The sequence below is a fragment of the Littorina saxatilis genome, linkage group LG4, assembly GCF_037325665.1.
Source record: "Littorina saxatilis isolate snail1 linkage group LG4, US_GU_Lsax_2.0, whole genome shotgun sequence".
NCBI lineage: Eukaryota > Metazoa > Mollusca > Gastropoda > Littorinimorpha > Littorinidae > Littorina > Littorina saxatilis.
The window spans coordinates 61,099,152-61,387,509 of NC_090248.1; the positions used below are offsets into that span (position 1 = coordinate 61,099,152).

The following is a 288,358-nucleotide window of genomic DNA, read 5'->3' on the forward strand; positions in this document are numbered from 1 at the left end:
AATGGAAGGAGAGACAGAGAAAAGATGAAGGAAGAGTGAGAAAGAAACAGAGTGACAAAGATAGGGAAATGAAGCGGACAGAGAAAGAAATAGAGAGAGTGAGAAAAACAGATAGAGAGACAGAGAGAGGTACACGTATAGAGAGTACGTGTGTGTCAATGGCCAACTGAACAGGTCTTTACTTGTTCACACACACACACACACACACACACACACACACACACACACACACTCACACACACACACTCACACACACACAAACACACACACACACACTCACACACACACACACACACACACACTCACACACACACACACACACACAAACACACAAACACACACACACACACTCATAATACACACACACACCACACACACACACACACACACACACACACACACACACACACACACACATAAATATGTAACAGACACGAGTACGTGTACATTTCTTGTCTTGAAATACAACATTAAATTTAATGGAAGACAATTGAAAATATTAATAAATGCAATACACATTATCAGCTACTACCTACGATTACCAACTTCTTCTCCTATGTTAGCCGTTTAGTATTATTTTACACACCCTAATAAACAAAACTGTAGAGCCACAAAGATCTTATAAACAATTTTGTCGTTAGCGCTCTGCACACAAACAGCAAGACTGATGAGCAAGAGTAGCCAAAGTGAGCGTAAGGGGGAACCCATATCTCCCAGCACGTGACTCGGAAAATAACAAACATTGACACACACACAAAATATATTTTTTTCTAAGAGAATGAAAGTCGTTTGTTCATTTCAATGTTTATTGTTCGCTCACGTAATAATCTTAAACAAGTGAGTCAGAGCGCTGTTTAGAGATTTCATAAACAAAGGGAAGTAAGCGCTGTAAATGCATACGACATGTGTTATGGAGTTGGTGAGAGTAATTCGGGACTAGTCTCCTTTTTACATTTATTCAAGTTTTGACTAAATGTTTTAACATAGAGGGGGAATCGAGACGAGGTTCGTGATGTATGTGTGTCTGTGTGTGTGTGTCTGTCTGTCTGTATGTGCGTGTGTGTGTGTAGAGCGATTCAGACAAAACTACTGGACCGATCTTTATGAAATTTTAAAGGAGAGTTCCTGGGTATGATATCCCCGGACATTTTTTTTCATTTTTTCGATAAATACATTTGATGACGTCATATCCGGCTTTTTGTAAAAGTTGAGGCGGCACTGTCACACCCTCATTTTTCAATCAAATTGATTGAAATTTTGGCAAAGCAATCTTCGACAAAGGCCGGACTTTGGTATTGCATTTCAGCTTGGTGGCTTAAAAACTAATAAATGAGTTTGGTCATTAAAAATCGGAGACTTGTAATTAAAACAATTTTTTATTAAACGATCCAAAAATAATTTTATCTTATTCTTCGTCATTTTCGGATTTCCAAAAACATATACATATGTTATATTTGGATTACAAACAAGCTCTGAAAATTAAGAATATGAAAATTATAATTAAAATTAATTTTCCGAAATCGATTTAAAAACATTCATCTTATTCCTTGTCGGTCCCTGATTCCAAAAACATATAGATATGATATGTTTAGATTAAAAACAAACTCAGTAAGCTAAAAAGAATAGACATACAGAAAAGCGTGTTATCCTGCTCAGCGCGACCACTACCGCGCTATTCTGCATGGCTTGTCGATTTCACTGCCTTTGCCACGAGCGGTGGACTGACGAAACTACGAGTATGTGGTCTTGGTGAAAAATGCAGTGCGTTCAGTTTCATTCTGTGAGTTCGACAGCTTGACTAAATGTTGTTATTTCGCCTTACGCGACTTGTTCATTCTTTTTTTTTCTTTCTTTTTTTTGGGGGATGAAAATCGCTTGTTCATTTCAATGCTTGTTATTCTCTCAGGTGCCAGGAGACTGGTTCCGAATAACACTTACTCTATTACACATGCTGTATGCATTTAGAGCGCTTACTTCCCTTTCTTCTCTCACGTGGCAAAACGATAGTGTCCGTATAACTCTCACTTACTCTTGTCGAACAGCCATCTTGGAGAACAGTCATGTCGTCTGTGTTCTGAGCGCGACTAACGTCCCTTTGTTTCGTCCATCTTGTTATTAGTGCGCTGCCTCATTTGGTTCTGACATGTCTCAGACAAAGCACAAACACAGCGAATGTAATTAAAAGTTGACTCGGATTGAACATAAATCCAGCTTCATTCCTTCTTCTTCTTCTTCGTTAATGGGCTGAAACTCCTACGTTCACTCATGTTCTTGTACGAGTGGATTTTCACATGTATGCATGACCTTTATTACCCCGCAATTCAGGCAGCATATGCCGATTTCGGGGGAAGCATGCTGGGTATTTTCGTGTTTCTTAACCCATCGAACTACTTTATTCCTTAAAAGTTCATGAATGCCAGTCCCATGACCTGACTCTGTCATGCTGACGTTTAGATTATACTGAATGACGTCTTTTCAGTGTGACATTGCACAACCGATGCCTTGCACTGAACATCGAAAGTCGAACAGCAAGCAAGTCATTACGATTTGTGCTGCATGCGTCCTAAAAGAGGAGTTGTTAGATATCACTTATGCAGATTTGAGCAAACAAACAAAATCAAGAATTATTCCAGAATCATTGAGCAAAGGCGAACGAAAGATGTAATGAACTACAGGTAAACTCTCAATGAAGGTTGTTGAGTAATGAGCACCATAATACCAAAGATGAGCGGTATAACCATAAATGCACAATTCAACCACAAGTCATAATCAAAGGCACATCCCCACTTGTACAATAAGCCTGCATTTTTCTCCATTTTTATATAAAACTATTTGTCACCCTTTATAGTTCCAGCTAGTATTACATCCTTAGTATGCTTGTTAAGAATTACATTCAAGCATCTGGGGATAAGTGAAAGATTCATTTTATTTTTGTTAAAACAGTCATCTCAAAACAGCCATTTCTATACTAAAATAAAATTCGGTTCAATACATTTCTAATAAAATCGTGCTTAGAATGGTTACAGAACACTGAAGCAACGTCTATAAAAAGAGTCTTGCTCTAAAATTCTACTTGTCCAGAACTCAACTATGTTGGCCCGGACGAAGCATAACACAGTAGCAGAATACACAGACAGAGATAGAAAAAAAGTCATGCAAAATAAACAAATCAAAGCTGGAATGAGCATTGAAGATTGAATAAATAAAAAAAATACTAGACAATATGTAACTGAGGTAACTATGGTTTCCATGACCTTATCAGCAGTTATTCCCTTCTTTGTCTGAGATCAAAAGAAACAATGTTATTTTCCCGGTAAATGTTGATACGTTCATTCTTACATGCATTACACTTTAGCTTTAAAAAATCTTCTATGTACATTGCCAATGTAAAATGATTAATAAAACGAAGTGCAAGATGGACGGGTGAGATCCCCGGAAGACAAAGCTGAAAAGCGACATGGGGTGGTATGCATGAGAAATCGTCAAGCTGGAAAGGACCCAAGTGCTTGGTCGGATTGCTTGATTTCTCGCACAAATCTCAATTTCAACCAATCGGACCCAGCGCTTGGTTCCCGCCCAACTAACCACTTTCGCGTGAGAACAGCCGACATTCGTAAGCTTACACGTAGAAATGACTAGAGTCTACGTTTGAAGAAGTGGGCCCAGAGATAAACACAGAAGGGCCGATATGCAAGAGTCGAGTTAAGAGACTTACGTCCAGGATAAACGGTACCCTCAATGCAGGTTATCCCGGACTGCAGCCTCTAAACTCGACTCCTGGGCTTAGGTGTTCGAAGCAAAAGTGAGTGAGAACAAACCGCGGGGTCTGATTCGTTGAAATCAGAAAAAATCGCAACTTCAACCAGTCCGGCACCGCGGCTGACTCCCACCCGGTTGATAACTTTATCGTGCACCGCAGCTGACTACCACCCGGTTGATAACTTTCTCGTGCACCGCAGCTGACTCCCACCCGGTTGATAACTTTCTCGTGCACCTCGACCCTGCATTCTGGCCAACAACAAAAACTAAGTTTTATGATGAGATCAGGCCTTGGATGCTCCACCGTAGCTCTCCACGGGGTACATCTGTCGCGGCAGGGAGTCCTGGTTTTGCTGCGAGTGCTCGAAGAACCGCTCTCTGGATCCGTGAGGCTCCACGGGACGAAGCTACAGACAGACAACAAGCAGTGACTGGTCAGGTACAGGTAACAGCTCATGCCAGAGTCCTATAACGTCACGATAAAAAAAATTACATATCTTTTTTACATTTAGTCAAGTTTTGACTAAATGTTTTAACGTAGGGGAGGAATCGAGACGAGGGTGTGGTGTATGTGTGTGTGTGTGTGTGTGTGTGTGTGTGTGTGTGTGTGTGTGTGTGTGTGTGTGTGTGTGTGTGTGTGTGTGTGTGTGTGTGTGTGTGTCTGTGTGTGTGTGTGTGTGTAGAGCGATTCAGACTAAACTACCGGGCCGATCTTTATGAAATTTGACATGAGAGTTCCTGGGTATGATATCCCCGGACGTTTTTTTCCTTTTTTCGATAAATACCTTTGATGACGTCATATCCGGCTTTTTGTAAAAGTTGAGGCGGCACTGTCACACCCTTATTGGCTCACGAAGTGTAGCCTATGCGATCGTAACTTTGTCTGTCTGTGCGTTTGTGCGTGTGTGTGTGTGTGTGTGTGTGTGTGTGTGTGTGTGCGTGCGTGCGTGTGTGTGTATGTCTGTGGTAGAAACTTTAACATTTCCGAGTCTATGTGTGAGTGGTTATCCAAGACTATGGATAAAGCTCGCATAAGATTACGTCACGGTCAAAAGTGTTTGACGTCAATTAATGCATCATGACGGCATGCCTCCCTGTAGTCTTTCTCTCTCGCGTGGTGTGTGTGGTCTCGGTCATTGTTATTTTGAGCGGGCCGAGACTATTTGGCAGTCGTGTCCCTGTAAGTAGGCTACATGCAGACAGACAGATCTAGATCTAGTGTCTCTCTTTCTTGCACAGTGTCACCTAAGCTTACTGTGTGTGTGGGTGTGTATGTGTGACGGAGTGATTGAGTTTGTGTTACTGTTTGTCTATTTCTTACGTGAGCCTTGAAGGCTTCGCCTCTTGTTTTTCAATTAAATTGATTGAAATTTTGGCAAAGCAATCTTCGACGAAGGCCGGGGTTTGGTATTGCATTTCAGCTTGGTGGCTTAAAAAATAATGAGTGAGTTTGGTCATTAAAAATCGGAAACTTGTAATTAACAGCAATAAAGTCTCAGCATTGATCCAAAGCGTGAACATTTGACACTAACTCTAAAGAGGGTAGAAGCAGCTTCTGCCCTCTTTGCTAACTCTAAGGCCATTCAGCTCTCGTTAGTAGTAACGCAATAGCTAACATTCCAGCGGACCTTGCCAAGGCATACAGGCATATTAAAGGGACAAGATTTAAACGAAGAAGTGACAGGGAAACCAAAAATTCCCAGAAAATCAGGTCTTGAAAACGAAGCAGTCTTAAAATGGGGGTAAATTTACAGAGGTTTTGAACAAAAAATCTGAGAAGACAAGGTCTTATAAGGAAGGAAGTCTTAAATTCGGTAGGGGGGGGGTGTGGATCTTAAAAGCGGGGTTGCACTGTACTGACCTCGTCCCAGCGTCCCTGGGTGCCGTAGTGTTGGTGTTGCTTCTTGGAGTCGATCCACTCCGCGGCCTGTCGCGTGAAGCTGCGAGACACCCGTGAATGCTGCGGGGTGAAGAACACAGAGTTAGTGTCGTGGTTCGAGTTTTACTTCCACGTATTTCATAGGCTTGATGTATTAATGTGTATCTTTTTGTTGGTTTTGTTGTTGCTCTTGTTGTTGTTGTTGTTGTTATTGTTTTGTATCCGCCTGCGCGCGCGCGCGCGTGTTTGTGTCTGTGTGGTGTGTCAGGGTCTCTGTCTCTGTCTCTGTCTCTGTCAGTGTCTGTATGTGTGTGTCCGTGTCTGCGTGTGTTATTGTGTGTGTCTGTTTGTCTTTCTGTATATTACCTCTCTCACTCCCCCGTCTCTCTTTTTCTCTCTCTCCCCCTCTCTCTCTACTCTCTCTCTCTCTCTACTCTCTCTCTCGCTCTCTCTCTCTCTCGCTCTCTCTCTCTCTCTCTCTCTCTCTCTCTACTCTCTCTACTCTCTCTCTCTCTCTCTCTCTCTCTCTCTCTCTCTCTCTCTCTCTCTCTCTCTCTCTCTCTACTCTGCCTCTCTCTCTCTACTCTCTCTCTCTCTCTTTCTCTCTACTCTCTCTCTCTCTCTCTACTCTCTCTCTCTCTCGCTCTCTCTACTCTCTCTCTACTCTCTCTCTCTCTCTCTCTACTCTCTCTCTCTTCTCTCTCTACTCTCTCTACTCTCTCTCTCTCTCTACTCTCTCTCTCTCTCTCTCTCCCTCTCTCTCTCTCTTTACTCTCTCTACTCTCTCTCTCTTTCTCACCCCCTCTCTCTCCCTCTCCCTCTCCCTCTCTCTCTCTCTCTCTCTCTCTCTCTCGCTCTCCCTCTCTCTCCCTCTCTCTCTCTCGCTCTCCCTCTCTCTCTCTTTCTCTCTCTCTCTCTCTCTCGAGTCTCTCTCTATTCCTCACCCCCTCTCTCTCCCTCTCTATCTCTCGCTCTCGCTCTCGCTCTCTCTCTCTCTCTCTCTCTCTCTCTCTCTCTCTCTCTCTCTCTCTCTCTCTCTCTCTTTCGCTCTCAACTCTTACCTCATTCTTCAGCTTATGATAGCGCTTCAGTACGTCTTGCCTTGCCGTCTCACTTGTGCCGAGACGTGCCTGCAAAAGTACAAATAACAAGAGAAAAACACCCCCGTTGGTCAAAGGGAAATAACCATTCTCACTGCCACTAACTGAGAAGGTTATTTCCCTTTGACCATTAATATGTGTCTCTATAAGTGCTTGTAGAATCTTAATCCACCAATAACTCCCTAACCGTGTGTTTGACTGGTCCCAATTTTTGTAAGGACCGTCTCAGGAATGTATAAAACCTGTTCACCAAGTTTGGTGACGATCGGTCCGTTCATTCTTGAGATCTATATGCGACCACAAACACACACCCAAACAAACACATCGAGTGTATCCTATACACACCCCTATACCGGGGGTGTAACAAATTGGCTAACAGGACAAAGCCCTCTTATTTCTCTCTCTGTCTTACTCCAGATACATTCACAGTGTTTTCTCTTCAGTTTTCTTCTTCCTTCCTAATCACCGATGCTATTTCGTACAATTCTGGTCAAGTTCTGTCTTCTTTCGGTAAGAAACGAAATTTTTCTTCGGGTCAATGAAACGAACGAGCTTAAAAAGTCCTTGATTGTCTCTCTCTCTCACTCACTCACTCACTCACTCACTCACTCACTCACTCACTCACTCACTCACGCACGCACACATGTACGCACGCACGCACTCATTCACTCACTCACTCTCTCACTCACTCACTCTCTCACTCACTCTCTCACTCACTCTCTCTCTCACTCACTCACTCACTCACACTCTCACTCACTCACTCACTCACTCTCTCTCTCTCTTTCTCTCTCTCTCACACACACACACACACACACATACATACACACACACACACACACACACACACACACACACACACTTACTCACTCACTCACTCAATATCATTACACAAAGCACACACATGACACGTTACATTACCACAACAAAACATTTGATCAAATCTACAGGACACAAAAGCGGGTTCAACTGACCAGGACGGTGTCGCGGTCCGTAGAGGAGGTCTTGGCGATGAGGATAAGCTCGGCGTTGTCTCGCTTCAAGCGCTGAATCTCTCGCTTCTGGACATCGTTCTCCTCCAGCAAGCACTGCAACAAGCACACAGTATCACTTTATTAGACAGCGAAGACTTCAACAATATTAGTCTATTTCAAAAATCATCAACACTTGAAAAGATTCAGTCAACGAACAAAAGCATTTTATGAAGGGCACAAGCACAAGAAAGCTCTCTCTCCCTCACTGCACTCTCAAATTAAAGAAACTTGCATTTTTCCCTATGCAATGCATTTTAAGTACATTTATAACACGTGTTCTTACTTCACCTTGAACGTATATAAACATGTAACTGTTGTTTTCTTTGCTTGTATATATATTCTTCAGCATTTCTGGACACAAGTGAACAATCCTATGACTAGTTTAGAAACTGTTCCCGGGTCTTGCCATAACAGCAGAACGAATACGTGTAACAATCCACATTTACTGGGAGAACGTCTATTTGGCAAAATATTCTGAAAGTTTCAAATCCACCTAGTCATCGCTGAAATACAGCGCTTTTTGTCATGAAACCCCTCAAAATTGACGCAAAAACTCCCGTTTTTTACCCGCTCATGCGATTGACACCTGCATCAGTAGGAATACCATAGCACACGAAATACGTAGGCTAGCTAGACAAAACAACATGTTTTGGTAGATAATTGATTTGACTTTCTTCTCGCATGTAAAAGTTGCAAAGTTTTGCCAATAGTGATTTTTCGTCGATTTTTAATTGTGACCCTCCACCACGAAATGAGTCGCATGTCACCTCGCGCGGTTCTGCGCTAGGCTTAATATAAGTCCGGGGAGTGTCTGGTAACAGTGTGAGGGTCACCTTAGTCACAGGCTTATAACTCAAACAGTTTTTGCTCTTTTCTAAAACGGTTTTCACCACTGGATAGAGCATAAAAAACTCTTTGGGAAAATGTAAAAATATGAAAATCATGCAAAGGTGACATGCGACTCATTTCGTGGTGGAGGGTCACAATTGGTCACTTCCGTTTTTGTCAGGACGATTTTGAGCGGCGGTCACGTCATCCCTGTAAAAGCTGATCCAGATAGTCAAGTGAACGACCTTAACTGGCATAGAAAATTTGAATGAAATGACACGGGAATTTATGCTTTAATTTGGGTGCGACATTTGTCGCAATAATGTTTTTGATAAGCTTGCATACCTCATTTTTCCTGACGACGTCATTGACGTTGGTGTTGGGTCCAATAAAGCTTTGTTCTTTGAGTGGGGCTGGTTTGGGAGTGATGGCGCGCATGACGTCATTGTGCTTGGGGGCCGACTTGCTGCGTCTCTGTCTGTCTCTGGAGGCGTTCTCTGCCTCGTTCTGGCGCTGACTGTCCTCGTACAGCTCGCGGTACCGCAGCGACATCTGCTGGGACTTGCGTAATTCGTCTTCCAGTCCCTTGACCTTCAGGTTGGCTGGAACAAAGTCACACTCTAAAATGAAGTGTTCCACTTTTGATCACCCTTTGTATAACTAGTTTTCAGCACAGTGTGATATAGTAGAAATAAAAGCTAGCACATTTGAACACTAGTGTTTACAAAGTGCTACATTTTCAACTAGTGTAGTTATATACTAATTTGAGTTCAGAACTGGTTACAAAAAGGGTGATTACTTCAATTTTGAGAGCCCCAGTGTGCGCAGGCACTAATTGACGAGAGTTCTTTGATTCAATGGGGCAGGTAGTCTTCTTAATCCGATTTTAAGTGATAGGGAATTTTCTTCACTTGATTTCATGATATATACAATCTTCTGTATTTGGTTTCGTAGGATGTAAAATGTCCATTATCTGACAGATTTTAAAGGGTAAGGAATTGCCTCTCTCAATTTCCAGATACTGAGAAACTCCTTGTAAACTGAAGTGAGAATGCAGACTTTGGTTATAATAGATGTGGGTGTTTTTTTGTGGTAAACTTCAAGAAGTTTAAACCTTCCAAGGTTAATTACACACATACAATGACACAGAACATTTACATGCGATAAATCCATGGACGTGTTCATGAACTGCACACAAGCATGCATACACGCATCACGCCACAACACACACACAATCTCTGTCTGTCTGTCTGTCTGTCTGTCTGTCTGTATGATGTCTGTTTGTAGCTCTCTCTCTCTCTCTCTCTCTCTCTCTCTCTCTCTCTCTCTCTCTCTCTCTCCTCTCTCTCTCTCTCTCTCTCTCCCCCCTCTCTCTCTCCCCCCTCTCTCTCTCACCCCCTCTCTCTCTCACCCTACAATGCCACCAAGCTCTTCCACTAAAACTCCACTAACCTATTCTGCTGATACGACTCACCTCCTCTCAGCTTGGCCTCCAGAGCGTGTGCAGCTCGTAGCGTTTCTGACCCCGAGAAGGACTGCGTCATGGCGTAACGAGCGTCCAGCATGTGTTTCTTCCTCTGGGTCAGCAGCAGCTCTCGCTTCAGCGCCTGGTTCTGGGACTGCATGGCCCCCATGCGACTGGCCTTCAGCTCGTACAGCGTCTCCTGCTGCTGCGGGGTCAGTTTCCGTGTCCTGACACAGTCAACAACAAGCACTGACTTAAACGCCTGGAGCCAGAGAAGAATTGCGGTTAAGCTACGGTAGCACGGCACGGTTGGCCTAGTGGTAAGGCGTCCGCCCCGTGATCGGGAGGTCGTGGGTTCGAACCCCGGCCGGGTCATACCTAAGACTTTAAAATTGGCAATCTAGTGGCTGCTCCGCCTGGCGTCTGGCATTATGGGGTTAGTGCTAGGACTGGTTGGTCCGGTGTCAGAATAATGTGACTGGGTGAGACATGAAGCCTGTGCTGCGACTTCTGTCTTGTGTGTGGCGCACGTTATATGTCAAAGCAGCACCGCCCTGATATGGCCCTTCGTGGTCGGCTGGGCGTTAAAGGTCCTTGTCTACATTTTTATACCGAAATCGCCATTTGACCATTAAAATGCAGAGTCTATTATCTACAAATATCAACAATACACCCCCTTTCGATCAGGAAAGACGAAGCCAGTGTAGCCGTTTGAAAATTCATTGTAGTATTCCAGCGTAGTACTCATAGTAGGTTATCCTTATTTGGAAAATGCCAAGCGCAAAACTCCTCTCAAATCCCGTGCATTTCGTGCGTTTAAAAAAAGCGTGGACAGCGCTCCAGTGTCAAACTGTTGCTGTAAGCATAGTGACATGAATTTGATTGGTCAGTATTTTTAGGCAAAGCACATGTTCTCAGCAAACAGAAAACAAAATATTGTCACGCTACCCAAAAATAAAATCTTTTTTTACATATTTCTTTTTTCTATAACTTTTTTCCCCACGGTTCATTTATCATTTGACATAATTTTGTATCGAAATCTATCCATAAGATTATTGAAAAAAAGCAAAAATGTAGACGACCACCTTTAAGCAAACAAACAAACAAAAAATACGGTAGCACGGTACGATTTTCTTCAGATTTGACTGGTTACACGGTGGAATTTTCGAAAACGATCGACTCTGAGCTGCGATTTACTCACAAACGATGCAGTCGTAGCTTTGGACTTCTTCTTCTTCTTCTTCTTCTTCTTCTTCTTCTTCTGTGTTCATGGGCCGAAACTCCAACGTTAAATCGTCTGTTTTTGCACGAGTTGGTTGCATTTTTAATTTACGCCGATTTGGGGGGATGCATCATGCTTGGTATTACACACACACACACACACACACACACACACACACACACACACACACACACACACACACACACACACACACACACACACACACACACGTGTTAAGCAAAGAGACAGACAGACAGTCAGATAGATAGATCCAGACAGAGACAGACAGACAGTCAGATAGATAGATCCAGACAGAGACAGAAAGCTGGTGACATACTTGACGATGCCGATGGGCTGGATCCCTTTCTTTTCCTCCTGTTTCTGTTGAGGTGTGTCCTCGTGCTGGGGCTGTTCCTCCCTGAGTCCCAGCGCCTCCTCCAGGCCTACCTCGCTCTCCTGCATGTCGTGTTGCAGCTAGGAACAACCGGTACAATAAAGACTGTCATCACACAATGCATGTCGTGTTGCAGCTAGGAACAACCGGTACAATAAAGACTGTCATCACACAATGCATGTCGTTTTGCAGCTAGGAACAAACAGTACAATAAAGACTGTCATCACACAATGCATGTCGTTTTGCAGCTATGAACAACCGGTACAATAAAGACTGTCATCACACAATGCATGTCGTTTTGCAGCTAGGAACAACCGGTACAATAAAGACTGTCATCACATAATGCATGTCGTTTTGCAGCTATGAACAACCGGTACAATGCACTGATAACTGTGATGAATATTTTTTATATTCTTTGATGTGCACCCTTATGCTGAGTGTGATAACCCTCGAATGACTAGTCCTGTGATAAATATTGTTCAATGACATATCTAGTCCTGTGATAATGATAGTTTTTAGCGGTAAATTTTTAGCTAAAGCTGACGGCAATTAACCTATTTGGAATCATGTTACTATTCCTGTTAGTGTACATATGCGTGCGCGAGTGTAGTATGCTTCGTATGGTATTTTTATCTGTTGTCTTATTATTTGTTTTGTCTTTTAATGTGCACCACACTGAAATTTCTCTGTATGAGATAATAAAGTATTCGTATTCGTATTCGTATTCGTACAATAAAGACTGTCATCACACAATGCATGTCGTTTTGCAGCTAGGAACAACCGGTACAATAAAGACTGTCATCACACAATGCATGTCGTTTTGCAGCTATGAACAACGGGTACAATAAAGACTGTCATCACACAATGCATGTCGTGTTGCAGCTATGAACAACCGGTACAATAAAGACTGTCATCACACAATGCATGTCGTGTTGCAGCTATGAACAACCGGTACAATAAAGACTGTCATCACACAATGCATGTCGTGTTGCAGCTAGGAACAACCGGTACAATAAAGACTGTCATCAATCAATGCATGTCGTGCTGCAGCTAGGAACAACCGGTACAATAAAGACTGTCATCACACAATGCATGTCGTGTTGCAGCTAGGAACAACCGGTACAATAAAGACTGTCATCACACATTGCATGTCGTGCTGCAGCTAGGAACAACCGGTACAATAAAGACTGTCATCACACAATGCATGTCGTGTTGCAGCTAGGAACAACCGGTACAATAAAGACTGTCATCACACAATGCATGTCGTGTTGCAGCTAGGAACAAACAGTACAATAAAGACTGTCATCACACAATGCATGTCGTTTTGCAGCTATGAACAACCGGTACAATAAAGACTGTCATCACACAATGCATGTCGTTTTGCAGCTATGAACAACCGGTACAATAAAGACTGTCATCACACAATGCATGTCGTTTTGCAGCTATGAACAACCGGTACAATAAAGACTGTCATCACACAATGCATGTCGTTTTGCAGCTATGAACAACCGGTACAATAAAGACTGTCATCACACAATGCATGTCGTGTTGCAGCTATGAACAACCGGTACAATAAAGACTGTCATCACACAATGCATGTCGTGTTGCAGCTATGAACAACCGGTACAATAAAGACTGTCATCACACAATGCATGTCGTTTTGCAGCTAGGAACAACCGGTACAATAAAGACTGCCATCACACAATGCATGTCGTGTTGCAGCTAGGAACAACCGGTACAATAAAGACTGTCATAACACAATGCAATGTCGTGTTGCAGCTATGAACAACCGGTACAATAAAGACTGTCATCACACAATGCATGTCGTGTTGCAGCTAGGAACAACCGGTACAATAAAGACTGTCATCACACAATGCAATGTCGTGTTGCAGCTAGCAACAACCGGTTCAATAAAGACTGTCATCACACAATGCATGTCGTGTTGCAGCTAGGAACAAACAGTACAATAAAGACTGTCATCACACAATGCATGTCGTTTTGCAGCTACGAACAACCGGTACAATAAAGACTGGCATCACACAATGCATGTCGTTTTGCAGCTATGAACAACCGGTACAATAAAGACTGTCATCACACAATGCATGTCGTTTTGCAGCTAGGAACAACCGGTACAATAAAGACTGTCATCACACAATGCATGTCGTTTTGCAGCTATGAACAACCGGTACAATAAAGACTGTCATCACACAATGCATGTCGTGTTGCAGCTATGAACAACCGGTACAATAAAGACTGTCATCACACAATGCATGTCGTGTTGCAGCTATGAACAACCGGTACAATAAAGACTGTCATCACACAATGCATGTCGTTTTGCAGCTAGGAACAACCGGTACAATAAAGACTGCCATCACACAATGCATGTCGTGTTGCAGCTAGGAACAACCGGTACAATAAAGACTGTCATCACACAATGCAATGTCGTGTTGCAGCTAGGAACAAACAGTACAATAAAGACTGTCATCACACAATGCATGTCGTGTTGCAGCTAGGAACAACCGGTACAATAAACACTGCCATCACACAATGCATGTCGTGCTGCAGCTAGGAACAAACAGTACAATAAACACTGTCATCACACTATGCAGGGAGGATTCGACAGTGGAAAAATAGTTTACATGTGACCAAAATAGAACCCCCCTTTTAAGACTTTTCAAAAATGTGAGAAAAATAGGTCTTGACAAGGAAGGAGTCTTTCAGTGAAGGTCAATTTAAGTGAAGGTCAATTTAAGTGAAGGTCAATTTAAGTGAAGGTCAATTTAAGTGAAGGTCAATTTACAGACGGTGTTGGTTTAAACATAAGTTTATTTTAACAAAAGTTACAATCATGACATGTATACAAAATACACAGGTAACAGCAACAAGCTAGAAGCTCAAGTTATTGTGGTGTTCCTGCATGGACATTTCAATGTAAGGCGGTAACGGCTGAACAATTCGTCTAAATAAACCAAATCTATTAATAACCTAATAAACGTTACATAATCATTATAACGAAAGACAGTAAAAGGAAGGACGGTGTTAACAGAAAAGCTGATAAAGCAAGGTCTTAAATTGGGGAGTCTAAAGGGTGGGGGGGGGGGGGGGGTCCACCGTCTACCTGATGACTCCTGGTTTGGCATTTCCTGGTGATAAAGTCAAAAATAGACCAGGACATGAAAGAGGCTGAAAGTTGTTGTTGTTGTTTTTTTAATTTGTGTTATTCTCTCAGGTGCCATGAAACTGGTTCTGCCTAACTCTCACACACTACATTGGGGTGTGCACGTTAAAGATCCCACGATTGACAAAAGGGTCTTTCCTGGCAAAATTGTATAGGCATAGATTAAAAAATGTCCACCAAAATACCCGTGTGACTTGGAATAATAGGCCGTGAAAAGTAGGATATGCGCCGAAATGGCTGCGATCTGCTGGTCGATGTGAATGCGTGATGTATTGTGTAAAAAATTCCATCTCACACGGCATAAATAGATCCCTGCGCCTTGAGTCCGAGTCTGGAGATACGCGCGCGATATAAGACTTCATATAACATAAGGCCTAAAAAAAAAATAGGTGTGGTTACGGTAACCCGACCTACCCTATTTTTAGGGGCCGACCCTATAACTTTTTATTACATTTGTCAAAACAAAAAAAACAACAAAAAAAACCGAGTGCAGAAAACGCAATGAAAGCAAAATCGCCCGAGTCGCACACTTATTTCCCTGTCAAGTAGGTTTAATGTGTACACATTAGAAAAAAAAGGTTTTAAAAAAAAAGTGATTGTCTACCTTCCTACCCTATTTTTTTGGGGGCTATGTTACCGTAACCACACCTATTTTTTTTTTTGACCTTACATAACATAACACTCCAGTTGCACATGTCGTATGCGTTTATAGCGCTTACTTCCCTTTGCTTCTCAGATCCTTACATTTTGCTATACCTCGATCGAGGGGGGCGATGCTTTACCACATGCACCGGGAATGGGCTTTTTGGACGTAACGTGCATGGGAATGGGGAAATTCTCGTAGCGTGCACCGTGCACAGAGGTCCGGCGTTCACCGTGCATGGAGCTTTTTCGTAACGTGCACCGTGGATCACCGTGCATGGCACTTTTGGCCTCAACGTGCACGTGCACAGACCCCCCCCCCCCCCACCCCCCCCCACCCCCCCCCCCCCCCCCCCCCCCCCCCCATGGTGACCCTCTACCTCATGCCTCCTTGTTTGGCATGTCCTCATAAAGACACACATTTACCAGCACATGAGTACAAACACAGTTGTGACATAGTCCACGTGGCTTATTACACCCCCGGTATAGGGGTGTGTATAGGATTCGCTCGATGTGTTTGTTTGTTTGTTACACCCCCGGTATAGGGGTGTGTATAGGTTTCACTGGATGTGTTTGTTTGTTTGTTTGTGTGTTTGTGTGTTTGTGTTCGCATATAGATCTCAAGAATGAACGGACCGATCGTCACCAAACTTGGTGAACAGGTTCTATACATTCCTGAGACGGTCCTTACAAAAATTGAGACCAGTCAAACACACGGTTAGGGAGTTATTGGTGGATTAAGATTAAGAGTGACTTATTAATGGTCAAAGGGAAATAACCTTCTCAGTTGGTGGCAGTGAGAATGGTTATTTCCTACCTCGACGTACCCTTTCGCAATGGACCCTGTGTTTACATTCTGACTTCTGACTTTTGACTTTTGACTTTTGACTTTTGACTTTTGACTTTTGACTTCTGACTTCTGACTTTTGACTTTTGACTTTTGACTTTTGACTTTTGACTTCTGACTTCTGACTTCTGACTTCTGACTTTTGACTTTTGACTTCTGACTTCTGACTTCTGACTTCTGACTTTTGACTTCTGACTTCTGACTTTTTTTAACGGACAATAAAGTATTTGTTCTTGTTCTTGTAGTAGCTACAAACACACGAGTTTACATCCTACCTGTTCCATGGAAGTCTGCACTGTCTTAAGACTTTTGAGCACCTCCTGACGTCGCTTGGTGACGTCAGCCTCCTTCTTGGCGCTGCGCAGCTGCTGCAGGCTTGTTTGGGTCGTCTTAGCCTGGTCCATCACCTTGCGGAACTCATCCTGCAGGCTCTGTTATGCAGAAACAAAAACAAGGACAAGAACTGGACTGAAGAACAAAAAGAAGTACAACGAAGAACAACAGAAACAAGAAGAACACGAGAAGAACACGAACAAGAAGAACAAGAACAAAGAGAACGAGAAGAACAAGAAGAAGAATGTGTGTTTATATAGTGTGCAAAACATATATGAATATTGTGTGAACAGTCCATGTGGTGATTTTTGTCCGTGTGGTTAATTGTCTTATGTAGGTTGTACATTTAATTGTTCTATTCTGTATATGTTCTTTTGTAAAGGGCCTAAAACCATAGGTTAGGCACTTAGAAGGGGCGGGGATGTAGCTCAGTCGGTAGCGCCCTGGATAAAATTTGTATCCAGTTGGCCGCTGTCAGCGTGATCGAGTTCGTCCCCTCGTTCGGCGAGAGATTTATTTCTCAGAGTCAACTTTGTGTGCAGACTCTCCTCGGTGTCCGAACACCCCCGTGTGTACACGCAAGCACAAGACCAAGTGCGCACGAAAAAGATCCTGTAATCCATGTAGAGTTCGGTGGGTTATAGAAACACGAAAATACCCAGCATGCTTCCTCCGAAAACGGCGTATGGCTGCCTAAATGGCGGGGTAAAAAACGGTCATACACGTAAAATTCCACTCGTGCAAAAAACACGAGTGTACGTGGGAGTTTCAGACCACGAACGCAGAAGAAGAAGAAGAAGGCACTTAGAAATGCCCAGTTATTATTATTAAGAACAAGAAGAAGACCAAGAATCGTCGTTTTCTTCTTAATTTTCTTCTGTATTCATTGGATGCAGGTCTCACTGACGTTCACTCGTATGGGCTTTTTACGTGTATGAACGTACCGATCTTCTCCCAGTTATCAGACAGCCACACTCCGTTTTCGGGGCACGCATGCTGGATATGTTAGTGTACTTTACCCACCAACTCATCGATGACATAATACCAATGTCTGAGTGGATCAGTAGTTGAGTGTATGTGTCTGTCTTTCTGCTTAGCTTATCTCTCTGTGTGTGTGTGTGTGTGTGTGTGTGTGTGTGTGTGTGTGTGTGTGTGTGTGTGTGTGTGTGTGTCACGGTGTATGTGTCACGGTGTGTGTGTGTGTCACGGTGTGTGTGTGTATGTGTGTGCGTGTGTCTCTCTCTCTCTCTCTCTCTCTCTCTCTCTCTTGTGCCTATTTTCAAAAAAGGGGACACAGACGATCCGGGAAATTATAGAGGTGTTTCTCTTGTTAGTGTTGTCAGTAAAATATTCACGCACATTTTGAACAAGCGGCTGACGCAGTGGATGGAAGAAACTGAACAAATTGTAGAAGAACAAGCAGGCTTTAGAGCCGGATACTCGACTGTTGATCACATTTTCTCACTTTACACTATAATCCAGAAAAGTTTAGCGCAAAATAAAAAGGTTTTTGTTGCTTTCATAGATTACCGTCGGGCATTCGATTCTATTAATAGAAACAAGCTATGGGCATGCTTATGCCGGAAAGGATTGTCTAGAAAAATGCTTAAAATTTTAAAGAGCATGTATGAAAATGTTCTCTGCTGCGTCAGAGCTGGTCAGGACTATACAGAGTTCTTTGGATCACCAATCGGTCTGAAACAAGGCTGTTTATTGTCACCGAAAATTTTTGCCCTATTTGTTAACGAGGTTGCTGAAGAATTAAAAAGAGACGGAAGACATGGCATCACTTTATCTAACCTAATAGAAGAAATTTTCGCTTTGCTATTTGCAGATGATTTAGCCCTTGTTTCACACACGGTTGTTGGCCTGCAGAACCAGTTAAATGTGCTTGCTAGGGCCTCCGGTAGACTGGGACTGTCAGTCAACCTTAGTAAGACTAAAGTGATGGTATTCCGCAAGGGAGGCTACCTAGCAGCGCGTGAGAAATGGTATTTAAACGGTGATCTACTAGAAGTGGTTAACTCTTACACTTACTTAGGCTTTACACTGACAACTAAACTTTCAATATGTACAGCAATGGAGCAAATCGCTGCACGAGCAAAGAAAAAAGTGATGGATATTTTACGGGCATTATGGAGAATAGAATGTAATGATATAAAAGTATTTTTGCGTTTGTTCGACCTCCAAGTTCAGCCTGCTCTTTTGTATGCGTCCGAAATATGGGGTGTAAAAGAAATTGCGGAAATTGAACGGGTCCAAATGTATGCATGCAAGAAACTCTTATCAGTGAGTCAGAAAACGCCTAATACCATGATATATGGTGAATTGGGCAGACACCCACTTTTTATTAATTCCCTTATGAAAGCAATTAAATACTGGCTAAAACTATTAGAAATGCCTTCCCATAGAATTCCAAGAGCAATTTACGATCATCTTAAACGTTTAGAGGAAAGAGGGATTAAGACTTGGGCTAGTGACATTAAAAACCATGTGTTTCGCCTGGGTTTTGGCTATTCTTGGATTGAGCAGCAGGTCGGTAATAAAACTGGCTTTTTGAAGATGCTTAAGCAGCGTTTGCTCGATTGCTATCAACAAGACTGGCATGCAAAGTTATTTGATAGTGAACGATTTGTGACCTATCGAAGCTTCAAAACTATTTTACAGTATGAACATTACTTATCAAGTTTGCATATTAGACGTTATAGAGACGTTCTGGTCCGATTTAGAGTTGGCATAAACGACTTATATTGCAACAGGCACAGATACAATGTAAATAGACGATTGGAATTATGTCCCTTGTGTGGTCTGGCGGAGGAGGATGAAATTCATTTCATCTTCGCCTGCCAAGCCTATTCAAATATAAGACAACAGTTTTCTTTAAACATTCTATTCAATAATTGTTTGAGAGCTAGAAATTTTGTCAACTTAATGAATATTGAAAATCAGGAAATGCTGGCATCATTTATTTTTGATTGTTTAAAACTTAGACAAGAGCTGATTGCAAATCCTGAACAATAGCAGAAAAGGCGACAACTTAACTACACTATTTAACCGGCTATGGCCGTCATTGTAATGTACATATTATATAACATCACAATTACTTTTTCTGATGGACTAGATAGTCCACCAGTATTACATTTATGTTTGTCCTTGACGTTGTTTTTGCCACGTTTTTCCCCCCATTGCAAGGGGCATGTTGCCTAAATGCAATAAACTCGTTAATCGTTAATCTCTCTCTCTCTCTCTCTCTCTCTCTCTCTCTCTCTCTCTCTCTCTCTCTCTCTCTCTCTCTCTCTCTCTCTCTCTCTCTCTCTCTCTCTCCCAGCATGCCTCCACCGAAATCGGCGTATGCTGCCTGAATGGCAGGGTAAAAACGGTCATACACGTAAATCCACTCGTGCTAAAAACACTGAACGTGGGAGTCTAAGCCCATGAACGAAGAAGAAGAAGAAGAAGAAGAAGAAGAAGAAGAAGAAGAAGAAGAAGAAGAAGAAGAAGAAGAAGAAGAAGAAGAAGAAGAAGAAGAAGAAGAAGAAGAAGAAGAAGAAGAAGAAGAAGAAGAAGAAGAAGAAGAAAAAGACATGGGAAATTAGAACAAATCTGCACCCTTGTCCCATCAGGCTCAGCCGAGATTCGAACCCATGGTCTCCAGCACTCGTCAACAAAATCGAATACGCCCCCACATAGCATAAAAGCCATTGGGTATTGGGATAGTGTTGATGAGGATTCGTATACGCATGCGCTTCTTGCGATTCAATAAGATGTTTTTTTTAAATTGTTATAAGAACAACGATGTAATCCTAAAATGTATGATATTTTCATTCTTCTGAGGTTTCACGCCGTTTAAATAGAATACTTAAACCGTGCTGATGTTACCGACGGTTACTTGGTGTTCTATCACGCTGTGTGTTAAGTGTGTGTGTGTGTGTGTGTGTGTGTGTGTGTGTGTGTGTATGTGTGTGTGTGTGTGTGTATGTGTGTGTGTGTGTCTGGGCGTGGAGTTGGGGTTTGGGGAGGAAGTGTGAGTGTAAGCAGGGGGGGGGGGTGGGGGGAGGGGGGGGTACCAATGTGTGAGTGGGTAGTTTAGTGCATTTGTCTGTCTTTCTGCTTACCTTACTTATCTGTGTGTGTGTGTGTGTGTGTGTGTGTGTGTGTGTGTGTGTGTGTGTGTGTGACGGTGTGTGTGTGTGTCTCTCTCTCTCTCTCTCTCTCTCTCTCTCTCTCTCTCTCTCTCTCTCTCTCTCTCTCTCTCTCTCTCTCTCTCTCTCCTCTCTCTCTCTCTCTCTCTCTCTCTCTCTCTCTCTCTCTCTCTCTCTCTCTCTCTCTCTCTCTCTCTCAACAATCGGAAAGCTGAGAGGTCTGACCTAGCATGTCTTACGAAACGCGGCACAAAAACATTCTTTTCAAGCAAGCACAAGTATTACTGCACGCACTCCCAACCATTGAACACTGAGCAACTCGCGTAAGCTGGCACAACAAACACTGACTCACCTGTACAGCCTCAGCCGTAGCCATTGTGCAGAATTGACAGTGTACCAACACTTCTTTGTCAATAATGTCAGTCGTGCATGCGCCAAAGTTTTAAAGTTATCGAGTCAAAGCCCAGACCCCGCTTTTGTTGACATGAATCTAAGGGCAACTGAACTGGATCAAGGGACACGACTCCCAACACGTCCGGCGCATTAGCTGACGAGATTCTCTCCCTTGGACTACTCTGCAGACGTCGGTGTCTGGGAAAAATTTTCTGTTGAACATCCTTGATGAAGTTTGTGACCTATTTTCTGTTTTCCTATGATAGAAAACAAGCTTAACACATTGTGGACAGGAACTACAACGTTCCTGACACATAGACCCTAAAAATGTAGAAAGTAGTATGAATGTACACTTGTGCAATGTTAATTTGAAACTTAAGATGGTGGAGAATATGTATATATCTTTTCTTTCTTTCTTTATTTGGTGTTTAACCTCGTTTTCAACCATGAAGGTTATATCGACGGGGAAAGGGGGGGAGATGGGATAGAGCCACTTGTTAATTGTTTCTTGTTCACAAAAGCACTAAATTATGTAATCAAAAAATTGCTCCAAGGGCTTGCAACTTTCTTTCTTTATTTCTTTATTTGGTGTTTAACGTCGTTTTCAACCACGAAGGTTATATCGCGACGGGGAAAGGGGGGAGATGGGATAGAGCCACTTGTCAATTGTTTCTTGTTCACAAAAGCACTAATCAAGAATTTGCTCCAGGGGCTTGCAACGTAGTACAATGTATTACCTTACTGGGAGAATGTAAGTTTCCAGTACAAAGGACTTAACATTTCTTACATACTGCTTGACTAAAATCTTTACAAAAATTGACTATATTCTATACAAGAAACACTTAACAAGGGTAAAAAGAGAAACAGAATCCGTTAGTCGCCTCTTACGACATGCTGGGGAGCATCGGGTAAATTCATCCCTCTAACCCGCGGGGGTATATATATATATCTTTTATTTTCAGCAGACTAAAGTAAACACTTGATACTGGAAAGAGTTACTGCAAGGTACTCTGTTTCACAGTTGTCAACAGTAACACGATAAATGATGACATCTTTGGAAAGGGAATCGGCTTGATTTCATTTATAGAAAATAAATTTATCGTTAGATTCAAGAATTTATGCATGAATCATAATTTACTCAAGCAGTAGTTGTATTGGAACACTGGTTTAATGAAAAATGTGTGCTTGATTTATTCTTCTTTTCCTGTTATCTTCGATAATCTGTAGTGTCACACTTCTTGTTTTTCTTTGCTTTATTCCAAGACTTGCATCCATCTTGAATGTTTGTATGCAAATGTGTTCATGTATAATATAATGTGTCTTTATATAAGCATATGTGTGTGTGTGCATGTGTGTGTGTGTGTGTGTGTGTGTTGTGTGTGTGTATCAAAAACGATTATCACGGTCATAATTCTGCACTTCACACACTCAATTTCATCCATTCATCATACAACAATAATATCTCAATTTACAAACATTCCAAGCTGAATTTATTCATTTATATGTATAGTAACAAACATTATTTAACACTATCTACATCATTCAGATGCTACAGCTGTATACAATTGTCTTCCGATATAATTATTCATTATGAATTTGTTCACCAAGGAAGAAAATGAATCTAAACCAGTCTGTTGAGCTTATTTCCATTGGAAATGGTAGAGCACTTTCTTTCTTTATTTGGTGTTTAACGTCGTTTTCAATCACGAAGGTTATATCGCGACGGAGAGAGGGAATAGAGCCACTTGTCAATTGTTTCTTGTTCACAAAAGCACTAATCAAAAATTTGCTCCAGGGGCTTGCAACGTAGTACAATATATTACCTTACTGGGAGAATGCAAGTTTCCAATACAAAGGACTTAACATTCCTTACATACTGCTTGACTAAAATCTTTACAAACATTGACTATATTCTATACAAGAAACATTTAACAAGGGTAAAAGGAGAAACAGAATCCGTTAGTCGCCTCTTAAGACATGCTGGGGAGCATCGAGTAAATTCTTCCCCCTAACCCGCGGGGGGTGGTAGAGCACTGGACTTGTGATCCTATGGGTAGCGCGACTCTGTTGCTGCTACATTTCCACTGGGAGGAAGCGAACCAAATTTCCCAGCGATGGGACAATAAAGTTATGAAAATGAAAATTAACTGCTTGTACTCTTTCAGGCAAAACCTGGAGTTTTCAGATTCACATTTCACATACATGTTCGAGGATGGGAGATTCCTTAAATTTAATTTAGCTGTCACAATCACATGCCAAATAACAATGCTGCACTGCTACATGTAAACTGAAATCACCAGTACCCACCACCCTCCTCCCTTCATCAAACAACACTGCAGACCCTACCTCCAATCATACATGTGGTTCATGCACCAAGTTGCCATCAAGACAGCCAAAGTTTGTGTGAACATAAGCAATGGCAATACATTGTTGACATTAATTCCATTGTTGGCTTACAGAGCAATGTAGCAAGGCAATCAATTATAGACTGTCATTCTTTAATGCCTAGACACATATGATTATGAGGAGCACTACTGAAAACATGCTGCCCATCTTGAGTGATTAAGTTGCCCATCTTGAGTGATTAAGTTGCCCATCTTGAGTGATTAAGTTAACGAGTTGCCTATCTTGAGTGATTAAGTTAACGAGTTGCCTATCTTGAGTGATTAAGTTAACGAGTTGCCTATCTTGAGTGCTTACGTTAACGAGTTGCCCATCTTGAGTGATTAACGAGTACCACTAGCAGTGATCTGGAAGTCAGCCTACACACTTCATAGTTTTTTCACAGCTGTTAGTGTTTTGGATGTGAACTTGCAGAACTAAATCAGAGGCACATAATCACAAAAACTGATCAAAGCAAAACATCCGACTGTTCGGAGTAGAAAGTTGCTTCACAACCCAGACAATACAATCAAAAGTCATCTGACTTAACTGTGGATATTATATTACTTGATAGTATAGCTGCTCATCTTTCCCATCTAATTTGTTTCTAAGTATGTACATCAAATTGCAGATATTGAATAACAGAAACACTTGCAAAAGAAAAGGAATAATTCATAGTATACACACATTGTAAGAAGAAACTTGCACAGAATAGGGAAGATGCACAAAACAGAAACAAAGTAGGAAAACATTTTCTTTATTTGGTGTTTAACGTCGTTTTGAACCACGAAGGTTATATCGCGACGGGGAAAGGGGGGAGATGGGATAGAGCCACTTGTCAATTGTTTCTTGTTCACAAAAGCACTAATCAAAAATTTGCTCCAGGGGCTTGCAACGTAGTACAATGTATTACCTTACTGGGAGAATGCAAGTTTCCAGTACAAAGGACTTAACATTTCTTACATACTGCTTGACAAAAATCTTTACAAACATTGACTATATTCTATACAAGAAACACTTAACAAGGGTAAAAGGAGAAACAGAATCCGTTAGTCGCCTCTTACGACATGCTGGGGAGCATCAGGTAAATTCTTCCCCGTAACCCGCGGGGGGTAAGTAGGAAAACAATTACCCTGAAATGAAAAATAGAATGCTGAATTTACAGTATAATAATATGCTGCCATGATAATAATAACAAGAATCCTAAGAGTATAAACTATAAATACAATACATTAATTTCTCTTTTAGAGATTAATAAAGTTATTGTATTGTATTGTACATTATTCAAAGCAAAACAAAGTTAAGTTTATTCACAATTTAGATCTATTCTTTCAGTCAATGCCAGTTCTTTCCTTCTTTCTTTGGTGTTTAACGTCGTTTTCAACCACGAAGGTTATATCGCGACGGGGAAAGGGGGGAGATGGGATAGAGCCACTTGTCAATTGTTTCTTGTTCACAAAAGCACTTATCAAAAATTTGCTCCAGGGGCTTGCAACGTAGTACAATGTATGACCTTACTGGGAGAATGCAAGTTTCCAGTACAAAGGACTTAACATTTCTTACATACTGCTTGACTAAAATCTTTACAAAAATTGACTATATTCTATACAAGAAACACTTAACAAGGGTAAAAGGAGAAACAGAATCCGTTAGTCGCCTCTTACGACATGCTGGGGAGCATCGGGTAAATTCTTCCCCCTAACCCGCAGGGGGCGTCAATGCCAGTTATATGGCGATGCTTACATGGTATTAAAGCCCTGAAAATAAGTGAGTGGTTGTTTGTGTGTGTGTCCTCTTACTTGCTTCATTGCTTGAGTCATGCTCAGCAGTATCAGTCTACTTGACACAAGTGCTTTAATGACGTAACAAGCCTGAAGTTCTACAGGTTGAGGGGCTTTTGTTGTCAGGTTCTGCTCATTTCATCCATTGTAATTTTCATGAAATTGAATTCTTTCTTTATTTGGTGTTTAATGTCGTTTTCAACCACAAAGGTTATATCGCGGCGGGGAAAGAGGGGAGATGGGATAGAGCCACTTGTCAATTGTTTCTTGTTCACAAAAGCACTAATCAAAAATTTGCTCCAGGGGCTTGCAACGTAGTACAATTTATCCTACATACGTGGGAGAGACACCCGTGAGATAATAATCGTTCAAATCACACGTGTGTATATCATGTAAATGAGGTCATGTCAAGCAAGTCTGGCAGGGACCTGTTTTTCCACTGTTTATGATGCCAAAGTCACCGAGACAAACGTCATTATAGAAACAAAACTTGCGCTCGCTAATTACCCTCGATGAATCTTTAGAACTAACACGTCACGCCACACTTTCAGAGTGACGTTTCTTTGCTTTGACGTGTAATAGATTGCAGGAGGCTTTAGAAGAGATCGAGGTTCCAAATCAAGCGTCTTCAATTTAGCCTCGACTGCAGGACATTTTCAGTAAAATACACGCAAGTACAGTATGTAGGATAAACAGAATACTACATGGCTTGCTGTGTCGTACCAGATTTACACTCGTTGCTTTTTCAAATAGTGAACAGCTCGCTTTCGCTCGCAGTTCAATATTTAAAAAAACAACTCGTGTAAATTTGGTACGACATGCTGGGGAGCATCGGGTAAATTTTTCCACCTAACCCGCGGGGGGAGTTTAATGACGTAACAAGCCTGAAGTTCTACAGGTTGAGGGGCTTTTGTTGTCAGGTTCTGCTCATTTCATCCATTGTAATTTTCATGAAATTGAATCTGTCATGGTTGTTTTCACACCACACATCATACAACATCTACAATCACATGCAGCAAGGGACAAGATCCTAATTGACCTCAAGAAATGGGGAGCTCTTTGAATCAAGCACTTCAAAAACAGAGCCACACACTGATTTGTTTGAAATAGTTTACTACAGATGTTAACTGCTGCTTAATGTCATAGTTTTTAGCACAAGTTACTGTCATAAATCTGTGTGGCCAGAAGTCTCATAGCAGCTAAGCGTTGTGAAAGCTGTACATCATAAGGCCAACAACAAAAAATAGTCTGTTTACGGTAACATAGGCAAAAAAAATAGGGTCGGTAGGTCGGGATTTTTTCTCTTTTTTTCTTCTTTACCAAATGCCAAAAGAAAGTCTAGGGTCGCGCGAAAAAATAGGGTCGGTCGGTCGGGATACCGTAAACAGACTTTTTTTTGTTGTACCAGTTTGCAAAATGGATCATGTGACCGGCGATTCAAATTCACTGATTCAAACCCCTAACCCATCAGCCTCAGGTTAATGGTTGGTACGTTCAAGTAGTATAGTCAGTATTATGCATTCTGCGGAGAGGTAAAAAAATTGTTAAACAAGAAGGGCAAAGCCCATACGACTCACATGCTTGACCTTTACATGACCTTGACCTTCAGGGTCAAGGTCAAATAACTAAACCTAGCAATGACATCATACACTAAGAACTGCTTTACACATTTTTCCTACCAAAATACATGTGACCTTGACCCAAGGTCAAGGTCATCCAAGGTCATGCAACACAAAGCTGTTAATTCAAGACATAGGAAGTACAATGGTGCTTATTGGCTCTTTCTACCATGAGATATGGTCACTTTTAGTGGTTCACTACCTTATTTTGGTCACATTTCATAAGGGTCAAAGTGACCTTGACCTTGATCATATGTGACCAAATGTGTCTCATGATAAAAGCATAACATGTGCCCCACATAATTTTTAAGTTTGAAACAGTTATCTTCCATAGTTCAGGGTCAAGGTCACTTCAAAATATGTATACAATCCAACTTTGAAGAGCTCCTGTGACCTTGACCTTAAAGCAAGGTAAACCAAACTGGTATCAAAAGATGGGGCTTACTTTGCCCTATATATCATATATAGGTGAGGTATTGAATCTCAAAAACTTCAGAGAAAATGGGAAAAATGTGAAAAATAGCTGTTTTTTAGACAACATTTATGGCCCCTGCGACCTTGACCTTGAAGCAAGGTAAAGATGCTATGTATGTTTTTTTGGGCCTTGTCATCATACACCATCTTGCCAAATTTGGTACTGATAGACTGAATAGTGTCCAAGAAATATCCAACGTTAAAGTTTTCCGGACGGACGGACGACTCGGGTGAGTACATAGACTCACTTTTGCTTCGCATGTGAGTCAAAAAGGGAAAGACTTATAGAGTAAAGCACACTTTTCCAATCATCTGTACGCTCTATTGCGTATACTGTATAGAACCAAGGCTATGAGTATGACTGAGTATGAATGTGCTTGTTTACAATGTCTATGTGGTATATTTTGTATACACTACACAGCAGCCAGTCAGTCCTAGCACCAGGCCAGCCTACAAGTATTCATCATAATGATTAAGATCTGTTTTGACAACATGAACTCATTAGAATGAGCAAACCAGAAATGTTGACATTTTCACCAATCAGCTGACGTTAAAGAGAGATATGGCACAAACAGTACTCATACTACATCCTCCTCATGCAAGGCATCATGTCTGGCACCACACATCTGTCCATGCCTCTACATGGGATAACACCGCCTTTCATCCTCAACACAAACCAAAATACAACAACCTCAATGCTTTCTACACACAGTGGGAATTTTGTGTTGAATTAATTTAGCTCCCGACACCAGTTGAATCTGTTTGTTTGTTTGTTTGCTTAACGCCCAGCCGACCACGAAGGGCCATATCAGGGCGGTGCTGCTTTGACATATAACGTGCGCCACACACAAGACAGAAGTCGCAGCACAGGCTTCACGACACCAGTTGAATCCATTCAGCATAAAATTCCCACTTTGCACAGAATTGCACCAGGCTGGTGGGTGTGGGTATGTGTACAAGTGCAAGAGGAAGGGTGCTCTCATTGCAAGAGGAAGGGTGCTCTCATTCCTTGTCAAACTAAAAGCCTTGACAGACCCAGTATCGGCGTTAACCAGTAATTTATTTTACCGGTTGAAATGAGAAAATATCGAAAAATAATTGGCTGCCGGTATAACCTACCGGTTGATTTTTAGAACTACCGTTTTTTTTGCTAGTAAAACAACAAAACCAGTACTCTGAGATGGATTCTTACTGGTTCCAATGACCAGCCTACCTTTTTTTCTGGATAGTTTTCATTATAAAAGTTTGTGTACCAGTTTGAAAAAATATTAACGCCATCACTGGACAGACCTGTGATGGCTGACATGATCGTTCACACAGGAAGGAATGCACACATGTTTAAACAAAGCATCTAATTCCAGACCTCACTCCTAAGTGCAATACAGTTGGACATGTAGCAACTCAAGCAGCGGGTAAAGCAAGGTTAAGGCAGAGATCCCAGGAAGTTTTCTTTCTGCATGAATCATTGAATGTCAATTCTAAGGCCAAAAAAAAAAGTCTGTTTATGGTAACCCGACCGACCCTATTTTTTTCGCGCGACCCTAGACTTTTTTTGGGGGGGGGCATTTGGGGGGGGGGGGGGGGGAATAAAAAAATTAAAAAAATAACGTAAAAATATGGGTTTTTTGGAGAAAAAAAAAAAAAATCCCGACCTACCGACCTTTTTTTGGCCTATGTTACCGTAAACAGACCTATTTTTTTTTTTGCCTAACTTTTAACACCTGTGCAAAAACATGGTTACATATATATAGAAAACTCAGTGACAGCTTATTCAGTGGAACCTCTCCCCCCTGCCCTCATACACATTGGTGTCAGTTAGTTATTTTGCTGCGATCATGGTTTTAACTGGTCGATCACGTGTTTCCTGTTTGTCACCCGAAAGAGGGGCGCAACTCATCCACAACGCTTGCAAATCCTGACAGAGTTATTTTCGAACATCATCATTTCTATTAATGGCAATTCAAGACTTCCCCCCTTGTAAGGCCTTGCTTTTTGAGATGTTCTGTATCTAACCACTGTTAAGGCCAAAAAAAAAAATAGGTGTGGTTACGGTAACATAGCCAAAAAATATAGGGTAGGAAGGTAGGCAATCACATTTTTTTTTTCTACTTTTTTTTTTTCTAATGTGTACAAATTAAACCTACTTGACAGGGACATAAGTGTGCGACTCGGGCGCTTTCGCTTTCATTGCGTTTTCTGCACTCGTTTTCTTTTTTTCTTTTCTTTTTTTGACAAACGTAATAAAAAGTTATAGGGTCGGCCCCTAAAAATAGGGTAGGTCGGGTTACCGTAACCTCACCTATTTTTTTTTTAGGCCTGATTGACCTCCATTGTTTTAATGAGAACTCCTCCTTTGCAAGGCCTGATTTCCTCAGATTGTGTGACGTCTTAAACAAGTCGCGTAAGGCGAAATTACTACATTTAGTCAAGCTGTCGAACTCACAGAACACACTGTATTTTTTCACCAAGAGAGTACAGCCGCTCCGTCAATCCCCGCGTGAAGGAAATCGCTCACCTTCCACGTGCAAAACGTAGTGATATTGACAAGCCAGTTTAGCGCGGTAGCGTATTGTGCTAAGCAGGAAAGCGCGCTTTTCTGTATTGTTGTTAACTTTCGGAGCTTGTTTTGAATACAAGCTATCTATATGTTTTTGGAATCAGGAAATGATAAAGAATAAGATGAAATCATTTTTGAATCGATATCTTAAATTTTAATCGTAAGACTAATTATTCTATTTTCGTTAATTGCAATCACATTTTAAGAGTAAACATGACATATGTGCATGCATGGGTGAAACCTAGGAAAATCAAATTGACTGAAAATTTTTGAGGCAGGGGTCCAGGGGCCGCTCAGGCCCTGGCGGGGTACGGGGCAGGGCCCCGTTAGGGGGTCCAGGGGGGCAACGCCCCCCGGCCGAAAACGAATGTTTGCATTATTCATTGTGATGTTGTGGCCTTTCCTGGCAAAAAAATACACTATCATGCAGGTCAAAAAAATACCTTCAGATTCTAATGATATGGTAAAAAGGGTAAACAAAATCAAAACAATTCACAAAAGTAATCATTTTTCTTGTGTATCCTTTCACACTTGCATCTTCCAACACAACGACACAATTGATAACAATTAACATTGACAACAGCCATACTACATGAAATAGAAAGTGAACAACTGAAGAACTGAAATAAAAGTTCGAAATATTACATTGCCAGACAGGCATTGAACGAAATGATGAAACAGAATGTCACACATGCAAACAGCATGACGTAGCACTGCACAAAGTAGCAACTAAGCAGTAGCATCTCTTATAGTGCAAAGTTCTCAAGGAAAAGCACTTGAGTTTCAAGCACCAAACTTATCACACACAGTTTTAGTTTCATGAACTCCAACCAGTCCCATCGCCATTTGTTGGCTAGACCAGCATCAATAAGAACTTTTTTTTTTATCGTGATGCAGAGCGAATCCGAAAGCAAAGAAACCTCACCTACAGGGTTTACCGCGAGCACGGGCAAAAGCGCTTCGGTTTCCGGGCAAACTGCAACCGGTTCACTATAGCAGTTCGAAAACGTGTTCCGCAAGTAGTTTCGTTTGGTTTAAAAAAAAAAATTTTAAAAATTAAAAAAAAAAAAAAATTTAACAAATTGCGGATTGACGGAATTTCCGTCAGACTTATTTTCAGATTGACGGATTTCAGTCAATTGACGGGCTACTTTCACCCATATGCATGTATATATTTTTAGATTCAGAATGTGATGAAGAATACGATGCAATCAATTTTAAATCTGTTTGCGAAAAATCAATTTTAATGACAACTTTAATGAGCAAATTCATCAATTAATTTTCAAGCCTCCAAGCTGAAATACAATACCAAAGTCCGGCCTTCATCGAAGATTGCTTGGCCAAAATTTCAATCAATTTGATCAAAAAATGAGGGTGTGACAGTGTCGTCTCAACTTTTACAAAAAGCCGGATATGACGTCATCAAAGAACTCTCATGTCAAATTTCATGAAGATCTGTCCAGTAGTTTACTCTGAATCGCTCTACACACACACACACACACACACACACACACACACACACACACACACACACACACACCACGACCCTCGTCTCGATTCCCTGTCTCAATGTTAAAATATTTAGTCATGTAATAAAAAGGGGTGGGGGCTCACTGTATCCGTAACCCTAACAGTGTTTCCAAACAACACATAAGTCAGCCCAACATGCTCAAAACCCTCCTCCTCTGCACATCTGAAAGGTCTCAACACTACTGAGGACTGATCTTTGAAAGGGATAGCTGGTAAGGATCCAAGGGAGAAGACAAAGCACCAAGAGAGGACTTGAAGCATTTCAATTGATAATCACCACTGATCTTTGGTGTCATATCTTTGACTTTTCACAATCAAGCCTGGGAAAATTCCACAACTTTTGCCTGAAAACGGGAGAACAAGTATGCTGGAGTTAGACTATCAACCTGTCGCAGACGCCCTAGATTGCAAAAATCTGATGTGTTCACATGATGAAAGTATTTACTACTTTCAGCAACACTCAACACTCCTGCTGCACACAGCAATACAAAACTTAAAAGCTACATGAACACACAGCTGGGACTTTAAAAATAACTATCATCTGTCGTCATCAAACGACAAGAAAATATCCAAGTTTTGGTTCAGCACATTGGAACACTCTTTAGCTAGCTGCCCTTTTGTAGAAGAGAAGGTACGCGTTTTGACGCACTTCTTTGGTTGTCAGTTCATACTCCATGTTGACCTCGGTGACCGTTTCATCGTCAAAGCGATACCAGCGGCCATCGGCGGCCAGGGAGTAGCTGATGTAGTGGCCGTGGTGCGTGCTGTCGGCACCCAGGTGAAGACACAGCCCATAGAGATCGTAAGAGTGAGCGGAACTTCCACCAGCCGGGGCGGCCAGGTCCTCGCGTTGTGTCACCGTGTCGTACACCAGGGCTTCAAGGTCAAGGCCCTTGAGACGCACACTCACAGGCGCGCGCAGCTTGGCAGGCCGTCCCTGCTGCACGCTGTACTGGAAGCGCATGAGCTGGATGATGAGGCACTCGGGCAGCTGCCGCAGTAAGCACCGCCGCTGAACGTCACTGGGCGACGGACCCAGCTTCCCAGCAGCATCGCGGATAGGCGTTGACGTCTTGAACACGTTGTCACAAAAGCCGCTATCGTTGACAAAGTCTGGCTGCCCAGGGATGGGAGACACGGCTGACGAAACACGAGTGAGAGGAGACTTGGGGGCGGAATCAGCGGACTGAGAGGCCGACCTTGAGCTACTGCGAGTCCTGCCGGCAGTCTGACCTTTCGGTGTGGCCATCCTGCCGGTCGCAGCCCCGGCCTTGTTTTGGTGCAGGAGCTGGGCGTCCCAGGCAAAGTGGTCCCTGGCGGTGACGGAGCTGACCAGGTGCTCGATGTGACAGAAGGCGGTGAAGCAGTCCTCCAGCAGCACCAGGCCCGACACGGGGCGCGGGGCCGCCATGGGCACGGGCAGAACGTTGAACGTCTGCAGGGTGACGGAGATGCGGTTGTTGGACGTGCACAGGTTGGCCTCCACCAGCTGGCCGATGAACAGGGCGTCCACGATGGACTCGTTGAACTGCTTGTGCAGCAGCCACTCCAGGTCAGACAGTCGCTGGATTGACTCGGCGTAGGAGTCGTTCTCCAGCCCATTGGCTAGCTCAATCTGGAATAAAAACAGAACATGCATTAGAAATAGAATCAAGTTCTGCATTAAGAAGTATGTTTGTTTGTATTAAAAACAAATTACTAAACAAGCAGCAGAGAATGCAGAGACAACTGGTTTTCACACAGCGCCCAAGACAAAAAGATCGTGTGAATCAAGAAACCAAATATGCGTGCCCCTACAAGATAGTGAACTACTCTTAAAATGGAGCAAGACATGCTCACTCCAGAAGGAAGGTTACAAAGACTAAGAGACAAAAGCAACTATGAACAGACTATGAGTATGAACAAATGCTTAAACTGAACTCAGGGCCGATGAACAAGGCGTCCACGATGGACTCGTTGAACTGCTTTGTGGACTGGGTGGCCGAGTGGTAACGCACTTGCGCTCGGAAGCGAGAGGTTGCGAGTTCGACCCTGGGTCAGGGCGTTAGCAATTTTCTGCCCCCTTTCCTAACCTAGGTGGTGGGTTCAAGTGCTAGTCTTTCGGATGAGACGAAAAATCGAGGTCCCTTCGTGTACACTACATTGGGGTGTGCACGTTAAAGATCCCACGATTGACAAAAGGGTCTTTCCTGGCAAAATTGTATAGGCATAGATAAAAATGTCCACCAAAATACCCGTGTGACTTGGAATAATAGGCCGTGAAAAGTAGGATATGCGCCGAAATGGCTGCGATCTGCTGGCTGATGTGAATGCGTGATGTATTGTGTAAAAAAATTCCATCTCACACGGCATAAATAAATCCCTGCGCCTTGAATATGTGCGCAATATAAATTGGAAAAAATAAAAATAAAAAAATAAAAATTCCTGCGCTTAGAACTGTACCCACGGAATACGCGCGATATAAGCCTCATATTGATTGAACTCCCATTCTGCCAACTGTTACCAAACACGCACCTCTCTCATGCAGACGTCTTTGAGCTCCTTTGCTTTGGCAGGTGTCAAGTCTCCGTAGATGAAGCGCAGCGTGGCAAGACGAGGACTGGAAAACCTCTCATCCCCATTCCCCGAGTCGGCACCTGCAAAGTGAAGAGAAATGTTGAACATAAAATTCACAATAAAAGCTGATGTTTCCAGTATAAGAAAGACATAATCAAGTTGTGTGCTCTCTGAGTCTGAGTGAACACAGGCTATGTCATTATTACTAATGTTATCTGTTTTTACAAAGTGGGTTTTGGTGAGGGATCACTATTGTTAAACCCCACTGATCCTAATTTTAACTTCAATTTACTACTAATTCCCCAGAGCACTGAAGGGAACTGATCAAGTATCTGGGGAAATCAAGGCATTAGGCCCAAAACAACAATTCAATGTTTCCAATTTACCAGTCCGATCTTTTATCTCCTCCCGACCTCAAAAGTTATAGTTTTTATACTTATTTTTGCCCCTGGAAATATGTTCAATCAAAAATGACATTGACAAAACTCGATTATGCAGACTTTATATGTAAAGTTACTTTTCTCCGACATTCGGGGGACACAGCTCGCACTATTTTCGCCAATAAAAAGACACATGCGTCAGTGTAATTGTAAATCAAATAAAAAGCTTCAGTTATAAAATAAAAACTAAATAAATAACTGACCTTGATTTTGTTGGCCTTGTCAATAACTCAATGTCATCGAAAACAAACCTATTATTATTTTTGGCCGTATCAACACTAATAAAATTAATAGAGTCTCCAAAACACTAAAGTTGTAAAAATAAGATGTCCAAATAAGAACTTAACCTAACTTCTCTTTACTGAGGCTAATTTACTCTGTTCTCAAATTTCAAAAATGCCCAAGCGGTGTCAACTCACAACATGAAAGTGCCTGTCTGTTCTTGTTGAGAATGCTGTGCACCATGTCTAGCAACCACATGAGAAACTCTGCGGAATCCTGCTGTGACTGGGGCTGACCCAACGGTGCAACCAAGTTTGTGTTCAATGCTGATGCTGCATGGCGAAATGCTGTGGGGTCCAGAACATTGGAGTCCAAGGTTTCTGGCTCTGCGGTTACCAAGTCGAGAAGTTCTGAGAGTGTTGAGAGAAACAGGGACTCCGACACTGTCCCCTCCAGTTCTTTGGCAGCGTCCACTGCTAGGCACTGCGCGAGGTAAGGGCTGCGAGCGAGACACTGGAGTACAGCGTTCATGAAACATTGGTTCTGACCTTTGTTTCGAAGTCCTGGCGGCTTTTTCACAGGGCCACCAAAGCCCAGTGCATTCATAAACTTGTTCTTGATGGCAGAGGCACTACTGCTGGCTATGGCTAAGGAAGGACTCAAAACGCGACTGTCTATCTGGCGAAGTGGTTTCCGCTTGAGATCTCCACCAAACCATCTTGAAGGCGAGCCATCTCCACCACTCTTGTCTGGGAGTGGGACAGGATTGTGCACCTGCGACACAGGCTGGCCCACAAAGGCTGCGGGGTTCTGTCGTCCAAAGCTATCAGCGCCTGAGCCGACAGCGGACTGCTGCGTGTAGTAGCCACCGGAAGTAGCGTTGTTGGACTGGGACATACTGGACCATATTAACCCCCCATGGGAAACTCTGAACACCGGCCCCCCTGCGTTAGCTGCTGGGCCCCCGGGCACTTCTCGCCCAGGTAAGAGAGTGACGTTGGGTGGGTAGCCCTGAGTGGGCATCATGTGAGGGACGCCGGGGTTGGCGGACTGGGTCAGCACTGGGTACAGCCCCGGAGTCCCCCCAGGTGTGCCAGCAAACGACGTCTGGGGCACGGCGGCTGCTGCTGCCGATTGCTGTCGTGCCAGGTGGGCCTGCACCTGGCGCATGCTCTCCTCGTGTTGCTGGTACTCCTCCCATCGTGTGCGCACCGATGCCCACCACTCCCACACGTTGATTCGGCCGCACAGCTGTGTGTAGAGCCCTGTGGCCGCGGCGAGGAACAACAGCAAGTAGGGCGTGTGGTCCGCCCAGTAGATCACCGCACATATTCCCAGCAGGACTCCCGCCTCGTACAGCCAGATGGTTCGCTTCTCCGAATCATTTCTGGAGACAAAAGGAAGCAGTTCTGTATATAAATGAGAGAGAAAGACATGAAGAAAACGTTCTAACTTTTATACTGGGGTTGTTTTTGGGGGTTGTAACTCTAAGGTATGACTGAGGTAAAATCCTAAACATAAGTAAATCCACTACAGATAGGTGTACCCTTACGCAATGAGCAACATCCATACATCTGTCCTCGCCAATTAATACCTAAATTAACCAATATATAATAAGGGTCTTCGTTTATATCTCTTGCAACCCATTCTGATTCACTTATTAACTTATTCAATCTATAGCAACGATCCTTTTTGTCACATCTTGAGTATATTTATACATTTGTTTTTGTGGTTTGTGAGGTCTTAATTGTTATTAGCAAAGTCACTGCTTGTTAGGCCAACAACAACAAAATAGTCTGTTTACGGTAACATAGGCAAAAAAAAATAGGGTCGGTAGGTCGGGATTATTTTTCTTCTTTTTTCCCCCAAAATCCATATTTTTAAGTTATTTTGCCAAAAAACCATTTTTTTCTAAAAAAAATTGTTTTAAACATTTTTCCTTAATGCCCAAAAAAAGTCTAGGGTCGCGCGAAAAAATAGGGTCGGTCGGGATACCGTAAGACTATTTTTTTTGGGGGGGAAACATTTGTTATACAAAATAAAAATTTTATATAATATATTATTCTAATTCATCATAATAAGATTTTTGAAGGTGTCAACATTGGGTGCTGATGTCATTGTCAGGTTATCGCTCTCAGTTACCTCACAGGTGAATGATCTTATTCTTACAAGTTCATATCCTTCTTTCAATTTCATTGGCTCTGTCAATGCCTGTTTTTAACAGCTTGCTTCCTCAGGGATGTCGTTAGGCGTCAGACATCGTCATAGACCAATTAACTGCCTAAAATGTCCGATTCATATGGTCAGGTCTCGGTCAGATGTCCTATAATACTTTGTAGAAGGCGGACTGTGTACTGGGGGTTTCAGTAAAGTGGGTCCTTTTACAAGTAATCATATGGAACAAAGCCATTTGAAATAAGTTTGTTGTTAATTTGAAGCGGTCAATTAACAGTCGTTTGTTTTTTTACTTGATGAATTAATTGGTGAAATCATATTTTTCTCCCGTCAAGGGAGGTAACTGTGTAATTTCCTGTCATTTGTCTAACCCTTCTTTCTTTCAATCTAGTGATTTTTGTTATTGTTATAAATGAAAAAAACACAATCTTTCATCATGGACAAGGAGTACCTGTATGTTTAAAACCAACACATTCACCCACACAAGAGAGAGAGAGAGAGAGAGAGAGAGAGAGAGAGAGAGAGAGAGAGAGAGAGAGAGAGAGAGAGAGAGGTAAAAAGTGAAACACTTAAAGCAGCCAAAAGTATTCTCAAATTCTGAAAATGTAGAATCGGTTGGCATGCAAGTACTCCCAGTCCCAAATCTCTTTCCTCAGTTCCTTGCCTTGTCTTCTGGTTCTTTGTTTTTAACCTTAGTTGGTGGTACAATTAACCAACTAGTTATGAGGTACATCAGGCATGGGAATTGAAAATTGTAAAAAAGGCTGAAAATGTATAACTGAAGACGCAAAGCGTCAAGTCAACGGCACGAAGCGCCTAGCCTTACTAGGGGAGTCCGTGGGCATGCCCCCCCGGAAAAATTTTCTCCAAAGAACCCAGATGGTGCAATCTGGTGTCATCTGAGCTCCAAGTTTGCCATTAAATTCTGTTTTTAGAATCATGAGTTTTTAGTACCAATTTTTGCTTTTTTGAAGAAAAAAAATATATACATGTGGTTTAAATTTGTTAAAAAAATTGATCTGTTGAGACAAACAGGAAAATGTAACTTGTAACACAATCTGTGCAATCTGGTTTACTTTCAAACATAAAAGTTCAAGTAACTGAGGCGGGCGGTAGCAGTGCGTGAACAAAGTACGGAAAGTTTTCGCGGGCTTTTGCGCAAAGGCAAAAGTAACCGGTGCTTTTTTTGTGTGCCTCCCCCCTTTATTTTTTCGGCGGACACTTTTGCTTTTTCGGCGGAACAAAAAAAACATTTGGCGGACAATTTCCATGCCTGGTACATGCAACCCCTATTAAACAAAAGAGAAAATGAGAAGAAAAGACGACATACGGAAGAAGAAGAGAAGACAATGCGTTGAGTAGTTAATAAAAATTGAAAAGTACCGTTTTTTGTATCATTGCCCTTTAAAACGGCCTCAAAAGCCGCCATTAATGGCTTTTGAGAGGAATAACACCTAGACACCAATCAGCATGCCATAACCTCATCGTTAGACAAGATAGGGAACAGTTCTGACTGTTGTAGATACAAAGACTAAAGAGTGAAAGACATGAAAAATTTGCTGTGTTTACTTTTTATTTTTTAGCTTTTTTGTCATATTTAACACTGGAACCTTGCTTTCGCGCATTTGATTTTGGTGCTTACCCAACCACATAATATGTACTGATTCATTCCCACACCCTTGAAAGTTGAATGTTGTGTACTGTTATGCGGTACCCCTGTTATGTGTATCCCCAGTACGTACAACCCCACCCCCTCCTTCAGACTTCAGTGAAGTGTAAGTTGTAACTGTAAATCTAAGTGTAAGTCCTACTCAAGATGACAAGAACTTTAACCATCGTTCAGGTATAGCCTACCACTCTCTAATACCTTTGACTTTTAAAACTATGACAGCGATAAATAAACGAAGACTGCAGAGGACAAACAGCTGCAAGTGCAACTCACGCTGCTTCCCGAAGAGGAGTTTTGGCAACAACATCCACCAAGATGAAAAAAATGAACTCGAGAATCAGATTGCGGATAAGCCAAAGCAAGGAAGCAAATATCCACATCATGATTCAACGAGGTATCATTTTTCGACAGGAAAATAGACTAATACTGCCTTCATTAGGCCTTCCCTAAAAATTTATCTGACGAACTCGCCGGTCAGCCGCGTCCTCGTTCAAATTTCGGCTCCAAGATGGCGACTAATGAAATGCACCTGCGCAAAGGATACCTCGAGGATTGTGGGAATGCCAGGGCACCTTCCCAAGATGGCTGCTTTCGTCAACTTCGTTACACGTTTCGGCGACTTATAAAGTAAGTATACTCAGTTCTAGGACGTCCCAACCTTGCCACAAATATAGTACGACTTGCATCGGGTCCACGTCGAAGTGATCGTTGGCTTTTATAGTGTTTGTAACGCATCTGCTGCATTTACATCACTTTTAGTATCGGTATTTTGCGAAAGTTCTCCACCCGATGGAACAGATTCCAGTCGGTGATGTCATTCTTGCGATGATTCCCTTTCTAGAGCCTTCAGAAACAATTAAGCGTTTAGCTGTCTCAGTTTATGCATTACATCTATGCATAATTCATTCGCACAAGCTATTGAGGATCTTTCTTTCTTAATTTTCCAAATCAACACGAAAATGTAAAATCTCGGTTCACCGAGGTCATCAGCGGCCATTTTAAGTTCGTCTGCTTCAGTTCAGCAGCTGGCCGACCTGTGTAGGTAGGTTTCTTCTTCTTCTTCTTCTTCGGCGTTCCAGGATTTTTGGCCTCAGGTCAGACTTCAAGTTTTGTAGCTGGTAGGTTTCAAGATGCGACGAGAATTATTTTCATCTGGTCGCAGGAAGCATACGGAAAAGAGCGTCCAAAAGTGCTGGGGAGTAGGAACATTCTCAAATTACTCATTCGTACGGTGTGTTTTGAAGCTAATGAGGTAGGCACTTCATAAGTTGTCAGAAAATAACGAACAGTAACTAACAAACAAGGAAGTTAACCCCAGTTTTACTTCAGTATTCCAAATAGCGACAACTTATGAATAGACCTTTTCGGTATCTGAGCAGCTCTCGCGAGACACGCTCTTTGTTATGCTTTGAACATCGCGAGAACTTCGAACCTTGGCTTGTGCTGCTCGCACGAGATCGCTGTACCACATGCTTTGCTATGCTCTGAAGTTTGCGAGAGATTACGAGAGCTTGGAATACCGATAGGGTCTATTACAGGTTATGCAGGCTCACCCTGATTCCTGTTTTCATTTTAATGTTGTCCAGAACATGATCTTGCTCAAGTAACTGCTTCTAACGGTAACAGCTGTATATAATTTATTGGAAAGGGAGCAAATTTATTCTATGAACTTAATTAAGAAATCATGTTGTAGCATTGTGTGCAAAATAAATCATTTCTTATCATGCGGGAATTATCTGCAAAAAGGGTCAACATTGCATTACTCCCAGTCCCACAACTTAGCTACAATGTAGTTAGCAATGTGCACTAGTTTCTGTTATTTGATGCCGGGGGATGTTATTTTTAACAATAGGTTTTTATTTGAATAGCCAATGAAGTGTTTGTTCTTAGGCTGAATAAAAATTATTTTGGTGAGTGTGACTGTGACTTTCTTTTCAGTTTTACCCATTATTTATTCATATAAGCGCTGCAAACTGAAATCTGTTGCATAATAAAATCTAACAAGAGGCGAAGCCTTCAAGGCTCACGTAAGAAATCGACAAACAGTAACACAAACTCAATCACTCCGTCACACATACACACACACAGTAAGCATAGGTGACACGGTGCAAGAGTGCGAGACACTAGATCTAGATCTGTCTGTAGCCTACTTACGGGGACACGACTGCCAGATGGCCAGATCGACACTGCGCTTTCGACAGCGCTTTCTCACGCAGACACTGGAAACACGCTGTGCAGATTAACCTGTAGGAAATCTCCTTTGGTATCTTTATCTATTTTTCTGGAGCTACGAAACCGAACAATGTGAAATCGTCTTCTCCGAATCGGCGAACTGCAGCTCGGTGATAACTGTATCTATACCACAATCCTTCACGCGATCTGACCTAACCTTGACCCCTGACCTGGTCTACATACCACACACGACACAAACCAGTCAGCTGTTTTTACCCCCCCAAAACCCCCCACCACTCGTTTTCTTTGGATACACACTTTAACTACATACGTACCGACAAAATGTTGATCATTGCTTCAAAACTTTGAAGCTGTTGCTTGTATAATAACCAGGTAAAATTAGTATTTCGGTGTTCAGTCAAATGTTAAAGTTTCTACCACAGACATACATACGCACGCACGCACGCACGCACAGACAGACAAAAGTTAGCATCGCATAGGCTACACTTACGTGAGCCAAAAAGTAATGAAAATTAATGGCAATTTCAATGACGCAATAAGTTTAATCCACTTATAGGAATTTCAACGAAGCAACAAGTTTTATTTAACCACTAATACTACTAATAATTTCAATGAAGACATAAGTTTCAACCCATGTGGACACCAGCTTTTACTTACAGCGTGTTTCCTGTCTGTTTCCAGAATAGGTCTTCTCCCAGCCACTGCTGCAGAGAGAAGGTCGAGCAAGGTCTGCCAAGAAGGTCTGCCGACCCCGTTCCCAGGTTCCAGGTGTTAAGCGCACAGTGACAATCGTTTTTTCCCGTCACGCTTGACCAGCCAGCCCAGCAAGATGGCTGACGACCCGGGCCACAAAGCCATGTTGTACTTCCTGGAGATCCTGATGTACAGCAACACCCCCATGACCATCAGTCAGCTGGCCGGCCGCTTCGGTAGTCGCAACTTCACGCAGGACATGCGTACCAGCGCTGGAGGGAACGAGGCGGGCCTTCGCAAGTTTCTCTTGAAGTACCCGTCCCTCTTCAACGTCAATGGGAACCTGGTCAGCTTAAACGACGGGACAGCTCCTCTTGGGGGGACTTTTCGTGAAAGCAGCCCGGCCTCCAGCTCCACCCAGAGCGCTCCGGACGTTTCCACGGAAACGGAGGCGGTGCAGTATTTTCGTGCCAAACTCTTGAAGAAGGGAGAGAAGTGGATGCCGGTGAAGAGCCTGGCCGGCCACCTGTCACAGGCCTCGCCTGACATCCGCGAGTGTGTGGGGCCGCAGAACGACTTCTACGCCTGGCTGCTCAGACACCCGCTCATTTTCGAGGTGAAGGACGACATGGTGTGCCTCAAGGAGAACATTCACACCAACGCCAATGACCCCAGCATAGAGGGCAGGGATGATGTGTTTCCCATCTTGGAGCGGCCCCTCAGCTTTCCCAGCCAGCACACGCCCAAGATCAAGCGACGCCCCAAGTCTCTGGAGGTGCCGGCCACCAAGCCCACTCTGTCCCAAGCCAAGGTGGCGGCGGCCGTGTCAGCTAGTGGCAAGCCCGGCCCCATCACCATGACAGCCAACGAGTACAAGGCCGTCATGTTCATCAAGAGCGTCATCGACAAGAAGGGAGACATGAAGGTCAACAGTCTCTCCGGCCACTTCTCCCAGGCGCCCGAGTCTCTCCGCAACACTATCGGCTGGAGCAAGCCGGAGCTGGAACGCTTCATTCAGTCACACTCAAACATTTTCACCATCTCCGACGACGAAACTGTATCTGTGATAAAGAATACTCGGCTGAATGTCATAATCACAGGCAGTCGCCCCCAAGCGCAGAGCAAGCCAACCGTGACCAACCGTAAAGGGAAAGTTTTTCACGTTGCGAAACTGTGGGGAATCATTGACCTGGGAAAACATGAACATGTTTTCATCGATCGCACAATTTTCGGGAAGAACATTGATGATCTGAACAAAGTGTTGAAGATCGGGGACATGGCGTGTTTCGATGCCATCCCGGCGCCCAAGGGCAGCAGAGCCCGCTGGAGAGCAACCAAAGTGTGGAAGGAGAACGAATCCATCGAGGAGCTGATCGAGAAAGTGGCCGCTCGCTTGGAGCTGCCGTTGGACGGCCTGACGCGGGAGCCGGACACCCCCATGGGTAGCATGAACGATGAGATCTGCCGGATCTACCCGGACCTGGACGACAGCACCGACCCCACCAAGGCCGCCACGCCGCTCAACATCGGCGGCATCAACTACTCTTTCTCGGACGCGGCTCCCAGCGGGGCGGGCGTGGTCCCTGTGTGGAACTTCCACCACGCCGAGCTGGAGGGCATGAAGGACCCCGACGACATCCACTTCAGTGACGACGACGAGATCTCCCCGCGCCTCTCCATGGTTGCCGAGCGACACTTCATGAACCGCTCCGTTCTCGGAGACAGCCCTCGCTCGGTACCAGACTCGGCTCGGTCGAACGGAAGCGACACGGCTGTCTCCAGCGCTGGAAGCTCTACGGGCGGCACGTCGCCGAGAAAGAAGCTTGTCACCGTGTCCTGTCAGACGATTGTCACCGGGGAGATATTAGCCACGCAGTTGTTCCATGAAGATATCTGATCACGCCAACGTTCATACACCTTGCCTGGCTTTAACCGCTTTTTGTCTCATGCTATTTTTTTTTTTAGTAGATAGGTAACTTTAACAAACCAGATTGGCTTGAATTTCTTTTTTTTATGAAAAGGTGGTTTTAAAATGCAATGAGAAACTGTTCATGTTTGTCACTGTTTTTACATTTAGTCAAGTTTTGACTAAATGTTTTAACGTAGAGGGGGGAATCGAGACGAGGGTGTGGTGTGTGTGTCTGTGCGTGTGTGTGTGTTGAAATTTTGGCCAAGCAATCTTCGACGAAGGCCGGACTTCAGTATTGCATTTCAGCTTGGTGGCTTAAAAATTAATTCATGACTTTGGTCATTAAAAATCTGAAAATTGTAAAAAAAAATAATTCTTTTATAAAACGATCCAAATTTACGTTCATCTTATTCTTCATCATTTTCTGATTCCAAAAACATATAAATATGTTATATTTGGATTAAAAACAAGCTCTGAAAATTAAAAATATAAAAATTATGATCAAACTTAAATTTTCGAAATCAATTTAAAAACACTTTCATCTTATTCCTTGTCGGTTCCTGATTCCAAAAACATATAGATATGATATGTTTGGATTAAAAACACGCTCAGAAAGTTAAAACGAAGAGAGGTACAGAAAAGCGTGCTATCCTTCTCAGCGCAACTACTACCCCGCTCTTCTTGTCAATTTCACTGCCTTTGCCAAGGGCTGGGACTGACGATGCTACGAGTATACGGTCTTGCTGAAAAATTGCATTGCGTTCAGTTTCATTCTGTGAGTTCGACAGCTTGACTAAATGTTTTATTTTCGCCTTACGCGTCTTGTTTTTGTATTGTTTTCCTCATGCAGTCAAGTTTTATTCCTGTGAATATAACTTCTACTGAATGATGGTTGGACATTTTTTAATGTCATTTCTACATTTACAATATATACACACCTGTCCTATATTAAATTCTCATTTTTTTAATGAGAACTTTGTGATATATGTATATTTTGGTTTTAATTGTACAATTTTCTGCAAATGTTTGCATGAAATATGCTAAAGGCAAGTTTTTACAAGAAATGAGCAACTGCAGTTAAAAGCTGCGTTTTAAACCTGTATAGCTCTTGTTTGTTGGAGGCTAATAAGCAATAAGATACTTTTGATGTTCATGTATATGGGCGGGATAGCTAAGGATGAATTAAAAAGTAACATCAAAGGCGAAAAAAGGAACATTGGCTCCTCCTGAATACAATCTATTTTTGCAGGCTATCTACTTTCGCTGTTTTAGATAGATCTGTATGCAGGAGGAGACAATCGTGTAGAGTGGTCAAACTTGCTGTTGACTGTTTTGATAACGAAATAGTTGTAGTTCATCCCCCCATGGGTTAGGGGGAAGAATTTACCCGATGCTCCCCAGCATGTCGTAAGAGGCGACTAACGGATTCTGTTTCTCTTTTTACCCTTGTTAAGTGTTTCTTGTATAGAATATAGTCAATTTTTGTAAAGATTTTAGTCAAGCAGTATGTAAGAAATGTTAAGTCCTTTGTACTGGAAACTTGCATTCTCCCAGTAAGGTCATATATTGTACTACGTTGCAAGCCCCTGGAGCAATGTTTTGATTAGTGCTTTTGTGAACAAGAAACAATTAACAAGTGGCTCTATCCCCCCCCCCCACCCCCCCTATTTTTCAACATGAAAATTCAGAACACTGCTGTTTAGGATTGTTACTGTTAGTATGTTGACCCTCATTGCTGATTTAAGTGAAAGGAACACTGCACGTCTGCAGACCTTGTATCAGTTCTGATCTGTTGCACAGATTTGTAAACTTTCATTTGTATACATGTAGTGTATCTATCGACATTTTCAATGCATGCATAATGTGTCAAGCTTTGAAATGATCGGATACTCGGGCTTTGCGTTACAGAAAGTGTGCCAAAAAGGTTGAGCCTTGTGGAGGAATTGTTCACAGAATTGATGAATTGTTGTGAGGATTGGATGATGGAGGAATTGTTGACAGGACTGAGGAATGGATGACACTGCCTGTGTGACCGGAGGTGGATAGAGTGTTTTGTGACTGCTGCAAAAACAACAGATCTTTCACCCTCTAAAGATGAATACTTTGATGGTTAATTCAACTTGCAGCAAGTGCCCTTCTGTACATTTTGTCTAGAGTTTAAGAAGAATTCATGTCCAGAAAACGACACAATCTGAGAAGTGGCGCTGTTTTAGCACTTTCTGAAAGCTTGGAAAAACAGGTATACAGAAATGCTGGGTGATACATGGAAGTGGCTTAGATTGACAACTGCAACAAAGCAATGGTTGAAAAGAGAGAGAGATTTGAATTCAAAGATTCAAAACCGTTGTGCTTTCTTTCATGGTAGACCTTGTCTGAGTGGCGGGTTGTGCAGAATGGATGGAAAACCAGTCACAGAAGTGCATGGGTTACATGTGATACGTGCTGGCTGATCATCAGTTTTTTTGCACTGGGAAAGAGTTGTATTCATAATGCAGTGTGTGTTCGACATGAATATGATTCCCATTTCTTTGGAAAGTACAGTATGCACTTTAGAGCAACTCTCTCACAGCACACAGAAAGCCTGTGATGCTATTGGAGAACACAGCACACAGAATCCCCAATGGAGTTTGTCATTGTCACTGTTCAAGGTCGACTTGCTTCAAATGGATTTGGTGACCTCACTGTCAGCTTATTGAAAAGACTGACAAATCTGTTTCACTGGCTGAATTTGCTAAGCCTTTTCAGCGACATTTTTTTTCATTTGACTGTGTATTTTGAAGCAAGGTCACTCATTAATTTTTGCTGGCAAAACCTGTTACCTGTCAGCATCTACATGTCAAGTAACTGAAAGTGTTATTACATCTGTGCTGCACTGTCACTGGCTTGTTCAGACAACAGCAGTAACCATGCATGTACAAGTGAGTGACTTTGTCATTTGATTGCACGGGAAAAAAATGTTTAGCTTGCTTTGCTTTCGATCCTTCAGACGTGAGATTTTTACATAAATTCGCGATTTTCCACAAAAGCTCAAAGCCTGGGCAGAAGGGTTTCTGGGGTTTTGTTAGTAAATATGGGGACTAAAAAGTTTGTATAAACCACGGCTTTCTCAGTAATGTCAGTTGGCCTGGAGATATCTATTTTAGAATCCCACGTCTGACAGTTGCTAGATGTTGTCGTAGCAAGTTGTGCTGTCACTTTGGAGAAAGCTTTCTTCCCTATCTATATTAGATAGACCTGGATATATATGTAAAAACAGTCATGACCTCATTCTCATGTACAGTATTATTACTTATTCATTATGCGTCTTTTCGTGAACCCCCCGCGGGTTAGGGGGAAGAATTTACCCGATGCTCCCCAGCATGTCGTAAGAGGCGACTAACGGATTCTGTTTCTCCTTTTACCCTTGTTAAGTGTTTCTTGTATAGAATATAGTCAATTTTTGTAAAGATTTTAGTCAAGCAGTATGTAAGAAATGTTAAGTCCTTTGTACTGGAAACTTGCATTCTCCCAGTAAGGTCATATATTGTACTACGTTGCAAGCCCCTGGAGCAAATTTTTGATTAGTGCTTTTGTGAACAAGAAACAATTGACAAGTGGCTCTATCCCATCTCCCCCTTTCCCCGTCGCGATATAACCTTGAATGGTTGAAAACGACGTTAAACACCAAATAAAGAAAGTCTTTTCGTGAATGCTGTCTGTATTTCTGATTCTCTTATTTTCTGAACAAACCTCAACTACAACGTAAGCAGAAGTGCCTGCAAGAATTGTTTTTATGCTCAAGTTTTGATAGCCAAGCATGAACTTCCTGCAGCGAGCTTGGTCAAAGTAACTGACGTAAACATTAAAGTACGCAAGCAAGCATATTGGCCATTACCCTAAGTAGTTAAAACCAGTTCTCTCCCTTGCCAAAGCAACATGCTTTTCAAAGGGAAAGTGTTCTTTTCGACAAAAAGAACTCGGGACACAGTGCATGCCAGCGGCCGCCCCAACTTAACGAAAATATGCGCTTTCTGCAAGGAAAGTATGTGACCAGTATCGAAATCATTTTATAGCCAGTTTGTTATTATCTATGTAACAAAGGTAAGGTAAGACTGATATTATCAACGTAACATAGATATCAACTGTTTATGTACGTGTAATGTATGTGTGCATACGGTGAACCGTATATCTTGTAAGCGATGGTTTATCTGGGTAGATGGTTAATTACACGTATATTACACAATTACTACTCTCAGTTATTCCAGGTTTTCTGATGAAGTGACTTGATAAGCATTTATTTTTTTCACTGTACTACATGTACAGCAAAATGTCTGTGTTTGTGGTTCATTTTGTATCAAGATTATATTGTGTTTGCTTGCATACTATTATTCTTAAAACTTGTAACAGTAATTCATTCACACCGATCTGTTTGGTTGTGACTATTTCTCCCCCCGCGGGTTAGGGGGAAGAATTTACCCGATGCTCCCCAGCATGTCGTAAGAGGCGACTAACGGATTCTGTTTCTCCTTTTACCCTTGTTAAGTGTTTCTTGTATAGAATATAGTCAATGTTTGTAAAGATTTTAGTCAAGCAATATGTAAGAAATGTTAAAGGCACAGTAAGCCTCCCGTAAACCATCACAGAGCTCCCCGAGCGTCTACATACAGTACAAGCATACTTCCATTTGAACGCTCACCGAACGGGAACATCCTGGCTGCTTTCTGTCGAGCGTGAGAAATTTTCAAAGAATTTCATTTCGTGGACTTGGTCTACTACAACAATGGCGCCTCGTTTTGGTGCTGGACGGCTGTTATGATACCGGAAATCACGCCCGGACAGTAAGCCTCCCGTAAACCATCACATATACTGTCAGGCTTTTACACACTGTACAAACACCCTTCCATTTGAACACTCACCGAACGGGAACATCCTAGGTGCCCTACGTAAAGAGCGAGCAATTTTCAAAGAAATAATCTCAATCGGACCCATCCTGAACTCAGGTCAAAAATGAGTTACTTCCCTTCAACTGGCGATAGCCGTGGAGCGATGATTATCAGAATGATTCGGACCGTGGTGCGTTTTGGCGCTAGACCTAACTTTTAAAATCTAAATAATAAATTCTCAGCTTGTTACACAAACATTCTTAAATCATAAAAGAATTCTTTTTTCATCAAGACAAGATCAGTACAATTCGAAGTTTTGAAAGTTTGAAAAGCCCGAAAGCAGGGTCACGCAAGGTCGTGATTTTCGTAGCAGACGGCGGTTTATTGGCAGTCAAAAGCCATCGCTAGAGTTCTTATGAATCACATTCGTTTGTTTCGTGAAAAGTCAGAGGTACATAACGTGCTATTGCAGATAAGCTCACAGCGAGCCCCATTCAAATTACAAACTGATGACTGCATTGCGAAAAAGGGAAACTGGATCACACAGGTTCACGATGGCTCAGGGGTAAGATAAACCACGCAAAATAAATTCTTTGAAAATTGCTCGCTCTTTACGTAGGGCACCTAGGATGTTCCCGTTTGGTGAGCGTTCAAATGGAAGGGTGTTTGTACTGTGTGTAAAAGCCTGACAGTATCTGTGATGGTTTACGGGAGGCTTACTGTGCCTTTAAGTCCTTTGTACTGGAAACTTGCATTCTCCCAGTAAGGTAATATATTGTACTACGTTGCAAGCCCCTGGAGCAATTTTTTGATTAGTGCTTTTGTGAACAAGAAACAATTAACAAGTGGCTCTATCCCATCTCCCCCCCCCTTTCCCCGTCGCGATATAACCTTCGTGGTTGAAAACGACGTTAAACACCAAATAAAGAAAGAACATGCATGTGATATTCTAATTTATCTAATTTATCTAAGTTAAACACCAAATAAAGAAAGAAAAGAATGACTATTTCTGTTGCGGATAAAAGGAAGGGAGGCAGATGTTTATTCCTCTCCAGTAGCTTTTTTTTTTAAGCTATTCTTCTCCATGACAGCGTTTTGTTTACTCCACATGCAGCACATTTTGTTACAGCAAACCTGTCAGTTTCCTCTATGTGTTCAGTGATTTATTTCTATGCACAAACAGTATGCTCCTCTCTCTCTCTCTCTCTCTCTCTCTCTCTCTCTCTCTCTCTCTCTCTCTCTCTCTCTCTCTCTCTCTCTCTCTTGCATAATATTTATATCATCAGATTTCTCTCAGTCATACACACACACACAGAGCTAAAGTTTCTTTCTGTCCGTTATACTACAAAGTTTTTCAAGATGAGATTGACTACCTGCCAGTTATTGCCAAACTAAATGTTTGTATTTGTGTTTTCTTTCTATGTTGCGTTTGCTTTTGTTCTAACATGCTAATTTTAGGATAAAATTGTCATTATTCACAGCCGGTGGGGTTGTGAAGTAAGTAGGTTTGTGGAAGCAATTTGAGCTCAAGTTTGTGCATAATGACAGATCAATATGTAAATGTTTAAGCTGTTTACAAGAATTCCTCATGTGAGAGAACACCCCTGTAACTGGTCTTAACATACTGTCTGTAGAGTTGAGGTGTTCTTTCCACACAGGGAGAGTAGTTCTTAGAGATAGCACAACGGGTGTCCTTTATTGCAAGGTGTCCTCTCATTACATATACCACTGCAGTTTCTTTGTTTTTCAGATTTGAACATATCTATGTTTCTGTATGGTTTGAAGCTAGAATGTTGTTTCTTAGTACAAGTGAAGGAACCGGTTTGTATTTCCTACTTCCATTTTGCTGCCATCATTAACCTGACACCAGAGAGTACTAAGTTTCTCAGAGAATAATTGAAAACAGTCTAATTGGAAAGGAAATATTACTCATTTGAAGGAACATCATACCTAGTAGGGACATTTAGATAGAAACGCATGTTGTTTTGTCACACACCCCATGGCCTGAATGTAATGTTTTATTTGTGCCTTGTATGCATGCTTGCTTTTGCATATATATTTGTACATGTGGGCCTTCTTCCCCCAATCCCCCCCCCCCCCCCCGTTGTTTTTTCAGTGCATGTTTATTTATTTTATTTTTTAGTGTCAAATTGTGTTTTTGATCATGATTTATGTTTTTCTCTACATTTATTTTCTTATTCAGCTCATAGTCACCATACTGCAGGGACAATTCAACGTTAAGAAACTTGTTAACAGCTACTTACATTTTGTTTGAATTATTTGCAATCACATCTAAGTTTGGGGAATGAAATGTTAATGGTCTGTGCACTGAAAGACAGTCCTTCTTATTGACTTGTCTGCTTTTTTCATCAAGTAGATTAAAGTAGCACTATTTTTATTCAGTCCACACTAGTGTGTAAGTGTGTTATTCCTGTTGCATGTATTTATATTTCCCATTGTAATCATCAGTGTATGTGTGCTTTTTGGTTGTTTATGACAATCCCTTTCCCCGTTTGTGTTTCATTTAGCCTTTGCCAAGGATCTTGGTTAGTGTCGTCTTGTTTTGTTCATAATTACAGTGTTGGCATGTTTGTTTGTGTGCTTGTCTTTTGTTTATCCATGCCGGTGGTGTCGTAAAGTTTGTTTTAGTGCCAGGTGTGTCAGTTAAGTCATGTTTGCTGCATATTTTCACGGGATTTGTCAAGTCAGTCTATATTTGAACAAATGTTGATGTCACTGCTGGTACACGTGGAAACTGAGAGAAAAAAAATTGGAGTGACAGTAGTCAGTGAATTATTCAGCAATACCACACCTGTTATGCTGACTCTGCATCTTTTTGCTCTACACTGAGGAAGAATGATCAGGTGTATGTTCCGGCATGGTAACAGAAGCACTGAACAGATTGGTCTTGATTTTCTGCATGCTCATTGTTTTTTATTGTCTTGTGTATGTGGTGCTCAGAGCATGATTGACACTTAAAGCATTTAGAAAAATAAGAACTGAATTAATTATTACATTAAAAATGAAGAGCTTTTTAACAAGCTGTTCTCAAATTGTTTTGCATGCTGGTTTCTTTTATCTGTCTGTTGTACATGGTGTTCTGTGTGTGATCTGAGCATGAATGTACTGTAAGCATTTAGAAAAAGAGAGCTGACCCTCTAGTGAAAGATTGGATCATCTTATGTATGATGTTCAGTGTGTGATTGAGTCTACTGGTCCCAACTGACACCAAATAAAAACACATTTTGCTTGTATATTTACAAGATTATGCAATTTTATTATTCATCTTTTTTTTCTTTTTTGACACATGTACATACCCAAAAAAGTTGCTTTGTCTATATTTTTCCAACTTTGTTTATAGACTAGATCTAAGTCAAACTGATGTGTACATGCATGTGATACCCCCCGCGGGTTAGGGGGAGTCCCATATTGGATGGGACAAGAAAGAATTTACCCGATGCTCCCCAGCATGTCGTAAGAGGCGACTAACGGATTCTGTTTCTCCTTTTACCCTTGTTAAGTGTTTCTTGTATAGAATATAGTCAATTTTTGTAAAGATTTTAGTCAAGCAGTATGTAAGAAATGTTAAGTCCTTTGTACTGGAAACTTGCATTCTCCCAGTAAGGTCATATATTGTACTTCGTTGCAAGCCCCTGGAGCAAATTTTTGATTAGTGCTTTTGTGAACAAGAAACAATTAACAAGTGGCTCTATCCCATCCCCCCCCCCCCCCTTTCCCCGTCGCGATATAACCTTGAACGGTTGAAAATGACGTTAAACACCAAATAAAGAAAGATGAGAAGAACCCTTTGTAATGTGGGATCATTTTCACTCAATAATAACATGTTCTGCATCTGTCTCTAATGCACGTACTGCCAAGAATATTGCAGTGTCCAACACGGGCTAATTTGCAGTGAACACCATTTTTTTTCCACGGAAAAAAAAAAAGTGGAGTTATTTGTCAGTAAACAAGCTTCTTGCAGATTTTGTGGTGAATGACTCGAAATTGTGAAAATAATATACTGCAACAATCAAGATGAAATCTTAGTTAGGAAAGAAGTTAAACTAAGCTCAAGCTCAGTAACGAAACAATCGTCTTCCATCTGACAGGTGTACATCACTGAAGGATCCTGTAAAAGTGTATGTACATCCCACGGTAAACCGTTCTGAATAAACCAATTTCTCTCCCTGCTTGGCAGGGTTCTGTGTGCAATTATTTGTGAAATCATCTTCTATGTAATAAATGGATAATCTTGCAATCAGCCTTTGTGGTTTATTTACTTTTTATGTATGTCTCGCAGGGGGGGGGGGGGGGGGGGTGAGACAGATACAAACGCTTCTTTACAAGAACGTTGGTTTTTTGGTTTTTCTGCAGAAAAACTGTCACAGATTATTCCGAATAAAAAGTTAATCGCAATACTGCCGCAGAAAAACATGTAAACATTATGCTGCGGTAAAACTGTTTTGCTGCAGAAAAAAAAGATGATTCGGCGGATGATGACATTATTCAGAAATGCTGGACAAAAACAGTTTTTTTCTGCAGCATTTCTGTTTTTCTGAATTTTAACATGCACAACTACTTACCAGTTGTCTTTGATGGGCAGAACTTAGCTTTTGTGAATTATATTTTTTGAAGACAGCCACAGTCTCTTTTTCACTCTAGCTATAGCTCGTATGCAAAATGAAACTTTGATTGATTTTAGCTGAACAGGTTTATGTCTTCTCCGCTATGTCAGCCACCACAGCTCTGTCCCAGCTGTTGCATGGGATACAGTGGAACCCCCCTTTTAAGACACCCCCCCCCCCCCCCCCCCAATTTAAGACTCGCTCCCTTTTAAGACTTTGTTTTCTCAGATTTTCTGTTCATAACCTGTGTAAATTTACCCCCATTTTAAGACTCCCTCCTTTTTAAGACCTGATTTTCTCAGATTTTTGGAGGTCTTAAAAGGGGGGTTCCACTGTAAAAACACTGAGCCTTCCACTTGAGCACATCCCAACACTCAGCCGCCGCCTGGTCACTTTCTGTGCAGTGTTCAGGGCTCCCCACGGAAACTCCTCCTACAGGGTCCCGGGACCCCCAATTTTCATTTCTAGAGGGTCCATGGACCTCCACTGCCAAATTTTAGAAGGTTCCAAGGGTCCAAAAGCCGAAAAGTCCTGATATACTTATAAAACATTGTGGTCACGCATAGTGTGCTGTGTACAATAGCTTAGTGACGATTGCTGTCGGAAAAAGTAATTACTGTACGCACAATAAAGGTAATTTAGTGGGTCCCACGACCCGCTCTTTTAAAATTTAGTGTGTCCCGGGACCCCCTCCATACATTTCTAGTACGTGTTTTCGTCTTCTAGTGCGTAAAGGACGCACAATTTGGGGAGCCCTGAGTGTTGGAATGGGTGGTTACATTAATTATGTAACTAACACAATTGTCAAAATCCGAAATTAATTCCGCACAAAAAAAATCCTACGCTGCACAGACCGTAGCTGTTGATGTGTGGTATGTGTGCACGTGGAGTGATGCTGTCACTGCCTGTGGAAGCCTGTACATATGTTTGACTGGTTGACAAAATCCTTAACACCACAAGGAACATACTGTTAAAACAGCGTCATCACACAGATTTACACAAAACACACCTGTCTACTTTCTTTCGAGGAGTAGCATAGATACTCCAGCACAAGTAAGCCAGCGACAAAACACTTGGATGGAAAACAAGCAAAAATAAATACCGTTAATAAAACTAAGAAAAACAAGTCACGATATAAAAACATTAAGTCAATCTGTCGGCCTGAAACTAAGATCAGCACAAAAAGCAGTCATCACCGAGACTTCATGTGATCAGTCTTGGCTAGCCAAACTCGAAGACAGAGACGGGTCAAGTTCGTCTCCGCGGAGCATGCAAACGAAGAAACCAAATTAATCTATTTTCTTTAAATGTGAGCACATTTTCAGAGTAAGGCCAAAAAAACAAAATAGTCTGTTTACGGTAACCCGACCGACCCTATTTTTTTCGCGCGACCCTAGACTTTTTTTTGGCATTTGGGGAAAAAAAAAATCTTTTGGTTTTTTTTGCAAAATAACGTAAAAATATGGTTTTTTGGAGAAAAAAAAAAAATAAAATAAAAATCCCGACCCGACGACCCTATTTTTTGGGCCTATGTTACCGTAAACAGACCTATTTTTTGGGGGGGCCTAAACATGACACATTCTACGGTATATATATTTTTGGATTTAGTGACTAATATAAGTAATAGAATGCAATCACTTTTGGGCTGATTACTAATAAATTAAATACGGTAGAATTGTGCAAAATTTAATGACCAAGCCAATTAAACAATTGTTAAGCTTTCAATGTGAAATGCAATCTCAAATTCCGGGCTTAGTCAAAGATTGCTTGACCAAAATGTCAACCAATTAGATTGAAAACTGAGGACGTGACAGTGCCGCCTCAACTTTCACTAAAAGCCGTATATGATGTCCTCAAAGACAAACAAGTCGCGTAAGGCGAAAATACAACATTTAGTCAAGTAGCTGTCAAACTCACAGAAAGAAACTGAACGCAACGCAACGCAGCAAGACCGTATACTCGTAGCATCGTCACTCCACCGCCCGTGGCAAAGGCAGTGCCAGTGGAATATGACAAGAAGAGCGGGGTGTTCGTTGCGCTGAGAAGGATAGCACGCTTTTCTGTACCTCTCTTCATTTTAACTTTCTGAGCGTGTTTTTAATCCAAACATATCATATCTATATGTTTTTGGAATCAGGAACCGACAAGGAATAAGATGAAAGTGTTTTTAAATTGATTTCGAAAAAAAAAATTTGATAATAATTTTTATATATTTAATTTTCAGAGCTTGTTGTTAATCCAAATATAACATATTTATATGTTTTTGGAATCAGCAAATGATGGAGAATAAGATGAACGTAAATTTGGATCGTTTTATAAAAGAATTATTTTTTTTACAATTTTCAGATTTTTAATGACCAAAGTCATGAATTAATTTTTAAGCCACCAAGCTGAAATGCAATACTGAAGTCCGGGCTTCGTCGAAGATTACTTGACCAAAATTTCAACCAATTTGGTTGAAAAATGAGGGCGTGACAGTGCCGCCTCAGCTTTTACAAAAAGCCGGATATGACGTCATCAAAAGTATTTATCGAAAAAAAGAAAAAAACGTCCGGGGATATCATTCCCAGGAACTCTCATGTCAAATTTCATAAAGATCGGTCCAGTAGTTTGGTCTGAATCGCTCTACACACACACACGCACAGACAGACACACACACACACATACACCACGACCCTCGTCTCGATTCCCCCTCTATGTTAAAACATTTAGTCAAAACTTGACTAAATGTAAAAAGGGTCTGGGGATATCTTCTGTAAAAATTCGTACGTAAAGTTTCATGAAGACCTGTCGAGTAGTTTTCTAGGAATCACTTCGCACACACAAACACACACCACCACCACCACCCTCGTCTCGTCTCGATTCGTCTTAAAACAGTCAAAACTTGACTACATGAAACAGTCACAAATTACCCACGAAGAAGTCTCAAAGATGGCAGATATTTGAAAGCTTAGCTTCAGTTCTTGAAGAGCCACCAGTTTAAATGACAAACAGCTCACCTACCGTGAAAAAAAAGGAGGGGGGGAGGGGGGACGAGCAAAATCAAATTGTCACTGGTTCTTAAAGGCATAGAAAGCTGATGAATATACACGCTAATTGCTTTACCTAGAGCTGGAGACAGACTAAATTAAGTTCCCTGCAAAATATTGTGGTCTAGGAGCCCTTAAATGTTGAGATATTTGAAATTTTATTTTGATCTAGATGGTCCTATTTATAGATTTGGCAACACATGTAACGTTGATGCAAGGGAGCTAACACCGCGGCTTTGTTGACATCCTCACTTTTTCAGAGGCTAGAACAAGCTGTAATGCATGTATTATGGTCCGCGCATGGTGACATATCGTCATTATATGGTCTCATGGTGCGTTTGACATCGATTGTGGGCAAACTACATTTTGTAAACACGGGAGTGCGTTAGTATGCCTTTAAATCAGTCGATAATCTGAACAAGCATTTTAACAAAGGGAGCAAAAATGGGGACCTCACAGCTTTGGAAAGGTGACATGTGTTAAATATGTCAGTGCTTTCTTTTTTCGGAGTGACTTTCAGAAAGGCTCCATCCCCCTCCTTCTTGAAACCCAAGATAGGCCCTTCTGCTTGGCAGTGGAGACTTCTTGGGTCCTTGCTGGCGTTTTGGGCACCGGGCTATATTTAAACTCAGTGGGTTTTTTCTGCGTGTGTGTGGTTTTGTTGTTTGTCTTTTTTTCTTTCTTTTTTTATTTTGGTTAGGTCAGGCGCCCTTTTGCTGTGTGGCTGGGCGCTCAAGGCTGTTGTGTTGATAAACTGCGCCTGTGTTTGGAGCAGTGTGCAAATGGTGATGTTTGTCTCGGCGTGCCGACACGCCCTCTAGCGGCTCTCGGGCCCAGCCCCAAAGAACGAGGATTAGCCTTGCTTCGCATGATGCGCGGACGGGAGTCTGATGGTTGGTTGGCGTTTTACGTGCACCCCGGTGATAATTTGGCTCCGGCTCGATCACTGAGTGAGTTACATAATTGATTACCTTTGAGCCGCCCACCTTTCCTTCCTGCTAGGGATGCTGCCGCTTGACCTGAAAAGAACCAAGGACTTGCCTCAAGTATAATCATTTTAAAAGTTCAATGCAGCCGTTTGTAAATCGCCGCCGTGAGACTGCCGTTTGATGAAAACTCGTTGTTTGTTTGCTATATCCCTTCTTCTTCTATTGTTGTTTATTGAACGGTTGTTTACAGTTAAAGCAAGTTACCCCAGACTTCAGCTGACGTCATACAGGCTGCAAAAGGGTAAAGTTCGTTTGAATTAGAGCTTACAATGACAGTACACATAACTTGGAGCGGTCAACAAAACTCTAACCTAACACACAAATGACCCCCCAAAACGGACACTCTGATGATTTTTAAGCCAGTCTTGCTGCTGGCTGCATGCAGTGCTCCCTGCCTCTACACACACAATACCAGTTCTTGAAATGTGAACACCTAAAATGCAGATTGAACCGCGTTAGTCATACTGAAGTACGTGCATTAGTGTGTGTGTGTGTGTGTGTGTGTGTGTGTGTGTGTGTGTATGTGTGTGTGTGTGTGTGTGTGTGTGTGTGTGTGTGTGTGTGTGTGTGTGTGTGTGTGTGTGTGTGTGTGTGTGTGTCGGGCAGTAAAGAAGAGGAAGCAGTCACACAAAAGCATGAAGAAAACAAACATCAACAGATTTAGGGGATGAGGTGTCTTAGTTGGACAGCAGTATAAGGGGGAAACAGAGACACGAAGGCCAGACCAAACCCGACAGACAGACAGCAGTATAAGGGGGAAACAGAGACACGAAGGCCAGACCAAACCCGACAGACAGACAGCAGCAGTACCGCTCAGCCCTCCACCTCCGGATTAGAGGGCCCAGGTGAGCGGACATAGGGGGCAGGGCAGGGTGTGGGACATCCAAGTCAAACATTGCTGCCGAGTCTAGCACGCGATGATCTGCCTGTGTCCCTGACTGTCTCCCTCACAACACGCACAGCGCTGACCGCACTCTGACCACACCGCTAGCGCTGCTGACCATAGACACAGGTGAGACAGAGAAACAGGCAAATAGTTGGGTTAAACAATGATTTATTTCTGTTTTCGTGTTCATGTAATGTACATTATTATAATGTGAAAACAAGTTTAAACAATGTTCTTTTTCTGTTTTACATCTTCATGTAATTTATATGAGAAGACTACAACAAGCCTGCGGCATAACTATGGTTGTGCCTTCAAAACAAGCAATCAGAATAACCGAATAAGGCTATTTACCACTATTTACAAACATAAGTTCGATGCTGTAAACACGACAGTTGCACAAATGTTGTTTTTGCAGCATCGCACTTATGTTTGTAAATAGTGGTGTACGGTTAAACTCCATGTTGGTGACAAAGACTAAAAGAGAGTATTTGATTATGTGTATTTTTCATATTCATTTCTGCATGTAGGTCATGTACTTATGACATCGCAGAAGTCCAAGTTAGTTCAGCTTTTTTCCCCCAATGTGGTGACAATTTACACAGAGCTGAGGGTTGTGTTCTGTGTCAACAGTCTTTTATTTAAATGTAGTCTCGATCACTTTTCGCACCCTGATATGTTTGCAGCAACAATCCTGCTCTTGCTTGAACGTCATCCGCGATAAAAACAAATGTAAATTAATCAAATAAAAAAAATGAAGCAAAGACGCACTTTATGTTGTGTGTGAGGGGATTGCGAATATTATACACAATTAAATGTGTTTGACTGTCTGGACACAGACAACGACCCTTCTTTGAAAAGTTATAGAGCTCTTCACTTTCCAGTTACGTATTTGACCCTACTAGAGTCAAGAGAGCCTGATCTGACTGATGCCTTTGCTATGTCCAAAGATGAATCGATCGGGGAAATGATTTTTTTCTTTATACATTTTCCGGTGTCAATCTAACGATGCAAAAAACATTATTCCAAAAACTTCACAGAGTTGACTGCTTCAAAGCACCAAGATTAGAACTGGAAGGTAGGACTAGGAGGGATCGCAATCAAACTTTGGACATGATTTCTCTGAACGCCCTCCAAAAAACCGTGTTTTCCCTTGCAGTACTGAGGTCAGCCAGGTAGGCTCATGCAGAATGGCTTGCTCTTCCAAACAATGTTCAGTTTTCCATTTGTCATTATACCTACATATCACCACTAGTGAGACTGTGTTTTGCTGCTCTGTAACTCTGGCACTTCACAATCTAATTATCTTTCAGATCAAGTGTGAAAAAGGACGGATCCGAATCACCTCAAGTCAACAACCCGGCCAGTCGCCATGAGAATTCTGCTATGGATGTGTTTACTCTGCTCAGCGGCACTGTCCGTAACATCGCTTCCTTCAGACACCAAGGACAGTATGCGAGCACGCATGGACTTCAAGGACGAAAAAGATGCAGCTGCTGCCCAGACTGGCAAAGAGTCGTCTGATAATGACGTGACGTTAGCTGATGAGGTGGAGGAGGTGGGGGAGGTGGAGGAGGTGGAGGAATCAACTGCACGAACACCCTACAGTGAGTATGTGAAGGAGTGTTTGTGAATGATGTTTATCATCTGATTTTCCCCCCACGTATTTGAAGCTCATTGTCGGTTTACTACTCACTTCCTCAGTGGACAAGAAACGCTGTTGACGAACAAGAAAAAGAAGAAGAAATAATACTTTTTTGTAACAAAAATTACCTTCATTAGCTGCAATATATTACCCGTCAGAAAAGGAATAAACACCTCCATCAAGTGCTGTTGAAAAATTGCCGCCATTGAACTCCTTTTGCCCAATTGCTAAAGGGAAGTAATTCTAATGTTGTTTTCAAAATAAGATCGTACGAGTTGTTCTCACCTTACAAAATTCCGGATGTGATCGGAAAAGTTCGTCGAGAAACGGGAAGTGCCGAAAGCTCAATCGTTATTTATCGTTTATGTCCGTGAAAAATGTTATGAACATATCCGAATGGTTCCGAATGTCGGCGATTGCATAACTCGTTAATGTTCGGTATTTACCGGGAGATTTCGTCATTGCTGTATGGGAGAGAACTCTCGCGTCCTTGTCATGATGATTATTAGTTGGAGTTGTTTCTCTTAGACCGTAGAAGCGACCCCACATCTACTTGTCGTCTGCTTCGCAGCATACACTATTTGCTTGTTGACATCAATGTAAACATGAAAGACATCGAGCAAAATAGCAAATACTGGCTGCTGTTATCAAGCGTGATTGATGAGACAGTTATCTGATGGCCAAAAGAAATCGCGCACGACATAATTATTACTAATTCGTTCAGGGGGATTTGAAAGCGGTGTTAGAACACGGAGTGCAGTCAACGAAAATGGCAGTGTAAAACATCGTACAAGACGATGAATCCAATAAAAAGGTGAGCCAGTCACTATCCCAACAAAAATGTCTGGGCGAAATCGATCTTCCTTACTATTTGTAATACTGAAACAAACTCTCTCTCTCTCTCTCCCTCTCTCTCTCTCTCTCTCTCTCTCTCTCTCTAAAGAAAAAACTTTCCTTTCACAATGACGTCACAATAATATTGTGTTTGTCAGACTGCAGCGAGTCGCATCGTCCGCACAGAAACGACTCCAACAAATTCCAGGTGCGCCACAACAACGTGTGGTGGGATCAGGTGTGCCAAACAGGGCTCATCTGGAACCAGACGCAATGCAGGTAAGAGTTACAGTGCAACATTATTTTGATCGTCTGCGTAGTGTCTGCCTGTCCGTCTCTGGTATGTCTTGTTGCCAATGTGGAATTCTGTAAATTAGACGTAAAAACACTGCATGAGTACGATTGGTGAAGGTATCATCGGTGTATCCTAATACAAGTATATTTCTTTTGGAAATGGGGAGGGAGGGGGTGCATGCTTTGGACCCAGAGAAGGTAGGGTTGGTTGGTTGGTTTTTGGGGTTTAATGTCTCTTCAGCAGATGCTAGCTGCTATTCGAGACCGGAGAAGGTAGGGAAATCTGTACAAAATTAGCATGTGATAATAGTTTGAGGCTTTTATCATTATCGTTTCATCATCATCATCATCATCATCATCATCATCATCATCATCATCATCATCATCATCATCGTCGTCGTCGTCGTCGTCGTCGTCGTCTTCATTACTGTTGTCGCTACTTATTGTCATGGTCATCATCGTCACAATCGTCACCATCATCACCACCACCACCACCACCACATCCAAAATCGTCATTGTCATCATCATCATCATCATCATCATCATCATCATCATCATCATCACCACCACCACCACTACAACTACCACTCACCACTGACCACCACCACCAACTCTGCCCAACAGGTGTGAGTACCAGCGGCAGCGCGACGAGGGCAGTACGGTGGCCATCGAGTGTCCGGAGTACCGTGACCATGGCAACCGGAGCGGCAAGTATGAGCAGCTGGTCAACGGTCAGTGGGTGGTGCGGGACTGCAACCTGGCGGTGGCCGGCCTCGTGTGGAACCAGACGTCGTGTCGCTGCGAGTGGGGGCCTGAGGGCGACTCGGGGCTCTTCGACTTTGAACGTGAGTGGACTTGAAATATGTCTGTATGTCTGGCTGGCTGGCTGGCTGGCTCTGTCAATATCTCTGGCTCTCTGTGTGTCTATCTGTCTATCTGTCAGTCTTTCTGTCTGTCTTTTTTTCATTCTTTATGATCAAAAATATTATGCTATATTTTTCTTTTTCAGATATAATTATGCGAGAAAAAAGTCTCTCTCTCTCTCTCTCTCTCTCTCTCTCTCTCTCTCTCTCTCTCTCTCTCTCTCTCTCTCTCTCTCTCTCTCTCTCTCTCTCTCTCTCTCTCTCTCTCTCTCTCTCTCTATTTCTACCTTTACCTTGGACACTTACCTTTTAACCTATACCTTTCAACCTTAACCGTTCAACACTTATATTTACCTTTTAATCTTTACCTTTTTACCTTTTAAACTTTAACCTTTACCTTCACTTAATATCTACCAGGCAGCACGCCGTGCGACACGATGCTGAACGTGACGTTTGAGAACGGTCTGGTGGACGAGGCGAAGAGCTCGTTCCTGGAGCTGGCCCGGGGGTCGAGTGTGGCCATCAGACACTACACGCAGCGGGGCGGGGAGCGCAACAAGGCGGCCTACTTTGAGGACGCCACCATGACTGTCTGGTACTTTGCCGGCAACGAGATGAGTGGATCGCTTCGTGTGGAGCTCAGGTGAGTGGGGTTGGGGAGGGGGGTGGGGGAGTGTGTGTGTGTGTGAGTGTGTGTGTGTGTGTGTGTGTGTGTGTGTGTGTGTCGTGTGTGTGTGTGTGTTTGTCTGTGTGTGTGTATGTGCGGGTGTGTGCGTGTGTGTGTGTGTTTAATTTAAGTAGAAAAGTCTGGAAATATTTGAATATCTGTATAAACCGGTTATGCTTCCTCTAGAGATCCATTCGTTTCTTCCTCGTGAAGAACGTGTCTCATATCCTTGCAAACATTACTGGATTACTAGAGCTTTTCCATCCACATAATCGGTACGCAGAAGTAGATTTTCGCCAACTTACTGTTATGTTATAGTTTGTATACCTGGAATGAAGTGGTGGAATGTTTTCACTTGCGCCATGACTTACGTTTCACGAACGCGTGCAGATGGGGAGTCAGCGTCACTTACCACCACGACCTGGACTCTAGTCTCACCGTTCCTTAAACCCTTGACTGCCGGAACAATTTAGTTAAAACATTCAATATAAAATCATAACATACAAGGTCAAAACAATTACACCAAAACTGAGAAAATGGTGTCCATGGGAGGCAATTATCTTGATGCAATTGAAAGAGCAATATACAGCGGTTGTTTCCCTTGTTAGAGTTTTGATTTGTCGATGATACCCAAAAACCGTATCTGATACGTATTGTGTCTTTCAATCTGACTGAGTTGACCGTTTCCACCAGGTTCAAGGCCGAGGACACCCCGGACACACGGGAGCGCTACCAGATCCTGCTGTCCAACGGGTGCAACGTGACGGGTGTCGGTTACACCACCCCCTCCCTGGCCATCGGCTACCGGGCCAGCGACAAGTCGTTCCTGCTCGCGCTGCACACCGCCAACGTCAGGAAGGCCATCGTCTGCACCCGGGATCTGGTCAGTGCGACCATGCTTGGCTTGCCTTTACATTTAGTTCCTTTTACTCGCTCCACGCAACTTGTTTTTTTTCCGATGGTGGGGTCGGGCGGCGGGGGGGGGGGGGGGTATTCTGGAGTGGCTGGTCGTCTGTCTTTCGTTCTGTATTCAGGTGGCTGATTGTGTCTCTGTCTGTCTGTCTGTCTTTCTTTATGTCTTCGGGTGGCTGACTGTCTCTGTGTCTTTGTGTCTGTCTGTCCGTCTATCTATCCGTCTGCCTGTCTGTCTTTCTGTTCATCTTTGTGTCTGTCCTGTGTCTGTCTGTCTGTCTTTCTTTCTGTCTTCGGGTGGCTGACTGTCTCTGTGTCTTTGTGTCTGTCTGTCCGTCTATCTATCCGTCTGCCCGTCTGTCTTTCTGTTCATCTTTGGGTCTGTCCTTCCGATGGGCCCTGTTTGTGGGTTAAGTCTTTAAGTGCTGACATCTTTTACTCTGTTAGTCTGCATCATGTTCTGCTTAAAGTTGCTGATATGCTGCCTATTACTGTACTGACTACTGGTGTCTGATCATGCCTTGTCACACCTGCTGGATACAGCACGCCCTGTGGGTCTTTCCTTCTCTGCTTATCTTGATTTACTCAGTTTTCAAATTGATTGTGTACTCTTTTATTTTTCTTTCTTTTTTTTTACATAAATTATTTTTGAGTATAGACTAGTATTTACTATTTTTGTCTCTTTTTTTTTGGTAACCATTCCTTGTTTCTGTACTGCCTTCTTCTGGAAATCCTTCTTTCGTACACGCAACGCTTGCCCTAGGAATGCTCCTACGCACATTACTATCATGTAACATGGTGACGTGTTTGCCGTGTATGTGTGCAGGAACCGTTCGCCTGGCACCATGTGTCGCTCATCTATGAGGATGGCACGCTGCTCTTCCGGGTGGACAACCACCCCTGTATCATCTCCAACGACTTCTCAGGTACTGTGTCATTGGCTGTTCTGTGTGTGTGTGTGTGTGTGTGTGTGTGTGTGTGTGTGTGTGTGTGTGTGTGTGTGTGTTTGTGTGTGTGTGTGTGTGTGTGTGTGTGTGTGTTTCTTTGTCTCTGTCTCTGTGTCTCTGTCTCTGTGTCTGTCTCGGATATGTATCTAAATTCACGTCGTTGCGTACATGTACATGTATGTGGGCTTTGCTGAGATCTTGCAAGTTTGTTGAGGACGGTTCATGCTTGTTTTTCTAGGCTTGTGCTTCTGAGCCAAATTAGGTGAATGTTTCTTGGGGGTTTGCATTTCTTGGTAAAGGCGCCCCTAATTGAGCCCGAAGTCGACTTGGCGAAGTGTGTTTTTGTACCGAAAATTCAGCGCAAAAGCTTCGTGTTTCCACTTTCGTGAACTAGACTTAGCGAAGCTTACTTCACCATAATAATTCAAGGCTTGACCTCAAATGATAAAGCTAACGATGGAAGAAGGAGCGTGGACAAGATCAGATGTTGATGATGTTTAACGTGTGCAGGTGACGTGCAGAAGACGTCCTGTCCCCTCACCATCGGGGCGGACCCTCTGGAGAAAGAATCCAAATACGTGGGCTACATGGATGACGTGAGTATGCAGACGTCAATGTCTGTCTCTCTGACAGTTTCCATGTCTCTTTCTACGTTTTGAGGTTCCAAGATGTTTGCAAGCAGTGATCATTTTGAAACTAACCAGAGACACAGACACCAACTTGGTTGCCAAACGGGGTTCTTTCCCAAGTAATTTACCGTGCTTCCATGGTTTAACCGTCCTGTGTCTTTAGCTATGCTTCCAACTTTCGTTTTGTCAGCTTTTCCCGTTGTTCTGTTTATTGTGAACATGTATCTAGAACTGTATACTTCTCATTCTGACATTCATTTCTCCCTCGTGTTTCTCTACTGTCTGCACATTAGTATGAAATGTGTATGTACTTTCTAACTGAAGTTAACAACTTTTGAACACACTTTTTGTAACCAGTTTTGAACACAGGCCGCAATGGCCTAGCGGATAAGACATCGGCCTCCTATCGGAAGATCGTGAGTTCAAATCCCGGCCGCTGCCGCCTGGTGGGTTAAGGGTGGAGATTTTTTTGATCTCCCAGGCCAACTTATGTGCAAACCTGTTTGTGCCTTATCCCCCTTTGTGTGTACACGCAAGCACAAGATCCTGTAATCCATGTCAGAGTTCGATGGGTTATAAAAACACGAAAATACCCAGCATGCTTTCCCCTGAAATTGGCGTACGGCTGCCTGAATGGTGGGGTAAAAACGGTCATTCACGTAAAATCCCACCCGTAAAAAAACATGAGTGAACGTGTGAGTTTCAGCTCATGTACGAAGAAGAAGAAGACAGCGCGATAGAGTAGAACCAAACGATGACACATGAAGAACACCAGTAAAGGTGTGTACTATGTCGAGCTGTGTTACAAACTGGTTACAGAAAGTGTGTTTAAAAGTGGAACACCTCAATTTAGAGTGTAGAACTGACGGGCGCAGTGGCGTGGTGGTAAGACGTCGGCCTCCTAATCGGGAGGTCGTGAGTTCGAATCCCGGTCGCTGCCGCCTGGTGGGTTAAGAGTGGAGATTTTTCCGATCTCCCAGGTCAACATATGTGCAGACCTGCTAAGTGACTTAACCCCCTTCGTGTATACACGCAAGCACAAGACCAAGTGCGCACGGAAAAGATCCTGTAATCCATGTCAGAGTTCGGTGGGTTATGGAAACACGAAAATACCCAGCATGCCTACTCAATGAAAGCGGAGTGAAGCTGACTATGCTCTCAGAGTATAGTGTGGGGAACCCAAATGGGCAAACGAGCTCACACGTAACCAGACAATTCTGGAACGCTGAAGAAGAAGAAGAAGAGTGTAGAACTGTAGATATACTCTCTGAATCACTTCTCCCTTGTGTTTCTCTACCATCCGCACATAATCAAATGTATATCTACTGTCTTACCGTGTATCTCATATGACGTCATCTTTCACCAGATAATGGTGGCTCGCTACTGTCGCCGCTTCGTGGAGCAGACGCTGGTTCCCGATGACACTAAGGGGGACGCCAACGCCAACAGCAACAGCAACAAGAACAGCAAGGTCAGCGACGACCCCAAGGCCAGGGGTCCCATGCCGCTGGAGGACGAACGTCGCGAAGACTCCACCAAGGTCACCAAGGACGACAAGGTCACCAAGGAGGACAAGGTCACACAGGAAGACAAAGAGAAGAAGATCCAGCCCTACCGCGCTATGGGAGCGCTCGTCTGATTGGATGGGGTGTCTGGCGGGGGGGATGCAAGCTCTCATTTGATTGGCTGCAAAGTTCAAGCCTTCATCTGATTGGATGGTGGTCGACGATGGAGCTTTTTGACTGGCTGTAAAAAAAACATACAAGTAGATATGCTCTTTTCTGATTGGATGGACGTTTATGGGAGTAAGCTTTCGTGTGATTGGCATTTGCTTTGAGCAAAGATGTGATTTTGACTCGGTGCCCTTGTTTGTCATTTTTTGTCAGGCTTGTTCCACAATGTGAAATTGAAAGTTCAGTGTTATTTGCGTCTCAAACAAGCTGACTGTCGTTGTTGTTGTACATGTTCTATTCATCAAATCAGCTTCATTTCTTTTGGCTTGTTCAGCAAAACGCAGGCCGACAGTGACGTCAGCATGGCCAACTTCTTGCCCGGTTAATACTCATTTGAATAGATGTTGAGTACTGCTTTTATTCTGTGTTCTTGAGCTTTTTCAGTATTCTGGTTTCATCATGCTTCACTCGCCACAGGCGTGTCAATCGTTGTTTCAATGGCTGCTTCAGTCTTACAGATCTCGTGTTTCTTTTACTTTGCTCGTGAGTTTGTTGGGGAGCTGGGTCCTTTTGTCAGTATTGCATTTTGTGTGGAGTTTTTCTCGTTTTTGTGTTCACTTTGATAAATTTATGTTTTTGAGCTGCGCGCTTTTTATTGTTTTTGTTTTGATTTAGTTTTTTGTTTTTATTGCAGCAGCGATTTCAGCCAGAAGTGTTGTTTGTTTTATTTTATTTAGTTTGATTCTACGACCTAGCATTTTGTATTTTATTTTGTTGTATCAAATTTATATAAAAAAGACTTTCTTAATTTTCTTTTGTTTAAACTTGGAATAAAAGTAATTATCTTTAAAACGGCATGTGTGTATCCTTGCCTGCGAGTGTGTGTGTGGTGTGTGTGTTTGTGTCCTGGTGCAGGGCCGGATCGGGGGGGGGGGGGTTCCAGGGTTCCGGAACCCCCCCCCTTGCCATCCGATGTACCTCTCAGAGAAAAGAAAAAAAATGTGGACTTTTTAAGCTCTTCCCCCAACTCTCTTAGTTTATTTGGTATTCTAAAACTATTTCAAATTATGAACAACATCAAGTCAACAACGGCCTGCCCTCCCCGTTATAAGTCCATCATCGTAGGCCACAAGTCAAGTCACACGCTACACTATCACTAGTATTAATAGTATCAGAGAACCGATTGCAACAAGATATCATCTGCGGTATCAGTTTCGTTTTGTTTTTAAAGCTCTTAGCTTGATCTGAAGTATTTTGTTACTGTTGAAAATGAGTAATTTTGATTCCCAGTTGCAAGGAAAGACCAAAAAATGACCTCACAAATGCAAAATTTTCTCGGCTTCTTGGAGGCTTTGCCCCCCAGCGGGGCGTTGGCCGTTGCCCCTGCACCACACCGGGGCCTCGGCGGCCCCTGGACCCCTGCCTTCAGTTGGAACCCCCCTCCCCCCCTCAAACGAACTTGGTCCGGCCCTGTTGTGTGCAGCTGTGAGTGTGTATGTGTGTGTGTGTGTGTACCTTTCCGTTGAAGACAGATTCATAATTAGGGGTCGGTGGTCATATAATCATTAAGAAGCAAAAAGGTGAGACACAATAAGACACAATTGGGGTTGTCGTGAGACACAATTGGGGTTGTCGTGAGACACAATTGGGGTTGTCGTGAGACACAATTGGGGTTGTCGTGAGACACAATTGGGGTTGTCGTGAGACACAATTGGGGTTGTCGTGAGACACAATTGGGGTTGTCGTGAGACACAATTGGGGTTGTCGTGAGACACATATCTCTGAAAAAGCACCGTCAAATGCACTATGATCATGTTGTTGTTAACAGATGGGCTATGGCAATCGTTGTCTATTGGCAGTCCGTCGCCCTGACCGCATGGCCAGCTGTATTCCACGGAGAAATTCCTATACCTATATGTCTTACGCGTTAATAGACTATTCTTCATAAAGGAATCCAACGTAATGAGTGTTTCGGTTTGGGTTTTGTCCTTGTTCTTTTAATAAGCGAGGGGAGGGGGGATGGGGAGGTCACGTGATGCTTTCGAGCATGCAGTCTCTTGTTTTCTTAAACATCTCTTCCAAACATTTTCGCGATCACAGACGCATGCTTTCAAGCAATAAAAAATACTCTTTAAGAAAGCGCTCGTGGATACGTATGCTAATTCTGTGTGTCATGAATGTGTCATCGGGGGGCGGATTTTATGCTACGTGTAACTGAAAACACGGCTCACATGCCAGCTAAACTCGTTGCACACTCACAGCAAAAGCTAAAATCATGTCACATGAACGGCAACGAGTAACTCTTGGCACACAGACAGCAAAGAGAGTAACGAACCTGAACATTCAGTTTCAGTTATGCCCTGCTTCGGATATTGATCATTGTTACAAAGGATTCACATTTGGACAGACACGATTCGTTGCTTCTCAACTTTAACACGTGTCTGAGACAGGGGGAAAAAATTAAACAAAAAGAGAACACAAAAGTTACCAGGTTTGGTACATTCTTAATCAGTATTTTGACAGCTTGTCGCTGCCTTCTTCGGGATGGTAAAAAGTAAGGGAAAAATCATTCAGGTTTCACCAAAAATGATCGCTCAGACGTTTTTGCGCTGCACTGACGAGACAGGATGCATGGCGACGAGAGCCGAGCCAAGAAATCTGTCCCTTGTTGACTGTCATTTGCCCTCGTTTAACACCAGGTGGCGTCTGTGTTGACCGTCGGTTTGTCTTGCAAGGGAGTGCACTCTCTAGCCCAGATCTTTCTCCGTCTTCACTTTTTGCCTTCTTCAAACCAGAGTGGCGTGCCCCTTGTTGGCAGGGGAGGGGGAGCGTGGATCGTGTGATGGTGACAGTCAACTGCGAGAGCCCCTGAACCAACAGCTCTTGACGGACGTCACAAAGCCTCGGGATTTTCTCCCTTTCCTCACATTCGTCTTCTGTTTGCGAGGCGAACACGTTTTCACCGAAGTTTGGCAACTCGCTTTAAAAAAATCGTTGGTGGTCCGTTTTGTCTGTCCCGTCCGAAGAAATAAAAGGGACGTTACCAATTAGTCATATTACAGAAAGAAATTTTAACCGGGCGAATTTGGCACAGTTTGGCTCAATTTTGACGGAGAAGCTTGAAAACAGAAACACAAAGTTTGGTCCCTAACTAATCCCACACTGGTCATGATAAGGCAGGTATACGTACATGTATTTTTTGTCTTTACCAGTCACATCACTCTGTTATGGGTTTGAAGAGTTACTTGCCCCGAAAAGAATGGTGACTTCCGGTTTGGAATCGTAGAAAAACATTAAACTTGCAATATTGCGACAGGTTCGGTTTTAGTTAGGGTCCAAACTTTGTTTTTCTGTGTTCAACCTTCTGAGTCGATATGAGCCAGACTGTCAAGTTCTTCCGCTCAAAATTTCAGTCTGTAATATTACTATTGGGTTACGTCTCTTAATCGACTAGTTTCAAGGCCAATTTGCTTGGCCGTGACCTAATTTGCTTGGCCGTGACCTTCAATATGGTGTTTATCTGCGGCCGTGCAAGGCATAATTGTGTTTATCAAAAATTCGAGAAAAAAATTGTAACTGAAAATCAGTAAGCAAAAATGAACAATAGGAAAGGGCTAGTCGGAATGCGTAGAGCTTGCAGCTTGGGGAATATTTTAAACCCACTCTGTAAAACAGCAAGCCATGGGCTCATCGTTAATAAACATGAATCCAGAAATAGATAGAGCCAGGTGTGTTAAAGGAACGATTAGTTGTGACAAAACAAAACGCTACGTACGGTCACTGATCTTCGACCCCACGGTCTTTTAAGCGGACAGACATACGAACACTTATTATACACAAAATAAACTTATCTTGCTTGTAAAATAACATAGTTTCTGGTTTGAATCAGCCTGGCGGTCAGCTCTTAAAGCCTATAGAGTATGGGATCCTTGGAGAATAGGTTCCAATATTATTCGCTCAAATAACAAAGTGCACAAATAAATTACCTGGTGGAAAAAAATCAAACAACGTCTGAAGTCTAAATTAGTACGAAATGTAACTCTGGCATGAAAACTGCGTCATATGCAAGTCAAAAATGGCCGGGGGGTTTAGGTAGAGCCTAATTCACAACCACCCAGAAATCGCCCCAAGGAGAAAGTCAGGCCCGAGTATCGCATCCCTGGTAAGACGAGGATGAATGGAGGCTCATTACCCCCCCTGGCTGGCTGCAGACACGTGCAAATATGGCGAGGAGGATAGACCATGGACCCACGTTGAGCTTTTGCACCTGGTGATGCTGGCCGCTGATCCATGTTGCTGCTTGGAGTGATTAACGAACGAACGAATGCTTGGAATGATTATACGGGCAGAGAGAACGACGTGTAGGGAAATCCCCTCACCACTCCCTCGCATCTTTGTGACAAAGTTTTTACTTTTTGTGTGTGTTGCCTTGCTTGCGTCTTCCCTGCAAGCGGCTAAACATTTTGAGATAAGTGTTGTCTAATTAGTGTCTGTCAGATAAGTGTTGTCTAATTAGTGTTGTCTAATTAGTGTCTGTCTCTGCACTTAAAAGACCGCTGGGTCGAAATATTCGTGAACGTAACGTTTTGTTTTGTCAATAACTAAACTGTCTAATAACATATCTTTCTTGTTTTTTGATTCCAAAGTTTGTACATGCATACCATCGGCAGCATCAGCAAACTGCAGCAACAGCAACGGCAACTACTTCAAGTTCTGGCTGACAGTGACCTTTCACGTCGGTAGACCATTGGCAGGACAGTTTGAAAAATAGTTTCACACACACACACACACACACACACACACACACTGCATGCACAAACTCACGATAATCGAACTGAGAAAAATTGGCAAGAATATAAAACAAACCCAGAACGATGTAATCGTATCAGTGTTTATATTAGTACTCTTTCGTCACAAACATTTATTTTAAATACCACGCTAATCAGGCTTAACAGCAAGGCTGGAGTGGCAGTATCCATCTTGAATTTCAAGAGAATTCAAATAATCCACCAAATTTACTGTGGTTCAACGGAAGCTGTATCCACATCTTGGTATCAGGAATAATTCTTTGAAAGCGAACGCTAAAAACAAATCGCAATGCACATGATAATTATCTACACAGCAGATGGCTTCAAATGATTTTTGTCTCTCACATGCGGATAGTCCTATCCGGGGAAATGGTTCTGACAGATGGTTTCAGCGTTCTGTTCTTCTTTCTCCCTTCAGATTTGTTAGGCCAAACAAAAATATATGTTGTTTTAGGGTAACCCGAACGACCCTATTTTTCCCCGCCGACCCTAAAACTTTTTTTTCATTTCTCAAAAAAACAAAAAACTTTTTGCACATTTTGTGAACCATACTGTAACTAAGGGAAGTAACTTCCTTTAAAATCGACTAAGTTAAAAAAAATTGTTTTCAAAAATAGCTGACCTACCGACCCTATCCTTTTGGGTCACGTTACCCTAAACCAACATGTGTTTTGTTTGGCCTTATGGAAACAATATGTTATCTTCGCCAGAGCTGATAAGGCGTTGACGTCAAGTGGCCAGGTGGAAACAGTCACTGTAGTTTGCCTCTGCTGACTGTTTGATATGCTGATCGATGGACGGTGAATATCGATGATTATGATTCTTGATCTGCTGTGCAGCCTCGCGTCATCACCACCTGAAATACATATGGTGACAATCTGTGACTGCCTAAAACTAGATTGAATATGAAGCCACACGTGCACCCTTTCTAAACTCTTTACTGTGTGTGTGTGTGTGTGTGTGTGTGTGTGTGTGTGTGTGTGTGTTTGTGTGTGTGTGCGTGTGAGTGAGTGCGTGCGTGCGTGTGCGTGCGTGCGTGCGTGTGCGTGCGTGCGTGTGCGTGTGTATGTGAGCGTGTTTGTTGCATTTTTATTCTCTCTCTCTCTCTCTCTCTCTCTCTCTCTCTCTCTCTCTCTCTCTCTCTCTCTCTCTCTCTCCCTCTCTCTCTCTCTCTCTCTCTCTTCACTAAAGGGACAGGATACCGGTTAGGGTACTGACGCACCTTTAGACTCGAGCAAAATACGGCTAGTTCACGCTTTGCACAGATGAAATATGAACATGTTCAAAAGTCCAAGAAAATGGACACGGGAGAGTCTTACCTCGTCGAGCAGACCACAGAAGTTGTCCTCTAGCAAGGACATGGGGCAGTCAGTCTGGACAATGGGACCTGTACACACGGAGCGCCGTTCATGTTATTTCTCCCGTCAACTATGCTTGTACACGTAACGGTATTAAAAATGCATACGCTGCTTGTTGTGCTCTATAAGTTGTATTTAATTTATTGTATGGCATTGTTTTTTGTGGTTATTTGAATAAAATTGCTTGAGGAAAAAAAAACAAAAAAACCCACACATTCATATGCTTTAATGTACACGAAACACACAGGTTTGGAAGCCTTTCCCATGCGACATGTTCCACCTCCGGGATAAAGTAAGGTAGCTGCACATATTGTTTCGGTAAAAAAAATAAGTTTATGTATCGATTGGAGATTGGATTTCCCTTCTTTGAGTCATGTGACGTCAGAGGCCGACAAAACTTTATAATTTGGCTTTTCAGGTTGACCGAAACTTCAAAGGAACTCACACAAAAAAACGTCATGTGTTTGATTGCATGTGTGTGTGCTGTTCAATGTCAAAACAACAACAAAGTGAGTACATGACGTGTGTTTTGTAGTTCCTTTGAAGTTTCGGTCAACCTGAAACGCCCAAATATGAAGCTTATGTGTTTGATTGCATACATGTATGTGGATTGCATGCATGTGTGTGTGTGCTCGTTCAATCGTCAAAACAACAACAAAGTCATAAGTACCTGAAAGGAATTCGATCGATACATAAATGTTATTTGCGTGTTTGACCAAAATATGACATTTTACACAGATCTCGACAGTCATTGTTCACCTCGACCGCTAGCGCGGTCTCGGAGAACAATGACTGTCTCGATCTGTGTAAAATGTCATATTTTGGTCAAACACGCAAATAACGTATAATGTATGGGGATGATGAATATTTTCGATATTAAATCGCCCAAACATTATCAATTAGAAAGCGACAAACACAAAGCGACAAAGCTGCAAAAACATACCCTAACAAGAAATTCCTCCGAGGTAGGAAAAACACCCCCGTTGGTCAAAGGGAAATAACCATTCTCACTGCCACCAACTGAGAAGGTTATTTCCCTTTGACCATTAATATGTCCCTCTATAAGTCCTTGTAGAATCTTAATCCACCAATAACTCCCTAACCGTGTGTTTGACTGGTCCCAATGTTTGTAAGGACCGTCTCAGGAATGTATAGAACCTGTTCACCAAGTTTGGTGACGATCGGTCCGTTCATTCTTGAGATCTATATGCGAACACAAACAAACAAACACCTCGACCGAATCCTATACACACCCCTATACCGGGGGTGTAAATAGAATGGAGACTGTTCGGAAATAACTCTGTCGGGTTTGTATGGGTTGTGTAAGAGTGAATACTCTTGCTTTCATTGGGGCAAACTTTCCCACGTGACATCCTAGGGCCAGTCACTAGCGAGGGATGTGTCTGAAACGCGTGGACAAGGAGCACGTGTTGAAATCTTGCCTCACGCTTTCACAACCCATACCAACGCGACAGAGTTATTTCCGGAATTTGTCTATTCATTAAGTCCTTGTTGTGAAGCCAATGCGTGAGGACTGACCGGAATAGGCGACGGAGCGGACGCACTGTCGGCCATTTGCAAAGATCTCCAGCAGGTCGTCGTCATAGTGAATGTTGATATCCACCCACGGGTGCTGCACACAGTCATAGAGTTGTCATGGAAACGTGCATGTTTATCAACTGATCACATGAACACATCTAAAAGAATGAAGTTCAGCGAGTTTACACGAAGCAGCGCTATGACACACAGCGATTAAGCCAAAATTTCAATCGATTTGATTGAAAAATGAGGGTGTGACAGTGCCGCCTCAACTTTTACAAAAAGCCGGATATGACGTCATCAAAGACATTTATCGAAAAAAAGAAAAAACGTCCGGGGATATCATTCCCAGGAACTCTCATGTAAAATTTCATAAAGATTGGTCTAGTAGTTTAGTCTGAATCGCTCTACACACACACACAGACAGACAGACAGACACACAGACACACACACACACATACACCACACCCTCGTCTCGATTCCCCCCTCTACGTTAAAACATTTAGTCAAAACTTGACTAAATGTAAAAAATGGTACGTTTTTTAAACTTTTCTTCCTTCTTCTTCTTATTTCTACCGTCTACAATTCGTATTATTACTCTTTATCTATATACGTTCACGTAAAATGTTGATTGCTAGATAAACCTTCATAGATTTGCAATAACTTGAACAAAAAAAAGATTTGAAACGTCACGTGTATCCAACAGAAAAACGCGAAATCCATGCAGGTGCCATGCGGCAATGATGGAACACATAAGAGAGGCAAACATGGAACAGTGTTCCAGCTTTGCCGCATTCTGTTCCATCTTACCCTCGTCAAACAATAAACAGAACACTGCTGTTTTATTCACGTATTCAATTCTCTTTTCGGTTTTGTTGTGTTTTTCCTTTTTATAAGTTTTATTGAATGATTGATTGATTTGTTTGACAGTATTATGAGACCCGAACGGCGGTAGTTACCAGAAGAAATGGGCTGCGCTTTGTCGGCAGTGAAAAACGGAGATATGGGTTTGTGTTGCGCATCAAGAGCATATGGTGTTACTGTCACAACTCTTAAAAGTCATTTAGAAGGAAACAAACAAATTTGCAAAAGAAGAAGTAAAGTTCACAGGAAGACCTTCTACATTAACACCAGAGATAGAACAAGAACTAATCAATAGCATTCTTGAAGCTGAAATAAATTTGCCAACGTCACCCCCATCGTTGTTTTGTACACTGTACATGGAGATTCTGGTCATTATGATTGCTTGGTGTCAGCAGCAAATGTAAGCTTACCTGCTGCTGATGTCCTGCAACGCACAACCACAAGCTCGTCGAAGAGATCATCACGAAAAAACAATCTTCTCCTTGCAAGCAAAAGCTGGAGATTTCCCTTGCAAAAAGGCGTGCAGGTCAACAGAAAAGAGGAAAGAATGAAGCTACAAAATCTTCTGCTGAGAGAAACAAGAGGGGAATATCTTCTGATCAGAGGGAAAAAAAGGAGAACATTCTCGACGATGCGTTCTATCCCGGGGGAAAGCACTTGGTACTGCTTCATGTGTGGCACCAACTCCCCTGAGAACATGATACAGTGCCAGAGGTGCACACAGTGGGCACACGAGGACTGCGCTGACAGCAGCGGACAAAAGGACTTCGAAATCTGTTCTTTGCCATTTTTGTGTGTCTGCAAAATCAGTTCTTAAATCTGTTCTTAGTTATTTGCTTTGAGACTTTATGCGTAATGATTTTTACATTTAGTCAATTGGGCAGGTAGCCCTTTTATATCTATTTGTCAACAGAAGAGGGGTAGGCTACAAATGAAGCTGCGAAATTTCGTGGTACTGCTTCATGTGTGGCACCAACTCCCCTGAGGATATGTTATAGCGCCAGAAGTGCACACAGTAATCACACGATGACTGCGCTGACAGTAGAAGACAAAGGACATTGTCTGCGAAATCGGTTCTTTGCCTATTTTTTTCTTTTTTTTTAAGGTCTTGTTTTTCAGTCCTTTTTAGACCTAGCCCTTATTTATCTTTTTGTTTTACATTTAAGGCTTAAATTGTTATCCGATTTGTTATTTCCTTGGTAAAAATCAAAATATGATGTTGAAAAAAAGACATTTACATAAAATGTTATTACGTTTTTTTTTATCTTGTGTGTGTGGCAAAGTGTGCTTGTTTGTGTGTGAATGAGAGTGTGTGGGTGTATATGTGTGTGTGTGAGACACAGACAGAGCTAGAAAGAGAGTCAGGGTGTGTTTGTATGTGTTCCGAGTTTGACAACCCAGTGTTCCACTTTACACACCCATGCGTCCAACCTGGAACAAATGCAGACATTTTTATTATAATCAGTCTGATGAGTTGCGTGACTTTTATTTTATTTTATGTGGTTCGTTTATTTACTGATAGAGTCTAGTATGTGACAATATAAAGAACGCTTTGTAATATCCATTTTTTTGTCTGGTACGGCTGTTTCTCCTTAACTGTTCCAGGTTTAGCGACTTTCCCCTACATTTTAATTGTCCCTCCTTTTTGAGACCTGACTTTAATTTGCCACATTTTAATTGTCCCTCCTTTTTGAGACCTGACTTTAATTTGCCACATTTGTAGAAGTCTAAAAAGGGGGGTTCCACTGTAGGAAGACGTGATGCAGGACAGTAGGTACAGACCTGATGCTCGATGCTGCACTCCTCTCTGACGGGCCCCTGTGTGCTCAGGGTGGCCATCTGGAAGTACAGCGTGTTGGTCCAGGCACGGTACATCACCTGCACACACACACAGTGCACGTAAACCCGGTCTCCTTATCTTCCTTCATACAACATCATTCAGAGGCAGAGATGATGAGCGTGCACACAATGCTCAAGGGCTCACAACTCTGGACAGATGGACACGAAGTTGTGGTCGTCTTCGCCTACGAAGGAAGAATCACATCATCATCCTCATCATTATCCTCATCATCCTCGTCCTCATCAGCCTCATCATCATCATCATCATCATCATCATCATCATCATCATCATCATCATCATCATCATCATCATCATCATCATCATCATCATCCCTCTAGAGCGAGGGGCACAGATATAACATTGACAACATACCTGCAATGACGGCAGGGCGTCACTCTCCATACATCCATTGTTGACCAACATCAGATCAGCGTCAGGCATGCCGTCACACAACCGGAACCGGAACTTGATGCGAAAAGTGGCACCTAGGGTGTTCTGGGAATACAGACAAGAAGACACAAAAATCACTACGTGCGTAGTTGGACGAAGCGCGTATCTGCCGTTTTATTATAACTTTTTTTTTAAAAGTCCTCCATCTGATTATCAGGGAATTGCAATTTTGTAATTTTCATATTCAAAAACAATGACTCCCCCCTCGCAGTCCCAACATTCAATTTCTAGAAGCACGTAGTTGTAAGTCATCAATGCTGATCTACTTAAAGTCCCGTCCAATCCTAATCGACACCCTTCCCCACCTCAAAACCTAATATTTCCATCTAATTCACTCACTCACGCACTACCAATCACTATTCTCAAGTCTGAAATGTAATCAGATTGCATGGCCTTCATTAATTACCGAGAAACATTCATCGACGGGTACAAAAATATCAAACTCTGCACTCCTCACACACTTAATGATATAGAATACCAAACTCTGCACTCCTCACACACTTAATGATATAGAATACCAAACTCTGCACTCCTCACACACTTAATGATATAGAATACCAAACTCTGCACTCCTCACACACTTAATGATATAGAATACCAAAACATGCACAGCCTAGCGGTGACCTTGCGAATGATTTTCTCGTCCTGAAAAGCCGAAGTAACCGAAATAAATTTTCATTCTCGAAATTCTTTGTCAGTTTCTGGGAGACAAGCAGGAGAAGCGACAGAGTGTTTACGTGACGCCATTATTAGCGTCATGACGTCTTCTCAAACTTTGTTTCTTTTTGACGTCAGAGGGTCAGGAAAAGACGTCTTGGTTTTGTTCCATCGGTATTCGTATCTCACCATTTTAAAGAAGGGCACTGAGATACCAGAGCCCCTGAAGGCCCCTGCCCAGCCCTCGACCGCCGTGTCGTCCTCGATCGCCTCCACGTTGAACCGGTTTTGAATGTCAAGCCAGACGCCACGACCAACGTCCTTGATCTCGCCGTCATCAAACGTCATCTTCAGCATCATCAAGCACATGGCAGACACACCTGTGCACATAGGCCGAAATGATGACGATGATGATGATGATGATGATGATGATGATGATGATGATGATGATGATGATGATGATGATGATGATGATGAGGTCGTTGACGACGACGACAACGACGACGACGATGACGATGATGATCATAGTTTGAAATCTAGTTTAGTGCAAAAGCTTCAATCTTTAGACCATGAAGTGATCTATTAAAAACTGTAATTTAGAAACGTTGAAATCTGTCAATTTGGCAAGCAGATTCCTTCCTGACAAAGGTTAAAGTTTGACATTTTGATGAGGTCACTTTATGAAACTGGGTAGCAGACAGCAACAAAGGAATGAGTGGAAAATAATATCTTATTTTGAATCTCATGAGGTTGACTGATGCCTCCTTGGTCTAAGCTGAGTTCGCCTCAGTCGGAATAAAACAGAAGTTGAGGCGAGCACTCACCGTTGAGGTCAGGCTTGGCGATGACCCTGTTGGGCCCCCAGTCACAGCGACAGTGTTGCTGGCTCCACACCAGCCCCGCGTTCACCGGCCAGTTGCAGTCCATCTCCACCCAGCCTGTCTCTGTCCACTGCTCGTACTGGCCCTCGTATCCTGGTCCTTTCCTGCAACAGTACACGTGTACCACAGTTACAGTCCATCTCCACCCAGCCTGTCTCTGTCCACTGCTCGTACTGACCCTCGTATCCTAGTCCTTTCCTGCAACAGTACACGTGTACCACAGTTACAGTCCATCTCCACCCAGCCTGTCTCTGTCCACTGCTCGTACTGACCCTCGTATCCTGGTCCTTTCCTGCAACAGTACACGTGTACCACTGTTGCGGTCCATCTCCACCCAGCCTGTCTCTGTCCACTGCTCATACTGACCCTCGTATCCTGGTCCTGTCCTGCAACAGTACACGTGTACCACTGTTGCGGTCCATTAGCACCGAGCCTGCTTCTGTCTACTGCTCGCACTGACCCTCGTACGCTTGTCCTGGCCTGCAACAGTACACATGTACCACTGTTGCAGTCCATCAGCACCCACCCTGCTTCTGTCCATTGCTCGAACTGACCCTCATACCCTTGTCCTAGCCTGCAACAGTACACGTGACCACTGCTACAGTCCACCCTTGTTCCATTCTGCTGGTCTGCATACAACAGAGTAACAGTCCATCGGCACTCAACCTACCTCCGTTCAGTGCTCTTCCTTCCCGTCATTAGCAAGATCTAGATGTGCCACTTTTCAGCACGTGTACGGGAACGTGTCCGGGTAACGTCATCAAATCTACATTTTACGTCACGCGTTTGCCAAGATCTGCAGTCTTGGTGGGAGCAAAACAACGTATGATTTGGAACATTGGAGAGAAAACAAGTCGCGTAAGGCGAAAATACAACATTAAATTTTAGTCAAGCTCAGTCGAACTCACAGAATGAAACTGAACGCATTGCATTATTTCTACAAGACCGTACACTCATAGCGTCGTCTGTCCACCGCTCGTGGCAAAGGCAGTGAAATTAACAATCCAGAAAAGCGCGGTAGTGATTGCGCTGAGGAGGATAGCACGCTTTTCTATATCTCTATTCTTTTTAACTCTCTGAACGTGTTTTTAATCCAAACATATCATATCTATATGTTTTTGGAATCAGGAACTGACACGGAATAAGATGAAATTGTTTTTAAATCGATTTCGGAAATTTAATTTTAATCATAATTTTTATATTTTTAATTTTCAGAGCTTGTTTTTAATCCGAATATAACATATTTATATATTTTTGGAATCAGAAAATGATGAAGAATACGATAAACGTAATTTTGGATCGTTTTATAAAAAAATATTTTTAATTACAATTTTCAGATTTTTAATGACCAAAGTCATTAATTAATTTTTAAGCCACCAAGCTGAAATGCAATACCAAAGTCCGGCCTTTGTCGAAAATTGCTTGGCCAAAATTTCAATCAATTTGATTGAAAAATGAGGGTGTGACAGTGCCGCCTCAACTTTTACAAAAAGCCGGATATGACGTCATCAAAGACATTTATTGAAAAAATGAAAAAAAGTCTGGGGATATATCATACCCAGGAACTCTCATGAAAAATTTCATAAAGATCGGTCCAGTAGTTTACTCTGAATCGCTCTACACACACACACACACACACACACACACACACACACACACATACACCACGACCCTCGTCTCGATTCCCCCTCTACGTTAAAACATTTAGTCAAAACTTGACTAAATGTAAAAAGTGAGTCACGGGTGACGCAATATCTACACGTACGCGTACAGGTCTTTGCTACACGTTCGATCATCTAGAACACTGTATTACCCACAGGCACTCGTCACGAGGTGGGCAGGGCCTATGTCTTGGCTGTCACTTGTGATGGACGGGGGGTCTTTTCTTATGGTTTAATAATAGTAGTAGTCTTGAGAGCGCACAGGCCCCGCCCACTTTGATCCCGACCCGCTCGTGACGAGTGCCTGTGGTATTACCTTGTATACGCCTGCATCAGTTCATGTGTACCACTCTTACGGTCCACCAGCACCCTTACTCGTTACTGCAGACCAGCAAATGTACATGGGTAGCACCATTACATTCCGTCCGTACATCAGACCTGCAACCTTTATGTCAGCCCACAAGCATCGTCATTCATTACTGCAGCTCTGCAACAGTACATATGTACCACTTTATCGGCTCACAAGCACTTAACAGCCTTCCGTTCACTGCTTTTGGACAGCTCATAATCCCTTTTTGCAGGCCTGTAACAGTACACGTGTACGCTGTTACAGTACAAAGCACTAAACACGCCATAATGTTTGCCAATTTCAAGGTATTCCGGTATGTGGTGTCAATATTCCAAACTCAAACCTGAAAAATGTTGGTTAGGGGCGATTTGAGACAGGAGGTTGGATGCCATCATGGTAAGGTACTTTCAAAGCTGCTACTCCCTAAACCAGAAATAGCTTACAGGACCAAGTTTCCAGTACAGGTACAAGTAAGCATCAATATAGAATCATCAAAGCTACATACGAGTAATTTAATCATAGAAATCCAGGCACTGTGGTAGCCATATCTGCACCTGAAGCACAGAAGGAATGTCTTAACCCCTTGACTACCACAATACTACACATCAGCTACGTATTTAGGCATAAACACAAAATCAATACTCTGACAAGGGAAACAACCCTTGTACATGTATAATGCCATTTGAATTTGGAGCAAGAAAATTGCCTCCCCTGGAGACAATTTTCTCAGTTTTGGGTGTAATTGTTATACTTTGCATGTTATGAAACTGTATTGATTCTATTGAACTGGTTGTATTGTAACCAATTTCTTACGACAGTCAAGAGGTTTTAAAGAACACCACCACCAGCACCAACCTACCTGTGGTACAGACACTCCTGTTTCCCAGTGACGGGGGCGCGGTCTTTGGGTTGCCCCGCCCAAATAGAGTTCCCCTGGTTCTGAGTGGTGTGGGGGGAGGGCGGGGGAGGAGGAGGGGGCGGTCGTTTCCTCTGCCCTTTCTTCGTACTCTGGACCTTCATCTGCTGCTTCATGGACTTGCTGGTGGAGAACCAGGGCGTCTTCCTGCCCTTGTAGGCGGACCTGGACGGCGCCGGTGACGGAGTGTCGATGTCAGGCGTGACGCACGTGCACTGCGGTGCGCTGAAGACTGTGGGGGCGGGGCAAGACTGGTCCAGCCACTCGGGGGTGAGGTCGGAGCGGACGTAGATCTGGTAGGCGTTCTCTTGCGTGGGGTGTGGTCTTCTCACTCCACGTTCACATTCTGTTGGTTCAACCCAAAATCCAAAAACAGATAGACTGCCAACGTTCCAAAAATCAAAATGAAAAATCAAGAATGGTAGGTTTTGTTTTTGTTAATAATAAACGTTCCCATTACCTACCGTTCTTGTTTTTTGATTTTGTTGGTTCAACCGACTTTATTCGAATATTTTGCAAAGTATTCGAATAAACTCTGCTATGCATTATATTCTGTTCGTGCAAAAAGAACAAGAAGCTGTGCCAAACAAACGATTTCGACGTGATCTGAGTATTTCTCAAACATAAAAAAGAAAATTGTCGGATTTTTTAAACGCACAAGCAAGCCGAAATTTACGTTAAAATTTGAGACTGTCCCAGTAACACCGAAGGCAGTGTCTTGTTTTCTATTTCCCTGAAGTCTCTATGGACTGTATGTCATTGCAGGCCTGTAAGTTGATTATATGAATCTTTGGCTTTCCGATTTGTTTCCTTGTTCACCTTGTTCAGCCCGACACTTATATATCTTCAAGTAAAGAGTGTGCCCGACACTTATGATATATCTTCAAGTAAATTGTGTGCTTATAAATTGTCCCCTGAGATGGTCTGCACCGTGTTAAGATCTAGCTTAGTCCAAAACAGAAAACAGCGTGTGTAGATCTATATGAGAGAGATTTGTACACCCGAAGAAAGCACACAACACTGACAACATCAGTAGAATGTATGGGGTAGGGATTGGACAAGTAAAAAGTATGGTCGGCGAACGTACCTGACAGTTGCGTGGCTGTCGGGGGAGGAAGAAGAAAGAGCAGGGAGCACGTGACACAAAATGGCAGCAGGGTTGTTGAATCCATGATAGCACTGACACGAGAGAAAACAAATATAATCGCACCTGTTGCTGCTGCTGTTGTTGTTGTTGTTGTTGTTGTTGTTGTTGTTGTTGTTGTTGTTGTTGTTTTTGTTTTTGTTGTTGTTGTTGTTGTTGTTGTTGTGGTTGTGGTTGTGATTGTTGTGGGTTTTTTTGACAAGCATGTGATTGGTTCTTTAAAATAAACGGTCAAACTACCTAGTTCTCTTTTGATTGAACCACATGCTGGGTAAGAATAACTATACGTCAAGTCACTGAGCGTAGCAATTTTCGCATGGACTTCCTCAATTCGGAAAACAGTAACTCTTTCTCAGTTTTCTTCTTTGATTTCTTTCTTTCTTCCTATCTTCTCTATGTGAAGGCATGTTGCATATTGCCTCGAAATCGTCAGTTTCAAAGTCGTTAGCGTTTCCCAACAATAATGTCAGTGAATCTTGAAGTGTTACAATAGTTGATTTACTCATTTTGAAGAACTATCAAACATCCTAAAACTAGTTTTAACCACTCTTTGCAAACATTAAAAATCAGAGAATTGTGTTGAAAAACGTATATGTAAGAACTCTTCTGAATTCCACTCATTGGTGGGCGGGGATATAGCTCAGTTGGTAGCGCGCTGGATTTGTATTCAGTTGGCCGCTGTCAGCGTGAGTTCGATCCCAGGTTCGGCGGAAATTTATTTCAGAGTCAACTTTGTGTGCAGACTCTCTTCGGTGTCCGAACCCTCCCCCCGTGTACACTACATTGGGTGTGCACGTTAAAGATCCCACGATTGACAAAAGGGTCTTTCCTGGCAAAATTGCTAAGGCACAGTTAATAATTGTCTACCTATACCCGTGTGACTTGGAATAATAGGCCGTGAAAGGTAAATATGCGCCGAAATGGCTGCAATCTACTGGCCGTATAAAATTTCATCTCACACGGCATCACTGCAGAGCGCCTAGAACTGTACCCACGGAATATGCGCGATATAAGCGTCATTGATTGATTGATTGATTGATTGATAAACAAGATGTTATTGTAGCTATGGAAATGAAAAGTAGGGACACGAACGGTGTTGTGGCGTTTTCAGTGCCTGGTTGTAGGTTGTTGGTCTTTTAGCCCGTATATTGTGTTTCATCGTATTGTGTTTGTGTGGGTTTTTTTTTAAACTCTTTCCGCCTGTGCATAAACTATGCAACATATGTACCATCTGTGGAATTGTTTAGTACAATCAAAAACAATGTAATCTGAGAATAATGTACACCTTCTCATTTACGCTATATAGTTTTTACTGAAAGGTGTAATTGTCTCATTCATGAATGACGCACGTTTCTTAAAGTAAAACAATACAATAATTTGGTTTTGGTGTCTCTCGCTAGAATCGGCCGATCGAAGTCTTCTCAAGCGAATAATAATTATTATGCTTCAGCAAAGTGCCATCCAAGATTAAACACCATACTCTGTGACGAAGCTCGCCATTTACTGTTTTCTTTGCCCTTGTGGCCGAATGACCCAGGTCTTTTACATGCCACAGTGGTGACACGGAGTTGGGACATGGATACCGTCTCTGAGTCTGCACATAAAGTTGACCCGTGTCCGTCCCTGCCTGGATTCGAACCTGCGACCTTAGGATCACAAGTCCAGTGCTCTACCAACTGAGCTACCCGGGACCCTAGGATCACAAGTCCAGTGCTCTACCCACTGAGCTACCCGGGACCTTAGGATCACAAGTCCAGTGCTCTACCAACTGAGCTACCTTGCACCCCTACAGAACACCAGGACTTTACATTTATCATCGAAGCCTGAACAACAGTTTCTGAACAACACATTCTCCAAGTAAGCATCCTACCAGCTTATGGGTATGTCGGTCTCCTCACACAAGTTGGTCAAGGAAACCCGCCTCCTCGTCCAGGAAGAGCTTTTATAAGAGACGAGGTCCTGTCAAAAATGCGGATATGTTTTCTCATAACTGCAACCCCTCCCCCCACCCCCCACTCTACCGCCCTGCCCCAACCCCCTGTATGTGCGTGCTCCTCCCTTCCAGCCCCCCCCCCCCCTCCTATTCCCCTTCTCTTCCACCACCAACCCCCCGCGGGTTAGGGGGAAGAATGTATCCGATGCTCCCCAGCATGTCGTAAGAGGCGACTAACGGATTCTGTTTCTCCTTTTACCCTTGTTAAGTGTTTCTTGTAAAGAATATAGTCAATTTTTGTAAAGATTTTAGTCAAGCAGTATGTAAGAAATGTTAAGTCCTTTGTACTGGAAACTTGCATTCTCCCAGTAAGGTCATATATTGTACTACGTTGCAAGCCCCTGGAGCAAATTTTTTATTAGTGCTTTTGTGAACAAGAAACAACTGACAAGTGGCTCTATCCCATCTCCCCCCTTTCCCCGTCGCGATATAACCTTCGTGGTTGAAAACGGCGTTAAACACCAAATAAAGAAAGAAAGACCACCAACTGGCTTTTCTTTTTTTCTGACTCGTGTTTTTGTGACGCCCACTTCCGCCTTGTAATTTCAGTTACGTGAAGGGAACAGAGCAATTGTTTTGGAGTTGTGGGTGCACATTCCATACAATACACAATGTATTCAATCGGATATTGATTGAGGTCAGAAAAGTATTTCTACAAAATGAAGAAATACACTGGGTATTCATTATTTTGTCTCTAAGAGCACATTCACAAGTTTATCTTGTTGTGCTTCTTTATCAAAACATATTTTTCATGGCTTTGTAAACTTGTATTTGAATAAAACACTGTTTCAAACAAAAAGTACACTGTGTATGGCGCAAAGTGTTTTTAGCATCTCATTGTATTCACTTCAAGCTGGCGACGCCCATGTCCAAGAACTGTGGCGAATCCAAATTTCCTGTTTGAAAAACATCACCTGCTACACTGTGAAACTGACGCATAATAGTCTAAATGAGGACCATGACATTCTCCTTTGATCCCCGTGTAAGAACTCCACTTGATCTCTTCTATCGATCAGTATACTTCTTCTTCTTGTGCGTTCCCATTATTGATCAGTATACTTCTTCTTCTTGTGCGTTCCCATTATTGATCAGTATACTTCTTCTTCTTGTGCGTTCCCATTATTGATCAGTATACAGCAACCATCTCTTTGTCTTTTGCCACCACCCCCTCCAGACTACCATCAGCCCCCCCCCCCCCCCTTCTCAAAATCCCTCTCCCTCACCCCCACCCCATGCCCTACGTTGTGTACCAAACTTAACCCCTCATTCTTCATGCATGTCAGGGGCTCTTGTGCCTATGTCGCACCGCCGCTCTAAATCAGGAAATATGTCACGCATGTCCCAGTGTTTGTGTTTTTCATCTGTCGGAATATTTGTCACGTTCCTTGGCTTCGGCAACGTGACCTGCAAATTTGAGGACGTGATTGGTGTTTGTGGAGGCATCACCTTGTTACCAATTGCCAGTGCTGCTTGGAGTCTGGGCTTACTGTGGCATAATTTGAAGTGCAAACAGCGCTAAGAGGGAAATATGTTTCAGTTAAAACGACACAGTCAGCTAGGAAGACGAGAGAAGAATGTATGGTAGCCGTAGCAAAAAAATAGGGCCCACGCGCGTGTACATACGCACATCCACGCCCACATGCACACGCACACACATCTTTGGTGGTTGCTTTGACCTCAAATTTAAGTAAAAGTCCACGGTTTTATTTCAATACACCTCTTTGGAATTTGAAAAGAAAATGAATATAACTACACCGGCCAGTAAAACGCATGCGTAATTTAGAGAACCTCAATCTTTGCCTCACATTTCCTCGCAAGAAGACCCTACCGTTCCTTATTCCGCAGTTCCGAGAACATGTTCTACAGTGTAGTATAGTTCATTTTGTTATTTTCGGAGAATGAAACCCGTTCTGATGCAAACGCGTTCCACCGTGAAGTGAACAGTCGCGGGTTCTGCATGTTCCCTGTCTTGTTTCCAGTGGGTTAATTTTGTCTTGGTATTAAGGGCATAGGTGGCTCGCAATTTAGGATTTGTTTTTTTACAAGGCTTATTAATTTTGTTCCTTCTTCTCCTTCTACTTTTGTTGTTGTTGTTGTTGTTGTTGTTGTTGTTGTTGTTGTTGTTGTTGTTTCTTGTGTTGTTTTTGTTGTTGTTGTTGTTGTTGTTGTTGTTGTTTTTGTTGTTGTAGTTGTTGTTGTTGTTATTTTTTTCTTCTTCTTCTTCTTCTTCTTCTCCTTCTTCTTCTTCTTCTTCTTCTTCTTCTTCTTCTTTTTCTTCTTCTTCTTTTTCTTCTCGTTGTTCTTGTTCTTGTTCTTGCTCTTGTTTGTTGTTTGTTTTTTAACCGAAATTCTTATATCATTCCTCTTTTATTCATAGACAGTCTCATTGTTATTTTGTGAAGACATAATGTCTAGCCAAAGCAAAACAATAATTCAGAACAGTTAGTTCCGGAGCTGAGTATTTGCCTGTAATGGCGCTAGTGTCACGCCGTGGATCGTGTAACTCTGCATTTGCGCCACCGCAACTTTTTATCGCTTCACGCCGACGAAGAGGCAAGCTGCAAGGTGGGTCTCTCACAGAAAATGAAAATTTGTAGGACTTTCAGGCATCATCTAGATTCTTCATTAGTACATTTTAAAGAAGTATATACTCAAGGTCTAAGGTACGTGCTTTTTTAGTCGAAATGTCAGGTTTCGGCAGTTCTGAAGTCCGATTTCTGCTGGAATTGTAGCTGAAATTGCACGATTTGTCCCTTCCTTCGTAACTTCAACGAAACAGCACTAGTTGATGCATTCCCGTGATGATATCCTGTGAGCTAAACATGTCCCTTGTATTCTTGATGAATGCTGTTGCACAATTTTGTCTTTGGGTGACGCACGCGGCAAAAGAAAACACAAACAATTAGACTTCATGTTATACGCCACCGATGCTTGGTGTAATTCGCCACCGCAATTTCACGTCTTGGATGTTATTCGCCACCGCAACTGTCTAATGAATTGCATAATATGTTGAAGAGTTCAGTGATTCTGTCACTTCCAATTGAAAATATTGATTTGGAGTTGTTCAGTTCAGTGTATAGTTCAGCTTTAGTAGGTTCCAATCCTGTGTGACATAAACATTGATAAAGATTGTGGAGTGCACTGCAACAAGCATATGCCTTTAAAAAAATAAAATGGAGGAGACAAAGAAATCAGACATCAGAAATGAAAATGATCATGGTCAGGGGATGTAGAAACATGTCCACTACAAACAAAATTGAAATGTTTTGGCAGTGGGTTGTAAAAACAGAATAAATAAATAAAATAAATAAATTGAGAAAAAAATGCATACAGGTGTTAGTTTCACTGATATAAAATCAGTTGTGTTTGTGTGCGTGGGAGGGGGGGCTGATTTGAGCAGCTTGCCAGTAACTAATAATAATAATAATTAAATTTAATACGCGCGATTTCTCATTACGAGCTCAAAGTGCGGCGCTTTGTTTCAACACGTACGCTCACATGGTGACAATCGTACAACACACACTCACCATGTGGTACGAAGGATTAAAGCTGCTATTAGGAAATCAGAATTTGGAAAGATAATTTTTTTTTTTTTTTTTTTTGCAGATGGGCGGAATTAATTTACAGTTTTGAAATGGTGGAGGAAAACAAACTGGTAGGACCCGGAAGAAAACCACTGACGACAAGCTTTTAATGCATAGCGTAAACCCAAATTCACTTTATGAACTGTCCCGGCAAGGGATTGAACCCGCGGCCAAGGAAATCAAGCGGATCATAGGGGCAGTACGCTATCCACCCTGCCATTTTTCGCCTTACACTAAGTAATGTTCAAACCATGCGGAACGTTTTTGTACATTCTTGTATGTGTAGTCAATCTTCCGAATGTAAATGAATGCATAAGAGAACATGAGGACAAACTTTTCATCAGCGTGCCTTCCTAGAAGTGAAATCTCATTGGTGAAAACGTTGGTCTTCATGTTCTGATGTGTCTTTATTTTGCTGCGTAATCTGTTCAGATCATCACTAGCAGTCATCGATGCATTTCCCACTTGTAAATATAGTAGTTTTTTCACTCTTACGGTAAGCACTGTTATATTTCCTATTGATGTCATCATACCCTAAACCTCTTGAATCTCACAGTCCCAGGGATTTTTTTTGGGGGGTCATCTATATATATATACGACTTGTGTCTGTCTGTCTGTCTGTCTGTCTGTCTGTCTGTGTGTGTGTGTGTGTGTCCGCGATGCCAAGCCAAAGTTCTCGGTGGATCTTTTTCAAATTTGGAGACCGTATTCAGCTACACCCCGGACACAACCTCATCGATGAGATATTTCAACACGTGCTCTCAGCGCGCAGCGCTGAACCGATTTTGGTTTTTCTCTGTTTTTCTCTGGATCCATTCCCAGTAACTCTTCCTTATCTTCTCCAGTGTTTTCAGCGTTTATCTCCCTTCCTTCGTGTGGCGTCAATCCATATTCCCGTTACTATTTTTAGAATGTCACGATTGCACCCGTAAGTTGTCCTTACTGTAAAAGTGAAAAGGTCGAATCAATGTATAGCCACGCGAAAAATACACTGTCATCTATCTCTATATATTTATAGATATAGATATACATATATATATACGGCTTCTCTGTGTGTGTGTTTGTGTGTGTGTGTGGGCAACACCTGTGGATTGTAGAGTTCTGTTTGTGATGTAGTCTAGCGGCTTTGGTGTGTCAGTATGTTCAGGCCTTCCTTCGAGAAGCCATAACAGTTATTCTCAATCCCGTTTGAGTGGACTTCGCCTTCAAAGATGATTGTGGTGTTTTGGCACTCGGTTACATTTGGCGTCGTCGACAGCGATGGGACTCGACATGAAATGTTCAGGCCACTGAATCATTTTCGTGCTGTTCCCATTCCACCTGGGAGGGACCTAAGTTCATTCAAAGGAGGTCGAGTGTGATAGGGAGACTACCGTCGCCCTTCACAGCAGACTCTGCAGAGTTGTTCGCCTTAGAAGTTGTGGGCTTTCCTTGCATGTACCCGTAAGTTGTCCTCACTGTAAAAGTGCAAAGGTCGAATCTATTTATCGAAAAATTCACTGTCATCTATCTCTACATATTTATATATATAGATAGATATATACGGCTTCTGTGTCTGTGTCTATGTGTGTGTGTGTGTGTGTGTGTGTGTGTGTGTGTGTGTGTGTGTGTGTGTGTGTGTGTGTGTGGAGGCAACACCTGTGGATTGTAGAGTTCTGTTTGTGATGGGGTCTGGCGGCTTTTGTCTGTCTGTATGTTCTGGCATTTGAGAATCCATAACAGATAATATAGGGCTAAGAAATAAGCTCTAAAATTCTCAATCCCGTTTGACAGGACTTCGCCTTCAAAGGTGATTGTGGTGAACCGCCACGCTGTCTGTCTCTGTCTCGCGATTCACCCCGGCGAAGCCGGGTATTCCTCTAGTATATATATATATACTGTTCAAAAAAAGAAACGCATAGCTTGTAATATTTGGTTAATTTAGTTATATGGCTACAAGGATATCCACCAAACTGCAGAACATGTTTATCTGGTCGTCGACCTTTCGTCCATTGCCACAAGTGAGCTCTGCACGTGACGCATGCGTTATCAGTGGCTACAATGTCAAAATTGCTCATTTGGCATGACCACTCGTCATGCTTCAGTGTAATCTCGTGAAACTCGGGGAATATTGAGCTCTCACCATGTCTTCCAAAACCCATAAAAGCGGATTGTTCGCCACAAAGAAATCAGACGACAATTCAGCGACGAAAGATGGCCCGATTGAGCAGAGAAGACCGCCAAATTGCATTGGGTCGTTTACAAGCAGGCCAAAGTCAAAGTGCAATCGCCAGGCACTTCCACGTGTCCCAGAGCACCATCAGTAGACCGTGGGTCAGGTTTCAAGCCACTGGCTCCTTTGCTGACTTGCCACGAGCGGGAAGACCAAGGGCGACAACTGCTGCTCACGACCGCTTCATACGGCTCCGCCACCTCCGGAATCGTTTCCTGTCGGCCTCATCTTCTGTCCAGGCTCTCCCCGGGCCACACCGATTATCGGACCAGACCGTGCGGAACCGCCTGCATGAAGCTGGTTTGAGAGCTCGCAGACCTCACAGAGGAGCTGTCCTCACCCGCCGCCATCGCCAGAACCGAGTGCAGTGGGGCAACCAGCACCTTCGCTGGACCGTCCGGAATCACTGGAGACACGTGTGGTTCAGCGACGAGTCCTACTTCCTGCTCCAGCGACATGATGGTCGGAGGAGGGTCTACCGGAGAGTAAACGAACGTTACGCGCCCAACTGTGTGGATGAGGCACCCGTTCATGGTGGTGGAGGCGTCATGGTGTGGGGGGCGATCAATACCGCTGGAAGGAGCACCCTGGTGCACGTCCAAGGGCGCATAACTGCCCAGCGATACGTGGAGGAAATTCTGCGCCCACACGCCCTTCCTCTTCTGGCTGACCAGGATGCCATATTCCAGCAGGACAACGCTCGCCCGCACACAGCACGACTCACCACCCAGTTCCTCACCGACCACCATGTCCAGGTGCTTCCCTGGCCATCCATGTCGCCAGACATGAACCCGATAGAACACCTCTGGGATGAATTGGACAGACGTGTGCGCAGACGAGAAGAAGCGCCGGAAAATCACCGCGATCTATTGCAGGCACTTCAGGAGGAGTGGGACACCATCCCACAGCAAGATATCCGGCATCTGATCCAGTCCATGCCCAGAAGGTGCCGGGCAGTTGTTGCTGCTCAAGGCAGTCACACCCCCTACTGACTTGACAGCCTCGGCACCCAATCGTATTGATTGACTGATTGATTTGAAGATGCAAATGAACTGTGTGTGCATTCAACTGTGTCCATACCAAATTTCAAACAAATAATCTAAATATTGGATTTTCTGTTAATTTTTTCGAAAAATAAAACAAATTTGGCAAGTAGCAACTATGCGTTTCTTTTTTTGAACAGTATATATATAAGCACATTCCAGTACATGTGGGTTATACACTCAAGGACAGATAAGCATACTTTTCATACAGAAGAAGTAGAAGAAGAAGAAGAAATAGAAGACGAAGAAGAAGAAATACTACAGTTTGATTTGTCAACTCATGGTGCCTTTAAATCCTTTGCATAGGCAAGATCACGCCACGCCCCTGAGTTTAAAACTTGCAGCACTAAAGTTAAAATGCTCCTATCAATTGCTGTCGGTTTTGTGACAAAAATAAAGGTTTAAATGCCTCCACGATGTTGATGCGTTTGAAAATAACAATTTGCGTAGTGCGGTGGCGAATAACAAACAATGCGGTGGCGAGTTACATCTAACATTGAATTGATGCGGTGGCGAATTACAGAGAGTTGTTGACACTCTGTTTTTATCTGCTTCTTGCAAAGTATATATGGAACTATATACAGAGAAACTACACGTGGAGATTCATAAAACATTAAAGTTATCAGTGAACATGTCCAAGAATAACCAGTAATCTCCGTTTTGTTGCATTTGACGCAGAAACTGAAAATATGCCCAAAACATGGGGAAACGAGAAGAAAAACAGATCGTCACGATCACCAGGGCCATCAAAGCATCAAAAAATATATACAGAAATATAGCTAAGGATATAAGTATGTGAAATGCAACACTTGAGAACATGCTGAGTGCCTAGCATTCTAACAATTTAATTTATCATTCGAGAGACCTACCTCGCAGCTTGCCTCTTCGTCGGCGTGAAGCGATAAAAAGTTGCGGTGGCGCAAATGCAGAGTTACACGATCCACGGCGTGAGTGTTAAAACAAACGTTTCCGAGGGAACAGCGTCTAAAGTGTCCCAGTGACGTCAAATGTTACAAATCTCTTCTGACGTCAGCATTGGTATTGCAAGGAAATAACATCGATAGAGAATACTACATGGCTTGCTGTGTCGTACCAGATTGACACGAGTTGTTTTTTTAAATATTGAACTGCGAGCGAAAGCGAGCTGTTCACTATTTGAAAAAGCAACGAGTGTAAATCTGGTACGACACAGCAAGCCATGTAGTATTCTGTTTATCCTACATACTGTACTTACGTGTATTTTACTGAAAATGTCTGGCAGACGAGGCAGCTAAATTGAAGACGCTTGTTTTGGAACCTCGATCTCTTCTAAAGCCTCGTGCAATCTATTACGTCAAAGCAAAGAAACGTCACTCTGAAAGTGTGGCGTGACGAGTTAGTTCTAAAGATTCATCGAGGGTAATTAGCGAGCGCAAATTTTGTTTCTATAATGACGTTTGTCTCGGTGACTTTGGCATCATAAGCAGTGGAAAAACAGGTCCCTGCCAGACTTGCTTGACATGACCTCATTTACATGATATACACACGTGTGATTTGAACGATTATTATCTCACGGGTGTCTCTCTCGGGACGTATGTAGGATAAACAATAATTAACATTTACACATTAACATGCTTCCATTTGAAACTTCGAGGTCTTCATCGGGGATTGACGCCCGACCAAAGGCAATTGAAGCCCGACGGAGCGAAGCGACGGAGGGCTTCAATTAGACTTTGAGAGGGCGTCAATCCACGATGAAGACCGAGAAGTTTCAAATGGAAGAATGTTAATGTTATTGTAATTCAATCTGACGACGATCTCTTTCCTGCTTTCATGTGATGGTAAACAGACAGAATTGGTTCTGTTCTGTTCACACACTACTTCCAGTCCACCTACCTGCAAGGGTCAAGTCCCAAGAAACATGTCTCTGTATTCATATCGTATCACTCTGCTCCTGTTTTGTTTTCTTTCACACACATTTTCCCTTCTTTTTTGACGGGTTTCTGAACAGCAAACTCTAAAACAAATTCTTTTCATCACAAAAGCGATCTTTGGAATTGACTGACGTAGTCCGGAAGAATTCATACATCAACTTACGTCACGTATTCGACGTCATCACTTCGCATACCTTATGGTCTCGGTATTTCGTTGGCCTTCATATTTCCTACTTGTGAAATGACCCTCAAAGCTAACCGAGACTAGTTGAGGCTGTATCAATGCGCCTCGCCAGCAGGTTGTAAATGGATTTTTTAGCGATTGGTTATCGACAATTAATGACCGGTAATTTTTAATGAGTTGGGGCATTCTGACCAATCACAAGATCTGTTTCATAAAAACGCAAACTTGATTGAATTACAATACACAATAACACTGGTGTTCAAAGTACCTAAATATGCTGAGAACGCAAAGCCCTTTTCTGAACGATGTTGAAAACAAAGGGACGTTACTAGGGCTCGTAATGTATTCGACACGTGCTCGTAATGTATATGATATAAAATGATGATAGTGTGCCCTGTACATTAATAATGTTCAAATGTGTACGACATACTGTGTTGCTGTAACTCTCTGCCCCATTTGATTATGTTTCTGGACGATTTGGGGCCTAAGTTCGTGCCACTTCTGGACAAGGGCAAGAACAACAAAACCCGAAATGTGCAATCCCTGTATTCGCTGAGCGTTAGTCAAGTTATGGGCCCAAAGTGATGCCTGTTCAACATTGTTCAAAAACAACCTTTGCTTGTTGTTAATGGCGAACACGGTGTTCGCTTCAAACAACCTTGTTCCAGGCATCTTTTTGAAATTATCCAAGTGCAGAAAACGAGAAAACAACAAAACGCACATGACGACCAGTCACAGAACAAGCCTGCGCTGCATCTTTTGTATTAAACACGCACGTGTAGCTTTCTGAAAGTTGTTTGCTGGTTCTTTTGTAAGGTGTATGTTTTTTAACTGTCTTTTTGGTTTTTTCTTCTTTGAAGAACAAAGTAGACCTTTCTGAAAATGAAGTGCTCATGCAACGATCTACGGTCAGCATATCCTCTACCCCACCCCCCACCCCCACCCCCACCCCCCTCCCCTACCCCCACCCCCTTCTCGTGTTTAACAAACCCGTGCAAGTAAACACGGACAGTGACGCAAGCTTCTTTCCCAATTTGTTTCAAGTTGCACAGGTGAAGAAGCCTGAGGTGCGAATTAATGGGAGGCAAAAGTTAATAGGTGTCTATAGGTACATAGGCCGTGTACACCTGTGCTGTTCGTTTCACGGGACCAGGGGATATTTCCTGAGTCAGGCCTGTCCTACTGCTCGTGTCTCCGCCATTGTAACACAAGCTTCAAGACATCTTGAAAATAAATCGTCCAAACCAAATGCGCGTCACACAAATAGAACTCAAAGAATCCCCCCATCCCCACTTCAACCCAATGCATGTTTACACATCTCACAGAAACAGGTGTTGTCGAGTCGAAATGTACTGTCTTTTCTCTCAAAACCACCCCATCCTTCCCTCCCCATTTTCTACCTAAATATAAAAAATTAAATAAAAAAATTCTAGACCAGCGACCAAATAAACCCCAAAAAACAGATTCAGTCGTATCAGCGAAACACAGTTATCATCAGTTGGTCCAACCTTCTTTTTAAACTACAATTATTACTCTGTCCAAAGGTATTCAACTTTATATCGCAGCTGAAATAAATGTTTTTGTTTTGCCAACGACTTGCATGAGCAATCTTCAATGCTATACGTTAAGTTCTTTTACACTCTCACAGTAAAGGCTTTATCATATTCGTTGGCGTTGTTTCAGGTCAGAATCTCCAGCTTTGCCATGTCGCCGATTCTAATGCATAGAGGTTTTATGTTCTACGTCAAGGACTACTAAAAGAAGTCTTTTAGTAGTCCTTGGTTCTACATCACGTTAAGCAAGAAACGACAACACAAAAGAGAAAAGACAGGCACCACCAAAAAACAAAAACGCACAACCAATTTTGAAGGCTCAAAGAACAAGAAATTCCTCCGAGGTAGGAAAAAAAAACCCCGTCCTTACCATTCTCACTGCCACCAACTGAGAAGGTTATTTCCCTTTGACCATTAATATGTCCCTCTATAAGTCCTTGTAGAATCTTAATCCACCAATAACTCCCTAACCGTGTGTTTGACTGGTCCCAATTTTTGTAAGGACCGTCTCAGGAATGTATAGAACCTGTTCACCAAGTTTGGTGACGATCGGTCCGTTCATTCTTGAGATCTATATGCGAACACAAACACACAAACAAACAAACAAACACATCGAGCGAATCCTATACACACCCCTATACCGGGGGTGTAAAAACACATCTCATTTTCCACAGGAAGAATAAATCAACCAAACCCCTTAATTTAACAAAAACACTGATGCACGTTAGCACGCTGACAAGAGCAATTTGCATGTGAACGGGTAGGGGTGGGGCTAAGCCGGCAGGACGGGTACATATAGGTGTGGGTGCGTGACATCAGCCTTGATAGAGCTACCCGCCGCTGTACCCATTCAAACCTGAAGCTTTTCATCTTTCCTGGCTTTTACTCTGTCCTGCCTTCTCCTACACAACGACAGTGAGTACACTTTGCATCTTTCTTGAATTACTCTTTGATAACACAGGCGTCATTAAATTGTCTGGATGTAGGCCTAGGCGTGACGTATTACCGGGGACAGATTTAATCTTCCGAAAATTCCGGAACTTTCTATTTTCTTTTCAGCAAAATGTGCTTGCTAAAGTAAATGCTAGGAACATTTCTGCGATATAAGGATATCATTTGCCCAAGATATTTGTCCCTGCTTTGTCTTTTTACTTACACACACACACACACACACACACACATAGTGACACACACACACACACACACACACACACACACACACACACACACACACAATTACAGGGCCGGACCAAATGAGTTGTCCTTTTTAGGGGGGGGGGGCAAATCAGCGAAGGTGGTGGGGGGGGGGGGGGTACCTTTTTCTCATCGGATTTCACATTGAATAAAATTTGTTAGAGACACACACACAATTTATTTTTAAAAAAAACTTTTAAAAAACACTCAAAGCAAGGTACATGCTTTTTCCAGGGGTGGGGTTCCGGAACCCCTGGAACCCCCCCCCCTGGGTCCGGCCCTGAATTAACATAGTCACGAAGTTGTTATCTGTGCTAATGTTGTCGCCCTTTACCGTGCTAATTCCCGTTCAAGTGGCTTGAGTGTTGAATAACCAATGTGAATGACGTCACTTCCTGTGCTGCAGATGAAGCTGTTGAACATCGTGTCCGTGGTTGCGGCCCTTATCTCCGTGTCCCTGGCGGAGTACGATAGCACCAACGATGAGGAGTTGTTCGATCAGATTCACAGTGAGTATCTCCTTGTACTTGAAGCATTATAGTGTTGTTTTAAAAATGATGCATAGTTGTCGGGTACTGCGTCATATTTCTAACTTTAGCACAGGGATGGCCAAATCGTCCGCCCGGTCGCCAGGGGCGAGTCAAAAATCCGACGGGCTAGTAGAAACCCCTTGGCAACTAGCCCGGCTAGCCAATGAACATTCTGGTCAAATGCGACCCTTTTGGTTAGAATATCGGGTTTTAAAGTCATACAAACACTGCAGATCAACTGTAGTAGGGGAAAGGCTCCTAATATGGACCGGCTCCTAATATGGACCACCTCCTGTTCTGACAAACTAACGGTGCTAGAGCGCTCAAAACAATTTCATTCGCTGTATTCACCCTCTCTGGATAACTTGCACATGTCAAAACAGTTGCAGAAACACAAACATCAAAACCGTTAGGCTTTTTCTCTTTTTTTCACTTTTGGCAGCGTTCACTCTAAATTCGCCGCCTAAAACGGGCTCGTTTCTGTCCACAGCCAAAGCTTTCATTACACAAAAATGGCTATATATGACAGCAAAGGCAGTATTTGTTACATTTTAACAGTGTGTACCCCGAGTTTCTTCTGCAAACAAAACATAATAGCAAAACCTCAAAGTATGTGTGAGTCCCCTAATATGGACCACCTTCAACAAATCGAAGAAAATAAAAACTAAAGGCAATTTTAATTAATTCATTAAGAAGCTTGCTGAAAATAACCTATAACTAGCCCTCGAGATTTCCAAAAAATATAACAAATAGTCTTTTTTGTGGAAGTTGATAATTTCACTTATTTTCACTCTGTTTTTGATAAGCTTCTTCAGTTTCCTGGTGTGCTTCAAATAATGCTCTCATCAACCCGAAACAGCTAAATCTAAAGCATATTTGAATTAGTCTGACTTGCACACTAAGTTGTATCATGTTATTTTGAAGTATAGGGGGCTTTTTACAGTGATTCGTGAAGGCCGCTTCACTGGTCCATATTGGGCGCCCAGGCTCCTAATATGGACCATTTGTGATTTTTTCTGTATTTAATTGTTGTTGAAAGTCTATCAAAGCTATTTCACTCTAAATAGGCCTAACGGTTAGATTAAGAGAGAAGAACTACCAACCACAAAATGAAACTTCTCCGCAAAAAAAAAAGAAGCTAGTTATCAGCAATAAACGAAAAGTGGTCCATATTAGGGGCCCTTCCCCTATGTTCCGGGCCAGGGAAATTTCTGCCGGGCTAGTGACTTTCTTGAAGTTATTCGCCCGCCTGGCGAGTTAAAAATTAATGTCGAGATTTGGCCATCCCTGGTCATTCCCCTGTAGGCATTTGGACTCACAGACAGACAGACAGACAGACACCCTGAAAAAGTGAAAGACAGAGAAAGAGACAAACTGAAAGAAATCGAGACAGAAAGACAGAGAGGGGGAGAGGGAGGGGAGGAGCAAAGCCCCCCCCCCCCCCTGACTGTGTGACTATGTTACATTGGAATGGTACTTTTTGGGTCTAAACTCGTGAAAAAAAGAACCCCCCCTCCTCCCCCTGAGAAAGATGCACAGAGAGAAAAAGAAAGAAGGAGAGTGAGAGAGAGAGGGAGGAAGGAGAGAGGGAGATGGACTGAGGAAGGCAAGAGAGAGGGAGGGAGGAGAGGAGAGAAGCTTATCTTTGTGTCTTGATAAGAACATTCCATGGTCTGTACGTGTGTGTCCGCTGCCAGACAACGAGTGCAAGAGCGTGGCGCTGAACGACGAGTGGTTCCAGCAAGTCCTGACCAGTGACACGCCCATGGGCAACCACGGCCGTGTCTACGCCTTCCCGCCCCAGATGTGTCCCCCCGGCTCCGTCTTCAGTGCTGCCCAGTGTAGCTGTGTCCAGCCCGGTCAGGAGGTGGCTCGCCAGTTTGGACGTCCTTCTTCTGGTATGTATATAGACAATGCAGATTTTGCGTAGACTAAGTGCGTGCGTGCGCGAAATGCTGGCTGAGAGAGAGAAAGAGAGAGAGAGAGAGAGAGAGAGAGAGAGTGTGTGTGTGTGTGTGTGTGTGTGTGTGTGTGTGTGTGTGTGTGTGTGTGTGTGTGTGTGTGTGTGTGTGTGTGTGTGTGTGTGTGTGTGTGTGTGTGTGTGTGTGTGTGTGCTGGATTCTTGGTTGATTGACTGGCTAGCTGTCTGGCTTTAATAAAGAAATAATCAACTTAAAAATGGAATCTTGAATTATCTTGTTAGATGGTTGGTTCGACAGATACACGGACGGATAAACTCGTCCGACCAGTCAATCACCTCTGACGGACCTATCACTCTGGGCCGGTATGCAGAAGTCGCGCTTAGAGACCGTGATAAACTGCATTGAGGGACCTGGGTACAGTTTAGTCCGAACTAAATAAAGTCTCTAACCTCGACTCCTAAATCCTGGCGCTTGTCTAATTGACCTTACCAACCAACGATGATGATAAAATCGTTATTTAACGTCACTCTGTAAAAATATTGGCGACATTTGTCTTGCCCAACTAACCATGGATGCTTTCCCTTATTCCCCAGTCGTGGCTGAGTGCTCCCCCCTGGCGGACATCTCCTTTGACCGGGATACTGGACGCTACAACAGCTCCACCTACGTGCGTTACGGCGAGGAACAGGCCAAGGCTAACCTGTACGATCTGACGGTGGACGATGCCTCTAGCTCCTCTGGAAAGGCCCTCAGTCTCGAGGGCACGCCTCTCGTCGTGCAGAGCTTCGCCAGCAACGACCTCGTCGGTGAGTGACCCACGCCATTCAGGGAAAGAGGTATTTACAGTGGAACCCCCATTTTAAGACCTTCACAATCTGAGAAAATCAGGTCTTAAAAAGGAGGGGGTCTTAAAAAGGGGGTACATTTACAGAGGCTATGAACAGAAAATCTAAACAAGTCGCGTAAGGCGAAAATACAACATTTAGTCAAATAGCTGTCGAACTCACAGAATGAAACTGAACGCAATGCCATTTTTCAGCAAGACCGTATACTCGTAGCATCGTCAGTCCACCGCTCATGGCAAAGGCAGTGAAATTGACAAGAAGAGCGGGGTAGTAGTTGCGCTAAGAAGGATAGCACGCTTTTCTGTACCTCTCTTTGTTTTAACTTTCTGAGCGTGTTTTTAATCCAAACATATCATATCAATATGTTTTTGGAATCAGGAACCGACAAGGAATAAGATGAAAGTGTTTTTAAATTGATTTCGACAATTTAATTTTGATAATAATTTTTATATATTTAATTTTCAGAGCTTGTTTTTAATCCAAATATAACATATTTATATGTTTTTGGAATCAGAAAATGATGGAGAATAAGATGAACGTAAATTAGGATCGTTTAATAAATTTTTTTTTATTTTTTTTTACAATTTTCAGATTTTTAATGACCAAAGTCATTAATTAATTTTTAAGCCACCACGCTGAAATGCAATACCGAAGTTCGGGCTTCGTCGAAGATTACTTGACCAAAATTTCAACCAATTTGGTTGAAAAATGAGAGCGTGACAGTGCCGCCTCAACTTTCACGAAAAGCCGGATATGACGTCATAAAAGACATTTATCAAAAAAATGAAAAAAACATCTGGGGATTTCATACCCAGGAACTCTCATGTCAAATTTCATAAAGATCGGTCCAGTAGTTTAGTCTGAATCGCTCTACACACACACACAGACACACACACACACACACACGCACGCACGCACGCACATACACCACGACCCTCGTTTCGATTCCCCCTCTACGTTAAAACATTTAGTCAAAACTTGACTAAATGTAAAAAGCAAGGTCTTAAAAGGGAAGAATTCTTAAATTGGGGGAGTCTTAAAAGGGGGGTTCCACTGTATTCAAATGGGACAGAGTGTCAGCAGACTTGACGTTTCTAGCTTCTCCTCTTTTCCTATGTCTTCAAGGCCTGCACCTCATCGTCGGTAGGTGTTCCTGTAAGTTTAGGAAAGATGCGTGTTGAACTTAAAGGTGTGAGTAAGCCTGAAGGCAAGCTTTACAAACACAAAGATGTCCCTATCACCGGCCTACACTGACCCCTAAAATCACCACCCTCATCTCCACAGGTCCCTGGAAATCCAACCTGCGTGTCCGTGTCCGCTCATCCAACAACGGTCGCACGGTGCTGCTGTCCGACGACTGCGACGACGACGTCGACAATCAGAAGTCCATCGAGCTCGTGCTCACCGGTAACACGCTCGGAGTCTACTTCCGCTTCGTCAACGACTCCATGGACAGCAGCTGTCAGGTCAAGACCGTGAGTATTGCAACGTTCCTTGTGTTTCATTGGTTCTCAGGGCTTCATGAATTGGCGACTTGCCCTATCGGCCAGCGCCGCGAAGTCGCGCGATACATCTGCGTTACCTTGCGTGGCCTTGCGAGATCTGTTCATGTGTGTCTGCTGTTGACAGGAAGCAGCCAGGCTGTCGAGTGTTCATGTGTGTCCAAGTGGAAGGATGGTTTTATTTCAAAAAAAGTCGCGTGAAGCTATATCAAAACATTGAGTTCATATGTCGGCCGGAAAGTCATAGATCAACACTGAAAACCAGTCATCACCGATGGTTTCAAGTAGAAGGGTGCTCTTATACTACAGTGTGTGAAAACCTGGATCTGCATGGGGAGAAAGGTATCAATAAGGGGTGGGTGGATTATGATAGACCGTTAACAAATGACGACTGACGACGACGACGACGACGACGATGATGATGATGACGATGACGATGATGACGATGACGACGACGATGATGATGATGATGATGATGATGATGATGATGATGATGATGATGATGATGATGATGATGATGATGGCAGGACAGCAACGGCTGGTACGACATCCAGATGGTAAGCCTCGGCTCCACCGACATCACTGTGACCGTCAACGGCGCTCCCTGTGTCACCGTTGATGCCGGAGGTCAGTGGAATACATTATCATCACGTGACACGCGCCATCTTTGCGAATCAATCCTGAGCGAGAGAGAGAGAGAGAGAGAGAGAGAAAGAGTGTGTGAGTGTACGTGCGTGAGTGCGTGCGTGCTAGCGTGTGTGTGTGTGTGTGTGTGTGTGTGTGTGTGTCACTGTGTGTGTGTGTGTCTGTCTGTGTGTATGTGTGCGTGTGTGTGTGTGTTTGTGTGTGTGTGTGTTTGTGTATGTGTGTGTATGTGTCGGTGTGTGTGTGTGTGCGGGTATGTGTGTGTGTGTGTGTGTGTGTGTGTGTGTGTCTGTGTGTGTGTGTGTGTGTGTGTGTGGTATGAACAAGCGTTTTCTCACATTTCTCAAAGTACAGGTAGATGATTTAATGGATCACTGTCGACCAATGCATATACAGTGGAACTCGGCTTTTAAGACCTACAAAATCAGGTCTGACATTCTTAAAATGGGGAGTATATGAACAGAATGTTATGAACAAAATGTCTGAAAAAACAGGATTTCAATGGGGAGGCAGTCCTAAATTGGGGGTCTTAAATGGGGGGTTCCACCGTACGCCTGTCGTAATGACGGTGTCGTCCATGTGACTGTGTGCAGCCTCCCTGGCCAGAACTGACTGCCCCGTGACCCTGGGCGCCCACCCCAAGGTTTCCGCTGATGCTTTCTACGGTCTCATCGACTTCGTGAGTTCATTTTTACATTTAGTCAAGTTTTGACTAAATGTTTTAACATAGACGGGGAATCGAGACGAGGGTCGTGATGTATATATATATATATGTGTGTGTGTGTGTGTGTGTGTGTGTGTGTGTGTGTGTGTGTGTGTGTGTGTGTGTGTGTGTGCATGTATGTATGTATGTATGTATGTGTGTGTATACATCGATTCAGAGAAAACTACTGGACCGATCTTCATGAAATTGCACATGAGAGGTCCTCGGTATAATATCCCCAGACGATTTTTTCATTTTTCCGATAAATATCTTTGATGACGTCATATCCGGCTTTTTCTGAAAGTTGAGGCCCTCATTTTTCAATCAAATTAATTGAAATTTTGGTCAAGCAATTTTCGACAAAGTCCGGACTATGGGATTGGAACAGCTCAGCAGCGTGAAAATTAGTTAATAAGTTTGCTCATTAAACTTGTCATTAAAATCGAATTTTCACTAGCAGTTTAAAAAATAATTGCATCGTATTCCCCACTTTCTCCTGATTTCAAAAACATATACATATGTCATGTTTACTATAAATGTGTTTATAGTTGTGAAGATACAGAGGCAATATCCAGACTGGTTCAGCCCTGTGGGAATTTCGTCGTCAGACTGAATGATTCTCAAAATCGTCATTCTCAAAATTGTCTCTCTCAAAAATTGTGACGTCTGTACCACAGGTTAACCAATTATCATTCTATGTAATCTGAATACATGTGTGGTTACAATACATAGACTTACCTAAACAAAATGTAAACTATACTTTTCTCGAGTTTGCATGACATTTCATCCATAATTGAAAACGGGAAATGCTGTTGAACGTATATAGCCTACATGAAAGTGTATGTGGTATCGTGCATACTGCTTTCACCTTTCTCCATTCTGCATCCAATTTACTTTCGCCTTTCTCCATTCTGCATCCAATTTACTTTCACCTTTCTCCATTCTGCATCCAATTTACTTTCACCTTTCTCCATTCTGCATCCAATTTTCTTTCATCTTTTTTTCATTCTGCATCCAATTTACTTTCGCCTTTAGAACTCCATTCTGCATCCAATTTACTTTCACCTTTCTCCATTCTGCATCCAATTTTCTTTCACCTTTCTCCATTCTGCATCCAATTTACTTTCACCTTTTTTCCATTCTGCATCCAATTTACTTTCGCCTTTCTCCATTCTGCATCCAATTTACTTTCACCTTTCTCCATCAGTTCTGCATCCAATTTACTTTCGCCTTTCTCCATCAGTTCTGCATCCAATTTACTTTCACTTTTCTCCATTCTGTATCCAATTTTCTTTCGCCTTACTCCATTCTGCATCCAATTTTCTTTTGCCTTTCTCCATTCTGCATCTAATTTACGTTCACCTTTCTCCATCCAATTTACTTTCACCTTTCTCCATTTAGTATCCAATTTTCTTTCACCTTTCTCCATTCTGCATCCAATTTACTTTCACCTTTCTCCATTCTGCATCCAATTTACTTTCGCCTTTCTCCATTCTGCATCCAATTTACTTTCACTTTTCTCCATTCTGCATCCAATTTACTTTCGCTTTTCTCCATTCTGCATCCAATTTACTTTCACCTTTCTCCATTCTGCATCCAATTTACTTTCACCTTTCTCCATTCTGCATCCAATTTACTTTCGCCTTTCTCCATTCTGCATCCAATTTACTTTCACCTTTCTCCATTTAGTATCCAATTTTCTTTCACCTTTCTCCATTTAGTATCCAATTAACTTTCGCCTTTCTCGATTTTCTTTTCAGTTCCGCTTCGTCAAGAACGCCGAGAAGTGCCAGTAAAGATGGTCTGGGCTGACCGAGCAGTCATTGGTCTCGGCAATCCCACCTCTTTCTCTACAGTCATCACAATCCTCTGCAGTGCTCTGCAGCTCTTCGAACGCGTGCCTTGTGGAACGGCTCTGTAACGCCCAGTGCTGCATGGAAACAATCTTTGTGCTTACAGTTACATTTCCATTGAACGACAACAGACGATTTCTGAAATACTAGCTAAAGTTCGTTGTTTTTCCTTTTAACACAACCGACGTTGGGTGCTAAAACTGTATACTTATGAAGGGATACAACGCTTTTGATCTTTTCTCTTTCTATCTTCTCAGTTTGTGATGACATTATTTCTGCAAAGCTCAATAAAACATATAATGTTGAAAATGTTCGTGTTCACTCGATCTTTGTCTTCGTTCAGTATCTCTCTCCGTGGCTATTCCTCTGTACTCAGCTTTTGTGACTGCGGCGGTGTGTGTGTGTGTGTGTGTGTGTGTGTGTGTGTGTGCGATGTGTTCCTCTGTGTGTGTCAGTGTATGGGTGTGTGCGTGTGTGTGTGACGGTGTGTGTGTGTGTATGTCACGTAGTGTGACGGTGTGTGTGTCAGTGTCACGCATGTGTGTGTGTGTGTGTGTGTGTGTGTGTGTGTGTGTGTGTGTGTTTGTGTTTGACGATGTGAAGAATCACGAAAAGCCCCGTATACCTCAAAATAATACGGACCACTTTCAACATCGTAAAGAAAAAAAGAAAAGATCATAAAGGCTAGTTTCATTAAATCATTAACTGAGATGCTTGCTGAAAACAACCTCATAACTAGTAGCCCTCGAGCTTTCAAAGAAATATAACAAATAGTCTTCTTTTCGTGGAAGTCGTGATAATTTCATTTAGTTTTAGTTTTTTTAGTTTCCTGTTGTGCTTCCAATAATGTTCTCATCAAACCGAAACAGATAGCTACATCTAAAGCATATAATAATAAGTCTGACTTGCACACTAAGTTGTAGGGGAAGGGCTCCTAATATGGACCACTTTTTGTTTCATGCTGATAACTGGCTTGTTTTCTTGCGAAGAAGTTTCATTTTGTGTTTGGTAGTCCTTCTCTCTTTGGTTAACCGTTGGGCCTAATTAGAGTAAAATAGCTTTGATAGACATTCAGCAAAAATTAAATACAGAAAAATTCACAAATGGTCCATATTAGGCGCCCAGGCTCCTACACTGTAAAAAGCCCCCTAGTACTTCGAAATAGCATGATACAACCATTTAGTGTGCAAGTCAGACTAATTAAAAGATGCTTTAGATTTATCTGTTTCGGGTTGATGAGAGCATTATTTGGAGCACACCAGGAAACTAAAGAAGCTTATCAAAAACAGAGTGAAAATAAGTAAAATTATCAACTTCCACAAAAAAACCACTATTTGTTATATTTTTTTGAAATCTCGAGAGCTAGTTATAGGTTATTGTCAGCAAGCTTCTTAATGAATTAATGAAAATAACATTTAGATTTTAATTTCTTCGATTTGTTGAAGGTGGTCCATATTAGCGGACTCACACATACTCAGTTGAGATTTTGCTATTATTTTTGTTTGCAGTAGAAACTCGGGGTCAAAACTGCTAAAATGTAACAAATACGGTCTTAGCTCTCATATATAGCACATTTTGTGTGACAAAAGCTTTGGCTGTGGACAGAAACGAGTCCGTTTTAGGCGGCGAATTTAGAGTGAACGCTGCCAAAAGTGAAAAAAAGAGAAAAAGTCTAACGGTTTTGAGGTTTGTGTTACTGCAACTGTTTTGACATGTGCAAGTTATCCAGTGAGGGTGAATACATCGAATGAAATTATTTTTAACGCTCTAGCGCCGTTAGTTTGTCAGAACAGGAGGTGGTCCATATTAGGAGCCGGTCCATATTACTGAGGAGCCCTTCCCCTATCATGTTATTTCGAAGTATGGTTGTGGCGGGGTTTTTTTTTTACAGTGATTCGTGAAGGCCCGGTCTAAACTGGTCCATATTAGGCGTCCAGACCATTTGTCACAGTGAATTTTTCTGTATTGAATTTTTGCTAAATGTCTTTCAAAATATTCGCTCTAATTGGGCCCAACGGTTAACTAAAGAGAGAAGGACTACCAAATACTGAGAAACTTCTTCGCAAGAAAACAAGCCAGTTATCAGAGCATGAAACAAAAATTGGTTCATATTAGGCAACAGGCTCCCCCTCAGTATAACAAAACCGGTCCCCCCAAAAAACTATATATAGTACCGTGCTTCGTGCAGGTGTCCAAAAACTCTACTGTATTTAGTATCAAACGGCGTGTCATAAAAGAGCTACGAATATATATATTTAGAATCAGAAAGTCACGTGATCAGTAATGTGACGTTACAAAAGTGAAAATGGCGGCTACAGCAAGTACAGATCCCTTCGGCATTCTTGTTGGAAAAGTCAATGCTGATCTAGAGCGTGAGAGAAAAGCTGCCAGCTTCAACGTGCAGGAGCTGACACAGTTCATTGATGGTGGCGTGGAAAGAACCAAACGACGGAAAGAATTGGGTGAGAAAGACACGCTGAACAATGCTTTGTTTTGTCAGTTCTCGCAGTCGCCGGTCCAAAGGTGACATGAAACCGTGAACAGCGTGAACAACGATTTTAGCTTTGGCGCGTGTGTGTGTGTGTGTGTGTGTGTATGTGTGTGTGTATGTGTGTGTGTATGTGTGTGTGTGTGTGTGTGTGTGTGTGACAGAGACAAAGACTGAAAGAGAGTTAAAGGAGTTGAGTGTACAAGTATACATGTGATGTATGTTTTAAATTAGCTTCCCAAATTGTGGCCCCTGCTACTGTGCACACTAGTAGCCGAAAAATCCTACCAGAAATTCAAGAAAATAGCAGGTCCCTGAATGCACTAAATTCTTGTTATCATGCATACCATCGTTACACTTACAGATTTTCACACACACACTCATACTCTCTATCACTCTCTCTTTCTCTTTTGAATAGAGGCACATTTGTACTTTTAGAGGCATATATATATGGCTTTGTGGGCTCATGTTCATGTTATTGTAATTTGTATTCTGTGTAGCTGCTGTGAACTGGTACTGCACTGGTTTTGAGCTGTCTTCTCTTTTCTGCAGAAAACCTCTTATACAATGAACCAGTGTTCCGTAATATTGATCGTCTGATGATGGAGAGAGACCAAACATACGAACAAGCCGTGCTGAAAAGTGTCAAGCTTTTTGATTGGTCCAGAAAATACAACTGGAGCGAAGAGGATTTTGAGCTAGCTTGCAGGTAAATTATGGAGACACCGACAATATTTATGTGTATCTATGTGTTTTGTAGTGTTTTATTTCATGTTGTTTTGATAATTTAAAACGTGTGGTCTGTATTGGGTATGAAATGCATTATATGGCTTAAGCCTAAAGCAGTGTTTTACTGCATCTTTGTTGATTCATGATTGTCTAAAATTCAATAGCAATATTTATTGGTGAAGAGAAAAACGTTCCAATTATGTTTTGTCTTAATTTTATTTTTTTGTCTTAATTTACTGTCAGGTATGAATGTCTTGCTGCCCTGCATGCTAACCGGCATAACAGGCAGTAAGTAGTAAGTAAATGAATGTCTAAAATGTTAAACTTTGATTTCAAAGGCCATTAGCTTACAGTGGTGAATTTATTCAAAACAAAAACAAAAAGCAGTTCATATGTGTACGTACAATGCTACAAATGCAGCAAATTTATTTCAATTTTGGTCTTTAATTTTAAATAGCATTTGCCCTTTCTCGTTGCACAGACTGGCAAACCATGACCTGGCGATGACACTGCATCATGCCATGTTCGTGCCGGCCATTGAGCGGCTGGCTTCCGACGAGCAGAAAGCCAAATGGCTGCCCAAAGCTCTGCGCTACGAATGGATCGGCACGTACGCTCAAACTGAACTGGGCCATGGTCAGTATCACTTACCATAGTACTCTGATCTCCTTGTTTCTTCTTCTTTGTTCATAAGATGAAACATCCCACATTGTCATGCCTATGTCCCCAAATGCTAAGTTGTTCATTTCATCTAGCCTCTTAACTAGACCTAGCTTCAAAGCTGTGCTCCTGCTGAGGAGACTATCTGTTTCCCCTCTCAAAACGTAAACTCTGAAGGTTGTACGCTTTCCCTTAAAGCTTGTTTGCGCTACGAACTGACCCATGTTCTCAACAGGACCTCCCGGGGACTCTAGTTTGGCATGACTAGTGTGAAGTTTGGGTCTTGGACTCATCTTTTTGAACTCAGATTCCGAAATGACAGATACATCAGCCCCTGTGTCTATTTTGAAATTGACCACCCTATTTCCTATGCTAAGGGAAACTCTCCATGGTGGTTCGTTTTCTGTGGTTTCTAGACTACCCAAAAAGAACTTCTCGCCCTGTTCAGAGTTAGTGAGATTGTCCAGTGTTTGCTTGGACCGGCACACAGACTGAAAATGGTTAGATTTACCACAGGCTCGACATGTTTTCCCCATTGCTGGACAGACTGTACCTCTTTCGTGTGGACTGTTACCACACTTGTAGCACGAATGTTGGCCTGACTATCTGCCGCCGCGCTGACTTGTGCTGCCGCCGCGATGACTTGAGCTGCCGCCGCGATGACCGGAGAAACCTTGAGCGCCGCCTCGGTGACCATGGTTACAGCCTCTTCCTCTCTGGAAACTGCTGCCGCCAACACTGGATTTGTTGACTTCGTCCACGTTGCTGCTAACGCCACGCTGCGCTGCCATCTGTGCCTTAACTTGCTCATGCTGGCGAGCCATCGTCACTGCCTTGTCCAAATCTAGATCTGGTTCGAGCTGAAGCTTTTGAGACAAGTTCTGATCTGTAACACCTAAGACAATGGTGTTATCCCTGTCAGGGAACTCGGTGAACTCTGCTAGCTTGAATAGGTCACGAACATATTCTTCGATAGTTTCACCTTGTTGCTGGCTTCTCTGGTGGAACAGCGCTTTCTCGTGAATGAGATTTCGTTTGGGGGTGAAGTGGGTGTCAAACCGTTGTGCTACAACGTCAAAACTTTTCTGTTGTTCTGCTGTTAGAGCAAATTGTTTAAAAATGCTCTCCGCTTGTGCCCCCATTGCGTAAATAAAACTGCTAACCTGTACATCTCCGTCCTCCTTGTTGAGTTTTGACGCGAGACGAAATCTAGCAAATCTCTCTCTCCACGCTTGCCACCCGGCTGGCTGTCAAAAGTCAAAACTTTCTGGTGGTTTGAATCCTGGCATCTTGGTCTTTCTGTGATATGTCGCACGCTAATCACTCAAAGATTAATCCCACCGCTGCCACCATGTCATGATGTCATGCTGTCCATGCACTCATAAATACTGAAACGGGTCCGTTCAAGTTTAGAACTTTAATTTCAACTCATCAGGATTCAAACATGTCTTCTAGCCGCCATGTGCTAGCTCCCAGAGAGTGCTGGGCGGAAACACGTGACACGTGAATAGAACAAAACGTATTGTTTCGGCGAGCCATTGTATGATACCATGACACACATACACTTGCGTTTTTTGCACGAGCTGGTTTTTACATGTATGACCGTTTTTACACCGCCATTTAGGTAGCCATGCGCCGATTTCTGAGGATGCATGCTGGGTGTTTTTGTGTTTTTGTAACCCACCAAACTCTGACACAGATAACAGGATCTTTTCAGTGTGTACTTGATCTTGTGCTTGCGTGTACACACGAAGGGGGAGAAGCCACTAGCAAGTGTACACATAAGTTGACCTGGGAAATCGGAACAAATCTGCACCTTTAACCCACCAGGCGTGACCGAGATTCAAACTCACGACCTTCCGCATGGGAGGCCGGCGTCCTATCCACTTGTCCACTGCACCTGTCATCCCCCTGTTCAAGACCTGCCAAAACTTCATGAGGCCTTAAAAGTTACCAATTCTTAACATGGAGGTAAATTTACAGACACTGATTGTGAACAGAAAATCTGGGTAGTCTTGGTCATAAAAGGGGGCTCCCACAGTAGTTCTATGTCTGGTGTTGGTCATAAAAGGGGGCTCCCACAGTAGTTCTATGTCTGGTGTTGGTCATAAAAGGGGGCTCCCACAGTAGTTCTATGTCTGGTCTTGGTCATAAAAGGGGGCTCCCACAGTAGTTCTATGTCTGGTCTTGGTCATAAAAGGGGGCTCCCACAGTAGTTCTATGTCTCGTCTTGGTTAAAAGAAAAGTTAAATGCAATGTTTTAAGTGAAGTTGCATCATGAGTGTTTGCTTGTGTATACATGTACATGTAAGGCCTAAAAAAAAATAGGTGTGGTTACGGTAACCCGACCTACCCTATTTTTAGGGGCCGACCCTATAACTTTTTATTACATTTGTCCAAAAAAAGAAGAAGAAAAAATACGAGTGCAGAAAACGCAATGAAAGCGAAAGCGCCCGAGTCGCACACTTATTTCCCTGTCAAGTAGGTTTAATTTGTACACATTAGAAAAAAAAGTTTTAAAAAAAAAAGTGATTGCCTACCTTCCTACCCTATTTTTTTTGGCTATGTTACCGTAACCACACCTATTTTTTTTTTTGGCCTAAGAGCATGAACCACGTATTTTGCATCTACACATATGTGTCGTCATCAAAAACCATGAAACACAGGTGTGCACACACATGCAAACAAAGAAGACTAGCAGGTGCAACCTTTGATAACTGTCCTCCTTATTCTTACTTATCGGTCTGTGGTTGTGTTTCTTTACACCCCCGGTATAGGGGTGTGTATAGGTTTCGCTCGATGTGTTTGTTTGTTTGTTTGTTTGTGTTCGCATATAGATCTCAAGAATGAACGGACCGATCGTCACCAAACTTGGTGAACAGGTTCTATACATTCCTGAGACGGTCCTTACAAAAGTTGGGACCAGTCAAACACACGGTTAGGGAGTTATTGGTGGATTAAGATTCTACAAGGACTTATAGAGGGACATATTAATGGTCAAAGGGAAATAACCACACTTGTTAGCAGTGCCTGCTCAGTTGGTGGCAGTGAGAATGCTAAGGACGGGGGTGTTTTTCCTACCTCGGAGGAATTTCTTGTTTTCTTTGGTCTCTGAAACCTGCGTTAGTTATTACTTTTCTCTTAGGGTTGTGTGTCCGTCGTCCCCGAGGCTGTCTCTAACTCATTCTGCGTTCATTTTTACTTTTCTCTTAAAAAGCCTGTAAAACAACCATTTGATTGGGAAACAAATTTAATCTGTTTTCTCTAAGTCTGAGGGTTGTGTGTCCGTCATCTCCTAGGCTGTCTCCATCTCATTCTTCATTCATTATCATTTTCTCTTGTGGGTTTTTTTTAGGTACCAACATTATGGAGCTGGAAACAACAGCGACCTTTGACCCTACCAGGGATGAGTTTGTGATGAACAGCCCAACCATCACAGCCATGAAGTGGTGGCCAGGCGCATGTAAGCCCAAAAGACAATTTTCAGAAATTACTCCGTCAGGTTTATATGTGTTGTGGGAGAGTGACCTTTTCTTGCAAAACCTCTGCCAAATATTGGAGGGGCCAAGGGGTGTGTGTGAAGCACGTGTTTCCGACACTCCCCTGTCGCTAGTGATTGGCCCCGCCAATGTTTGGCAGAGGTTTTGCAAGAAAAGGTCACTCTCCCACAACACACACAGAGTAACAGAGTTATTTTCGGAATTCTTCTATTAACACCTTTCTGCCCTAGAAAGATCTCGGAAGAGTATTTCAAATTGTCCTATGCAGTCAGGCTTTATGAAACGAGCAGTGATTTGTTTGCATAGCTCACTCTCTCTTCAGTGTCCTTGTGATCAGAATGTTCATCAAGTGGACTTTGTTTTCAGTCAGCAGATATGTTCTCTAAGTCAGTGCATGTGTTCTCTCCACCTTGACCCTCGGATGTGGTCAGTTACAATGCTTACTGTGAGTGGCAGTGGGCAAGTCAGTAGATATGTTCTCTGGTCAGTTACAATGCTTACTGTGAGTGGCAGTGGGCAAGTCAGTAGATATGTTCTCTAAAGTGCTGTTCATTTGGCAGACTTTCTACCAGCTTTCAAGCAATCTTAATCGGCACCAAGTCAAATCAAAAGTGTCGCCCATGTGAACAGCACAAACGCTCAAACTAGTTTTAAGTGGCGATTCTCGGCAGACTTGAAGGCCGGTTCAGCTATCGGAGCTATACCTCCCAATGTGAGAAGAGCAGTTTAGTTAGAGCTAACCAATCAGTAAGCGCTATAAGGAAAGTTGGCGCAAAATCTGCGCTAAGTCACGGCCCAGTACGAGTTTTCGAATTGCGGCTAAAACTGTCCTTAATTGTTGGGGCGGTTCACATGGCAGACTTTTCGTCGTCTTGGCCTCAACAACTCGAAAGCAATTTCAAACCAACGAAAGTTGGGGAAAAGTTGGTTGAAAGTCTGACATGTGGACGGCACTTTAGATGTGGTCTGTGACAACGCTTGCTGTGTGTGTCAGTGGGAAAGTCGTCCAACATGGCCATAGTGCTGGCCCAGCTGATACTGGACGGTGACCACTGCGGTCTGCAGCCTTTCCTTGTGCCGCTCAGGAGTCTGGACGATCACACCCCTCTGCCAGGTATTTCTTGACTTTTGCGCGGTTGAAGTTGAAGGCTTGTAGCTAAAACGGTGTTCTAGAAGATCGAAGGTGTAGCAAAGACCTGTGCGTGTACGTGTACGTGTAGATATTACGTCACCCATGATTCTCTTTTTTCTCCAATGTTCCAAATCATACGTTGTTTTGCTCCCACCAAGACTGCAGATCTTGGCAAATGCGTGGCGTAAAAACTAGATTTGATGACATTACCCGTACACGTGCTGATAAGTGCCACATCTAGATCTGTCTAATAGTGTATGGAGAATGGATGCTTCTGTGTAAAGTGAACAATTCTAAGCACTCATAAATCTCAATATGCTTCCTTGTGCATTTGTGTGTGTGGACTTAAGAGGCCAGGGCGGTAATTGCGATATCTTTTGTTTGAATAGCACAGCAAGGGAAGTAAATGTGTGTTGAACCCTTCTTCAGACAGTCCAAGGTTATATTATGACATGTTCAAGATTATATCAAGAAATGGAAATGTATTGTATGTCTACTTTACGCTTCTGAGGTATGTATTAACTGTCAGTTGTAATTGCCTTGACCTCTTAATTCTCTTAGAAAGTGATATTCCCCTTTTCTTCTGCCTTCGCTTTTTTTTTTTTTCCTTGTATTTTCAATCTGTGTTCTTTGAATTAATTTGTGTGAACAGTGTTCTGACTGTGTCAGGAATCACTGTGGGAGACATCGGCCCGAAGATGGCGCTCAACAGCATCGACAATGGATTCCTCATCATGAAGAACGTCCGCATCCCCAGAGAAAACATGTTCATGAAAAATGCAGAGGTAGGAAATGCATTTCTGTTTGATGATGTTTGGTTTGCTTTTATTTGTGGTTTCTTTGTTTGACCGGGTGAGATGGTCTGTCAAGACTGACAGTAGAAATGGTCTGTTTGACACAAAAAAAAGTGTGTAGCTAGAAGAAAGCCAAACCAAAAATTGGAATACTGTGCCTATATCCAGGTAAGACAGATATACTACATTTTAAACATCCTTTTGATAAGTGATGCAAAGAAAGCAGTCTCAAGCGTGTGTTTTATAGAATGTCTATGTTGACATTAAATTACATCCTTTACCCAACTCACAAATAGCAATTAACTCTAGTTCAGTGCTGGTAACGCTGTACGCGTCCCCTTGGTAACAAGGAAGGCGCCTCTAAAAAAAGAGTGACAGAGACCCGTAAGGGTGTCAAAGCCAGCCCGGAAACGAGGCCCCTTCCGTATGCGTGCGCATAAGCCGCCAACTTATCATTCTCAACTCAGCGCCCAACAGGACTGGTCGCTTTACTGTACGCTCCGACTGTTTTCAGTCTTGTTGCTTGGTCTTCTGACTTTGGCTTCTACCCCTTGGTCTGCCGCCTAGCTGGGTCTGCATCCTTGCCGTTATTGGGTGAGAGATTTCTTGTTTTTGTAACTTTGGCGACATTTTGTCGCATGTTTGTGAACTTATGAAATTTTCTTGAAGAAATATTTTTTCGTGAGTTTGCTTTACCATGGCGGATAGCGTCAAGCCTAAGACTAGTTCGAGACAGGCTTCGGCTACTACTTCTCCTACTGCTAGTTTAGCTTCGTCTAAGTCTTCTTCTAGAAGGGAGAGTGCTGGAAAGGCCGCTTCTTCTTCTGGGTCGGGGATGGATAAATGTCCGAAAGTTGTTGACAAAACTTCGTCCGCCATTTTGTCCGTTGAAAAGGACAAGGTCACGCCTTGTGACAAAAATGTTTCGAATGTGGATAAACATGCTTTGTTGTCGGGGGCCCCTGGCGATTCAGGGTTTTTGCCCTCCGATATTGCGTCTTTGCTTCTGACTATTAGTTCACAGGTTTCGACTTTGGCCGCAGATTTGACGGCGACGAAAGCAGAGTTACGTTCTTCCGTTTCAGCTTCCTCTCTCGCAGGTGCAGCTGTGGCTGCTACTTCGGTGGTCCGGGCTGAGGTTCATGCGTCGCAGCAGGGCGATGGACGTCTTGTGCCCTCGTTGTCTGAGCATGGGCTCTTTGAAGGTATGTCCTCACCACATGGTGCCGGGTTCTCCGGTGCCAGTGGTGTGCGAAAACAGGAGCGAGTAGACCGTGTTCGCGGCGAAAGCACCGAAACCCCCGCCGTTAATCCGCATCGAGCGCTTTCGGTAGAGGCTAGGAGCCCTGTTGTTCGTAGGGATTTGTCATACCACTCTCACTCAGAGTCGGGTCGATCATTTCCCCTTCCGCCCTGGGGGCAGGAAGATGATGGTGTCTCCGGAGCTGACCAGGAGAGTCTCTCTGGGGTTCACCTGCCTGACTGCGATGGCGAGCAGGCTGAAGAGATGGATGAGGGTGCTTCCACGGCTGTGGATGACACCCAACTTAATGTGCCGTTTAAGCTGTCGAGCGCAGTGTCGTCGGCAGCTGAGACGGCTTTTAAGTACTTTCCGGAAGGGGTGGTGCGAAGCAAGCAGAGACTTCCACCACCGCTGTCCGCCTTTGACGATTTTCGGTCCTCCAAGAGTCCGAAGGATCAGTTCCGGTTTCGGGAGTCGTCATCGGTTGCTTATGTCTTGGCACATGTGTTCAAGGGAAGGAATACTCCTGCGGTGCCGTTGTTGGCTCAACACGGAGAGGCACCAGAGGATGTGTTGCCTTGGTTGGCTAAAGCGGGGGAGAGGGCTGTGTCTGGGATTCAGAAACTTAGGCTCACCCCTCGTCCTATCAGTTTGGTCGAGACGTTTGCTTTGCCCGCTACTGTGCTTCCGGTTTCTCCGGAATTGGCTTCTTTGAGGGAGGATGGCTACGGCAACAACAGGGTTGTCCCGTATTCCGAAGCCTCTCTTTTGGCTTTGGAGGAAGCAGGGAGAGCTCAGCTTGAGCTGGCCTCAGTGTCAGAATCGTTGCAGCGGGCCCTTTCTAGGTCTATTGCTTCGTCGTTGGACCCGTTTGAATTTCGTTTTGAAGCGTCTGCACTTGATGTGAGTACTCTTTTTGCCACGCTGGCGAAGGTCACTAGAGAACAGATGGTGATCTCCGCTAACCTTTATGCGCATGCCGTGCATTCAAGAAGGACAGCGTTCTTGACAGGTTCTAGGATTACCAACAAATCCACGATCGAGAGTTTAAAGGTTTCTCCTTTCTCGGAAGGGTCCCTGTTGGGTCAGGCATCTCTTGATGCGCTACAGAGGGAGACCCAGGACGCTAGGGACCTAGCTATAGCCCGTCTCGCTTCTCACGGGTTTTCGAAGCCCCAGAACAAACCACACACGCAATCACAGTCCTCTGCCAAGCCTCAGACTGCTTCGTCTGGTGGTGGCAAGACTCACAAACAATCCTTTGCTTCTTCGAGTAGGGGTCGCGGTGCTCCGTACCCGAAGAGGGGCCAATCTTTTGGTGCCTCTAGGGGGTCGGGGCGTAAGCCTCACCCCCAATGAAGCTCCCCCGAGCAGGCTATCCCGGTAGCCCCCGCACTGGTTGTAGCGGGCGGCCCGTCCAGGGCCCTCACTTCCTGGCTGCAGCTGGTGGACAGCAAGTGGGTTACTGGGATAGTTCGTTCGGGGTTCCGACTTCTCTGGTCAGGAGAAAAAGCACCTCTGACCAGGATAATCCCGCCATGCAAACCTCCAAGAGATCCAGAGGCGAGAGCCGCAGTTCAAGGAGAGGTTTCAGCTCTGCTCTTGAAAGGGGCGATAGAGGAGGTATTGGACCTTCGGTCCCCGGGGTTTTACGGCAGACTTTTCGTTGTGCCAAAAGCCTCGGGGGCTTGGAGACCGGTGCTGGATCTATCTACTCTGAACAAGTATCTCCGAACTGTGAAGTTCACTATGGAGACGCCGACCTCTGTGCGAGAGGCACTTCGCCCAGGCGATTGGGCGACCTCAGTGGACCTCACAGATGCATACTTTCATGTCTTGATGCATGTAACAGACAGAAAGTGGTTGCGCTTCCGCTGGGGCGAAAAGGCATATCAGTTCAGGGCTCTCCCGTTTGGCCTTTCTCTCGCACCATGGATCTTCACCATCGTGGTGCGACAACTTTGCTCTCTGCTGAGAAAGGAGGGCATTCGTCTGCGAGCCTACTTGGACGACTGGCTGATCCTCAATCAGGACAGGGATCTGTGCCATGTTCATACTTGCAAGGTCCTCAGGCAGGCCGCTCAGCTCGGATTCTCCGTAAACCTGGGCAAGTCGGAACTGATTCCATCACAGAATTTCACTTACTTAGGGATGGAGTTCGACACTCTCAGTTGGACTGTCCGCCCGTCTCAGAAGAGGGTGTCCAAGCTTCAAGACTTGCTTCGTGCGCTTCACGGAGAGAATCTGGCCAGTGTACGGGTTTTGACATCGGTACTTGGCCAGATGGAGTCTATGGCTACTCTTATCCCACTGGGCAGGGTGCACAAAAGGCCTTTTCAGGCTGCCCTTCAGTCTCGGTGGGATCAGTCTACCCAGGGTTGGGACACTCAGGTTTCGCTGGAGACCTGGTTTTTCGAGACCACGCAGGTCTGGCTCCTCCCCTGGGTTTTACAGGGAGTTCCGATAGTTTGCCCGTCTCCAGAGAACGAGCTCTTCACCGATGCTTCTCTGATGGGGTGGGGGGCTCACCTGGGGGAGCATGTGGCGTCGGGGGTGTGGGACTTGTCTCAACCTTCACGTCACATCAACGCGCTGGAGTTGGAGGCTGTTTCGTTGGCGCTCCAAGCTTTTCTGCCTTTCGTTCAGAACAGTCATGTCAGACTGCACACCGACAACATGACAGTTGCGGCTTATGTGAACAGGCAGGGCGGAACGAGATCCCGCAGTCTCTCAGACAGGGCGTGCCTCATCCTAAAGTGGTGCGTTTCGCATCACATTCTGCTGTCAGCCATCTTTCTGAAGGGAAGCTTGAACGTCCTGGCGGACGCACTGAGCAGGGGGGACAAGGTGGTCCATTCAGAGTGGACCCTGTCTCATCAGTCCCTGCACCGACTTTGGGTACAGATACAGAAGCCGCAAATCGACTTGTTTGCGACTCGTTATTCAGCGAGGCTTCCTCTGTTTGTTTCCCCCTTCCCGGATCCTCTGGCGTGGGGCGTGAACGCTCTGGAAATGGACTGGTCCAATCTGACAGCTTACGCCTTCCCTCCGTTTTGTCTGTTGGGCAAAGTTCTCAGGAAGGTCGACTTGGAGAGACCAGCGCTGGTTCTGGTTGCCCCATTTTGGCCAAGCCAGCACTGGTTCCCGGACTTGCTGCGACTGGCGGTTCGACCGCCTATCCCCATCGCAGTAAGAAAGGGAGAACTCTTGCAACCCAGGTCAGGCATTCATCACGAGAACCCTCAGGCGTTAAACCTTCACGGTTGGATACTGTCAGAAGCTCTTTGCTTAAGGCAGGGGCCTCTTCGGCCACGGTAGACTTTGTGAATCATGCTCATAGGAAATCGACCAGTTCGGTCTACTCGTCTCACTGGGCCTCCTGGGTTAAATGGTGTGAGCTGAACAGAGTTAAGCCCTTGGCACCTAGGTCTATGCAGGTAGCCAATCATTTGGCTTGGCTAGCAGGGCAGGGGGGGTCAGCATCTTCCCTTCGTGTGCGAAGGTCCGCTATTTCTTCAACGTTACGACAACTGGGTCATAAGATTTCTCTTGATGGGGTCATCTCCAGCGTTATTAAGGGTGCCTCTCTTAAGGCCGCGCGCGAGAAATCTCCTCTCCCTGCCTGGGATTTGTTACTTGTTTTGCGTTACTTGGCTTCTAACGAGTTCGAACCTATTCATTCAGCCAGTTTGGTTAATCTGACGCGCAAGGCAGTTTTTCTTACTTTGCTTGCTACATCTCGTAGAGGTAGTGAAGTTCATGCCTTTTCCGGCTTAGCTAAGGATATCTCAACCGAAAAAGATGGTTCTATTTCGCTCAAATTCAGGCCGGAGTTTTTAGCTAAAAATCAGAAACCGGGCCATATTTCGCCTGTCATTAACATTCCTGCCTTGAGCAACATTCTTGCTCCTGGAGACCCAGACATCGTTAACTGTCCGGTTAGAACGCTTAGCAGTTACCTGTCTCGAACTCAGTCCATTCGTTCTGAAAGTCAAAAATTGCTTTTCATTTCGCTTAATACGGCAAGGAGTAAAGACATCGCGAAAGTGACTTTAACCAAGTGGGTCTCCACTTTGATCAGGCATGCTTACGCCTGGTGGCATATTCAGTCTGGCGAAGTTAGGGCTGTTCTTCCCATGACTTCAGCAAGGACTCATGAGGCTAGGGCGTGGGCCTCCTCGGTGGCTGTGCTCCGTTCAGGCCGCTTGGCCGAAGTTTTGGAGGCAGCCTATTGGAGATCTGAGGATGTTTTCGTGAACTATTACCTCAGGGACATCTCCTCTCTGCGTCAGGATGGCAGTTTTGCGCTACCTGCCATGGTAGCCGCAGGGCAAGTCATTCTTCATTGAATTTTGGTAAGTCCCGCCACCTATAGTAGCAATCTGCTATTTGTGAGTTGGGTAAAGGATGTAATTTAATTTCAAATTTTAGAAATAAATTTTCATTTAATTAATACTTACCCAACTCACAACGTTTATTCCCTCCCACCTCCCCGCTGTGGTTGGTACTGGGGTCTAAAAAAGAGTGAGTTGGGCTTCGTTTCGAATGATAAGTTGGCGGCTTATGCGCACGCATACGGAAGGGGCCTCGTTTCCGGGCTGGCTTTGACACCCTTACGGGTCTCTGTCACTCTTTTTTTAGAGGCGCCTTCCTTGTTACCAAGGGGACGCGTACAGCGTTACCAGCACTGAACTAGAGTTAATTGCTATTTGTGAGTTGGGTAAGTATTAATTAAATGAAAATTTATTTCTAAAATTTGAAATTTAATGTTCATACTGCAGGTAACGCGGGAAGGTCAGCTGATGATGCGCGGCGTGGACAAAGCCAACTACGCCACAATGATCTTGGTCAGGGTCAAGATCGTCCACTGGGCGTACGAGGGCCTCAGTGACGGAGCCACGACTGTCATCAGATACAGTGCCGTCAGGCGACAGTCTTCGCTCAAACCTGGGTCAGTATACTATGCTGTGTGTGTGTGTGTGTGTGTGTGTGTGTGTGTGTGTGTGTGTGTGTGTGTGTGTGTGTGTGTGTGTGTGTGTGTGTGTGTGAATGAGGCTCTTAGCGACAGAGCCACCACTGTCATTGGGTACAGTGTTGTCCCGTGACAGTCTTCACTTAAACCTGGGTCAGTATGCTGTGTGTGTGTGTGTGTGAACTTCTGCATATTAATGCTTTGTATGATTCTATTAATAAACACAGAATTAGGCAGATGAGGATGTATTTTGAGCAGTGACCAAATGGATGTGATCGCAAGTTTGTAGTGAAAATCCTGTTTGTAGAGATTTATGATAAGGCACTCTGTGAAAATATGCACATGATGAATCTTAAGTTCTGTGGTATTTGTGACCGTTGCACTTGTTTCCAACTTTGCTGTGTGAGTGCATCAGTCTACATCTGTCTATGTGAGTTCTGTGGCTGTATATGGATTTACGTCATTTTATGATGTTGCGGTAGGACTGAAACTTGATGGGTTTTTTTGTCAGAGAGAAGGAAGAACAGGTGCTGAACTGCCAGTTACAGCAGTACTAAGTGCTGCCTGTCTGGCATTAGCCTATGCCTTCCTCGTGGCGTACCACTGTCCGTTAACACTGTCTTTATGTTGCAACTTTCAGAGAGAAGGAAGAACAGGTGCTAAACTACCAGTCTCAGCAGTACAAGATACTGCCAGCCCTGGCCTCAGCATATGCCTTCCTCATGGCGTACCACTGTCTGCATCGTCACTACAGCCGCGTGTATGCACAACTCATGGACGGAAACACCTCTCATTTAGCTGAGGTTTGAGGCTTTTCTTGGCTGATTTTTGTTTTGTTCTTTTGGTGGTGGTGGTGGTGGTGTTGTTGTTGTTGTTGCTGTTGTTGGTTATGTTGTTGTTGTTGCTGTTGTTGTTGTTGTTGTTGTTTGTTTTCATACAATACTGGGATTTTTTTTACTGGTACAAGAATAAAGATAGCTTAACCAATAATTAAAAGAGTTAAGAGAGAGAAAACACGGATCCGATTTCTGCCCATCAAAGACAGGTAATCACCACTCTTCTTTATTACCTCGTTGAGTTAGGTATGGGAAACAGATTTTATACAGGTGTCTCCATCTTTTACATATTTCTCAATAAAACTAGCGGAGAGTACATGATGAATTTTCCGTTGTTTCAGTGATTTATCTAAAATCAGACGGCAAGCTGCAAAAAAAACGACCGCTACATGTATGTCCTTGATCTAATAATCATATGAAGTAACATACATGGTACAAGAAATTGTGAAATTGAAAACTCTTTTCTGTTCCAGCTTCACTGTCAGACGTCTGCGATCAAGGCCTACACCTCGGACGTCACAGTTCGTTTGCTGGAAATCTGCCGACAGTCCTGTGGTGGTCATGGTTACCTGCTGTCTGGGGGCATCGGATTGCTCTGCAGCAGTGCTCTCCCTTTGGTCACTGTGGAGGGAGAGAACTCTGTGTTGTATCAGCAGACGGCAAGGTATGTCTGGGTTTTCAGTTATACTGTGGATTTGTTTTTTCATCAAGAGGTTTGATTAGGCTATTTCCCATGAAGCTTGAAAATCTGTGCGAACGCAAAAGAAGAAGAAGAAAGCGAACGCAGAAGAAAGTCTGTGGTTGGGTTTTGTTTTCTTAATTATTTATGCATCACATGTGCTGAAAAATTTGTGGCTGCAGTTTGAACATTGATTCCTTGTTTCAGCTACATCAAATGGAAGCAAGAATCAGTAAGTGAAAGAGTAATACGTTGTTTTTATCCATCCTCCAAAGACAGAGAGTGGCTGCCTGTGAGTGGCAGGGGCACGTTTCATGATATTGAGGATTGCAGTTTCCCTCTCACACACAATATTCCAAAATAATAAATAGTCAAACAGGGGCCAAAAACCAGTTTGCACCAAGAGTTCAACTTTTTATCTATCCAAAACAGTAAAAAAAATTATATGAACATTCGTATTTCCAAGATGATTGGCGTTCCAAGACGCTATATCCTAAAACCCCAAAACATGCTTTTACAACTTCAGTGCATAATAACTGCCCAAAGGTGCTGTTTAAAGCAACCTTTGATAATAATTTTTAACATACTCCTTGAACACATTAATAAAAACGGTTAACTTGCAAATAAAAGGGACAGTAATGATCAGAACAATGGTAAGATAAAGGACGCTACTTATATTTTGTACATTTTTTATCTTTATCGTTTCCTGTAGACCTCAGAAGTTCTAACCAGCTTAAGAAATCATTCTAAAATCGAAAAACAAACATCTATACAGTTTGTACGCAAAGTAGATTGATATTTGACACAGTCACACAGACATACGTGGGCTATGGGGCAACCCTACCCCCTAAATTTGAAAACGGGGTCAATTTCTTAACTGCATGCATTCAGCAAAACAATCCCTAAAAATTTATTTTTTTCACAAATGAACTTATGACTTTAGAAAAGCATTCAAAAATGCATATATACAACGCTTTTTCTTTGGTCCCAATTCAAGGGGGTGTGCTATTCTCAGGTAACACTGTGAACGCTCAAATGAGACTTGGTCACATGTCAAAATAGTAATCCCCCCTGTTGTTCATGGTTCGTTGGTGGGATTTTTTTTATCTGAGCCATTGGCAAGCATGAAATGTCATCAACATTAGGAAAGACATAGTATCTCCCATTGTCTTTTGCGCGCAAACACTTCACACAGATCTCCTCTCGATCTGGCCCATCAGGGAAATGGGTTGACTTGGGGATGATCACCGCCCTGTATCTCTCCACCTTTCCATCCATGCTGACAAAGTCAGCGGTCACAAAGTCCCCAACTTGAATGTCTCACTGTGGGACAAAGAACCTGGTTTTCACGACTGGCACCACGCGGCATCCAGTGGCGTGTTGTGGGTAGACGTCCATTGATTTTGATAATAATTTTTATATTTTTAATTTTCAGACCTTGTTTTTAATCCGAATATAACATATTTATATGTTTTTGGAATCAGAAAATGATGAAGAATAAGATGAACGTACATTTAGATCGTTTTATAAAAAAATAATTTTAATTACAATTTTCAGATTTTTAATGACCAAAGTCATAAACTAATATTTACGCCACCAAGCTGAAATGCAATACCGAAGTCCGGCCTTTGTCGAAGATTGCTTGGCCAAAATTTCAATCAATTTGATTGAAAATTGAGGGTGTGACAGTGCCGCCTCAACTTTTAAAAAAAAGCCGGATATGACGTCATGAAAGACATTTATCGAAAAAAAGAAAAAAACATCCGGGGATATCATACCCAGTAACTCTCATGTCAAATTTCATAAAGATCGGTCCAGTAGTTTACTCTCAATCGCTCTACACACACACACGCAGACACACACACACACACACACTCACACACACACACACAGACACACATACACCACGACCCTCGTCTCGATTCCCCCTCTATGTTAAACATTTAGTCAAAACTTGACTAAATGTAAAAAGAAAAAAAAAATTCAAAAAAATGGGATAGCGGCGAAACGGGATTGCGCCAAAATGGGATGCGGTAGTAAAATGACGCTTGGCTTGTTAAATGTCGCCAAAATGGGACGGCGGCAAAACGGGATTGCACGTAAATGGGATATTGCGCGAATTATAAACGAAGGAGTAGGCCCTAAGTTTCTCGTACGAGATGTTTACTGGGAGTAAATATTTGGGGAGTAAAAATTTAGTTCCTTGTGAGTTCTTTTTTCGTACAAGATTTTTACCGGAAGTTTACTCCGTCTGAGTCAATTTTTCGTGGAGTAAAAATTTTGTGTTACACCGGTTCATGACCGTTGTGGTAACGAGCGCACATTGTTGTCTCTATATATTGTGTTCCTACGAATCGAAAGTACGATCGCCAAGCCAGTCTGTCATTGAAGGCAACGTTCGATATTTCCGTCTGTCAGCGTTGCCAACGTTCGACAGATTTTACTACTGTTACTCACAAACTTTCAATTTACACAATGAAATGCCAATAACATGTACACACAAGAATGGGAGACGAAGGGAAAACCTACTAGCGATTGAAATTATGCAAACGAACTCACAAATCCCTCACTTTCCGAATGCAAACGCTGCAAATCCGTATGCGTGCGTCGCTGTGCCGAACGTTGGGTTGACGAACGTTGCTGACAGACGCAACAAAACTTGATCAAAAGGCACTAAAAACGATTAAATGTTTTACTCACTGGGTATCGCATTCCTCTTTTTCTTCCTGCAGACGATATGAAGCGGTTGAAACGTCGTTTCCGATTAAAGGCTCGGTTATTTCCGTTAAAAACGAAGTTTGCCGAACGTGTGATTCAGTCTACAGACACCGGTCGGATCACAACAAAAATGTTCATTCTTTGCGATTTTGTGATACTGTTGATGATACACCTGCTTTCCAGTGAAGAACATCAATAAAATGATGTTCACAAGCAAGAATAACAGACAAAAGCACGCGATGTGTAAAATTAGGCTTTGCTTTGCAAACAAAGCACGTGTTTTTTTTTACTGACAGACACTTTCGGTGGTGATTGAAAATTTTTCCAGATACGGTTTTATGCTCCCATTTGATATTGTTTCCCTATTTTCTCTAGTCAGAGACTAACCTTGTATATTAATTGAATTAATAACCCCATTATCATAAGTTTTGTGTGTTATTTTTGTGTCTGTTGAATCACACTTTGAGATGGGGTCATGTGACAGAAGGAAATGGTGTCTGTCAGGATTCACACGTTCGCTTCGAAAAACGCGCTCAAATAATTGCTCAAACACAAACATTTTAGCTTTTATTTATTTTTTTGTATTGCAAATACCATACTTACTCATGCCAAGCAGAAAAAATGATGAAAATCAACACAGTAAGCAAGTAATTTGAAGGCAAAGTTTACACACATCAAAGAGTCTGATTACCGTGAAACCTGCCCAGGGAGTTTTAAAACGACCGTAATCATCTACGCAGATGAACATGAAGAGAAACACTATTGACAGATGTGTATGTATACTCTTTCATCAGGTACCTAATGAAGCAGGTAGCCAAGGCAGTTGTGGGAGAGAAAACGTCAGAAGCTGTTGCCTATCTGCACATCAAGGACTCGGGCCCAGACCCAGGCAACATGCTGCGCAGCGCTGCAGACTGTCTCAATCTGGACACCTTGGTGCACCTGTACCGACACATGGCATGCAGGTACTGTTCACCTCTGGGAGAGACAAGTCATTTTCAGGCGCAGAGGAGAATATAACGAGACGAGAGAAAGTTCCTTAGGTATGATCATTCATTAAAAGAGGTAAATTCCTCATACAGTGGAACCCCTCACAACGACCCCCCTCTCTAAGGACTACCCCGCCACAACGACCCTTGTTTTTTTAACCGATGTGTTTCCTTATATAGTTGTCACCAGTGCAGCGACCACCCCGCTCTAACGTCTAAGGACCGACCTAACAGCTTGTGTAACGACTTTGTCAGACAAAGCCAAGACTCAGTCAGCGTAACGCATCACTGACAAACCGGTTATAACCAGTTATAACCGTCTTGCGTAAGCAAAGGCACTAATTAACCGCTGAGAGGTGTGATGGTTGGGTGGGCTGAGTAAACATCACAAACCAATCATCGAGAAAACAAACTCACGTGACCAACACACACCGTTCAATTCAGTCAGAATAGACAGTCTTTGGACAGAAGAGCAGTGGAGATCGACATGGCGTCTACAAAGAAAAGAAAATATTTAACCCTCGAAAATCGAGTGAATGTTGTGAACAGACACAAAAAGGGAGAAACTGCCATCGCGATTGCAAAAAGTCTTGATGTTGGAAAATCGCAAATTCAAAGAATTATCCAACTCCAAGAAAACATTCTGAAAAAGGTGGGGAAGTGGTGACAAGGCAGTGAACGCACTCACCATGCACTGACATCATACGAAAGCAGCCACACAAACACAGCACAGAGGCAGAGGCAGGTGTGCAGATGCTTTGTGAGAATAAGCGTTGAAAACCAGTTTGAATAAAAAACCAGCAGATAGAGCCGCATGTCATAATCATTCTTCTTGTCTGGCTTTATTGACTGCATGCCGATCTTGTGGCAGTGACTTTTCACTCTTCAGTCGGACTGTACACAAACCGCTCTCACTCTCCCTCGGCCTCGCTGACTACCCTAAGCCCTGACAACTGATCCTTGGAACTTGTTTGGAAGAGTACACCTCTCTATTTCTCTCCAATGCTCTTCCTGCTGACTTCAGTGACACCGGACACCCCACTGAGTTTAGCCAGCTACCCCCCCCCCCCCCCCCTCTCTCTCTCTCAGTTTCTCCCCCCAGCCATGTACTGTTTGGTGCTGTGGCCAGAGAGGTGTCACCGGCTAATTGAGGCCAGCTGCACTGTTCACTCAGAGCAAAACTAGTTGACTGTGTCTAACTTTTGACAAAGCAACACAACTGAAGGGTTCACAGATTAGGTAACCGACTCACTGGTCAAGGCTGCAGGGAAACAAGAGTATCTTGTCAATGAAAGAGGTTACACACAGATACGCGATGCTGAGAACGGTGGCCGATTTTTCACTCTTTCTCTGTGACTTTCTTTGTGGCCCCGCCCCCTCCCTCTGTAAGGACCCCCCTCCATAAGGACCGATTTTTGTCAACATTTTCAAGGTCGCTAGAGAGGGGTTCCACTGTACACTCTTTTAATTTATTCAACAAGCTTTTTTTAATAGTTTGTTTTAGTGTGTTTCATGAATAGCAATAATGGTCATTGCTAAAGCATCCATGAGTATTTGGGTCACTCTCCTGGAAACTGGTCAGTCGGGACAGCGTACAAAAACATTTAAATAAACAACAAAATAATTACTTTCCTTTATTTTTATGTGTTTTGTTGTCTTCAGTGTTATTTGGAGCAACAGTGTGAACAAGAACTAAAGCGTTTGTAAATTCTGTGATTTGCTTTGCACTGCAGAAGCTCTGAAATCGCCACTTTTTCCATTCGAAAGTGTGACATGCTATCTCTGCACATACACATGCCTCAAATTTACCCATTTGATAACACATTTTTCTACAATTGTTGCAAATTCCTGTGTATGAATTTGATTTCACCCGCCCGATGCGCCCAAACGATCTTTTGATAATAACTTGGTTGCATTTGACCATGTAGAAACAATCGTCTCGCACGTCACGCCTGGTGTCCTATTTTTAGCTTCAACGCCATGCCCAAACATAACTTGTGCATACTGTTTCAGGGGATGGATAATTCTACTCTGACATAGTAAAATATTCGATGTCGTTAATCGCGATTGAATGAGATTCAAGTTGAGTCTGTAAAGCAAGTTTAATGAGATGTTCTGATAGATCTGCAAGTGGTGTCCGAAAATTTGCGATACGTGTGAGCACATTGCAGAACTATTTTCTGGCAAACTTGCGATCTTTCAACCCATTCGCGCATGAATATAAGGGAGTCCCTGTGGGGGTTACACGGTGCAAACGTGTTTTCGTACAATCGAGCACGCGGTTAGACGCAGGAAAACTTTGTTGTTGCGGGGTCCGCGCCAAAGTTGACGACAGACGTGCGAGACGGTACATGTGATCACAACCTTTGAGGTAAGTTTGAGCTTTACGACGGCTCTATTTTTACTATTTTGCGTGTAGAACTTAAACCACTAATATGATTTTGTCATGTTTACAAACTGAATTCGAAAAAAATGCCTTTCTGTCAGAAAAACGCAACCAAGTGGCAAATTCATGGGTAGAGTAGATCTAGGTACAGTCCAACGTGAAAAGAAGTTTTCGTTTTTTATGATTGTTTTGCGCCTCTTGTTAGTTTATTTTCTATTTTTTTAAATGAAGATTAGATCATGTGGTTCAGGTTCATTTGTTTTGTTGAGAATCTCAAGAAATAACGTTTGAATCTCTCATCATAGCCAGAGCTGTCTCGTTCGTATAGCAGACGCCATTGCTGCTTTCCGCATGCGGTGTCAGCGATGCGTGCGGGGCAGAAATTATGACAGATACTGGCATTTTCATTTGCACTGGAGCAGATTTTACACAGCGTGTAGTCATTTTTACATTTAGTCAAGTTTTGACTAAATTTTTTAACATAGAGGGGGAATCGAGACGAGGGTCGTGGTGTATATGTGTGTGTGTGTGTCAGTGCGTGTAGAGCGATTCAGAGTAAACTACTGGACCGATCTTTATGAAATTTTACATGAGAGTTCCTGGGCATGATATCCCCAGATGTTTTTTTTCTTTTTTTGGATAAATGTCTTTGATGATGTCATATCCGGCTTTTTGTAAAAGTTGAAGCGGCACTGTCACACCCTCATTTTTCAATCAAATTGATTGAAATTTTGGCAAAGCAATCTTCGACGAAGGCCGGACTTTGTGTTGCATTTCAGCTTGGAGGCTTAAAAATTGATTAATGACTTTGGTCATTTAACATTTGAATTGTAATTAAAATTTTATTTTTTATAAAACGATCCAAAACTACGTTCATTTTATTCTTCATCATTTTCTGATCCAAAAACATATAAATATGTTATATTCGGATTAAAAACAAGCTCTGAAAATTAAAAATATAAACATTATGATTAAAATTAAATTTCGGAAATCGATTTAAAAACAATTCCATCTTATTCCTTGTCGGTTCCTGATTCCAAAAACATATAGATATGATATGTTTGGATTAAAAACACGCTCAGAAAGTTCAAACGAAGAGAGGCACAGAAAAGTGTGCTATGCAGCACAGCGAAACCACTACCGCCCTAAACAGGCTCGTCAGTTTCACTGCGGTCATTGTTAAAAAATGCAGTGCGTTCAGTTTCATTCTGTGAGTTCCACAGCTTGACTAAATGTAGTAATTTCGCCTTACGCGACTTGTTGTTTCTTTGTGTTACGAGGATGTGTTCAGGACAGAACCACTCTGATTTCCAATGTGTGTATCTTGGGATCTTGACGGTTGTAACATGCACTGTTATGTACCTCAATGTGCGATGTAAAGCTGTGGTAGCAAATAAAATATCTGACTCCAACTGTTGCATACTTTTTTTTCAGATGCCAGGATGCTGCTAATGCTCCTATCCTTTCTGCCAGTCCAGTCAATGCTGATCCAGGAGCAGATCAGAGAGACCGGTATGTTTCTACTGTAAATAATTGTTTTAACATGTTTTTCATTAATCTGAATCTTATTATACTGGAATGACTTTGCTTGCATGCAGTCATTTTTTTTTTTTTTTTTTTTTTTGTCTCCATACTGATTTGTGCAGACATTCCTAGCAAAGTCTTTCCATGGCATGGTAAGTGCAGGTTACATATGGAATCAATTACATTTATACATGTATTTCAAGTACCAAATTACCCCTAGTTGGTATGAATGGAGAGCTTCAGTTGTCTGCTTTTCTGAGGTAGACATTTCCAAGTTTATTGGTGTCACTTGCTCCTTGTATTTTTAATTCATGATGTAAACCTTTTCAGTTACTATTTTTAATTTTTCTATTTTAAGAAAGGTTCATTTGTTTGTCCACAGATTGACACACTGGATGGGAATGGGGTGGTTGTCCGTTTACTTAGGAAACAAGGATCATCGTTTGTGTGGCCTGCTGTGGAGGAGATATTTTTTGTGAAGTTTGAGGAAGTAGTTGAGGTGCTGCCTGTCCCAACTCTTGACAGACGTGGCAGACACACATTTCAATAAAAAGTTGTTTCGTTTTGACTGAAATAAACCCATGGTTAACTGATATTGGTGTCTGTGTTTGTTTGCGGTGTCCATGGTTACACGCGAGACGTTCTGTGTCATTTGATGAATATCTGCATGTATTACCAAGATTTTTCAAAGTATGTCCATATTCTTGTTTTAAATATTCATGGAGATTCTTTAAATCATACAATTTTGCAGATAGCAATATCTGATCACTTGCTGGAAAGGTTTTCTGTAAATGAGGAAATTGTTGATCTGGCGTCCTCATAGTAATCCCCCCATTATGTAAGTGTATGGTATATTTTGAAACTTCTGGTACTTCTATGAAGCAATTTCTATTGTATCTCATTGGAAATTGCATGATAATCACTTGTATTTTTTATGATAAGAGTAAAAATGTGCCTCTAATGGTGTTCTGTGTTACACGCGAGACGAGGCAACCTTCAACACATTATCTTAAATTACAACATTTCCAAAAGTTTATCTTGCTTTTCAAAACCTTGTGTTGGAAAGTTGAGATGTTAAACAAACCAAACACACCAAAATATTTCAATTTTGACTAACTTTATTTTTGGGCACTCAAGTCACACATCTGACCAGTTTTCAGGAGAGTGACCCAATTTCAAAATACCAGATCATACATTGCAGATGTAATGAACTCCATTTGATGTTGTGATTTAGTGTTATGACCGGTGCAGCCAGACAGCTACAGATCGCCATGGTGATGACCTTGTATCATGTTGTGATTCAGTGTTGTGACCATGGTGATGACCTCATATCATATTGTGTTTCAGTGTTGTGACCCTGGTGATGACCTCATATCATGTTGTGTTTCAGTGTTGTAACCATGGTGATGACCTCAAATCATGTTGTTTCAGTGTTGTAACCATGGTGATGACCTCATAGCATGTTGTGTCAGTGTTGTGACCATGGTGATGACCTCATAGCATGTTGTGTTTTAGTGGTGTGACCATGGTGATGACCTCATAGCATGTTGTGTTTCAGTGTTGTGACCGGTGCAGCCAGACAGCTACAGATCGCCATGGAGCAAGGGGCAGAGCAGCACGTAGCCTGGAACAACAACATGGTCAGCCTCATCCGAGCGGCAAAGGTGAGTCTCTCAATGCCCACTTTGGATGAAAACCATTGCCTGCAAGTTGTTGAGAAGGCTGATTTGCTGCACTGCAGTACAGATGGAGGCATCCTTTAACAGTGTGTGTGTGTGTGTGTGTGTGTGTGTGTGTGTGTGTGTACAAAATTGATCTTTGCCACCTGAGTGTATACCACAAATCTGTGAAATTTGTAGTTGGCAGTTTTCCTGATTCAAGCTAACATTGGTTTTGTTGTTGTTGATAGAAACCAGAATAATTAATGAAACATACTGGTTTGGTAACTTATGTTAATGTTTAATTCACATCCCTGACAAGTGTTGATGCCTGTGAGGATGTTAAGTTCCGTCACCTGGTGTATGTGAAGATAGTTAGTTAGCTGTTGCTTTTCGGGTCCAGCGGACCATAATAGGCCAAATTAGGACCCCATGTGAAGATAGTGAAATGTATGAGTCATTAAAGATGATGACATGCTTGACACAGTGTCTTTGTTCTCGTGTCACTGCTCCAGGTTCACAGCCAGCTGTACAGTGAAATGTATGAGTCGTTAAAGATGATGACATGCTTGACACAGTGTCCTTGTTCTCATGTCACTGCTCCAGGTTCACAGCCAGCTGTACGTGGTGGAAGCCTTCGTAGCGGAGATCAGACAACTCAGCAAGACTGCTAGCGTCAGCCTGGTGTCAGTGCTTACCTCCCTTTGTCAGTTTTACACTCTGCATAGCATTGTGGAGAATGCCGGCAACTTTTTGGCAGTGAGTGTTTCTTTTGATGGAGAACGTGGGTGTTTCTCAATATTTGCTTGCAAGATCCTAGTATTTATCTTCATTATTTTCAGAAAAATGAATAGTATGTGCCTTGAAATAGTACAAATTATTGTTTGGTGTGTGTGTGTGTGTGTGTGTGTGTGTGTGTGTGTGTGTGTGTGTGTGTGTGTGTGTGTGTGTGTGTGTGTGTGAGAGAGAGAGAGAGAGAGAGGACATTTCCTTGCAAAACCAGGATTGTCTGAGATACTTAATGCAGTTTAAAAGTGTTCACATCATGTTTGTAAAAGTACTTCCGTTATTGACAGAGTGCCTTGCATATTATATTTGTCCCATGAGCCTGGTTGATTTTGAAAATTTTCTAAACTTTTCAGACACAGACGATAACGCCAGATGAGCTGGAAGTGATTCGCAAAGCCGAGCTGCAGGTCATGGCTGCTGTCAGGTAGGTACTGTACTGAGGGGTGTGTTATGGACTTCAGGACCGTAAGTCATAGGAATTACCAAGAACTTGAGCCCATAAGACATTTACAAGCTAAATCCACATAACTGTCATTTCTCTTCTTCTTCTTCGTTCATGGGCTGAATCTCCCACGATCACTCAAGTTTTTAGCACGAGTGGATTTTTACGTGTATAACCGTTTATACCGCGCCGTTCAGGCAGCATACGCCGATTTCAGGGGAACTGTCATTTGACAGAGAGCGTTCTAAAATGGACAAAGTTAGTTTAGATCTAGAAGTAACATGAAGTTGATCAGACAGAAATGGCATCACCACCAACAACTTATATGAGAGAGGATATTTCAGAGCTAGTATATGTCTTTAACCACCCCCCCCCCCCCCCCCAGCAAAATATGTCTAGATGGACAGCTAAAGAGAAGATCATTGAGGACAAAATTGCCAACTTTCACTGGAGATTTACAGAGTTTGCACACAATGTTATGTTTCAGACATGACGCAGTCCCACTGGTGGACGCCTTTGACCTGCACGACGTCAGTCTGCACTCGGCTCTTGGTTGCTATGACGGCAACGTCTATGAAAGGCTCTACGCTCTCGCACAAAAAAGCACACTCAACAAGTCACAGGTATGTTGTGAAAAATGGACATGATTTACTCTAGTAGAACCCTCTTAAATCATTTTGAATTTATTTTTATTTTATATTTCTAACCTTAAAAAAAGTTTGAAAATCTTTCAATGTTGTCACGTAGAATAATGTTCTTTTGTGCATTTTTGTGTGTGTTTGCTTTCCAACTACAATTGTATAGTCTTTCGTCAGAGTTTTGCTCACAATGCCTCAAAGAAAGCTCTTCATTTGTTTACAAGGTAGATAACTCTCAAAAAGACAAATACATGTACATGTGAATGATGCAGGGTTGTAATTTTTGTTATGTTTGACTCTGAGATTCACTTTTTATCTTCTGTCATATGCATCTAATATGCACTTATCAGCTGCCTAATATATCAATCAATGAATCAATATGAGGCTTATATCGCGCGTATTCCGTGGGTACAGTTCTAAGCGCAGGGATTTTTTTTATTTTAATTTTTATGCAATTTATATCGCGCACATATTCAAGGCGCAGGGATTTATTTATGCCGTGTGAGATGGAATTGTTTTACACAATACATCACGCATTCACATCGGCCAGCAGATCGCAGCCATTTCGGCGCATATCTTACTTTTCACGGCCTATTATTCCAAGTCACACGGGTATTTTGGTGGACTTTTTTTTATCTATGCCTGTACAATTTTGCCAGGAAAGACCCTTTTGTCAATCGTGGGATCTTTAACGTGCACACCCCAATGTAGTGTACACGAAGGGACCTCGGTTTTTCATCTCATCCGAAAGACTAGCACTTGAACCCACCACCTAGGTTAGGAAAGGGGGGAGAAAATTGCTAACGCCCTGACCCAGGGTCGAACTCGCAACCTCTCGCTTCCGAGCGCAAGTGCGTTACCACTCGGCCACCCAGTCCCGGTATACTTACTTACTGAATGTAGCATGAGCTTTTTGGCTTTGAAATAACGTTTCTCCGGTGTACTTGTGTGTACTTGCAGGTTCATCCGGCTTACTACAAACACCTGAGGGGACTGATCAAAGAGGGGCAGAACCAAGGCAGACAATCCAAGCTCTGATGACACACAGAGAGAGAGAAATCCTCAATCTCTCACCTTTCCATCAAGACAGATGCCGCAGAGATACTCAGCCCTAGTATAGACATGAAAGCCACAAGCACCGTCATCACAGTGAAAAGATGAACACTTTACACAAGCAAAGTCCTGCATTGCAAAGCTTAATTATGTCCAGTTTATACCACCTTCAATTTATCACCCAAAACCAGGCCTGGACCTACAGTGCTAGTCTTGGTGATTAATAGAGAGTATCTTCTTCTTCGTACGACGGTTATGTCAGGCTCGGAATCCGGAGGATGCCACGAACATGGACGTTCTTTCCAGGTCCTCCAGAGAGTATCAACCCTGGCTCACCTCCCCCCCCTCCTCATCATAGATATCACCAGTGTTTTCTTGAGTCTTGATTGTCCGATCCTCTCTGCCAGAAAGCCTATTGTGCACTAGATCTTTTCACTTTTCATTTTTGATTAAGTCATTGTTGGGGCCGGGGTTCATTAATGATCACATCATAGTCAAGTGTCATTGTTGGGGCCGGGGTTCATTAATGATCACATCATAGTCAAGTGTTATTGTTGGGGCCGGGGTTCATTAATGATCACATCATAGTCAAGTGTCATTGTTGGGGCCGGGGTTCATTAATGATCACATCATAGTCAAGTGTCATTGTTGGGGCCGGGGTTCATTAATGATCACATCATAGTCAAGTGTCATTGTTGGGGCCGGGGTTCATTAATGATGACATCATAGTCAAGTGTCATTGTTGGGGCCGGGGTTCATTAATGATCACATCATAGTCAAGTGTCATTGTTGTTTTCTTCTTCTTCTTATCGATCACTCAGATGGAAACGCCGGTTCTCCGCGCAAATGTTGCCGTGCGCTGTAGGTCGTCCAGACTGCCATAGAGCTTCCCTTGCACCGTAGTCGCCTCCGCCCAGATCTGGCTCCTGAGGCCATCGTGTAGTGGGCAAGTCTGCAGCAGGTGTTCCGTTGTCATGCTGCCTGTTTGACAAGGGCACTGGTCTGACTGGCCAATTCTGAACTTGGTGAAAAGGTGGTGGTTCATTCAATTGTTGTTTTGAAAACTTCAGAGCTTCACAATGAGACTCATGGCAAAACGAAACTACAGTGTTTGTGCTGCCTTAAATTCAAAGACGAGAAGTTAAGTCTTGAACCAGAAATGTAATGTCGATGTCACTTCATTTTTTATTTTTAACGTACAGTATATCAACGGTTCTGCAAAGTGTTGCAGCTGATTACTTTTTTGCATGCATGTGATTTGTTTAGCGTTTAACTTTTTAAACTTGACATGTACTTTTTATGTGTTCACAGGTATCTGTTTTATATGACCTTGCATTTTAGCTCTTAATGACTGTTCTCGGGGACATAATGATGTGCTATAAATAGGTCGTAACTTACAGCATCAACTCTTCATTCTTTTTACTGTCATTTTCATGGATTTTAACATTAATATTTGCTTTAAGACTTCTGGACTCATGACACAAAATCTTCAAAAAATGAGGAAATATTTCATTATTCATGAACTGGGTTCCAGTAGGAACCTCTTCTTCTTCTTCTTCTGCGTTCGTGGGCTGAAACTCCCACGTACACTCATGTTTTTTGCACGAGTGGAATTTTACGTGTATGACCGTTTTTTACCCCGCCATTTAGGCAGCCATACGCCGTTTTCGGAGGAAGCATGCTGGGTATTTTCGTGTTTCTATAACCCACCGAACTCTGACATGGATTACAGGATCTTTTTCGTGCGCACTTGGTCTTGTGCTTGCGTGTACACACAGGGGTGTTCGGACACCGAGGAGAGTCTGCACACAAAGTTGACTCTGAGAAATAAATCTCTCGCCGAACGTGGGGACGAACTCACGCTGACAGCGGCCAACTGGATACACATCCAGCGCGCTACCGACTGAACTACATCCCCGCCCGTAGGAACCTCTAAAAGTTATTCTGACTAAAGAACAGTGCCGTCATTGAAACTGTTGTTTCTGTTGCTTCAGCCCAAAGGTTGTGACATTTGTTACGGGTAAGTCTCAACAAGAAAATGAAACAAGAAGAGCAAACGCTCGATCGAGTCACTTTCGCAGTTCTGAATATTATATGAGGCATCAGATGGACAGGAAGAAATTGCTATTCACAACACAATACAGATGTAAATAATTTGATGTAAAGAATAATCCTATAAAGTTTGAATCAAATCCGATGAATAGTTTCAGAGATATGATATTTCAATTTTTTTCCTTCAAGACATACCTGTGACCTTGAAAAAGGTCAAAGGTCACCAAAGCAGACGTCAAAGTGTAGAGGTCACTGGGAGTCACGTTCACATAAAATTTGAGCCCGGTCACTTTTATAGTTTCCGAGAAAAGCCCAACGTTAAGTTGTGTGTTGCCGAACAGAAAAGGCTAGTTATCTCCCTTGTTTTTCTGATAACGTTCGTAAAAGGCTACAGATGTAAATACTTTGATGTAAAGAATAATCCTACAAAGTTTCAATCACATCCGATGAACTTTGTCAAAGATATAAAATGTCTAATTTTTCCTTTGACGCTGACCTGTGACCTTGAAAAAGGTCAAAGGTCAACGAAACCATCGTTAAAGTGTAGAGGTCATTGGAGGTCACGACTAAACAAAATATGAGCCGGATCGCTTTGATAGTTTCCGAGAAAAGTCCAACGTTAAGGTGGTGTCTACGGACGGCCGGCCGGACGGACGGCCGGCCGGCCGTCCGGACAGACTAACACTGACCGATTACATAGAGTCACTTTTTCTCAAGTGACTCAAATAGTGTCTGCAGTGTTCTTGCCAAACTTATCCCTGTAGGTGTATGTACTCGGGTGCATTTGTTTTGTGTTGTTACATTTATACCTTTTTTTGTTGTCTGGATTTGTCTTCTTTTTTTTTAAAGGAGGTATCTGTTCAGAAATTATGTTTAGCTCGACTACCATAATTCAGCTTTCATAACATTTTCGTTTCTAATGAGTAATATGGTGTTTATTCTGAGCACTGTTCATTTTCTCAGGGCATCTCCACTGTCATCATTTGATTTTTACACCAGATGTTTTTGTGGTTTTATTTTTAAGTTTCTGTGATACTGCATGACTTGGTTCACTTTGATCTTTGTAAGGACATTTTCTTATTTGTAGAATGAAAGACAAAGAGCTTGTTGTGTGTCAAGGTTTTCAGAGACTGAAAGCGAGAGCTTGTGTGTGAGTTTTGTATGCATGCTTTGTGTGTGAGTTTTGTATGCATGCTTTGTGTGTGAGTTTTGTATGCATGCTTTGTGTGTGAGTTTTGTATGCATGCTTTGTGTTGTGTTTTGTATGCATGCTTTGTGTTGTGTATGCATGCTTTGTGAGTTTTGTATGCATGCTTTGTGTGTGTTTTGTATGCATGCTTTGTGTTGTGTTTTGTATGCATGCTTTGTGTTGTTTTGTATGCATGCTTTGTGTGTGTTTTGTATGCATGCTTTGTGTTGTTTTGTATGCATGCTTTGTGTTTTGTATGCATGCTTTGTGTTGTGTTTTGTATGCATGCTTTGTGTTGTGTTTTGTATGTATGCTTTGTGTGTGAGTTTTGTATGCATGTTTTGTGTGAGTTTTGTATGCATGCTTTGTGTTGTGTTTTGTAAGCATGCTTTGTGTTGTTTTGTATGCATGCTTTGTGTGTGAGTTTTGTATGCATGCTTTGTGTGTGAGTTGTATGCATGCTTTGTGTGTGAGTTTTGTATGCATGCTTTGTGTGTGAGTTGTATGCATGCTTTGTGTGTGAGTTGTATGCATGCTTTGTGTGTGAGTTTTGTATGCATGCTTTGTGTGTGAGTTTTGTATGCATGCTTTGTGTGTGAGTTTTGTATGCATGCTTTGTGTGTGAGTTTTGTATGCATGCTTTGTGTGTGAGTTTTGTATGCATGCTTTGTGTGTGAGTTTTGTATGCATGCTTTGTGTGGGTGTTCTAGGGGCCAGGTAGCTCAGTTGATAGAGCACCAGACTAGCCATTCTAGAGTCACGTGTTCGAATCCAGGCCGGGATAGACACGGTCCACTGTATGTGCAGACTTGGAGACGGTATCCATGTCCCACCCCCGTGTTACCACAGTGGCACATAAAAGACCTTGGCCATTCTGCCTTAAGTGGAGGTGGCTGATTGCACCTGAACAAGCACACACCTGGGTAGCGCGACTCTTGCTGCTGCTAGCTTTCCACTGGGAGGAAGCAACCTGAATTGCCAAGCAGCGGGATGATACAGAAAATGAAATGATGCTGGTATAACTGGCATTCTGACGTCATTCAGGACCCTGGTAGGGTTTTCAAATATATTGCTTTCTGTGATGATGTACATCCTCTTAAATCTGCACAGAATGTTGCATGGAATAATGGATGGCATGTACCCACTTAGACACATACCAACAATCAACATTGTTCAGTTAGAATTTTTTTCTTTTTCTGATTTAAATTCACAGGTTGACACAGCTGCAACCAAAGTTCGGAAATAACTGTATAGGTTGTGAAAAAGCAAATACTCTTACTTTTGTTGAGGCAGTCTTCCCCACGTGACCTTATAGACCAGTCACAAATCAGGGATGTTATCTAAATCTTGGGCAAGGAGCACGTTGGAAAGTTTGCCTCAATAAAAGCAAGAATATTTACACTTTCACAACCCAGAAAAACGCGACAGTTATTTCCAGAATTTGTCTATTCAGCAAAAATGTGCCACTCTCCACAGAAAAGTCAGATTGTTGATTGTTTCTGCGTGTCCAAGTTGACATGTCATCATCTGAGGGAAGGTACATTTAGACAGACAGGAACACATAACAAATCAGGTTTTGTCTTCATTGGTTTATTCCTGTAGCTGTGAATAGGCCTCAGATTGAGCCACATTATGACCCGACATACACATCACCCTGTCGCCACACCGGGCTTCATTACCACCACACAATCTTCCGTTCATGACATTCAGAGACTTTCTTTCTTTATTTGGTGTTTAACGTCGTTTTCAACCGTTCAAGGTTATATCGCGACGGGGAAAGGGGGGGGGGGGGGGAGGGGATAGAGCCACTTGTCAATTGTTTCTTGTTCACAAAAGCACTAATCAAAAATTTGCTCCAGGGGCTTGCAACGTAGTACAATATATGACCTTACTGGGAGAATGCAAGTTTCCAGTACAAAGGACTTAACATTTCTTACATACTGCTTGACTAAAATCTTTACAAAAATGGACTATATTCTATACAAGAAACACTTAACAAGGGTAAAAAGAGAAACAGAATCCGTTAGTCGCCTCTTACGACATGCTGGGGAGCATCGGGTAAATTCTTCCCCCTAACCCGCGGGGGGTGCATTCAGAGACACACTTATCACAAGCTTGGGCATCCATCTCCAGATCACTTGGATAACTTCACACAGTGCTCTGTTCCAAGTGTTAGTTTTCAGCCATTCCATAAGGTTATTCTTAATCAGAATCAAAACCTTTGACAGTCCAAACTGCAGTGGAACCCCCAATATAAGATGCCCTGTGTTCAGACTTTGTCCCTTTTAGAACCATAAATTTCTTGGATTTTTTTGTTTTTAAAAAAAAAAAAAAATTATTTTATGCAATTTATATCGCGCACATATCTCAACCACGGATTCAAGGCGCAGGGATTTATTTTTTGTTGAGATCTGTAAATTTACCTCGATTTTTAGACCTTTCCTTTGAGACTTCATTTTTACAGATTTTGGAAGGTCTCAAAAGGGAGGTTCCACTGTAAAACTAAGTTCCAAGTACTGGAGTGATTAACTCATATGCAACACACCATAACTTGCCACCATAACTATTTATCTTCACACCACAAAATGTGAATGTTTGCCATTTCACCCTATAACTGCTGCTGGGAGGCAAGATACTGCTCGCATCTTTGTCAAACAAGAAATTAAAAGCACACATAAAAATAATTCAGAACTGATCAGAAGACATGCATGGTATCTATCACAACCTTTTTTCAACTGCCATGGAAACCACACCTGCATACCCACAGGCACAGGTTAACTATGACTTGCTGATTAATCAGGTGAGTCAAAAATTGGCATCAGCACATGTATTTCACCTTACATTATTGAATTTGCGGAATAAAGTCAATCTGCTTTTGTGGACTTTCATCGGGAGAGATTTCAATCCCTGTCCTGTCAGCAGCCGTGCAAAGGCTTGTGGCTTCGTCCCTATGTCAGCGTGGAGGCAGAATCTGGTGACCACAAACTTGCTGGTCATCTGTCAGGCTGTTCCAGTTTCAGTCCAAACCCATTCCTGTTCCGGGAAGCGAGGCAAGGAGGAGGCAGTACCGGCATGTCTCTGCAACTATCATCACTGTCTGCCACGGCAGGCAACGTCGTTGGTTCCTGCACATACACAGGGGACTGAGTTATGCAGATCAGGAGAGAATGCTGAACAGCAGAGTTTAGCAAAACAACATTGAAATATCTGCTGGTTCACACTTTCACCTTCATCAGTAAGCAGCGCTCTTGTTTCAATCAGTTTGACTGATTGTGTCCATTTGCGCTCAATGGCTTTTGATGACTCTTTGTCTGTTCAGCTTTCCTTCCACTCCTTCAAACATCACTCCCACCCCCAAACACACACACACTCACACCAACACACACACACATAATGTACACACAATACAAACACACAATGCACACACACTCATACCAACACACACACACAATGTACACACAATACAAACACACACAATACACACACAAACACATGCAGTCCAATGCCAGTGGTACCTGAACACTCCCAAGGAGTGCCTGGAGGTGGTGTTATTTGGGACCCGAGCCAAAGATGAGGTCAGCATCGGGCGCTCCCTTGGGGTGATTGTAGCGCACTCGACGCTCCCTGTTCACGTTGGTGGGTGGGGAACGGCTGAGGGAGGCCAGCATTTCTGAAAGCAGCAAGGAGAAGCACTTGCATACCAGTACAATAAAAGCACACTAGCTTTGCCAGTGCACATCACTTTAAAAGATCCAAGAAATGTCTTCACTAATAGTAGCTGCTTCACAGAATCCCTGAAGCAAAATACACTGTAAACACAAGGAATGGCGCTGAGCTGCAAGGAATCGGCTGATACTTTCTCTCCCTTACAGCATCTAAGCGGCTTTTGTGTACTTTATACTGGAGTTCGGATCCCCTATGTTATATAGTGTATGTCACGATACTAAAACTGAATCAAGTTTTGTTTAAACCAGCACCCCTCTTCAATTCGACAAAACATAAAATGAAATGCATACCACAAGCTGCAGAAAAATATGATAATAATTTGCGGCCTAAGTTTCTGTCAACACCTGTTATTTCCCCTTGCTACTGACATCTTTTGCATACAGTTTAACCATGTGAAACCTCGTTAACACAGTACAGCTGCCTTCATGGCAAGTTGATGCTACCCTACATGCCAACCGGCATAACAGGGAGTAAGTAAGTAAGTAAGTAAGTAAGTAAGTAATGGCAACAGTAATACATGTAAAAGTCGACTTGAATAAATTCAAGTGCATGTGGCAGTTAGCAGCCCACCAAGGCAGAAGAGGAAGAAATGGTTGACGTCCTACCCTGATAGTCTTCCTCCTCCTGACGTTCATGGATGTTGAGCACCATCTGTTTCATCCGCTCCTTCTCCATCCGCTCTGCCTGCAACGCAGCACATTAAGGTGAAGGTTGTCAACTAATACGTACGAAATTCACACTTTTCAATTGCATCGTGCGTCTTCGTTTCTTGACCAGTACTCTTGATTTGGGTATCGTTTGTTCCTAAGACTCTGCACTTTCTTTTGATATGAGGCTCACTGTGTAGAACTGGATACAACACGTGATAACCGCTAATGAATGAAGTCATTAGTTTTTTCCAATTTAGGTACATACTGTGACAAATTGGAACCTGGCAGTGAGGAGGATATCACCGCAACATTTGGTCTACATCCTTATGTACCTGGTCTACATCCTTATGTACCTGGTCTACATCCTTATGTACCTGGTCTACATCCTTATGTACCTGGTCTACATCCTTATGTACCTGGTCTACATCCTTATGTACCTGGTCTACATCCTTATGTACCTGGTCTACATCCTTATGTACCTGTGTGCGCATGTTTGGTTTTGATAATCTGCTTGAGGAAATAGATATGGGCAAAATACTAATTATGCCCACCATTTGCATTACATATTTTCCAAAATATCTACTTTCTCTAGCAGATAATCAAAACCAAATAAAGTTGAGTTAACCTCCACCTTAACCTTCACCGAGCTTCTTGGGCCGTAGACCCACAGCCTCACAAAAGTGGCTGTATCTCTCAAACTATTGAGTTTTTGATTGAAACTTCATATAATCCTCAAACACCAAAAGAAGCTCCAATCAACCACTTTCTAAAGGATTATCTTTGTTAACAAACAAATAAACAGTGACGTAATTTGAACTACACAATCCAGAAGTTGTGGGTCCTGGACGATCAATATGGAATTAAAGAAAGACTTTCCAATGTTTATTCCTATGCGGATGGCATGGGTCGTGTATGACCCATATTCTGCAAGTAGGCGGTAAAAAGTTTATCCCTATTCGGATGGCGTGGGTCGTGTACGATCCATATTTTTTACATGGAATCCTTCTTCTAACGTATGGATTGTACATGACCCACATCATCCAGTCTGTGTAGTACAAAGCGTGATCTGGTGAAGGTTAAACACACACTCGTACTGTTTTGCTCCTTCTGAAAATTGATTGATACTAAAATCTATTATATATTAAATTATTATGCACTGTTTCTTTTGCAAACAGGCAGGTTGCTTTTCATAAACAAGAAGCAGACGGGTTAAGTGGCGCAGTGATAAGACGTCGGCGTCCTAATCGGGAAGTCGTGAGTTCGAATCCCGGTCGCTGCTGCCTGGTGGGTTAAGAGTGGAGATTTTTCCGATCTCCCAGGTCAACTTATGTGCAGACCTGCTAGTGACTTAACCCCCTTCGTGTGTACACGCAAGCACAAGACCAAGTGCGCACGGAAAAGATCCTGTAATCCATGTCGAGTTCGGTGGGTTATAGAAACACGAAAATACCCAGCATGCCTCCCCCGAAATCGGCGTATGCTGCCTGAATGGCGAGGTAAAAACGGTCATACACGTACAAATCCACTTGTGCTAAAACCATGAGTGAACATGGGAGTCTAAGCCCATGAACGACGTAGAAGAAGAAGATAAACAAGAAGCACAAAAGTAAAACTTCTATCGCAAAGTCATTTGTTTATAATGTCTACAGTATGTCTTAGCAAACGAGAGACAGAGCTTTTATAATGTTCCGATAGCTGAACAACTGAATTGCAAGCAAATTCTAGAAAAACAAATGTGCAAATGTATCTCTTTGTGAGTGCATAGCGTTTTTATATTCTTTCTGGTTGTGGTAAGATCTCACCTCCTCTCTTTCCCTGAACTTGGTGGCAAAGCACGCTGAGATGGGCACATCTAGGTTGGTCAGCTGAAACACAACACACAGAATTGAACCTCCACACCAGGAGCATGAGTACATGTCACAGCTACTTCTCTGCAATCTTGCACAGAATAGGACAGAACAAAAGCTGTTCTTCTCTCTCCTACCTGTTCATCTGTCTGTCTCTCAGAGAAAGGAAACAAAATTGAATTCGTCCAGCATGACCAAACAGGTTGAAGGGACACTACAAACAGCCAACAAAATCTCTTTCTCTCTCACGCACGAGCGCACATATCGATATACAAAAAGTCCACCAGACCTGTTGCTTGTTGCCTCTCTTGGTCATGAGCACGAAGCTGACAGTGTTTTCCTCCTTCACTGGGCTGGGGGGTTGGACAGGGCCTCCCAGTGACGTGGGGCACGCTACTGTAAGTCAAGGAACAAGTATGACTCTGTTAATCATTCACAGTCCTGCACAGCTTCAAGCCTATTGTTCCTAACAAATCTGGCGGTAACATCTACAACCCCATGAAGTAACACACTTCTCAACACGACAACTCATCCCGTGACTTTTAGCTTGCGCTTTGAACACTCACAGTGGTGACATACATTCCCCCTTTCTCTTGAATTTTGCACCCCAAAAAATCTTTATTCTAGCATATCAAGAGCAGAATTAACTTTCTCACGACTTGACAAACTGAGTATAATACATTTCCAAATTCTGAATCATTTGCCCACAATTTGCAGGTCACAACTTTCAGGTCACAATTTTCAGGTCACAATTTTCAGGTCACAATTTTCAGGTCACAACTTTCAGGTCACAATTTTCAGGTCACAATTTTCAGGTCACAATTTTCAGGTCACAATTTTCAGGTCACATATTTCCCAGTGACTTCAGGCTAAGGTTCAGGAAAGCCTTCATAGTCTCAATACTGACATAACCCAACAAAAGCCGTGTCAGCTATCGGAGCATTCTGTATCTTACCTGATTTCTTGTTCTTGCCGCGGAGATGCATGGGCACAGCGATATCCAGTTGGGGCACCTTCAGGGACTCCTGGGTTCGATTCTGCACACACCCCTCCACCATCAACACCATGATGCTCTCCGCACAATTTCACTAGTTGTATGCTGCCCTAATTCTTTTTTACAAAAGTGTATCTCTCACCATATTTTCTACGTCTCTGACAAGTTGTGGAGAAATGGATAAATGGCAAGAAATGGGCCGGGCATACACATCACAGTCATTCAAAAGCATTAAACATCTCTCCTGCATTCTGAACCACTCTTAAAACAACTTTCCTTGTCAGTCACCATCGCCCCACAGGAAAGACTTTAAACATCAGCGATCATCTTGTGATACCTGAATGTTTTCAGCCATCATGGTGTGTTACCTGTATGTTTTCAGCCATCATCTTGTGTTACCTGAATGTTTTCAGCCATCATGGTGTATTACCTGAATGTTTTCAGCCATCATCTTGTCGAAGGCCGTCATGAAGTCGTTGTCCTCAGTCGTGGGATCGGCCTTGGGTTTGGACAGCACCCTCACCTGCACAACACGGCATTACAGCAGTTCTAGTGGATTTCTCAAGCACTGATCTCATCTTAGTGTTCATTCTCCACACACACGCACGCTCGCACACTCCCACGCATGCACAAACACACACACTGAGAAACACACTAAAGGCAGTGCAGACAGACCTGATCTTCATGTTCATCCTCCCCGGCAGAGTCGAGCACGTCGTTGTCATCATCGTAACCGTCGTCCTCAGACTCCCCCTCCTCCTCCTCCTCCCCCACCTGCAAGGGAAGGGAAATCCTGTTTTCAGTAACTGCTTTCAATACCTGAAGAAGACCCCAGGGTTGAAACGTCGCTCGTATTTGTTCCGTATTCTTCGTTCTCATGTGAGGTCAGTCTTTTTTGGTCTGTTTATTTGAGGGAATCCTTCATCAAGCTTCACTAGATCATGCTTTGGGCTACACAGTCTGGGTGATGTCGGTTGTGTAAGACTCGTATTTTGTAAAGAAGGATTCAACTATAAAAGCATGGGTCATATACAAATCATGCCATCTGAATAGGTATAAACATTTTACTGCCTTTTTGCAGAGCATACCACCCATGCCATCTGATTAGGGATGAACTAAAAAGTTCCTTCTTTTCCATACTGGTCAAGGACGACCAACATCATCTGGACTGTGTCATTCCAATTGTTTTTTTGTTTTTTTATTTTGTTTTGCTTAGAAACATAACCCTTTAAAACATAGTTTGTTTGTTTGTTTGTTTGTTTGCTTAACGCCCAGCCGACCACGAAGGGCCATATTTGGGCGGTGCTGCTTTGACATATAACGTGCGCCACACACAAGACAGAAGTCGCAGCACAGGCTTCATGTCTCACCCAGTCACATTATTCTGACACCGGACCAACCAGTCCTAGCACTAACCCCATAATGCCAGACGCCAGGCGGAGCAGCCACTAGATTGCCAATTTCTTTCAAACATAGTCAGTAGGAGGGTCTTGTGGTGAATCACATGAAATCTCCAGCAAATAGTTTCAGAGATACAGACACTTTAGTCAGGTCTGGGTTGAAAACAAAATGAAAATGTCTGTGTTCATGATTAGGTTTGGTTTTTGGGTTTTAATGTCCCTTCAGCAGATGCTAGTTGCTATTGGAGACCGGTGTTCATGATTAGAAAAGGAACAAGTGACCTAATACGTGATGAAAAAATACTAATTGCACGCGTCTTGAAGACCTTTTCAGGTCCAAGTACAAATGTAGCATTTGGATGTTGTTTTTGTGTTATTCCTTCTAACACTGCAAACAAAATGATGTTACAATGAGATGGAGTCATAGAAAGAAAGGGCAGTAAGACTGCAGTGATGCTTACCTCCCCTGAGTGGCTGTTGGTAGGGAGACTGGGGCGGGAGTCTTCCTCCTGACTGGGGTCGCTGTCCTGCGTGCCCGAGCCATCCGTCAGCCGCACCTGGGACAGGCCCTGAGACAGCTCATCTGCACAGCGTAATGTAACATTCATCATCTGGTCATGTGCAAATACAAACACAAACTTCCCATGCATAATGGATCAAGTCTACTTGAGTTTCAGAACTAATTCAAAGCGCTAACTTCTTGGTGATGTACCTTCTAAAATCTACTTGAGTTTTACTTCTGAACAATATAATGAACTGATTGCTTACCCTCTAAACCTCTACCCAACACTATTACCATGCTTAGAAGAAGAAAACGAACTGATAAAAATGGTTTACGATACAAATAAAACCTTGATTTCAAGGTACAGATCTTACACTTGTCACACACTTTAAAAATTACACAAGGTGAGGGAAGTGAAGAGGTGATAATGTGTGAACCAGACTGCCTATACTCACAGCCTACACTTACCTTCATCTTCATTCTCCACAATGGTGGACAGTCCTTCCTCCTCTGCGTCTGTCTCCTCTTCCTCTGTCAGGGGCAGGAGACCGGCTGCAACACAACACACACACATCACTGTCACGCTATCCCCATGCTTTTAACTCATTTAACGTTCCTATTAAACATATCTTGCTTGTTTTTTTAATTTCTATTTTGAATAAGACCTTCACAAGGACTTCGTAGCTTGTTACCAACTTCTTCTTCAAATTTCCCTCCCACAAAAACTAGGAAATAGCAACCAGCACCCATCCTTACACAATCTTGTCCAAAGACACACGCATTAAGTTTTCTTTGAGCACCACTCACAAATCTTGGCCTTGTACTCGTCTTCGAGTGCTTGCACGGCGGTCGCTGCCTCCTCCATGGCGACGGCCATGCGCATCTTGGGTCGAATAGCGTCCATGGTGTCCTGCATCATGTTCATGATGTCGATGGGGAACGGCCGCTCCTCCGGCCAGATGGGCAATGACCGCTTGAACCAGTAGTACCGCTGAAAACACAAGTCTCAGTGTATGCATGCTGTCTGTCTCTGTTGCAGATCTAATTTGCAGCTTCTCTAATCAGTATGTGTAACTTTGTCAATGTCTATTCACCATACCTATACATGTGTGTGCGCGATGCACGTGCCCACGCACACACTCACTCGCACACACACACACACACACACACACACATACATCCATACAAACACACACACACACACACACACACACACACACACACACACACACACACACACACACACACAATGCATGCACACATACACACACATGCATGCACACATAATCACTGACACACACACACACACACACACACACACACACACACACACACACACCAGGACTATCCTAACCTCCCTCATTCACTATGTATTGCTATACTGCCTACTTGATGTAGTACCTGAAAGTATGTGAGGAAGCAGTCCAGCTTCTTCTTGCTGGATCCCTTGTCAAAGTACTGACCACAGGTGTCTAGCAGCACACACACCAGTCTCAGACGCAGCAGGTGCTCCGGGGGGTCCAGGTGGTGTGGGGTGGCCTCTGAAAAATACATAGAATTCTCTGCATCTCTGAAATACACACATACATCTTGTCCAGGTGGTGCGGGGTGGCCTCTGAAAAATACATGTTATTCTCTGCATCTCTGAAATACAATCATACATACATCTTTTCAAGGGGGTGGGGGCTGGCCTCTGAAAAATACATGTCATTCTCTGCATCTCTAAAATATACACATATAATTATCTCTGCAATGTACACATAATTCTTGTACAGCAAACCAGTTGCTGCAAAACTCAGTGCATTCAATCTATGTGTGTCACAGTTACAATAGAGCTAATCACTCCAGGGAACATTGTCTGCTGATTAAAACAACTAGACAACTTTCCATTTCCACTACTGCCAAAAGTTGGCCTGCTTGCTTCACAGAACTGCTGCAGTCATAAACCCTGCAGGTAATCAGCTTACGACTGGGATTACCTCTGCAAGTAACTGGTCCTCTCCCGCAGTTACGTTACCACTGGAGAGAACGTAAAACACATACAGTGGAACCCCCCTTTTAAGACCCCCCCCAATTTAAGACTTCCTCTCTATGAAGACCCTGCTTTTTCACATGTTCTCTTCATAGTCTCTGTAAATTTATCTTCATTTTAAGACTCTCTCCTTTTAAAGACCCAATTTCACACGGTAACAGAACCAGCGAAAGTAAGGAGGTGAGAAGTCGTACCATCGAAGGAGACGCCGAAGGTGATGAGCGAGTAGAGGACGCGGAAGATGACGGCCGACTCCACCATGCGGTAATTGTACAGCTCCCCCAGGTACTTGATGCAGCTCACACGCCGCTGGTTGTACCGTGGGTGGTTCATCTGCACACACACTCACACTTGTAGCTATGGCAACATGGACTTCCCCCCATATCCCTCCCCCACCCCCTACCCTGCCCCATCTGTCACCAATTTCTCACCACCCCCTACCCTGCCCCATCTGTCACCAATTTCTCACCACCCCCTACCCTGCCCCATCTGTCACCAATTTCTCACCACCCCCTACCCTGCCCCATCTGTCACCAATTTCTCACCACCCCCTACCCTGCCCCATCTGTCACCAATTTCTCACCACCCCCTACCCTGCCCCATCTGTCACCAATTTCTCACCACCACCTACCCTGCCCCACCTGTCACCAATTTCTCACCACCCCCTACCCTGCCCCATCTGTCACCAATTTCTCACCACCTCCTACCCTGCCCCATCTGTCACCAATTTCTCACCACCCCCTACCCTGCCCCATCTGTCACCAATTTCTCACCACCCCCTACCCTGCCCCATCTGTCACCAATTTCTCACCACCCCCTACCCTGCCCCATCTGTCACCAATTTCTCACCACCCCCTACCCTGCCCCATCTGTCACCAATTTCTCACCACCCCCTACCCTGCCCCATCTGTCACCAATTTCTCACCACCCCCTACCCTGCCCCATCTGTCACCAATTTCTCACCACCCCCTACCCTGCCCCATCTGTCACCAATTTCTCACCACCTACAACAGTAAAGCATAAGGAGAATAACATAGTACAAATAAGAGTGACAGATGGAGAATAAACTAGTGCAGTAAGAGAGGTAGATGCTGCATGATGTGACTGACCTCCATTCCCAGTCTGATGTCCTCCAGCACACCGTCCACCACCTGAATGGCCACGTGCTCCTGCAACAGTGAATGTCACATTGTCACACAGCACTGACATAGTGATCGTCATCTTGTCACAAGGCACTGACACACTTCATACCTAACACTCTCCCATACACAGTGAATAAACAAGTGTTACAGTTATACGTTCTCTGCTCTCTTCTCGCCTGGTCATTCAGATGAACATGTTAGATTTCACAGCAATTTAGGCAATGCAATGCTGGATAAAGTTATACCATATTTTTCACTGGTAGGAAGGACCTGTAGCTGAAATGTTGGGCTGCTTGAGATGTCATGGCACTGGGCGGACTGACTTTTTCTACAATGCATGACATTTTCTTTTGGAGAAATAGAAGAATCTGAATAAATGACCTTTTATTTTGAAAAAAAAAGCACAGAACTCTTTTGACCACAGTTGTTGATTTTTTATCATGCAATTGTACAAAGGAGACATGACAAATAATAATAATGAGAATACTTATACGGCGCAAATCCAAAATTAGTTCTAAGCGCCTCACAAATACATACACAAAGAATTAATTCTGTACACAATGCCAAAAAACAAATAGTTATATACATCAAAAGACGAGCAACGTGTGGTAAACGACTGCAATGTGTGCTGGACCTACATGGTATGGTGCTATGCCGGCCAGGAGATTCGCAGCACAGTGTACAGAGTTGAAACGAATGTTCCACACAGCAGTCAAGCACTTGGTGGCATAAAATGCAATCTGTCACAAACAACAACATGTCATAGATCTTTACAACAAAGAACATTTCTCACATATCTTAGATCTTTCTGCAAGGTAAATAGACACCTCAGTGGGTAGAGTAAACCTGCATAAATCTGATTGCACAGTGTCATTTCTGTTCACTACTACAGTGGTACCTGCAAGGAAAGGACACCCTCACAATGTCCCTTCATCACAGATAACCTTCAATAACAGGTACATTTTTAGTTATGTTTATAAGAAAAAGGGACAAAAGAAAGCGTCCTTAATTGCTTGGTGACCTCTTATTGGAGGGGCCTTACATGGCAGGTCACACTGTATGTGTCAATCCATCACACACAACATATCTGTTGTATCAGACATTTGAGAAGGATTTAAACCGTGACGACGGAAAGAACATGACCAGTGTCTCAAATCATACTGCTCATCTCTGACTCACCTCAGGGTCATCCCAGTCCAACTTGCGCATTTGTCTCAGCACCTGTTGACAGAAACGTTAAACTATGACCATTCAAATACACAGGTGGAATGAAATAAGAAAACATACAGAAAAAGTATCCACAAACATAATGAAAATACGATTACTTCACAAAACACTTGATCTCACTTCAAATAAGTGTTATGCTGAAGTTTCGAAATGCAAGTCCAAGGCAAAAAATATAAAGCAGGCACCCTAGCAACAGGCCATGCAGGACCCTAGCAACAGGCCATGCAGGACCCTAGCAACAGGCCATGCAGGACCCTAGCAACAGGCCATGCAGGACCCTAGCAACAGGCTGTACAGTGGAACCCCCCTTTTAAGACCCCAATTTAAGATGCCCTCCTTTTTGAGACCTTGATTTTTCAGATTTTCTTCTTCTTCTTCTGCGTTCGTGGGCTGAAACTCCCACGTACACTCGTGTTTTTTGCACGAGTGGAATTCTACGCGTATGACCGTTTTTACCCCGCCATTTAGGCAGCCATACGCCGTTTTCGGAGGAAGCATGCTGGGTATTTTCGTGTTTCTATAACCCACCGAACTCTGACATGGATTACAGGATCTTTTTCGTGCGCACTTGGTCTTGTGCTTGCGTGTACACACGGGGGTGTTCGGACACCGAGGAGAGTCTGCACACAAAGTTGACTCTGAGAAATAAATCTCTCGCCGAACGTGGGGACGAACTCACGCTGACAGCGGCCAACTGGATACAAATCCAGCGCGCTACCGACTGAGCTACATCCCCCGCCCTGAGATTTTCTGTTCATAACCTCTGTAAATTTAATTTCAGACTCCCTCCTTTTTAAGACCGGGTTTGTTCAGAATTCTCCAGGTCTTAAAAGAAGGGTTCCACTGTTTGACTATGAAAACTGTGCATCACTAACACTCATTAACCGACCTTCTCCGTGGTGACCTTGGACAGGTCCTTGTAGAGCAGACGACGGATGTAGTTGTGCATGGGCGGGCGCTCGATGCGAGCCGTGAGAGCGGCGTCGGGCGGGTTGCTGTAGAAGTAGGCGTTCTCGATCATGGTCTCGTAGCGAGAGTCCAGGCTCAGTGCCGTCTTCTTACGCATCATCACGTCCTGAACAACATCACAGACAATAATAACACACATTCTCTTTCCCAACACACATTCTCTTTCCCAACACACATTCTCTTTCCCAACAGACATTCTCGCTCTTTTCTTCTGGGTGAAGCAACAGAAAAGTCAAAAGCCCAGTATGTGTGTTTTGCAGTTCCCAAACCATGGCTCTTTGACAGATCATACAAACATTCGTTATCTTCTTCTTGTCTGTTGCCAGAATGTCATATGAAACAATCAAGCCTTTCGTTTTCACTCTTACCATGCTTCCAAAAGATTATCGGCAATGTGAGTAATCATGCCACACTGCATGAAGCATACCAAACCAAAGATGTGTGTAATGAAGTAGCTAGGCAAACAAGACACCAAGCGGTGGGACACTGACCAGGTAGACCTTGGTGCGATAATGCGAGTCAGGCGAGCGGTACAGAAAGCGGCCACACGTCTCCAGCAAGGCACAGGCCATCTCTATGTTGTGGTGGGAGAAGTCAAACATCAGCATCTGAAACAAGTCAACCACATAGAAAAGAACAGAAACAAAAAGAAGAAAATAACTCTGCTGCAAGAAAACAGCAGACTCCGAAACAATCGAACAAGGCTTACAAGCTGAGCAGGCGGACAGAAAACATCTTGAAAAGCTTTAAGACGTATGCACTTATTGACAGACAGACCAAAGATAACCTTTTAAATCTTAACATTTACACCTCCATCTGCTGGTCAATAACTATAACCTCATACATGTATCAGCATTGAGAATGATAAGCGAACACTGCAGCTGTATTGACTCTACGTACGTCCCACTGACAGCTACATAACGTCACGCTTACAAGATAATTGCCTATGTCATTTTTTTAGAGTTTTGAGAAAAACGCAAAAAACTTCTTTGGTTTCTGAACAATCTGCCCATCTCATTTAAGTTATAAGTTTCAAACTGCCTATCTTGAGCGTTGACAGCTATGTACGCCTGAGATAAATAACTGACGGCAACATTTTCTATCACCACAACTGCATTACAACCCCGAAAAGGCGTTTGCATACCTTAATATTCTCCAAAGTAGTCTTTATGTGTCCAAACGGAAAAGTGCCTAACTCAGAAACGAGAACCGCAGTTTTGCTCACGTAACCGTGGCAATGGTTTACGTTGGTCTGAGAGTTTATACTCTCTAACACATGACAGGTACCCTTCCAGTAGCTTCCCCTGTAGTCTCACTGCAGAAATGCCTGACACTGAGTTAGGTATTGTTCTTATGAGCGTGACGATAACTTACATTTCCCTCTGCACAGTAAAAGACATTGTGAAGCAAGCATAACAGAGGGGTGTCAGCTGATACACAAAAGTCTTGTCATACCTTCACTGAATGCAGGGCTTCACTCTTGGGACACATCATGAACTTGACCAGCTCCCCTGTCACGCACAAAACATATTACTTTCTTATATTCACGTAGATAAAACACATTTATTGTCAACATAAACTGGAGGGCAGAATGGAAAGGCTTGGCTTGTCGTGTGAATAAAGAGTGTTGCGTTCTTCAAACAGAAAACTTGAATTTCAATACAAACATGCCCACTAGTATTCTTCTGCTTTTTATAATTAGTTGCTTCTTTGGTTAAAATGTGGCGCTTCTCTTAACAACCTGCTTTCCTTGTGGTTCAGGGAAATACCAGACAACAAGTGAGTGTTAACACTTCTTCACTTTTGTTCATACATGGAGAGAAAATAATTCTTACCTAAGTAGCGAACGGTCTTCAGCTTTGATTCAATATTGATCTGGTCCTTCTTCCTCATCTGTAAAATGTAAAAACAATTTATTTGTACACTGATATCACGGTCTCATAACATGCAAACTATATTTACCGTAATACATAAGCAGACCTGCCTACCCCTGAAATGTACCATGTGTAGTTTTGGGTGTGAAAATAAGGCAAATGTGTAGTTTGGCAGGTGAATGTGTAGTATTTCAATTTGATCAACCCAAACCGCAAAACAGAACAGTTACTTATACCGTACTAAAACAAACACTCAACACTCCAAACAAAACTATTACAATGTGAACAATACTCCTCATACAAATACAAACAAAGCCCCCACAAAAATACAAGCCAAGCATTAAGTTTATTTGTTAAGAAAAAAATTATTAACTAGTTTGGAACATTTCATGATTTGTTAAAAAAAAGCTATGTTGAGGGGTATGCAGTTCATATACAGTGGGACCCCCTAGCCCTATTCAAGACCTGTGACAATCTGAGAACATCAAGTCACAAAAAGTAGGGACTGGGAGTATGTGTATCAACATGAAGGCAAATTTGCATATATAAACAGAACAGGTTTGTGTCGGCAATAATAATAATATGGCAGGTCATTGCCTCTGCTCTGGTTACCGATCTCTCAAAAGTGAGCTTGTCTTGGTCTTCTTTCCCTGGCACGGGTTTCTTCACAAAACAGTCCAATTTTTCCTCTGCTTTGGTCGGGATTTCTCGAATTCCTCATGAGAAGTGCTTTTCTTGTGGCGGTTACACGGTCGTAAAGCCCACTGTGCTTCTCTGAAAAAGCCGTGTTGCACACAGTGCAGTGGGCAAAATGCTTCCCTTTTCTCCACGAAACTAGGCATGGATGCTCCTCATAGTACTTTGGCAGAAAAGCCTTGCTGGGAGTTTGACCAAGCTTCTTTTTTTTGCTCCGTGGCGGTTGATCGCCAAAGTCTTCTGAATCCGTGTTCGTCGCTGCAGCCATTTTTTTCCCTCCAGAAAGAATGAGCTACGAAGTGACCGCGTTCAGAAAAGTATGTGCTGAAACGCCCGCGATAGTTGTTATAACAGCAGCAAGACCAACTGACTACGCTACTCTCGCGGGCGCCGGGCATGTTTTGCACGCAGTACACAACCGGTTAGTACAAATTATGGATCGGAACTCGCTCGCGTTTTTGTGTATTCAAAATGTCAAAATGTGTAGTCGAAGCGAAACGTTTGCGTAGTATAAGACAAGCATGCGTAGTTGCGTAGTTTGGGGACCAAAATCGTAGTTTACTACGCTCAATGTGTAGTGTAAACAGGTCTGCGATAAGGCTTGGTAAAACAAAATGAGCAACATTACACAAAGTACAAAAAATCATTTTCATTACTTTATTGTCCCATTGCTGGGAAGTTCGGGTCGCTTCCTCTCAGTGGAAAGCTAGCAGCACCAGAGTCGCCCTACCCAGGTGTATGCGTGTTTGGGTGTAATCAACCAGAATGACCAAGGTCTTTTACGTGCCACAGTAGTGACACAGGGGTGGAACATGGATACCGTCTCTGAGTCTGCCCATAAAGTTGACCCGAGTCCGTCCCGGCCCGGATTGGAACCCATAACCCGACGATCACTCGATGCCCTCAACTAGCAGAAGAATGTAAGGCTTCTTTTTAAGCCTACTGTCTATATGATACTTACCGAGACAGTACTATTCTTGCACATTATCTATTATAGGCCGAAAAAATTGGACAAAACGCTGCGTGGGTACAATTATCTCCCATAACCATGCGCCACCGTGGATCCCAAGCACTGTCTGAGTGCTTCCCCCTTACAGGATGTAGGTGGCGCGTCCTCTTTCTTTATGAGCTGCAGACCCTCAAAAAGCCCATAACATATCAAGAGGGGAGGCGGGAGGGAAACTCTAATAGTACTGTCTCGGTAAGTATCATATAGACAGTAGGCTTAAAAAGAAGCCTTACAGTCAATATAACACTTACCTCGACAGTACTATTCTTGCACAGAATACCAGAGTGGTGTGAGGGTGATATGTAGAGTATTAAACTCCTTAATCAAAATCACTTAAATCCAAGGATTAAGATACCCAGGCAATTTTCGAACAGTACTACTGTAAAAGAAAATATACCCAAGAAAAATACCTTAGACTGACGTGACCATGCTGGCAACCACTGCTTTGGCAATGCCATACGACTGGTCAAGCCTGAGACTGGAAAAGTCTCGCATATAGTGGTTAATAAACGTGGCTGGAGTCTTCCAGAACGCGACCGCCATTATGCTTTGGAGCGAGGCACCCCGCACGTGCGCCAACGAGGAGCCGATAGCCCGAATCTCGTGTGCCCTGATGTCAGGGACCACATCCACTTGAGCATGAACATAAGCCTGTTTGATAAGCAAGGTCAGCCAACGAGCTAAAGTTTGTCTAGAAATATCCGATTGGTACTTCGGATTAAGCGAGACAAACAGTGACCGCTTAGAAGACCGAAAGCTACGTGTTCTATCCAGGTACACTCTAAGGGCACGTACTGGGCAGAGGAAGCGATCAGGGTCATCATGTTCAAGAGTGGGAGCCAAGGCTTGAATGACTACTGGTTTGGACAACTCCGAGGCATTCTGATTCTTGGCTCGAAAGTCTGGTAGGAAAGCCAACGTCACCTGATGTGTGGTGAACTCAATGTCAAATTCCAGGCCACTCAAAGCTTGAATACCACTGAGTCTACGGCAAGTGGCTAAAGCGATGAGGAACACAGTCTTAAAAGTCAGGAACTTGATACTAATGCCTGCCAGGGGTTCAAACTCCTTGCTACGCAGGAGTTTGAGAACCAGGAAGACATCCCACTTGGGAAATGAAACCCGAGGTTTAGACACCGCTGCATTGCTAATACCCGAAAGGACATTAGCAATGAGGGAGGAACTGATCAAGTGTTCAGGTCTGCGACCAGTAGCAGCCGCAATCGTGGAAGTGATGGCAGATTTGTATCCAAGAAGAGTCTTAGAAGAAAGACTCTTCTTTTGATACACTTCCACCAGGAAGTTGGCCAAGTCCTGTGTTGAGGGATAAAGCGGCTTTATCCCCTTGGACAAGGCGAAGGAGGCCCAAGCTCTCCAGCGTAAGTCATAGAGCTGATTAGTTGATCGCCTCTTAGCGTTCAAGGAAAACTCTACTGAACTCTTGTGCAATCCTAGTGCAAGCAGTTTGGAGCGCACAAGAGCCATGCGGTCAAGCACAGACTCTCTGGACGTGGATGAGGGAGGCCTGATCGAGGCTGGAGCAGACTTCCCCCGTCCAGATTCAGAGGTAGAGGGTCTACGTGGGTGAGACCGCGAAGATCTGGAAACCACGGAGCTGTTGGCCAGTAAGGCGCGACCAAAATCAGTCTTGGCCGTTCCTGCAGATACTTTGCCAGTACCCTCGGAATCAGAGATGTCGGGGGATAGGCGTAAGCATCGAGGAGCCTCCACGAGAGAGTGAATGCGTCCACGTGGAACGCATTCGTGTCTCGAAAGGGGCTGACGTACCTGGGAAGCCGAGCGCTGAATCGAGTTGCGAACAGATCGATCAGAGGACGGTCCCACCTTGCCCACAGACGCCGTAGAACGTTGTGAGCGATGGTCCATTCTGTGGGGAGAACCTGATCGCCCCGACTGAGAATGTCGGCCAGGGCGTTCAGTTTCCCCGGAACGAATTGGACTGACATCCGGACCTGATTGGTCTGGCACCAGAGCAGAATCTCCTCCGCTAACAGGGAGAGGGACCGAGAATTGGTGCCCCCCTGGTGGCGAAGGTAAGCTAGGCATGTGGTGTTGTCCCCGTGGACCAACACATCCTGATCCCGAATCAGGAGGCGAAACTCCAGCAGAGCCCGACGAACCGCCTCCAACTCTAGAAAGTTGATGTGTAGGAGGGACTCCTCCTGGGTCCAGACCCCCTGGGCCTCGTGCAGGTCCAGGTGGGCCCCCCAACCCCGCGTAGAAGCGTCGGTGTACAGGAAGAGAGACGGCCGTCTCGGTTGGATAGGCACCGCAGAGTTGAGCCAGATCGGGTCCAGCCATTGGACTACAGCCTCGTGAAACCAAGGCCCGATCTGGACCAACTCGGTGTAATCGAGAGGCCTGGAAGTCCGATCTGCTACTGCCCGTTGCAGGGGACGTTTGTGTAGCCTTGCAAGGGGCAGCAGCAGAGCGACAGACTCCATGGAACCCAACAGTTCCGCCAGCCGCCTGTGAGGAACAGCGCGGCAAGCCTGAATGGAGAGGATCTTTCGCCTCAGGGAGAGGATTCTGTCCGGGGAGGGAGACACAGTGTAAAGCACTGTGTCGAACGCCATCCCCAAGTAGCAAAACTGCTGGGCTGGCACGAGGTCTGACTTGTGCCACTGTATCTGGAACCCCAAAGCATGGGTCCGTTCCAGGACCTGCCGGGTGTGTTGGAGGCATTGATCGCGAGACTGGGCCAGGGTGAGCCAATCGTCCAAATATTGACGCAGACGCACACCCTGAGCTCTGACCAACGCCGCCAGCTCCTTGACCACCTTTGTAAAAATCAGCGGGGCCAAGGACAGGCCGAATGGGAGGGCCCGAAACTCGAACACTGTGCCCTCCCAAACAAACCGGAGCAGATGTCGGTACCCCGGGGCCACCAGGATGTGGAAGTAAGCATCCTGGAGGTCCACAGACGTGGCCCAATCGTTTGGCCGGATGGCCAACCGGACCGACGAAGGGGTTTCCATCTTGAACTTGCACCTGCGAAGGTACAAGTTCAAGGTGGAGAGGTCCAACACCGGCCTGAACCTGCCGTCCTTTTTGGGGACGGTGAACAGGCGGGAGTAGAACCCCGGAGAAGGCTGAGAAAGGGGGTAGACAGCCTTCTTCTCGACCAACGAGTTCACCTCGTCTTGAAGAGCCTGCCATCTGGCAGGGTCTCGAGGAGGGGGGAACGTCAAAGGTAGAGCGGACAATGGAGGTTGTGACGACAGCGGTAGAGAAAACCCCGACCCCACCACCCTCAAGATAAACTGGTTGGAGACCAGTCTGCCCCACATGTCGCGGGCCCGAAAAAGGGAACCGACGGACGAAAGAGGGGCAACTTGAGGGGGCGTCAACGTAGGGCCGGGACTCACTGAAAATTCTGCTGGCGGGCAGGCGCAGGCTTGCGACCACCCCCCTGGTGGTGCTGCTTACCCTTACCTGTCTGAGCACCCTTCTTCTTACGCTTGGGAGCACGAGAAGCCGGGGCCGCAGGGGGGAACGCGACAGGCGCCTGAGAGGAGGAAGAAGGAGGCAGTGAAACTGGCTTCTTCCTCTTCTTCCTCTGAGGCTGGGAGCTGGAGGTGACTGTAGCACTTCTCTTACTCCCCGCCGACGTCGCCGAAGCAGCGAGGCCAACCATCAGAGAATCAGTGTTCCTCTGGCGTGTGGACTCCACCACAGAACGGACAGTGCCCGGATGAAAAAGGGAAGAAGGCTGAGGAAACGTGTTCCTCAGACTCTTCCTCATATCCGGAGGCACTAAAGAAGTAGCCAGAAAATGATCACGGAACAGGGCCAACAAGTGGACCCGTGTTCCAATGGCCAATTCTGCCGCAGTCGTCACGCACGATCGCACGGCATGCAAAGCCCGATCCACTCGAACCGTGTCAAGGACCCGAGTGGAATCGGACTCTGCCCGATCGGGAGGGTCCAACAGTGTGGACAGCGTGCTCATCCATGTCAAGGCCTGTGATTGGGCCTCGACAATGGAAGAAACGGTGGCCTCAAGATTGTGGAACGAAGCAGAGCTCAGTTCCACCTTCTTGACCGAAGGCACCTCCCCAACGAACACATCACCGTCAGCCCCACCCTGAACACTCGAAGTCTGGAAAGGGAGAGTTCGAGAGTCAAAGGGAAAAGGGAGGGACGAAACAGATTGGACACGAGGAAACAGTGGAGGTGCGCCTCCCGAAGGAAAGCACGGCACTGAATCCGCGTCCTCCCGAGGAACATAGGTCGCGTTCGCACGTGAATCTGTACTCCTCAGGCGATGTGCTGCCGCTTCCACCGTGGCACTAAGACTAGGGTGGAACGCGAATTGCTGGCGGCCGGATCGTTCATAAAACGAGCCGCCGGCAGACGCGGCGTGTGCCTCCCGCGCCCGGGCCGAAGCGGACTCCAAGGACGAGAGGGCGTCGGAGGGAAGGACGTCCTGAAACTGTTCAAACGTCCTTCTAGCTGTGCGAGGGAGAGCCTCCTGCCTCTCGTCCTCAGACTCCACGTCCTGTGTGTCAACCGAAGGGTTGGGAACACTAGACGACAGACGCTTAAGAGAGGCATCCGTGGCGTCAAGACGCCGCGTGATGTCTGTCATGTACTGTTGGAAAGTACGAAGCATAGCTTCGGAAGTTCCATCAGAAACCGGCAAGGGTAGAGGATCAGTGTTAACCTCAGGGCGACCCTGATCCTCCTCCCCATCGTCCTCTGACTCACTCTCCTCTTCACTTCCCGACAACTCCTCAACAGCAGGAGTGTAGGAAGCTTGAGGGGGAGGAGCCGAAAGTGATGAAGTAGACTGTGACGAAACGCCCACTGAAGCAAGAGGCCGCGAAGACCCCTGCCCCAAAGACGAAACGTCTCCAGCAGCCGAAGGGAGAGAACAACAAAAACCCTGCGACTGTTGGGTCAGTCCAGCCAACGAACCCCCGCCATTTATAGACTGAACAGGGACCCATCGGGTCTGATCAGAAAAGAAATGGTCCGGTCCGGTCGGGGGTGCCGATCCGGTCCGGTCGGGTGGTCCGGTGTTCCGGTGGTCCGGTCCGGTCCGGTCGAGTGGTCCGGTGTTCCGGTGGTCCGGTCCGGTCCGGTGGTCCGGTCCGGTCCCGTACCATCCGGAGGTCCCGTTCGGCACAGAACCATCCGTACCCACAAAAGTGTTCGGGTGGTTCGGTCCGGACGTGGAAACACCGTACCATCCGGACCCGTAGGTCCGGTGGTCCGGTGTGTTCCGGTTCGGTGCCAGACCACCCGGACCAACAGAGGTGGTCGGGTGGTCCGGTCCCGACCGGACCACTGGTCCCGTACCGTACCATCCGGACCCGTAGGTCCGGTGGTCCGGTGTGTTCCGGTTCGGTGCCAGACCACCCGGACCAACAGAGGTGGTCGGGTGGTCCGGTCCCGACCGGACCACTGGTCCCGTACCGTACCATCCGGACCCGTAGGTCCGGGGGTCCGGCAAGGGCCAGAGGTACTGTCCCGCACCGGACCCTAAGGTCCGGTACGGTCCCGTACCATGGGTCCCGTCCGGACCAAACCCGGAGGTCAAGTCCAGTCGGGACCCGTGGGTCCGGTTCGATCCCGACCCGTAAGCCTGGACCGTTCCGGACCCTTGGTCCGGACCATCCGTCACCCGAACACCAGACGCTAAGGAATGGCGTGGGGTCAAGACGGTCCGGTCGGAGGTGTCGGTTTGAGCAACAGAAACAATGTTCCCGTCGCCCTGACCATTCGACAGAAGTACCACGTTCTGTCGAACACCTCCACGTCCAGTAACTAGTCGGCCGGAGCGTTTCATAGAGGGACAGCCACCAGTCACACGGACGTCAGAGGGAACCGTAGTAGCAGTGGTCGTAGGCACGATGCCTGAAACCCCTGCCCCCACAGGACCGCCCTGAACGGGGTCAATTCGCATCCCAACCCCAGCGGGGAGGGAATTCATAGACCCCGTCATCTCCTCCGATCTCCGCCCCCATGAGTCCGAGACTACTGTCGAAACAGCAGTAGACGACCCAGCGAGGGAGTTCAGAGGAGGACCCGTGTCCCTCCTGGCTTCCACAGCGGTGGAAACCGAGGAGGGCACAGGAGAGGCACCGGAAAAGAAAGAAGTCGAAACCTGAGTCTCTCCCGTAGCCCCTAGATCAGATTCACCAACCCCCAAAGAGGGTTGGGAATCGACCCGCCCCCGGATTCGAGCCAGGGAGGAGAAGGAAACCTTCCCCCCAGGCTTGAAACCGGGAGGAGCTGAAGCCTGAGACTGAGGGCCGGACAACGGCGTCGAAGGGGGGGAAGCGTGTTCCACGGAAGGAGAAGGAGAAAGACGCTTTTTCTTTCCCCTCGACCTTCCCCGAACCTTCGACGGCGCAGCCCCGCCCGAAGTCCCAGGTTCAAGCCCAGCCTGTTTGAGCAAGCTCGCATTGAGCTTGCTCAAACAGGCTTTCTCCGCCCTCCCTCGCCGCAAACGCAAAGCGTTTGGGGAGGGAGAGTCGGAGCGCCGAAAGGTCCCCCTGTCCGTGCGCAAAACATGACGCTGTGCGCCCGGAGAAGGGTTGCCCCCGGCAGACTCTGGTTCCGTAGAACCAGAGCCCAAAACAAGACGAGACATCCTACCTCGCCCTGTACGTACCCTTAAAAAATCGAGAATTAACAAAATTCAAAGAAAATTAGGTCAATACTCAAGTGAATGAGGCGAAACGAGAAGCAGACGACCGGTCACCACGAAGTAGGACGGTAGGCACGCCGAGTCCGCCACACAACAACGGAGGCACAAGTTGGAAGAAAAACAACGTAGCCTCAAGCCAGAAGTGGAATAACACACAAAAATCCAACAGGTGGTAATCCACACAGAAAAGAAGACTCTAGAATCCAAAATAATCCGGGAGCGCAGCAGAAACACAGCCTACTGTCACGCGCGAAAAAAGAAAGAGGACGCGCCACCTACATCCTGTAAGGGGGAAGCACTCAGACAGTGCTTGGGATCCACGGTGGCGCATGGTTATGGGAGATAATTGTACCCACGCAGCGTTTTGTCCAATTTTTTCGGCCTATAATAGATAATGTGCAAGAATAGTACTGTCGAGGTAAGTGTTATATTGACAGGTCTTGCGTGGTGCAATGTTGTGCACTGTTGAGTTCACCCTCATTCCTCCACGAACATTACTCCACATAGCACAACAAAAGAGAGGCGCTAGATGTCACAACTCACGTGCCATCGCAGGTCACTCTTGACGTACTGCACCAGCTCATTGGCCACGTCAGGCATGCAGGGAAACAGGGTGGCCACCAGGCGGGCGTAGAACGGCAGCAAGTCATACCTGGCACACAGTATAACATACTCAGTGATCACGTTAAGTATTTTATAAAGCAGTATCACACAGAAATCAGCCAAAACAGCCCTCAGATAAACCAGTCATTTGGAAACAGCAACCACTCCATCTCAGAGCACTTGCATAGTCTAAACTTTATTGAAATACAGGAGAACTGCAGGTTAATAGGAGGGCAGGCACAAATAGGCACAAAAAGACAGTCAGACAAATGAATGGGTAGGCAGGCAGGCACACACACGCACTCTCTCTCTCTGCCTGTCTGTCTCTGTCTCTCACTCTCTCTCTCTGCCTGTCTGTCTCTGTCTCTCACTCTCTCTCTCTGCCTGTCTGTCTCTGTCTCTCACTCTCTCTGCCTGTCTGTCTCTGTCTCTCACTCTCTCTCTCTGCCTGTCTGTCTCTGTCTCTCACTCTCTCTCTCTGCCTGTCTGTCTCTGTCTCTCACTCTCTCTCTCTGCCTGTCTGTCTCTGTCTCACTCTCTGCCTGTCTGTCTCTGTCTCTCACTCTCTCTCTCTGCCTGTCTGTCTCTGTCTCTCTCTCTCTGCCTGTCTGTCTCTGTCTCTCTCTCTCTGCCTGTCTGTCTCTGTCTCTCACTCTCTCTCTCTGCCTGTCTGTCTCTGTCTCTTACTCTCTCTCTCTGCCTGTCTGTCTCTGACTCTCTCTCTCTGCCTGTCTGTCTCTGTCTCTCACTCTCTCTCTCTGCCTGTCTGTCTCTGTCTCTGACAAACACACAACTACTGACAGTGACACACAGAGATGCACATACAGACATGCACTAAGGAGATGTGAGCTTACCTAGTCCTGTGTACAGTGAACAGTCCTCGCACCAGCTTCTTGCGGTTGATCTTTGTGTTGAAGTTCATGCAAAACTCAATGGCTGCCTGCAAAAGCAAAGACAAAGCAACCCCAGTTTTAAATCATCTATAAAATTCTGCCACAAAATGTGGCAATAGCATTGCTCACTTGGATTCTGGCTAAACATCGCTGTCATTCTCATCCTAATCCTTCAAAACTTTCCTTTTGGTAAACTTAATAGCAACCCTCTCTCGCATTCTTGTCAGGCCTCTCTCTCTCTCTCCCTCTCAGTCTCTCTCTCTCTCTCTCTCTCTCTCTCTCTCTCTCTCTCTCTCTCTCTCTCTCTCTCTCTCTCTCCCTGTCATTCTCATCCTAATCCTTCAAAACTTTCCTTTTGGTAAAATTAATAGCAACCCTCTCTCGCATTCTTGTCAGGCCTCTCTCTCTCTCTCTCTCTCTCTCAGGACTAGCTGTAAGAAAGGTCCTACGGACCTAATGCTATCTTTCCTGTAATAAAGTTCAAAGTTCCTGTAATAAAGTTCAAAGTTCAAAGTTCTCTCCCTCTCAGTCTCTCTCTGTCTTGCTCTCTCTCTCTCTCTCTCTCTCTCTCTCTCCCTCTCTCTCTCTCTCTCTCTCTCTCTCTCTCTCTCTCTCTCTCTCTCTCCCTGTCATTCTCATCCTAATCCTTCAAAACTTTCCTTTTGGTAAACTTAATAGCAACCCTCTCTCGCATTCTTGTCAGGCCTCTCTCTCTCTCTCTCTCCCTCTGAGTCTCTCTCTCTCTCCCTCTCGCTCTCTCTCGGTCTCAGTCTCTCTCTGTCTCGCTCTCTCTCTTTTCTTGGTCATATCTTTCTCTACCTTCTGTTCCATCACACTACAGCAAGAGGATCATGGGACTGACCTTGTCGATGAGGTCGCGGTTGACGCAGTTTGGCAGAGACAGGAGGTAGGCGTCAAACTGCTGCTTCATCAGCGTCCCCGTCTCCGTGTCCTCTTCTGAAAGCAAAGTCAAATCGCATTGTCATCATTTTTACGAGTTTTCATTCACAAACACCTGGGAAATAAATCTCATGTTCCCCATGCAACAGTGATGGCACTAATATTTTTTCAAACTGGTACACAAACTTTTATGATGAAAACTATTCAGAAAAAAAAGGTGGGCTGGTCGTTGGAACCAGTAAGAGTCCAACTCAGAGGACTGGTTTTGTTGTTTTACCAGCAAAAAACCCCCGGTAGTTCTAAAAATCAACCGGTAGGTTATACCAGCAGCCAATTATGTTCCGGTATTTTTTTTATTTCAACCGGTAAAATACCGGTAATTACCGGTTAACGCCAATACTGTGCAATAAATCGAGGTGGTGAATGGGTTTGAGCTTTCAGGTGAAACGTGGATTGTCAAAGTAAAAGCTAATCAGGCTGATTGTTTGATGTGTGGAACCATCGCGGCTTTGGATTTGTGTTTCCGAGGACAACGATTGTAAGCATTCACTCTCAAAGACCCAATCAATGTTGATAATTACCGCGGCGACTCATGGTCAATTTGCAACTTATCTCTGTAATCGCAAAATCCACAACGAAAAGTCATAAACACTTAAAAAGAAAAAAAATATGCTCAACATTTACTGAACTCACACGTATGATCGCAGCTCTGTACATTTTCAGACTGGAAGAAAAGCGTCAACAAGCTACGTTTGACGTCACATACAAGGTTGACGTGTTATCTCGAGCTACTGTGGCCCGGAGTTGGATTCTAAAAATTCGTCTCCCTGTGGGTTATTGTGCATTTTGTTGCACAACCAAAATGATGACAAAAACGATGTTTGGTGGCTTGTCATCAGACCAGCATTTTGTTGTTGGTCCTCGGGGAGCATATCGCCTTTTGTCTCATATTTATCAACCGCGGCCTTCGGCCTTTGTCGATAAAGATGAAACAAAAGACGATATGGTCCCCTTGGACCAACAAAAAAGCTGGTCTGTCAACAAGCCACCAAACATCTTATAATGTTAGTATGTTTCTTTCTATTCCAGACCTGTTTACCCTAAACCCGAGGCAAGAGTACTTTCCCAAAAAGTTGAGTGTATTCTTCAAAAGGTTGGTGTACTTTGCAAGCAAAGCCATATGGGCTATGCGCCAGGGAAAATGTACGCGTGGGTGCAAACGTGTTTGTGTAAGAATAGCATGTCTTGTGAACACCTTCAGAATTTAACTCCTTCCAATACAACAGGGATAAAACAATTTTATTTACCTGTCAGTTTGTAGCATTATAACCAGTGTCTTACAAACAGATTGATAATGAAAAGATGAAGTTCGTGAAATAACATCTGCGGTTGACAGTGGCAAGTTCATTTTTACAATCATCTCAGAAAACATTGCTTCAGCACGGACTACAGCCTTTTCTTCTGGCAGGATTTGCTTTGCGGGAATGAACTTCATAATTCCTTGGTAGCTTTCATCGGATTTCTTTGCAGCAACCTTGTCCAGGTGAGTTTTGGAACTGCAGTGTCGTTCGATGTCATATTTTTCAGCATGGGCAACGGATAAATCTGATTTACAGTGTGCATGACTTTTTAGTACAGTAGACTCCACAATTCCTGGCTCTTTCTTATATTTCTCCCCAAAAATCTGCTTCTTCTGCTGTTAAGACTTGGTACAATCATCCGAAACTGGCAAATTTTTCCGCTTCATTTTGCCACGATAGTCCAGACGATCGCACGTGCCAACAACCGAACGAGGTTTCCACAACTGAAGACTCGCTGTCAGGGTTATCTCCCTTTGACCGAAACCGGTATCAGTTGTACCATCCCGTAATCAGCACACCCACACCGGAAAACGTATTCTAGACTTTTTCTTAGTCGTATTTTGTGCGTGTGTCGCGTATTGTCGTACCGATAATAATTTGGCGTACAAAATACGCCCAAATCATACTGCTAAACAGGTCTGCTATTCTAATAACAAAGACTGTACTCGGACATGTTTCCCAGTGATATCCTAATCCAAGAACAACAGCTCTTCTTTTTCGCCTTATTTCACACTTTCTTAAAGGCACACTCCTTCCTATGCAAATGATTCAGGTCACCATCTCACATCTCATAAATTAATTCATCAAAGAATTCCCACTCTACACAGGACGCAGTCAGGCTGTGGATTGTGTGCGTGTGTTTGGGTGGAGGGATGGCCTTGTTCCACATACAAGCCTGGTCAGGTGTTGATTGTGTGTGTGTGTTTGGGTGGAGGGATGGCCTTGTTCCACGTACAAGCCTGGTCAGGTGTTGATTGTGTGTGTGTGTTTGGGTGGAGGGATGGCCTTGTTCCACGTACAAGCCTGGTCAGGTGTTGATTGTGTGTGTGTGTTTGGGTGGAGGGATGGCCTTGTTCCACGTACAAGCCTGGTCAGGTGTTGATTGTGTGTGTGTGTGTGTTTGGGTGGAGGAATGGCCTTGTTCCACGTACAAGCCTGGTCAGGTGTTGATTGTGTGTGTGTGTTTGGGTGGAGGGATGGCCTTGTTCCACGTACAAGCCTGGTCAGGTGTTGATTGTGTGTGTGTGTTTGGGTGGAGGGATGACCTTGTTCCATGTACAAGCCTGGTCAGGTGTTGATTGTGTGTGTGTGTTTGGGTGGAGGGATGGCCTTGTTCCACGTACAAGCCTGGCCAGGTGTTGATTGTGTGTGTGTGTGTTTGGGTGGAGGGATGGCCTTGTTCCACGTACAAGCCTGGTCAGGTGTGGATTGTGTGTGTGTGTTTGGGTGGAGGGATGACCTTGCTCCACGTACAAGCCTGGCCAGGTGTTGATTGTGTGTGTGTTTGGGTGGAGGAATGGCCTTGTTCCACGTACAAGCCTGGTCAGGTGTTGATTGTGTGTGTGTGTTTGGGTGGAGGGATGGCCTTGTTCCACGTACAAGCCTGGCCAGGTGTTGATTGTGTGTGTGTGTTTGGGTGGAGGGATGGCCTTGTTCCACGTACAAGCCTGGTCAGGTGTTGATTGTGTGTGTGTGTTTGGGTGGAGGGATGACCTTGTTCCACGTACAAGCCTGGTCAGGTGTTGATTGTGTGTGTGTGTTTGGGTGGAGAGATGGCCTTGTTCCACGTACAAGCCTGGCCAGGTGTTGATTGTGTGTGTGTGTTTGGGTGGAGGGATGGCCTTGTTCCACATACAAGCCTGACCAGGTGTTGATTGTGTGTGTGTGTTTGGGTGGAGGGATGGCCTTGTTCCACATACAAGCCTGGTCAGGTGTTGATATTGTGTGTGTGTTTGGGTGGAGGGATGGCCTTGTTCCACGTACAAGCCTGGCCAGGTGTTGATTGTGTGTGTGTGTGTGTTTGGGTGGAGAGATGGCCTTGTTCCACGTACAAGCCTGGTCAGGTGTTGATTGTGTGTGTGTGTGTGTTTGGGTGGAGGAATGGCCTTGTTCCACGTACAAGCCTGGTCAGGTGTTGATTGTGTGTGTGTGTGTGTTTGGGTGGAGGAATGGCCTTGTTCCACGTACAAGCCTGGTCAGGTGTTGATTGTGTGTGTGTGTTTGGGTGGAGGGATGGCCTTGTTCCACGTACAAGCCTGACCAGGTGTTGATTGTGTGTTTGTGTTTGGGTGGAGGGATTGCCTTGTTCCACGTACAAGCCTGGTCAGGTGTTGATTGTGTGTGTGTGTTTGGGTGGAGGGATGGCCTTGTTCCACATACAAGCCTGGTCAGGTGTGAGATGGTGAGCAAAGTGTTTACAAGGGGAGAAGATATTTTTTCCTGTCCAACAGGATACCTACTAGGGACTAGCTGTGATGATTTGCTAACAGGAAGGACTGGAATAAAGGCAGTCACGTTGATCTTCAGGCGATACAGTTCAAACATCCATGCACATACTTACTTGTCTTAATCATCAAAGTCCACCAAGCTATTGCAATATCACTGTTGGAAATAATGAGTACAGTGGAACCCCTCTTGAGACCCCCCAAATCAAGACCCCCTCTATTTTAAGAACCTGTTTTCTCAAACTTTTTGACTTTCTCTGCATATTCACCCCCATTCCAAGACTCAATCAATCAATCAATGAGTCTTATATCGCGCATATTCCGTGGGTACAGTTCTAGGCGCTCTGCAGTGATGCCGTGTGAGATGAAATTTTATACGGCCAGTAGATTGCAGCCATTTCGGCGCATATTTACCTTTCACGGCCTATTATTCCAAGTCACACGGGTATAGGTAGACAATTATTAACTGTGCCTAAGCAATTTTGCCAGGAAAGACCCTTTTGTCAATCGTGGGATCTTTAACGTGCACACCCAATGTAGTGTACACGGGGGGAGGTTCGGACACCGAAGAGAGTCTGCACACAAAGTTGACTCTGTGAAATAAATTTCCGCCGAACCTGGGATCGAACTCACGCTGACAGCGGCCAACTGAATACAAATCCAGCGCGCTACCAACTGAGCTATATCCCCGACTCCAACCACATCAAGACCTGCATTTCTGAGATTTGTACAAGTGAGGTTCCACTGTACACATGTTGTATTGTCACCTTCAGCTTCGGGTGGGATGAAGTGATTGTCCTCCTCCTCCACAGCGGGGACGTTCTCTGTGTCGGCCTCTTTCATACTCTCCTCGATCCGGGCCGTCTCCATCTCCTTCTCCACCTCCTCCACCTCCAGCTGCCCGATGTCTGGTCGCAGTGAAAGCAATTCTGTCAAGACTCGATGTCTAATGTAAAATGTTTTCAACAACTACAGTGTTGTTCCCAGAAACAGAGCACAATAGGTCAGCTTGACCTGGATTCAAAATATGTACTGGTCAAATTGTCCTGGCCGCAAAATTGTTGTTGTGACACAAGACATGCCGTGAAGAGCAACAATTGGATTGGATTGGATAAGATTTACAGTCCAGTGAGGTTACCCTCATGGAAATTCGGGCTGCTTTCTCCCCGGGGAAAGCGAGCTGCCATACATACGGCGCTACCCATATTTATTTTTTTTCCTGCATGCGTGTATTCATGTTTCCTGAGACTTAATGCCGTGTGAGATGGAATTTTTTTACTTTATTCCAAGTCCCACGGGTATTTGATGGACATTTTTATCTATGCCTATACAATTTTGCTAGGAAAGACCCTTTTGTCAATCGTGGGATCTTTAACGTGCACACCCCAATGTAGTGTACACGAAGGGACCTCGGTTTTTCGTCTCATCCGAAAGACTAGCACTTCAACCCACCACCTAGGTTAGGAAAGGGGGGAGAAAATTGCGGCCTGACCCAGGCCTGAACACGCAACCTCTCGCTTCCGAGCGCAAGTGCGTTACCACTCGGCCACCCAGTCCAATCAAAGGAATGTTGAAATATCACAGTGAAATAATCATTTTAATCATTCGACTTGTGCATGGAAGTGGCAATGTAGCACCAACCATCCTTTTCAAATTGATAATGTTGAATGCAGTTTGCATCCTTCCCTGTTGGGTTACTACTCAAGACAGTTACAAAAAGACTGCTTCTGATGACTGCATAGCGCAAACCACATTGCACTTTCTTTTTCTCAATACACACTTTAAACATGAAATAAAATGTGGACAAAGTGTGAGGCGAGTGTTAGTGTGGTCTTCACCTTCCTCCAGCAAGGGCTCGGCCTCCTTGGGACTGTCTTTGCTGGACGACTGCTCGCTGTCCTTGTACAGAATCTGCTCACACATATCAACAACACTTGTACTTGTCCGCTGTTTTATGGCGCTGGAGGTGATTGGAGCTAAGCATTCTCTGTTTATACATACACTAACAAAGCCAAGCCAATTATACTAGAGCGAAGACACTGATTTCTTTTTATAAATATCAGTGCACTGGGAATAGAAATTGTATATCTGCTCTTATAATACACAATAATCTAACACAGAGACACAGAAACGCATACATTTATGCATACACTCTCTCTCTTACACTCAAGCCCCCCCCCCCCCCCCCCCGTCTGTCTGTCTGTCTGTCTCTCTCTCTCTCTCCCTCTCTCTCTCTCTCGCTCTCTCTCTCTCTCTCTCTCTCTCTCTCTCTCTCTCTCTCTCTCTCTCTCTCTCTCTCTCTCTCTCTCTCTCTCTCTCTCTCTCTCTCTCTCTCTCTCTCTCTCTCTCTCTCTCACACACAATTCCATGACACTACTTACCCCTGGTATGACTGCCCGGAGGTCAGGCAAGTTTTCGTAGAAACAACGAGTGTCATCGTCTTCAAACAGGTTGGTGTCTCCTTCGTACTGAAACTGCACAACAAAACAGACACATGCAGTGTGACCTGACATGGCATGAGCACTTACCTTCTACAGTAAAACACTTCTGATACTTGTCCCACAAACACAGTCAGTGTTAGCCCAAATCACTGATTTAAAACACAGTTTCTTTGACAGAGATTCATTGATCAAAGTCGCCTTCAGAATAGACTAATTCCGGAAATAACCCCGTCGGGTTTGTAAGGGTTTTGAAAGAGTGAATGCCCTTGCTTTCAGTGGGACAAACAATACACAGGCCAGTCACCAGCGAGGGTTGTGTGACTGAAACAAGTGGACAAGGAGCACGTGTAGAGTGTTTGTCTCACTTCTTCTTCTTCTGCGTTCGTGGGCTGAAACTCCCACGTACACTCGTGTTTTTTGCACGAGTGGAATTTTACGTGTCTGACCGTTTTTTACCCCGCCATTTAGGCAGCCATACGCCGTTTTTGGAGGAAGCATTTTCGTGTTTCTATAACCCACCGAACTCTGACATGGATTACAGGATCTTTTTCGTGCGCACTTGGTCTTGTGCTTGCGTGTACACACGGGGGTGTTCGGACACCGAGGAGAGTCTGCACACAAAGTTGACTCTGAGAAATAAATCTCTCGCCGAACGTGGGGACGAACTCGCGCTGACAGCGGCCAACTGGATACAAATCCAGCGCGGTACCGACTGAGCTATATCCCCGCCCTAGTGAGACAAACACTACACAGGCCAGTCACCAGCGAGGGTTGTGTGACTGAAACAAGTGGACAAGGAGCACGTGTGGATTGTTTGTCTCACTAAAATCAAGGGTATTCACTCTTTCACAACCCATACAAACCTGACAGAGTTATTTCCGGACATCATGTATTACAATGAGTGCAAAAAACAAAACAAGCAGTATGCCCTCCTTGACAAAAATATGCATATACTGTATGTGCAATTGAAAAGGAAGAGGCTGTTCTAGTGATGACTGTAGCGGCCGAGCAGTGCCCACTGTTGCCTGATGCTAACCTCAGCATCTTTCAGCGGGTTGAAGATGTCAAACGTCCCTCCTGCATCATCCATATTATCTGTCAAAAAACAATAAACAAAGAGAGCATAAACACCAGAATTTGTACAAACTGCAAAGAATATACTACTGTCAAAAAGATGTGAAATTCTTGCTTTATAGACACAGTCATATGATCCAGGCAAAGAACATGAACACATACAGAAAGATACAAGAGAAAAGTAAGACCCTAACTAGGCTTCATTTAACATTTCTCTCATGAGGTCTGACTGACATAGAGACAGATGTAGAAGACAGAGAAAAGTAAGACCCTAACTAGGCTTCATTTAACATTTCTCTCATGAGGTCTGACTGACATAGAGACAGATGTAGAAGACAGAGGAACGGCAAAATCCTCACCTTCTGCGGGGAACTCAGGCATGTCCTCATCCAGCAAATCCTGGGGAAAACAATTCAAACGCATTGTCTCAATAAACTTGAAAAGTTGTTCAGAGACATCTTCTATCATCAAAATACCCTACCTGATACAACATGCAAAAGTCTCTTTCACTGTTGCAAGACACAGAGTATTAGTCAAAGTACCATTAGAAATGAATGAGCTCTGTGGAAGTTATGTCACATACAGAAAGAATTACAAGCAAATGTTTTGAGAAATATTCTGAGCTACAATGAAACTTACAAAGGGTTGATTGAGGAGGCTAGCGCTACCAAAGAAATTCATGCAGATGTCTACAAAAAACAACAAATGACAAATAGAACAAGAAGAAAGCTGATAGATACAACACAAAGAAAAGATGTGGAATGGACTTACAGCCAAAGCTGATAGATACAACACAAAGAAAAGATGTGGAATGGACTTACAGCCAAAGCAGAGGCGCTGGAATGAAGTTTCTGGAAGCCAGTGTACGCCGCCTCATAACTGTCACGCCTCTCCTGGGTCAGTTCTCCTTTGGTCTGTCATCACAACACACACACACACACACACACACACACACACACACACACACACACACACACACACACACACACACACACTGCCATGAAAAAAACTAAACGAACTTGAAAACGCTTACCACACTATACATTTTTACATCCCTGTCAGTTCTACAACAACAGTCCACATAATGAGATATCTGCTGTATTCTGTTATTCTTAAACAGGCAAAAGACAAACTAAAATACTCTGCATTACTTCACAGTTGTGAATACGTCAGAGTACAAAACCAGTGTCAGAAGTTCTCCAAGCATGTCAAGACACATGGTGCCAACAATATGTTATTGTTCTTGTCACACAAAAGCCCAGACAAAATACCTGTAGTATTTTTCTGTTCTGATGCAGAGTTTTCCCCCATTTTAAAGGTCCTTGTCTACATTTTTATACCGAAATCGCCATTTGATCATTAAAATGCAGAGTCTATTATCTATAAATATCAACAATACACCCCCTTTCGATCAGGAAAGACGAAGCCAGTGTAGCCGTTTGAAAATTCATTGTAGTATTCCAGCGTAGTACTCATAGTAGGATATTTCCTTATTTGGAAAATGCCAACCGCAAAACTTCTCTCAAATCCCGTGCATTTCGTGCGTTTAAAAAAAAGCTTGGACAGCGCTCCAGTGTCAAACTGTTGCTGCACTTGTTTGGGCGTGGCTATAAGCATAGTGACATGAATTTGATTGGTCAGTATTTTTAGGCAAAGCACATGTTCTCAGCAAACAGAAAACAAAATATTGGAAGCGTGAGTCACGCTACCCAAAAATAAAATCTTTTTTTACATATATTTTTTTTGCTATAACTTTTTCCCCCATGGTTCATTCATCATTTGACATAATTTTGTATCGAAATCTAACCATAAGATTAATGAAAAAAAGCAAAAATGTAGACGACCACCTTTAAGATTCCCTCCTTTTTAAGACCCGATTTTCTCAGATTTTTGGAAGTCTTAAAAGGGGGGTTCCACCGTACAGCAGTATTTCATTGTTCTTGTCCCCGTGAAACCAATTAAAAGCCCAGACAAAGTACCTGTAGAATTTTTCTGTTCTGCCTTTCCATGTTCTTGATGGTCTGGTGAGTGTTGGTCACATGACGCACGAGGGTCGCAAAGTACTCCTTCATCAAGTTTCTACACGCTCTCTGGCGCTCAGGGGGCAGAAGCTGCAAAAACATTAAAAAAAGAAATAGACCATATTGTCACACTTGAGGTAACAATTGGTTTCTAAGTTATGTTTGCATAAATTACAGTTAACGATACGAGTCCCTTTTTATCACACATTGCTTAGCTCAGAGTTATAATTAACAATGACTTGCAACGAGCTGTTACGCAGATCTACAGCACATATATACAAGCATCAAAATAATTAAAGTTGTGAATGTAAGTCCATGCATAGTTGTTTTTATTGTGAACTTTTTTTAATTGTAATAAATGGAACTACAGTCGAACTCGCTTAAGACGAATCACTGGGGATCGGAAAAAAAAAGTTCGTCTTAACCAAAATTCGTATTAAGAAAATTGATAGATTTTTTTTTTTTTTTTTTTTTTTTTAAAAGTTTTGTACATTTTATGGTGTTTCAATTTGTTTCTTTCGCAACTTTCATGCTGCTTCACGTTTAGACAATAAAGTGACATATTCAGGTCCATGTTCATGTGTGTCTCATGTTGAGTGATGATTGTTGAGTTTGAGTGAGAGTGTGCACACAGATGTTTCATCCAGTTGTTACGTTTTTGGTCACACACACGCGCACACACTGACACTGTCCACATTCGCGGTGTTCCTATCATTTGTCCGGAATCACTTACCTTGGCGACGGGTAGCAAACCTTGGCCAATTTAGTTTTTTGTTTTTTTGTTGCAACATGATGTTCAAATCCAAATCGAAAGCACTGACTGACTGATAAACTATCGCGAACCGGCGAACGCAAACGTTGAGAGTGTGGTTTCCCTTGTCCAAGGGAAACCACTCTGGCATCTATATTTTTGGCAATGGCTTCCGTTCGATGTTTCGTTTTTGGTATTCGCGAAGGAAATAAACGTCAGTCAGTCATTCATGTTCAGTGTCTGAGCTATCAATCACTTTGATTCTAAATTTGAAATTGTTTTGTGAGTACAGTGTAATCAGTTTAACTTTATTCAGTGATCGGTTGAGCAATGGTTCAAGCAGTCGACGCAAGGGAAGACTTTGACACACGTGTATTCAAACTTCTCAAATTCCCATGATATGTCGATCTCGGGACGAGTTTAAAGATTTCGTCATAAGCGTGAGTAAATTACAGACATTATGCATGCTTGGGAATCTAAAAAGTGCTCGTTATAAGCGTAAATTCGTTATAAAGAATTCGTTTTAAGCATTTTTTTTAAGCATGAAGAAAGAGGTATTCAGTTGGGAACTTAAAACTAATTCGTTATAAGTCAAAATTCGTAACTAGCGTGTTCGTTTTAAGTGGGTTCGACTGTAAGTTACAAAGGGATGTAAGCGCTCTATATGTATAATTATGAGATGTGCAACAAGAGAAAGTGAGAGCGCTTATGTCCTTTTGTTTCTCAGATCTTATCATAGTACTCTGCCTTATTTGAATCTAAAATTTTATTAGTAAATTTTGATTTCATTAATATACTTACCCGACTCACATTTAGCATTAACTTCAGATAAAATGCTTGGACACTGAACTACGCTTCATCCCAAAAGGGGAAGTAACCCCCTAAAAGAGAACGGCCTTGACCCAACCCAAGTTATACAAGAGTCAAGGTCATACCGTCTCGTGACCTATCACGCGTGACTCAACCGCCGCCATGTTGAAAGCTCACTCCCACTGAAGTGATCTGTTCATTTTTAGGGAAAACCTAAGCGGGGTAGGCGGGAGGGTATTAACGATGTGAGTCGGGTAAGTATATTAATCAAATCAAAAATTACTAATAAAATTTTAGATTAAATTACATATCTTAGCCCGACTCACATTTAGCACGGCGGTTCCCCCTTTCACAGACAGCATGATTTAGTTTGCTGCTGGCACCTCCCTCACACAGCCCCTGCCCTGCTTATCTGTTAGCACATTCCTGGCCCTGCTGGAGCTTCAGCCTTAACCCCTTCTTTGTTCCACTGGCTGGCAGCAGAAAATGAGTCAATTTCCCACGGTTTAATTGCCTTCCTGCCACTGCCTGGCAGCAGAACCAGATTTTGTATCTAGTTTATATCTTGAAGAGCCCTGTCTGGAGCACTTTCCATGTGGTTTCGTCTTGAAGATTTTTTGTCTTGTATTAGTTTCTGATCATCAGAGTACATGTACGCTGTGTGTTTCATTTGTGTGGCATTGTGTTGTGACAGGCAAATTTTTCACCCACTGTTCAGCAGAAAAGAAAGGATTGAATCATAGTATTATTACAAGTGACATCACACTCAGTTATTTTGTGCAGCAGTGTGACCTAATATTTCCAGTTTTCTTCTTTGTCTTCATGTGACAGTGTATGTTGGGTATGCAGTGTGTTTTATAATGGAGCATACTGAAACTGAACATCTAATTTGTGTTAATGCATTGTGTAGACTGTGTGGGGAACGCTCTGCAAGAACAAAAAAAGATCGACATTGTAATGTGAAACTGTGTGTGGACTATGCGGACAAACTGAAAAACTTTTTTAACATTGATGTATCTTCTGATATTAGTGCAAAACATTCGACCACGTTTTGTCAGAAGTGCTATTCAAAGCTGATTAAATTAAACCGTACGCCCTCAAACACAACAGCTGATCGTGTTAAGGAACAAGCTCAAGCCATTAATAACATCCAGTGGGTGTCCATATCATTTATCCCGTTGCCGACACTGGTTTGCTGGTGTCAGTATAATGTGAACAGCCTTCTTTAAATCTACCCCAAGATACATGGAAGTAAAACTAGCTATAACAACAACAACTGCCGTGTGCTGACATTTTGGAATACTGTTTTCCTACTTGGATACCTGTAAGCGGGCTCAAGAAAAGATACTTCACACACACAAGGTAAAAATCTTCAAAGTGTCAGCATGAACATCTGTTAACATTAACCTTGCAGATTTGTTTTTAATTTGTTCTGTCTTCAAAAGTTGACCGTGGCGCGATCTGTAGCCACTCAAATACATGTCATTAATTACATTGTGCCGTGTGTACTGTTCTCTGTCTGTCTTCTTTCAGCAGGCTACAGCAGTGGCACACCTAAAGCATAGTGGTCATATTTAGTATCGTTTGAAAGTTTATGGTCTTGACTACAAGGCTATGTGTAAATAACACACATGCTGACATCGTAATTCAAGAGAACTAACAAGATAGAAGTGTTTTCAAAACACACAGCTTACTCGCAAGGCAGAGATAGCAGTGCGTAGCTGCCGAGAGGTTGAGCTAGGCCGCACTCTGGCCTGCTAGTAGAAGGGAGCTTTTCTCTTAGCCTTCTACTGCTGAGATGGCTTGTGTGGGTGATGCTATCGCGCGGTTGTACAGTCACTACTGTGTAGCCAGCGCTGAACCGGGGGATGGGTGATTAATTACCGCTGGCGGCCTGGCACTGAGGAAGGGGTGATAAAGGGTTCAGATTCCGGCTGTGCCTGTGAACTAAACCTAATAGCAGAAACTGCCGTGTTAGCAGATTGCTAATGTAGGTGGCGGGTACTTACTCTAAGATCTTGGAAGGACCTGTCCTGCGGCCACCACAGCCGGTAAGGAGCTGGTCCCATCTTGTCGCGTACTTGCAATGTCACGCAAGTAAAAATTTATAAAGACGTCTTCAGACGTCCAATAAGCCGAGTCAAGTACTTCTGACAGCCTCCCTGACTGTAGTACAGCCAAAGAAGAAGCCCAGGCTCTCGCCTCATGAGTTCGTGCAGACGACATAGGGAGAACAGACTGCCCCCTCCCTTTTTTTCCTTCTGCCACCAGTCATATGCTTGTTTTATGAGTGTGGCAATCCACCTAGCTAAAGTAACCCGTAACAGGTCTCTGCTTCGGGCGGTATTGAGTGAGATGAAAAGAAGTTTTTGTTCTTTAGCTCTTAACGGAGCAGTCCTAGACAAACAAATTAGAACGAGCTCACCCAATCTTGTGCATGAGAAGCAGGGACCTGTAGAACGGGGTGAAACACTGTCTGAAAGACAGTAGGCTAAAAGCCTGTAGCGTAGTGTGAAAACGCGTCCGAGCTATTCGGAGGCTGAAGTGGGAGTGAGCTTTCAACATGGCGGCGGTTGAGTCACGCGTGATAGGTCACGAGACGGTATGACCTTGACTCTTGTATAACTTGGGTTGGGTCAAGGCCGTTCTTTTTTAGGGGGTTACTTCCCCTTTTGGGGTGAAGCGTAGTTCAGTGTCCAAGCATTTTATCTGAAGTTAATGCTAAATGTGAGTCGGGCTAAGATATGTAATTTAATATGACTTTTCGCAGTAAAAATGAGGAAGGCATTAGAAAATCATGCAACAGGAACCAATAGTTTTTTGCAGCAGAGTGAATGAGAATGGACACAGGAAACATTCATTATATACTCACCTCACTGCGAGGTATCTCCACATAATTGATGTGTTTTTCCGCCAGTAACCTGAAAAGTATGTATGAGCAATGAAAGATTCAGTCAAGTGAATCAATGTAGCATTTCTCTCTTCCTCTCTCTCTTATTCACACACACACACACACTCACACAGACACACACACACACACACACACACCTCACACACAAAATAGCTTGGGAACGGAGTAGGGAATGATGAAAAAATAAACAAACACATCTAAATATCCTTGAATTTACAGAAATCAAAAGCACTTCAGGGCCTTCAGTGAAACTAGTGACAGCTCAAAGACTACAATGTTGCTAGTTCCACAATAGGCCCTGTTTTTAAAGATGGTTTTCCAACAAAAAACAACAACAGACGCACCAAAAAGAGATCTTTGTAATGTCAACAAATACAGATGGAAATGTAAAGGCCCAGTCCTTCCTGTGTGCACAATTTGGTTCTACATCTCAGATTAGCCCACGCTTGTTTAAAGGATAAGGTTATCCCGCCACTTAGACACATACTGACAATGTAAAATCTTGGGCAGAACCAAGACAATGTGCAGAACTGTTTTCACACGAAGGACGGCGCCTGTGAAGGAGCTTTTTACGCAGAAACCGACCTGATCTTTCTGGGCAGTGGCCCAAAATAGTAGCCACATGGAACGGAACACAAAAACTGTTCACACAGAAAGAGTCAGAGCAACATAAGACGGACATTCTACAGACGCTCTTCACTCCAAACAGACCTGATCTTCCTGGGCAGCAGCCCCATGTAGTCGTCGCCGCAGTGACGGCAGAACGAGGTCAGGATGGACAGGTGGTTGTGCTCGTCGCGGTCGTTAGCCACCAGCAGCTGCAGCTGATTGGCCAGCAAGGACAGCCCCTCCTTGTGACGGAACACCCCCACCGAAACCAGCTCCCCAAAGAAACGCAGGTCCACCCTGTACTTGCTGGGGTTGGCGATCTGCACACAGCCCCTTACAGTGAACCGTCAGTCTCTCTCTATGACATCACTATCTTTACTTTCTATACTTACTGGGGTTGGCAATCTCCACACAGTCCTTTACAGTGAACCGTCAGTCTCTCTCTATGCCATCACTATCAGAGGTTTTAGGCGCTCCCTTTCTGAAGGTCGATGGGCTGGAAAGTCGTTTGGTCCTTTCAAATGATAAATCAGTCTCGACTGATGTTGAAACAAGCAATGCCCTCTTGTCAGACACTCTGTGAATATGTTAAACTTAAAAGAAAAATGTTCATACAACAATGATACATCTTGAATTTTGCAGACTGAAACATCTAGTTCTAGTCAGCGTGAAACAAAGCACAGTTTGCCCACTGGCTAGCAATACTTTACACAGTATTACATAAAAAAGGTCTTTTCACTTTCTCCCATCTGCAAAGTGGCAGCAACTCAGAATGAAAAGCTGAGCGTTTGACAGTACATCACCCGCAGAGTGAACTAACCTTTCCATCATCCTTCTTGTTGAGCAGACATTTCTGGAAGTTTTCCAGAAGGAAGGGAGCAAAGTCGACGTAGCGCTGGTGGATGAGACTGCACAGAAACACCGCACAGTGCACGTCCGACATCTTCAGTTTGGCCTCCGCTATAGCCGACGCCTGCAGAGAGAGAAAACGTGGGTATCAGGCTGTGCTTGGCTGAACAAATGAGTTGAGTCGATCATTACTGCAAATGGAAAGTGAGTGTGTGTTCTTGTGAGTGTGTGTTTGCGTGTGTGGATGCTCTGGGTGTGTGTGTGCATATATTCATACGTCTTTGCATGAAAAACCACCCCTTTGTGTCATTAAAGTTTTTGATTTTGCTTATACCCAAGTGTATACTTTTCTTTATGTTGCACTGCAGGTACCAAACCTAACCCTGAAAAAAGGTCCAGGTCAGAGCATCTACTTGGATTTATAAACGAGACGGTGCTGTACAGCAAGGTTCTCTTTTTACCGGAATTTTGTTATTTTGAAAAGAGGACTCACTGCTTCTTCCACATATTTGCTGAGGTTCAAGCCAATGAAGTCCTTAGCCAGGCCCTCCTTCTGAGACTCTGTCAGTAAACGCTGCACATCAAAGAAGGTCAGAAAATACTGCATTACCTTTCACACTCAAACTCCTCCTTCACATCACAAAATAAGATAGTCGCCAAGAAAATAATTTGATATTCACTGATTCTTTTTTAATCTTTCATTTCATTTATTTTGTTAACTGTCAGTGTGTAATTAAAGCTTCTTTAATTTTACTCAAAGTCTGTTCATCTGTCAAAATGAAAGTCTAAACAGCTTTCATACCACACTTTTGAAGGTTTCAAACTGAAAAGTAAAGAAGTTACCAGCTTCTTGACAAAGGCTGTGTTTTTCTTCAGACTGGAATCCAGCTTTGTGAAGAAAGACTCATCAGGTCTACAATCTGCAACAGAAATTTACAACACTATTATCAGGCATCAATCTGCTGAAAGGTTTTTCGTTACTCAGTCATATTTAATAAACATGGAGCTATCAAACAGCCCAGTTCTGCTGAAAAAGTTATAAAAATCTCAACAAATGTTTGTTTACAGGGAGTATTTACACACCCATTCTCAACCATATGACTGTCCCAGCCTTACGAACCACAGAGGTATGATGAGTAATGAACGCTACATAAATACAAACTTACCTGCAGCAGTGAAGTTTGCTTCTCGCAAGTCCTTTTTGAACTTGGCCTTTTCCTTGCATTCACTGACAAACTCATCTAGTGTTTTCTGTGAAAGGACAGAAAAATGAAAGTTTTTACTTTTCCATGAAAAGTATGTTTTCACACACTGATACACACACAAATACAGAAAATCCTTTGTACTGCATCTGGCATAACTCGCATGCATGTCATTTGGCAGTCGGAGAGACGCCAATACTTACTTCAAACCTAAGAAACCTTTGGTGTCCTTTCAATAGAATGGCTAAACATTTGCACGCTAGGGGAAGGTACCGCTAAGGACTGCCTAAAATCGTCCAAAAATACCGACAACTTTTAGATTCATTTTTGAAAAATTTGAGGAAGAAAATACATCCTACCTATGTCCCCGAACCGTCATCATCAAACATTATTTAATTTCATTGAATCTCATCTCCACCAAACTCCTTGCTTAATTTATCACTCAAGGGGAACAAGTTGTTTTTGATAAAGTGGCAAGCTTGTCATACATACCAGTTCTTCTGCTTTCAATCTCTCTGCTTCCTCCTCAGCCTTTCTCTGAAATAACAAGAAGAGCAAATGCTCATACGAATCACCTTCGTCATACATAATACATAAATTAAGTAGAAGTGCAATGCCTTTGGCACAGTCGTCCAACATCCAAGGCATTGCATACCCCCAGAGAGGGCCAAGTGGGCAATCTCCATGACACACACACGCACAGACCGATACACACACATACAGAAACACAATATCTCTCTCTTTATCTCACCACCTGTCTCTCCCCCCCCCCCCCCCAAACACACACTTGGCAGACCTGGTCTTCTTCCTCTTGTCTTTTCTTCTCCTCCTCAGCCTTCTGTAACTCCTCTGCTACTCTCTGCTCCTCCTCTTTTTTCTTTCTCTCCTCCTCCTCTTTCTGTAGTTTCTTGGCAGCAATTTTGTCTTCTTCACTCTTGGCGTTTGCTTTCCCGTCTTTGCCTCCTGCTGATCTGCCTGAGTTGTTGCTGAAATAGGGATCATACCAGGTGATCCTCACAGTGAACAAACCTGTTGTTTCTTTACTTTCTCACAGGCATCGAAACCAATGAGAGATATTAACTGGTGATGCGTTGGTGAACAGTTGAACTGTGAGTAAGAAAGGGGGCAGCAACAATGGGATTGGGAGAAGATTATTTTTGCTTCAAATCAAGAGGATATTCTCAGTCGTGACTGTTATCCTATTAGAAAACCCTTTCTTAACTCAGGAATTCCTGGTTTCCATGCAGAAGTGAGAACACTGAATGATTTTGTCAGAAGGATTATGTATTTCATCAATGCACCACAAACACTGAATGATTTTGTCAGAAGGATTATGTATTTCATCAATGCACTACAAACACATCAGCAATTTCTGCCACATGAGAAATGTGCATACCTATTTTTTTTCTCAATTCGGTCGTCTCCCTGGCCCTGATTCGTGTTCCGTCCCCTCTGAGCAGAGTAACGTCTTTCGCTGTACCTGAAGAAAATAAAGCTGGTCATAATCTGTTAAACTAGGGCTGAACTGAGAACTACACAGTTGCTCCGAGTTGAGTGCTGAAAATTTTTTTTATCACTGCACATCTATTTTAGAGAACCAGATTTATCCTTGTCAAACTCTCTTCTTATCAACCCAACCACCCACCCCTACTTCACCGCTTTTCGTTTCAACCAAAGATCTACAAGTACAAGGCCATTTTTTATTATTTTAGTTCAAAGCTTACACAGCCCGACTGTCAGAAAAACGGCAAGCATGGCTGGTCCTCCCTGGACCAGGTCACACGAAACCTCACATTACAGTCCCACCTCTGAACAGTGACCACCTGCCCAAAACAACCACCCAAAAGGATCCCCAAACGATTTTTTGTCTATAAAATTCACCCATTTTTTGTACAACCACTCGTTAGTAATGACCACCTTCGGTCCGTCCCTTGGGTGGTCATTACAGACAAGCTCGACTGTACAGTGGAAGTTGGAACATCCCATTTAAGACCTCCCAATATCTGAGAAAAGCAGGTCTTAAGGCAAAAAAAATAATAGGTCTGTTTACGGTAACATAGGCCAAAAAAATAGGGTCGGTAGGTCGGGATTTTTTTTTTTCCCAAAAAACCATATTTTTACTTTTTTTCTTTCTTTCCCAAATGCCAAAAAAAGTCTAGGGTCGCGCGAAAAAAATAGGGTCGGTCGGGTTACCGTAAACAGACTATTTTTTGGGGGGGGGCCTAAAAAGGAGGGAGTCTTAAAATGGGGGTACATTTACAGAGGTTCTGAACAGAAAGTCCAAGAAAACAGGGTCCTAAAACAAGGGAAGTCTTAGATCGGGGGGTCTTAAAAGGGGGGTTTGACTGTTTAACAAAGTACCTTTCTCTCCCGTCCTTGGTCTGTGTTGGACCGTCGCCTGCCCCTCTGTTAGGCGGCTTGACCTCCACTTTGCTGTCGCCTCTCTGTCGGTCAGAATGCCGGCCCCCTCCCTCACCACCTTTCCTGGTTCTCTCTTCCATTGCTTCGCTTTCAGTTCAACTAATTACAACAAAATACCTTGCAAGAGTTCAATCAGTCTCTTGTCATCCGTTTCGCTTCCTGAAGCATCTCTTGTTACATGTTATGTTGTTGTACACTACTACTTTCATCAGCCAGTCAAACATAGTGGTTGGCTGGCAATGCTCCCTTAGTGTGAGATTACTTTTCTTTCCTTAATCTATGTAGAAAAGAGCAATGTCTGATATTCAAGTTTTCCTTTACTGAAGTTTGCTTTCAATGACAGGTCCGAAGATTTCCTTGTTTGTGTCGCTGCCACTGGCCACAAGACAGGCTGGTCCTGGATGGCTGGAAACATCAAAGCCCCTGAAATTGAAAAACAAGCAAAACGAATTTTAGTTTTACTCACACAGAACAGTTAAAGAATGCCAAGTGTTACTGATCAGCCAAAAGAAGAAACTGGGAAGTCAACTACTTGCTTGTGTGCTTTTTCTTGCTGTAATGACCAATAGGACAACATTTTTCTTAATTTTTACTCCCACCCAATCCCCAAACATACAAATTTACAAACAAGTGATCACTTACGTGTCCAGAATAATAGGTGCAGCGCAGCGACCTACTTTTATTGACATACAAAAAGCACAAAGTGAAAGCAATGGGTTCTAGTTCGACCCTGAATTCTGTGAAATAGTAAATGAAACTGAAAGCAATCGTTGTGGAAGGTAACACCGACAGTGGTAGCAAAACAGAACTACCTTAAGGATCACCCAAATCTCTGCTGCTGTAGTAATGGACGACTGCTAATTTCAATGTGGTATAACTCCATTTTTACCAGAGAGTGTTTAAAGTAGAAGGTAAATGTCACCCAGACACATGTCAACGCTGAACGTCGAACAGAAAGTCAGAAACGGTTATCATCAGCTGATTACTCCCTCTGCAAGGATCGTTCGCATAACAACCAGTGACACCCAGACAGAGGAAGGCTACAAATGTTTCCCATAAACTAGTTAATCAACAATAACCTCGGATGCTGAACGTCAGAAAAAAAGAGGAAAATCTGCGAACATAACACAGAAAAAATCGGGTGTTTACGTTAGAAAATGGAAACCTCCGGCCGGATGAAGATTGCGAGATTTCAATGTGCTAAAAGGTAGCCTTAGTTTCGAACAAAAGTTTACCTGGCTCCTGTGTTTACCATATACGCACTGTTTTATCTTCAGTGAATCTATTTATTACATATACAAAGAACTACAACAAGACTCTGAGTTAATAGTTTGTCACAATGATTTATTCGAAAACACATGCTCATTGTAATAGCTTTACGATCTTCTTTGATGTGATGGCGCGGAAAGTAAACCAAAAGCAGACACAACATTAGTGCATACAATGTCAGAGACGCTTGTGCTTGGTATGTTTTTGTTTTTACGCACTTTTTTCTTTCCTTGAAGTATCTAATTACTGCTACCTCTTCTGATTTGTTGGAAACGTTAAAATAACATGGGAACTTCAGTTTAGGGACTTCTAGAACAGCTCTTTGTAAGGAGGCATTTCTGATTTCACTGACTGAAAGTGAGAGTGAGAGTTACACTTTTTTGTACAGAGCTTTTCATTGTCTGAGTGTATACAGACCTATCGATCCTGCATACACTCGCAGTGTATATATGTGCTGTTGCCTTTAAACCAGAGCAAGCAAAACGATCATATGACTTAATGACTGTTTTTCTTTTTTTCTCAGTGCTGTTTGTCTGCTGCCTGGTTTGGCTCTGCTGAAGTGAAAACCGAAATACAGTTGGTCTGGTGCATTCTTACTTGACAGTGGAAGTAACTTGTGGTGCTGAGAACAGCTCATCAAGACCAACATCAGCACAGAAGTGATGGCTAATGGTGAGAGCTTTTTGAGCTTGCAGTTACAGTTACATGCACATAATAATTCATAAACTGATCAAACGGACTGTTTCTCACACTTTGGTTTGGCAATGAGTGATTGATACTAAATTTTTTCCAAAGTTTTTTTGTTATAACTTACATGTTTTTTTGAGAATCAACGGTTCAACCTGAAAAATGATGCCAACAGTAAAGGCTAATAAATATTTGTTGGCATTACACATTGACATAATTGCAATTTGCATGGCTGGTAGTAGAATTCATCATTTCAATGTTCATGCTTTTTCTGTAATCAGAATCAGATGATGAGTGTGACCTGGACACCCTGTCGGCTCTGTTGGAGGAAGACAATTCGAATGATTCCACATCACAAGGCAAGAACGCAGCAGAAGACGCTTCCAGTGTCGCTGGCAGCAAAGCTGGGGGTGCAGCACAGGGAGATGGGGATGAGCTGGATGAGGAAGCGCTGGCATCGTTGCTGGAACACGATTCTGATTTAGATGGTAAGAACAATGTTCTGTTCGGCTCTTGAATGTTCAAGAGACTGGCATAATTCCAATGTTTTTGTTGCAATCTTGTTCTCAGACTCTGGATCAGTTGGACCTGGATTGAAAATCTATATGCATAGGTCCAATAGACGATTTTTAAAAAAATCTCGTTCAGGATTTTCAGCGGTCTGGAAGAGCAAGAGCCCCTTTACCTCAGACAAGCTTTTCATAACATCCGGAGCATGCTCCACGCTTTCGATCAAAAAACAGCGTTCTTGACTTGATCGGAGATCGCAATTTGTTGTGTAATGATCGCTGGCACGTAGTCATCGCTTACATGTTTGTCTGCAGAAAACATTGTTCTGTCAGAAGACCTCTTTCGTGTCAAAACTATTGGACAGTTGTCTGGCCAGAGGTCAGAACAATATTTAAGATCAAAAAGTATGCAGTCAGTGACCGAAGACCAAGGCCTGCGAACAATACATTTTTTGTAATTTTAATTGTTGCCTTAACTTGGTACTGATGTGTTCTGTAAAATAAGATGTCGAGTAAACCCTCTTTTTCAAGACAGAATCAGTCTGACATTTTTTGAGAAAAATAAATCAAATATGACTACGGTGGAACGGTTCTTCTAAGTTTCATCGTCATTTTTTTCTCTTCATATTTCTTTATATAAAATTTTGAGGACATGGCTTATTTGTTGTAGATTGGAGCACACAAGAGGAAAAAAGCCAGAATGACTGTACTGCTAATGACATCGCTGCCTTCTTCAACAAAAAGTCTGACAGTGAGAGTGAGACAGGTAAAAAAAAAGAATGTTGCTTACTCCGGATACAGCCCCGTGGAAATGACATCACATTATGAGAGAAGAGTAAAATTTTGAGATTCAATCATTGTGATGATGAAGCTCACACAGGGCTAAATCTGAATATTGTCATGAATTTTCGATTTAAATCAGTATTCATTCTTCTTGAATCTTCAGTTAAAACTTGTTTTCTTTTATCAATATCAGGGTTAAACATCAGTATTTGTACTTTTCACACTTTTCCCCCTCCGTGCTGCTTCCTGGTGAAAATCTTTATGCAGGGAATTTGGGGGGCTCGAATGAAAAAGTAGAAAGTTCTTTTTCCAGTTTGCTAATTGCACAGACTTGCCGTCTGATAGTGGCATTAATACTTCAAGCAAACAAACAGGAATAAGATTATTCTGCAAAACATCTGTTTGCCGGGAGGGGGGTGGGGGATAACTCAGTCGGTAGCGTTGCTGGCTTCAAAACCAGTTGTCTATATTGGCGTGGGTTCAATCCCCATGTTCGGCTAGGGATCTTCTTCTTCTTCTGCGTTCGTGGGCTGAAACTCCCACGTACACTCGTGGTTTTTTTTTTTTTTGCACGAGTGGAATTTTACGTGTATGACCGTTTTTTACCCCGCCATTTAGGCAGCCATACGCCGTTTTCGGAGGAGGCTAGGGATTAATTGTGCAGACTTTCCTTGGTGTTCGAACTTTCCCAAAGTTCTCAGCAAAAGTCTCAGTGCTTGGTCTCAGTGCTTGGAAACATGAATACATGGATGCAGCAAAAATAAAGACATAAATGGGTAGCGCCGTGCTTTATGACAGCTCACTGGAGAAAGCAGCCCCAATTTCCACGAGGGTGACCTCACAGGACTATATGAAATCTTATCCTTATCCTTTGCAGGGATGGTTAGGCGTCGGACATGTGTGCGTGTGTGTGTGGGCGCATGACTTTGGAACAATTCCATGGAATGTGTTATAAGCTGTTTGGCGCAAATTCATAATGTCCTATTACACTTTCTGAAAGCGGTCAAATGTCCTATTGATGCTGAAGAACTCAGGACATTTGTCCTATAGGTATGAATTTGTAGCAACATCCCTGCTTTTGCTGTAACTTTTCTTCTGCTCGTGTGCAGAGGACAGCCAAGAGGGCAAGCTGGTGATGGCGATGGGGGAGGAGACGTCACAGGCCAGCGAGAGTGAAGGTCAAGAAGTGACCACAGAGGAAACATCTGCCTCACGGAGCCACTGTCCACCCGAGTCCAGCGGTCAAGATGTCAGCAGTCAGGGGGAACCTGGACATGTTACAAATTTGCAAGGTAGTGTGGATTTTGTGCTGTGACAAACTGGGATGGGTCCAGTGCTCTTGAAAATATATTCCCCTACCTGCAGAAGTTATTATAAGATGTTTGCTGGGTTGTTGACAGACCAGCTTTTTTGTCGGTCCGAGGGGGAGCATATTGACTTTTGTTTCATATTTATTGACCAAGGCCGAAGGCCGCGCTCAATAAATATGAAACAAAAGTCGATATGCCCCCCGAGGACCGACAAAAAAGCTGGTCTGTCAACAAATCACCAAACATCGTTCTTGTCATCATTTTGGTAGTGAGAAAATAAGTGCACAATCAACCCAGGGAGCCATGCTTTGAAACACGGGTTCCGTGCTGATAACCACGCGAATCCCGGTTTGATAACCACTGGCAATCAAAGCTGGCATGTGAAAGCAACTTTCTGTGTTTTTGAGTTCATTAAAGGGCAGCTGTTGGGTTGTGGCTCTCAAAATCTGTTCATCAGAATGAGTTCTCATGTAACTGAAACTATACTTAAAAGTTACTTGGTGATTTTAACAGTTTGATAACACAAGTCCGAAGATTTTAGACATGCTACAATGTCTTTAATCGAAGAAAGTTTGCATTCTTGGCTGAGTCAATGCAGCCCGCTCGAAAATTACTTCCCTTGGACGCGTGACGTCAGCCGAGGAATCGGCCGGGTTGAGCGGCGCTCTCTTTATACCGTGTAGTGAGCGCAATCGGGTTGTCTAGTCAAGCCCTGAAGCATACTTCACGGGTAGGTGAAGAGAAACTTAGGATGGGGAAAATTTCGCAGTAAAAAACGTCCCCCTCCTGCTTTTGTTCAGGTGTTCCCACTTGAACCCTGTTTTTGTTCAACTTATTGGCATATAATGTCACGCGTCGAGGGACACAAACACACACAGACACACACATGCACCCACAAACACAAACACACACACACGTGTAATCACACACATGCACAAACACACACACACACACACACACGTGTTATCACACACACACACACACACACACACACACACATACGTGTTATCACATCACACACACATACACACACACACACACACACACACACACACGATAACCATCACAATCACAGTTTGACAAATTCATCTTTGATTTTTTTGCGGCCGAACCCCCCTCCCCCATTTTCCACACTAGATCCACTGTTTCATCTTTGTCTTCGTCTCTCTTCCCTTTATCTTATCTCGTCTACCTACTTGAGTGAGTAACTGAAGATGTATTGTCATTATCTCTTTCCTAGATTTTCCCACCGACAGAGTTTGTTTTTGTCTTGAATTCAGTACCTCACACGTACACGGTAATTGGCGTGACACCTCAAGCGGACCTTCTTCAGTGTAAAATGTCTGCTGACCAGGGACACGAGGGTCTGTGGTTGAGCAACTTTATGGTTTAACCGGGTGGACTGGGGGAGTAGCAACAGCCGAGTGGTAACGCACTTGCGCTCGGAATCGAGAGGTTGCGTGTTCGACCCTGGGTCAGGCCGCTATTTTCTCCCCCCTTTCCTAACCTAGGTGGTGGGTTCAAGTGCTAGTCTTTCGGATGAGACGAAAAACCGAGGTCCCGTGTACACTACATTGGGGTGTGCACGTTAAAGATCCCACGATTGACAAGAGGGTCTTTCCTGGCAAAATTGTATAGACATATATAAAAAAAATGTCCACCAAATACCCGTGTGACTTGGAATAATAGGCCGTGAAAGTATATACTCGCCTAACACGCTTGAGATTTACTGGCCGATGTGAATGCGTGATATATTGTGTAAAAAATTCCATCTCACACGGCATATTGTAAACGCCATGAGCCTCCCTCTGGGAGGGTATGTGCATAGAAATACTCACAAATAAAAAAAAAATGAACCACTTTAGAAATAACTTGTGAAGGTTGCAGTTGGTCAGATCAAAGAAGAGAAGATGGGAACATGGGTCCTGAGAAGATACCACCACCCTAATATTTTACTTTGTGCAAGAATCAATCACGCGTACAGCATTACAGATGCCCAGCTGTACTCTGCATTGTACTGTAAACTTCGCAGCGGCCTTATCGGGTTCCTCGGATGACGTCACTGCCAGGCTAACGCTGCGGCGTCTCTTCTTGTGCTGACAGAGTTGTCGTTCGCGGATTTTGAGTCGTTTCGGCCTGCCAACTGCTTCGTTTTCTTGCGGATTGTGAGAAGTAGCAGAAAGTTTCACTCATTTTCATGGTTTCAAACTAATGATAAAAGTATCTTCTTCTGGACCAAATCAACAGTCTTTAGTTGAATCAACTCGGAAAACTCTTAAACGCGTGTTTGCACGCGACTCCGCGCATTTTTGAGGCCAGGCAACCCGACAGCTGCCCTTTTAATGTTGGGATGAATATGTCAGGTTTGAGGATGCACAGTTCTGTAGGTTCATCTCGGTATTCCACCCCCTCGGTTTTCTGTTGTAAATATTAAGCTGAGTGATCTTCTTCTTCAGTGTTCGACGATGGCTGAAGCTGAGTGATCGAATGTGGAAGCTACGTTTGGTCAAAGGTCACAGAAGATTTGCGTAGTGCAGCGAAGGAAAGAATCGCGATCTTGTTTCCGACTCAGTACCTCTTTGTTTTTCATTAGACCTGTCATTCTGCTTACTCGGCTTTGTTAGATGTTTGCATAGTCATGACTGAAAGCCCTAGGGGCTCCGTGCACCTGGACGTGGCAAGTTCAGTATCTTCAATGTTTGACTGTTGCAGACGAGCTTGCAATGATGCAGAAGAGGATGATGGAGATTCAGCAGCTGATAGCGTCGCAGTCACAGTCGGCTGCGACCACAGCATCCTCACAGCCTGCCAAGACCTGTGTTACTGCGGGAAAAAGTCAGCGACATTCATCATCCACATTACCCAAGGCGTCTTCTTCACAACGGTCGTCTAAGTCCGCTGAAGACAAGGGGAAACATTGTGAGTCAAGACGTTAATATGCAGTGTGTTCTTGTGGAATGAAATGGTATGGTGCAATATTGGATTGTGAAAGGTATTAAGAATAATGATCTTATTTGTATTGTATTTGTACGGTTAATGGTAATTGGTGTGCTTCTTATCATTTGAGAACCTGTTTGTTTTTTCTGTATCTGTCCTATTGAATGTCCTAATGCCGGGAATGCAGAAGAAGAAGAAGAATGTTCTAATAATTCTTAGTAAATGTGTGTTTTATGATCGTTTACAGGCAGGTTGGATGTGTCAAAGAAAACTTCCCATTTTAATGGACAATAAGGTGTTTTTTGTTCTCGGCCTTTGCAGTAAAGAAGAACAACGGAACATCTTCCAGCAAGGCTGCATCATCCAATGGATTATCTTCTTTGTCATCGTCCTCAAAGTCATCAAAACTAAACTCCAACAGTAGCATACATGCCACTTCCAAAGAACAATCTTCTGAAACTACATCATCAAGTATTAGGAGCCATAGTAAAGAAATAGCGCACAGAAGCAGAAAACCAGCACATGAAACCAGCAAATCAAGTTATAAATCTGAGAAGCACAAAACGTCACGCCATTCAGATGTTGCTGAAAAGCGTGGTACATCCAGTTCACACAAAAACAGTCCTGCTCCAACACTTAGACAGTCTGGTACCACAAACAGTCCTGCTTCAACACTTAGACAGTCTGGTACCACAAACAGTCCTGCTTCAACACTTAGACAGTCTGGTACCACAAACAGTCCTGCTTCAACACTTAGACAGTCTGGTACCACAAACAGTCCTGCTTCAACACTTAGACAGTCTGGTACCACAAACAATAGTAACAAGACTCACTTCAGAGACAGTGACACTGGTTCAAAAAGTGCCTGGCAAGAGGAAAGAAGTGTAAAGAAACATATCAGTCCAGAGACAAAGAATGGTTCTCACAGTGCAAAGAAGGAAAGCCAGCAAGGGGAGAGCAGTAAAACATCAGCATTTTTGAATGACGTAGCAAGCAGGGAAGAGAAGGAACAAGGGAGCAGGAAAGAAATGAAACATGCACTGACTGACATAGCAAGCAGGGGAGAGAAGAAAGAGGAGAACAGGAAAGACATGAAGCGCACTCTGTTTGGAGACGGGGATAGCGACAGTGACTGGGATGATCTGGAAGGTAAGTCATAAAAATGACTCGGTTGTATCAGGAATGACATGGTAGAGAACCGTCCTATGTTTATGTCTGTAAATGCAAATAGCTTGAAGCAGGCTGTCTGTCTGTCTTACTCTCTTTCATCATTTCTCTCCCTCACAATCTCTCTGTTTCTCTCACTGTTTTCCTCTCCCTTTGCATTCCTATCTCTCTCTCTCTATCTCTCTCTCTCTCTCTCTCTCTCTCTCTCTCTCTCTCTCTCTCTCTCTCTCTCTCACAATCTCTCTGTTTCTCTCACTGTTTTCCTCTCCCTTTGCATTCCTCTCTCTCTCTCTCTCTCTCTCTCTCTCTCTCTCTCTCTCTCTCCCTCACAATCTCTCTGTTTCTCTCACTGTTTTCCTCTCCCTTTGCATTCCCCTCTCTCTCTCTCTCTCACTCTCTCTCTCTCTCTCTCTCTCTCTCTCTCTCTCCCTCACAATCTCTCTGTTTCTCTCACTGTTTTCCTCTCCCTTTGCATTCCTCTCTCTCTCTCTCTCTCTCTCTCTCTCTCTCTCTCTCTCTCTCTCTCTCTCCCTCACAATCTCTCTGTTTCTCTCACTGTTTTCCTCTCCCTTTGCATTCCCCTCTCTCTCTCTCTCTCTCTCTCTCTCTCTCTCTCTCTCTCTCACTCTCTCTCTCCCTCACAATCTCTCTGTTTCTCTCACTGTTTTCCTCTCCCTTTGCATTCCTCTCTCTCTCTCTCTCTCTCTCTCTCTCTCTCTCTCTCTCTCTCTCTCTCTCTCTCTCTCTCTCTCACAATCTCTCTGTTTCTCTCACTGTTTTCCTCTCCCTTTGCATTCCTCTCTCTCTCTCACTCTCTCTCTCTCTCTCTCTCTCTCTCTCTCTCTCTCTCTCTCTCTCTCTCTCACAATCTCTCTGTTTCTCTCACTGTTTTCCTCTCCCTTTGCATTCCTATCACTCTCTCCCTCACAATCTCTCTGTTTCTCTCACTGTTTTCCTCTCCCTTTGCGTTCCTATCTCTCTCTTGATCTCTCCCTCCATCTCTATCTCTCTCTCTCTCTCTCTCTCTCTCTCTCTCTCTCTCTCTCTCACAATCTCTCTGTTTCTCTCACTGTTTTCCTCTCCCTTTGCATTCCTCTCTCTCTCTCTCTCTCTCTCTCCTCTCTCTCTCTCTCTCTCTCTCTCCTCTCTCTCTCTCTCTCTCTCTCTCTCTCTCTCTCTCACAATCTCTCTGTTTCTCTCACTGTTTTCCTCTCCCTTTGCATTCCTATCACTCTCTCCCTCACAATCTCTCTGTTTCTCTCACTGTTTTCCTCTCCCTTTGCGTTCCTATCTCTCTCTCTCTCTCTCTCTCTCTCTCTCTCTCTCTCTCTCTCTCTCTCTCTCTCTCTCTCTCTCTCTCTCTCTCTCTCTCCCTCACAATCTCTCTGTTTCTCTCACTGTTTTCCTCTCCCTCTCTCTCTCCCTCTCTCTCTCTCCCTCTCTCTCTCTCGGCGTGTTGTCATTCTGCTTTTCCTCATTTTTGTAACTGTTTTTCATTTGTTCAGGTGCTGGAGACCAAGGCAACCTGAGCAGTGCAGGCAGAGATATCAAGCGCCTGATGAGGACTGGGGAGAGACAGAGACAGGCTCACACTCCGTCTTACCCTCTTCCTGCTTCTGCACCTTTATCCACCTCATGTGAGTTTTCTGAGTCAGATTTTTTGATCTCCCAGGTCAACTTATGTGATGACCTGCTATTGCCTTATCCCCTTTTGTGTGTACACGCAAGCACAAGACCAAGTGCGCACGGAAAATGATGGAATTCTATCTTTTAGCAGTTTAGTTTGTACAGTAGAACCTACCTTTTTTGATCACCCGGTGGAAGACTTTCTCCCTTTGTAAGGCCACAATCTGTTCATAACCTCTGTAAATTTACCCCCATTTTAAAATTGCTTACATTTTAAAATCTGATTTTCTCAGATGTTTTATTGTCTTTAAGGGGGGTCCACTGTATCCTGTTGGGATTACAACCATTGAGTTTTTCTGATTCTTTCCATTCAACAGGGAAGCCAAAACCTCAAGTGAGCAACTCGGCGCTGAGTGAGTCGAGACCTTCCACTCACCACTCTGCCAGCAAACCTGCCATCAAGAGGGAAGCAGAAGACAAGGACTGCATGACCGAAAAGCACACAGGCCTTCGTGTCAAGTACGTCTTCACTTCTGTTTTGTTACAGGGGTCCGAGGGGCGTAATGGCCAAGTGGATATGACGTCGGCCTCCCAAGCGAAAGGTCGTGGGTTCGAATCCCGGCCGCGCCTGGTGGGTTAAGGGTGGAGATTTTTCCGATCTCCCAGGTCAACTTATGTGCAGACCTGCTAGTGACTTATCCCTATTTGTGTGTACATGCAAGCACAAGACTAAGTGCGCACGGAAAAGATCCTGTAATCCATGTCAGAGTTCCGTGGGTTATAGAAACACGAAAGCTTCGTAAAACAGTCATACACTTTAAAAAAAAAAAAAGTTGCACTTTCAGCCCATGAACAAATAAGAAAGTCACAGGGTTATTTTAAAAACACAGAGAGAGGGGTGTAACATTAGCGATTGAACACTGTGACCTTGAAACTAGTCAAACCTGCCCATGCGACCACTTCTTTATAACGACCACCTGCCCAAAATGAAGGGACCCCTAACAAACTTTTTTTCTCATAATTTTCCTTTCCATTATCTGTCTATAATGACCATTATCTAACGTCCCCTTGGGTGGTCGCTATGAATAGATTTGGCTGCACATACAGCAGTCCCTCTCATGAGCACACTCACACACAGCAATACAGCACACCGTCTTGTACCTCCTTCTGCCCTGCCGAAGTCGGGGTATCCTTTTTAATCCACCGAACATTAATATCCACAGCCATGTGTGTCTCCTGCCTCCGAACACACACGCCACAGAGCTCGACTCGATGTGCGCAGTTTCGTATAAAAATTATTTTCCAAATTTCCCCACTGTGTTTTATAAAATAATCATATTATGAAAGCACATACATTCTTATCTTAGTTATTATGTATTCATTGTTAGCAAACATCGGCATTATTCATGTTTTACTTTAAACGCAATCATTGTTATTTATAGATCACAGGCACTTGATGTAAGTAGGTCACACACGTGTAAATGTTGTGCCCAGTCCTTGTTTTTGTTTCTGTTATTATTTTAGTTAGCAGGTCTAGTTGAGCACGTATTAAGTATCATGTACCCACTACTAGTCATTGTGCATTTTAGTTAATGGACTGATGATGTCATTTGTATGGAGTCGACGCACGTGCGAGGATATGTATGTGTGGGGGGGGGGGGGGGGGGGGGGGGCGCGGGAGATGGAAGCTTGCTGTATGTTATGTAATGTATATATTGTGTGTGATACGTGGAAATGTGATACTATTTATTTGCATGTATGATACAGGTACAAATGTGATAATTGTAGGCTTATACTAGTGATTACTGTGTGTGATACATGAAATGTGATATGAATGCTGTTTTTATATGTTATACTCTTATTTTCTCCCAAGCGCAAGACAAATTCTTCTATGAAAATTGAAGCCAATAAAATTTGAGTTGAGTTGAGTTGAGTTGAACGGACACCCTTGGGCCATAGCAAAACTGTCCGTACATTGCAGGTGTCCGGTCACGGGAGGGGTGACCACACCACCCCCTCCCCCATACACTCACACAGAGACACACAAACAACAGGATTGAGTCTATGCTAATCACTTCTTGTGGCTACTAAACAATAACAATAAACTCATAATACTTCTTTAAACGTTCTGTAAAAAGGATTTGTATGAAAAGTGTTGAAAAGAAGAGATAAAATAAATCCTCAAGGCAGTGAACACACTCACCATGCACTGACATACGAAAGCAGCCACACAAACACAGCACAGAGGAGTGTGTGCAGATGCTTTGCAAGAATAAGCTTGAAAACCAGTTTGAATAAATAGCAGCAGATAGAGCTGCATGTCATAATCAAGTAATTATAATTACATATTCTTACGCCGAATCACATGATTTGCATTGACCCACTTCGATGCTTAGGTTATGATAAAAGCTACCCCGTCTAGGTATAAGGGGAGCAACCCCAACTAAAAAAGTGACTGCACCAGCATGACTGGCACCCTGGGTTACGTCCCATGTAGCACACTACGTCATCAATGGTGCTGGTCACGTGATACCCCTCCAATCGACTACTATCACTCAAGGGTGACGGTTGTGTTTGCTTTTGCTCTGGCTGGTTTTGTGTCTACGGCACCCACCGGCCTCGGCCCCCGTCTACTTCTTGCTGGCTTGCAGCTGGTGAGATCGTTCATTTTTTCTTGAATGTTTTATTGTTTCTGCTGTGAATTTCGCATGTCCGTTGGACTCTGAAGTTTTCAGCAGTTGTTTGGCTTCCTCACGGTCGCCATTTGCATTAGCACGTTGTCTGGCTTCTGTTGTTTTAGCCGGGTTCGGTCTATTAACGCTGTCGTAGCTTGCTTTGTAGCTGCCGTCGGTAGCTTTTACGTACTTGCTTATCTATTTGCTTGCTTGCTTCTGAAATGTTTGTGTCTGTACGGACTTTATTATTTTCAGACTTGTGGCTTCCTCCTTGGTCGCCATTTTTAGCTAGCATGTTGTTGTTATGTTGATTTTTCGTCCGTACTCGGACGCTTAACTCTTCGTATAGCTAGTTGTTTAGCTGCCTTTGGTAGCTCCTAAACTGGTTTTAGCTGCCCTCTTTGCTGGCTTCTGAAAGGTTGGCGTCCTTTCGGACTTTGCTAGTTTCAGTTGGTTTTTTGTACTCAGACGTCTCTCTCTCTTTCTAGGAAACAGGTCACTCCTCTCTGGAGCTGACCGTTATCTCTCCGGCCTTTCGGGCCTCTCTCCATGCCAGGGTTTTTTCTTTGGTATGATTGTCTTACGGTCCTGGGGAAGGTTGGTGCTTTTCATTTATGATCAGTCAACCTTACGCTTAGTCGTTTCCAGGGTTTTTGGCATTTCCTTCCAATAGTAAGGGGGGGGGGGGCAGCTTGTCTGTCCCTCTACTCGGCTCGGGTTATTCAAGACTTGAGCCCCTTTCTGGGCTGTTTTTTATGGTTCAGGAGATGGGAAGAAGTGCTGAGCACAGCTTACGGGCTCTCTGATGCTGTCTTTCGCATTTTTTGCCTGAGCGGCATTGCGACTGTCATTTAGGTTGGTTCTCGGTCCTCGTTCTGTCTTTTGGCAGTGGGCCAGTTCCTGGCAAGGGTTTTAGAGTGAGCTAGATGTTTTCTTTCTCACCGGCTCTTTCCCTGATGTTTGGCAGTGGGCCAGTTTTTTGGCGAGGGATTCTCTTCCCCTCCGCCTTGGCGTAGCTATCGGCTATCTTTCCCCTAGGTTCAGCCCGAGCTCTTTTTCCAGGGCCTGGGCCTCCTCCTCGGCCGTTTTACGGTCTGGGAGGTTGGATGATGTCCTGCACACAGCTTACTGGTGCTCGGCTTTTGTCTTTATCAGTTTAATAGGGAGACATTGCTGCCTTGGGCCTCTTCCTTGGCCGTCTTGCGGTCCCACTGAATGAGCGAAGTTTTGAATACAGCTTATTGGCGATCAGACGATGTATTCATCAGCTTTTATCTGAGAGACATTGCTTCGCTCTGTAACGATGGATCAAGGTCCCTGCCTGCCTTGGTGGCAGCGGGCCAGTGCATTTCCAGAAATTGATGGTGAGTTTGAACTTTTTTTGATCTTACCCACCTCCTGGTTGGAGTTATCTGCAAATCATGTGATTCGGCGTAAGAATATGTAATTATAATCGAAAATTTTTATCTAAATTTTGATTTGATTAATATACTTACCCGAATCACATGAGTAATTCCCTCCCTCCTGCCCCGCTCGATTTTTTCATGTTCTATTAGTCGATTGAAGGGGTATCACGTGACCAGCACCATTGATGACGTAGTGTGCTACATGGGACGTAACCCAGGGTGCCAGTCATGCTGGTGCAGTCACTTTTTTAGTTGGGGTTGCTCCCCTTATACCTAGACGGGGTAGCTTTTATCATAACCTAAGCATCGAAGTGGGTCAATGCAAATCATGTGATTCGGGTAAGTATATTAATCAAATCAAAATTTAGATAAAAATTTTCGATTTATTTGTTTCTTGTCTGGCTTTATTGACTGCATGCCGATCATGTGGCATGGCAGTGACTTTTCACTCTTCAGTCGGAAATACACTGTACATAACACAGCTCCCACTCTCCCTCACTAATGCCTACCCCAAGCCGTGACAACTTATGCTTGGAAATTGTGTGGAAGAGTACACCTCTCTATTTCTCTCCAATGCTTTTCCTGCTGACATGCGGTGACACCGGACACCCCACAGAGTTTAGCCAGCTAACCCTCCACCCCCTCCCCCCCTTTCTCTCTCTCACTCCCTCCAGCCATGTACTGTTGGGGGCTGTGGCCAGAGAGGCCAGCTGCACTGTTCACTCAGAGCAAAACCAGTTGACTGTGTCGTAACTTTTGACAAAGCAAGACAACTGAAGGGTTCATAGATTAGGCAACCGACTCACTGGTCAAGGCTGAGGGGAAACAAGAGTATCTTGTCAATGAAAGAGGTTACACACAGACACACGATGGGTACACGTGCACTCAAGTTATCAGTGACTGTCATCACACCATTGCGGCTGTGATCGTTGTACCAAGAGCCGGACTGCTCTGTTATCGATTTTGTTGTGGTGAAAATTTGACGATGGTCTGTCCGTACATTGGAGGTATGACCTGCTGTTGGGACCGAAAATGACTGTCCGCGTCCACGTTTTGCAGGTGTCCGTTTAAGGGGGGGCAACTATAGAAGGAAAACACTCCGTGCGGAGCAAATGTGTCCGTACATGTCAGGTGTCCGCTCACGCCGGGGGCCGTACATTGCAGGGACTGCTGTATCACTTGTATTTTTAAAAAGGCTGTTAGATGAAATTCCAACAATTTGGTTAGTTTTATGGCAATTAATGCCCCCAAATAAAAATAATGATCTGAACCAAGCAAGAGTAAGGATCACTTTATGGTGTTGGTACATTTCAAAGCTCCAGCTCATTAAGGTTGGGGGGGGGGAGGGTTGTTAGGGAAAGACAGTACTAAAGAGAAGGTATAAACCACAGATATGCTCAGAATGAGTAATTTGAGTAAAAAGGAACATTTCAGAATCCCATGCCTGAAGCTTGCATCCATGGATATTACATATATGTTTACACAGATGTGCATTCATTGAAAATTTCCATTTTTTAAAAAAAAATTTTTTTAACTTTTTATTGTCCATTAGGAATCCGAAGATTTCTTCCATCATGCTGGGATCCAAAATGGAAGGACGGCGGATGATTCCATTGTCAAAGCTTCATCTCAAGGTCAAAAGTCCTGACCTTCAGAGTGACTGGGTCACAATAGGTGTCATCGTTAAGAAATCAGATTCTCGAAAATCACAGACCGTGAGTGTTGCACACACACACACACGCACATGCACACAAATACACACACACACAAATACACACACACACAAATACACACACACACAAATACACACACACACGGCGGGGATGTAGCTCAGTCGGTAGCGCACTGGATTTGTATCCAGTTGGCCGCTGTCAGCGTGAGTTCGTCCCCACGTTCGGCGAGAAATTTATTTCTCAGAGTCAACTTTGTGTGCAGACTCTCCTCGGTATCCGAACACCCCCGTGTGTAACGCAAGCACAAGACCAAGTGCGCACGAAAAAGATCCTGTAATCCATGTCAGAGTTCGGTGGGTTATAGAAACACGAAAATACCCAGCATGCTTCCTCCGAAAGCGGCGTATGGCTGCCTAAATGGCGGGGTAAAAACGGTCAAACACGTAAAAGCCGTGGGAGTTTCAGCCCATGAACGAACAAACAAACAAACACACACACACAAAGTATAATAACCTTACTGTGTTGATGTGACTTCTGTCTCCTGAACAAATGGCAAAGCAACTTCCGGGGGGAATGTCAAAACAGGGAGGGATGTGGTGACCACTACAGCCCAGTGCTTGTTTGATTTGATTGCAACATGTGTGCATTGACAGGGCAAGACGTTCAGCATCTGGACGCTGAGTGACCTGCAGGACTCAGACACCACGGTCAGTTTCTTCCTCTTCGGACAGGTGTACAAACAGCTGTGGAAGACAGGTGCAGGAACTGTCATCGGTCTGCTCAACCCCAGCATCATGGATTCCATGGAGAAGGTGACACTCACACACACCCCCCCCCCTTCCCACCCATTTTAAAACCTTCAAAATGTGTAAAAAAATCAAGTCTTAAAATGGAGGTAAATTTAGAGACATGAAAAGAAAGTCTGGAGAAAAAAACAGGGCCTTAAAAGGGGTAAGTCTTACTCTTAAACTCATTTAACTGATTTTGAATTGAGATGATGTTCTAACAGTGGCCAAGCTATTTAACTCTTTCTATTGATATGCCGGATTGTCATAACAGTAAGACTGCTTGCTTTCTACACTGGCGGTCTGGGATCGACCCCCACTTAGGGCGAATGCAAATACCCAATTTTTCTGGGTGCTTTCCAGTCCACCAAGCCAGAAATGGTTACCTGACCCTACTCAGGGGATGGGTACCGCCCTCATAAAGCTGGCCCAAGAAAAGTTGAGATCTCTGGCATCTCGCTTCCCTTCGACCAAACATGGTTATGTGACTCCCTTTACTTTATTTTGTTTTTATTGATATAAAGTTTGTCGTGTTAATTTATGTTTGTGACTGTGACTGACTGTGACTGACTGTGACTGTGACTGACTGACTGTGACTGACTGTGACTGTGACTGACTGTGACTCTGACTGTGACTCTGACTGTGACTGACTGTGACTGTGACTGACTGTGACTGTGACTGACTGTTCACTTAGCGCGAGGAAATAGCGCAGGCGGTAGCGGCGCTCGCATCAAAACAAGTTGTCACTATTGGCGTGGGTTCGATCCCCACATTGGGCGAGGGATTTATTTCCCAGAGTCAACTTTGTGCAGACTCTTCTCTGTGTCCAAACACCCCTGTGTGCACGCATGCGCACGATAAAGATCCCAAGCTCACAGCGAACGTCTCAGGGCTTGCAAACATGAATACACACATGTAGGGGAGGAAAAATTGGGTAGCGCTGTACTGTATGGCAGCTAGCTTTCCCAAGTGAGAATGCAGCCAGAATTTCCTTGAGGGTAACCTCACAGGACTATATGAAATCTTATCCTCAACCTTATCCTTCAGAACCCAGGGGAGGTTGCGTTCACCATCAACAACGCGGCCCAGTTGATGGACGTGGGTCAGTCCCGTGACCTTGGCTGGTGCATTGGCAAGACCAAGCGCGGCGCCACCTGCACTAACTTCATCAACAAGTAAACACACCTATCTTATTTCACACTTCTTTTATCTTACACTAACTTTATCAACAAGTAAACACATCTATCTTATCTTACACTTCTTTTGTCTCACACCAACAAGTAAACACATCTATCTTGTCTTGCACTTCTTTTATCTTACACAAACTTTGTCAACAAGTAAACACATCTATCTTATCTTACACGTCTTTTAGGCTTCTTTCTTATGAAAGGGCAGTAATGTTGCGTCCATGTTTCAGTTAGCTCTACTTTGATATACTGTTCAGCTTCCTTATATTTTTTAGTTCTGGAAATCTTGAGACTGAGAGGAACAACAACAGGATTAATCTACTGGACTTGACTTTTGCATTTTGCTTTAAAAAATATGGTAATGCACATCTTTCATGCCAGAAAGTGATAATTCTGCCTTACTTTTAAGCAGTGGTGCTTGTTATAGTCTGCACATTTCACTTGTCGTTGTGTTCACCTTATGCGTTTTTTCTGTTTGCAGAAAGTTTGGTGATTTCTGCACATACCATGTCCAAACAGCCTACCGCAAGCAGTCCGCCAAGCGAAGTGAACTGCATGGCAGGTACTGACATACTGTGACTCACTTCATCAAGATATAGAAATAGTTTACAGGTCACTGACAGTGATTCATATTGTGTGTGTGGGGGGGGGGGTCCTTCTCTGTACGTTGACACCAAAGAATATACTCTTTCTTTATTACACTGAGTGAAACAATTAAGGAAAATATGATGATAGTATTTCTGTTTCCGCTGTAAGGTCAGCTTCACTAAGTGCGATCAAACAGCCACTGCACATTTTATATTGTGTTTTCAGCTGTCCTGGCACCACCCCCAAGTCATCGCTGAAAAGCAAAATCTTCGGGGGAGACACCTTTTTCTATGGGGGTGAAACCTTTATCTCTTCAAAGTAAGTTTACTATCTCTTCAACATAAGTTTGTGGTTAGAAATGCTTCAAAAGATAACTTCAGCTATTAGGCACAAATTGATTATTTACGTCCAGCCATACTAACTCTTTGAGAAAATGTTCCACAAAAAACTTAGTATGAAATATCTCAGGCAATTTTGTCTGGTACGCATGCAAATGTTCATCTGTATCTTTTTATAGGTTCTGTTAATCCTTGCTTTGAAAAATGCTTAATGCTTGTCTCTTGTAAAATTTAGTTAGAGTAAGAATAGTACAAAACATTTGTTTTTGTTGTTGGTTGCTTTTTTTGTGCTTTTTTTATTTTTTTTACCGGTGATCAGAAGTATTGCAAAAAACAAAAAAAAATAATGATAACTGAAGGAGAGCTCAGCATCTATCTCCATACGTATTGATCTGTTGTGTGTATAGCGCTGGTGGTAGTCTTTTGTTCGTTCTCTTAAAAAAATCGATAAATCAAGTTTTAGTGAATGTTTCTTTTTGTCAATGAAACATTCCATAAACTTACCGTTCTTGCTTTTTGTTGTGGATTTTGGAACGTTTGCAATCTACAGTTGAACTTCCCTTTCTTTTTTTTTGTTCTTCTGCGTTCGTGGGCTGAAACTCCCACCTACACTCGTGTTTTTTTGCACGAGTGGAACTTTACGTGTATGACAGTTTTTTACCCCGCCATTTAGGCAGCCATACGCCGTTTTCGGAGGAAGCATGCTGGGTATTTTCGTGTTTCTATAACCCACCGAACTCTGACATGGATTACAGGGTCTTTTTCGTTGCGCACTTGGTCTTGTGCTTGCGTGTACACACGGGGGTGTTCGGACACCGAGGAGAGTCTGCACACAAAGTTGACTCTGAGAAATAAATCTCTCGCCGAACGTGGGGACGAACTCACGCTGACAGCGGCCAACTGGATACAAATCCAGCGCGCTACCGACTGAGCTACATCCCCGCCCTGACTGAGCTACATCCCCGCCCTGACTGAGCTACATCCCCGCCCTGACTGAGCTACATCCCCGCCCTGACTGAGCTACATCCCCGCCCTGACTGAGCTACATCCCCGCCCTGACTGAGCTACATCCCCGCCCTGACTGAGCTACATCCCCGCCCTGACTGAGCTACATCCCCGCCCTGACTGAGCTACATCCCCGCCCAACTTCCCTTTTAAGTCCTCCACAAATGTGAGAAAATCAGGTGTTAAAAAGGAGGACGTTTTGAAATGGAGGTCAATCTACAGAAGTTATGGAAAAAAAATCTGAAAAAGCAATTTCTTAAAGCGGGGGAAGTTTTAAATTGGGGGATCTTAAAATTAGCGGGTTCTGCTGTATTTTTAAAACCGTTTTAATTGAAGCTAACTGTTGCATTGTGATGCTGACAGAGGTAAAGGTTGCGGCGGGGGCAAGAAGGACACAGTGACCTTGGGCAAGCTCCAAGCGCAGGCCACGCAGCAAGACCAGCGCAAGGTCTCCACGCTGTCCATTCAGGGGCTGGTGCCCGCAGACCAGGTCAAGGTCGAGACCAAGATGGCAAGCCAGCACGAGCAGCCCTTGTGAGTAATTCAACTTTTTGTGAGGAGTGAGCAAAATCTTGTGAGCATCTCAACTTTTTGTGAGGAATGAGCAAAATCTTGTGAGCATCAACTTTTTGTGAGGAATGAGCAAAATCTTGTGAGCATCTCAACTTTTTGTGAGGGTGTCGTGTGACAAGCGTGGAAGGTTTTGTGAGACGTGAGGAACACCTTGTGACGGGAGGGGGGGGGTCGTATTGTTTCAAGTGTTGAAAATCCTGTAGAAGAAAAAGGGCGTCTTTTGTAAAATGTGAGGAAATTCTTGTAACAAGTGAGGGAAGTTGCGAGAAAAGAGGAAAGTCTTGTGCAAAGTGAGGAAAACTTTACACTAACATCTTGCATCATGACTTCTTCACTCTTCATGGAGCTAGAGTGGCAGATGGTTTGTGTCTGATTTATATGACACATATATACACAAGGGTGAGTTGTATAAGTGTTTGCTGTCCTTGTTCATGGACATGTTGGTAAAACTTTTTCTGCTTGTTGTTTGCAGTATCAAGATGCTAGCGGTACCATCCCCTGGGTCCATGAACCTTGTGAAACACATGGCCAAGCAGGAAGGCTGCAATGAAGGTGGGAACAATTTTGTCTGTCAGCATGCCTCTTCCGGTGCATTTTTCAGTGTTCGGAGTCTCACCCCATGAACGAAGAAGAGGTTTTATATCTACAAGGTGTTCTCTTTGCAGACGGCACGGACACGAAATGGGCGGGCAAGCCGTTCCAGTCGGTACAGGCCATCGACCTGCTGAGGCAGTGGAAAGGTCAACCACAGGAGGTTTTATATCTACAGGGTGTTCTCCTTGCAGACGGCACGGACACGAATGGCGCGGGCAAGCCGTTCCAGTCGGTGCAGGCAATTGACCTGCTGAGGCAGTGGAAAGGTGGAAAGGTCAACCTTAAGAGGTTTTATATCTACGAGGTGTTCTCCTTCCAGATGGCACTGACACGAATGACGCGGTCAAGCCGTTCCAGTCGGTGCAGGCAATTCGACCTCCTGAAGCAGTGGAAAGATCCACCAGGTTTTAAATCTACAGGGTGTTCTCCTTGCAGATGGCACGGACACGAATGGCACCGGCAAGTCATTCCAGTCGGTGCAGGCAATCGACCTGCTGAAGCAGCACCGCCAGGAGATAGCACAGAGGCTGAGTCAGAGGAAACAGCAGGCAGCAGAGGCCCAGCGCAGCAAGGCTCAGAGCGCCACCGCCACCCAGTCAGATGGCAAGTTCTACTAATCAAAATCCAAAATTCTTTCCCCGAAAGCGGCGTATGGCTGTCTGAATGGCGGGGTAAAAACTGTCATACACTTAAAAACCCACTGGTGCAACAACATGAGTGATTGTGGGGGTTACAGCCCATGAATGAAGAATGATAATATCCATAACAGATATACTGCTAAGGTTCCAAAATCCACCTACTTGTGAATGTTTTATTTTGTCTATGATTAAACGTTCCATAGACTGAACCTTTTTTGTTTTTGATTCTAAACAATGGGCAGAACGAAAAACTCCTTGACCCATTTACGACGGGAGCTGCCATAGTTGTGTATCACTTCTCACCTGTCACAAACTGCTGTGCTGTATCTGTCTACTTGTTCACTGTTAACTTCAAACGTGGCGGGGTGTTAGAACAGATGTTAATTAAATTACATATCTTATCCCAACTCACATAACGCAATTTACTTCAGTTTAGTGCTAGGACGCTGAATAGCATCGCCTTGGTAACAAGGGGAGGTCACCCTAAAAAAGAGCTACCTTGACCCCTTAACATGACAAAGTCACGCGTGACTTCGCGACCTTGCCGCCATCTTTGAATCATTCACTCTTCAGCGGTCTGTGTCTACAGACGTGTTTTGATTTTGCTCCGGCTTTCAGCCGGTTTGTCTGACTTCTGCCTTTGTCAGACCCTGCCTTGGTACTTGCACACGGTCCCTCTGCTCCTACTGTGTGTTTGGGTGAGCTTTTTTGTCGTTTGTTATCGTTTTTGTGACTTAGGTTTTGTCGAGTACTTAGCTTTGTTTACATTTTTTCCGTCCGCCATGTCGGATAAGGAAAAGAAGAAATATGCTAAGTCAGTGGCCGAGCCTTCTCCCACAAAGAAGCCTTCTCGTAAGTCGAAGAGTTCGGCAGGTCAAGCTTCGATTAAAGTCACGGACCCTTTGACTAAATCCTCGTTTGATGTTGCGATAGATTTACCTAATTCTCCAGCTATGCCTAGTTTGCCTTCAGCTACTTCACCGGTCTTGTCCGGTTCAGGTCCTGTCGGCGAGAAGCAGGATGTTTCTGCTATTTTGCACTCCTTGAGTGCTCAGATATCCTCTCTTTCAGCCGAGTTATCATCTACCAAGGCTGAGATGTTGTCTTTGCCTTCCAGTGTGGGAGGTGTGCGTTCCCTTGGCAGGGTGCGTGTTCCGCCTTCCTCCACCATTACGTCTGCCGACGTACACGCCTCGTTTGATGGTAGCCGTGGTGTTCCCCTGCTGCGTTCCCAGGCCTTTTGGACTGACGACGATCAAGGTATTTATACTTCGCCAGTAACCGGGTTCTTCGGCCAAAACGAAGTGCGTGGTTTGGAGAGAGTAGCCACACCGGTACGTGTGCGCGAAAGCTTAGGCCCTCGTTCTACGTCGTTCCGATCGAGTGAACTTCTAGTTCGAGGGTAAAGCCCAGACACGCGTTCGGTCTCCGACCGAACAGGGGAAGTGCGTCCGCCGTCGCTCTCTGGAAGAGCAGTCGGTGCGGCAGCACAGCTTTTACAGCTTTCCCCTAGAGACGTGCCGCTTGGGTCTAAAATCCCTCGTGTGGCGTCTCTTCCGGGCGACGCTTCGTCGGACTATGGTAGTCACGGCGGAAGTGTCTTGCCTGACTTCACGGAAGTGAGGGACTACGAGTCGGATTTTGGCTCTTCCGTCCAGGGTGACGAAGATGTCAACTTCCGCATACCGACTAAGCTTCCGCAAGCTCTGGCTTTAGCGGCGGAAGTGGCTTCTCGGTATTTTGAGGAGGGGGTGACGACACCTTCCGGTTCGGTCGTACATCCCCCTTCTGCTTTAGGGGATTTTCGTTCGGCTAAGGACGAGAAACAGCAGTTCCGGTTTCGGGAATCCCCTTTAGTAGCGTTTGAGCTTTCAAAGCTACTGGCGGCTGGTCAGTCTGGTGGCGCTTCCCAAGCTGTCCCACTGTTAACAGCTCATGGTCAGGCTCCTGATTCGGTACAGCCTTATCTGGCTACATCGGGTCTAGCCTCAGCTTTGCCTCACGGCACTGCTAAGAGGTTTTTGCTGTCTCATACCCCGGTCAATCTCATTGATTCGTATGCCTTGCCGCGTTCAACGCTTCCGGTCACACCGGAACTCGCAGCACTTAGGCAAGACGGTTACAGCAGAGATAGAGCAGTCCCTTACACGGAAGCCTCTCTTGTGTCTCTGGAGGAGACTGGCAGGCGTCTGCTTGAGTTGTTGTCTCTTTCTGAGACTTTGCAAAGATCTCTGTCAAGGTCTATTGCGTCGTCTTTAGATCCTTTCAAGTTTCGGGACGATGCTGTGGAGTTGGATGTCACTATTCTGCTAGCCTCTCTGGCTAAGGTGTCGGCTGAACAGATGAATCTGTCAGCTCGCCTTTATGCTCACTCTGTCCATGCTCGGAGGTCAGCTTTCCTCACGGGATCTCGGATTCAGGACAAAGTTACCATTGAGTCTCTTAAGTCCTCTCCGTTTGTTGAGGGTGCGTTGCTCGGTCAACCATCCTTGGATGCTCTTCGCAAGGAGACGCAGGACGCAAGAGACATGGCCATAGCTCAGATTGCTCACCATGGTATCTCGCACCAGAACAAGAACCAGACCTCGTCTAAGCCCCATTCTTCGGGTTCTTACAGAGGCAAGGCTCAGCGCCGAGGTTCTTCTTCTCGGGGTAGGGGCGGAGGTGCCCCTTACCCGAAGAAGGCTCCATCGTTTGGCAAATCGCGGGGATTGGGGCACAAGCCCCCCCCCCCAATGATGCCCCCCCGAACCACTTGCTCACCTGGCCCCCACCCCTTTGGTGGCGGGCGGCCCCTCCAGGGCCCTACTGGTTTGGTTACTGCTAGTAAACAGCCAGTGGATAGTGAGCATCGTGCGTTCGGGGTTCCGGCTCCTCTGGTTAGACGGCAAGGCCCCGTTGACCAGGGTTCCTCCCTCTTTTCGTTTTCCCAAGAGAAGGGAGGCTCAGGAGGCCATTCAGGGGGAGGTCTACTCGTTGCTAGAGAAGCAAGCGATAGAGGAGGTGTTGGACCACAATTCGCCGGGATTCTACGGCAGAATTTTTGTGGTGCCAAAAGCCTCGGGCGCCTGGCGCCCAGTGTTGGACCTTTCTCCTCTGAACAAATACCTCAGAGTGGTGAAGTTCAGGATGGAGACTCCGGCGTCGGTTCGAGACGCACTCAGGCCAGGAGACTGGGTGACGTCAATAGACTTAACCGACGCCTACTTCCACATTCTCATTCATCCTGCGCACAGGAAGTGGCTGAGATTTCTATGGGGCAAGAAGATTTATCAGTTCCGAGCTCTGTCGTTCGGCTTATCCCTTGCACCATGGATATTCACGATGGTGGTCCGCCAGCTTTGCGCGCTGGTCAGACAGAAAGGGGTGCGTTTTCGGGCGTATCTCGACGACTGGCTTGTTCTAAATCAGAGCTCGGAGTTGTGCGAGACACATACTCAGTTGGTGCTCAGTCAAGCACTAGAACTGGGCTTTTCAATCAACCAGCTGAAGTCAGAACTCACGCCTTCCCAGGATTTTACGTACTTGGGCATGACGTTCAACACCGTCGATTGGCTGGTACGCCCTTCACAGAGAAGGGTGGACAAGTTGCAAAGTTTGATTCGAACTCTGTGCTTGAAAAGGAAAGCGTCTGTACGTGTTCTGACCTCTCTTCTTGGCCAAATGGAATCGATGGCCACTCTTGTGCCCTTAGGCAGAGTCCACAAGCGGCCATTTCAGGCTGCCCTGAGTTCGCTGTGGAAGCCTTCTCTTCAGGGCTGGGAGACAGTAGTCTCTCTCGAAAGCTGGTTTCGGCACACAACGAGGCAGTGGCTGCTCCCCTGGATTTCACAGGGAGTGCCAATCTCGATGGCCCCCCCGGACGAGTTTCTGTTCACAGACGCGTCTATGGAGGGCTGGGGTGCCCATCTTTCTGTTCACACTGCGTCAGGCCTGTGGAACGAGACGCAGAGTGGGTGGCACATCAATGCCCTAGAGTTAGAGGCTGTTTTCCTGGGACTCCAATCGTTTCTGTCTCTGGTCAGGAACAAACACATTCGGGTTCGCACAGACAACACGACCGTGGCGGCCTATATCAACAGACAGGGAGGCACTTTGTCTCTCACTCTCTCTGTCAGGTCATGTCAGATTCTGGCCTGGTGCAGCCAGCACCTTATTCTGTTGTCAGCGAAATACATCCCAGGCAAACTCAACGTTCTTGCGGACTACCTCAGTCGCCCGTCGCGTACGATGCACACGGAGTGGACTGACTCATCAGGTCCTACAACGTCTGTGGTTGCATTTCGGCAAGCCTACAGTCGATCTGTTTGCGACAAGATTCTCCCGCAGGCTTCAGGTCTTTGTCTCCCCCTTTCCAGACCCAGAGGCGTGGGAAACAAACGCCCTCGAAGAAGACTGGTCGCGTCTGATAGCTTATGCTTTCCCCCCCGTTTCATCTCTTGGGAAAGGTTCTCAGGAAGGCGGAGCTGGAACAGCCTTGCTTGGTGTTGGTGGCCCCTTGGTGGCCCAGCCAACATTGGTTCCCCGACCTCCTTCGTCTCGGAGACGGCCCTCCCTTCTTTCTAGGCGTGAAAAAGGGAGATCTCGTGCAACCAAGATCGGGGGTTCCTCATGAGAACCCCCAGTTCTTACGGCTTCACGCCTGGAAGCTGTCCGGGTATCGCTGCGCCGTTCTGGCGCCTCAGACGCTACTTTAGGCTTTGTCCAAAAGGCCCACAGGGAATCGACCAGCACTGTTTATGCGTCACACTGGTCAGCTTGGACAAAGTGGTGCTCGGAGAATGGAGTTACTGCTACTTCTCCTCGCTCTATGCATGTAGCAAATCATCTCTCGTGTTTGGCTGCTCAGGGCTTGGCTCCTTCTTCTTTGAGAGTCAGGCGCTCAGCCATTTCTTCTACTCTGAAGCAATTAGGGCATAGCATTAACCTGGGCGGTGTAATTGCTAGTGTTCTTAAGGGGGCAGCGATTGGCTTTGCGAAGGCTAAGTCCCCTCTTCCCGCGTGGGACTTATTTTTGGTACTCAAGTTTCTAGCCTCTTCGGATTTCGAACCTTTAGCTTCAGCGAGCTTAGCTAACTTGACTCGTAAAGCCTTGTTCCTCGTTTTGTTAGCCTCTGCCCGTAGAGGCAGTGAGGTGCACTCTCTCTCAGGCCTGGCTAAGGATATTTCTTTTGAGAGCGATGGCTCTGTTGTTTTAAGATTTCGGCCAGAGTTCCTTGCCAAAAACCAAAAACCTGGTCTGTCCTCCCCTGTCATTCGCATTCCTCCTTTAAGTAGGATTCTAGCGTCTGGTGACCCTGATATGGTCAATTGTCCTGTTCGTACTCTTACCAGCTACTTATCCCGTACCACGCCTATTAGGTCTAGGGACCAAAAACTGCTCTTCATCTCAATTAACACTGAAAGGAGCAAGGACGTGTCGCGGGTCACTTTGGCAAGATGGGTCTCTACGCTTATTAAACAAGCGTATGCGTGGTGGCACAGACAAGTTGGGATTGGGCATTCTGTCCTTCCTATGACGTCGTCAAGAACTCATGAAGCCAGGGCCTGGGCTACTTCTCTGGCAGTCCTCCGCTCAGGCAGGCTGGCAGAGGTCCTAGACGCTGCCTACTGGAAATCGCAGGACGTTTTCATCAACTTTTACCTGCGAGATGTGGCCAGCACTCGTCATGATGGCAGTAGCTCCCTACCAGCCATTGTCGCAGCTGGACAAGTCTTACCTTCTGTCTGAGGTAAGTGGAATTTTGTTTTCCCACCTCCTTCATTAGCATTCTGCGTTATGTGAGTTGGGATAAGATATGTAATTTAATTGAAAATTTTAATCTAAATTTTAATTTGATTATATACTTACCCAACTCACATAGTGGATACCCGCCCGCCTGCCCCGCTTTTGGGGTTTTATGGGGTTTTTTGAGTCACTTGAGAAAAAGTGACTCTATGTAATCGGTCAGTGTTAGTCTGTCCGGCCGGCCGGCCGTCCGTAGACACCACCTTAACGTTGGACTTTTCTCGGAAACTATCAAAGCGATCGGGCTCATATTTTGTTTAGTCGTGACCTCCAATGACCTCTACACTTTAACGATGGTTTCGTTGACCTTTGACCTTTTTCAAGGTCACAGGTCAGCGTCAAAGGAAAAATTAGACATTTTATATCTTTGACAAAGTTCATCGGATGTGATTGAAACTTTGTAGGATTATTCTTTACATCAAAGTATTTACATCTGTAGCCTTTTACGAACGTTATCAGAAAAACAAGGGAGATAACTAGCCTTTTCTGTTCGGCAACACACAACTTAACGTTGGGCTTTTCTCGGAAACTATAAAAGTGACCGGGCTCAAATTTTATGTGAACGTGACTCATTGTGTTGTGAATAGCAATTTCTTCCTGTCCATCTGATGCCTCATATAATATTCAGAACTGCGAAAGTGACTCGATCGAGCGTTTGCTCTTCTTGTTGTCCTAAAAAAGAGGGAAATTTTTCAATGTTCGCTTTCGATTGAATGATTCAAAGATGGCGGCAAGGTCGCGAAGTCACGCGTGACTTTGTCATGTTAAGGGGTCAAGGTAGCTCTTTTTTAGGGTGACCTCCCCTTGTTACCAAGGCGATGCTATTCAGCGTCCTAGCACTAAACTGAAGTAAATTGCGTTATGTGAGTTGGGTAAGTATATAATCAAATTAAAATTTAGATCAAAATTTTCAATTTTCCACTGACTGAAGTAAAAATGTGTTAGTTAGTTAGTTAATTGTTGCTTTTTGTGTTACGGGGTGACGTAATCGCGGAACCGGTCAGAAAGAGTTATGGTTTATTTATGTTTGACAGCAATAGAAAACAAACCAAACAAGAAGAGAGTTTGCACTATGCATGTCCACCAACCAGCAGTACAGTACAGTACCTCAAAATGGAGGTTCCACTGTATCAGTTTGGCATGGTCATTTTCTTCACTTTGCGCTCATACACGTAACAGTCACTGTGTCGGTCTTGTCATACTCATAACAGTTTTGTTATCGCTCTCAGGAATGCCTGTTGTGTTTGCAGGTAAACCAGTGATTGGGAAGGGATTTTATCCTGGAGCCAAAATTGATCTCTTCTTTGATGATGCTCCACGCAAGTCCCACACCAAGTCCCGGTCAGCTGAAGCGGCCAAAGTAAGTTACAGTTAGAGGGACGGCACAAGATCAAAAAGACTTGTATTGTTCTTAAAGGCCTGTTTGCACATGTGACTGGTATACATGTAGGTGTCCATGCTTTATTTTTTGTTATGAGTGTACTGTATATTGGAAGAGTTTTTGGCTCACGAAGTGTAGCCTATGCGATGCTAACTTTTGTCTGTCTGTGCGTGCGTGCGTGCGTATGTATGTATGTATGTATGTATGTCTGTGGTAGAAACTTTAACATTTGAAGACGTCATATTACATTGACGTCACATTATGACGTACGAGGGTTAGACGTCACGCGATGGAATTATTGAAAGTCTCGGTGATTGTTATTTTGAGCGGGCCGAGACTATTTGGCAGTCGTGTCCATGCAAGTAGGCTACATGCAGACAGACAGATCTAGATCTAGTGTCTCGCTTTCTTGCACAGTTTCACCTATATGCTCTTTCTGTGTGTGTGTGTGTGTACTGTGTGTGAGTGTGTGACGGAGTGATTGAGTTTGTGTTACTGTTTGTCGATTTCTTACGTGAGCCTTGAAGGCTTCGCCTCTTGTTTGTTTTGTTTTTTACTAGACTGGCAGGTATGTTTGCTGTTGTTGATCGTGGTAATGGTTTTGAATTGCTATCTTTTTACTTCAGTGGATTGTTGATACATGGCAAATTAACTCTGTTAAAGATTGGGTTCAAGCATGAATGGCAGGCTACATCTGTTTTTTTTATACAGATACTAAACAAGTTTTGCCCAGCTTCACGCAGTTTTGGTTCAAACATGACAAGGAGATTGCACGCAACAACCCACAGCCTCATCAGCTTAGCCATTTGCTCTGCCTTCTTTCACAAACCAACAAGCGCATCCCTTAAAATGTACGAGCATTATATGTGAGAGCAACTTGGCTTGGTCCTGTTTTTTGACTGTCTGTTTTGCTTGCAGAGAAAAGCCATTGAAAAAGTGCAGGCCAAGGGCGGGATTGCCAAGGTGGATCCTAACTCAGTCCGCAGTGCAGCGCCCGATCCAGAGAGAGTTCGCAAGCGTGTGATAGAAAATATCGGTAAGCTTTCACATAATGCTAATGTTTGTACTTTTGTAATTTCTATTGTTGACCTTTTCTGTTGCTAATGGTTCGGGTTCACCTCATGTAGAGCAGACATTTTTATTAATAACCTGTTAGTTCAAAAAACGCTTATCTCGGTTTTACTATGGCTACTCTTATGCCTATTCCTATGTAACTTTTTGATTTCTTTTGAATTACACGAAGAGCGTAAATCAATTCAAACATGGAAAGATTGTAATGTAAGATCGGTCTTGCATAGGTAGGGAGTCCCACTTGGAGTGGGGGATTTTTTTGAGAAAATATTATTGACTAGAACTATCATAGAAGTCTAATCCAAAAACAAAGAGACTGCCAACGTTCAAAAATTCAGAATAAAAAAACAAGAAAGGTAAGTTGTTGGAACGTTGTTATTGACAAAAATACGTACAAATATTTTGACCCAACGGTCTTTTGGGTGAACAGACAAACACTCAGTCTCAAAAAACTTAGCTTGATGTAATTTTTGTCTGCTCGCCTGGCACCGAACGAAAATTACATCAAGCTTAGAGTTTTGTGACTAATTGTTTGTCTGTTCACCTAAAAGACCGTTGGGTCGATATATTTGTTATCACAGAAGTCACTCTATGGTGTTACACATTGGCAGTGTGCCTCTCACAAATGTCCTCCTTCCACCATTACGTGTTGCATTACGTGTTGCATTGTGCAGAGAATGAAAGTAAAGACAAAGGCGAGCATTCCAGCCCTGACGATTCCCAGCCAGCCAGGAAGAGGTCCCGTCTCCTTGGCAACGTGGACCCCAACTCGGAGGAGGTCAAGCAGCTGCTGAAGGCGCGGTCATCGCACACTGGGGCCTTGGCACAGGTGGGTGGGACCTTCACTGCTTCATGTGTCTCTTGTCTTGTGCATTGTACTGTGATGGCTAGCTTTTTGCATAGAATAGGGTAGGGTTCCCTTAGTCAGAATGTTGACCCTGGGCGTCTAATGGAAGAAGAAGGTTCACGGTCATTGCACACTGGGGCCTTAGCACAGGTGGGTGGGACCTTCACTGCTTCATGTGTCTCTTGTTTCATGCATTGTTCTCTGCTGTCCATGTTTGCTTTAACAGAGCTGCCAATGCTACATTTAAAGGGCAATTGCGACGCCTAGCTAAAGATTGCTACTCTTAAACAAATAATCACAAGCATGCAACAGATGAATGTTTTTGCATGTACATACACACAACGCAACGCAACGCAAGGCAAGGTTGAAAGCAGCAGAGAATTTATTGCTTCAAGTCTTAACTGTGTCGTGTTTCTGTGGCAGGCGGAGGCGGACAGGGAGGACCGTTACTTTGACAACCTGGAGAAGAAAGAGATGATGGAGGAAAAGATGAAGTCCGTCACGTCCATGGAGGTCTCCGTCGTCACCTGTGCACAGGTAACACCTTACAACAGTCACTTTCCTCACAAAGCGGCAGCAAGTTTTACCTGTTTTGCCTGTCAATAACCCAAGGCACTGACTAAAAGTGGTCATTGCAGAGAGCTGGTCACTGTACTGGGGAAAAAACCTCGTTAGGGATCCTTTGGGGTGGTGACAGGTGGTGGTTGTTGAGAGGTGGTCGCTAAATGGATTGATAGGGGTCATGGTCATGTCAGGTTTGGGTCAATAAGTCAGAAAGAACTCATCGTTTTCTTCAACATTATTTCATGGAGCTAGAGCACACACAAAACATCTTAATTCATATTATGAATGACAAAAGATGAGTCGTATGAGCATTTGTTTTTCTTGTCTTTGAGGAAAATTGTCTGATTCCATGAAAGAAAGACTATTATTCTCTCCCTTTGTTTGTGTCAGTGCAAGTACACGGCCATGTCTGTGGGGGAGCGGTGCAAGCAGGAAGGCCACAGTGTCAAGCGACACAAGGGCAGACGCACCTTCTTTGCCTGCAAGAAGTGTAAACATCGCACAGTGTCCCTGCACAGATACCCCACGTCACCTTGCAAGTAAGTACTGTCCACAGAAACCACTAACAGGATTCTGTATTATGGGGTGCGAGATTATTGCATTCATTCGTTTCTCACTGTGTGAATGTCATTGTGTGGCTGTGTGTGTGTGCTAGTCAGTGTGCTTTCCTATGAGTGTACTTGTAATTTCTTCTTCTTCGTTCATTCGGCTGGAACTCCCACAACTTTTATGTGTATGACCGTTTTTACCCCGCCATAGATTTGTAATTGAATTTGAGAGTAAACACAAGTTGACAAGAGTGGTGTTTGAATGAAGTTGTTCTTGGTTCTCATTGCTTCCACCAAGGCACAGATAAAATTTGTTTTATTGCTTACAGTCTTTTATGATTTTTGGGGGCAAGCACTTGTCAGGCTGGATGTGTTTTATGATTGTCTTCTTTTGTTTCTTGCAGAAAATGTGGAGAGCAAAACTTTGAGAAAGCATCTATGCACAAGGTAAGTAAAGTAATTTTGAACAGAAGCGACCTGAATGAAATGTCAGTTATTGTGTTGGTCTCCCAGTGAATGTTTGGTGCAGAGTTCTGATAGGGTTCTGTTGTTGACTGTTCATGTCTTGTTGCTGTTCTGACAATGTTTATGTAGGGTTGATTGGAGGTGCACTACCCATTGTTAGAACACATTAGACACTTAGATTAGTCTTTGAGACCATAATAAGGCCAAAAAAAAAATTGTCTGTTTCTGGTAAAATGGCTAAAAAAAAATAGGATCGGTAGGTAGGGATTTTTTTTATTTTTTTTAAATTTTTTTTACCCCAAATGTAGACCAATAAAACTAACTTTAAAAATCGCGCAAAGAGACTGGATTCACTATACATAGAGACAAGACACTCAACACATTTACAAATCGTCAGCGGACTTTCGTTTTCACACGTTTTTGTTGTTCATTTTCTCACCCTGTCCTTTACCACCCAAAAAAAAAAAAAAAAAATTTTGAGTTTGGAAAAAAAAAGTTTAGGGTCGGCGCCGAAATTTAGGGTCGGTTGGGTGACCAGAAACAGACAAAAAATTTTTGTGGCCTAACTGAGAAGTTTCAAATCTATGGAAGCCTGTCAGTGTTATTGTAATTCAATCTGTCGCTGAACTTTATTTTGGTTTCATGCGATTGCAACAAGGCTAAAATGATTCCGTTCTGTTCACATACTTCTTTCAGTTTACTTACCCGCAAGAGTCAAGTCCGAAGAAACGTGTCGCCATCCTATCACTCTGCTCCCGCTTAATTCTTTCACATATATTTTTCATCTTTTTTTTCGTGATCACTGAACAGCAAAAAAATGTCTCTCCTCTCAAAAGAATTTAACAGATGTTTTGGAATTGCCTCACGTTGCCCAGAAGAATTCATGCATCAATTGACGTCATCTTTCCGCATGAATTATTGTCCCATTATTTTCCACAATTCTGTTTGTTTGTTTGTTTTTTACTTGACTATGACCCTGCAGGCTAACAGAGACTAGTTGAGCCAGCTCAATGAGTAGATTTCCGGTGTTCATCAGAGGTAAACACCGATAATTTGACCAATCACAGAATCTGTTACTTTCTAAATCCAGCTTGATTGAATTACAAGACATTATTTTTTGCTGATGAAGACATAACGTCGAAACCGATCCGTGTTCGTTTTTTACTGTCAATGTTTCTGGTGAGTAAATTTTCATTGTTCTCTTGTTCTTGTTTCAGGAAAAGTCTGGTCCCAAGTTGGAGTCTGAGACGCTGTGTCTTCGTGGAGATGAGAGCAAGTTCATCGGCGCCATGGAGGAGAAAGTGTACATGGCCACTTTGGAACAAGAGTAGATGGTGATTTGAACACTGATGGTGATTTGAACACACTGATGGTGATTTGAACACACTGATGGTGATTTGAACACTGATGGTGATTTGAATAAAAGTAGATGGTGATTGGAACACAGTGATAGATGGTGATTTGAACACACTGATGGTGATTTCAACAAGAGTAGATGCTGATTTGGACACAGTGATAGATGGTGATTTGAACAAGAGTAGATGGTGATTTGAACACAGTGATAGATGGTGATTTGAACAAGAGTAGATGGTGATTTGAACACAGTGATAGATGGTGATTTGAACAAGAGTAGATGTTGATTTTAACACACTTATCACATTGATGGTGATTTCAACACAATGATGGTGATTTGAAGACACTGATGACATTCTTGATACCGATAATTCAGGCTACAATACCTCCCTCCCTCCCTCCCTCCCCACAGACACAAATATTTTAAGACCTTCAAAGATCTGTAAAAATCTTGTCTTTAACCCCTTCACTGCCCACCCCGTAAGTAATAATACGTGGTCATTTTCGGTTTGTCCTACGCCCATAACCGTATCTCATACGTGGGATTTGTGTCAACATTTCAGGACATTTCTGAAAACTAAATGGGAGGTAACCACTGCCCAAGTACTTGTAGGGGTTCTAAACACAGTTCTTTCCCTTAGACCGTTCGGATAATGCTGTTATACTGTGGTAGTGAAGGGGTTAAAAGGAGGGAGTCCAGATATGGAGGTAAATTTACAATGCTTAAGGACACACAATCTGAAGGGGGGGGGGGGGGGGGGGGGGTCACTGTATTTTACATGTTTTTGTGTGTGTGTATTATGAGATTTCCGCTGTAATAATGATACTGTTGATATTGTTGTGTGAATTAAATATGAAATAAAACTGTAAGATGTCATATTTTCTGCTGCTAGGCTTCCTTTTAATAAAGCTGTCACAATTTTATCTCTAATCTGGGAAATCAAATATACAAAAGTACATGGCTGTTAATGAAACATAAAGCTTGAACGATTTTTACTTCCATTGTCAGCAATTTGTTTATTAGATTTCGCTCTTACAGGCTGTCATTTTGGTGCCGATGCTGACTAAGCACATGAATTTTATGCTATAGCTGCACTGCTAAAAATTGACAATTGTACATAAATACATGCAATTGTATTTTATGAAGTATACATTCCAGAAACACCATTGCCACCCTGGTTCAGATTTTGTTCGTATAATGTAATTTAGTTTGCATCTTTTCAGGCTCTGTGCTAACAGTATCATTTGTGACCCTCCACCACGGAATGAGTCGCATGTCACCTTTGCTTGATTTTCATATTTTTACATTTTCCTAAAGAGTTTTTAATGCTCTATCTAGTGGTGAAAAGAGCGAAAACTTTTTGAGTTATAAGCCTGTGACTAAGGTGGCCCTCACACTGTTCCCAGACACACACCCCCCCGGACTTATATTAAGCCTAGCGCAGAACCGCGCGAGGTGACATACGACTCATTCCGTGGTGGAGGGTCACATTTTCCTGTTGCGATGTCATTGAGTGAACTATGATTGAGAAGACATTTTGTTTGTGATGTACGTTTACATGTGCTTTGGATAGGCAATTTTACTGTGGGTTTTACAGTATTCTTCCAACAATAGAAATAAAAAGGAATTTGTATCTGCATTTTGACATTGGTCTTGTGAGGAGTGAGGCAAGGGGAACAAAGCTGTGATTGTCTGTGTGGGTGTGTGCGTGCGCACGCTCGCAAGTGCATGCTTTCATTTATACGAATTTGTATGATTGCCTCAGTGGGCGTATATTCTAGGAGAACATGAAATAGACGTATGCACTAGCAAATGGGAGAAAACTGCAGGATACAGAAGATGCAGCATTGAGATAGAAGTGTTGCCTCCCTTTTGAAGTGAAAAATGCATGACGCCCGTTCACTAAGCTGTGTTACAATCATGACACAGGGCTGGACCTAGGGAAGGGGGGTCCTGGGGTGTGGAATCCCCCCACCCAGCCGGCAAATGAAACCTTTTTCTCAAGGGGAGACCTAGAATACCACTTTCAAATGATAAAATGTAAGCACCATCTTAGGAGCCTGGCCAGCCCCTGTACCCCCGCCTCATTTTGAAAGCCCTTTCCTCTCATACTCTAGGTCCAGCCCCTGTACCCTGCCTCCTTTTGAAAGCCATTCCCTCTCATACACTAGGTCCAGCCCTGAGGCAGACTGGTATAGATGGTTTCTGTTGGCTGCAGTTTCACCCCTCTTCTGGTCTTTCTTTCTGCTTTACTTAATGATCACCACTTCCTAGATACACTGTAGTTTTGTGTGTGTGTATGTATGTGACCTGTCCTTTAAACATTTTTGACTCACATGCGAAGCAAAAGTGAGTCTATGTACTCACCCGAGTCGTCCGTCCGTCCGTCCGTCCGTCCGTCCCGGCGTCCGTCCGTCCGGAAAACTTTAACGTTGGATATTTCTTGGACACTATTAAGTCTATCAGTACCAAATTTGGCAAGATGGTGTATGATTACAAGGCCCCAAAAAACATACATAGCAACTTGACCTTGCTTCAAGGTCAAGGTCGCAGGGGCCGTAATTGTTGTCTAAAAAACAGCTATTTTTCACATTTTTCCCATTTTTTCTGAAGTTTTTGAGATTCAATACCTTAGCTATATATGATATATAGGGCAAAGTAAGCCCCATCTTTTGACACCAGTTTGGTTTACCTTGCTTCAAGGTTAAGGTCACAGGAGCTCTTCAAAGTTGGATTGTATACATATTTTGAAGTGACCTTGACCCTGAACTATGGAAGATAACTGTTTCAAACTTAAAAATTATGTGGGGCACATGTTATGCTTTCATCATGAGACACATTTGGTCACATATGATCAAGGTCAAGGTCACTTTGACCCTTATGAAATGTGACCAAAATAAGGTAGTGAACCACTAAAAGTGACCATATCTCATGGTAGAAAGAGCCAATAAGCACCATTGTACTTCCTATGTCTTGAATTAACAGCTTTGTGTTGCATGACCTTGGATGACCTTTTTGGTAGGAAAAATGTGTAAAGCAGTTCTTAGTGTATGATGTCATTGCTAGGTTTAGAAAGGTCATGTAAAGGTCAAGGTCAAGCATGTGAGTCGTATGGGCTTTGCCCTTCTTGTTGAAAGATGTGGCGTTCGAAATAGGCTTTCACACGCATTAATTCTGCCAATTCAAATAATTATGCGTGATGGAATATTTCTTTTGTTGAAAGGAAAGTTGTAGTTTGCGGAACTAACATCTCCAGGGGCAGCTTCATTGTGAAGAACTAGCCATGAAGAAGAAAAATACGTAGAAAAAATCTAATTATACCAGGGCAAAAAGTCTTGACCCGTTCTAGAAGAGAAACCGTTAAACACAGGAAAGCATTGAACTGAAAGTAGGTGTCGTTCCTGTTGTGCGAACGAAGATGGCCACGATATGGAGTTCCTCAGCTCCAAGAATCTGCGGCACAAGTAGGACTTCAAAGAGATGAAAGACGACATCGCGAGATGGCGAACACTATCCAGGGGGGGGGGGGGGGGGGAGGAAGAAAAACTGATCAACGACCATCCTTGAAACTGGCAACTTTTTGCCCCGCACGTGCGGCCGACTAATCAGCCGCCAGTGTTGCGAGTGCTGCACGCGATAGCGTCAATTGGCCCACCCCCGCACTGCCTTCAATCGCCACGAGCGTGCTACTGCATGTCGCTTTCTTTCTTTTGTCTTGGGGAAGATACAACTACCGTAAACTACCCTGTAAGCGCCCAGTATCGAGTAAACGCCCTCTCCCTACTTAGGGTCAAGCTCTGTGCATAGGATATAGTACATAGTAAACGCCCACCCCCTACTTTGGGTCAAACTCTGTGCATAGGGTACATAGTAAACGCCCACCCCCTACTTTGGGTCAAACTCTGTGCATAGGGTACATAGTACATAGTAAACGCCCACCCCCTACTTTGGGTCAAACTCTGTGCATAGGGTACATAGTACATAGTAAACGCCCACCCCCTACTTTGGGTCAAACTCTGTGCATAGGGTACATAGTACATAGTAAACGCCCACCCCCTACTTTGGGTCAAAATGTTTTATTATGGTTTTTATTTTGTGTACGGTCATGCACCCAGTCAGAGACATTTTCATCCAAGGGAATAATTACTAGACGCTGAAAGACAATTGTTGATGTCATACTCTCTCCATTGGAGTATCTTGATAGCACAGCGAAAAGAGGATGAACATTTGGGAGGCGAGGCTATGGAAGTTGAAAAGGCGTGAAGTAAACAGACTAGTGTTTGATTGCACCATTTCCGTCTAAAAGATTGTAGCTCTCTGAAACACCTTACCGGACCCTTTATTCACCAGATGGCTTGGATCAGTAAAAATGACTGACCACAATGACTGTTCATTTTGTGTTTTTTCACTCTCATTGCGATTAGCGACGGTTCTACGAAGCAGATGTTCAGTCATCTTTTACTGCTTGCATTTGAGAAAAAGAACAATCGGACTGATTTTTTTGTGTTTGATTTGTATGTGCTATTCTGTTTATGCACTCGCATATCGCAAGAAAGATACACACAAGGTGGCTATTTGTGCACAGAAACATATCCTATGAAAAGTTCAGGAGACCAAATGTCACCATTTCCAACGAGGAACTGGTCCTGCACAGGGCACAGTACCTAGTAAACGACCACCCCCTACTTTGGGACAAACTCTGTGCACAGGGCACAGTACCTAGTAAACGACCACCCCCTACTTTGGGACAAAATCCGTGCAGAAGGGGGGAGGGCGCTTACAAAGTAGTATACGGCATATTCTCTCATCGAATAGTTGAAGGCTGGGGTTTACAGTCTGATCGATCATGTGCTGTCACTGCCTCTTCGGTACCCAGTGCCCCAGGGGGAATGGGTCCACGATCAAAGAAATCCCTGATCACGAATACTTTTGTTTAATTTAATTTATCGTAACTCCTACAACTTTGGGAGACTTGTTTTTACTGACAAACTTTGTTGTTAACAAAACTTGACGAGTAAATTGTTTTTCATCATGCACATTTACGCGACAAGATTTTTTTTATGAAGGGTTTGTTTTACTCGCTTGATCACCCACGCATACGTGTGCAGACATACTATATAATTATACATCCCTTCTACTTTCCCCCAATATTTTTTTTCAATGAGTTTTGCTCTTTACAGTTGCCACGCACAAGTCCGACTGAACTGGAACAAGAGGTCCTGACTTTTGCTTTGTATATTAGTAAATTCTGAAACACAGAGTTGAACAAGTTATGATGCATGAGATTAATAGTGAGCTCGGACGCTGCGTAAAACAAAGGAGAACATGACTGACTTTGATTTAATGGACGAATTCCTGGGATAACTCTGTCAGGTGTGTATGGTTTGTGAAAGAGTGAGTACTGTTGCTTTCAGTGAGGCAAACTTTCTCCACGTGCTCCTTGTCTCCGTGTTTCAGACACACCCCTCGCTAGTAACTGGCTGGCCTATAATGTCACGCGGGAAATAGGTTTGACTCCGGCGTTGAAAGCAGGAGTATTCACTCTTTCACCAGGGGCGGATCCAGGGGGGGGGGGGGGGTTCCGGGGTTTCCGGAACCCCCCCTAGCCTAAAAAAAAATAATAATGGAGAGAAAAAAATTATAAACAAAATAAATAAATTTGAAAAGAAAGAAAAAGTGATGACTCAGATTGCACCAGATTGCTCCATTTTCCTTGATTTGTATCAACATTTTCCGGGGGGGGGGGGCATGCCCCCGGACCCCCTTAGGTGCCGGCCTTTGTCTTTTAAATGACGATTTTGGAAGATAGTTGGGTAATTTGCTGGCTCAGGTTGCAACAAATCGGTCCATTTTTCTTGTTTTTATCCAAATTTGTCATCTTAAATTTACTTTTTTGAAGGTGTATTAATGGAAGTTTCTTGGCTCAGATTGCATCAGATTGCTCCATTTTCGCGCCCTGAACTAAACGCTTCGCGTCGTCGAATTGTCCCTAAAAGAACTGATGTGGATCCTCCCCCATTAAAAATGATGTGATCCGCCCCTGTTCACAATCGATGCAAACGAGACCGAGTTATTTGCTAACATACACAATGACAGGAATTGCTCTCAGAATACAAGGTTAATAGTGTGGTAAGCAGTATCGTATAGCAGCCATCTCAGAATACAAGGTTAATAGTGTGGTAAGCAGTATCGTATAGCAGCCATCTCAGAATACAAGGTTAATAGTGTGGTAAGCAGTATCGTATAGCAGCCATCTCAGAATACAAGGTTAATAGTGTGGTAAGCAGTATCGTATAGCAGCCATCTCAGAATACAAGGTTAATAGTGTGGTAAGCAGTATCGTATAGCAGCCATCTCAGAATACAAGGTTAATAGTGTGGTAAGCAGTATCGTATAGCAGCCATCTCAGAATACAAGGTTAATAGTGTGGTAAGCAGTATCGTATAGCAGCCATCTCAGAATACAAGGTTAGTAGTGTGGTAAGCAGTATCGTATAGCAGCCATCTCAGAATACAAGGTTAGTAGTGTGGTAAGCAGTATCGTATAGCAGCCATCTCAGAATACAAGGTTAATAGTGTGGTAAGCAGTATCGTATAGCAGCCATCTCAGAATACAAGGTTAATAGTGTGGTAAGCAGTATCGTATAGCAGCCATCTCAGAATACAAGGTTAATAGTGTGGTAAGCAGTATCGTATAGCAGCCATCTCAGAATACAAGGTTAATAGTGTGGTAAGCAGTATCGTGTAGCAGCCATCTCAGAATACAAGGTTAATAGTGTGGTAAGCAGTATCGTATAGCAGCCATCTCAGAATACAAGGTTAGTAGTGTGGTAAGCAGTATCGTATAACAGCCATCTCAGAATACAAGGTTAATAGTGTGGTAAGCAGTATCGTATAACAGCCATCTCAGAATACAAGGTTAGTAGTGTGGTAAGCAGTATCGTATAACAGCCATCTCAGAATACAAGGTTAATAGTGTGGTAAGCAGTATCGTATAACAGCCATCTCAGAATACAAGGTTAGTAGTGTGGTAAGCAGTATCGTATAACAGCCATCTCAGAATACAAGGTTAATAGTGTGGTAAGCAGTATCGTATAACAGCCATCTCAGAATACAAGGTTAATAGTGTGGTAAGCAGTATCGTATAGCAGCCATCTCAGAATACAAGGTTAGTAGTGTGGTAAGCAGTATCGTATAGCAGCCATCTCAGAATACAAGGTTAATAGTGTGGTAAGCAGTATCGTATAGCAGCCATCTCAGAATACAAGGTTAATAGTGTGGTAAGCAGTATCGTATAGCAGCCATCTCAGAATACAAGGTTAGTAGTGTGGTAAGCAGTATCGTATAGCAGCCATCTCAGAACATTATCGCCTAGCTTGTGTTCCTGTGTTTACGGAAAAGTCCAGAATACAGGAGAAATCAAAAGGCGTTTGCATTCGTGAACTCTGCAACATACTTCACCGTTCTTGATGCCGGAGTAGGAAGCCCCACGCGCTTCATGGTCGTCCTAGATTACGTCACCGTGCTTGGCTGAAAAACGGCAACGGGAAGCAGACTGATATTGTTGAATACAGTACATCATGTCACAAGTTCTGGCTGACTGGTCTCCAGAAATACTTCTTCTTCTTCCTCCGTGTCATGAGCTGGGTCCTTTTGGACGTTTTAAGTTCGGCGGGTGGAGTTTTAAGTAGAGCTGGTTAAAATGGGTCTGTGGATGGCCCAGGCTCAGTACAAGTTTAGAACTATATACACAGTTCAGTGGCAATCAGTGTTGGAGGAGGATAGACCAGGTACCCCCTCCTTGGTTGGAGGAGCTAAGTAGAGCCATGTTCAGAATTGGTGGGACTGATGGTGCGTGGGAGCAAGGTGTTGCATGTGGAGGGGTGTGTCATCCTCTCTTGGAACATTCTCTGGGAGCCTCTAGTTCTTGAGTCACCCAGTTTGAAAAATAGTATTGAATCCTGTCGAATTAGCCTAGATGCTGCGATCGAAAACACCGAGGCTATGTAATAGTAAACCAAAATCAAGATGAACTAATGTCTTCGCCATTGGCATCAGTGTATAGAGTGTGTGGGTGTATGCCGGGGGTCACAGAGCGCAAAGCGTGCAATTGGCTGAACTTTAGCGGGCCGTGATGATGCTAATTGCCCGCTACCCCATTACTGTGCTTCACAAGTCCCGTATGAAATTCGGTGGCAAAGGGAGCGACGTGACAGACACTGGGCCTTCCTCCAATTATCACATCCATTGCCTGCGGGTCCATCCCTTGCCCGCGATGACCCTCGGTCCTAACTTGTTAAAAGATCACGGCGAGCCTGTGGGCTGTGGTCACGCTTAAAATGTCAGGGTAGAGAGAGAGAGGGAGGAAGAGAGAAAGAGAGAGAGAGAGAGTGTGTGTGTGTGTGTGTGTGTGTGTGTGTGTGTGTGTGAGAGTGTGTGTGTGTGTGGGTGTGTGAATGTGTGTGTGTATGTGTGTGCTTGTATGTGTGTGTGTGTGTGTGTGTATGTGTGTGTGTGTGTGGTGTGTGTGTGTGTGTGAATGTGTGTGTGTGAGTGTGTGTGTGTGTGTGTGTGTGTGTGTGAGCGTTCCGGCGTGCGTGCGTGCGTGTGTGTGTGTGGTTGTGACGTGTGACTGTGTTCAGGCAATGTGTACACAATTAGTTACTGTGCGAATGCTTCCCAATTACCATGTCCCGCTCCACGCAAGCCATCATGAAACGCCTTACGCTGTATTTCTAGTCTTGCTTGTTTTCTTGTTGTTTTTCTCTCGCAAAAGTCACAATTTACCGCTTCTTGAGTGTGCAATTTGTCGTTATGCCTTTGGATAAACGTACTTTGTCACCCCCAGCCCCCAATCCTCAAAACAAAGAGATTTAGAAAAGAAGCAAGCAAACTCGTACCATTTTTTTTTTTACCGAAATACAACAAAAGGGATTTTTTTTTATTCCATCAAAATGCGACTTGACTTTAGTGTCATTTTTCATCCGCCAAAAACGTAAGCCCTTTAATGTCAAGGAGAAATCGGAGTCGCCATTATCCACCATGAAAAGGGCATGCAAGGGTTTTTGTTTGCCATTCATAACGCGTCCTCCACTAATCAGCAGACAAGATTAGCTCGGCCATTGTCTCCCCCTGCGAACTGCGACAATGACGAATGCGCGTTAAATGCTTGCAATCAGTCCATCTTGTTTTCTCTTTTATTTTTGAAGTGCTTCAACCGCTGGAAGGGACCCGTGTTGCTTTTTGCTGGTGTCCTGTTACCATACGTTTTCCATCCCTTCCGTTCGTTTCTGTCAATGATTCGCCAAGGATGAATGCACATTTCTGTGTCCAAGCTCGAGATTATTGGAAGGTCATCTTCACAAGAAGTCTTGCCGTGAAGAGACGAAAAAGGACAAGGGTCTTGGGACTTTAACGTCCCGCGGCATCATGGTTTTATTTGTTTATTTTTAACAGTTCACATCAGTCTCTGTCACTTTGCTTCTTCTGTGCCAACTAATGAACGCTTTGTTTCCCTTGGAATGAGCGTGGGCGGATCGTATTGACTGCTCTCCTGCACAATCTGTCACCGGGAAGAGACATGGCCGCCCAAACAGGTCAATGGTTTGCTCTCCTTCTTTCCGTGGCGTATGCAAGATCGGAAACAAACGAAGGGTAGTGTCCTTTCAATTGATTGGTGCTTGCAAGTATGCTTGTGGTAGCACTGAGTTATTCCATTACCTGCTTCTTTGTCTCTGTTACCTGAGTAGGTGAATACGCTACGTATTCCATGGTTACCGAAGCGTATTCCATGGTTACTGAGCATCGTTTTCGTAGTTTTCCAACAACGGTTACACAAATAATATGAATTCATCTGCAAACACGATTCGTCGCCTCTCGAAAACTTATTGATCAGAAACACCTTTAATATTTTATTTTACATGCCATTCAAACAATAAATCTACACACGTCAACTAAAGACAACAATTTCAAATTATCTTTTACAAAATAATTACAACATAAAACTCAAAAACAGAATACTTTTGAGAAAATTTAAAAACAAGAGGCGAAGCCTTCAAGGCTCACGTAAGAAATCGACAAACAGTAACACAAACTCAATCACTCCGCCACACATACACACACACACACACACACACACACACACACACAGTAAGCATAGGTGAAACTGTGCAAGAAAGCGAGACCCTGGATCTGCCAATTAGTCTCGGCCCGCTCACAATAACAATGACCGAGACTTTCAGTAATTCCTTTGCGTGACGTCTAACCCTCTTACGTCATAATGTGACGTCTTCAAATAGTTTCTATCACACACTTCAAACACTTTTGACCGAGACTAATCTTCTTATGCGAGCTTTATCCATAGACTCGGAAATGTTAAAGTTTCTATCACACACACACGCACGCACGCACGCACGCACGCACGCACGCACAGACAGACAAAGTTTATCATCGCATAGGCTACACTTACGTGAGCCAAAAACCTTCAAGGGTGAAAACTCTACTTGTCAACGCCGCTGTCGTGCGTTTACAGACACGTATTCAGCTCATTTCAAGTCATTCAGAGACAATCTCATTAGTTCAAGTACTGTTGACAAGTTTCGGCATTTGTTCACCAACCAAAATGTGCCGTTGAAGCACTATAATTACACGTACGGTTAAAGGCACAGTAAGCCTCCCGTAAACCATCACAGATACTGTCAGGCTTCTACACACAGTACAAACACCCTTCCATTTGAACGCTCACCAAACGGGAACATCCTAGGTGCCCTCCGTAAAGAGCGAGCAATTTTCAAAGAATTTATTTTTGCGTGGTTTATCTTACCCCTGAGCCATCGTGAACCCGTGTGATCAAGTTTCCCTTTTTCACAATGTAGTCGTCAGTTAGTAATTTGAATGCGACTCGATGTGAGCTTATCTGCAATAGCACGTTATTAAATACCTCTGACTATGCACGAAACAAACGGCTGTGGTTCACAAGAACTCTAGCGATGGCTTTTGACTGTTCAGAGGAATTGGCGATAGGTATAAACCGTCGTCTGCTACGAGAACCACGACCTTGCGTGACCCTGCTTCCGGGCTTGTCTTTTTTCAAACTTTCAAAACTTCGAATTGTACTGATCTTGTCTTGATGAAAAAAGAATTCTTTTATGATTTAAGAATGTTTGTCAGTGTAACAAGCTGTCAATTTATTATTTAGATTTTAAAAGTTAGGTGTGGCGGGGATGTAGCTCAGTCGGCAGCGCGCTGGATTTGTATCCAGTTGGCCGCTGTCAGCGTGAGTTCGTCCCCACGTTCGGCGAGAGATTTATTTCTCAGAGTCAACTTTGTGTGCAGACTCTCCTCGGTGTCCGAACACCCCCGTATGTACACGCAAGCACAAGACCAAGTGCGCACGAAAAAGATCATGTAATCCATGTCAGAGTTCGGTGGGTTATAGAAACACGAAAATACCCAGCATGCTTCCTCCGAAAACGGCGTATGGCTGCCTAAATGGCGGGGTAAAAAACGGTCATACACGTAAAATTCCACTCGTGCAAAAAACACGAGTGTACGAGGGAGTTTCAGCCCACGAACGCAGAAGAAGAAAAAAAAAGTTAGGTCTAGCGCCAAAACGCACCACGGTCCAATTGTCTACTGAGACAATCCGCAAAATTAATTCTTTGAAAATTGCTCGCTCTTTACGTAGGGCACCTAGGATGTTCCCGTTTGGTGAGCGTTCAAATGGAAGGGTGTTTGTACTGTGTGTAAAAGCCCGACGGTATCTGTGATGGTTTACGGGAGGCTTACTGTGCCTTGAAAATTCGACGTGAAAGCGACTGTGAGACGCAGCATCTGGTCAAAGGTCACCGTGTAGGGTTCTAAGCAAACAACTCTCGAAAAAAATAATTGTGGATCAATTTTAGCAGCAAAATCATTATCTAACTAAACTTTTTGGACGGGAGAAAGCTAAAAATGAAAATGTAGGCTGTCGGTTTTGTTTATTTGTTTTTGCTCAAATCCAGTGCGGGGAAGAGAACTATCTTCGCGCCTAAATATTGTTATGCGGAAAGTCTCGGCAAGAGAAAAACAGGCACCGACAGGTTTGTGTTGAAAAAGTTAGTGTTTTTAATGAAAAAGTTAGTGTTTTTAATGAAAAAGTTAGTGTTTTTAATGAAAAAGTTAGTGTTTTTAATGAAAAAGTTAGTGTTTTTAATGAAAAAGTTAGTGTTTTTAATGAAAAAGTTAGTGTTTTTAATGAAAACGTCGTGGTCAAGGGATAACAAAGTTACACACCTCTTCCTGGATAGCTTGCATATTTTCCTTCGATATTCCAGTCTCGGAAGTGTTTAACCTATGTACATTTTGTGTCTGCGAGTGGGTGTTGGGTAAGTTTTTAAAGTAAAATATCCCTGGTTCGGTATCCATAAAAGAAATTCAAGGTCTGCATCTGGAAATAAACTTTGGCTGTTATACACGTAATTGGGCCATCACTGCGTTTAACCGTATTAACCCCGGTAAGAGAGTCTGACAAGGTAGCGAGAATAGGTAATTGGTACCGCAGGTAATATCATTAGTCAGTTACGGCTTTTCATCCTCCATAATAATCCATCTCTCCGATGTCCCTTAGCCGAGGCCGCTTTCAGCGCCATCATAACCTCGTTTGTGGTCTTATAAATGGCGTGAACCGCCTTGGTCGAGAGGCTAAGACATTTGTGACGTGCCAGTTTTCTGTGGCTTAGTGCTCCGTAGTTCTGTTACTAGACTTCACTGTCTCTCCGCGTGCCCTAAGTGTCATCTTTGTGGAAGGGAACTGGTGGCCGCATGTACATAGCCACGACTGTCAGTTAATCATATCAGTCACTAAGTTTTAAACGCTCCAGAAAAAAAAGCCCCCGGAATCAAGGCCAACAAGTGCTGCCGTGATAACATCAGTGTCCCTGATCCTGAAGATGCCGTGATAACATCAGTGTCACTGATCCTGAAGATGTCGTGATAACATCAGTGTAACTGAACCTGAATATGTCGTGATAACATCAGTGTCCCTCAACCTGAAGATGCCGTTTTTACATCAGTGTCCCTGAACCTGATGATGTCGTGATAACATCGGTGTCCCTGAACCTGAAGTTGTCGTGATAACATCAGTGTAACTTAACCTGAAGTTGTCGTGATAACATCAGTGTAACTAACCTGAAGTTGTCGTGATAACATCAGTGTCCCTGAACCTGATGATGTCGTGATAACATCAGTGTAACTGAACCTGAAGATGCCGTGATAACATCAGTGTAACTGAACCTGAAGATGTCGTGATGACATCAGTGTAACTGAACCTGAAGATGTCGTGATAACATCAGTGTAACTGAACCTGAAGATGTCGTGATAACATCAGTGTAACTGAACCTGAAGATATCGTGATAACATCAGTGTAACTGAACCTGAAGATGTCGTGATAACATCAGTGTAACTGAACCTGAAGATGTCGTGATAACATCAGTGTAACTGAACCTGAAGATGTCGTGATAACATCAGTGTAACTGAACCTGAAGATGCCGTGATAACATCAGTGTTACTGAACCTGAAGATGTCGTGATAACATCAGTGTAACTGAACCTGAAGATGTCGTGATAACATCAGTGTAACTGAACCTGAAGATATCGTGATAACATCAGTGTAACTGAACCTGAAGATGTCGTGATAACATCAGTGTAACTGAACCTGAAGATGTCGTGATAACATCAGTGTAAATGAACCTGAAGATGCCGCTTCTTTCCCGACGTGGGTACAAGGCTTTCTGGCTGCAGATTGAATTGTGGCTGTAAGACCCCCCCCCCCTCCCCCCTAACGGGGTTTTCTGGTCAAGGACCGCCGCTTCCTGCCCGCTGCCCACACCAAGTCCTCGTTAGCGCGGCAAGGGCAGGAGGCAGCCATTTTGGGGAGCGTGCGGGGGAGGGCGGTTTGGAGTAATAAGCAGTTTAGCCGGTACCCGTCTGTCCTCTTTCGCCCGTAACAAGCTTACATATAGTCCTTCTCTTCTTCTTCGTTCATGGACTGAAACTCATGTTTTTGCACGAGTGGGTTTTTACGTGTATGACCGTTTTTACCCCGCCATTCAGTCAGGCAGCCATACGCCGCTTGGGCGGGGACGTAGCTCAGTTGGTAGCGCGCTGGCTTTGTAGCCAGCTGGTCGCTATCAGCGTGGGTTCGATCCCCACGTTCGGCGAGAGATTTATTTCTCGGAGTCAACTTTGTGCAGACTCTCTTCGGTGTCCGAACACCCCCGTGTGCACACATGCGCACGTAAAAGATCCCACGTTCACAGCGAAAGTCTCAGGGCTTGGAAAACACGAAGACACGCATGCATCATCTCTCGTCTCCAATTATCATGATCGTATTTTGATACTTTGACGAGACAAACCTAATGCTGGTGTGTCGAAGAAGACAGCCACAGCGGGCTTGTTCGAATCAAAGTATCACACCATATCTTCAACGTATTACCAATACCTGTCCCAATATAGACCAGTTGGTCTAAGAGGACGTTAAACCCTAATAGTCAGTCATACGCCGCTTTCAGGGGAACTTAAAGTTCAAGTCGAACCTGCCCCAGCGACAACCTCCCGATAACGACCTCCTGCCCTCAACGACCATCCTGGAGGATCCCTGTCGTGTTTTCCCCCAATGATACTAATTCACCTTTACATATCATAGTCAACCACCTGTCTTTAACTACCGGCACGGTGGCCTAGTGGTAAGGCGTCCGCCCCGTGATCGGGAGGTCGTGGGTTCGAACCCCGGCCGGGTCATACCTAAGACTTTAAAATTGGCAATCTATTGGCTGCTCCGTCTGGCGTCTGGCATTATGGGGTTAGTGCTAGGACTGGTTGGTCCGGCGTCAGAATAATGTGACTGGGTGAGACATGAAGCCTGTGCTGCGACTTCTGTCTTGTGAGTGGCGCACGTTATATGTCAAAGCAGCACCGCCCTGATATGGCCCTTCGTGGTCGGCTGGGCGTTAAGCAAACAAACAAACAAACAAACTTGTCTTTAACCGCCACTGTTGGTCTGTCCCTTGGCTGACCGTTACTGACAGGTTCGACTGTAGCAGCCTTACCGCAATACGTCTAGGCAGAACTTTGCTCTGTGTGTGACTATTGTTGTGCTCGTGTTGACGTACTTGGGGTGGCGGTGGCTCGTTTTGATCTGCGACTGTAACGTGGCACCCCGACTTCAACGACAGGAATGCTTAGGATAAGTTATAACATAGAGATTTTCAAAGTCTTTGTCTTGATGAATATCTACATTTGTGAAAAGTAGCAAGAATAAACCACGATCTGTGACTAATACTGGAAGCAACATCGGACCGACTTGAACCAGTCCGTCTGTGGGACTGGCTGAAATGTGGAGTTGGCAACCCACACTCCTAGCCCTCTGAAGATAAGACAGTCTGGATACACCTAAACACACACACACCTGGGTAGCGCGACTCGTGGTGCTGCTAGTTTTTCAGTGAGAAGAAGCGACTCGAATATTGATGCTAAAGTAATGAAAATGCACCACACACACACACACACCTATAACAATAGACCTCCACGTAATGGTTTTTTTTTTAAAGCAACGGGATACACGTCAACTCTCAGACAGACAGACTCAAGACTCGGTGGAACTGACTTGAGTAAGCTTATTTGAGCCATTACTGTTCATACCCCATTTCACTGATCATGAAGTCACCATGTTTGGCCGGGGTAAGGCAGTGTTTAATTAACGCATAACCGCCTCGTACTCGCCCCCTGTTGCATGAAAATGAGGTCAAGGTGCGACTGGGGTGGGGGGAAGAGACGTCGTGACCAGCAACAACAACAACAACAAAGTATTAATACAATGGTTGTTGTTTTTTAAATGAGAAGAAGAATGTCGGTGTTGAAATTGAGTGCAGACAGAAACTCTACGAATGAAGGTGTTTGTAACAAGGACAAGAGGAAGAAATGCACTCGCCCAGGGGCGGTGTATAACTGTCTACTGCTCTGCCTCATTAGACGACCTTGGGCCTTCCTTCATCACCGATAACTTGATCCTGTCAGGCACTGGTGCCGCGGTCAGTCTTGTCGATTTCGCAAATTATGGAAGAGGTCACGTATGAAGTTACGAAAACGTAAAGCTTACGTATATCGTAGCTCCGCAAATGCGTAACTTGGTAGTCACGACGCATGCTTAGTCAGTTGCGGAGCAACGTCTGATGTTTTTCGTCGTGTTGCGTAGCCAACATCAAGGGGGAAAAGCGGAAACTTCCTCTCTCTCTCTCTCTCTCTCTCTCTCTCTCTCTCTCTCTCTCTCTCTCTCTCTCCTCTCTCTCTCTCTCTCTCTCTCCTCTCTCTCTCTCTCTCTCTCTCTCCCTCTCTTATTTGAACTTTCTTCCCTGTAAAAGGGTCTCTCCCTCTCTCCCCCCCCCCCCCCGCTCTCTCTCTCTCTCTCTCTCTCTCTCTCTCTCTCTCTCTCTCTCTCTCTCTTCTCTTCCTCTCTCCCTCTCTTATTTGAACTTTCTTCCCTGTAAAAGGGTCTCTCCCTCTCTTCCCCCCCCCCCCCCGCTCTCTCTCTCTCTCTCTCCTCTCCTCTCTCTCTCTCTCTCTCTCTCTCTCTCCATCTCTCTCTGCTTTGCTTCCGGACGGTCAAGTTGGCGTCCACTTTAGTCTTATGTGAATTATTATCTCCCCCTCCCGCCTCGTGGGTTCGAACCCCGGCCGGGTCATACCTAAGACTTTAAATTTGGCAATCTAGTGGCTGCTCCGCCTGGCGTCTGGCATTATGGGGTTAGTGCTAGGACTGGTTGGTCCGGTGTCAGAATAATGTGACTGGGTGAGACATGAAGCCTGTGCTGCGACTTCTCTCTTGCGTGTGGCGCACGTTATATGTCAAAGCAGCACCGCCCTGATATGGCCCTTCGTGGTCGGCTGGGCGTTAAGCAAACAAACAAACAAACAAAAACCCCTCCCGCCCTCCCCCTCTTTACCATACACATTGTGTTTTTTGCAATAAACAATCAACTTCGACGTCTCTTCCCCCCCACCCCCTATCTCCATCGCTGTCCCTCCTTCTCTCTCTCCCTCTCTCTCTCTTTTTCCCTCTCTCCCTCTCGCTCCACCCTCTCCCTCTCTCCCCCTCTCACTCCTTCTTGTATTTGAACTTTCTTCTCAGTGAAAGGGGCTGTTGACTTGCGTCAGTCTAAGGCCAAATAAAAATATATGCTGGTTTAGGGTAACCCGACCGACCCTATTTTGTCCCGCCGACCCTGAAACTTTTTTTTTATTAAAAAAACACACACAACCTTTTGGTACATTTTGCGAACCATACCGAGACTAAGGAAAGTAACCTCTTTTAAAATCGACTAAATTAAAAAAAACCAAAAAAAAACCTGTCTTCCCCCTCCCCCCCTCCCCAGCCCCTCTGTGGGCAGAGAGGTGTCACCGTCAGCTAATTGAGGTCACCTGTACTCACTCAGAGCAAAATCACCCACGAATGCATGCAGCGCACAATGCCGTGACATGGCCAAGCACTCGAAGGGAAGTAACTCGGATTCTGGGTGCAGGAATTCCCACAAACATAGGAATCTGTCAGTTGGTTTCGTCCCCTGGCTCGGTTTGTAAAAGCGTTAAAAGCTAATATCTTCCGTTTGACTACGGTTAGGAATGTAATTTTTTGCATACACCCGTCTAACCCTATTCCTTACAATTTCACGAAATTTGAGCTTCATTGACCCAGAGATACAAGTCTTACCCGACTTGTTTGTAACACATCGCCCGCCCGCCCGCCCGCCCGCCCGCCTCAAACAAACAAACAAACAAACAAACAGACAGAGCAAATCCAGTAAGCCCCATTATACTAATGGCGGCTTAAAAATGAAATAACTTTTTTTTTAAAAGCCGACCTACCGACCCTATCTTTTTTGGTCACGTTACCCTAAACCAACATATATATTTGTTTGGCCTAATATTCCGCCCCCCCCCTCCCCCCCCCCTCCCCCCCCCCCCCATCTCTCTCACCCTCGCGCGCTCTGTTTATGTCTGTATGTCTCTGTCTGTCTGTCTTTGTCTCTGTCTGTCTGTCTGTCTGTCTGTCTCTCTCTCTATCTGTCTGTCTTTCTCTCTCTTGCTCTCTCTCTCTCTCTCTCTCTCTCTCTCTCTCTCTCTCTCTCTCTCTCTCTCTCTCTCTCCCCTACCATCCGATGTCAGAAAAATATTGTGTTTTTTGTGTGTGTTTTTTTTACCTCAGCCTGTTTCATGATCCCGTTTACTCTGCAAGTGCACTGGACTGAGGTAGAGGGAGTATGCCCGGTGTAATATATTTTTCTATTTCGGGCAATATTATTATTAATAATCCTGGCTGAATGCAACAGCAGAAAGGCGGGGTTAAGCCTATCGAAAATACCGATTTACGAAATACAAAATAACAAATGCCTGGTTAGCCGCACAGAAGACAGCAAAAAACCGCGTTTAATTCCACAAAAGAAACAAACCGAAGATCGATATTTTATCTCCTACACCCACGCATGTGCCTTGCTCATAATCGGTACGATGCTCGAGAACCCCCCCCCCCCCCCCCCCCCCCCCCCCCCGCCAAATGGTAACAAGACATAAAAGAAAACAAAAGAACCGTTGACGACAAAAAGAAAAGAAAAAAAAGATTTTCAACCGCTTCCAATCAGGTGTAAAAATAAAAACCTGGCGCTCCCACCGAACTCGCCTCTGGCATTGAAATGCGATAGAATCTTCATATCGTTTCTATTTTTAGCGCAGTGAGTGCGGCTGGCGACTCACAAGGCGAGAGAAGAATGGAGGGAGAGAATAAAGACTTTTGGCACGTTCGGCCTGCCCTATAAAACACCGGCAACACACCTTGTGATCGAACCCAAGGTTCCTGTTGTTTGCCTGGCTGGCGTTGGGCGCCTTTGTCAGGTAAGTGCTTCGGAAAACGAGCGGAAAGATATTTGATTCTTGGGGACGGAAGTTCGTCCTTTTCTTTGACATTTGAAACCACCGCAACTCTCTCTCTCTCTCTCTCTCTCTCTCTCTCTCTCTCTCTCTCTCTCTCTCTCTCTCTCTCTCTCTCTCTCTCACTCTCTTTCGCTCTCTCTCTCTCTCTCTCTTTCTCTCTCTCTCTCTCTCTCTTTCGCTCTCTCTCCGTCTCTCTCTCTCTCTCTCTCTCTCTCTCTCTCTCTCTCTCTCTCTCTCTCTCTCTCTCTCTCTCTCTTTCGCTCTCTCCCCCCTTTCTCCCTCACTTGCATGCGGAAAGCGTGTTGGACAAAGCTGACTCTTTAACTTCAATCAAAATGCAAGTCTCATAATAACTTCACGAGCAAGCCGCATCAAATATCCCGGATGAGAGTGAAGAGTGTCACAAAGTCTCAGTGAGTATAGGCCTACGCTATGTCGTATATCAAGGGGGTACTTAGAACCCACATGGATGCACTGATCTTCTTCCTTTTCACTTAGGCTACTTTTTAATCTCCCCAAGTCAAAAACAAGAAAGCATCCGTTGTTATATCACCCACGTGATATACGCTTACACGTGACGTCACAGCTCACGGCGCTGGTGGCCTGGGCATGGGAAGGAAAATGGCGACCGTGGTGGTTTCCGGTGCGATGACGTCATGTGAAATAGTTTCCACTTTTAATACTGACATACTTTTGCCGCTTTGCAACTTTGATTTGTGAAAGCCTGAAACTTCCACCTGCTTTTCTCTTGTATTGTAATGTAACAGGGTAAATGGGTCTAGGTCTGTTATATAGGGTGAATGGGCCTGGGTCATTTATAGTGTATATATATATAGCGGTGCTAGGTCTAATATATAAGGTGAATGGGTCAATGTCTTTTATAATGTATATTGGTTTAGGTCTAGGTACAGGGCTGGGGGGGATGGGGGGGGGGGGGGGGGGAGTTGGCTTCCAAAATGCTGTTAACATTTATCATCTGTAAGGGGTATTTTTGGTCTCTCTTTGAGAAAAAAGGTACATTTGCCAGAAACCCAGGTCCACCCCCCCCCCCCCCCCCCCCCACCACCACCCACCCACCCCCTTCTAGATCCAGTCCAGGGGTGAATGGGCCAAAGTCTGTTGCAGTGTAAATTGGTCTTGGTCTGTTACGGGTTGAATGGATCTAAAAAACGAAAAACGCAACACTGCCTGCATGTCGATTGGACGATAGAAGCCGGTAGAATAAGAGTCAAGACTTCGAAGAGTCGTTCCATTGCACCAGAATGATGTAAATAAAGTTACAGCTTTTACATCACATATTTTTACACACACGCCCGCACACACGTTCATGCAAACACACGCACGCATGCACACACACATACAAGCAGAAATAAAGACACACATACACACACACACACACACACACACACACACACACACACACACACACACACACACACATACTCACACACACACACACACACACACACACACACACACACACACATACTCACACACACACACACACACACACACACACACACACACACACACACACACCTGTGCATCTAAAACAAGACTTTAAAGCTGGACTGCAGTATTACAATAACAGTGCATTTATTATACTATCTTTAGGATGTTCTGCTTTTGGTTCGGTTTTTGTAGGTTTTGTTTGTTTAGTGTTTTTCGTGCCCTGTGCAGTTCCTTTAACATGTAACGAGTAGCTAGCCTCCTGTTCATTGAGTTGCTTTCAATAGGCAAGGGGGGACAATCGATGTCAGTGAAGAGTGAGATTCCGTCCCTTGATCAATGACCATTGACATGGAAGATGGACGCCCCTAATGCCCTCCCTCGCAGCGCCACCACCGCGCACCAATCTGGTTATCCTCCCAGCCCCCCCCCCCCCCCCCCACCCTTCACCCCGCACGTCCGACTCCCCCGCCCAGTGACATTAGCGGGGGATTGAAGGGAGACAAGCAGAATGGAAAAAGTTGTGGGTGTTGTTATAAAGACGCATCATCAATATTAGCTTGCACTATTCGCTTGCTGGGTTGTCGAGTACTTTCTCCCCTCCTTTTTACATTTAGTCAAGTTTTGACTTAAAGTTTTAACATAGACGAGGAATCGAGACGAGGGTGGTGGTGGTGGTGGTGGTGTGTGTGTGTGTGTGTGTAGAGCGTTTCAGAGAAAACTACTGGACCGATCTTCATGAAACTTTACATACAAATTCTTCCAGATGATACCCCACACGGGGTTTTCCCTGTATTTTTTCAATAAAAGTCTTTGATGGTGTCATATCCGGTTTTGAGTGAAAGTTGAGGCAGCGCTGTCACGCCCTCATTTTTTAGATCAAATTAATTGAAATTTTGGTCAAGCAATCTTCGCCGAAGCCCAGACTATAAGATTACATTCAGCTTGGAAGCTTAAGAAATAAACTAATGACTTTGATCACCAAAAATACTAAAATTCCAATTAGAATTAAATTGTAAGTAATCGACCCAAAAAAGATTCAAGCTTATTCTTTAATCATTTCCTGATTAAAAAAAACCAAATAGATATGTTATGTTTGGATTAAAAACAAACTCAGAAAGATAAAAAGAATAAAGAAAAGCGCGCTTTCCTGTGAAGAGCTATACGCTACTGTGCAATACTGGCCTGTCACTTCAAGCGATCAGCGAGCCGGCCGTGGGTAAGGTAATCAGCAAAGGTATTGTCGTGAAATGTCACAGTGTGTTCAGTTTTATTCTGTGAGTTCGACAGATTGACGATATGTATTAATTTCGCTTCACGCGACTTTTTTTTGTTTGTTCTCTCGCGCAGCTTTTATGTTTTGCAAGCACCGAAAAATACCCTCCCTAATCTGCTTTACTGGACACTCTGATGACTGCAGAGTGTTGCTAATGTTTCTATTTCTGTGTTCGGTGTACTTAACTCAAGTTATTGTTCATTGTTACGTTCATGCAAGCCTTTCTCTTTAAGGGCCAAAGAGGTTTATATGTGGTAGCGAAAGAGTCCGTTCTTTGAAGCTTTGTCTGTCGTGCTCTATGAACCGGCGCTTCCTACGCCGTTTTGGGAAACCCCTTAGCTTTTTACATTTAGTCAAGTTATGACTAAATGTTTTAACATAGAGGGGGGAATCGAGACGAGGGTCGTGGTGTATGTGTGTGTGTGTGTGTGTGTGTGTGTGTGTGTGTGTGTGTGTGTGTGTGTGTGTGTGTGTGTGTGTGTGTGTGTGTGTGTGTGTGTGCGTGTGTGTATCAGCGATTCAGACCAAACTACTGGACCGATCTTTATGAAATTTGACATGAGAGTTCCTGGGCATGATATCCCCGAACGTTTTTTTGTTGTTGATAAGAACCTTTGATGACGTCATATCCGGCTTTTCGTGAAAGTTGAGGCGGCACTGTCACGCCCTCATTTTTTAACCAAATTGGTTGAAATTTTGGTCAAGTAATGTTCGACGAAGCCCGGACTTCGGTATTGCATTTCAGCTTGGTGGCTTAAAAATTAATTAATGACTTTGGTCATTAAAAATCGGAAAATTGTAAAAAATATATATTTTTTATAAAACGATCCAAATTTACGTTCATCTTATTCTCCATCATTTTCTGATTCCAAAAACATATAAATATGTTATATTTGGATTAACAACAAGCTCTGAAAATTAAATATATAAAAATTATTATCAAAATTAAATTTTCCAAATCAATTTAAAAACACTTTCATCTTGTTCCTTGTCAATTCCTGATTCCAAAAACATATAGATATGCTATGTTTCGATTAAAAACACGCTCAGAAAGTTAAAACGAAGAGAGGTACAGAAAAGCGTGCTATCCTTCTCAGCGCAAGTTCTACCCCGCTCTTCTTGTCAATTTCACTGCCTTTGCCGTAAGCGGTGGACTGACGATGCTACGAGTATACGGTCTTGCTGCGTTGCATTGCGTTCAGTTTCATTCTGTGAGTTCGATAGCTACTTGACTAAATGTTGTATTTTCGCCTTACGCGACTTGTTTGTTGTTGACGCCATGCACGGTATGATTTTAGCAAACGCCCAGGAAAGGAAGGTTATTGTTTGGAATATTTCAAGCAGTTTGTGTTTTCCGTTATTTTAGCATTTATAATCTAAAAATGCAAGGAGAGAAATTGTCAATTGGTAATTTCTACACCTTTCCGTTAAGGTTATCAATCTTCCACAAAATAAGGTTACCGTCCTTGCTTTCACATTTACATAATTATGCTGCCAGAGTTTTGCCCATTGTCAAATTTAATTATTTAAGTTTAAGTACTCTAGTTCTTAGTTAACAATTGAATTGAATTGAAGAGATAATTTTTATCAGCACCAAATAGAATTTCATTTGATGCGATGGGAACTGAAATGTGCCGAAAACGGATTTGACGAAGTATTTCTTTTAGCTCAACGCATTTAGAGAAGGTGAGAGTAAATTTTTTTTTTAATTAATCTAATATATATTCAGAAAAAGAATGTTTTAAAAGGAGGTGGAGTCTAAGGAGAGAGGGGGGAGGGGGGGGGGGGTTCTTCAAGAGGGAGTTCCCCTGTACACTTATGTAAGTGAGTACAGCGGTGTCACTCGACAGGTCTCTTATCCACAGAAAGACGTCCACTTCTTGCAACATTCACGGCATCCTCAGCCTACCATGCGCAGCTGGGTTTCGACCCTCAACCTTCCAGAATAAAGGGCGACTTGAGTTATTGCGTCCGTCGCGCACATGTGTGTGTGTGTGTGTGTGTGTGCGTGCGTGCGTGCGTGCGTGCGTGCGTGTGTATGTGTGTGAACATATTCTTAGCAGTGGTTCTCAGTGTGTGTATGTTATGTGTGTGTCTTCGTACGTGTGTAAGTGTCTCTATTTTTCACAGAACAAACAAAAACGTTAGACGAAGAAAGAAACAGAGGTTCATAAACGCTGCCCATTTAACTCAAGGTATATAACCGGCACGGTTGGCCTAGTGGTAAGGCGTCCGCCCCGTGATCGGGAGGTCGTGGGTTCGAACCCCGGCCGGGTCATACCTAAGACTTTAAAATTGGCAATCTAGTGTCTGCTCCGCCTGGCGTCTGGCATTATGGGGTTAGTGCTAGGACTGGTTGGTCCGGTGTCAGAATAATGTGACTGGGTGAGACATGAAGCCTGTGCTGCGACTTCTGTCTTGTGTGTGGCGCACGTTAAATGTCAAAGCAGCACCGCCCTGATATGGCTCTTCGTGGTCGGCTGGGCGTTAAGCAAACAAACAAACTCAAGGTATAAACGCACGACACAATAAAGAAAGGCAAACAAACTAGACAGACAGACTATTTGGAGAGTAAAATTGAACACATTAACTTCACATGTCAAAATAATTCTTTATTCTCTCAAACATGATAGATGATGTCAACGCAGCGTCTTTACTGACACTTTACTTCTTCTTCTTCTTCTGCGTTCGATGTTAACTGACACTTTACAATCAGCCAGTATGTCAAGTCAAGTTAAAATCTCACACACGAGAAATGTAAACACGAAGAGTGCATCATCAGCATGGTGTACAGAGGTACAGCTCATCAAAACATCATTACAAAGAAGCTCAGTAATTAGCCTCTTGGACAGACCACATGACGTCAGCCATGTTTTAATCCCAAAACAGAGAGACTTGTAACGATCCAAAATTCAGAATCAAAAAACAAGAATTGTAGGTTATTGGAACGTTTCATTATTGACAAACCTAATAATAATTAAATAATTATTTAATTATTGCAACGTTTAGTTTTTTCAATATTTAGACGTTCCAATAACCCACAATTCTTTTTTTTTTAATTCAAACAAAGAAACAACTTTCTATGCAACTTCACCACTTTTTCTCACATCTCCTCCTCCCCTTCTCTCCAAGTTGTTCTTACTCCTGACTCCGCGTACACAATCATTACTTCCATCCCCATTTTGAAATATCGCAACAACAGACTTCCAGATATATAACACGATCATATGTGTTCTCTGTTTGCATGTTTGTCCAGTGTCTTGTCCCCACATAAAGCATATTAACTCTACCTGTCCCAAGATAGGCCAAATGGTTCTAAGAGGACGTTAAAGCTAATTATCATCAACTCCTGACTCTGACGACAGACTCAGTGATTGGGAGGGAGCTATTTCAGGAGAACGTTCGAGCTCACAGGGAACAGCTTTTATTCAGCACAAAACAGGTCTCACTTAGCCGTACACTGAACACAAAAAGTTAAGAATATTTTTTCAGTGGTATAGTACAGATATTAAATAGCAGTGTTTTGGCCAGAAACATATGTGAATTTGAAGATCTGCCTTTCTTCTGCTCAAAAATGTGGGGTTTTGGATTTGAGCAATATTTGTGTATGACGTCACAGGTCCACGCCTACCATTAAAATTGGCGTTTTTTGACGGCATTATTCACTGTCGCTTTTTGTGTTCAGTGTAATAATGATAATAACAATAATGACATCCGAAACAGAGAGACTGCACACGTTCCAAAATCAAGAATAAACAAACAAAGACAGGTTAGCTGATAGAACGTGTGATTATAGACATTCACAAGTACATCGGCCTAATGGTCTTTGTGTCGACGGATATACCATAATTGGCAAAGTATAGTCTCGTGGGATGATGCTTGGCGCGGCCTGTGTCAGTCTGCGGATGTGCTATAGCGCCTTGTGTGACTGCAGAGTCCTATCGCACGCATGACCCCTCCCCCCCCCCCCCCCCAACCAACCAACAAAAAAAAATATAAAAAAGGGCGTTCAATTGGAACTCAACTTGTCACATCAAGATGGCGAGAGTGGAAAATCAAGATGGCGAGAGTGGAAAGACCTCTTGATTTACAGATCGAATTCCACTTCCACTCAGCCAAGTAGCTTTCTTTTCTTTGTCCAATAATTAGATGTACGTCTGTCCACAACAAAGACCATTCGGTCAACGCACTCGTCAGTGTTTTGTGCCGTCTAGAGTAACACGTTCCATAGACTAACCTTTCTTGTTTGTGGCACGGGGAAAAGCTTTTCTTCAGCACAAAATCCGTCTCACTAATTATATTATGATCATTAAAGTAATGGTCATGATCACGATGAGAATAATGGTCATAATAAGAATGATAATCATAATGGTCATGGTAAGAATGATAATCATAATGGTCATGGTAAGAATGATAATCATAATGGTCATGGTAAGAATGATAATCATAATGGTCATGGTAAGAATGATAATCATAATGGTCATGGTAAGAATGATAATCATAATGGTCATGGTAAGAATGATAATCATAATGGTCATGGTAAGAATGATAATCATAATGGTCATGGTAAGAATGATAATCATAATGGTCATGGTAAGAATGACAATCATAATGGTCATGGTAAGAATGCCGGTGGTGAAGATAAGTATGCACGTACGTACAAAACTAAATCATTTCCTCGCCCTTCTCTCCACAGACGTTATGATTTTCCATAGAATATTCTCAAAAGACAAATGCTATTTTTTTTAACAAGCCATCGACTACTTCACAAATAAGCACGAAAATGCACTGTCCATTAAAACAACAAAGCCCAAGAACCATAGACTGCTAAGGGGCGTTCATGTTATTAGCACGTAAGCCGTCAGACCCTCCTATTCCTCCAATCTACGACCTTTCCGACTCCTACTTCCCCTAGATCCAAGACCCTCCATTATACGACCTTTCCGACTCCTACTTCCCCCAGATCCAAGACCCTCCATTATACGACCTTTCCGACTCCTACTTCCCCCAGATCCAAGACCCTCCATTATACGACCTTTCCGACTCCTACTTCCCCCATATCCAAGACCCTCCATTATACGACCTTTCCGACTCCTACTTCCCCCAGATCCAAGACCCTCCATTATACGACCTTTCCGACTCCTACTTCCCCCAGATCCAAGACCCTCCACTATACGACTTCCTCTACTATACGACCTCATTCTCTCACTTGTTTTCTTCATAGGGTCGCTAAATTTACCTCCGTCAAGACTCAGTCTCTCTCTCTTTAAAGACGGAAACATGTCAGATTTTGAAAGGTCTTAAAACAGACTTACAACTCTATTACGATCATTTCTGTCTTTCCCTTTGTTCCTTCCCTTTATACCTTACTCACAGAGTCACAAGCCTGTCTGTTGTTATCAATATATCTGAAAGGTTGGGCATATTGAAATCACGATGCATGTCCATTTATACCTTCGTCTCTATGCCCCACTTACGAAACATGTGCTGAATGATATGAGATTTTGAAATCACGATGTTCCTCAATTGCTTCATTTCTATGCCCTACGTGGGCAGCAGATATACTGAATAAAACCGTGAATCTTGAATCTGCTTGACGCCATGTTAGGGACATACACTCGTACCATCCTTCTTCATTGACCATTATTAGTGCCCAAAATTCTCTACAAACATGAAAGAAAGAGAAGTGTTCTTTCATATGTTCGTTTTCAAATGTTCCATATTTCATGTTTTCGGATTATTGTTGTTGTTCTATACGGCTCTGTAATAAGTTCTTTTCTCGTCTACAGCAAAGACTGTTTAGTTTGTGGTTCCAATGAGCGGTTTTATTATTGTGTTATTAAATAAACACTTCTGAAAATAATAGTTCTTTGTTCGGATCCGAGATGTCTGGAACGATTGCATTGTGATTGTGCACGATTGTTTCAGCAAGATGTTTCAGCAAGGGATGCAAACATATTTATTGAAAGCGTTTGATATGAAACCCGGAATACAGGGAAAAGTTCATTTTGGTTAAAGAACGACGAAGTACTCCTCACTATATACAGCACAGGTAACACCGCTGAATAAAAAACTGAAACAAGATATTCAGATGATGTCGGGAAAAGGAACGATGACGCCCTTTGCGCCCCTCAACGATGACGCCCTTTACGCCCCGGAACGATGACGCCCTTTACGCCCCGGAACGATGACGCCCTTTACGCCCCGGAACGATGACGCCCTTTACGCCCCGGAACGATGACGCCCTTTACGCCCCGGAACGATGACGCCCTTTACGCCCCGGAACGATGACGCCCTTTACGCCCCGGAACGATGACGCCCTTTACGCCCCGGAACGATGACGCCCTTTACGCCCCGGAACGATGACGCCCTTTGCGCCCCCAAAGCTCTGATTCGGACTGCGCAACCCTCACAGTTGGAATGTAATCGGTGTGACACCCGAGACGACTTTATCGGACTGATTAATCTGTTTTCACCTGCTAAATTAAAAGCATTACCCAAACAAAGTTTGGTAACACGTCATTATCGTCACGTTTAACTGACAACTGAGGTGAAAAAATGGCACGTTGAGGTTTCGGGGGGAACGACTTTAAACTGACCGCCCCCCCCCCCCCCCCCCTCCATTTTAAAAACGTTTTCTGGCGGTTTTGACCTCGATGCATATTAGAGACATTCGCTGTACCGTGTAATGTATAGTAAGATGCAATGATTTACTTGAAAATTACCCGTAACTATGCTAAGTAAAAAATAAAACAATGAATGAATAATTACACGTATTGAATTAATGTAGTGGGAGGGTTTCCTGAGCTTCGGGAAGGGGAATCATTCTGCACAATTTGCAATTCGGATATTCATTACCGAAGGTAAAACCGCATGAAAGCTATTTGTGGCGAACAACGCAATTAATGGGCTTTAGCGCTGACGACAAAGAAAGAAAACTCTAACAATAAGTTAATTGGACTTTAAATGTCTCGCATGTGTTTGCCCATACCACAATAATCCCCAGACGTCATCGTATGTTCTATGGCAAGCCATGAGGCTCAAAACAGGTCCGCGCGTAAGTAAGTAAGAAATATTGCTTACGCGCGAAAGAAATAAGGGCTTTTTTGTTCGGGCGTAATAAATGTATATGTTACGGCCGTGGAAAATATTGTTCGTTACCAAAAGAGGCTGATGTACAAGTCTCGCAAGTCGGTAATTTGTTGGCTCAGGTTGCACCAGATCGGTCAACTTTTCTTGTTTTGATCCAAATTTGTCTTCTTAAATTAACTTTTGGAAGGTGTATTAGGGTAAGTTTCTTGGCTGAGATTGCTCCATTTTCCTTGTTTTTATCAACATTCTTCCCTAGTAGGTTCGGGCGCTTCGCGTCGTCGATCTGTCCCTAAAAGAAATTTGGAAACCCCCCCCCCCCCTTGAAAATGATGTGATCCACCCGTGCCTTCTTCACCAGCAGTCGTCCTGCTCCAACACACTTATATAGAGATTACAACATGGCTTGCTGTGTCGTACCAGATTTACACGAGTTTTTTTTATTTTTAATGTTGAAGTGCGAGCGAAAGCGAGCTGTTCACTATTTGAAAAAGGAACGAGTGTAAATCTGGTAAGACACAGCAAGCCATGTAGTATTCTGTTTATCCTATATACTGTACTTACGTGTATTTGACTGAAAATGTCCTGCAGTCGAGGCAGCTAAATTGAAGACGCTTGTTTTGGAACCTCGATCTCTTCTAAAGCCTCGTGCAATCTATTACGTCAAAGTAAAGAAACATCACTCTGAAAGTGCGGCGTGACGTGTTAGTTCTAAAAACAGGTCCCTGCCAGGCTTGCTTGACATGACATCAGTTACATGATATACACACGTGTGATTTGAACGATTATTATCTCACGAGTGTCTCTCTCACGTATGTAGGATAAACCCTTATTTTAGCAGATCACTAGATGTGCATTCTTTTACGAAAATGACGCTCACTCGCATAAAACAGTTTAATACATACATCACAAAGCAGAGTACATGAAGTGTGTCACAGACAGAAACAACAAGTCGCGTAAGGCGAAAATACAACATTTAGTCAAGTAGCTGTCGAACTCACAGAATGAAACTGAACGCAATGCAACGCAGCAAGACCGTATACTCGTAGCATCGTCAGTCCACCGCGCACGGCAAAGGCAGTGAAATTGACAAGATGAGCGGAGTAGTACTTGCGCTGAGAAGGATAGCACGCTTTTCTGTACCTCTCTTCGTTTTAACTTTCTGAGCGTGTTTTTAATCCAAACATATCATATCTATATATATGTTTTTGGAATCAGGAACCGACAAGGAATAAGATGAAGGTGTTTTTAAATTGATTTGGACAATTTAATTTTGATAATAATTTTTATATTTTTAATTTTCAGAGCTTGTTTTTAATCCAAATATAACATATTTATATATTTTTGGAATCAAAAAATGATAAAGAATGAGATGTACGTAAATTTGGATCGTTTTATAAAAAATGTGGTTTTTTTTTACAATTTTCAGATTTTTAATGACCAAACTCACTCATTAGTTTTTAAGTCACCAAGCTGAAATGCAATACCAAACCCCGGCCTTCGTCGAAGATTACTTGACCAAAATTTCAACCAATTTGGTTGAAAAATGAGAGCGTGACAGTGCCGCCTCAACTTTCACGAAAAGCCGGATATGACGTCATCAAAGACATTTATTGAAAAAATGAAAAAAACGTATGGGGATTTCATACCCAGGAACTCTCATGTCAAATTTCATAAAGATCGGTCCAGTAGTTTAGTCTGAATCGCTCTACACACACACACACACAGACAGACAGACAGACACATACACACACACATACACCACGACCCTCGTCTCGATTCCCCCCTCTACGTTAAAATATTTAGTCAAAACTTGACTAAATATAAAAAGGACAACTTGTCAAGACATCTTTTATAGTCATGTATACATTATTGGTCAGCATCAATTTGAAAAGTAAATTGTCACATCATACCTTCACCAGACACAGACACGCTGTCAAATTCCTTTCAACTAAATTGTGACGTTAAAGTGACGTTTAACTGTCCAATTAGTACATACGTAACAGCGCTCATTGACGTCATGCAGCCTATATCGGTCCATGACAAGAGCCGCGCGAACCTGCTCATATCGGCGCATGAGACGTCAGTCGCTCAGATTTAAAAAAAAAAAAAAAAATTTTTTAAAAAAAGTGCCAACGAGAGTCCGTTAGATAAACGTTGCAAATGACAGCACCCGTTCACGCTGGATGGCATTATCTCTTCACGCTCTGACGGTACCAAAACTCTCAAAGTCAGCCAGACAAACACAACGCATTACAACGTGGTACCTGCCCACGCTGACAGTAAACCACCTTTATACAGTGACCCAGACATGTGTTGTACGTCATGACGTGATACCTTTTCACACTCCGCTGCTAAGCTGATGACGTGATCCTGAAAAGTCACTCGGCCAGACACGCGCTACAGTCACATGACCTGTTCACACTCAGATGACGCCATTATTGTCAGTCGGTTTGAAAAGTGCGACACGTCATAACTTGCTACATGTTCATGCTCGGATGCTAATTTAACTTTATAAAGTCTCCCAGAAGGGTGTTGCACGTCAGAAAACATACATGTAAGCGCTCACACTGTGCTATGACCGTTACAAAGTCAGCCAGACACGCGGTACACGTTAGTACTGGTCACGCTCCAGTGACGACATTGCCCGTGATGTCAGTAATGCAAGTGCGGCACATCACATCTTGAACACCTGTTTACATCAGCAGCTGCGAAGCTAAGGCGATCCTGAAAAGTCAGCCAGACAAATTCTGCACTCGCAACAGTCGACATACTTACTTCACTGAGTCCTCTTGGCACGTTGGCCGCCATTTCAGCGGACCACACTCATTATTGTCAGTTACCCAGGTAATGCAGCACCTCGTAGCTTGATACTTTTTCAAACTTAATCCTTTTTTAAACTTAGCCCGACAATGCAGCACCTCATAACTTGACACTTTTTTAAACTAAGCCAAATAATGTGGCATTTCATAACTTTACACTTCTCCCACCTCTGTAGCTGATTCCACGACCTTTACAAGCTCAGCCAGACTAGCCCGGGTCCTCACAACAAGACCTCTTCACGCGGCACCGGACGACCCCACGAGGTCCTCTTGCCGAAGAAAGGAATAGCCTTGACCTTGGCCGGGGGGCTGGGGGAGCGCCGCCTGTAGCCCGCTGGGGGGCACACGTTGAACTTACGGCCCAGGTAGCCCAGCTCGCGGCAGATGTCGTTGAGCTTGGGCCAGGTGAGGGCGGTGACGATGCTGTAGGGGTCGAAGGAGCGGTGGTGCGCCACGTGCATCGTGTTGGAGAGGATGCCCACCACGCGCATCCCGCCGTGAGGGTCCTTGATGAACACCGCCGCTCCGCTGTTGCCCACTGCCGCGTCACACCTGAAACACGTCAATAAGATGATGCGTTCAGTTAATAACAACCACTGAGTCGTGTGAAGCGGTGAATACATTTAGTCAATCTGTCAAACTCACAGAATGATACTGAACGCATAGCATTTCACGAAAAGAATGCTTTCACGATTACCGCAACCCAGACTGAAAGCGCTGGCATGAAAAACGTGATCGCTTGAAGTGACAAGCCAGTATAGCGCAGTAGCGTAAACTGCTTCACTGAAAGCGCGCTTTTCTTTATTCTTTTTATTTTTCTGAGCTTATTTCCTAATCCAAACATAACATATCTATATGTTTTGGGAATAAGCCAAAGAACCCCCTAGAAACACTTTTTATAGATCTTTGTATGCCATTTTAAACTTGGATAAAAACAATTGTCATCATTTTCACGAGTTTTCATTCACAAACACCCGGGAAATAAATCTCATGTTCCCCATGCAATAAATCGAGGTGGTGCATGGGTTTGAGCTTTCAGGTGAAACGTGGATTGTCAAAGTAAAAGCCAACCAGGCTGATTGCTTGATGTGTGGAACCATCGCGGCTTTGGATTTGTGTTTCCGAGGACAACGATTGTAAGCATTCACTCTCAAAGACCCAATCAATGTTGATAATTACCGCGGCGACTCATGGTCAATTTGCAACTTATCTCTGTAATCGCAAAATCCACAACGAAAAGTCATAAACACTTAAAAAGAAAAGAAATATGCTCAACACTTACTGAACTCACACGTATGATCGCAGCTCTGTACATTTTCAGACTGGAAGAAAAGCGTCAACAAGCTACGTTTGACGTCACATACAAGGTTGACGTGTTATCTCGAGCTACTGTGACGATGCTTTGTGGCCCGGAGTTGGATTCTAAAAATTCGTCTCCCTGTGGGTTATTGTGCATTTTGTTGCACAACCAAAATGATGACAAAAACGATGTTTGGTGGCTTGTCGTCAGACCAGCATTTTGTTGTTGGTCCTTGGGGAGCATATCGCCTTTTGTCTCATATTTATCAACCGCGGCCTTCGGCCTTGGTCGATAAAGATGAAACAAAAGACGATATGGTCCCCTTGGACCAACAAAAAAGCTGGTCTGTCAACAAGCCACCAAACATCTTATAATGTTCGATTTCAAATTACAGCGCGAACAAACTTTACGAGAAGCAATGTGTATATATATAGCTTGTTCGCAGTTCTGCCTTCCCTGCTGTGTATATAATTAAGACGCTTGTTCCGCGCTAAGTCTTTGTCAACATCCCAATTGGAAAACGCGAAGATAAAAAAAAAATACGGTTAATGCGTATAGAATTCCTTTAAATTTCACTCTGTTAAAAAGAAAGAAAACACCAAACAAACAAAGCCACAGATCGTTTACAGACAACTTTTCATTCAGGGGAAGCTACTCGCAACGTCTTGCGCGCGACTATAGTAATCTCCCCTGAAGACTTATTGTCGTTTGCCCGGCGAAGCATGACAGCAAGTCACAGAAGTGTACCACGCTGACAACAGAAGATGGATCATGTCAGAGGTATACACATGGAAATGAAAAGGCGCTTGCAGACCACCTTAGCAAGTCTAACTCTCGCTCTTTGGTCAGCATATGATAAAGATTTGAAAACGTGTAGTCAGTAGAATCCTATTAAAAACAACGTGCTACCCAAATGTATTTGTGAAAACTCAAACAAAATGCTTCTGTATTCTTGATCAACACACACACACACACACACACACACACACACACACACACACACACACACACACACACACACACACACACACACACACACACACACACACACACACACACACACACACACAAACAAGACTTAAAGAATAAACGGTAGCTGCAGGGGCGGACCTAGGGGGGGGTTCCTGGGTGCCCGGAACCCCCCCCCCACCCCCCATCCGTTTTTTTTTTACCTTGTTATCTTCCACGAGAGGCCTCCGATTGACCTAAAAAAATAAAATTCCTTCAGCATCTGGGGGGCTTTGCCCCCCAGACCCCCCACCAGGGCTTTGCCCATGGACCCCACCGGGGCCTGAGCGGCCCCTGGACCCCTGCTCCAATTTGGAACCCCCCCCTTATCCACAACTAGGTCCGCCCCTGAGCTGAAAGTTTTGGGCAAGAAAGTCAGGTAGTGAGTCACTCGTCACTTTAATAGTCACCACTGCTCCAGTTTTTGTCTGTTCACTGGTAAGCTGATTAATTGTCTATTGAGATTAATGCTGTTTGTTTTAGAATAAATCACCGTTAATTGAACAAATACAAGTAGATTTAGTTCATTAACAATTCATAATTGATTCATTTTAATCATTTAGACTGCAGGTAATGATTCTTAAAAGCTTTTTATATTGTAAATGTAATCAAAAACGTGTCGTCGACTTTGTTTCCTGTATTTGGTCTTCTGCACATTGAAAAGTAAAAGTTGTACCCTTTAACTTGAAAACAAGATGAACAGTTGTGTATTTAAAAAAAAAAGAAACTTGATTTATTAGTCCTGTTATTTTCCCTCTCCAGATTTTCTCTAAGAACATATGACAACAAGGAACTTAGTCGATAAATATCGACAGGGGGCCGACAAATGGTTTAAATGGGAAATGTGTGTATATGGGTGTGGGTTTGAAACAAACAAACAAACCAACCCATGTGAACCCCGGGCCGCAGGCCTTCGATGTAGTGATTGAAAAAAAAGGATGTTCTCAAATGGTTCAATTCTCATTTGGTCTGATTCTCAAATGGTACCGGTATACTCCCCCCCCCCCCCCTGGCCGCAGGCCTAGGAGTAAAATTTTATAGACACTGACCTTCTTCCCAGGGGTCATTGACCCAGTTTTAGCTATGAGAGGTGGTTCGCCCAGAGGCTGTAGAGTATACTGGGGCGGTCTCTTTGATGTCTTGAGAGGAAACTTGGCCAGGGTAGTACATGCACCAGAACTGGTGGACACCAAGGACAAACATGAAATCGAAGCAGTTTGCTTTCAGAGGGAACGGTCGTCAGCAACTCAAACTTCTCTGTTTTCTTTTTTTTTTAAATCTGACTTTCTTTGTGGCCCCCTGACTCCGCCCCCCTCCCTCTGTAAGGACCCCCCTCCACAAGGACCGATTTTTGTCAACATTTTAAAGGTCGCTAGAGAGGGGTTCCACTGTATGACCTAACCGCTACTGGCAGACGGCCTCAATCTTCACGCGCAAAGACGAGATTAATAGGTGCTCGGTTTTGGTATTTTGAATTACATTACATTAAACCTTTGTTGGGTTTCATGGTCATGGCAACAGCCATAATAATATTACATGATGTATAATATCATATTTCAGCATATGTGAATTACATGTCATCATACTAAACTGTCATACATTTTTATTCCTACATTATTCTGATTGATCACAACCAAACCTACTATCATTGGACACATCCAAATGCAAGCGCCTGTTCTTGACAATTTAGATCAGTGCAATTTCCTGGGTCGGGCTTTGCCACAGACACTCACGGTTTGGCCTGTAGGTAAAATGTACAATGTATTTTCTGATTTGTGCACAAAAGCTTTTTTTCTTTTTTCTTTTTTTTAACATAACAATGTTTAATGTCACTGTATGTTTAAAAGACCATGGTCATATTTGTAAAAAAAATGTTAAATTAGAAAATAAATAACATTTTGGTTCATGATTTTTCCTACACCTGTGCTAAAAATAAGAAATAAAAATGTCGGGTATATAAGTCACTCAAATACAGCTAGGTATGAATGGCTCGGTTTGAGTTTGTTGCAGTTGACCCTGCACAAAGCGACATATCATGTTTTTGTTGAACAATTTTGACGTCACCCCTCCCATAGGGTGACGTATTTCACAACTTCCTGTGTTACACAAACTCTGTGATGACCAATTTTGACGTCACCCCTCCCATAGGGTGACGGATTTCACAACTTTCTACAGATGAACAATTTTGACGTCACCCCTCCCATAGGGTGACGGATGTCACAACTTCCTGTGTACACAAACTGATGACGTATTTCACAACAAAATGGCGCTGCCCATGGTCAACCTCGAAACTATCCGTATAGAATGGGGGCGTCCTCGCCCCCATAACAACACGAGCGTACGTGAAACTGATGACCACCAAACTGTGTTCCAAACCCCACCACCTGGTTCGGAGTAGGCCTACATCATGTGATTATTGCACTGACATACCATTGTAAGTTCTACGGCCAGTGGTTGCTTCTGATCTGACCAGTAATGTCGAACTACACTTGATGTCGTTGTTGTTGTTGTTGCTACTGTTATCGGTGTCAGAAATGACTGCACCATTATAACAAAAAGTCGCATTAAGCGAAATTAATACATTTATAGTCAATCTGTTGAACTCACAGAATGAAACTGAACGCACTATTTTTTCACCAAGACAATAGCTTTGTCGATATCCTGCGGCCGATAAGGCGCGGACGCATTCACGTGAAAAGCGTACAGAACTGGCCCACTGATCACTTGAAGTGTCAAGCCAGTATAGCGCAGTAGAGCTTGCGCTTAACTTTCCCTCTTTTTACATTTAGTCAAGTTTTGACTAAATGTTTTAACGTAGAGGGGGGAATCGAGACGAGGGTCGTGGTGTATGTGTGTGTGTGTGTGCGTGCGTGTGTGTGTGTGTGTGTGTGTGTGTAGAGCGATTCAGACTAAACTACTGGACCGATCTTTATGAAATTTGACATGAGAGTTCCTGGGTTGCGATTCAGACTAAACTACTGGACCGATCTTTATGAAATTTGACATGAGAGTTCCTGGGTATGAAATCCCCGAACGTTTTTTTCATTTTTTTGATAAATGTCTTTGATGACGTCATATCCGGCTTTTCGTGAAAGTTGAGGCGGCACTGTCACGCCCTCATTTTTCAACCAAATTGGTTGAAATTTTGGTCAAGTACTCTTCAACGAAGCCCGGGGTTCGGTATTGCATTTCAGCTTGGTGGCTTAAAAATTAATTAATGACTTTGGTCATTAAAAATCGGAAAATTGTAAAAAAAAATAAAAATTTATAAAACGATCCAAATTTACGTTTATCTTATTCTCCATCATTTGCTGATTCCAAAAACATATAAATATGTTATATTCGGATTAAAAACAAGCTCTGAAAATTAAATATATAAAAATTATTATCAAATTTTTTTTTTCGAAATCAATTTAAAAACACTTTCATCTTATTCCTTGTCGGTTTCTGATTCCAAAAATATATAGATATGATATGTTTGGATTAAAAACACGCTCAGAAAGTTAAAACAAAGAGAGGTACAGAAAAGCGTGCTATCCTTCTCAGCGCAACGAATACCCCGCTCTTCTTGTCAATTCCACGTGTTCTGTGAGTTCGACAGCTACTTGACTAAATATTGTATTTTCGCCTTACGCGACTTGTTTACATTTAGTCAAGTTTTGACTAAATGTTTTAACGTAGAGGGGGGAATCGAGACGAGGGTCGTGGTGTATGTGCGTGCGTGTGTGTGTGTGTGTGTGTGTGTGTGTGTGTGTGTGTGTGTGTGTGTGTGTGTGTGTGTGTGTGTGTGTGTGTGTGTGTGTGTGTGTGTGTGTGTAGAGCGATTCAGAGTAAACTACTCGACCGATCTTTATGAAATTTTACATGAGAGTTTCTGGGTATGATATCCCCAGACATTTTTTTTATGTTTTGGATAAATGTCTTTGATGACGTCATATCCGGCTTTTTGTAAAAGTTGAGGCGGCACTGTCACACCCTCATTTTTCAATAAAATTGATTGAAATTTTGGCCAAGCAATCTTCGACGAAGGCCAGACTTTGGTATTGCATTTCAGCTTGGAGGCTTAAAAATTGATTAATGACTTTGGTCATTAAAAATCTGAAAATTGTAATTACATTTTTTATTTCAAAACGATCCAAAATTACGTTCATCTTATTCTTCATCATGTTTTGATTCCAAAAACATATAAATATGTTATATTCGGATTAAAAACAAGCTCTGAAAATTTAAAACATAAAAATTATGATTAAAATAAAATGTCCGACATCGATTTAAAAACAATTTCATCTTATTCCTTGTCGGTTTCTCATTCCAAAAACATATAGATATGATATGTTTGGATTAAAAACACGCTCAGAAACTTAAAACGAATATAGGTACAGAAAAGCGTGCTATCCCGCTCAGCGCGACCATTACCGCACAATTCTGGCTTGTCGATTTCACTGCCTTTGCCACGAGCGGTGGACTGACGAAACTACGAGTATGCGGTCTTGGTGAAAAAATGCAGTGCGTTCAGTTTTATTCTGTCAGTTCGACAGCTTGACTAAATGTAGTAATTTCGCCTTACGCGACTTGTTTTAACTTCCTGAGCTTGATTTTAATCCAAACATAACGCGTTTTACTAATTTAGGATTCAAGAAATGAAGAATAAGATGAAATCTTTTTTGGATCGATGAGTAACATTTTAGATTAATTTAATTTTAGTTAGAATTTTAGATCAAACTCATTAGTTAATTGTTAACATAATTTAATTTTAGTTACAATTTTAGATCAAACTAATTAGTTAATTGTTAAGCTTCCAAGCTGAAATGCAATCCCATAGTCCGGGATTCGTCGAAGATTGCTTTACCAATATGTCAATCAATTTAATTGAAAAATGAGTGCGCGACAGAGCTGCCTCAACGTTCACCAAAAGCCGGATATAACGTTAACAAAGACATTTATCGAATAAATTAGAGAGAAAAAAGTCTGGGGATATTATTTGGAAGAACATGTGTGTAAAGCTTCATGACAATTTACCCACAATCTGGGAATCGCTCAACACACACACACATCGCAACCCTCGTCTTGATTCCCAATCAAAAACATTTAGTCTTTTATACTTGACTAAATGTAAAAATAACTTTGTGCATGAATCTTTGGGAAGAACTATAATGGCCTGCTTTAAAGAAACAATGACGATTGAAAATGTTATAATGTCAGCGTCTTGAAACTTTAAAGACAAATGTAGAAGAGTATCGTAGTTACTTAAAGGGTCTTAGGACGGCAGACATCTCATTCCATGTTCAATGCTCTGGCATTTTTGAACCACTAATCCCTGTTGAGGGGGGCTTTGGGGACTGCAAGTTGGTATATCTTCGGTGTCCGAACCTCCCCCCGTGTACACTACATTGGGTGTGCACGTTAAAGATCCCACGATTGACAAAAGGGTCTTTCCTGGCAAAATTGCTTAGGCACAGTTAATAATTGTCTACCTATACCCGTGTGACTTGGAATAATAGGCCGTGAAAGGTAAATATGCGCCAAAATGGCTGCAATCTACTGGCCGTATAAAATTTCATCTCACACGGCATCACTGCAGAGCGCCTAGAACTGTACCCACGGAATATGCGCGATATAAGACTCATTGATTGATTGATATAGAAGGAACATTCCACGACTATTTCCCACTAAAATCTAGGGAAACAAGAAATTCCTCCGAGGTAGGAAAAACACCCCCGTCAAAGGGAAATAACCTTCTCAGTTGGTGGCAGTGACTGAGTGAGAATGGTTATTTCCCTTTGACCATTAAGATGTCCCTCTATAAGTCCTTGTATAATTTTAATCCACCAATAACTCCCTAACCGTGTGTTTGACTGGTCCCAATTTTTGTAAGGACCGTCTCAGGAATGTATAGAACCTGTTCACCAAGTTTGGTGACGATCGGTCCGTTCATTCTTGAGATCTATATGCGAACACAAACAAACAAACAAACAAACAAACACATCGACCAAAACCTATACACACCCCTATACCGGGGGTGTAATTAACAGAAAATCCTGAGTAGCTGTTTTATGGGTTCATCCCAGCGCGTTATACTGATAGTATCGCATCTTGTGAGTGTTGACCGGGCAAGTGTTCCACGAAGTGGCGTCGTTATACTGATAGTATCGCATCTTGTGAGTGTTGACCGGGCAAGTGTTCCACGAAGTGGCGTCGTTATACTGATAGTATCGCATCTTGTGAGTGTTGACCGGGCAAGTGTTCCACGAAGTGGCGTCATTACTCGTTGCTTGGAGGAATCAGCCAGCTTGAAAAGCCTATCGCGTGAGATAAGCTGTTAAACTGGCACGTTAAAAACCGACTAAGAGACTGTTGGTTTCAACTTGGAAAGTGTTTGGTACAAAAGATACATAAGTGTTGAGAAGAAGAAAATGAACATAAAGGATAAAGCAAGGCAGTGGCTGAGCTGTAAGACAACCCCGGTTGAATAAGAGATATAAATCAACAAAGATTTTACACACACACACACACACACACACACACACACACACACACACACACACACACTATGTAAATCAACACAGATTTTACACACACACACACACACAAAATGATTTTACACACACACACACACACCACACACACACACACACACACACACACACACACACTCTCTCACTCTCTCTCTCTCTCTCTCTCTCTCCCCCCCCCCCCCCCCCCACGCTCCTTGACCTTGTGAAGAGGTCACCACATTCTCAAACCCAAAACGTTCCACCGCCAGACATCAACAGCGACGATAAACGAAACAGAGCTACACCAGAGCTACACCAGACCGACCTTGTCATGATGAGGTTGCCGTCGCCCAGCGCCATGTGTTTGGACGCGGGACACACGGAGCGCCACAGCTGCTGGTCGTCCTCGGGGAAGGCGAGGAAGTGGAAGTCCATGTGGAGCACCTCGGGGCGCGGGACGGCCAGAGGCAGGAATCGAGTGCGGCCAGCCACCGCCAGCTTGAGTCGGACCACGGCGTAGTCGTACACCGCGCGCTTGCCGCTCTGCCCGTTCCACAGCGTGGAGTGCTGGCTCCTCAGCCAGCCCGTGGGCACCGTGATCTTCTGCGCGTAGTAGTCCTTGAAGCCCATGGTGTCCGGGATCTCGATCTTGAGCTTCTCCAGGTTGGCGCGGAACTCTAGCCCGTTGTGCACACAGTGGGCCGCGGTCAGCACGTGGCGGGGCGTCACCAGCGTGCCCGTGCACCCCGTGGACAGTCGCGCGATGTTGGAGAAAGGGAACTTGCGCATCTGGGGCAGGAAGACCTTCAGCCGGTCGTCGTGGCCGTAGACGAACACCTTCTTGTGCAGAGGTACGCGAAACCTCTTTGCGACAGGCAGACTGTCGTCTTCAGCTGACCATGACGACAGTTCGCTTTCCAGGTCCGCGTCTCCTTCGGCTTCATCCAGGCTTCGCTGCAGCTCTTGCAGCTTCTGGAGGACTGACAAGTCTTCTTCCATCTCTTCCTCTGTGTTCATCACTGCCTCCCTCTTGCCCTCATCTGCAGAGGCGTCTGTATATCCACGCGTCTGAAAGGGATCTGACGACGCTGATCTTGAGTCTCTGGGAAAGTAGGGCCGTGATTTTCGGTACAGGTAGTCTCTCCTTTGTCGCTTCCAGTTATCGTCGTCTGTTGAAGTGGAAAAGGACATCGAGGTGGAACCTGCTATTCTACGTTTATTGTATTTGTTTATTCCATCGTCCGTAAAGGTTCTTTTCTCAACATTTTTGCCATTAAAGCTTTCTGATGAACTACCTCTGAAATCGAAGAACTCACCAAACAGTTGTGAGTTCCGTTCCTCGTCTTTCTTTATATTCAAATCAGAAACATCGTCTTTCAGCAGTTGTTTGAACTGAAGTGGAAGTGTAAGATCAAATTGGGGACTCTGCTCCGACCTGATTTGTAAAGAAGTAATGTCATCATTGCTAATTCTGGCAGCCATAATAACACTTTCAGGTTTTCTTTGATCTGTCCGTTTTTCAGAAAGGTCTGCCTGCCATGGTATTCTCCCCATGTCATCGTCCAGTGTTTCTGGCGACTCTTCGGCAAGCAAATTTCTTACGTATCTCAAGGCATCGTTATTGTCTGGCCACATTTCTTGGCCATTTCCGCTTGTTTCAAAACGACCACGGTTTTGAGAATGACTGTCAGAACTTTGCACAAAACCTTCTCCATTGAATTCAGAACCATGCCACGTGAAAGGGTTTTCAGGAAGGTCGACAACATCGTTAGTGTTACTAAGCAGAGCACAATCGTTTTCACAATCACTCCCTGGTTCCCTGGTCCTTATCTCTCCTATGTTACTTTCCCTGGTGTTTCTCAACAGTTTAAAAAAGTTGACAACCTCGCTTTCCGCATTCTTCAGCTTTGAAAGGCGAGACCGGAAAGAGCCGTGTCGGTTCTGCGCCTGCGCACTCCGAGCGAGGAAGCTGCAGGAAGAGGAAACGAGAGAGAGCAGCACAAGCAACTGGTGCGGGCATATTCGCGCCATGGTCTGCCCGCTGGTGCTACCGCGTCTCTGCAAAGGTCGAGTCCTCGGGGCGAGCCACAGTCTGAACGCTGCAGTTGGTCTTTGACAAAGAGAGCAGGTGGCGGTTATGATGAGTTGAGGTTGCGCTCCGGACTGGACTCGTTGGTTACATTGGCTCTTGTGCTGAATCTGCAGACAGAGCAGGAAATGTGTCAATCATATAATTATATTAATCATAAATGTTTTATTTTATTGTATTGATTGTCAGCATGTATATTTCAGTAACAGATTCAAAAATGATGGTGTTGCATTCTTTATCACCCCCTTACTAAAAAATATAAAAAGAAGAAAGGACTATATACATATATATGTCGTGTTTACTCTAACATTGTGCTGGGGGAAAAAAAGGTTTATGCAAACTAGGTCTTGTTTTCATGTCTCACCGTCTCGGTCTTTGGGTTTCGGCTCGCCAAGTCTTACTAATTTCGATGATGGGTGATCCAGGTTTTTTAGTGTTGACTTTTTCTAGTTTCAGGCGGACAGATTGACATACTGTTTTGACATCGTTTCACGGGAATTGTTTCTCTCTGTTTTTGATTAGTTTCTTAAGTTTCTTGTTGTTGTGCTTCAGATAATGTTCTCACCGACCTGAAAGAAATTATTGTGATTCACATTTGAATTATTCTGACTGTCACATTGAGTTTTACCATGCAATTTTTGAAGTATAGTGGGCTTTTTAAAAATGATTTGCAATGGCCTCTGATCGCCTAATCTCCTAATATGGACCAGTTGTGAATTTTTCTGCATTTAATTTTTGATCAATATCTATCAAAGCTAAGTCGCTCTAATAAGGCCTAACGGTTCACTGAACAGAAAACACCTACTTTGCAACTTCTCCGCGTAAAAAACCTTTTGTTATTAGGATGAAGCATAAAGTGGTACATATTTGGGGCCCTTCCCATACAACATAACATTCCACAAAACAAAGAGAGATTTGTTCAGCTCCGTTTTCTAGCAGTGGGAAGATTGGTTAATTATTCAACAACAGTTTTGTTACGCGGCCTACACATGGCATTGCCCCCGCCAGCCGTGTTGTCAAAGTCCTGAGCTTTTGTTTCCGTCTTGTTGATTGGAGTGTAGCCTGAGACAGTGCACAGTTTCACGTGCAATCTTCTCGTCTGTGCACAGAGGCATTGGCCAGAAAGGTTTCTCACGTGCAAATAAAAACTTCCATTCAATCTCTGGTGTTTGATTTGTTTTTTCCATTCGTGAAATAAATAAGTTGCATGAAGCGATATAAAAAGAATCCCCCTCCGCATAGAATGCAGCTAGGCCGTTGATTTTTGGTAGTTGTCCAAGAGGAGGTGTGCGCGTAGTTGTCCAAGAGGAGGTGTGCGCGTGTTGCACGGGGAAGCATGGATGTGGGCGGTGACCATGAGTGTACAAAGGGAGGAAGGTATCTTTCAACCTAATTGGTTTTTTTTACAGCCTACAAGGCAAAAAAAGTGGCCCCCGAGCGATCAGAGAACTTGCTCACTGCGGGCGCCCCCCCCCCCCCCTCCTTCCCCATGCCGGTGACGTCCATACTCGCCCCCTCCTAACTCGCCCCTTTCTAACTCGCCCCTTTCTAACTCGCCCCTTTCTAACTCGCCCCTTCCTAACTCACCCCCTCCTAACTCGCCCCCAGTTATCTTGGGTTTTGTCAGATATGCGATTTGCCCCCGCGCGTAAAATCCGCCTCTGTTTTTCTCTCACACACACACACACACACACACACAGACACACACACACACACACACACACACACACACACACACACACACACACACACACACACTTAAAAATACATGTGCACAGACAGTTTATGGCTTTGTACGAACTTCCAACTTTTCGTTGACACGTTGCCACCCACATACACAGAACAGAATTCAGGTAAACTCAGGTTAAACTCAGGAAATACCGTAAACGTGTATTTTTTTAAACTTGTTTTGGACTAAATCGTCAAAAGTTAACTTCATCGCATGGAATACACGGGGGCGAGTTGCCACTGCTTGTGGGGGCGAGTTGACACCCTTGACAGATTGAAAGCAAGTACAGCGTGAAGTCGGCTGCTAAAAAGCGGGGGCGAGATGGGAGGGGGCGAGTCGGTACCTCGCCGTCATGCCATGTGGTCTGATGTCGTCAAATAACAAAAGGTCCGTGTCAAAGTCTCTCTGAGTTATTGAACAGACTGTAGAATACACCGGCACACAGATGTACTATGCAGTCTCTTGTAATAAAAACAAAATAGATTTATCAGAGGGTCAAGGCCCCCCCCCCAAAAAAAAAAATAGTCTGATTACGGTAACATAGGCAAACAAAATAGGGTCGGTAGGTCGGGATTTTTTTTCATTTTTTTTTCTCCCAAAAAACATATTTGTAAGTTATTTTTCCAAAAAACAAAGACTTTTTTTTTCTTTTTTTTCCCCAAATGCCAAAAAAGTCTAGGGTCGCGCGAAAAATTAGGGTCGGTCGGGATACCGTAAACAGACTATTTTTTTGTGTGCCTAAAATAAACACGGTCACATAACGTAATTAGTCGTGTACGGTTAGACAAATGCGTGTGGGCGTTAGAGTTCAACGAGACACGAAAACGGTACCGGTAGGAATTGCATTTCAGTATAGCTGGTCATGAATATACTTAATACGTTTTGTGTTTCATTTAGGACGAAATACAATGCGCACGTGCGCTCAGATATTTGTGTTGGTTGTTCCTAATTAATTCGTTCTAAGACGCGCAGGCGGACATGATTATTTCTTCAGTAAGTCATTACTCAGTGGACGAGATTGTTGTACGAGCTTCCTTTGACAGTTTAAGGAGGGTGTACGTGTACCTGCACTCGAGATTTTCCTTCATTCTTAGGTATACATTGTATCTTTTATCGACTTTCCCATCAGTTTCAAAATGACGTCACGGTTACATGACACGACATCTGATACTGTCAAGGGGGGCATGACGTCTGTTTTTGGTTTTCCACCGAAGACACGAAATTACACATCATACCTTTGTATTGGGCTGTTAGTGGTCAATACAAAATAATCAGCGTTATAACGTCCGAACTTTCCGTAGCCATTTGGCAACGGAGGTGAAAACTAGAATAGGGGGCCTACCAAGTGAGAGGCACTTTGCTCAGTTACCAAATTTAGAAAGCTTTCAAGCCACTTTCGTGTAATTGACGACATCAGCAAAACACATCAACAACCCTGCCATCATTATAAACAAGCGAAAGAGGCGACCCGAATGGGAACAAAAAGACATCGTTATGAAGTCATGCCATCATAATTGACCCAGTTAAAACATCGGAGATTTTTATAGTCCGTAGTGCAATGCCTGACGGCAAATATTTAACACCCCCTAAACGGTTTCGGGATCTCTGAGAAAACTGCGGCTTTTAGATGTTTTTATGACGTCCAGTCCGGACCTGGGCCGTCGTAATGATGGAGCTGAAGCGAAGAGGACAAAAGCGCGGGCGGACATTTTGAGCCACTGACGCCTTCTCGACAGGAAGGCGACACCAGCGATGACGTCAGCGTGATTAGCGCAATGAGGGTCGGGTTTCAGCGCGCGAAACAATGAGGGGGAATAAAGAGCTGCCTCACGCCCGCCATACCAGCCACACGACACGGAGGGGGAGGAATCAAGAAAGCGACGCTATCCCAAGGCTAACTGGCGTCCGTTTTCTTTGTTTGTCGCCCTCTTCCAAAAGAAACGCGAAACATCCAGTGTTGTCTCACGCCTCGGTCTTCGGCCGCTGACACATATACTTGTTTGATCTGATGCAGACCGACTGATTGTTTTGACATGTAGGAGGTCTTCCGCTGAAAGAACTTTTTAAAATGTTTCTTTGTAGACTGCGCAATTCGACTTTAACTTATTATTTTCACTCCAGGTCCAACTGACTTCTCGTCCTCTGATTGAAGGGGTAAAACTGCACATATAGAACGATTGGAGCATCATTTTTGTACAACCCAAGGTGTGTTTGGGTAAAGCGATTGCAGCTGGAGCTACTTTATCATTCACAGTAACAGCAGATCAGACTTGGTGCCAAAATGGGGACCATTAAAATCAGAAAGCGAGGCTAAAAAAAATAACACCACAAATTTAATTCGTATGTTTTATTACACCCGCGGTATAGGGGTGTGTATAGGTTTCACTCGATGTGTTTGTGTTCGCAAGTAGATCTCAAGAATGAACGGACCGATCGTCACCAAACTTGGTGAACAGGTTCTATACATTCCTGAGACGGTCCTTACAAAAATTGGGACCAGTCAAACACACGGTTAGGGAGTTATTGGTGGATTAAAATTATACAAGGCCTGGTATAGACGGACACCCCCGTTGGTCAAAGGGAAATAACCATTCTCACTGCCACCAACTGAGAAGGTTATTTCCCTTTGACGGGGGTGTAGTTCCTATCGGAGGAATTTCTTGTTGTTCTTATTTTTGTTTTTTAAGGTTGTTGTCATATGTTGTTTTGGTTGTTTTAATAGCAGATGAACCACGCTTTTCCATCTATTGTAATTAATTGTATGGACAATAAATGATCTTATGTCTTATGTCTTAATTAAGTAGTAATGCAATGCCTTTGGCACCGTCGTCAACCAGCCAAGGGTCTGCGGAGTTGGGGGCGGCCGTGTTCCCTCTTGCCTGATGCCAGCTCACCGTACAATAGGTCCTTGGGGATCTTGCCGTCTGGCATTCTGAGGACATGACCAACCCAGCGGAGTCGGCGTTGCCGAAGCAGTGTGTACATGCTGGGCATACCAGCACCTTTCAGGACCTCGCTGTTGGTCTCCGGTCTGACCACTTGAATCTCAAGATCCGACGCAAGTTGCGTATGATGAAAGTGTTCAGCCTCCTTTCTTGCCTTGAGTACAGAGTCCAGGGCTCAATGCCGTAGAAAAGGGCACCGAAGACACATGCTCGGTAGACAGCCAGCTTTGAATTCGCAGTCAATTTTGCATTTTCCCAAACCTGTTTTGAGAGCCTGGGGAGTTTTGAGGCTGCACGGCAAATTCTTCTGTTAATTTCAGAGTCCATGCCGAGATCGTCAGTCACTGATGAGCCAAGGTATATGTGAAATTCCTTCACTACACCCAGCTGATAATTGTTGATGGTGACGGTGGATGGGCATCCAGTGTTCAGGCCTATGATTTTCTAAAGTTTTAGGTTTCTAAAGGTTGTCACAGCCGGAGTTGGTAGTCGGAATAAGCTCCCACTAACAATTAAAAGCTCCCGAATGGTGTGCGTCTCAGTTTCAGTTGACGAACTCCTGGCCTTTACGTGTCCAAACTGTTTCAGCTACACTCATATTGTGGAAATTATGAGCAACTGATAGTCTCATATCGTGAACATTATAAGCAATTGCTAGGTTTATGTTGTGTATATTGGAATCAATTGCAAACTGTACACAGTGGACATTCAAAATCAATGGGGACACGAAACTATTGCAAGTTGCAACACACCTTCAAAACACCCTATCTACCGGACTTTTTCACCAAACGCCACCATCCCATTCTACCCATACAGCTTTGCTTACTTACATGGAATAATTTCAGTTATTGTGGTTTGCACGTCAAATATGACCCCATCCCCCTCACATCACCAATCTTCACTTTAATCAGGTCCATCCCCCTCACATCACCAATCTTCACTTTAATCAGGTCCATCCCCCTCACATCACCAATCTTGACTTTAATCAGGTCCATCCCCCTCACATCACCAATCTTCACTTTAATCAGGTCCATCCCCCTCACATCACCAATCTTCACTTTAATCAGGTCCATCCCCCTCACATCACCAATCTTCACTTTAATCAGGTCCATCCCCCTCACATCACCAATCTTCACTTTAATCAGGTCCATCCCCCTCACATCACCAATCTTCACTTTAATCAGGTCCATCCCCCTCACATCACCAATCTTCACTTTAATCAGGTCCATCCCCCTCACATCACCAATCTTCACTTTAATCAGGTCCATCCCCCTCACATCACCAATCTTCACTTTAATCAGGTCCATCCCCCTCACATCACCAATCTTCACTTTAATCAGGTCCATCCCCCTCACATCACCAATCTTCACTTTAATCAGGTCCATCCCCCTCACATCACCAATCTTCACTTTAATCAGGTCCATCCCCCTCACATCACCAATCTTCACTTTAATCAGGTCCATCCCCCTCACATCACCAATCTTCACTTTAATCAGGTCCATCCCCCTCACATCACCAATCTTCACTTTAATCAGGTCCATCCCCCTCACATCACCAATCTTGACTTTAATCAGGTCCATCCCCCTCACATCACCAATCTTCACTTTAATCAGGTCCATCCCCCTCACATCACCAATCTTGACTTTAATCAGGTCCATCCCCCTCACATCACCAATCTTCACTTTAATCAGGTCCATCCCCCTCACATCACCAATCTTGACTTTAATCAGGTCCATCCCCCTCACATCACCAATCTTCACTTTAATCAGGTCCATCCCCCTCACATCACCAATCTTCACTTTAATCAGGTCCATCCCCCTCACATCACCAATCTTCACTTTAATCAGGTCCATCCCCCTCACATCACCAATCTTCACTTTAATCAGGTCCATCCCCCTCACATCACCAATCTTCACTTTAATCAGGTCCATCCCCCTCACATCACCAATCTTCACTTTAATCAGGTCCATCCCCCTCACATCACCAATCTTCACTTTAATCAGGTCCATCCCCCTCACATCACCAATCTTCACTTTAATCAGGTCCATCCCCCTCACATCACCAATCTTCACTTTAATCAGGTCCATCCCCCTCACATCACCAATCTTGACTTTAATCAGGTCCATCCCCCTCACATCACCAATCTTCACTTTAATCAGGTCCATCCCCCTCACATCACCAATCTTGACTTTAATCAGGTCCATCCCCCTCACATCACCAATCTTCACTTTAATCAGGTCCATCCCCCTCACATCACCAATCTTGACTTTAATCAGGTCCATCCCCCTCACATCACCAATCTTCACTTTAATCAGGTCCATCCCCCTCACATCACCAATCTTGACTTTAATCAGGTCCATCCCCCTCACATCACCAATCTTCACTTTAATCAGGTCCATCCCCCTCACATCACCAATCTTCACTTTAATCAGGTCCATCCCCCTCACATCACCAATCTTCACTTTAATCAGGTCCATCCCCCTCACATCACCAATCTTCACTTTAATCAGGTCCATCCCCCTCACATCACCAATCTTCACTTTAATCAGGTCCATCCCCCTCACATCACCAATCTTCACTTTAATCAGGTCCATCCCCCTCACATCACCAATCTTCACTTTAATCAGGTCCATCCCCCTCACATCACCAATCTTCACTTTAATCAGGTCCATCCCCCTCACATCACCAATCTTCACTTTAATCAGGTCCATCCCCCTCACATCACCAATCTTCACTTTAATCAGGTCCATCCAGAAGCAACGATAGTTTTCCCGTCACCTTTCTTTATCGGAGTTGTTTAAAAAAAAATTTTTAAAAACATATTTGTGACCCTCCACCACGAAATGAGTCACATGTCACCTTTGCATGATTTTCATATTTTTTACATTTTTCTAACGAGTGTTTTATGCTCTATCCAGTTGTGAAAACCGTTTCAGAAAAGGGAAAAAACTGTTTGAGTTATAAGCCTGTGACTAAGGTGACCCTCACACTGTTACCAGACACTCCCCGGACTTATATTAAGCCTAGCGCAGAACCGCGCGAGGTGACATGCGACTCATTTCGTGGTGGAGGGTCACATTTAGTCCTTCACTGTGAATCTTTGTAGCGAACGGAGTCAAGCTAACGATGCTTCTGGTTCTTATTATTACCTTGCCTTCTTCTTGATTCCAAACAATATTGATACGTTATTTCTGAACCAAAAGGCACAGTCATGTTCGATCCATTGCCTTGGCAAGCTGTGAGTAGAAACGAGGCTCCATTTCACTCCTTGTCGGACGTGTACAATCGAGAACAGTGATTGGCACTGCAGTAAAGAACAAAGAGCTCGGTATCGGAAATTTGATACAAAATCGAATAGACTCGGTGTATTGTTCTGTGGACTGACACCCCCGGTTAATTAGGTTGTACACGTCTGAAATGACTAGTGAGCGTGTTGCTGGCCTTGCCGTTTGGGGTTCCCATGATTCAGTCTTATTCCCCCCCTCTGCTTCTTTACCTCTGTAAACTTGTAGGGGTAGTTATTTTTCGATAATGACCCAGCAACCAAACAAATAACGACCCAGCAACAGCCTGAATCCTCGATAGTGCAATGGGTTGAGAAGCTGTTCTGTTTCGGTACTACTTTTTGCGACTGAAAAGTTCCGAACGCTCTAATGTACGAAGTATACATCTCTGGAGCAAACAATACAAACATACCGCATTTAAATTAACAACTACAGGCCTGAACACATGAATCTCCATATAAAATCCATGAGTTCGGTTGTTTTCTGAATCTAGATCAGACGTTCATCACAAGCAATTTCCCAAGGCAAGTAACTCATACTTTGTCTAGCGACAAGAGTAGTTCCCCTTCTTTTCACTCAGTTTCTTCGACAACAGACTGCAATCCGACGGTCAGTTTTCAACAATATTTCATTTAATAAACAGATCACACGCAACCAAATGCACACATCTCATCAATTTAAACAACATAAAGCGGTTTCATACACTATTTTCCCCAGAAAACTGAACTTCATACAGTTTTTAACGTTGGAACACGGGTGCAAAAGTTCGTCTGCTAGTCCCATTTGACGAAAGAACATTATCCTAACCGATACCAAAACATATACAGAACACACAATATCTGCCTTTGCCGCCACAGCAGAATAACAGCATATCTGTGTACTTGATTTTAGCCCAAAATAGGAAAACTGACAAGAAGTGTTAACAGAATGGAATGATTTGCACGGAACTATACAACCGCGCATTAATCGATCGCCTGCGCAGGTTGACTGGTTGAGAGAATAGGATTCGATCAAACTTTCGCAAAAAAACTCCTCTTTTCTTTGAATAACTGAAGAAAGGAGGAATAAAGAGGTTACACACCTCGTCTCAGTGATTATAAAAAATAATGGTCTCAGTTCGCGGTCATGAAAAAGCTCGCTAAAGCTCGCATTTTTCATGATCCGCTAACTTCGACCATTATTTTTAATAATCACTGAGACTCGGCATGTAACCTCTACATATTTGAATGCCTGAGCAGCACAAAGAGATCACCGACATCTTCTTCTGTTTCTTCCTCTTTTTCTTGTTCTTCTTCCTCTTCTTCTTCTTCTTCTTTTTCTGCGTCTATGGCTGCAACTCTCACGTACACTCGTGTTTTGCACGAGTGGGCTTTTACACGCCTCTTCCACACCCTACCCCTCCGCCATTCAGACAGTCATACTCTGTTTTGGGGGAATACATGTTGGGTATTTTCGTGTTTTTGTAACCCGCCGAACTCTGATATGGATTACATGATCTTTTCTGTGCGTACTTGGTCTTACGGGGGTGCGGCACGTGCAGGTCTGAACGTCAAGATGACCTGGAAGGACGGAACAATCTCCACCCTTAATCCACCAGGCGCAGCAGCCGAGATTTGAACCCTGAACGTTTCAAGATTGTCGACGTCGTAACATTGTGCTGTAAGGTATGATGCATATTTTCCGACGACCCTCCGCGGGAGTTATCCCTTTAACCAAAGGCGTAGTACCGCCTGAATATGCATGACACAGTTGTTCAACAATTGGACAAACCGCATGCACATATTCCAATACATTCGGTCCAGAGAAGAAATATTAATTTTGTAGTTTCAGGATAAATAGAACAAGCCTGACAGCCCCGAGTTTTATATTTACCCCCCCCCTCCCGCTCTCTCTCTCTCTCTCTCTCTCTCTCTCTCTCTCTCTCTGTCTATCTCTCTCTGTCTATCTCTCTCTCTCTCTCCCTCTCCCCCCTTTCTCTCCCCCTCTCTTTCTCTCTCTCTCTTTCTCTCTCTAAATAGCGTAAACAGAAATGCCGCTGTTATTAAAAATCGGGTAAGCAAATGCGTGGATGGTTGTTACCGGCCAAAAGCATGTCGGTGTCTGCGTTCTAGCATCAACAACAGCAAAATCCGAACGTGTTTACCTGAAAAACAAAAACAATTTTCCGCATGATCAGCGCTCGCCTATCCCTATAATCCTTTAAGTTTTGACGCAAGTTCACCCACGGCTGTGGGTCATGCAGTACCAATCGATACCGTGTTTGGGCCTGCGCCCTCTGCAGTGATGATTCTGTCTCATCTTTCAGCGCTACCGTTGTTCAGTGTCGGTCCTGTCACCTTAGTCTCACATAATCTGGAATCAGGCGGTGTCCGACAATTGCCATTGCTCGCTGTAAAGGGGAGATGATTTGCCCATTCACTCCCTATAGATGATCGCCCACTTTCTTATGTCAAGAGTGGGAGGGAAAGAGGTGAAGATGAGCTGATGTAGAGATCTGGACGGAAATGCTCTCTCTCTCTCTCTCTCTCTCTCTCTCTCTCTCTCTCTCTCTCTCTCTCTCTCTCTCTCTCTCTCTCTCTCTCTCTCTCTCTCTCTCTCTCTCTCTCTCTCTCTCTCTCTCTTGCTATCTTTTTCCCTCCCTCTCTCTCCCCTCTCTCCTTCCTACTCTCCCTCCCTCTCTCTCTCTCTCTCTCTCTTGCTATCTTTCTCCCTCCATCTCTCCCCCCCTCTCTCTCTCTCTCTCTCTCGCTCTCTCTCTCTCATAAAATGTGAAAAGACCATAATTATGGACCTATAACGGTATTGTTCTTCTGTACTACGGTTTTCGAGTTCGAGTTCTCTCTCTCGATGCCGTAGTTCAAGTTTAGCAACGACCTATTGTCATACGAGGTGCTACCTAACTAGCCCTCAAGCTTTCAAAAAATATAACAAATAGTCTTCTTTTCGTTGAAGTTGATAATTTCATTTATTTTCTCTCTGTTTTTGATAAGTTCCTTTAGTTTCCTGTTGTGCTTCAAAATAACGTTCTCGTCAAACCGAAACCGAAACCTAAAGCATATTTGAGTTCGTCTGATTTGCACACTAAGTTTTATCATTTCATTTTGAAGTACGGCGCCCGGGCTCCTAATATCGACCAGTTGTGAATTGTTCTGTTTTTAATTTTTGCTAAATGTCTATCAAAGCTAATTCGCTCTAATTAGGCCTAACGGTTAACTAAAGAGAGAAGGACTACCAAACACAAAATTAAACTTCTTTGCAAGAAAACAAGCTAGTTATCAGCATGAAACAACAAGTCGCGTAAGGCGAAAATACAACATTTAGTCAAGTAGCTGTCGAACTCACAGAATGAAACTGAACGCAATGCCATTTTTCAGCAAGACCGTATACTCGTAGCATCGTCAGTCCACCGCTCATGGCAAAGGCAGTGAAATTGACAAGAAGAGCGGGGTAGTAGTTACGCTAAGAAGGATAGCACGCTTTTCTGTACCTCTCTTTGTTTTAACTTTCTGAGCGTGTTTTTAATCCAAACATATCATATCTATATGTTTTTGGAATCAGGAACCGACAAGGAATAAGATGAAAGTGTTTTTAAATTGAATTCGACAATTTAATTTTGATAATAATTTTTATATATTTAATTTTCAGAGCTTGTTTTTAATCCAAATATAACATATTTATATGTTTTTGGAATCAGAAAATTATGGAGAATAAGATGAACGTAAATTTGGATCGTTTTATAAATTTTTATTTTTTTTTACAATTTTCAGATTTTTAATGACCAAAGTCATTAATTAATTTTTAAGCCACCAAGCTGAAATGCAATACCGAACCCCGGGCTTCGTCGAAGATTACTTGACCAAAATTTCAACCAATTTGGTTGAAAAATGAGGGCGTGACAGTGCCGCCTCAACTTTCACGAAAAGCCGGATATGACGTCATCAAAGACATTTATCAAAAAAATGAAAAAAACGTTCGGGGATTTCATACCCAGGAACTCTCATGTCAAATTTCATAAAGATCGGTCCAGTAGTTTAGTCTGAATCGCTCTACACACACACACACACACACACACACACACACACACACACACACACACACACGCACGCACGCACGCACGCACATACACCACACCCTCGTCTCGATTCCCCCCTCTACGTTAAAACATTTAGTCAAAACTTGACTGAATGTAAAAATTGGTCCATTTTAGGCAACCTTCCCCTAATCAATGAATCGGGGCGATGACAGCATGCATAACATGCACATTATTCTTATTTTATAAGTCTTCTTAACTACAGTCTATGGAAATATTATCTCGGAACAACCTAATCGTTAATAATCAAACCTTGCATTATCTTATCGAACTGGACCAAATCTCCCGAAAACATCAACAAAAGAAACCATCTTAACTTACTAGTGGGGCTCCTATGTTGCAAAATCAATCATTTCTTGTGACAAACACCAAATTTGGCATACATGTACAGTTTTATGTGCTTAACAAAACCTGATACAGAGCCACCGCGAAAAATTAAAAAATCGGTTGTTTTTTTAACAAAATTCAAAATGGCCGCCAGTAAAAACGGTTGGGTATGTTAGGCATATTTCATTTCACGTGACAAACACCAAATTTGGTATAAATGTACGGTTTTATGTGCTCAACAAAACCTGACACAGAGGAACCGAGAAAAATTTAAAAATCAGTAGTTTTTAAAAAAAAATCAAAATGGCCGCCTGTGAAAAAGGTATTCAGGCGTATTTGATGCTACAAGTCATTCTCTTCCTGTCACAAGCGGCTTTAATATTAGCATACTTTTATGCTGTGGGGTTAAATGTATTGTATTGGAGCGCCTGTGTTCCTCTATTTCGCCTGTCATAGGTAGACGCTGGTTAACTGCAGGTGTCTCGTGGAGCTCGTGCTCAGGTATTTCACGTGTGTTTTGCTTGTATTTTGTAAGGTGAACTCAGAGCTAAATTCGAGCTCGTAGATACTCCTTTTTATTCATTCGTTCTTTGCCTTTAGCCGAGGGAAGATAGCTTGCGTTCCAAGCGAATCCGTTCTTCGTTGAACGTAGGGTCTGTTTGCGTAGAGCAGATGCCGGAAACCTGTTATCAACGGCAGGGGATATGTATGGCTACTTCAATACAACCAGGATGTGGTATGTAATCATTAAATATTATGTTGTGTGTGTTACAGTTAAATTATTCTCAGGTTTAGATTTGCTTATTGACTTCTGAAAACCGGTCAATCCAAGATGGCGGAATGTATAGTGTGCACGTGCGTGTGTAACTTTGTACTTGAACGGTATGAATTTGTGAGTTTGTTTTGGGGAATGGTTTGGTATGTTGTTGAATGAATATGTTTTGGTTGAAAGGGGAGTGGTGGACAGTTTTGTTTATAGAATGAATTTGGTATTATTCGTTGGACTTCATACTTAGCAGAATTAAATGTATAAGTCCGTTGGTATGTGTGTTCGAGATGCATGAGAGTGAGAGTAAAGAGCTATGTCCATTTAATCCTGCACTTGGTTGTTAAGTTATAAGGACGGGTGGGCGATGTTACTGTTACCGTGAACTAAGTTTTGCGTTCACCATTCCAGGTTGTTGTATTTCACCATGCGGGGGCTACTCTGAAATGGCCTACTACTGAGGAGATGTCTGCCGCTCCACTTTCGACGACGGCACTGCTCGCCTGGCAAGGACTCGACGTCACCGATGACTCCTGTCGCTTCGCACCACGGCCTCGTTGACTCCGGTTCATGAACGATTTCGGATACGCAAGCACGGTAACATTAGCCTTAGCCCGTCCTAACAGCTAAACGTGCAGGAGCTATAACGTCATAATGAACTGAGCGAAAGTGAGAGGTATGAAAGTTTCTAAATAATTATTCTTTGTTGTTATAGGCTTTAACGCTGGTTGATCTTTGTTGTTGTTGTGGATATTGCCGAAAGAAAGATTTGTATAGTTAGATAGTGTTGTGCGTGTATTTATGTTATGTATAATTGATTGTTTGTAAGAAACGTCCTTAATCTACTGTTCGTGTCAACTTGTGTTTTGTGGTCGGAAGAGCAAGATTGTTTTGAGTCGTGGATGACAGACTGCGTGCGTGTTTTGTGCATGTGTGCGTGACAAATGGGGGCTCGTCCGGGATCTTTATTATTACATCGTCACCTATGATTTTGCTCTGTTCGTCTGTTTGTTTGTACCGTCTTGTCAGGTTTGATTTTTGAATAGGGATGATTGAATAACATGCTTGTACGTGCTAAGGCTTAACCCGATTTTCACAGCGGCCACCTGTGAATACTAGCCGGTGCTGGGTACATGTCTCGACGTTGTTTATAGCATTTTTCCCTGTTGTAATTTGTCTGGAAATGTGGTAGATTGAGATGTTTTGCTTCAGAATTTTGTTGTGAAGTAGTTAGGTTGCTTTTCCATCGTTGGCGACTTAACCATTTTACATTTGGTGAGAAATCATGTCGGGATCCAAATCTCGCAATGCCGCTCTGGCAAGTTTTTCTACCCCTGATCATGGTAATTCTCCACCCCGTATGACACTTACCACGCCAAAGCATCTGGATGGAGCTGCTGTTGACCCTATTGAAAAATCTAGTTCCCTCACGTCAGCTCAAGAAATTATAGCCGCTAGGGGACGTGCTTTGGGCGTTCGATCAGGGGCTGCTTTAGCTAAATACGTTCAAGAAGAGGAAGCAGCTCAACGAAGACTACTTCAAGAAGAAGAGGAAGCTCAACTGAGAAAAGAAGAAGCTCAACGAAGACTACTTCAAGAAGAAGAGGAAGCTCAACTGAGAAAAGAAGAAGCTCAACGAAGACTACTTCAAGAAGAAGAGGAAGCTCAACTGAGAAAAGAAGAAGCTCAACTGAGAAAAGAAGAAGCTCAACGAAGACTTCAGAGGGAGGAACAGGATGCTCAACGAAGACTTCAGAGGGAGGAAGAAGAAATCAGAAGAAAAGTACTTCGAGAAGAGGAAGAAAACGACCGCCGCCGACGTCTAGCTGAACTGGAAGAAGAAAAAGTTCGTGCAGAGATAGAAAAGACTAGGAGAGAAGAGACTACTTCAAGTTCTCGTAGTAGGGTTATTGAACCAGTTCGTCTGAAAATAGATCCATTTGATGAAGCCAAAGAGGATCTCGATACTTTCCTAGGACGATTCGAGAGAGCCGCAACTCTCAGCGGCTGGGACAGGGAGAGTGACTGGGGAGCTCGGCTGGGTGCTCTCCTAAAGGGGTTTGCAGCCGATGTTTATTTGGAACTGCCAACTGAGGATGCGGGAAACTTTGATGTCATCGTGGACGCCCTTAGAGGATCTTTTCGCTGGACGGCTGACTCGTATCGTTCTAAGTTTCGATTCGCGGCCAAAAGAGGAGAGGAGACTTTTATACAGTTCGCTACCCGCCTTCGAATTTGGTTTGAACGGTGGAGGAAAGCCGCGAAGAAAGAGGAGACCTATGCTGGAATTCGAGACCTCATACTGATGGAACACCTGATGGACCATGTATCTGGAGACCTCGCGGATTTCATCCGGCAGCGCGAACCGGCGAACGTCACCGAGGCCGCCGAACTAGCTGAGAGGTTTGCTGCATCAAAAAGAGCCAGGAAAAACCCGGTTACTGCGACTGGTCGAGTCGAGAAGAACACGAAGGACATTGAAAATCCTGAGGAAGACTCTGCCCCAGTTAGTCCCGTCCACCCCAACGGCCCTTTTCCCAAGAGAAATTGCTACGGTTGCGGTAAAACTGGGCACATCCGTAGGAATTGCCCGCATTCAGCATCGTCCTTCAACGTGAGGACCGTCACCAACGTGAGAACAGTTGTAACGATGCCAGGAACCACTGCTGCCACATCAGAGTTACCTACCCTTTGTGACCCATGTAGCCAACTTTCGTACACTCCTTTATGCACGGTCAGTATCAATGGATCGCAAGTATCTGCTCTTCGTGACACAGGCGCCGACGGACTGGTCATTGACTCCTCTTTGGTAAAAGACTGTAAACTCAAGCAAGGGAGTCAAACTATTCGTCTCGCAGCAGGGAACGTTCAGAAGACATGTCCTACTACGATCGTACATTTAGAGTCCCCATTTTTCTCAGGGAACGTTGTAGCTATTGTGGCTGACCAGCTAACATACCCCGTACTCATCGGAAACCGGATCGTTCAGCCTGGAGGAGAAACCCTTGAAGTTCCTGTGTACCGGGCGAAAGCTCAACCTGTCAAGATAGCCGCCATTACTCAAGTCCAAAATACGCGAGAAAAAGAACCTCCTAAAACGCTACGGATGAAGGACTCTGGTCTAGGTGTTACCAGAGAGAAGTTGATCCAGCTACAGACGCTTGACCCAACTCTGTCTAGGGTGCGGGAGCTGGCAAAAGGGAGGAACCCTACACCATCTGGGAAAAAAGGAAAGGTGAAATTCCTTTGGAAGCAGGGCGTCCTACATCGCTTTTTCATAACCACGGAGAAGACCTTCAGTCAGGTGGTGGTGCCCGAGACTCTTCATTCGGGTATTTTGAGACGATACCACAATGTTACTAAGACTGGTCATCTTGAGACAAAGAAAACTAAGAATAGACTCTGGCATTCGTTCTACTGGCCAGGGATGGAGGGCGACATCAGGCGTTATGTTCATTCCTGTGATGTTGGTCATCGAGCTTTACCTGAAGGAGGATCACCCAAAGCTCACCTTGGAAAGATGCCCCTCATAGATGAACCTTTCAGAAGAATCGCTGTCGACCGTGTTGGCACATTGACAGTCTCAGAGAGAGAGAATCGCTGCAGACGGATCACCAGTCCCTTCAACATCTACAGAAGACCAAGATGACGAACGGAAGTTTGATGCGCTGGGCCCTGTTGCTTCAGACATTCACGTTCCGCATCAGAGCAATCCGAGGATGCGACAACGTCGGAGCAGACTATTACAGCCGCATTGTGTAGAATTTTTGTGACGAACCGTAGTTCGGTTTGAGTAGGGGGGTTTGTCACAAGCGGCTTTAATATTAGCATACTTTTATGCTGTGGGGTTAAATGTATTGTATTGGAGCGCCTGTGTTCCTCTATTTCGCCTGTCATAGGTAGACGCTGGTTAACTGCAGGTGTCTCGTGGAGCTCGTGCTCAGGTATTTCACGTGTGTTTTGCTTGTATTTTGTAAGGTGAACTCAGAGCTAAATTCGAGCTCGTAGATACTCCTTTTTATTCATTCGTTCTTTGCCTTTAGCCGAGGGAAGATAGCTTGCGTTCCAAGCGAATCCGTTCTTCGTTGAACGTAGGGTCTGTTTGCGTAGAGCAGATGCCGGAAACCTGTTATCAACGGCAGGGGATATGTATGGCTACTTCAATACAACCAGGATGTGGTATGTAATCATTAAATATTATGTTGTGTGTGTTACAGTTAAATTATTCTCAGGTTTAGATTTGCTTATTGACTTCTGAAAACCGGTCAATCCAAGATGGCGGAATGTATAGTGTGCACGTGCGTGTGTAACTTTGTACTTGAACGGTATGAATTTGTGAGTTTGTTTTGGGGAATGGTTTGGTATGTTGTTGAATGAATATGTTTTGGTTGAAAGGGGAGTGGTGGACAGTTTTGTTTATAGAATGAATTTGGTATTATTCGTTGGACTTCATACTTAGCAGAATTAAATGTATAAGTCCGTTGGTATGTGTGTTCGAGATGCATGAGAGTGAGAGTAAAGAGCTATGTCCATTTAATCCTGCACTTGGTTGTTAAGTTATAAGGACGGGTGGGCGATGTTACTGTTACCGTGAACTAAGTTTTGCGTTCACCATTCCAGGTTGTTGTATTTCACCATGCGGGGGCTACTCTGAAATGGCCTACTACTGAGGAGATGTCTGCCGCTCCACTTTCGACGACGGCACTGCTCGCCTGGCAAGGACTCGACGTCACCGATGACTCCTGTCGCTTCGCACCACGGCCTCGTTGACTCCGGTTCATGAACGATTTCGGATACGCAAGCACGGTAACATTAGCCTTAGCCCGTCCTAACAGCTAAACGTGCAGGAGCTATAACGTCATAATGAACTGAGCGAAAGTGAGAGGTATGAAAGTTTCTAAATAATTATTCTTTGTTGTTATAGGCTTTAACGCTGGTTGATCTTTGTTGTTGTTGTGGATATTGCCGAAAGAAAGATTTGTATAGTTAGATAGTGTTGTGCGTGTATTTATGTTATGTATAATTGATTGTTTGTAAGAAACGTCCTTAATCTACTGTTCGTGTCAACTTGTGTTTTGTGGTCGGAAGAGCAAGATTGTTTTGAGTCGTGGATGACAGACTGCGTGCGTGTTTTGTGCATGTGTGCGTGACACTTGCAATAGAAACTAACAGAAACAATTGTTAAAACATAACAATACATGTATACATGATCAATGGTGCAGCGATTGGTTGGACGGCGTGGGTGACAGGGTTGAAGAATCGTTGGCTTACCTAACCTGTGCCAACAAAAAACTATCGCACAAATGTTCGTACCAAAACGAAAACATTTATTCCTGTGCCATTTTATTCCATTTGTCTATGCTATTAAGGGCACACAACGTGGCTATCTGGAACTCTTTTAATATAAAAGATTGAATTTACATGGGTTATGTGACCGCCGCCTAAATAAGGGTACCCCAAAAATCAAATTGATAAAAATGAAAGGTATAATAATGACATAACACTAAAAAGTATTCATCCTGTTCTGGATAGATGTTGTGCCTCATGAATTTTTTTGACTTTTTAATGGGTACCTAAAGTTGTGATCACATCCCCTTTGCCACGTTAAGGGTACCCTTATTTGGCGGCGGTCATGTGACCCCTGTAACTAAATCTTCTTTTATCTGAAAGATGTGCCATTTGTGAGAGCCTTTACTGGCATAAAAAGTTTGAATAAAATGATACGGGAATGAATGTTTGAGTTGGGGTACGAAAATGGGTGCAATAATATTTTTACACAGTTTAATTTGCTGATTTTCACAGGCATGCAAGCACAGCTGCAGAGAGCAGAGCTCTTCAGTCCTTCTTTGCAGCATTTGCAGCGTTTTGTTGTACAGCACTTCCACACTTCATGCGTTCTCGGCACATGCTGGATACCTCTTGAAGGCTCGTCCAAAATAACTCCCACTTTCCAGCCTTGGACTGCCAGCCCCACAATTGGTGTTGGGTTGTTTGCCTGATTGTATATTTACTGACGTAGTCTAATTGGTAGATTGCTCTTCTCAAACTCATGTCCTGCAACAGCACGTTACTTGTAAGGGTGTTTTGGGGAATTTGGCAGCGCTTTTGACTGAAGAGGTACCTTCTAGCACTGTTCACACCCAGGAAGTTTGGTTTTGTCCTGCAGAAGTACCACAAAATGCTCTTGAACTGACCTGTCAGTAGTACTTAGCTCTCAAAGAAGAGCAGACAACCCGAGGAAAGATTGTGTGATGTCTACTAATGCATGCCATACTTGTCAAGCCCCCAATACCACCGAAGAACAACACAGTATCACAGTCTGTAAAACTGTGAAACATGGGCAGGCAGGGTGACTTCTCGGGGCCAATGGCTTTGGCAATGTGGTGAGCAAAAAATGGCTGAATCCTTTTCCATAGCGATGCACACTTCATAAGCAGAAAACTGAAATCAGCTGGGATGAGAAGCAGACTGTCTTAGATGTCTGGCCTCCTCCAAATCCATGGTGTAGGAAATCCACCTGGGGTACCCTTCATAGAAAAGCTGAAAAGTGACAATTTTATTTGAATAATGTTTACTATCTCAGAGAGTTAGCCAAAGTCTTCACACAAAAGATAAAATGCAAAAATTGTATTTTAACTATTTGTATAATTCTTACTATTTAAGGTCAATACAAAAAAACTGTTTCCAGTTACCCAACTGATTCTTAAATCTTGCTGGCCGCTACATTCATTAGAATTCTAACAGTCGCTTACAGAATGTTGACCCTTGTGAGGGTATGGTAAACCCACCAACTTCACAGAGGTAGCTTACGTATATGTGTGCATACTTGTTAATTATCAAAAAAAAGATGCAAACTGTTCAGCTACTCTGGAGGTATTAGGTACCAACCTTGATAGTAATGGTGAAATCAGCTCGTTTGTGTGGCACCGGCAGAATTGCTCATAATGTATTCACGCAGCACTCTTGTTCTCAGGAACCCGCATGTGGTGTAACCCTCAGTTGTATATTCTGTTAAAATAAAATGCACATCAATGCACGGTCAACCTAAATTAAGTAAAAGGTTGAGAAAAAAGTAACACACCAAAATCGTAACAGTGTTGAGACTCAGACTCAGAGAGAGGTACCACTTTTTTCAAAACCACTCATTTCATTAGCACATAAGTTTATTGCATACTCTTGTCTTTTAGCTATCATCTTTGAAAGTTTGATCACAAGACCGTAGAGACATGGGGAATGGATCACAAGACCGTAGAGACCTGGGGAATGGTTTTTTTTCCCCAAGCTGGCCCTCCTACTAGTTAGTACATGTCACTGTGGCCTACTCACTCCGCTAAGTCACTCCCCCTCCCCCCTCAGTTTTTTTTAGAAACTTATGGAAGTCAAGTCCTTTATAATAGGCAGGACTAATTATCATGCCTTGAACAATCTCTGTCTCCTTGCCTTTTATTCAAAGTTCTTTTAACTTGTCCAAAATCATGTGGGTGGCGAGCATGGTTTCCTTTCATTCAATCAACAGATAGATAGATCTAGATCTATCACAATCCAGTTTCAGCAAGATTTGAAAGTGTGCAGCATTTCAGCGCTTCAGCCGATCAAAAACAGATCCGAGGGGATAAATAAAGATTATAATGACGTGAAATTGGTGAATGAAAGGGTAATCTTAAAAACTTACCCTCACAAACGTTGTTTTCGCTCAATCAAAACACGCATTGGTACGGAGGCCGCCATCTTGAATTTTCTAGCTGCGGATATATACTTTTCTAAAAAAAATATAAAACTAAATGACAGAACACAAAAGTACCCATGAAAATATTTATTTCATGTATATATTATCACCAGACAACTTCTGGTGCATTGTTAATAATTGAAGTTTACATTTGCTGAGTTGGAAATATTTACTGCTGATGGCTTTTGGTATGAAAACCGTCTGCTGTAGGTGCAGCCTTTTATTCATTATTATAAACACAACAATCAATTTCTGAAGTGGCTCTGTATCTGAAATCATTTAAAACATCATAAGGAACAATATCACGAAGTATGATGTTTGTCACAAGATGTGATTAATTGTTGAATGATTCTGCAACATAGGAGCCCCACTAATCCTGCATCTGTATACCAACAGGGAAAAAAATCGTTGATATATTCAGAGATGGATACATATATCGATACATAGATAAATACATTAAAGATAGATCTATACAGAAAGAGACACAGTGGAATATACATAGACACATCGATTGATTGATTGACGAACAGGCAGACCGAACAATTGACATATTAAAGGCACAGTAAGCCTCCCGTAAACCATCACAGAGCTCCCCGAGCGTCTAAATACAGTACAAGCATACTTCCATTTGAACGCTCACCGAACGGGAACATCCTGGCTGCTTTCTGTCGAGCGTGAGACATTTTCCAAGAATTTATTTTCGTAGACTTGTTCCGTTAACAACAACGGCGCCTCGTTTTTGCGCTAGACCTAACTTTTAAAATCTAAATAATAAATTGACAGCTTGTTACACAAACATTCTTTAATCATAAAAGAATTCGTTTTTCATCAAGACAAGATCAGAACAATTCGAAGTTGTGAAAGTTTAAAAAAAGAAAAGCCCGGAAGCAGGGTCACGCAAGGGTCGTAGCAGACGACGGCCGGTTTATCAGTGCAAATCGCCGTTCCTCTCAACAGTCAAAAGCCATCGCTAGAGTTCTTGTGAACCACAGCCGTTGTTTCGTGCATAAAAAAACGTGCTATTGTAGATAAGCTCACGTCGAGTCGCATTCAAATGACTAACTATGACGACTGCATTGTGAAAAGGGAAAACTGGATCACACGGGTTCACGATGGCTCAGGGGTAAGATAAACCACGCAAAAATAAATTATTTGAAAATTTTTCGCTCTTTACGGAGGGCACCTAGGATGTTCTCAATTGGTGAGTGTTTAAATGAAAGGGTGTTTGTACTGTGTGTAAAAGCCTGACCGTATCTGTGATGGTTTACGGGAGGCTTACTCTGCCTTTAACAGTAGGCAGACGGAGCGACAAACAGATCTATCTTTTCTTGTGGCGAAGAATACGATTAGTTTGCCCATTGCCAGGAGCAAGTTATAGCTTTTATTGAATCTCAGAATAACTCGTGAAATTTACTGATGATCCGTCATTTTCAAACATTCCCTCTCCACACCAATCCCAACTCCCCCTAAAAAAAAAGGACCCAAAAAAAGACCAAAACAAAAAAGAAGAAGGAAGGGAGTCTATTATTTGCGGGGGTGAGGAAAGTATTACGAGGAAAAAACCCGAGATATTGACGGAGGGCAGAAGATGATTTCTCTGACAAGCGATCAGTGAAAAGATCCTTTTCAAGAACTCGGCCCCCTCCAAGTCCGATTTGACGTGGCGAGTGTTTGCCTTGAGATTTAGTGTCGCTGATTCCCATGGCCTGTGGATGTCGGACGTGGCGAGTGTTTGCCTTGAGATTTAGTGTCGCTGATTTCCATGGCCTGTGGATGTCGGACGTGCAGTGCTGCCCACGCCTGCAAGGGGACAACACCGGGGCGTCGAAAGATACAGTGAGATCCCCCCCACCCCCATTTTAATACACCCACACCCACCCGCCGCAACTACCCCCCCTCCCCACTCATCCGATTTAAACATCCCTACTTTTATTTCACAAGTTTGTTTTGTTTTGTTTTGCTTTTTAATTTGATCAAATGTAAAATCAAAGACTGGGCGGAGATGTAGCTCAGTCGGTAGCGCGCTGGATTTGTATCCAGTTGGCCGCTGTCAGCGTGAGTTCGTCCCCACGTTCGGCGAGAGATTTATTTCTCAGAATCAACTTTGTGTGCAGACTCTCCTCGGTGTCCGAACACCCCCGTGTGTACACGCAAGCACAAGACCAAGTGCGCACGGAAAAGATCCTGTAATCCATGTCAGAGTTCGGTGGGTTATAGAAACACGAAAATACCCAGCATGCTTCCTCCGAAAGCGGCGTATGGCTCCCTAAATGGCGGGGTAAAAACGGTCATACACGTAAAAGCCGTGGGAGTTTCAGCCCATGAACGAACAAACAAACAAACAAACAAATCAAAGACTAGAGAAATACATCTTAATTTTCATGTCATCTTTACTGAGACGAAATTTTGGAAAAGGTTATCGGGTAAAAACTGATTAAGGAAAAGTTTTAATCTGTGAAATGTTAAAACTTCCGCAGTGTTAGGTGTTCCAACTAATACTGGAAAACTGAAACATATAAATGTGTAAGGTTTAGCGCAGTGGCGTAGTGAATAAGGCATCGGCCTCCTAATCGTAAGGTCGTGAGTTCAAATCCCGGCCGCGGCCGCCTGGTGGGTTAAGGTTGGAGATTTTTCCGATCTCCCAGGTCAACCTATGTGCATACCTGCTAGTGCCTTACCCCCCTTCGTGTGTACACGCAAGCACAAGACCCGTGCAAAAACATGAGTGAACGTGGGAGTTTCAGCCCATGAACGAAGAAGAAGTAGTAAGAGGACACATTTGTATCTGCTTTTCCCTCATCACACAATGCTGGGTTTACCCACATCCCCAGATGCCAATAGGAAATAGACGATTTTCGGAAATAACTCCGTTGGGTTTGTATGGGTTGTGGGAGAGTGACCTTTTCTTGCAAAACCTCCAATGTTTAGCAGAGGTTAAGAAAGAAAAGGTTACTCTCCCACAATCCATACCAACCCGACCCAGTTATTTTCGGAATTCGTTTATTCGCTTCAAACGTACTCGCACTGGTCTATCTGAGAATGAAAAAAAAAAAAAAGATTCATCAAAACACTCTGCCACTGAGAAGCTTGGCAAAACAACGAAAATAAAAACACACTGATTGAAAACATGGACAAATAACATGACAGACTGCTCAATGGCAACTGAACAAAACCATGAGCTAACGACAAAGGAGTAGTAACCTGTCAAAACCTCATGCTTAACAATCCTATCTGCCGTTAAAACAATACTTCTGACCCCTGTGGAAAAACTCTGTAGATTTTTTTTCACAGCAGATTCAATGAATGCTGATTCTCAGTCTGTTTACTCTGTCTCTCACATGGTGAGATTAACGTCACATGGCCTGATCGCTGGTGTTTTCACGTGCTGCAATAAGACCGTTCCGACTCTAAAACTGTAAAAGTAAACTCCAAAAATAAGCACATCTTGACGAAATGTTCCAAGAATACTTTGCTTCCTCAAAGGCTTGTCCCGTGTTCTCTACCTATCAAGAGATTTCCAGCTTCGCGAGATAGAGATAGATAGAGAGAGAGAGAGAGAGAGAGAGAGAGAGAGAGAGAGAGAGAGAGAGAGAGAGAGAGGGGGCGTAATTTGCTGCGTCCCCTGGTCTATGTGACTGTCCTCCCATTACAGCTAAATTGGCTGTGCAGCGAACAAGTTTCCATTTACATCCTGTTCTGTGTTCTTTGACTTTGGCTGCGTGTGGGTCTTTCCCTGTCCCATCAGCTGTCGGCTAGTTGGTGTTTAGCTCTTTAACTGTGGACAGGAGGTGCTAGGCATGTTCCACGTGTCCAGCTTCCGCAAATGCGGTTGAGTATTTTCCATAACTTCTAAGCCATGGTGATCCTTGTCAAGGTCAAGTATTTGAAGAACTCAGTTGATACAATGGCTGTTTTCTGCTGTATTGGTTTGGTGAAAAGCACAGGTGTTGCGGTGATACTTGGTATGATGATACTGTATTGTCAGTCGCATCGTCTCTGTTCTGCTCCTTGATTCGGACGATATTGTATTCAAAACTTCTCAAGTACTAATACATCAAAATCAGTACAGTCAAACTAGGCAAGGACTTGTTGTGCTCAAAAAAAGGCCTCACTGCAAATGCTTGAAGTGCAAGCATTATTTAGCATATCATCACATACATGTCCCTAATAGGTTAGCTACCCGTGAGGACGTTAAGCCCCCAGTTAGCATGGTTACGGGCCATTTTGGGGAAAAAATCATTGCATTTGCGTCTAAACTACAGTGCAGAGAATGTATCTCGGGTTTCTTAAAGTCATATGCACTAGAAAGTCTGTTTTAGATTGGTGTCTTAGCTGGTAAGCCCTATTTATTTGAATACAAAGGGTGGTCCATGCAAAATTTACATATGTTCATTAAGTTCCTCACGTTTTGTTTTAACGTATCTTCCATTAATTGTCAGGTGAAATATATAGGAGACCTGGGAATTGCTAACGAGATCAATTTGAATGACATAATTGAATTGGAGAACAAAAAAACCAGTCACTTCGTTGTTTAGATTTCAAAAAAATACTTTTAAGAACAAATCTTACCTTTGGTAATGGAGATAGTAATTGTATCCAACACAATTATTATTTAATCGAAAGTGCTTGGGTTCGTGTGTTATGTCAGTGTGTGTGTCTGGGTCTGTTTTTCTTTCGTTTCTGTTCATTAAGACAATTCCGACGTTTGTTTGGTTTACACTGACACACGGCGGAGCTGTCCTTGTAGATATCAATAACACTTTACGGCTTTCTTCACAACGGACAAGTGGGACAGTAGGACATGATTCCATTTGACATGCGCAGATGAGCTGGTCGTGGTCTCATAAAACATTACCCAATATTGACGGACTGTGTGATGATATCTTCTGCTATAGTCTGTTGAGACGGTGATATCAAAATCGAGACCGGAGGTCGAGATTTTGATATCACTGTCGAAACAGACCAATAGCAGAAGATATCATCACACAGTCAGTCAATGTTAGATATATTGCTAATTCTCTGGACATTTTGTACTTACTGTAAAGAAATTACAAAAGTATTTGTCTCAGTTTTGGCTGTTCCATATCCCTCCCTCTGATTATTATTTCTTTTTGTTCACTCTTTTCTTGTACTTTTCAGTATTTCAAAATGTTTTTTCTTTCAAAAAGTCTTTAGTCACTTGCTCAACTAAATTCTGGAATCATTACATTTTCATATATATTTGTTTGTTTTTAAATTTAGGTGTTTTTGTTTTTGAAGTGGGGAAGCAATAAAGAGGTCGTCGATATCAAAACTGATATCGACGGAAATGTCGTCGATATCACTTTTGCACTGAGCTCAGTTTTACCAAATTGACCAATGGAAATCCACGTAACATATGAAATAGCAATATTATGTGATATTTTCAATCCAACTTGCGACCGTCACGCACTGAGAGAACTACCTGTACCATTGAAAGACACGGTCCTTCCCGTAAAAACACTCCACTTCACCATCTCAGAACGGGTCAGGTTTTTACATGTGATAACAACATTCCTCCTCTTGGATAACATCACAAACCAAAAGCCTCGGTGTTCGCTGTTTGAGAGTGGATGTTTTTTTTTAATATAATTAATTACGCACATTGACTTTCAATAAAATTATTCGGAACAAAAACATCCCACTTTGCACAGAAAGGAACCGGACTGTTGATATTGGGTATGTGTCCAATAATAGGGATGGCTTACCCCGTGTTAAAGTCTGTGATGGTCAGCCGAATAGTGTATGCACAAAGGACTGTGCCTTTAACTTGTTCAACAACACGAGAGACATTGACACACGTGGCATGGTGGCTTATCTAAAGAGGTACTGTACGCTTGTGTGGGTGTTTCATTTCAACAACACACTAATAAGATATTGAAATAAAAAGAAAACACACCAGTAACCAGGTTAGGTACGTTTATATCTATAATCAATATTTCGGCACGTTACTGGCTTCTTCGGGATGGTAAGCTTCATAATAAGATATTGTTATATATCATAAGAAGGAATGACAGAAAAACAACACCCACCATGCTGGCGCACCGACATTAGAAGGACCAGAGGCGTTCACAATACTGTGTATATGAATGAAATATATGTAATAATTATGATTTCTTATATATCAAATTATATTGAATATGATTAATAATGCGTTACAAATATAATGGGACAAGTCTAACAATAATTCTGTAACTAGAGTTGCAGCGGTTTAAATAATTATATATTATATATTACATTGAGAAATGTGCCATTGACGTCATTTTTTCTTGGACATTTCATTGCGTTATTATTTGTTTTGGTTGAAGAATCAAAACGAAAGTACACTAGAAACAAAACGAAAGTACAAGATTCTAACCTATTAAGTAAATAAATAATGTGTTTTAGTAACCAGATGTTGTACTGGTTGCACCCATGCGATGGCGTAACCTAGCTATCGTTTTCTGCGTGCATTACACGCCCCTAAGGAAGGTCTTTGGCCGAAAATTTGGGTAGCCAACTTATCTTGTTTGTTTGTTTTTACTGTTCAACTAATGTTTGCTGTATATTGTATTATATTATATTATATTATAACAAAATGATGTATGTCGTCAAACATTCTTGGAATGTTATGACGTCTTCTTCTTTTAAAACATGCTGTCATTGTATTACGTCACACCATTCTCTTGGTGGCACAATCTGAATCATCGTGAGTTTTTAGTCTTTTCTTACCTCAAAACTGTGTTTATTAAATCAAACACGTGTTTGTGAGATGGAGAGTCGGCTTCATGGGAATCGATTTTTGACTTTTTTTTGGTGGATATGCGTTTGGTAAGAAACTTGTAAATCATTTTGTTTGATCAGAACGGTCCTGTGCTGCGACTTCTGTCTTGTGTGTGGCGCACGTTATATGTCAAAGCAGCACCGCCCTGATATGGCCCTTCGTGGTCGGCTCGGCGTTAAGCAAAACAAACAAAATCAGAACGGTCGTTCGGTACCATTAGTAACCATATTCACAGAACCTTTACTGAATTCCGCCTTACGTTCTTTTTCAGCTTCATCATTCTATCACCCTGAAGAAGCCTCCCGTGGGGGCGAAAATATGGATCATCATTAATAAACATATTCCATATTCATCACAAAAACTTTTTAGGAGATTGTTTTTAAATATTTGTTTATATATTTATATATATATAAACCATTTTTTTGAAACACACACACACGTTAAAACCTGGTTTGAATAAAAAAAAAATACCGGTTCGCGTTCACCGTACCGGTTCAACCCGGTATTCTTCGTGAATTTCCGTGGCGATTAACGGAAAGACCCGAATACAATCATGGCAACGAGTGTGACATCTAAGCATGTGGGGTTTTTTGTTTTTTGTATTTGTGTTGTTGTTTTTTTAGATCAGAGAGCCTCACTGAAGGCAGAATATGTCAACAGCTTCATTGTTCAGAAGAAAAACATGAAGTAAACATTCCGTTGCTTTGTGAGGCTTCGATGCATTGATGGGCAAAACATTGATAGCCACACAAAGACCGGCACGGTTGGCCTAGTGGTAAGGCGTCCGCCCCGTGATCGGGAGGTCGTGGGTTCGAACCCCGGCCGGGTCATACCTAAGACTTTAAAATTGGCAATCTAGTGGCTGCTCCGCCTGGCGTCTGGCATTATGGGGTTAGTGCTAGGACTGGTTGGTCCGGTGTCAGAATAATGTGACTGGGTGAGACATGAAGCCTGTGCTGCGACTTCTGTCTTGTGTGTGGCGCACGTTATATGTCAAAGCAGCACCGCCCTGATATGGCCCTTCGTGGTCGGCTGGGCGTTAAGCAAACAAACAAACCTAGCCACACTCTCGTGTAGACCGGTACAAAATATCGGTAAGACACAAGAAAATCGAAATAAAACCGGTATGTGAATTTGTATCGGTACACAACTCTAGCTGTCACATGAAAGGGTTTTGAAACGATAGACCACAGTATCCTTATCAGACGACTCGAAGTCACGTTTGGCATCACAGGCACTGCAATCAAGTGGTTCGCCTCGTACCTGTCAAACCGCAGTCAGTGTGTACGCATTCTTGACTGCACCTCTCGTTTTTTCCTCTGAAGTTTGGTGTCGCTCAGGGCTCAGTTCTTTTTATATTTAGTCAAGTTTTGACTAAATATTTTAACATCGAGGGGGAATCGAAACGAGGGTCGTGGTGTATGTGCGTGCGTGTGTGCGTGCGTGCGTGTGTGTGTGTGTGTGTGTAGAGCGATTCAGACTAAACTACTGGACCGATCTTTATGAAATTTGACATGAGAGTTCCTGGGTATGAAATCCCC

General features: G+C 43.6%; 10 protein-coding genes and 1 long non-coding RNA gene across 11 annotated transcripts; 6 read left to right on the forward strand and 5 right to left on the reverse strand.

Moving 5' to 3' along the window:
- Nucleotides 1–641: 641 nt before the first annotated feature.
- LOC138965267 (spindle assembly abnormal protein 6 homolog) lies at nt 642–21,309 on the reverse strand. Its single transcript, XM_070337386.1, has 9 exons — nt 21,173–21,309; nt 16,621–16,776; nt 11,622–11,758; nt 10,072–10,289; nt 8,943–9,199; nt 7,710–7,823; nt 6,700–6,768; nt 5,621–5,719; nt 642–4,166 (listed from the first exon to the last, which is right to left on the reverse strand). Exons 1-9 carry the CDS (start codon nt 21,194–21,196, stop codon nt 4,044–4,046), a joined length of 1,197 nt encoding a protein of 398 aa, XP_070193487.1. The 5' UTR covers nt 21,197–21,309; the 3' UTR covers nt 642–4,043.
- A 7,757-nt stretch (nt 21,310–29,066) lies between these two features.
- On the reverse strand, nt 29,067–39,112 carry LOC138965268 (ubiquitin carboxyl-terminal hydrolase 20-like). The gene is made up of 4 exons (XM_070337387.1): nt 38,892–39,112; nt 34,972–36,161; nt 34,071–34,192; nt 29,067–33,171 (listed from the first exon to the last, which is right to left on the reverse strand). The coding sequence occupies exons 1-4, from the start codon at nt 38,999–39,001 to the stop codon at nt 32,158–32,160; spliced, it is 2,436 nt and encodes an 811-aa protein (XP_070193488.1). The 5' UTR covers nt 39,002–39,112; the 3' UTR covers nt 29,067–32,157.
- A 68-nt stretch (nt 39,113–39,180) lies between these two features.
- LOC138965269 (uncharacterized) lies at nt 39,181–52,533 on the forward strand. Its single transcript, XM_070337389.1, has 2 exons — nt 39,181–39,245; nt 41,493–52,533. Exon 2 carries the CDS (start codon nt 41,641–41,643, stop codon nt 43,399–43,401), a length of 1,761 nt encoding a protein of 586 aa, XP_070193490.1. The 5' UTR covers nt 39,181–39,245; nt 41,493–41,640; the 3' UTR covers nt 43,402–52,533.
- Nucleotides 52,534–57,811: 5,278 nt separating this feature from the next.
- LOC138965270 (uncharacterized) lies at nt 57,812–67,117 on the forward strand. The gene is made up of 9 exons (XM_070337390.1): nt 57,812–57,930; nt 59,115–59,408; nt 60,439–60,559; nt 61,199–61,419; nt 61,855–62,080; nt 62,798–62,987; nt 63,843–63,942; nt 64,474–64,559; nt 65,959–67,117. The coding sequence occupies exons 2-9, from the start codon at nt 59,174–59,176 to the stop codon at nt 66,229–66,231; spliced, it is 1,452 nt and encodes a 483-aa protein (XP_070193491.1). The 5' UTR covers nt 57,812–57,930; nt 59,115–59,173; the 3' UTR covers nt 66,232–67,117.
- Nucleotides 67,118–71,142: 4,025 nt separating this feature from the next.
- On the reverse strand, nt 71,143–84,656 carry LOC138965271 (uncharacterized). The gene is made up of 10 exons (XM_070337391.1): nt 84,603–84,656; nt 82,676–82,767; nt 81,532–81,934; nt 78,606–78,766; nt 77,971–78,161; nt 77,047–77,169; nt 76,617–76,712; nt 73,971–74,064; nt 72,393–72,460; nt 71,143–71,929 (listed from the first exon to the last, which is right to left on the reverse strand). The coding sequence occupies exons 2-10, from the start codon at nt 82,758–82,760 to the stop codon at nt 71,888–71,890; spliced, it is 1,263 nt and encodes a 420-aa protein (XP_070193492.1). The 5' UTR covers nt 82,761–82,767; nt 84,603–84,656; the 3' UTR covers nt 71,143–71,887.
- An 11,317-nt stretch (nt 84,657–95,973) lies between these two features.
- Nucleotides 95,974–104,717, forward strand: LOC138965272 (uncharacterized). Its single transcript, XM_070337392.1, has 8 exons — nt 95,974–96,129; nt 96,815–96,917; nt 98,636–98,836; nt 99,454–99,666; nt 100,990–101,180; nt 101,735–101,834; nt 102,446–102,531; nt 104,316–104,717. The coding sequence occupies exons 2-8, from the start codon at nt 96,815–96,817 to the stop codon at nt 104,349–104,351; spliced, it is 930 nt and encodes a 309-aa protein (XP_070193493.1). The 5' UTR covers nt 95,974–96,129; the 3' UTR covers nt 104,352–104,717.
- Nucleotides 104,718–106,713: 1,996 nt separating this feature from the next.
- On the forward strand, nt 106,714–136,795 carry LOC138965273 (peroxisomal acyl-coenzyme A oxidase 1-like). Its single transcript, XM_070337393.1, has 15 exons — nt 106,714–106,870; nt 107,449–107,605; nt 108,107–108,261; nt 111,641–111,748; nt 112,780–112,899; nt 113,587–113,702; nt 119,736–119,905; nt 120,567–120,729; nt 121,236–121,426; nt 124,954–125,124; nt 130,617–130,722; nt 131,323–131,475; nt 131,859–131,929; nt 132,435–132,570; nt 133,546–136,795. Exons 1-15 carry the CDS (start codon nt 106,714–106,716, stop codon nt 133,621–133,623), a joined length of 2,052 nt encoding a protein of 683 aa, XP_070193494.1. The 3' UTR covers nt 133,624–136,795.
- LOC138965274 (uncharacterized) lies at nt 126,724–129,651 on the forward strand. Its single transcript, XR_011455390.1, has 3 exons — nt 126,724–127,519; nt 128,969–129,046; nt 129,441–129,651. It is a non-coding gene; the product is annotated as an uncharacterized lncRNA (long non-coding RNA).
- Nucleotides 136,796–138,453: 1,658 nt separating the features above from the next.
- Nucleotides 138,454–184,113, reverse strand: LOC138965275 (regulator of nonsense transcripts 2-like). The gene is made up of 41 exons (XM_070337394.1): nt 184,066–184,113; nt 182,857–183,339; nt 181,892–181,975; nt 181,292–181,481; nt 180,988–181,032; nt 180,460–180,544; nt 180,137–180,213; nt 179,787–179,867; nt 179,265–179,417; nt 178,547–178,764; nt 177,797–177,845; nt 173,322–173,453; nt 172,164–172,256; nt 171,702–171,741; nt 171,305–171,363; nt 170,209–170,301; nt 169,666–169,738; nt 168,595–168,735; nt 163,985–164,079; nt 163,084–163,169; nt 162,170–162,278; nt 153,204–153,261; nt 152,824–152,879; nt 151,860–151,976; nt 151,289–151,474; nt 150,352–150,393; nt 149,811–149,912; nt 149,140–149,199; nt 148,225–148,363; nt 147,400–147,539; nt 146,806–146,989; nt 146,467–146,550; nt 145,958–146,079; nt 144,772–144,870; nt 144,527–144,619; nt 144,058–144,139; nt 143,392–143,498; nt 143,058–143,120; nt 141,211–141,289; nt 140,395–140,549; nt 138,454–140,004 (listed from the first exon to the last, which is right to left on the reverse strand). Exons 2-40 carry the CDS (start codon nt 182,994–182,996, stop codon nt 140,428–140,430), a joined length of 3,978 nt encoding a protein of 1,325 aa, XP_070193495.1. The 5' UTR covers nt 182,997–183,339; nt 184,066–184,113; the 3' UTR covers nt 138,454–140,004; nt 140,395–140,427.
- A 185-nt stretch (nt 184,114–184,298) lies between these two features.
- Nucleotides 184,299–217,436, forward strand: LOC138965279 (protein MCM10 homolog). The gene is made up of 24 exons (XM_070337399.1): nt 184,299–184,381; nt 184,709–184,857; nt 185,154–185,360; nt 186,052–186,147; nt 187,274–187,456; nt 190,187–190,393; nt 190,733–191,560; nt 193,084–193,215; nt 193,582–193,723; nt 198,838–199,000; nt 199,612–199,770; nt 200,791–200,918; nt 201,412–201,492; nt 201,744–201,836; nt 203,225–203,395; nt 203,907–203,986; nt 204,464–204,631; nt 211,705–211,814; nt 212,754–212,871; nt 213,581–213,735; nt 214,177–214,290; nt 214,708–214,856; nt 215,270–215,312; nt 216,548–217,436. Exons 2-24 carry the CDS (start codon nt 184,848–184,850, stop codon nt 216,659–216,661), a joined length of 3,651 nt encoding a protein of 1,216 aa, XP_070193500.1. The 5' UTR covers nt 184,299–184,381; nt 184,709–184,847; the 3' UTR covers nt 216,662–217,436.
- Nucleotides 217,437–247,526: 30,090 nt separating this feature from the next.
- On the reverse strand, nt 247,527–258,271 carry LOC138963696 (serine protease 23-like). Its single transcript, XM_070335543.1, has 2 exons — nt 257,406–258,271; nt 247,527–248,830 (listed from the first exon to the last, which is right to left on the reverse strand). Exons 1-2 carry the CDS (start codon nt 258,269–258,271, stop codon nt 248,500–248,502), a joined length of 1,197 nt encoding a protein of 398 aa, XP_070191644.1. The 3' UTR covers nt 247,527–248,499.
- Nucleotides 258,272–288,358: the final 30,087 nt, after the last annotated feature.

Excerpts from the sequence above, each read along its gene's own strand:
- LOC138965267 (XM_070337386.1), bottom strand. The coding sequence starts at position 21,196 with ATGGCTACGGCTGAGGCTGTACAG. Across the intron at positions 10,290-11,621 it reads CAGCCCATCGGCATCGTCAA|GACACGGAAACTGACCCCGC; the intron begins GTATGTCACCAG and ends TGACTGTGTCAG. Across the intron at positions 9,200-10,071 it reads GGAGGCCAAGCTGAGAGGAG|CCAACCTGAAGGTCAAGGGA; the intron begins GTGAGTCGTATC and ends ACTTTGTTCCAG.
- LOC138965268 (XM_070337387.1), bottom strand. The coding sequence starts at position 39,001 with ATGATGTGGATATTTGCTTCCTTGCTTTGGCTTATCCGCAATCTGATT. Across the intron at positions 34,193-34,971 it reads CAGACAGGCACTTTCATGTT|GTGCCGACTCGGGGAATGGG; the intron begins GTGAGTTGACAC and ends TTCACTTTGCAG. Across the intron at positions 33,172-34,070 it reads AAGACGTCTGCATGAGAGAG|ATTGAGCTAGCCAATGGGCT; the intron begins GTGCGTGTTTGG and ends TTTTTATTCCAG.
- LOC138965269 (XM_070337389.1), top strand. The coding sequence starts at position 41,641 with ATGGCTGACGACCCGGGCCACAAAGCCATGTTGTACTTCCTGGAGATC.
- LOC138965270 (XM_070337390.1), top strand. The coding sequence starts at position 59,174 with ATGAGAATTCTGCTATGGATGTGTTTACTCTGCTCAGCGGCACTGTCC. Across the intron at positions 61,420-61,854 it reads GGGGCTCTTCGACTTTGAAC|GCAGCACGCCGTGCGACACG; the intron begins GTGAGTGGACTT and ends AATATCTACCAG. Across the intron at positions 62,081-62,797 it reads TCGCTTCGTGTGGAGCTCAG|GTTCAAGGCCGAGGACACCC; the intron begins GTGAGTGGGGTT and ends CGTTTCCACCAG.
- LOC138965271 (XM_070337391.1), bottom strand. The coding sequence starts at position 82,760 with ATGGATTCAACAACCCTGCTGCCATTTTGTGTCACGTGCTCCCTGCTC. Across the intron at positions 81,935-82,675 it reads GACAGCCACGCAACTGTCAG|AATGTGAACGTGGAGTGAGA; the intron begins GTACGTTCGCCG and ends TTGAACCAACAG. Across the intron at positions 78,162-78,605 it reads CGCCAAGCCTGACCTCAACG|GTGTGTCTGCCATGTGCTTG; the intron begins GTGAGTGCTCGC and ends CTATGTGCACAG.
- LOC138965272 (XM_070337392.1), top strand. The coding sequence starts at position 96,815 with ATGAAGCTGTTGAACATCGTGTCCGTGGTTGCGGCCCTTATCTCCGTG. Across the intron at positions 101,181-101,734 it reads GCAGCTGTCAGGTCAAGACC|GACAGCAACGGCTGGTACGA; the intron begins GTGAGTATTGCA and ends TGATGATGGCAG. Across the intron at positions 102,532-104,315 it reads TCTACGGTCTCATCGACTTC|TTCCGCTTCGTCAAGAACGC; the intron begins GTGAGTTCATTT and ends TTTTCTTTTCAG.
- LOC138965273 (XM_070337393.1), top strand. The coding sequence starts at position 106,714 with ATGGCGGCTACAGCAAGTACAGATCCCTTCGGCATTCTTGTTGGAAAA. Across the intron at positions 108,262-111,640 it reads TCAAACTGAACTGGGCCATG|GTACCAACATTATGGAGCTG; the intron begins GTCAGTATCACT and ends GGTTTTTTTTAG. Across the intron at positions 111,749-112,779 it reads GAAGTGGTGGCCAGGCGCAT|TGGGAAAGTCGTCCAACATG; the intron begins GTAAGCCCAAAA and ends TGTGTGTGTCAG.
- LOC138965275 (XM_070337394.1), bottom strand. The coding sequence starts at position 182,996 with ATGGAAGAGAGAACCAGGAAAGGTGGTGAGGGAGGGGGCCGGCATTCT. Across the intron at positions 180,214-180,459 it reads AGCAAACTTCACTGCTGCAG|ATTGTAGACCTGATGAGTCT; the intron begins GTAAGTTTGTAT and ends TTTCTGTTGCAG. Across the intron at positions 153,262-162,169 it reads AGAGTGACCTGCGATGGCAC|ATGAGGAAGAAGGACCAGAT; the intron begins GTGAGTTGTGAC and ends TACATTTTACAG.
- LOC138965279 (XM_070337399.1), top strand. Across the intron at positions 203,396-203,906 it reads AGCCAGCACGAGCAGCCCTT|TATCAAGATGCTAGCGGTAC; the intron begins GTGAGTAATTCA and ends TGTTGTTTGCAG. Across the intron at positions 215,313-216,547 it reads AGAAAGCATCTATGCACAAG|GAAAAGTCTGGTCCCAAGTT; the intron begins GTAAGTAAAGTA and ends TTCTTGTTTCAG.
- LOC138963696 (XM_070335543.1), bottom strand. The coding sequence starts at position 258,271 with ATGTCCTTTTCCACTTCAACAGACGACGATAACTGGAAGCGACAAAGG. Across the intron at positions 248,831-257,405 it reads GGCAACCTCATCATGACAAG|GTGTGACGCGGCAGTGGGCA; the intron begins GTCGGTCTGGTG and ends GACGTGTTTCAG.